Consider the following 281,631-nt stretch of genomic DNA (forward strand, 5'->3'; position numbering starts at 1 on the left):
CAAAACTCGATGAATCTCCACAGGGCACTTAAAAAGAGCACGGATAGATTCCTTCTGCTTGTCAGCTGAGGCAGCCACAAAGCAAAGATCAATACAGGAGAGTAAAAAATAAATAAATAAAAAAAGCCCCTGGGCAACCAAGAGTCAGTGGTTTGTTAAAAGCTTGTGCTGAGAGTCAAGCCCGGGTCAGCTGCATTTCATCATGAGAGGTCAGGGCAGTTTGACTCTCAGGCCTTTGTTATTAGGTTTCAATTTAAAAATGTATAAAAATTATAGGAAAATTAATTTATCATGTTCATTTTTCAACTTAAATGACCATTGTCTAAACCCTGGTAAATTCCTTTACCTAATCCATATATGAAGAGTTCACAAGAGTTCACAAGAGCAAAAGTGCAAAGGATTAAACTGTGAGTTTATCTGCTCTAATGTAAGCCATAAACGTTAGCATGTCCGGCTAACTACCTTACTAGCCATAGTAGTTGGGGGGGTCTAGTAAGGTTATCAGTAATTAGCTAACTGTATTATTATATGAGGTTACATTGCCTTAGATTTTTCCAATCTCAGCAGTTTTTTCTCATTCTCAAATCCTTGTTTTTTATTTGTAAAAGTGACACTTTCTGTTTGAAATCATGAACACTAAAGCATAAATCTAACCATGGTGTTGCTTGTCCAAGTATCTGTTTTCAGTAATAGGGTTTCAAACTATACCAGGGCTATTTTAGGATGAATCACATTTCAATTACAATTAATATTACAAATCTAATATAATACTGTACTATGAATTATGGTGGTTCTTTATTTCAGTGTCTTCTACACGGATCATCAGCTAATGAGGATGCTAACTTTTTGGGACCTGTTAGCTTTGCCATCAATCTTTCAGCATTTCATCCACATTTTAGACCCGTTAACAGACTTATTGTTTTGGAATGAATCAGCTAAAAAAATTAAAAAGTCTCTTTTTCCAGCTACAGCTGAATCTGCTAGAGTTATTTCAGCAGACAATGGAAGGGTCATTTCCTGTTTATGCATTGAGAAGCCTGCATTTGTTTATCTTGTGAAATCGAACACCCATTTTTTTTTAAAAATACTGTGAATTTTGGTGGTAAATCTGTCACGCTGTAAACTGCTCATGCGCTGTGAGACATAGCAAAAGTAACTAAGGGAGAGCGGGACTTAGAAAGTGACCCTGAATCTTTCGCGTTTTGTTCCAGAAGTAAGAAAAATTCTTTCAAAATCCCGCTAAAAGTTGTAACTTTAACTTTAACTAATAACTAAAAATACTGCCTTGGAGCAGAGCCTTTCTTAACAGTGTGGCTTGCTTCATATGTTTAGATAAGAATGGTAGCTTTTTGGAAAACGATCTAATATCATTGTTTATTTAATACTTCTGTTTTTCAGCTCCCTTTAACGAACTCCATTTCTCATAAGCGCTAGACGTTCGCACGTTAAACATCACGGCTCAACAGAAGAGGTGTCACAATCGTGTCATGTCGTTTAAACTTAGCAGCCATCTGGGGAAAACTTATTAACATCAGCCTCCAACTTTTCCAAAAGTTCCAAAAATTTCTGACAGCGATGATATCTCCTGCTCGGTGAAAATGAATAGCTACAAATACTTAAGACAACAAAAGAAGCTAATTGCCTGTTTATCCGGTGTGACTACAAGATTAGCCCTTGGGCTGAGCACCTCGGAATAATGCAGGAACGCTCCAAAGTTGTAGTAACGGCTGTTTTTCCTGGATTTCCCTTTCTGCGTGACATTTTGTGAACGTAGCATTAGCACAGACAGAGAGGGGCAACGCTAGAAGTTTTTAGACAGCAGAAATTATATTAAAAAAAAAAAAAAGTTTGAGTCCTTTGGTGAACTTTTTGGATATAGATGAAACCAAGTTACAATGAAGCAAATACCTGCCATGCTGCACTTATAAATTGTCATGGGAGCTGTAATTTTTTCCGTGCTCATAAATTAATTGTCGTTTAACTTCGTTAAAACCACAGAGGCTTCAATTTCTTGTGGCAATCTTGGTAATGGATGCCGTTGCCCAGGAACATGCTTCATTTCATAAATGCTGAACGGCAAGTGTGAGGATCAGGTCAGGATCTCTATTTCCTTCTCCAAACTCTGCGTAATCATCACATTTAAAAATCGCATCATCATTATGTCTTCCTCTCCCAGTCTTCCTACCGCCTAATCGTCTTCTTCCCCTCCATCACTTCTTCATCACCATCATCCATGTTACTTATATCATGACTGCCTCAGTCAGCATCGCCCTGCCGAAACAAGAACAAGCGGCTGCAGGAGCCGTCGACCACCGACACAGCAGAGAAATGGATGTTTCCTCACCTCAGCACTGTAAAACACTCATTAAAGAACTCATTCCCCGGAGCCGGGATTCAGTGTGTGTCCTTTCTCTGGCTACACACCGCCATCACACCAATCTCCTCCATTTTAGTCCTGTGTCAGCGCGGTCAGATTTATGGCAGCTGTGACTGCCTGAGGCAGGCCCTCATCATCTTCCACCGCCAGTCCACTCTTGGCACCAGAGCTATTACAGCCTGGAGGGAGATACTTTAAAAGCTGATAGCTCCAAAATGTCAGCTTTTTTAGGAACTAAGAACAACAAGCGTTGCAGCGTGTTTGTTAGTTTATCAAATGGGTTTTGAGAGTTTCAAGTTTTAAGTTACAAACTCAAATGTTTTAGAACTTTGTCGATCCATAGAGGATCTACTTCAGTTTGACTTTCACATTAAACCCTTACCATAAATTTTTCTCCTTTTTTTTACTCTTACGTAGCTTCGGGTTAGAAAAATAATCATGTTCCACGCTGTCTGAAAGCATCGCATACTGTATATTCTGTGTCAGCTTAAAGCTATAGGATGTCTCTTGCTTTTCTTCTATTGCACATTTCAGGCCCATCTGTATATACACCTATATATGTATATACGATTCAGGTGTAAATGTATATACAATTATATATATCTAATTATTCTGTTTTAATACCCAAGGACAGTCCTGCACCTTACCATACAACAAACAACATAATCCACCTATTTGCACTACTGATACTGTACAGTATTTTATAAACTGGGCACTATCATTTTACATGGTGTACAGTGTATACGACGCTGTAAATTCAGTTTGACAATTTATGGCCCTGCTTTTATGATCTATTCATAGGTTTTATCTTATTTTTATTTAATGCTATTTACGCTTACATTTCCCCTTGTTTTTGTGTTTTATGTGATTTGGCCTATTGCAGTGAAATATTCAAACCAAAGACACATTTTTATGGTTGCAGCATACCATCAGATGTAAATCGTCTACATGTTTTGTGCATGATCTGCCCCCCCCCCCCAAAAAAAAAAATAAATCAGGCTGACATAGTTGATATCATTGGAAACTTTTGGATCTTCACGAAAATTTAAAAAATAACTTTATGTGGGTTTTCACAACGTTTGGCTACACAGCATGAGTTTGTAGTGACTGGTCTACTCCCAGCTTTGTGAGATTTAAGGGATTAAAATCACTCTCATTCATACTGAGGGGGAATTTGACTTGACGGTGAGCATATGTAACTACCCTTTTATGTATTGTCTTTCACTAGGGTCATGCCTAAAACTATGCATCAGTGTGACTCCAGGCTCAGCATCAAGAGCCAAGTCAAGAATTTAAAGTGTATGCTATGTCTTTAAGTGCATTAATGTTTAGGTGTATTGATTTAACAATGAAACTATAATTAATGCATTTATATACTGTAGTATCACCTGTACCCATCTCCTTCCAAATGTAATTGTTGACTGATGTATCTCTACTGTTATGAACAATAAATAGATCAGATTCCTATAAGCTGTATATACATACTGTAAACTATATGGCCAAAAGCATGTGGATATTCCTGTCCGCATACTCTTTTGCACAGTTGGGGCTTCATTCTGTTTCTGTTTTCCATACTTTGGGCTAGGCCCCTTAGCTCCTCAAAGCAATAGTTTTATGTTTTGGAAATACGTTTATTTGCTTTCTTGGTGAGATTTAGATGAGAGGATCGAGATCACTCCAATGTCTGTACAGCAAATAAAGAGCTACGGCCAGGAGAAAGTCGGCTCAGCTTCAGTTTTTGTACCAATTAAACAAACAAGATATAACCTTTTAATTCATGATTTTTAGAGGTTCTGGTAGGCAGATGTTTTTATCTTTGGATAGGGCCTGGGTACCTGTTCACACCTGCTCCCAGTTTTACAGCCAAGCCAAGCTAAGAGCCTCCTGGCTGCACCGTATGAGAGTGAGAGTGGGTTCAATTTTCTCATCGGAGTCTTGGCAAGAAAGTGAACAAGTATATATATATAACTATTGCTTTGATACTACAGCAAACAATGATATTTTAGGCAATTGAGTGCACAGGGGTATTGTCATGCTGACAATAAGCCAGGCCATTAAAGAAATGGATTTCGAGTTTGGTGTGAAAGAACTTTACTGGCCTGATCTCAACCCCATCCAACAAGCCGGCTGTTTCCAAATCTTGTGGAATAACTGGTGGTTTTGGGATAAGATATTCAGCACTCATACTGTATATTGGGTGTCCACATACATTTGGCCATAAAACGTACCGGGAAGTAGTTTCATTGAGAACTCCTCAGTATGTTGCAGCGGCAAACTTCACGCAAGCGAAAGTTCACTCGATCAAAGCGTGCCGCTGGCATTTAGATGTCTGACAGCCTTTCAGAAAATAATTGATGATTGATCACAAGGCTCAGCAAAGAACAAGCCTGAGACTCAGCTTTAAAGATGAGGTTGTGTGAAGAAGTCCTCCCTCAGCACACATTTCCCTCTCTTAGTTCTAATGCATCGATTTCCACAACATAGTTTTTAATGGATCCTGGCATCTCAAATGCGACTGTAGTGAGTTTGTTCGTTGAAACAGCGCATCAGAACAAACCATCATTGCTTTGTCAGTGCACGTTTTGCAAGGATATTGAAAAACTCCTGAGTAGCAGGGTTCATTTTAGGGCAGGCTGTCAGAATTAGAATAAGCATGGGTGTATTTCATCAGAAATCTTATCAGTGTTTGGCTGTGTGAGTTTTTCTGTCCTTGTCTCTGACAGATATCTGCACACTGCTTTGTACACAAAGTGTACAAATACACATAATCCAAATCTTCTCTCCCAACAGAGTCCCGGAGAGTCCAAACCAAAATAAAAACAAATGATGTACAGAGGGACCCGGCTGACCTTGTTTTGTTTCAGTTTTCCGCTCCCGCTGCATTTACACAGAACAGCTGGATCAGATTAGCATCTCACCTGGTCTAATTGTTCCTGGCAATAACGGGATCTGAGATTATCTCCAGCCTGTTTGTTTTGGGAACATTTTATCTGCTTGTTGCAAACTCTGCAACCCCGCAACATGACTCTATAAAAAGTCGCGCTCCCTTTAGCAAAGAAGCTTATTTTACGTATAAAACAAGCTTAAATTCCTCTGTCAGCACCTACTCTGAATTGGCTGTAATTGTAATGTTAGGTTATATTCGGTATAATTGTATTTCAATTTATATCATTCCTGAGTCAGTTCCGTGTGTTTAAATGCCATGTGGGGATGCTTGACTTGCCAAAAGCTTGCGTATGTTTCCACAACAGCCTGCATTATTCAGAAAGACCAGCAACCTCACCAATAACTACTTAATGGACTGGAGGGGGGCTATTGACCCTGTGCGCTGACAAGGTCAGCAGACAGTGTGTGTTTGTGTATGTAGTTGTGTGTAAGATAAACAGAGGGGAGAAGCTGAGAGCCGGAGTGAGGGATTTTATAGTTCAAGGTTGTGTGCCTGTAAGTGAATACTTAACCGAACGTCTCTGCTCGCTGCCTCTTTCCACGCAGGGCTGAAAGATGACACCATGAATTTTCATCGAGGCAGGTAAAGAATAAAGCTCTATGATGGCCAGAGATGAATATGGAGGCTGTTCTATTCGTACTTCTTTTTTTTGAGTTTTTGTGTTTTGGGAACCCTCAAAGTGCTTTACAAAAGGTTAAAAAAAAAAAAAAAAAAAAAGAAGCAAAATATAACAATAATAATAATGAAATCAATAGAAATCAAAATGTATTGGAAAAATAACATAGGAATAGACAAAATGTACAGTGTAAGTATAATATGCACCAAATTTAATAAAGGAAATAAAAGTGCAGTACAGAAATTAACAAATCATAGACACAAAATAACAACAGAGTCAGTTATTTAAATGTGAATGTAGCTAAATGTGGGTTGCATTTAAGATAATCAGGAAGTTGGCCGCATCTGCCGCATATAAATTCTTTGCAGGTATTGGATAGCAATTAAATGCACAAAAAAGCCTCAATAGCTCTTTTATTCAACATGTTGAAATAAAAAGAATTGAGAACAAAATAGCAGTAGTGTGGGTATTTCTTTTTTTTTTTCTTAATCTCCATTATAGGGTTGTGGAGATTAAAGAACCTCGTGACCAAAACAGTCAAGAGTTCAATTTTGCCAGTAGACAGTAACTGTCAACATACTCTCAAGCAAAAACCTGAGTTGCTCCATGCTAAGAAAGGTTAAATAGTTAAATGATTTGTTAAAGAGAGTGTAGTTAATTGTGTTTCCCTGTATCTCGAGACGAAATGAGAAGGTCTAATATTTAGATGTGATTATGGAAACGTGCAAAGCTGGCAAAACTCAAAGGAAATGGTTCAAAAATATGAAGGAAGGCGTCAATTTTGCAACCATTTTTTCTGACTGAATTTTCCTTTTAATTTGTTAAAAATCTGTTTTTGTCTGCAAGCAATTGACCCCAAAGTTAAAGGTCATACTTAAAGTCATTCCACTGTGATGAACCATAGAAGCCTTTTTTTTTTTTTTCCATATTAAATCACCTTACAGGCCCACAAGCACAAAATGTGGCCAGAGACACAGGAAGGCAGTGATAGACCTTCAGTAAAAATGTCACTAAAACTCTCTGTGTCTCAATTTTCACTTAGCTGAGCAGGAGCAGAAGGACTCCAATTAGCGCTCTAACTTGACACTTGTTTTTGCAGGAGAAGCTTCAGGCTGGAAAATCCAAGCGAGGAGATATGAGCTAATGGCTCCACTTGGTTTCAGACTTTTCCTGCTAAGCAGATGCTCCAGAAAGACGACAGTGTCAAAATGTGACATACCGAGGACGTTCATCCCCCCGAAGCTTGTCTCAGGGAGATCAGAGCAGAGGACACTGTGACAGGAGTGACACTTTACTGCTTTTCTGCACCGTCATTGCTCGCAACTCCAATATCCTTTACCACAGACAACAGGAAAACAGACACACATATGCGCAGACGACACACACACAAACACTCCCACACACAGAAGCTTTCGCTCTACATTGTTATGTGCATGTTTAATTACTTTTCCTAATTTCCTTAAAGCACTCTATGATCACCCTCTTAGTTAAGTCCCTTTCGCACCTTATAACTTAACTTGACATATACAGATGCATTCAAAGCAGTGATAATGCCATAATGGCTCCTTTAAAGACTAATTAAGATTTTATTGCACACCAGTGCCAAGATGGAAAGATAAAAAGGAGTTGCAGCAGCAAGCGGTCAAAGCATCAACAACAAAAAACAGGTTTTTCCAAGTAATTGTTGCCTCCACCCATAACAAAGCAATAAACGTACACAGGACGCAAGGTAAAGATTTCCACCCGCAGCAGGCTGCGGTAGATGTGGATGTATTTCTCTAAAGCACACTGGAGACATCTGCTGGCCGAGAAAACAAGTCTGGGTTTACATTTGGCCCGGTGGAAGAAATGATGAGCTCATCTTCAAGATGTGATGTCTTCTTCCCAGGAGGATTGAGGAACTCCGCTCCTCTACAAAGCCAAAAAATATACCGTAGTACTTATAACTGACTGACTTAAGACCAGAATCTGAAGTTTTGACATTTGCCTCACCTTGTAAAAAATGATCACTGTAATGTCTAATTTCTGTGAAATCTCTGTGTCACAGAGATACAGCCAAATAGACTCCTAATGGCGTTTTTTCACGTCAAACGTTGTAACGTGTCGCAGTAGCAAAAGCACAGGCGTAAATAATAAATAAATAAATAAATAAATAAAGATGGTTGAATTCTGTTTATCTGCCTCAGTTTCAGGGTCCTGGTATTGCGCACACCGCCTCTCACCGTCCCACTGACAAGGACACTTAAATAGAGCAGAGCCATGTTTAAAGTTATTGGCAACATCTGTTTTTTTCCTATCAGCAGTGGAAGAAGTACTAAAATTTTTTACTTCAGTAAAAATAGCAATACCACAGTGCAGAAAAACCCCGTTACAAGTAAAAGTCATGCATTCAAAATTTTACTTATGTGAAAGTAAAAAAAGTATTAGCATCCAATTACACTTTACAAGCCGAAAGTAAAAGTATTTGATGTATATTATAGTAACCGATATAAGTGTTCCAACTACTAACATCCATCAGTGTTGCAGTGCAGCTGGGTGAAGTGGGGCTGATTTTAATGGCTAGAATTTTCCCTCAGGGATCAATAGGTCTTATTAACCTGTGATAACACATGATCATTTATTTGTCAATTATATTTGTATTTATGTATTAATCTGGACCTGCAAAGTAACTAGTTACCGGTGTTATCAAATAAATGTAGTGGAGTAAAAAGTACAACATTTACCTCTGACTTGTAGTGGAGTAAAAGAATAAAAAAAAAAAAAAAAAAAAAATACTCAAAAAAAAAAAAAGCACAAAAAAAACGGCACTTGTTTTGCAAACAAGTTCATTTATACCACGGTATTATTTGGTTTTTAACTGAAAGCTAGCAGGTGAGGGAGTTAGCCCTGGCTAGCCTTAGCTGAGGCTAAACTAGCTGACTTCTCTTTCCTACTTGTTTCCTGTAGTTAAGTGAAAAATATCAAGTTTGCTAAACTGTGATTTGGTTTGTTATACCACATAAAAAATGCTGAAAAAAATTAAGCTAAAGTAAATTAAACTAGTCCTGTTAAAACTAGCCTGACCAGCTTAGTTTCTGCTAGCCTAGCTTAGCAGAGGGAGAAACTGCCATCCCTGCTCCAGACTCTTAACTGTAGCCTGTTTATGTGATTTGGTTCGGTAACCTACCTTACAATATTTAAATTGATTAATTTGTAATTTAATTTATAATGGCGCTTTCCATAAAACAAACAAAAAAACTGCATCAATCAGTGGTAGACTGACAGACAAGCAGATACATATTAATTTATCCCCCATAACTATATAATCAAAATAAAATGCTTTTTTTTTTTTTAAAACAAATGTTTTCAAACGGGCAAGGAAGTTGAACATGCTAATTGCAGATACTGCATTTTCACCTCACTTTCCCTTCAGACAGTCCAAGGGTAGAGATGTTTTATTTATTACGTATGATCTATGCTTGCAAATAATTCTTTTGGAGTAAATAATCAGCCTAAAAAGGCAATATGAAGGCATAAAACTAAACTTGAAGCCCTTCCTTTTCTACTTTTCTGTTTCGGTTCAGTTTTAATACCTCAGTATTCAGCCTAATATGAACCGTTTGTTTTCAGTTAGTCCAGTGCACCCAAGTTTGGCAAGTAAAGTCTCCGGGTTGTGTAGTGGTTTGCCACCAAGCTCAATGGTATCGCTGCTTGTGTTCTGTGCTGTTTTGTGTGCATTTCCTTCCGTTTCGTGTAAAGGATTTGCAAACTATCTTAGGCTACAAATGCTGTGGTACGTGGTACTGGCCCATGCTATATACTTGTCACTATGATATAAACGTTAAATGAATGAGGAACTCTCGCACCATTATTTCTTGATCGATTCTCCGTCTACAGCCAAAGGCTCAAGCTGCCGCGTCCGATGAAGAGATGGACGTCTGTCTGTTATGACTCTTGCCTTTATTACGACGCTCTGATTAATACAGTCATTACAGGCCCATGCATTCATGACCGTGGCTCCACTTTCTACCCCCTAATTGGGACAATAATTCAGTCCTGTTCTGGTCCCTCCTCTCTGAAAGGCTCGTCTCTCTATAAAGGGCACAGAGGAGAGTGAATAAGGCCCATGTGTGGATGTACATGTGTAACCCTCTACTGCCCACACACACATAAAAACACACACACACACATATACTCCTCCAATACATCCCACTTAGACGCTGTGTGTTTTCATGTAATGATTCTTTATAATGCACCTCATCCGTATGCTGCAGGGAACAGAGGTCTGTCTCTGCGTTTCGAGCAGTCTGGATCAAGTGGTGTCGGACTTTACTCTCCTCCCACACTCAAGGACATTACATTAGCATTGACTGTCCTCTTCTCAGTATTAATAGCATATGAGACTCTGTTTGTGTGTGTGTGTGTGTGTGTGTTCGTGTGTGTGTGTGTGTGTGTGTGTGTGTGTGTGTTTTTGGGAGAGGGGGTGTACAGTTCAAACACTGGTCAATCTTTTCCCTCTAATAATAATAATAATAATAATAATGTCGTTTATTATGATTCTTGCATGTTTGGAGACACCTTATTGCTGCTTCCGAGTCATTTTTCATTCAGTCAAGGTTTTGTTTTTTAATTTTTAAAAAAAAAATTTAAAAAAAAATATGGAACTACAATTCCCAGAATGCCACAGGGGCTTCTTAGTCCAACCACCGCACTGCTCCGTGTTGATCATGTGTAGTGTGACTGCCGCCGGACGGCAGTCGGTGGAAAGTGCAGGAAAACGTGCTCGGCGACACGACCATGCAGGCAGCTCAATCCGGACCAGCAGCAGCAGCGGCAGCAGCGGCAGCAGCAGCAGCAATGTAAAGATGGAGTAGAAAATTATGTGCCTCGGCTGTCATCGTCAACATGTTCCCGGGTGTTTTCTATGCACTGCTGGCGGGGTTCCTCGGGGCCGTGGCGTCGTCGTCGGCCAAGCTGTCCCTCGGAGCCGACTACCTGAAGGGAGTCTGTGAAACCGGACTCCGGACGTGGGGAGAGCAGCGGAAATTTAGACAAGCGGACGAAACCACCACCTGTGACCGGGTGAGGCATCGCCGCAGTTAAAGTTAATTATTAACCCGGTGAGGATGGATGTGCATGAGAGAAGCGCCGACCTGCGTGCCCGCGAGCGGGGTGATTTCTCACTGAGGAAGCCGGGAAGGGGGTTATCCCCGCCCGCCCGCTCCCCTCCTCTCCTCTCCTGACTCCCTCAGCATCAGCACCATCAGCAGCATCAGCAGCATCGCGCGCGCGGGGGGGGGAGCCCATGCTGCAGCTGCGCCCTCGTGCCAAGTCCGCGTGCTGAATGACATTGCAGCTCATACGAGTGTGATGCGCGTGCTGTCGCGTCATTTCGTAACCCGTATCCTGTCCCCGTGGTTGAGCTGGTGACTCGGAGAGGGGTCCGGGTTTCTCGTGTGACCTTCACACTCTCCGCACGCAGTGACGCCAGAAACCTCTGCGCGCAGCTGTCTGACGCCTTAAACAGTGACCTTAAGTCTGCAGGACAATAATAGAAAATTAGCTTTGCAAAGGAAATGCTCTAAATGTGCACCACGAGGTTTGAATGCATCTTGTCAGCAAGGCCGGGCTACCAACTGTGTAAATCGGGCGACCGCCCTGGGTCCCAAAAAGCAGGGGGGGGGGGGCTTTGTTTAATCAGTCGCAGATGGTTTTCACACTTCATCTGGGATTTGAGACATATAGGGGATAGACAAAATAACAGGGACCCTACACCGTACTCTGTTAGGTACTCCTGTACAATCTAATCCGATTCAGTACATAATGTAGTATCCAGTTTTTGTCGAAAACTGTGTAAATTCAATGATATATTTATTCCTGAGGTCAGAGTTGAAGGTGGTGTAGCAGACTTTCTGGTGGAACAGTTGTATTAGATTGCACAGGTGTATAATTCTCAAGTTAAATTGTATTAGATGTGATATTTGGGGCCGTCGCTTTCGGTGATGATGTATTAAGTTGATTTATACCGTCCCGAGTTCCGTTTATTCAGGGTGTGTTAATCATCTCGGGGCTTTTCTGCTGTGATGGTGCAGTGGTGGAAAGCAATTAGTACATTTACTCCAGTACCGTAGGCTACTGAAGTACGGTTTTGAGGTAGTTGTACTCTGCGTTCATTTTATGCTCTGTTGCACTACGCATCAGAGGAAAATACTGTATGTTTTGCTACATTTACCTGACAGCTATACCGGTTACCTTGCACTTTGCAGATTAAGATTTTATAATGAAGCCGTGTTACAGAGCGAACTAGCCGGTATATTATGCTGTTAATTAGCTCCACCTAGACCAGCTACAACAGTCAAATGCTGCCTACATATTAATGCATCAGTATTAATAATCTAATAGTATAATATGTTAAAAAAAAAAAAAAAAAGGCACACTCTGAAGGTGGCATTCTGCTAGTGAGCACTTTTACTTTTGGTGATTTAAGTATTTCTGACAATACTGTGGTTTTACTATTTGCTAGTGTGGCTCTGGCTATTTCCTGGAAATGCCCATTTAAGCCAAGAGCATATAATTGAGGAATGCTTCGGTAAAAACTCCAAAGTCCATGTTCTTTGTTTCGTACCGCAAGCACGGAGCCGAAGCTGACCACGGTCATTACTGGTTTAAATGAATCATTCAGCAATGAATCTATAGAGCTGCATATTCTTGGCAATTCTCTCCTGCATACTTGGCTCTAACACTACTCTTACTTCTTCTTCCACCGCTGTATCAGTGACTGCAGGGCTTTCAGCTTAAGAATACGCGCATTGTACCTCTTCAGGCCTGGCTGAATCACGCTTGCAGGGGTGAATAATGTGCACCTGGCTGCAGCAATGGAACAGCCACGGACGCACAGTATAAAGAATTGTGTCATACACCTATAAGGGATTCAAGCGGAAACAGAATAAAAAGAATCAAGAATTGTCAGGAGCTTCTTGTGTGAGTTTCTGTCTGTACCTTCCAGCTCCATATCCCTCTGAGGCTGCTGTGTGGCGGACTCCTTTTCACCTGCAACGCTGTGATGTGGACCTTCCTTGCCAAAGCACTCAGGTATTCCTCTTCCTCCACCCGAACCACTGTGACCACCACCGCCTCCAACTTCATATCTTCTGTAAGTAGCAGCCTCTCTTACAAGTCCTCTTGTTCACTCTTCTTGTATTTTCTTTGTGGCCTCACTACTTGTCCTCCAAGCAAAATATTTCACGTCAGACAGTAGTGGAGTGTAAACTACCATAGTTTTGGAATCACATTACATCCTTTCTTCCTTATATAAGATGCTTTATTTTAGAAAGTAGGCTGCACTATATTCAGAAATAACTCGTCGCAGTGATACAGGTGTCTTACCTCTTGACAATAAAAGCTCCTTGTTTGACATATTCCATCAAGGTTTCCTTATCGGCTGTGATTTAAATGGCTTTGTAGAGGCTAATTTACTTTGACTAAGGAGACACCCCGATTCTTTCACCTCTGCAGGCTTTCCTAGGCCAGCTGATCTTTGGTGAAGCCCAGATTACGTTGTGGTGGGTTGGGATCTCTCTGACCTTCTCCGGTCTGTTGGTACTGCAGAGGGTCTCCCCGCAGGACGGACAACAGGGGGCAGTCGCCAAGAAGGATGAATAATATGTCTGGTCTCCACTAGCTCAGCTCAGCCCGGCTCCAGCTGGCTGTGGTATGTGGTGTTTTTAGGTTAGCAACTCCTCTGATCTTAACATCTAGCCAAAGTTTAGTGAAATCTGAAAACAGCGGTTGTGTTTAGTGTTTTTTATTTATTTATTTATTTTTCATCGAGTCCGTGTACTAAACATTTACTTATCGTAACAATAACTTTGTGCTCTTCAGTGAAGGAAGATGAGCAATTTGTTGTTAACCTTCCAATCACATATTTTCTTAGATTATTAATCCCCCTTTTGAACTATTTAACTAAATGCCACTCATTCTGTGTCCTTATTTTGAATCGGTGACTGCCCTTCGGTTTGTGGCCACGCCGGCTGTGAAGGCCTGCTGGGTCAGCTGTGGTGCAGCCTTGTTTAGTCCTGTTCTAAAATCAGAGGAGATGTTGGCTCTCAGCCAGTCTGGCCATGGCGGAGTTACGGTCAGGCTGGTGGAGACAAGGTAATGGACGCCTGCGTCCCGTTTACCCAGAGGCTCTAAAATCATCTTTATCCATCGGCTTACAATGGAGCAAAAATGATACTAGGTTTTCGTTACGTTTTGGAAACCGTTTAGTCAACAACAGGACAAAAACTCATGAACTAACATAGCAGATGTGAAGGGAAGCAAAGAGACTAAAAGAAATAGTTCAGTATTTTGAGAAGTACGCATATTCGCTTTCTTGCTGAGAGTTAGATGAGAAGATTGATACCACTGTCATGTCTGTATGCTAAATATGCAACTACGGCCAAGAGAAAGTTAGCCTAAGGTGCTTTTGAATCAAAAGTTCCAGGAACTTTAATTTTTGAGGGACGAATGTCCAGAAACTTTCCCAGGGTGTAAAAGTTCCTCCAGTGCATTGGGATTTGCTCTGTCAATTTTTCCGTGTGTCAAGTATTTAACACACAGAAAACCTGGGGAAAGGTAGAATTAATCCATCATAGGAGAAAATGTAAGGCTGCAACCAACAATTATTTTCAACATCAATACATCTGGCAAATAGTTTCTTTAGTAATCAATTGATTGTTCAGTGTATAAAATGTTAGAAAATAGTGAAAAACAACATATTAACATATTCAAATTACTTGTTTTGTTTGACCATCAGTCAAAAACCCAAATGTTTTAAATTTATTGTCACAGAAAACAGAGAAAACTGATGATTATTCACATTTGAAAAGCTGGTGCGATTAAATTTTTTTTAAAAATGACAAAAATTAAAGCTCCTGGAACTGGAAAAGCACCTCAAACTAACCCTTTCTTGGCTGTAATTTCATATTTAGCACACAGACACGAGGCTGGTACTAAACTTTTTATCTAACTCTCGGCAAGAAAGTGAATAAGCGTATTTCAAGTGTCAAACTGTTCTTTTAAAGCGAGAGGAAGATAACACGCAGCATGAATATAGTTTGAGGACCTATGTGCATGTTGACAGACTGATCTGAATCTTTTGGGTTTTGTTCATGGGTAATAGACAGAATTGTTTACCATGTGCATGACCTTACCGTCTGTCAGCTTGTGCATTATTTATTGCAGCCATCAGATCACCGAAGCTTTCTTAACGCTCACATTTCCTTAAGTTACTATGACACTCACTGTAAACATCCTGCACCGATGTTCCATTTAATGCATGCTGAAGGCGATGTTATAAGCGAAGCTAACGAGGTGTACTTTCACAAGTAATAATCCTTATAATGTAGCGCTGAAAGGCTCATCCCTGGTATGATTTTGCCCTCTGCCAAGGTCTTTTACTTTTTCTTTGCCTTTCTTGATAGCTTGAACCTTAACCTCAAGATATGAGCGTGACACATGTTTTGATTCGGAGGCAGCTGGTCTTCCATTTCATGATAGGACGTGTGCATGTTCCCACTGAGGCCTGAACTCAGATAAATCACACCCGAGCATCCTGGAACGTCGTTTCACATCGGAGCGACGTCCCTGTGAGCTGCTTCATTTTATTAAACTTGTGGCCAAACTGTCTCTCCGGCGTCACGGCCGTTACACGGCCTTTTTGATTGCCTGTTGCGCTTTATGTGCCCTGCATTTGCAATTTTCTGTTGCATGTCACAAATGTCAATCCATCACCGATCGTCTCTGAGGGTTTAACAGACACCTGGCTTCATCAAAAGCTTCCCTCTGCATCCCTGGAGTTGTCAGCAAGAGTGCAATAACATTAAACTTCCTTTAAATCTCATGACACTGTGATGTGTGCAACGGCGAGGGAGCTTTGAGCATTAATAATTGAGCAAAGAAAATGGCAATACATGCTACTAGAGGGATTTTTCTATTAGCATAAATCAGCTAACTAAGTATACTGTAGTATACGGAGATTTGCCTGAACATGACATCAAAGGCTGCTTCATTGAACGGTGTTTTAAAAATCACATTGCTGTTGTTTGGATACATATCATAATATAAATGCATAACGGTAGCTATAATACCTGTGCGTAATATCCCACAGCAGCAGCGCACAAATATATCAGATGTCCTTCCAACTGCTGCTGTGCAGGTTTTGTATCATGTGATTTACATGCATCCCTATTAATGTGACCGCAGTGACAATGTGATTACACAGCTCTCATATCAAAGGCTGGCTGAGTGCTGTTTCATAGCAGGGCTGTACTCACCATGCAGGATCTTTCAGCAGTGGAGATCTCTCACAGCCACGCACACATGCAGCGACATCAGGAGTGAATTCAGTTGTTTGTGCCTCCATGTTGTGGGATCCTGGCTGTGTTGTGTTACTTAAAGGGGTGGTTGGACAACATGGGAAATTCCACTTTATTCACTTTCTTGTCATGGGTTAGATAAAAAGGTCGACACCACTCTCACGTCTGTCCGATTGATATGTAACCGAAGCAAGCAGCAAATTAGCCTAGCTTAGCATCAAGACTGGAAACAGGGGGAACCCGCTAGCCTAGCTCTGTCCAAAGGGGACAAAATCCGCCTACCGCCATCTCTAAAGCTCATTAACGATAGATCTCATTTGCTTAATCTGTACAAAAAGTGAAGTGTAAGAGAAACAGTTTCTGGTTTTACAGGGGGTTTTGTGCCGGAGTATTTCTAGGCCAGGAGCGGTGGCTTCACGGAGTCCCGTGATGATAGGACGGCAGATTTACAAACGTGTTCATCAGTGAGCTTTAGAGGTGCTAGTAAGTGGATTATGTTATCTCTGGACAGAGCCAGGCTAGCTGGTTCCCCTTCGTTCCAGTCTTTATGCTAAGCTAAGATAATTGACTGATGGCTCGAGCCACATATTTACCACACAGACATGAGAGTGGTATTACGCTTCTCATCTAATTCTTGGCAAGGAAGTGAATAAGCATATTTCCCCAAAATGTCAAATGATTCCTTTAATATACCTTTACTATCTGTAATCTTTGCTTTTATTCTGAAAATATTCTGGTGCCTGGCTTTTCTCCAGTGAACGGCATGGTATGAGGGCAAACCATCTACCTGTGAACCCACTTTCACTGTAATATAGCTGATCAGAGCTTTGCAGTGGCTGCATTTATAGCTCTGTGACAGAGAGATTAGAAAAACTGCTTGAATATGATCCTGACCTGACGGGGCGTGTGTCACATGGACGAGTTAATGAACTGCACTGCAAGAAAGCGACAGTAATCTGATAGATTTTAGCAATCTGAAGGTGTCCTGTTGACACCAGAGCTCCTTAGAGCAGAACAAGCTTGTTCAATCTTAATCTGTGAAATATTAAATGAGGGAAACTCCAGATTAATGGAAAAGAGACTGATTTTGTACTAGTTTGTTGGTACTCTTTAACCTTAAGTATGTGCAGATCAGTCGTCACTTAAATCTGGAGGCTGCTACACTGACGAATTTAACATGACGTTCAACTATTTAACACAAATCGAGAAAGTGTGATTAGAGGGAGAGACTGTTTGCTCTGATATAAACCGTTCACAATGTGTTTTACAGATTATGTGGGGAAAAAAAATGTTTGTAAAAGTGTAAATATATTCTGTTAATAGGAAACACTTAAAAGGATGTGTAAATTGTCAATTATTAAATAAACATCTCATCCGACAAACAGGATTCTCGTCTCCGTCACTCAGATATCGTTGGCTGTAAGAAGGCGTTCAGTTCATCTTCAAAACAAGTTGGTGTAAAGGCCTTTGAGATGCGTTGCCCTCACTCACATGGCACATAACAGCGTGCTACTGCAGTGAGGACTGAATATGTTCATCATAGGTTTTCTTTTCAATTTGACACTAGAATATTTTTCTTTTTTGCCTCCCATCTATGAAATAAAGGTTGTGTCCAAAGGGAGACCTTATTTTCCTAAATAAAAGTAAACAGATTAACTGATTCAATCAAATATACGGGGGGGGGGGTGTTTATTTCATTTTAGAGGTAAATTGTTTGATTTTTCCACATTCTAGAGATGTTCAATAATGGTCTTTTAAGAACTGAAAAGGGTATATATAGCAAAAAATGTGAAATTGTTGTAGGATAGTTTATTGTACAATTCTATAATTTGATTTAAGTTAATGGTGTGTTTGACAACTTTTGCTGTCAGACTATGTTCGTTACAATTAGTTTTTGTTTATGTTTTGTTGTTGTTTTGACACTAGTGTCAAATATATTCCTGAATTTAAAAAGTAGAACGCTAATTTTCGCAAAGTAAAACCTTATGTGCCAAAATATAAATCAAACTGAACAAAAAAAAGGGTCAATAAGATATCAATAAAAACTTAAAGGAACATTGTCACTTACATAGTTTTATTTCATTCCCCTTGAAACAAACACCAGTCAAAACCAACAAAAAAATCATCATGTGGTCCACAGCAGGTACTACAAATAGTATTCATACATGACCACACAACATATTGAACGATTTTAGAAAAAGAAGAAAGCTGGTGTACTGTATGTGTAAACGGGATAGCAACTGTTGCATCACCACATTAACGTAACATTTTTTAAAAATCTCCGGTGATTTTAAAAGCCTAAGAAAATTTCATTCTCGGTAATGCTCTATACTTGAAATGGTTACTTTGCTGCCTCCGTTCATTAAGCATTCAATTTGGCAACATGGAGGCTATGTTTTAATAAATTCTTTCATCATCTTCAAAAAGCACGATTTATACTACAGTAAGGCTTTCGAACACATTTGGGCAAAGGCCTTTTTAGTGTTAAATCAACTGTAATTTGGCCTGTTTCTTATCTGCATCAAATTCTCGTCACCACAGGTAAAATCTGGTCTCTTCGCATTGGGCGGCCTGGCGTTGTCCGCAGCTGCGACAGTTAAAATATGCATATCTAGCATGAGTCTTTTGGGCCTCAGTGAACGTTTTCCCACCGGGCTAAATTTTAATCAACGCTTCACCCTGTAAGGCTTTTTTTCTCCTCCAGTCACCACGAATCTACGACTGGATTATCCATAAGAAGATTCCATCAGTGGAGAGCAAGTGAATTACACTTAGGGTCAGTGCATTCAGAGAGAAATGTGAATTGCTTTATTCCCTGACTTTCCATCTGAGCTGGTGACTGTGACGGTTATCAAGCAAAGAGGTCGTCTACATTTACGGTACAGACTTGTCAAATGAGCAAAAAGACACCGGTCAAACTGCCTGGTGGATTTTAAAAGTCAAGTGTCACTTTCAAAAATCATACAAGCCGGTCTGCCTCTTGGTCTAGAATCATGACTTTCTTCACCTGCCAAGTCTCAGATTTTAAAGTTATAATCCTTAAGACTGCCATGAAATAAATAAATAGTAATTTTTGATATTATTTGCGTTCTGCATTTTTTTCAGCAATAACCATTCAATGTATTTACATTTAGTAATTAACTTTCTATAAACAGTTTTCGTTGTTAGTGGTGGAGTCTGTCACTCCTGCACTGGATTCAAATTTACCTTCACACGCACAAAGAATTCAAAGAAAATGAGGTAAGCATGTCATCCAGCATTACTGTTTTTAAATATATCTCACTCATATCAGCCTCACTAAGTGCATTTCCATCCACCTGTTTCATTTTCAATCTGCGTGTAAAATCACCTTAGTGGAAATGCTGCAAGTCTGGAAAACAAAACTTGAAAGATCACAAACGTTTTTGCACTTGGCTGAGGTGGAAAAGTTAACAAAAAAAAGTTAGAAACAAAACGCGACAAAGTGCAATGGAAACAGACTTTGTGAATAAATCACAATTTACACGAAATATGTCATTTAAAGATGTTATATCTACATAGCCAACGTTAGCAGTGACAGCTGTTTACTTACCAAGAGCTTCAGCCATTGTTGCGTTTACAAGAGGAGGTTAGAATATTCCCTCTGAGTATCGCTACTTCCTGATCCTCTCATGTTGGACTGAGGTGCAGACTGGAAGCTACAGTGACTCACTATCGCAAAGTGGTGTTACATGATGGGCCGGGCCAGTGCTAGCTGGTTAGCATGCCAACTTCAGGAGAAGAAAAGAAGTGATAGAAATACAAGCAAAACAAGAGTAAACACTGGCTTTGCTTTCCATCGCTGGACACAGCTCTTGGCAGGTACAGGAATTAAGTTTGATGCTGAACTCGCAGCGTAAGTAAACTGGTAAGTAAACAGGTAAGTAAACAGCTGTTAATGCTAATGTTGGCTATGTAGCAATAGCTACAGCTACATAGCCAACTTGCTATATGTAAGTTTTTGCTATGTAGCGATAGCAAAAACTTACATATAGCACCTTTAAACATCCGATGAAGAGACAAAAATTGTGGCATATGGAAAAAATTTGATTTGTGCGGAGCAATAAGGGAACTGTCCTTCAAATTAATACATGATAAAAACATTTTCATCATGTTTTGACTGGTGCTGTGTTAAATACATCATCTTCATTGCACACTGTTCTTCTGCAGACATAAACCAACTGTTTCTCGATGAAACAACTCCTAAATTTCAAATAACAGTAGTGGATGGAAACACGCGTGAATTCACATTTTCTTTTAGCGTTTTTCTGGAAATTCATTTAAAATATGTACAAAATTTGGATGAAAACTCTGCTATTGTTTACTGTTCGCCCTCCTAACCCCTTATCAAAGCTGTATTAAGTTACTGCCGCCTCACATTAAAAGCACTCAACTTGCAAAACACTGGGTCACTTCTGCTGTGAAGCAATCACAGGACACAAAATGTATTATTTGCCAAAGTTAGCACGGACAGCAAGCAGCAATGACTAAGTGGGACCAGTTACAGTGAGTTGTTAGATGAAGAGCTACTGGTGAAAACTCCAATGCAAGGTAACCAACTCCTTTCACTGTGCCCTGCCGTTGTGTGGTAAACTACTCGCACCACGTGCAGCATGAAATCAGATCGCTGTTGCTTATGGCATCATGTAACACAACCAATTACTGACTGGCTTCTTTTGAGTTTGTCAGGCTGCACTGTAAATAAAATCAACCAGTTGGTCCTCTGTTGTGTTTCTGACAAAGTAGCTGCTCAACGAGCACTTGCTGTGATATTAAACCGCACTTGCTGCTACCATCAGTAACCACAGGTGTCACCAGATCAACCACGACTGAAATCTTAAGGATTATAACTTTAACTGGCCACTGTGAGGCTAATGCAGCTCTCTATCCTACAGCCTTTTGACCACGCTTGGCTAATAGCTCCTCTAAACAAAAGGACACGCTCAAACTGCTCTTGCACGTGATTTGTTCAAACTTTCTTAGCGTGCCAGACAGGTGGGGTTTGGTGCAGACAACAAGTCAATGTGAATCAAAAGAAAACTTGATGACGTTTACTCTGAACACATCCACTTATCCGGCATCGCAGAAGGATACGACAAACCCATTTAAAATAATATTAACCAGTGTGATCCTGTCTAATGCTGACTCTCACATTAAGGCAAAATAACAGAATTAGGGGAAAAAAAAAAAAAAAAAATAGCAGATGCCACCGTTCACTAATGCACTGGTTCTAAGGCAAATCGTCAGCAGTATCCAGCAAAAAAACTTTTGCATCGACAGAAATACAGCAATACAAGAGGTGACAGGGATGATGTCTAGAGGATGACAAAACCAGGTGACCGGCTTGGCACCCGGGCTGTGTTGCTTAGTGTGAAAACATTCTGGACTTCAGTTCACATTGTTTAGTCTTGGAAGCAGGAAATGATGCAGGAAACTGTACTCCGGAGAAGGCAGAACTTAGTCTCTTGGTGTTGTTTCAACAACTTTTATTAAGTGCTTCTTGTGAAGCTTTCGCTGTTGAGTTCGAGATTTTTTTTTTTTTAGTATAGCTACACCTCCTTGATCTCAGTAAGCACCAAGAGAGAAACTATAAAATGTAAAGAAGGTGACAATATTTTAAAAAAATAAACAGTGTAAAAGCTCACAACGAAATACCCTGAAATTTCAATAAATGAAAGAAAATGTGTAAGTGGTTACGAGGAGTTCATGCTCGTTGAGGTCCAGCCAATAGGAGGGCATACCAGGACTGATCAGTCTAAGTCCAAAGCAGCAGAGCTCAGCTTAGTTTCCAGCTTTCACACGATGTACTGGTACACCTCCGCCTTGCCGTGGTCGGGTGTTGCGAACGGGCTCAGCCAGGCTACAGAGAACGGATGGCCAAACACCACTTTCATATTCATCCATTTAGACTTTTTGGCCCATCTTCTCTCCTCTTTTTCAGCTGCTCAATACCCTGCAAGAGTGTGATATGACAGCAATGAGAAGTTGCGGGTCTCCAGAACTGATTCGTGTTCCAAAGCTGTGTCTTTAAAATTTAATGTCCCAACAGACAATAACAACAAATAAAGAGGATTTAAAATGAAGCATGTTGAAGCTTTTGTTTGTTTTCCTCTCAGGAGTCTTTATCGGGGTTAGGTTACACACTCACTCCGAGTATGGAAGGACAGCACGCACACACACACACACACACACACACACACACACACACAGCCCTGCAGGCCCCATTAGATTGAAATTGACTGAAATAGATGATCTTTGTAGTGACTATTATGACACTGTGAATCATCCTCGTGGGTGGTTTGAGCAGATACGCCGAGAGAGAGAGAATACAGTACCCTCAACCTGCCTGGAGCCTCAAAGTGAATTACCTGCTCCTATTTACATCTGTGCCCTGATTGAGTGAACAACTGTATGAATGCATAACCCTTAACCTTTGTCTATTACTATGACTTAATTTAGGATGTCAGAGCCGATATATTAACTAATGGCAGCTCAACTGCAAACTGTTTTTCAGGTAAGAGACCTGTGCCTGGTTAACCAAACTCTATCACTGACCCTGAAGTGTGTCTCTTTTTCCTCATGACTTAAGTCTGGCCTTCCTCATTATATTGTTATGAACAGCTTTCTTAGGCTTCAGCTTTCTAGGGGTTTTTTTTTTTTTGTGCATTTTATTATTTTATTAGAGCGACGACAGTAGAGCGATGACAAGAAAATGAATTAAGAGAGAGGAAGACATTTATGGTTGATGCCAGACAGTTATGATCCTTAAGATTTAGATGCTGTTTATGGCATTTTTTTCAGCAAAAGCCATTCAATGCACTTACAATCAGTGATTACCTTTCTATATAGTGGCTTTTATTGTCAGTGGAGGAAACACACAGGAAACACAAAATATCTGTCACGTCATGTTATCGCTGACCACAACTGTTCATTACTGTACTGTGTGAACAAAACAAGATAAGGTCATTTTTGGCGTTTTTGCGTCAGCAGATTGTTTTAAGTGGATATTTTTTGGCTGCACGGTAAACAGATGCACCAGTTGCCTTTCTGTTGTATTTCTAACAAAGTAGCTGCTCAAGGAGCGTTTGCCTTAATATCAAAACGCACCTGCTTTTACCACCTGTGTCAACTAGGAATGAACCACTTAGTCACCACAACACCCCAAAATTAATGTTTTGTTTGTTTGTTTGTTTGTTTTTTCAACAGATATGGTTTAGGTTTCATTGGTGTAAACCTACATGAGGCTAAACTGTTCTGTACGATAACAAACAACCTCTCTCTCATTTCTAAAATTACAATAATGTGCAGCATCTTGTGGCCTAAGAAAATATGTCCGAGATTATCTCAGCCTTTGGAATTCCTCTTTTAAAGTTTATGCAATGAACTCTTTTGTTTTAATGGAGGTTGAATTTAGTGTAAGTTGCTCTGGAGAAAAGTGTCCAATAAATGTCATAATATAAAAATATAATATATCAAATACAAAAAAAATTTTCTGATCATGAAGACGCCTTTAACAGATCCAAGAGTTCAGATCTCTCACAAGTGCTCCAGACTTTTCCCCAATTCTCTGATTATTAGACTAAAATATTTTTTTTTTTACCAAAACAATAAAAAAAAACAAAAAAAAACAAGAAATACAATAATGTATTCTAAAACCATGTTTACATGTTGGCTTCCTGAACATGTCAGGGCAAGTTCAGATAAACATTCTTGCTCCTGTGTAATGTTGGGATGCAAATAAAGCCTGACTGCTGTTTCAGAGGAGACCTTTACACTCCTTTACCAAGTGGAGTGGCCATTGCAGCACCCTGCAGGGGGGGGGGGGGGGGGGCAGAGCCACCACAGCACATTTTCCATAGAGCTGGAAGGGCTTTAGTGACTTGCTTAAAAGGCACTTGGAAGGTTTCGTACAGAGGCTTCAGAGCTGATTCTCTAGATAAAGAACAACCTCACAACTTCCGACTACCTGAACCCAACCATCAGCGCAGCCAAGGTTCACTTCCAGGAGGTTCACAGTAGAGTGACGTGGAAGTGAACTTACTGCCGACTCACTCACCGTCTCATCGGTACAAATGGAGTGAACCTGAGTCCCAAACATGACTGCAGTGAAGATCAAAAAGAGGAGGCCCTCAAAGCAGAGGAGGATGAGGAGGATGACGGTTGCTGGTGGAGAGAAGTTACTGCACTCTGATGAGGGAGAGAAGAGGAGTTTTCATTTTAAAAGGAAGTCTGTTACCTGTGCAAAACCTTGTAGCTACAAAATTGAGTTGAGCACTTTATTAATATGCCTCAGGTACATTCAAAATATAGTCAGCTCTAACAGGAGATAAGCAAATAATAATGTTTGTAAATTCTGGTTATGGCTTGGAGGAATATCTAATAATGAATCCTGAAGTGGGCTATTTTCCAAAATGTCAATTTTTTTTAAGTTGAAATAAAAGCAAAACATGTAGGAGCCACTACTGCACCATATTACTCACTTGTCCAGTCTTCTTCAAAACAGAGCACAAAATGGAAAGCCACCATGACTAGTGCATGGAAGGATATTAGTGCAATGTACATCTGAAAAACAACAACAAAAAAACAAAAAACAAAGAGTAAATGTTAACAAGATGTTATTAACTCAACTCCTCCCTCTGGAAGCTGTGATCTACAAGCTCAATGACAAACCATCAATGTTCTATTAAATTTGAGACCCCTCCTTGACTGACGCTAGAACAGATGAACACATGACTCTTAATCAAGCAGAATATTGTACTATTTCACTGTCTGAATCTCTGGTAATTTAGATATTCATTTGCCAGTAAGGTTTTTCCCTATTTTGCTTTCGTCCTGCATATTTTATTTTGTGTTGTTTTTATTTTCTTGTTTTTTTTTTTTTTAATGATTCATTTTTGTTAAGGTGTGTAATTTTTTTTTTACACTTTTATTATTGAATTTTTTTGTGTTTTTTATTTATTAATTTACATTTATTTTATTTATTATTGCGTGGAGCATTCTCGTTCCGTTTGCAGTCATTTATTTTCGTGGCGTGGCGGTTAAAGACTCACTGTGAAGAGCACAAAGTATTTCTGGTTGTTCTCGCCGACACAGTTGTTCACCCAGGGACAGTGGTGGTCCATCTTTTTGATGCAGCGTTTACACACACTGTGGACACACAGGTACATAAAAAAGTTGACAAAATGGAATAAAAATAGGGAAGCAGGGAACAGGGAGAAACTTTTGGGAAGGAAAAAGACCCATCTGAACCGAGAGTTTATTAAAACTTTGATCATAGTAAATTGCAGAGAGTCCATCTTCAGCGGCATGAAGTGTTGACACTGACTGATGTGAGACTGGAACAGCTTTCAAAGCCAGCATGCTCTCAATCATGGTGGCCGGAGCGTGTCCATATGTGTGTATGGAGTGAGTGTGTGTATATTTGTGGGGGGTATTTATCTGACAGAACTGCAGCCGGTTCACAACTCAGGTAAGGCCTGACAACCCATCATTTATCATCTGGCGAAGCACTGTGTGCACTGTTCATGCACTTTCTGAAGGATCCACCATGTTTCATATGTTATTCTTATAGATGATTAGAGACAAGTGCACGATCCGAACCACCTACAAGGACGACTCATAATATTAGGCAGAGAAAGAAAAAAAAAAAAATCACCTATTACAACACCCATTTTTGTCTTTGAGACGGAGAGTCCCGCCCACTTTACAATTCAATTACTCTGCAGTGTTTTTGCACTTTTCATGCCTCCAGATCCCAGGAAACCTACTGAGCAGCCACAGAGGAAAGTCATTATTATCAAACTGCGGAGTCTAAAGGGAAAAGCTACACAGCTACTCTCAAAGAAGAAAAAAAAAAAAAAAAAAAAAAAAAAACACACACACACACACACACACACACACACACACACACACACACACACACACACACACACACACACACACACACACACACACACACAGGGGAGGTGCAGGAACAAACACAGATGAGGACAGGAGTCCCCAGTGGGACTCTCCTCTGTTTGGTGCAGACTTTAGCGGAACACTCTGCCCGCCCAGACCAACATCTTAAAAGTTGCAGAGTTTGCAATGAAGACTGGTACTCTTTCCCCGGATCTAAACACATATATTCACATAGTGAGTGCTGTACCTGCAGTGGTGAGCTCTGTCAGGCTTGATGCTGCAGCACTTGGGACATTTGTACACCACCTGTCCTGGTTTGAGCTGCAGGCTTTCGATGAATTCTTTGGTAGCGTTCCCTTTAGGCACGGCTCCCTGCGAGAGAGGGGAGAAAAGTTGACGAGGCGTGTATCATTTTCCTAATTAATCAATCAATCATTTGTTCTATGAAATGTCAGCAAAGCCGAAGGTGATGTCATCAAATTATTTGTATTGTCAGACGAACACTTCGCATACTAAATAGATTCAGTTTACCACTGAAAAAAAGAAAAAAGAAAAGAAAAGTAGCAAATCCTCACACTTGACAAGCGGGAATCAGAGAAGGTTTTTTTAATGAGAAAAAAAAGACTGTTTAGTCTATGAAATGTTATAAAATAGTGAAAAATGCTCTTCACAATTTACCAAAACCCGAACTGACTTATTCAAATTTATTTTTTGTCCAACAAACAATCAAAAACCCCAAAGATATTAAGTTCACTATCACAAAACCAGCAAATATGCACATTTGAGGGGCTGGAACCAGACAATGTTTAGCATTTTTTGCTTGAAAAATGACGATTAATCGGTCATCAAAATAGTTGCAGATTATTTTGCTGTCGATCGACTAATCGACTAATCGATTTTTTCCTAGTAAATTAACCAAAGTCTACTGCAGAGCACTACGAGAAAGTGGTCAGCTAACTGGCCGACACGCTCCCAAACCAACTATCAGAGTATCAGAGCCTGACTGACCGGGTCTGTGCACATAGCCCTGGCGTGAGAGGCGAGTGCGAGGAAGGCGAGTCCGTTGAAGAGCACCCCGTTGAAGAGGCTATAGGCCACGTTCTTGGCAGGCAGCAGCATGACGAACACCACCACAAACTCGGCGTAGAAGACCAGGAACCAGGTGATGATGCCGCACACGATGCCGCAGCCGTCGCGGATGAACCACATGGTGTCGGAGCTGGTGCGGAGCGGGGGAGGGGCGCAGTGCTCGGGCTTCAGGTAGCCAGCTTGCCGCTCGATGTCCCTGGTGCGGTGCGCCGGGCTCTTCATCCTACAAGGCCCGTGGCTCCAACCACATGCTGCGGAGAGTGATGAGAGAGACAGATGGCGTGGAAGAGGGGGAGCAGAGGGACAGGAAGAAAATGAAAGAAAAAAGGGAATTAGAGAGTTAGATGAGGGATTTCCGTTCAGTCTGTGTCAATGAGAGACGGTGTAAGTGTAGGGCTGCAACTAATGATTATTTACATACACTGTCATATACACTGTTTGGTCTATAAAATGTCAGAAAATGGGCAAATATGCCCTCCACACATTTCTGGAATCCTAGGTGACATCCTCAAATGTCTTGTTTGTTGTCCAAAACCCCAGAATTATAAATCTACCATCACGTAAGACAAAGAAAAACAGCAAATCCTCACAGTCCAGGAGCTGGAACGAGAGAATGTTTGGTGCGTTTGACTGAAAAAAGCCTTAAACTACTAGTCAACTATCAAAATAGCAGTGATTGTGTTTCAGATTTTTGTTTCAGATGTTGTTACAGCTCTATATAAATGTCCTGTCTGCATTACTACAAGTGCTATCCTACAACAATTAAGAGCCTGTGTAAACAGACTAATAAGTACTCTACATCCTTAAGGAATATAAAGAAAGACAGGGCCTAATAAGACGCAGTGAATCCGCAAACGACGTTGAGGACAATACTCAGGAGGAAGCATTAAGGGAAGGAGGAACAAACAACGACTGGCCCAATCCCGAGAGGCTACACAATCCATGCGAATTCCTCTCGCAGCAAAGAAAACAGGCTGTTGTTGGACTCGGAGGCTGCAATTCACCATTTGGTCTTAACAGTGAAGCAAAACAATGTGGCCTATCAAAGCTCTACTGACCTTCGCTGGGCCTGAGTGTGTGTTCAGCGCTGTTTGGAGACGAGCTGTATGAATAAGCAAGTGAGCAGGTCAGAGTGTGTGCTGATAAGGATGAAGTGACTTCAAAGGGGCTAAAATGTCAGAAAACCAAAAATAGGCCTCATTAGTATAGACGGATAACACAGACCGGAATCAAACAGCTCATTCCCAGAGTACGGCTGCACCCCGGCGCCCTTCTCCTCACTAAAACCGGAGCTCACCGTGAGCGCAATCAGATGGCCGGGACATCCCTGAGGATTCAATCTATCCATTAGGCTCAACTGAGCGATAGCCTGATCTCACGTTTATGTCCGCATCAATTAGGGCTTGGCCGATGATCCTGGCAGCGGCAGTTGTGTTTCCCCAAGGACAGGAACATAAACAGAATGAAAACAATATGGCACATGCGGGAGCAAATTAATCGAAGTCATTTCTGGGTTGAGCAAAGACATCTCACGGTCCATTACAGCCCAGATCTGGATCCTCTTTACAGACCCCGATCCCCTCTCTGCAACCTGTTGAGGACTTCCACCATTCTGTGTTACAGGTTCATCTGAGCCTGTGAGTTTAATTGTTCAGTGGTGGGATAAAGTATATCATGCTAACTGCGCTCCTGCATTTTCCATGTGTCGGGCCTTTTTTCATTACAACAGAAAAACAAAATAGAGTAAAAAAATTGAATAATCTGTTTAACTATGAAATGTTTTTTAGATTTTACTTCTTTACTTCTACTATCTTTTTTTTAGCCATGCTGGCTGCATGGACGGCAGTGTCAGTTTGTGGGTCCACCCCTTTGGTACAGATTGACAAATTCCCAACACCTATTCAATGGACTGCAGCGAAATTTTGTACAGACATTCATGGTCCACAAAGGAGGATTCCTACTGACTTTGATGATCCTCTGACTTCGCGCCACCACGAGGTCAGGATTTCAAAGTTCAAGCCCCACTGTGCCTACATACAGCCTCACAGAGCCACTGCGTGGATTTTCGAAACAATATAGCAAAAAACAATACACAGCATATTTATACAGGACTGTTTTCTAAAAAAATGCATTGCAATCTCTTGAAAAATAACCCTTTTTATTTTACTAAAGGAAGAAAAATATGGAAACAACAAAGATGGTAAAACTCACACAAACCCTGCCAAGACTTACACAATGAGCACTATAGAATAGGTCTCACATGAACAGAGAGTAGTAAATCATGTGAACTAGCCGGGTTCAGATTATCCACTGAACATTGTGTTGATAGAAAATGAACTCCCAAGTACTTCCTGCAGTATGACCGACCCCAACCACGCGGCGTCGCCCCCTGACCCTTTTCATCACACAGCAGGGGTCGGGCACGGTGGGAGGTCAAGTTGGAGGTCTGGTATGTCTGCAGCTATCACTTTCAATGCAAGTCGAGGATTACTGAACCATCTTTGTGGTAGTAAACGGTAAAGTGAAGTACATTTACTCCACAGCTGGAGTTACAAAGTGACTATGTGGATTAGGATTTTTCATAAAAGAACAGGTGGCGACTTTAACACACGATGCACTGTCTAGATTAAACTACTTAAAAGTGTATAAAGTAGTCAAAATGAGCTCCACCTTAACCGGCTTCAGTGACACACTGAGATGCTGCGTGCACATTGTTACGTCATAGATACATTGTCCAATGACGCAATAACAGAACACCCTTAAAGTGGCCATTGATTCGTTTCTTCTGGCAAAACAGAGTCAATCTGTCAAGTGTGAAACTGTGGACACCCTCAGCCCTACCCCTCTATCCTCCTTTAGATACGTACTTTGCATAGGCAACAAACATGATACGACCCCGGAGATTCCATTTTGTAAATTTTGATTCACTTATGGTGAAGCTTTTTGTCGATAGCCGCCCATAGTCTAAACCATAACATATATTTACATTAGTGTAGGTTAAGAGAAAAATATGATGCCTATGTGCGAATATTTTCCTTTTAAATATGTTTTTACTGCTTTATGTCAGGTAATATATATATATATATATATTGTGCTTTTCGCTTGAGTTTCCATTGTATTCTACTTGGTCTGTTAACTTTCTCAGATGTCTATTACCCTTTGCTTAGTTAGTCAGTTGCAGCCCTACACTTAGGTCAACTGGGACAGGACATTCATAATTTTTTTTAGTGCTGTTATATTGCAAATCAAACTGAGAAGCAAAACTAGCGGCCTGTGTGTGTTCAGCCTGGCAACTTGGCATAAGCTCTTCTTCAGTTTGGTTGATTTCACATACGGGTGAATGTACTTTTGTCCGAGTTTTTTTTGTATTCTACTTGAACTGGTGATTTTTTTTTTTTTCACCTTTCATCATAAAGCCTATCAGCCCATTGGTACATATTTGGGTGTTGTAAACATTTTTTAACATTCTGACCTGACAAAAATCCAACGAAACTTTGTCCATTTGAATGAATGTGTGTGCAGGCATTATCGTTTTCGTCATCAACACAGTGAAATCTTATCAAGGTCATTTTACTCGTCTGCGTGATTTGTCACTGTAGGACAAATCAATTTCAAGAACCTGGACAAAATCCTTGTTAAACAGGTTTTGCTTTATATTTTTCAGTCAAGCTAACTGTTGGTCGTCCTCACGACTGTCAGAATGACTCAGCTGGTGGGAGTAGCCCATTTCAAGTGAAACTGGTTCCAGGGAGGGGGATACAGGACGCTTGATAACTGCCCTGTAATGTGATTGTTATGTGAACTGCTTTTACGATTCACTCCAATAGAAACAAAGACGCCATGATTGCCCTAAAAACAATGTTTATTAAAAAAAGCAGATGATCCGACGGGATAGAAACACGCAACAATAAAAAGTCATGAAAGACCTGGAGTAAGGCTAACTGCAAAACCAGAGTTCATTATCGGCCGTCAACTCAGTGAATGGTTTCTTTTGTAGTAGAGTCTATAGGTTTCCCTCAGTGAATGACTGCATTTACAATGAAAACAACCAACTGACTAACTTGATTGTAACAGAAACACTTTGCAGAACAGCCCCTCTTTATTTGTGTCAACCCAAAGGAAAAAAGACACAACAGCTGAGAGCTGCTGCAATGCCACTAACTGTGACGCCTCTGCAGTCCCTGTGGGATTAGATACAGTGCGTGGAAATGGCAGATTTATTCTGTGGCAGCGAGCTAATGCCAAATGTACGCCTGCTTGTGGGTACATTGGATCACCTGCTGCTAGAGTAAAAAAAAAATTTCAAAGTAACTGACAGCGAAGAGCAATGGGGGGCAACCAATGTGGGCAGGAAGGATTAAGGGTGCGACGAGACGTGTGAGGTTGAGACGAGAGGGAGACACGGGACCTCCTGGGGCAGCAAACAGTTCATTAACACGCTAATGTGATCTCACTTTACCGATAACCTCGTTGGGCAGCGCACTGAACCTGAAGCTTTGTGTACTAAAAAGTGGCAACCTGTCGGTTTATGTCCCTCCGCGTCGGTATGTTAAAGTACACTCAGGTGTTTCAGAGCCGTCGAAGCCACCGTGTCTGAACCCTACGGCGGGACCACTTCGGGTAACCGCTGCTTTCCAAATAAAGCGCAAGCGGATGATAAGATATCCGGAACTCCCGACTGGGAGAAAGGGTTTGCTGCAACAGCGCAAAGTCAAACCAGCGACCTGTGCGCGAAGCTTCAACGCGGAAACACCGCAGGCGCTCTGTTTGGGTCGGTTTGATGTGGTGGCGGACGAAGAAATACGGCAATTTAACAGAGCTCACACGCTTTGTTGGTCAACCAAAAAATAACCAGCAACTATTCTTATGATTGATCAATTGTTCCCATGGTTTTTTTTTTCCAGTCAAAAATGCCAAACCTCTGCTGATTCTAGCTTCCTAAATGTTAGGAGTTCTGCTTTTCTTGTTTGTTTTTTTGTGTCAAGAAAAAACTGGGCGTCTTTCAAATCTGGACTCTAGAAAAACTATATAATGATATTTTTATAACTGTTTTCTGACTGACATGCTCAGGACTAAATAAACTTGCTGCGATGTAACCCCAAAAGTCGGGGCCCCGTACACGTGCAGCCTCAGCGGGCGTCTGTCCAATTTTTTTTTTTTTAAACACATCCATGGTCACACTTTTACCCATAACTGAATTAACGGGTATGAACGAGCACCGGTATCAGCGATGAAACGTTTATAGCGCATTTAAGAAAGTCTGCGCAATCTCAACATACTGCAATTGCTGCGTGATGGTTCCCCTGCGAGAGCTGAGAGGCTCCAACGCTGTTTCAGATGCAAGGCACAGACACACACATGCAGCCGACAAATGATGTGAAATTTCAAAACTTCGGCTCCATACAACCGTTTAATTCTAGGCTTTTTGAGGACCCTTCCCATTTTTTTTTTTTTTTTTTGCGTTGGCCACCTGTTAAGAATTACCAAAAATCAATGAACCGACTGATTCACTGATCATGAAAATTACTGTTAGTTGCAGCCCTTTGGTTAATTATTCTGACAGGGACATAACCGGCAACTTCGTGTTTACACCCGTTTAGAGTTTTGGCTGATTAGATTTAGTCGCGGGCAAAGAAGGCATGAACTAAAATGTGTTGGAAAACTCGGTGTGTACGAACTAGGGAATCAAAATCGGTTTCTCTGTGCACAGCTGCCCTGCTGTAGTGCCCTTGGGCAGAGCCTCTTCTGCTGCCGCTAAAATGACCTCCTGCGATGATTAACAGGGCATGTGCGGTGATTATGGCATCGTAAAGGGGTTCAGTTCCAGAAAGCGCTGATGGAATCGACCCGAGCAGGAAGTTCCTCCTGCGGCTGGGGCAGGATATCTGGATTTCCAGTCGCTATATACCGAATGTTATTTGACTATTGAAAGAGTAACATGTCGCAAAAACCTACCTCGCAGCCTCCTGGCTTGTCTACGAGAGTTTTCTCGAAGTCTCCGCGAAGTTCGGAGACTCGCGAAGTTAAAACAGACTAAAAGTGAGAGTGGGAGTCCCCCCCCCCCCGCGGCTCCGCCTGATAGCTCAGTGCGAGCTAGCCTCACTGATCCCCGGACTGCTGCTCTCCGCGGCCCCTGCGGCTCGGCTCGGCTCGGCTCGGCTCCCACTCTCGCCGCCGCCTCGGTGTCGACGGGCGTGTTCGCTGGCGTTTTTTTTTATCCGTGTGCGACCCACCGGCCGAGGACCGAGAATGGAAACAGGCCCGCTCCTCTGTCGGGTCCAGAAAGCTCTGCGGGCGCCGGGACAACAAAACCCAGCAAAGCTAACCAGGAAGTCTCCAATGGATTTGTGTGGGCATCGACCTCCCTGCGCCGAGTCTGCCAGGCGGCACCTTCTCTTATCTGTGCATCAAATACTGATGTGAGCCTCCTAATTTCTCTTCATACTGGGGGATTCTGTTTCATATCGTCTGCTGGATTTGTTCTACCGCGTCTCAGCCCCAGTTTGTGCCTTTCACGCACGGCCGGATTAACCTCCTTGGAGGCTATGGGGCAAAGATTTGGTATTGGGGCCCCTACTAACCCCCGTTGTACATGGCAGTTTCGTTATTCCTCAGGCTCCCAGAAACCAACCAGTGATCTAGAACTGCCGTTTTTAAGTATTTTAGGTGTTTTGACAACCGATTATTCATTTGAGACATTTTTATAGGAAAAAAAATTGGCGAAAATTCAGCGGTATGAACTTCCCAAATGTGAAAATTGCCTAGTTTCCCAAGTTTTTATGAGAGTAAACTCAAAATTCTGGGGCTTTTACTGTTGGTCACACTAAAGGAAGTAATTACAATATGTTAACTTGGGCTTCTGTGCATAGTAATGGGCATATTTCCCTATTTTCTAACATTTTATCCACTGAACAATCAGTTTATTATTAAAGAGAATAATTATCACGTCATTGTATTGATGGTGAAAATAACTGTTGGTTGCAGCCTTACTCCTATGATGGATTAATACGACAATGCAGACAATTGCCCAATGTCGTATTAAAGTGATTTGATAAATGAATACGTATTGATTAAGAATAGCTTTACAACAAATGAGCTCAATATAAACCACAAACATTTCAGGCCTTAAAACCAGATTTTGAGACAGGGTCCCTCTTCAAGACCGGGGCAACAAGATGGGGGACGCAGGACCTGTCTTAGTTGATATCCTACTTCATATCTCTAATGATTTTGTGATTAATCAAATTATGTAGACATAAATATAGTAGACCCAGTAAACCTGGAGCTTTTCGGGCCCCCGGGAAGTTACCCCACTTGGTCCATTTGGTAATCAGGCCTAGCTTTCATGTATTCTAATGCATTTAAGTCACACAGGATTTTTTATTTTTTTATTTATGTATTTATTGTGATAGTGTAGTGACAGAGGTTGAAATCCTAGTTCAGCGTAAACATCAAACAGAGCAAACTTAGCCATCACTTTACGCAACAAGACGCTGTAAACGCACCGAAATGTATTTTTAAAACAGTGTTTTTAAGTTTCAGTCTGTTATTGAGACCGGCAGCACCGGTCGGGCGGGGTCGCCATCTTCTGGGACACCCAGGCGAGCAAATCAGACAAACTCAAAGGAGTGTCATCTTTTTTTTCTTTTCTTTTTTTTTTTTTTTTTTCTCTCGTCGTCTTGTGATGGCGTAGAGGAAGAGCGACGCGCACGCATGCTGCCAGTGTTTTCACGCCATTATGGCAACAGTTCAAGTCAGCGAGGCTGAAAAAGTGTACATTTTACACGGTATACGGGTAAGTTACCGACGGCGACCCTCCGGGGTCCTTCGACCCCCGCTAGTCAAATCAGTCCGATAAATGCCACGGCAGGGTGTCGTGCTCCACGACGCCGGTGGGCTAGAATGCGTTAGCATTTTGCTAACGGAGGCTTGTGGCGTTGTTGACATGTCGATTCTTGCCATCAGGATGATCTGCGAGTGGACGGGAGAGGCTGCGAGGACTACAGACACATGGAAGTAGAGACTGATGTGGTGTCCAACACAGACGGATCAGCCAAAGTCTCACTGGTACCGATAAACATACAGAGTCCAACATGTTGGCTCATTTTCTGTTTAAACAGAAACATGCACTAAATCTTTTCTTCTGAACGTTGTCCTGTTTAGTAGTTATACCCGAGATGATCTCATTTCTACTACCTTCTGTTTGGTACGTATTTCCACTGATTGATTGACTATTATTATTATTTTCTGTTTTGTCTCCCTGCCAGGGCCACACAGCGGTTCTGGTTGGCATTAAGGCTGAAATAGGAAAACCAAGGCCCATGGTGCCGAATGAAGGTTATCTGGAGTTCTTCGTTGACTGGTAGGTATGGTGCATATTGCCATGAGTAAAATAAGATTGAAGAGTTTTAAAGATGAGGCTTATATTTCACTTTTTCTATATACATTTTAAAGTTTTTCAAGTTATGAAATGGCATATTAAATTTTGTTAAAACTTCACTTCCTATTTAACTTCTATAAGCAGCATATAATCATTTAATAATTGTAATTTAGAATTGCATGAGCCTTACTAAATAGAGAGATTTAAATTAGCACCAAACAGTTGACACACCCGTTGCCTGTAACTTGTAGTTTTGGGATCCCAGGGTAGCTGCCTGCTTTGCCCTGTTACGTAACCCAGCCTTGCTTATTCCCATATAAAACTACAAATACTGAAATTACCACAAATTGCCACACTATGAACCCGGGGTGCTCGAGTGCCCTTCGGGTCAAGGGGCAGTTTCCTGCTCTGCCTGGTTTGATAATCCAGCCTTGCTTACCACTGTTTTTGAAGGTATTTCCAGAATCCTCGAAGACAACCATAGGGACATTTTTAACTGTTTATTGGCGTAAAGTATTTGTGAACAATTAGAACTGAGCCTATGAAGGCACATATTATATGATTTCAGCTTACTATATTAGCTTTGATTCTGTTTATACACCAGCCTCCACTCATTGGTGCCCACAAGAGGAGTTGCAACTTGTGACAAGTTCAGTAATAAATACTTACTACAGTAGAGGTAGTAAGTATTTACTACACACGATGATACACTTGGTAGTGTTTTTTATGGATTCCCTGCCACTGCAGTATTAGCTGTTCTCTGTGAGATGTGTTTACAGAGAGAGAGAGAGACAGATATATATTTATAAAAACCATAAATATGCAATGTGTGTGGTGAAGGGTAGCAGGGTCAGTCAGTCTCACTGCTTTCCCTACTTGCTCTTACTCACCTTTTCCCCACTGACTCAAGAAAGAATGAAACCTCCCGGACTGATAGATATTCTGTTACCGCACATGTTTATTGTCCTGTTTTCTCCTTCCTAGTTCGGCCAATGCGACCCCTGAATTTGAGGGCAGAGGAGGTGAGGAGCTGGGGACGGAGCTGAACAACACCCTCTACAAAGTCTTTAACAACAAACACAGTGTGGACCTGAGGGGCCTCTGTATCAGTGCTGGGGAACACTGCTGGGTGCTCTATGTGGATGTGCTGGTGCGTGGTTTTGGCTCAGCTTTATTTGGCTTCCGTACTTCTGATCTACTCCTACTTGTACGATACGACACGTTAACTCATCTTTGCGTTTGACATGCTGTTCAACAAACAGTGTCTCTCCTGGACAAAGCGTTCCTGGGCTTCAGTTGAGGAATAAATCAAAGCAGCGCACTTGACATAAGAACAGCTTATTTGATCTGAGTACTCGGTTCCGTCGTCTTCACTAAGGTAACATCTCACACCGTTATGTCCCCTCAGCTCCTGCAGTGTGATGGGAACTTGTACGATGCCATCTCAATCGCTATCAAGGCAGCTCTCTTCAACACGAAGTAAGTAAAGTGTCATTCTGATATTTATTTGGGTCTTTATGATTGGATTGTCAGTCTTTATGAGCTCTTACAGCTGTCATAGCTTTCAGTTTAATGAGCTACTTGTTCATAAAGGCTTATACACAGTCCTCTGATCCCCTTACTGGCAGAATTCCCAGAGTGCATATATCAGCGGATGACGAAGGAGGAAAGGAAATCGAGCTGTCAGATGACCCGTACGACTGTATGAGACTTAATGTAGAGAACGTCCCCTGTATAGTGACCTTGTGCAAGGTAAGCTCACTTGCCGATACTCAGGTGTAAGGAATTTCCAACGCCCATTGTCACGCAAACAGTGGAACATACAGTGTACACTGTTTTCCTGCAGGTGGGCCACAGGCACGTGGTGGACGCGACCCTGCAGGAGAAGGCTTGCTCTGTGGCGAGCCTGATCATCTCCGTCACGCACAAGGGCACGGTCACCGGCGTGCGGAAGGTGGGCGGAGGCAGCCTGGACCCAGAGAGCATCTTTGAAATGACAGAGGTGAGTCCACCCCTCCTCCTCGACCATCTGGCCTCCTCTAGCCACAACCGAAACATTAGCATCATGTGGTTTTATACTACTTTTATTTAACCGTTACCGTGGCATATCAAAAAATTATTAATGTGTAATATTTATGGTCCATAAAAACACTTTTCCTGTAAAGTTTCAACCTGTTTGCATTGAGAATTCTTGCATTATTGGACAAAATGTAAAGATTCCATCTACTCCCTTCTACCATTAAGTCTTGGCCCACTATACTGTTTTGTGTGGAAATGCAGAACAGTACTAATGGTAGAATAGTACTAAAGTATTTCATTGTCTCCAGGCAGGTAAACGGGTCGGGAAAGCTCTTCACGCTCCGCTCATGAAACTGCTGCAACAGGAGGAGAGTTTGGGAAAGAAGAGACAGAAAGTTGGCTTCCTTGGTTGAGATCAACCACTTTATCCACAGTATGTTTGTACATGTATACATAGTTTTCTAATAAAACTTTAAATTTGCACAGTCTGCTTGCCTATGTATTTGGTGCAGTTTAAATACACTGTTGTATGGTATTAATGTTTCAATAAACACCAAAACGTGTGTATAAAGTCTGATGTAACCCGAATTCGTGTTTGCACTCAAACTGATGGAGATAGCAGCCTTTTATTTGTCTCTTAATGGAGATTTATTGGCATTTGAATCAGAGTACATCAACCGCTGTAGAAGATCCCAGGGTCCCAGTTATCATTAATCAAAGGTCTGATTTAGGTCTGAAACCAATACAGTTTTGAGAGTTTAAATTGCTTGATTTCTTTGACTCACAGTTCAAAACTAAATATATTGAGTTTATTATCAGAGAAGACTAAAAAACTGCTAATATTTACATTTGAGAAAGTGAAACCAGTGAATTTTTTGGAATTTTTCTGTTGATGGATCTTGGGTGTTTTTGGTCCACACCCACCAACCTTGAGTTCATTACTTTTTTGGTAAAGAAACAAATGGAATAGTCAACATTCTGGTGAGTTCTCAGATCTGAAGTCAGTGCTGTACTGTCACAACAGCATTGCACAGGGAAAGCCCAGCCTCTCTGCGTCGTGTTGTCTTTGCCACGTGTCAGTTGAGGACTATGTGAAGTGGACGTCTTCCAGAGAAACCAGATGTGACTGGATCGTTTCAACTCTTCCCCTCAGATTGTTGCAGGGCGTGTGCACAGGCCGAGAGTGGACGAGTCCAAAACAAACTCCTATTTATGGCCGGAGCTCTCGCTGCAGAGTTTGAAACGAAAAAATGTCTGAGGAGGATCATTGATGAAATGATAAGGGGCTGCAAATTTTTCCAAATGAGGCTATGCGTAAGAGTTTCCAAAACACCTTTTGACCAGCTTTTAGCAAAGAAAGTCTTATTCCATCTTTTTTTTTCAAGACTTTAGCAGTCTTTTGAACCAAGAAATAAATTGTAACCAAGTTATTTAAGCTTTTATGCAACAGATGAATCAGTGTTTGTTAATTTCTTATTCAGACACTGATGAAAACTGTACGGGGTTATGTCATTACAGTTTTACACTGTCTCGCCCTGTCTGACAGTCTCCACCTGCTGTCCAGACCTGGCTCTGGTTAGCACTGGTCCTCCATGCAGAGTGTCTGGAGCCATCTGTGTGTGTGTGTGTGTGTGTGTGTGTGTGTGTGTGTGTGTGTGTGTGTGTGTGTGTGTGTGTGTGTGTCTCTCACACACACACACACACACACACACACACACACCGTACACACCATCCTCTAACGCCACTAAGGTTGTTATTCCTGCAAATGGCAGTTAAGTATTTTTCCCTGTTCTGAGGGATGGGAGGGAGGGTGTGAGAAAGAACGAGAAAGAGAGAGAGGGAGAGAGAGAGAGAGATAAATTGCAAGCGTCCACGTTGGAGCAGCCTCATTCAACAGGTCTAACCATGGAGTTCAAAGGAGTGTGTGTGCTGCTGGGAGTACTACTGCTGGTGAACTGCTCGTTTCAGCAGACTCCAGCGAAGAAGAAGCCAGTGAAGAAAGGTAGATGGAAAACATCTGTCTGTATGAAGGATGACAGATTATTTACACATCACGATTGCGTTATGGGTTGTTTGAGATAACTGCTATCAAATTGAATTTTCTTGATTTTCCTTCTATGTGGTGCCTTCCTCATAATTGTGTGCTTAAAACCGTGTGAAATCAGACCTTATTCGAATATATCTCTAGAGGTTCTTTTACGCACAAATTCCCACTAAATTTCATGCCACCTGACTTAAACGTTCTTGTGTCCCTGCTGCTGTTGGACTCAGAAACGACAAAGGATGCTGCCATCAAGGAGCTGCAGAAACAGATCAACGACATTCTCCAGGAGCTCAACCTTCTGAAGGAAAAACAGGCCCTGCAGACAGGTAAAACTGAATCTTATAGAGGTGGATCTAGTTTAAATTAGCAAAAGAATATAAATACTTCTCTAAGTAAGACTCTTTTGTCCAAATGTGCCCCACAACCGGGAGAATCTCACTAGATTACTAACAACGTGGACGTGGCTGGATTACTAATCAGGCAAAGTGGACAGCTGCGTGTCATCCAGTTGTGCATAATACAGTATGAGTGATCTCCTTTTACTAGGAATATGCAATACTACGGCACAACGTACACCGAGCTGGATCCTGCATTATGACCTTATCTTGGGGCCCTGTGCCAAAATCCTGTTTTCAGAGCTTTATTTTAGTTTATAAAGTGCTCTCATTTTGCATTGTCCTGAGTAATGTTGTTATAATCAAATCACCACAGAGTTATCGTCAATGTCCTGAATCAATACTACATGCAAACCTTTTAAAGTACACGGTTTTAGCAGTTAGTATACAAAAATATCAACATAAGTGCGTTTCTGCTGCAGGAACTTTTCCTGGGGAACAGGAACCTTTTAAAGAACTCAGTTCCCCTGTCTTCGGTTCAGCCGGAGGAACCAGGGTCAGAATTAAGTTCTGGGGAAGTGGGAGATGTCCGTTTTCACTTTATATGTCGTCATCACTCTATACCTTCCACGCGTACAAATGATGTGGAAGGCCAAAGTCGCGCTTTTGATACATTAGCAGGCTAAGTTTGTACTTAATCCTCACGGGGCTTTGGTCTTACTATTTAGCTGAGATTCACAAGGCACTGGAGGAACTTTTCCCCCAGAGAAAGTACATTAGTCCTTAGGAAGTTCCTGGAACTTTTGGTGGAAACGCACCTATACTTTATTATATATTATAGAGATATTAAATATTGCATATTTAATATGTGTGTTGTCACATGTCAATCAAACAGCAACTTTGAAAACATTTTTTGGAGCTGTTTCACCACAACCCACGATTTCTTTTAATTTTTTCCCGCTGTGAGCTCCCCCTCCAGCTCCTTTGTGCACTGCATTGTGGGAGAATTGTGTGCATCAACAGCACACTCAAAAATCGACCTCATTAGATTGTGTTATGACTGTTTTAAGTATATTTATTAAAACATTTACTTAACAACATCACATCGGTAAGTAGTATGGAACATGGCAATTTACACATAGAAAACACTGGGGCCAGAAGTTGGGGTCAAAAGGGGCCGAATGTCTCTTTTTTACCCCGGGGTTTCCTAACAGGTCCTAACAGACTTGCAGATTATCCAGGTTTAAGCCCGTATCAGTAAACTTCTACCTGCTGAAGTTTTCTCGAGCGAGATGAAAACCTTCAAGTCTTAGCGATGCTCTTCAGTAGCTGAGCCTAGTTTGTGATCCCCTGTGGAGGGTGGGTAGGCAGCCGTTAGCATCACAGAAAACGAAGACAAACAACACTTCTTAGCCTCACTTCTGTCGGCGGAGATAAACTGTGAACATTTAAAGGGGAGGGCTGAGAGATTTTATTGATATCGTGACATGAGCTGCGTTGTTTAGGGCACCAGCGATGTATTCAAGTTGTGGCCAATAGTCTGAGGCATGCGTCTCTTAAAATTAAAGACAGATGGCAGACGTGTAGTCTTTGAAACCGCGCGTTTTAATGTGGAAAGCACATGGCGAACATTTCTGTGATCTCTTGTTCGGAACACAAAATGATATCCAGTTGCTCCTGCATATCTAAAAATCACTGATGCAAAGCACCTTTTTCACCATGTTGCTCATTATCACTGAGGATTTTGTGCTCGTACCCTGTCTCCAAAATACCATGGGACAACTTTTATTCATATTATCAAATGGCAATCCTCAGAGATAACTCTTCCTCCAAAGGAAAAAACATTGAAGATGACACTGAATCACAGTTTGGTTCTAGCTAACCATATTCTCCCTTTTATTTTCCTCTTCAGTCTGTTTGAAAGGCATAAAGATTCATAGTAAGTGTTTCTTGGCTGACCCCGTGAAGAAGCGCTATCACGATGCCAGCGAAGACTGTAACGCCCAGGGCGGCGTCCTCAGTTTGCCCACATCCAGCAATCAGAATGACCAGCTCAGAGACTACATCCGCCAGAGCGTCGGCCCGGACGAGCAGATCTGGCTGGGCATCAACGACATAGTGACTGAGGGCACCTGGATCGACCAGACCGGCGTCACCATCACATACAAAAACTGGGACACGTCCAATTCCCGGTCCCCTCAGCCGGACGGCGGCCAGTCCCAGAACTGTGCCGTCCTGTCCGGGGCCTCCAGTGGGAAGTGGTTTGACGAGAACTGTCGTGAGGAGAAGCCCTCTGTCTGCCAGTTCAACATTGTTTGATCACATTTAACTCATCATAGACTCTGCGCATAGTTAGAGCTGCTTTGTCGGTGTACTCTTGCTGCGATGCCACTTCGCCTGCTATTCTAAAAGGAGCTTTATAAGCCAGTGGTTTCTCAGCCGGTTTTGCATCGGGATAACAAATTCAGACCTAGAAGTCACAGTCAGCAGCATGAGACAGTGATATACCAAGTTATTTTTCACAAAAGTGATCTGGCGATATGTAATTTGCAGCATTCCCTCTGGTCGCAATGAAACCAAGGAGAACAAAGTGCAGTCGAGAATAGGCAAGAGATTGTTGGACATCATCTCCTCCCTAAGTCATCAGTGATTTCTGCAGATCATCTTCTTTTTAAAATATATACAAGATTATAATTTTTCCAATAATATCAAAACATATATCGGCTATTAGATGTTCAGATTTCAAAATTCCAATGTTCCAATGTTCCAAAGGTGTGTGTAGGTGCTGGCACCTTTCACAGACATAAAAAAAATGGGTGTAATTTTCCATGATTTCCACACATCCACACCTCAATTACGACAGCTCCATGACTCACTGGCGGAGAACCACTGGTTTAAACTCCCTTCACATCTAACTACTGCATTTTACCTACAAGACTCACTTGGAGACAGAATAATATAAGTGATATTGCATTAAAAAAAGAAAAAGAAAAAAACACCATCTTTAATCAGTATTCTTTTAAGAGACTATTTCAGTTTGCTAGTTTTGTATTCTACCATTATGTCTAGACTGATGTAACCTGAAAAAGACCATGAATAAATACAAAAATTATATTCCTCTATTGTCTTTTTTTTTTTTTTTAAAACAAAAGGTTTGTCATTTTGGGAAAAACACTTTTTTTCGTTCTTTGCCGAGTGTTTGATCGATACCACTCTTATTATTATGGTAAATATGAAGCTGCAGCCAGTTAACAGTTTCTTCAGTTTCAGTTTCTTCTTGGCACAAACACTGGAAACGGGGAAAACATTTGGCCTAGCTCGGTCCAGTGGTAACAATACATGCAATAAAAACAACAAACTGGGAACAATAGAAGAGTTAATGCACTGGACTTTCTCTTGGCCACGACCAGTCCTGGCTGAGAAATAGTCCAGTGATACACCATACTCTGCAATCAGTGTACAGTGTGTCTACAGGGGGGGGCGCTGTTGGGTGGATGTTACTTTGTGTGTTAACATTATTCAGTCTTTAAGATGGGCGAAAGAAAGGCCAGGTACCTGACTATATTTAGGTGCTATATATGTCTGTCCGATTTCAAGGCACAGTGGGGTCACAGTTTCTGCTCGCCTGTGTCAGGCAATTGTGCTTCTGTTGACCCCCGATAGATCTTTTTGGTGTCATTCAGTCTTTGAAGAAGGTGTGAGAAATTCCAAGCACTTGATAATTAATGGAGGCAGATTTAAAAAAAAAAAATTTTTTTTAGTTTTCACGTAAACGTCAACGGATGCACAGCAGAGTGAAGCTGTTCAATTTCCAAGCACAGCATTTTGAAGACCTGTGCCACTAATTTTGACCCTACTGTGCCTGAGACAAAACAAAAAAAAGCAATATCCCAATATAGTCAGGTACTTCACCAACCATTCGCCCATTTCAAAAGACCGACAAACATTAATAGCAACAACCACTCATACAGAGTAACATGTGAGAGTGCCCTGCTGTCACACTTCGCGGTGAGCACAGAATATGGTGTAACACCCAAAATGTCTCTCTCTAATGTCAAAAGGCTCAAAACTGAAAGAAAAGGGAAAAAAAAAAAAAGCAGAAATTCAGACTGCAAAAAACATTTGAAGCAACTGCGTAAACCTGGCGTCTGCACTTATTGTTTTCCAGTGAGACACACTCCTCCATGGTAAACACTAGCTGCTGCTCTGCGGTCAGCAGCCTCCTCTTCCACACCCTTCTTCACACTGTTTTTCTTGGCTGGGAGTTGCTGAGGTTGAAGATGTTTTCACCATCCACAATGCAAAAAGGTCAATGTTCTCAGCATAAGAGGGAAAATTGAATGTCACTGCTTTAGTGGGTGATGGCAGCTGTTGCCTCAAGAAGTAAACTGTTTCCACACCAAGCCATTTACCTAGAATTTATTGCAAAAAAAACAAACAAACAAAAAACTAAACAGTACTTACAGGTAAAGAAAAAGCACTTCTCTTAGAAAAAGACTAGTAAACAATATAAAAACACTTTTAAAAACCAGAGGTACTTACATATTTTTTTCCATAATCCTTGCTCCTGAATCCATGTCTTATGGTCAGACATTTAATAAAGCTAAAAAAAAAAGAAAAATTAAAAGGACTAGTGTGACATTTTGGGAAAATACGCTTTCTGCTTCCTTGCTGAGAGTTAGATAAGAAGATCGATATAATCCCCATGTTTGTACGTTAAATAGGACTCCAAGGAGTCACTGCACAGATTACAAACAAATAAGATATAACATGACAATTAATAAGCTTATGAGGTGCTCAAACAGCCTTTACGGTAAGATAAGCTAAACTAACCAGCTGCCGGCAGGAGCTTCGTATTAAATAAACAGACATGAGGTTGGAATCGATCTTCTCGTCTTACTCTCTGCAGGAAATCAAAACAATAATCTCCCAAAATGTAGAACTCCTCCTTTAAAGACAAAGCTCACCGCTTCTACTCTTGAAGCTTTGGAAATGACTGAGTTCTGACAAAGACAACGAACACCACATCAAAAGTTAATCAAACTCAGATTCACTGTTTGTGCTCGAGGCACAGAGGTTCACATCAGTCCAGACCAGAGATACTCAGTGCTGTAATGAGAGTAGAGAAACAGCGGTCCATCATGCAGCTACAGTCCTAACACACTACAGGGACTCCTCTGTTATCGGCGGCTGGGGCTCCATATCAGCACCGGAGAGCCGGATCGTGTTTATGTCCCCTGTAGTCTTGAACGTGTATAGTTCATTGTCCACCATCCTGCGGTCCTGGAAGCCGAGGCTGTCCTGCCGGTCGATGGGAGTGCGTGGACGGGATGGGATGAAAGTCTCAGAGGGGTCCAGGAACGTCTTGTACTGGCCAATCTCGGGCTCCGGATCTGGTTCTTTGATTACAGGCAGCTGTCCGTCAGTGGGGCCTGTAAATGTCTGATAAGAGTCCACCTGAATCCCTTTGAAATGGTCTTGCATGCTGTCCGCGTAGCTGGAGTCGTCCAGTAGATGTCCGTACACCATCATCTCATCTATGGAGGCGTAGACATGGGACTCGTTGTCAGATCGGCTTTTGGTGAAGTGCCTGTCACCCGGGTGGAAGATACTCCCTTTGCCGATGTAGATGGAGGACTCCTTGTACATTCTCTCTTTTTTCTTTTTCCTGTTTGAAAAGATGAAGACGGAGCAGAAACAACAATAAACTGCCAGTTACAGACGAATTTCAAAGAATATAGACAAATACCTTACTCCACAAGTTTCACAGGTTAGTTTTATTTTTTTTTGGAGTTGTATGGAGCCTCAAAACTGACATAACTAAGTCAAAAATAGAGCTGAACAAAAGTTGTGCAAAATGCAAAGTGTAAGAGAAAACTCTTAAGAGCAACTCTCAAGTGTTCACTTGATCAATCATTGATTCGTCTGAGAAATGTGTATTCAAGGTGCTAAATAAACAGAGTTTATTATCAGTATCATCACAACTGTCATATTGTTCATTTTTTTAAAACAATCTTTACAATTTACCCCATGATAAGTTATTCATGTTATTATAAATGATTTTAAGTTCATTTTTGGTGTAAAATTCTCAAAACTTCCACTAGAAGTTACCATTTGAAATTAATGACAGTGGAAAAATATTTATTACATGCAAATAAATAAATAAATAAATAAATAAATAAATAAATAAATAGGGATGACATTATAGGAAACTGGATGAAATAGGGTAATCTGTAATCCTCCTGGCAAATAAACAAACCAACAAACTGACACGGGTGAAAACAACTTCCTTTGCCGAGGTAATGAGAGAGAATTAAGTACCACATGATAAGTGCAGACAATAAAGATGTGTGGAAAGCAAGGGCATAGGTTTGGTTTCAGAAATGCTATTTTCTGCATATCAGCAAGCAAATAAATTATGATGAAACTGGTTATCATGCTTTCCATTATAATGGTAGAATCCCCCCCCAAAAAAAAATTTACATGCATCCCTACATTATTAATGCACCAATCCTAAAATCACTTATAATTTCCTTAATAGAGACCTGACACATTGTCTCTTTAGGACAATTATCTTTTGAACAAAATCATTTTCAGGCTGCGTGAGGTCGATTTGTGTGTTTCACACTCCTGATTGCAAAATTTAATCATAAAAATCATCATAAATTTAAAAAAAAATCATTGGTTAAGAGCATTTGAAGTCAAGAATTTTGACAACCCGCTTAAATTTTGAAATTTAAAAGTAAAAGTGAAAGATTTGCACTTTTATATTCCACTTGTGTGGCTGAATGTCACTTTTAACGGTTTGATAAATACAGTCCCAGACTTTATGAGAGTGTTGCTACAGGTTTACTCACTTTGTGATGACGCACACTACAGCCAGCACTATCAGCAAAACCAAAAGGGCTCCTGCTATCCCGAGGAGGATGGCCAAGAGATCTATAGAGTTATAAAGAAAAAATGGGAGAATTAATGTTTACTTTAGTTTTTAAAGTAACGATTTTTTGTGCATATTAAAAGGGCGGGATAAGTGCTTGCTCACTGGTCTTCTTCTGCAGAACGATTTTGGTCACTGCACCGAAGTGTCCCTCTTCTGGTATACAGTTGGACATGTTGAGATAGAAGCTCTCTGGGACCAATAGCTTGTCCTCCGCCTGCTCGTCCTCCCTGCGGCTCATGATCTCCTCCTCGTACCCCAGCATCTTCACCGTGATGGCGGTGTGCCAGTCGAGGCATTTGGGCTGGCTGACGTTGAGGAAATGCACGTTTGCCCGGTACCGGCTTGGCAGAGTGACGATCCAGGACACGGTGGAGGAAGGCTTCATTCCCTGAGGCCAGTTGGGGGTGGCCAGCAGGTTCGGAGACGACATCTTAGGGCTGACTCTGTAAATAATGGTCTCTGAAAAGGGAACGGGAATAATGCAGAGTCTCAGTACTGTACCCTGTGTGTGAGTAATCTCTGCTGGTCTATACGGTTAAAAAGGTGTCTCCGGCATTTGTGGTACAACAGTGCCCCTCTGTGGAATTTTAAAGTAAAGTGAATACTGTATGTTTCACTAGGCCATAATTACAGAGCATATTTGGACTGTTTGTTGGACTCAACAGTTAATATGAGGATGCCGCTTTTGGTTCTATGAAGGTATAATGGCCATTTTTCACTATTTACTGACAAAACGATTAATCAGTTTATCAAGGTAATACTCATCAGGTAAATCAAAAAGTAAATAACCATTAGCTGCAGCCCCACAATATACAGTACACTCATGTTTTACCTGGGATCTCCTTACTGAAGCTGACATTGAGAAAAGGCCCCCTGGTCTTGCTGAAGTCGTTTGCTGTAGCTGTGACGGAGACGTTGGCGTGCACCTGAATTTTTTGGATGAATCCATTAAAGCAGAAATCTCCGACAGGAAACCCATCCTCCTCTGTCACGTGCAATGAGAAGGACTGATTGCACTCCTGGCCAGGCAGGGACTGCCGGAGACTCCCTGTGGGCGACACCAGATCCACCGTGCTGTCCTGAGGGATGTTGAGGCGCCAGGTATAGCTGTGGAGGGGCATCGGTAGACAGGAATCCAGTTTGGGCACAGTGAGGAGAGTCGCAGAGCATGACGGCACGTTTTGGCAACCTGCGATTAAAAGGCACAGAAGAGATCGAGAATGTTGAGTTTCCCCACTAAAGGAACAGCCCAAGCAACAAATACAAAGACTGGAAACAGATGGAAACGGCTAGCCTGGCTTTGTTCTAAAGGTAACAAAATCAGCCTACCAGCGACTCTAAATCTTGTTTGTTAAATCCGTGTAAAAACAGAACTGTATCTTGAGACACAGCTGGGCCAGCCGTTTCCTCCTGTTTCCAGTCTTTATGCTAAACTAAGCTAAGCTAAGAGTCTCCTAATGTACATGCATGAGTGTGGTATCAATCTTCTTATCTAATTTTCAGCAAGAAAGCTAATAAGCATCTTTCCCAAAATATTGAACTATTACATTGAGACTTAAAATAGACTTTATAAATAGACATTAACATTTCTTTAATCAGGGAACTGTGACAGACATTGACCTCAAAAAAAAAAAAAAAAGCTACAATGATTGAAGCTATTCATGAATCTACAAAAAGAAAATCATCTTACCGACAACTTCAGTGGCAGTCAGGCGAACATCTTCATTTGGACAGTCGAGGAAGGAGAGGCTGGCCTTTGTGCCTGGAGCCACATTTATCTTCTCTTCAACCTTGGAGTTAATCCTCATCTCACAATATGGATCAGAAACCATTTTCTCTATCTGCAGGGACACTCCTTGCCGTTTGGTTAGATCCACAGTACAGAGAACTGAAAAGTAAATACAACGCAGAGGGATAATTTTGGTATTCGTCCTGACTTGTGCTTTAATTATGATAGAATTTTATTATAGATCCTGCAAAAATCAAAAATGTGTACTCTGTCTGTCTCATTCCTGTGTAGAAAAACATGCACAAAACAACCACCTTTATAATTTTGCATACCAATATCACAGACAGGTGGACAAGCAAAAAAATCCGATCTGAGCCTAATTTTGATCTAATTATGGGCTACTGAACAGATATCTGGACCCACGTAGCCCCAGTTTGTGCCTCTCATCTGTTACCAGGACATTCACAACGTGAAGGATCCATTTTTCCATAAAATTAATAGCCAGCTGTCTTTGAAAAACCCAGGAAGTCATTTAGCAGAACTTTTCTATCCATCTGGATGAAAAAATATTCTGTCTGTTGCATGAAAAACATGTTTCTCAAACTGCAACGATGAAGATGACATATATCCTTGCTCTTTTTTTTTGTAAAACTCAAGCAAATTATTAACGCATCATTTTGTGCATAAATATAAAATACTGAAAGGTGGAAGTGGAAACCATCAAAATACCTGTTTTTTATTTTGGTTCACATTGTACAAATTGGATAAAAGTCATTTCCGGCTACCATCTTTGTTTGCATTAGGAAACAGTTGCACAACTTGAGAAAGAGGTTCAAAATCTTTTTTCTTGTGTAACAGACACAATATTTTTTCATCCAGTGCTAAGTGGTTTTAAATTACCTTCTGGGTTTTTTCAAAGATCAACAAATATATATTATATTATCAAATTATTTTATAAATTTTTTCTCTGTGACCTGAATGTGATGTGAGATATGAAAGGCACAAATTTTTTCCAAATTTCTTAACAATCTTACAGATCTCTAGTTACATGTATTAATAAAAGTAAAATTAGGCTGTTTGGATCTGCTCATGAATACATGGGTGTCTGGACATGGAAAAAGTGACTTATGGGACAAGAATCAAATCTGAAGTTTCAACAGAACTGGAATCAGCCAGCTCACCATAAGACCATAAGTAACCCGCTTACACTCGGCTATCTCCAGTAAAAGGGGATTTTTTTTTTTTTTAGCTGTCATGTAAACAAGAAACCTGGTTTCCCAAGATAGATTTCTCCTGGAGAACGCTTTATCTTCCATGTACACAGATGACCAGGTTTCTAAATCGGCTTCTTGCGTGACAAAAGACTACAGACAGAGAAAGTAGCAACGGAGCGGCTGGATAAAGGTGGAGGTAATTACACAGAGCATTGCATCCTCGTACTTAAAAATAATTCCATCCAAAGTCTGACTAAAACTAAAAACGAACACAAAGTAGCCTCTAGAGGTCTAAATAATTCAATTCTCTTTTAAAAAAAAAAAAAAAAATTCACACACTTTCACGCTATGAGGAAAAACTCAACTCTGTCTGCTTGTCCGCTGCACTGTCATTCACGTACAAGAAGCAAGTCATGGGTCCAAAATAAGGTTGGACGTTAGCAGAGAAATCTGATTTCTGACCTGCTGCATGTATACGTGGATTTACAGTGACCAGGTTACTACAGTCCATGTAAACACATTCTTAGATTAGGTTTCTCAGAGTAAAGGCGCATTTAGACTGTGCAATAACAACGCTCCTGTAAGATTACTGTGTGTCACACTGGGCGGGATGGGTCTAATAAAATCTTGGTTTGCGATCTCTGTCAGACTGTACGATATCCGTGAGAGACACCAACTTTTGGATTGACGACCACAGATTTGACCACATTTCTCTCCGTCAACTTACATCTCCCCTTGACACTGTGCGCAAAAATTGCACAGTGTAAAGGGGCCTTAACCTGCTTAATTAAATGCATGTAAACACATTGCACTACTCCCAACTCATCAGACACCCAGCTGTGAAGTTTTAACACTATACCTGGATGACCACTCCTCATTACAGAAACTCTGTACGTCAATGTGAGTCCTTGTAGCGTCCTGTTGGTTTCACAATTCTTGAGCACCATGTTGAAGTTGCCCTGCTGATGCTCTGGCTGAGGATCTGTCAGTGTCAGTTTGGTCACCTTCTTGTCCTCTTTCTGGTACTCCACCTCAACTTCCCTGCTGAGGCACTCTGGGGCTGTGTGATTATGAAAACGCACCGTATAGTTGTGCATGCCGGGCACCGTGAAGTCCCACCGCATCTGGTGGTCATCAGGGAAATCCCTGGGATAGTTAGCTGTGATGAAGGCTGTGTCTGATACACCTTGTGGTAGATTGACTTTCACTATGGCCACCACTGGAGGGAAACAAGGACGGAATATTGTGGTTAGAAACATGCACAGGGAGTCATCTCTCTCTTTTTAGATAAGCTTTTAAATGCAATTGTAGGTACTTAATGGTCATTTCCAGCCTGCAAAGCAAAACCCCAGGACAAAATCCGTTCAGTCAATTCCCTTTTTATATCTGATGATGATTGAAAACTTATTCACAACTACAGTTTTGGTGATTTATTTTTGTTAAAAATGATGAAATCAATATTTGTTAAGAGAAACAATGTTTGCTGAGTGTAAAGAACAGTGGGCTAGTGACATGTAGATTTAACCAAAATTGCACGTATTCAGAATGAAAAAATATGATTTTTTTGTGAATGTTGTTTATAAGTTATATAAAAAGTGACGATCTTCATGTGCCCAGTGGAGATCTAATATTTTACCACGTATTGCGTTATTCTATAGGTGTTTCTATTATTTAGGTTGTTTGTTATTATTTTGTCACCTTATTTATATCAATGAAGGAAGACTAAATAACAGAACCACCTCTCTGTATAATGCAATACAGTTCAAGAGAACCACAGACTACATCCTCCACAGCGTAATGAAGGTTGGATTTATTGCAAGACTGTTGTATAAGACTGCTTTAGTTTTAACTAAGTGTACCTAGTAAACTGGCAAATGAGTGTATATTATTTGAAAGTATATAGAAATATATTTAATGTTATAACTCATGTTTATCTTTTGGTCTTGTAACATGATGTACAGTATGTTGTTTAATTTATACTGTAATGGTGTCTTCCAATCCATTGTGGGATGGGCGAAATGTTTAGCATGACACAGAAATAAAAAGCTAACTAACTTACTGCTGGTCTCAGGCCCCACTTTGAGTTTGAAGTCAACAGGGTCCAGCTTTTTGTCCCCAGGCACTTTCAGAGACACACGGCCCTTGTATCGTACCAGGATGGTGGTCACAGTTCCCCCTTTGCAAAAGGTACCAATGGCTGCTGGCCCAGTGCGCAGATATGTAACAAGTATGTATGTGTGCTCATCTGGACAGGTCTCCTCGTTGGGAATCTGTCGCATTCCTGTTTCTGGGAAGTCCAGTTGAAAAGCCCGAGTGGAGACAACTTTCAGGTCCCAGGTGAAGGTCCGGTTGAAGTCTGGGAACAGTGAGGACTCGGCCTGTACAATGTCACCAGAGCAGGAGATCTCTGTGCAGTCTGGAGTTTATATAGTCAGGAGGACAAAAAAAAGAGATGATTTTCAGAGAGTTTTGTGTTGACAAAGATTCAAATAACTGCAGTGTTAAAGCATAAAAATAAGTTTAAAAATATTCAAGATGAATCAATTTGTATGCTGAGGATCATTTACTGCAGACCAATGGGAAAAATCTCATTTTCATCATTAACAATACTGGTGAAATTAGTTACAAACCAACTTAGGTTGGGGGTTATTTTACTGAAACAACACTGTCAAGAACATGGAGTGCATGTTTCCTCTTGCTGTAACAGGACTTAGGGCTGTGAAAAATTAACTTTTTAAATTAAACTTTGCCCATATAATAAGTAAATTGAATCAAATCTTGGGAATAGAACCTTTAAAAGTCATTGACATTAGCATTTGTAAATTTGTCAATCATGGCTCAGTTACTATATTAGATATTACATCAAACACATCATAAATTCACAAAAATCCCATGCAAAGAGCACCTAAAGAAAAGGCTTTTAGTCAAAGCAAAGCACATTTCAGAATCCTGAAGAAAGATATTTAAAAACCCATAAATATCAAATTGCTATGTTTAGATCTTCATACCAATTTCTCTGTTGATCTCCACACTGAAAATATCCTGAGGTCGAGGACAGGTAAACTCTACTGAGGTGTTGCGAGGATCAGTAATTCTTAATTGTCTTTGGTTGCATATCTGTTTGGATGACTTGTTCACGCACACACTGCAGTCTGGCTCGTTGGTCACCCTGTTGATGTTAATGATGGTGTTAGGGTCAGGGGTCACGGACATCATTCTGCCACCTAAAGAGAAAAGTAGTACGATAAGAAACTGAGCACACCAAAGAGCCTAGACCTCTCAGCACAATGGCTTCTCGAGTAAAAAATATATAGAGAGAGATTCCGTTATATTATAAGGTCATGTTAACAATAAATCAAAATATTACACATCACATATTCTTTTAATGATGTACATCAGTATAAAAGATATACATCAAAGTAACTGAACAAATAATTTTGGGGAAGTTAAATGACATGTGGCCAAATCATTTGAACACTTTTTGAACATAGTCAAAATTATACCTGCTAAGGCTGCTCTTACGTCATATCAGAGTTACCGTAATTATTATTATTTATTATTAAAACACACCAAAAACAAAAAAAACCCCAAAAACAAAAAAAAACAAAGAAAACCTATATATTGAGTTATATATATACACTCAATATCTGACTTGTTGTGACAGAAGTACCACCAAAGACTATTGTTAAAAGGTAATTAAATGCTGTTAAATATAGTTCTATATTGAACAAGCTTGGTATTTTTAACACTCACGTGTTCAACGCTGCAGTAAAACAATCACACTCAACGTTATTATTCTTTGTTCAAATTAAACTCGTGTATAGCTAGCTATTAATACTAATTAATACTCATTTTTTTAGCAAACAATTTGCTTGCTAGGTCAAGTGACGTCTTTTGAAGAAATTAAGCTAACGTTTGTGCCTTTCTATTTTGTTTTATTAGTGTTTATTGATTAAGACAGAAGCACTGGCACAAGAAGACTGACAGCTGCCATCTTGAGTTGGCTGATGGCGTGAACGCTCGCAAGTCGTAAATATGGGAATCTGTCTCAACACTTTCCCTCCAACATGACATGAAAGCGGCATGTTAGCATCATCATTGTGAGCATGTTAGCATACTGAAGTTAGCATTTAGCTCAATGCTAAGTGCAGCTTCACAGAGCTGTACTTAGCGTTGAATGTAGACTACTCTTCTTTTGGAAACTGTTCTACTCCTGCAAATACTCTCTGGACAGTGTGGTGCATGTTTATTATGTTATGTACTTGACTTTTATAAGATATGTCATTTTTATTTTATTTTTATGGTCCTTTTTTAACATTTGCCCAGGGACACCAAACGAAAGTTCCCTTTCTATGCTAACTCTAGCTCATTTACAGTTCTCCGTTTCTGTTGATCACTGTCCCTGCCAAATAAACTAACAAATCAAAAAAACTAAAACTAGGCAAGTCATTAAATTTAACCCCTTAGTTGCCCAACAGTGGCCGCGGGAAGAGGTTTACACTACTATGAAAAATGATACTGTCAGGTATAATTAATTAAGCATCATTGTGTCATTTTAAAAAGGGACATATCTTCAGCTATAGAAATGTCTTGGATATATTATAATAGAAATGCTTATCTGATAAAATTATATGTTAACCTGCTAATAGCTAATTCTCTTTTTTTTCTAGTCTGAACAACAACAAAAATAAAAAAATTGGAATAAGCTCTTGCCTCTTGGTGCTGCTTTGACATCGAATGCCGTCTGGTCCAGTTCTCCTCCTTTGGGCACTTCAACAGTCACAGTCGTCGCTCCAAGCAGATCCAGATGAGACATCGTCCCGCCTTTGCAGTAGCTGTTAGTTTTGATGTTTCCGTCACTTTTGGTTGTGCTCACTGAGTACTGATAGCCATCTTGGCAGTTTTCTGTTTCAGAAATCTCCTTCAGTCCATCACCAGGGAAGTCCAAACTTAATACAGTCCTCTCTGGGACACTAACGTCCCAGGTTAGGTATCTTTTGAAGTCCTTCAACAGATTGGGATGGACTTCTCCTGCCGCAGGAGTGCAGGAGCTCTGGGTGCATTCTGAGTAAAGAAAATGATAAACGAATAGATGAATGATGACTTATTCATCAAAAGATAAAGACAGTGATACAACAATAAATGCTGAAATTAAATAAATACAGAAGTTAATAAATAAACATTTTAATAAAGAAATAAAGAAATAAATATACAAATAAGTGCTAAAATTAAGGATTCAATTCATTATTCAATGTTGGCAATTCAATATTCATTCAAGTATTTATTTGTGTGTGAATTACAGCTTCTACTAATTAATGTATTTATCATTTCATAAAAATATTCAATCATTAACTTATGCATTATTATGCTAACCATTTATGCATTTTTTGAGAATTTACTTAAGTATTTATTAATTCATTTATTGATGAATAAATCTTTTTTGTCTTCCATACATTTAATGTACAGTTAATTTAAAAGCATCAATCCAAAAATCTACTGGTAATTGAAATAGATTTTGTGATGTAGTCACCAATGCTCTCACCTATTTTCTTCTTCATCTTCACACTGTACATATCCTGAGGTTTCGGGCAGCTGAACTCCAGCGAGAGTTTTTCAGTGTTGGTCAGTATCTTTTCTGTTGGGCTACAGTTCATAGTGGAGCCGTCAACTGTGCACACGTCACACTCTGGTCCCTCAGGATCCCGGCTGATGACCACAGTCGTGCTGGAATCAACAGTTATAACCATCGTTCGGCCCTCTAAACAAGCAGAGTGAAACAGACATTAGGACTGGGTTGCACAAGCTATTTGTAAACCTATCACTACATTTGTGTGTAAAGTCCCTCCTAACGTCTTCGTTACTAGCAAGTTTCAAAGTGTTTTACTAAATCGGACTACACCATTAAAACGTAACGGGAAAGTTTAACATTTAGAGAGTTAAATGAGGATTAACATCACTCCCATGTATTTGTGTTAAATATGAAGCCACTGCCAGAAACCGGCAAACATAGCATAGCACAAAGATTGGAAACTGGAGAAAACATCTAGCCTGGCTCTGTCCAAAGGTATCAAAATCCATATACCAGCACCTCTTAAGCTAACTAGTTAACACGTTACATCTTGTTTGTTTAATCTGTACAAAAATCAAAGTGTAAAAACAACAATTTGTACTTTAGGGGGTTTAACTCTTGGTTGAGAGCAGCGACTTTTTGGAATTTTCACTGGTTGCCTGTCAACTGCTAACAGCCAAGAAACAGTCCGGTACATTAACATTTTACACTTAACTATGTGGGTGGATTTATAATATAATTAGTGAGCTTTAGAGGTGCATTGGCTCCTGATACCTTTGGTATCAAGTTTGGGTAGCTTATTCCCCCCCTACTTCGTGTCTTTCTGTTAAGTTAAGTTAGCTGGCTTCTGGCAGTAGCTTCATAGTTAGCGTACCTGTATTCACCTAACTCTTGGCAAGAAAGCGACTAAGCGTGTTTCCAAAGTGTCAGAAATTTCCTTTAAGAAATGTTATAGCAAGTAAACACTTTAGAAATGTGTAAATCGGATGCTCGGAGAAATATGTGTTTCAGTAGTAATATTCATTTACAGTGAGTTTAAAATAAGTGGAAATATCCAGTTATGCTAACCTAACTATCATTATTTGGTCATTTAGTCAATTATCAGCAAAAAAATGTGTAGTTTTTTTTTGTTATTTTTGTGAACTTTAAATTTGAATCTTCCAATATACATTGTTATTAAACAGTATTTCAGGTCAATTCATTTTGTTTACAAGTCAAAATGGGTAAAACATTAGCAAGCTAACGTTAGCCAAGTGAGTTGATTCAGGCAGCTGTAACAGTTACACTTAGCAGTTACTGGGTGTAAATATTTAGTGACTAAACAAAGAATGTAATAATTACTGTGTGTGGTACAAAGTATTTAAATTTAGTAATATTTAGTGATAAATATCTAGTAAATATTTACATTATAACTAGACTAAGTTTACACTTAAGAACAGCTGGTGAAGCGCCAACTAAAAACAACAAGGTAACTATGGATTTTCTTAAAAAAAGAAGAGTCTGTATTCAGTAATATTTTCTTACTTAATGGTTCGGCGGAGGCCTGAAACAACACGGATTCCACCTGAGCCTTTGGTTTAACTCGCAGAGACACGGCAGCTTGATTGCCCAGGTCTAAACGAGTCACAGAACCACCTCGACAGTACTGAGTCCGACCCTTGCTGTTTGTTTTGGATTTGGCCACTGAATACTGCAATCCATTAGGACATGGCTGTGATGTCTCTATCAGTCCCTCCCCAAGGATGTCCAGACTCACAACTGTCTTCTCAGGTGCCTTCAGTTCCCAGGTGAAGGTTCTGGTGAACTCTGTGAGGATGGAGGGTTGAGTTTCTACTGTTGTCGGACTGCAGGCTTCCTTAGAGCATTCTGGATTACAATCAATGACAAGAAAATGTGCACAGATTAAGAATTTAAACTCTATTGTATAAGGTGCATATGCAAATCTATTAGTTATGTTTTGATGTGATTTCAACTTAAGAGGCATTAGAATTAAATGAAGTGGAGCACCCCAACAATCTTTTCACGGTGTAAGGCACCCAGAACTGAAGTTTTACTGGAATGTTGGGGTTTTTTGGACATTATCTCGAGGTCGATACCACGAAGGTTGACCCTTTGATAGTAAAATTATCACACCTACAAAGAGTAACCTTTCAGAAGAAAACGAGATCCTGACTGCAGATCACAAACATTCAAGAAGAGTAACCATTTTATTTTGGGTATGTTGTTTTCAGGCCTGTGCACACAAGAGGAGTTTCTTCATGAGGCGTTTAACATGAAAAATCCATCTTTTTTGCAGGGATTTTCAGAGTAATCCTATACTTGGTCCTCATTGGTTCCCTAAACACAGCAATTCCTGAAAAACTTTAAATGAGACCAGTTTGCAGCACTTGAACTGAACAGAGGAGCTGGTGCTGTCGAACACTTAAGCACTGCACTTTGAGGCATAATTTTTGACCTGAGTATATTTGAAAATACTGACACTCATACCTGTAAACCGTTTACTGTATGCATCATCAGACCACCTGCACTGCAAACTCACCAATGGTGCGAGTTATTGTGACAGCGTAAGATTGTTCAATCGGCTGGGAGCAGTTGAACAGCAGCTTGGATTCCTCTTCGGGTACCAAGGTGATAGAGGAGTGGCAGGAAGTCTGTGTGTCATTCTCGCCGCTGACTCTGCACACAGCACATTGATCCAAAGGCAGGTCAGTGGACACTGTCACTATCGAGCCTTTGTCTGGTCGGACCACCGTCTGTAGGCATTCTGAGGAAACAGATCAGAGGGACTTAGCTGGCAATAGCCTAAAATTTCCACAAACTGCGATTAGTAATCTAAATATGTGATTTCTCAATAGGTTGGGGATAAAATAGTAAAACAGTAAAAACATATTGACAATGCAAAATGAGAGAAAGGATCATTATTGCCTGTGTTGTCCGGCTGAGTGCATACTTTCTTTCAGATTCTCATTTTTCGACTTCAGTCTTTTTGGATATTGCACAAACTCACATTTAACAAGCTCATTCCTCATCCTCATAAAAGAAGAATTCAAATTAGCTATGTGTTCTTCAAAACTAGAGCTGAAATGATTAGCCAATAAATCAGTCTACAGAAAATTAATTTGCAACTGGTATGATAATCAATCTTTCTAAAGTAATTTAAGTGATTTTCGGCCACACTAGTGGCGTGGCTCTAGGGATGGCAGCGTCGGTCAGTGGGTCCACCATTTTGGTCCAGACCGAAATATCTCAACAACTATTGGATGGATTGGCATTAAATTTTGTACAGACATTCATGGTTCCCAGAGGATGTGTCCTCATGACTTTGTCTAACCCCTGACTTTTCAGCGTTTTGTTACCAGCAGGTTGAAGTTTTAATTTGTGTTTTGTGCTATTTAACACATGTTAAATAAGATGGTGAACATGGCAAACATCACACCTTACACCTTAGTCTTGTTTAAACATAGATGATGCACAAAGACAGAGTTAGCTATTCAAATACAAAACGTTTAGCTTAGCTAATTGGGGAGAGCATGAGGAAAAAAGCTACAAGTCTGAAAACTTTGCGTTTAGTGATAATTAGCAAATGTTAGAATCTTAACACGCTAAACTAAACTATAACATAAGCATTATACCTTAGCGTCACCATATTAGCATTGTCTTTGTGAGCATGTTAGCAGTTAGCTAACAGCACTGCTGTGCCTATGCAGAGTCATTTACATGGCTGCCAACTTCAAGCCAAGATACCATATATTCTCTGATTTCAGGTTCTTAAATAAGAGGATTTGCTGCTTTTCATTGTCTCATGCGACTGCAAACTAAATATCTCCCGGTTTTGGACTGATGGTCAGACACAGCAAGACATTTTTAGATGTAACGTTTAGCTCTGGAAAACCACGATGAGCATATCTCACTACAGTCTGACATTTTGCAGACAAAACAATTAATTGAACAAATTAGTCGCAAATTAATTGATAACAAAAATAACTATTGGTCGAAGCTATTCAAAATATCAGAGAGGAGGAAGGACTCAGATAAATGAACAGTTTGTTCTCACTGAGCAGAGCACTGTCCGGCTGTTCTGTGTAACAATTTAAAGGTATCAGTTCTCCACGTCAGCAATATTTATGTGACAAAAGGAACCAATGCAAATGTCCCCTACTGAAGAGCTTGCTGATATGCAGCCATATCCCTTTACAATCTCAAATGAAACCATTTCCTCTGTAATTTAATACATCACTAGATGTAAACCTACAGTACATTGCAGCATTGGTTTCATATCAAGATTGTCTGTGTACGTTATGTGTTTGTTATTAAAACGCTGCTATGGGAACGATATATTATTATCAGTATCAGCCTCAAAAATCTAGTATCGGTCAGGCGTTCTTGCTGTTTTTAGTGGAACACTATTGGGAATAAACTTCTTGATAATAATAATATTATAATTTTTTAAATCATATATATTTTGTTGATATTGCCACATAAACAAATAGAAAATTCGATAATAAGCAAATAGAAGAAAAAAAGACATATGTTAACAATGCAAAAAGATCCTGAGTCTTCCAGTATCATGTACTTCTTCTAATTTTAATTTACCTTCAGCATAATCTATATAACTTCTTCTATATTGCACTGCATGTTGTTGCTCTACAGTCCACTATAATTAATGGGTCACCTGGTATAAACAGTCTAGGATTTATATCAAATTTATAATTAAAAAAAAACAAAACCCCAAAGTCTGAACTAAAGGGCACTCTCAAAACAACTGCATAAATCGTAATGTCACCGCAGTTTAACATTCACTCTGCGGTTTTCACGCAGCCTTGACTGAAAACACTCAGTGTAATGTCTTTATAACCGTAGACCTACGTGTGGGAGGCTGCACACACATAGAGATAAACCAGGAATTTGCAACCTGAACTTGCAAGAACTTGAAAGCAGCACAGAACAATATTAAAGCATTTGCTTAAAACGTGGGCTAGAGAACTCCTTGTGTCGGTGATCAATGGGTGTGTTGGGGATGTCACAGCTTTCAAAGAGCCACGGGCTATTTAGTGGCAAAAGAGAATTTCCACACTACAAAAGAGAATAAATTCACCATGCTGCTGATGACTTCTACCCCCCAAAAATTAATGAAATCGAGGGGGGTTAAGAGTTTAAATCTAGCAAAAAAACAATATGATAAAACGCCCTGCAGATTCACAGCTCAGCAGCAGATTGCTGGTCAATCATTAATGAAGCTCTGATGAATTCATGTCTCCAGGAAGTTCCATAAACGCCTCATAAACCTTTTGAAAATGGAGGCCTGGAAGTCAGGGCAGAGAGTCATTCCGCCCAGACTGCGACTGAAAATGTGCTTCAGCCTTCTCATCGCCACTGCCAGGTCGATCAATCGCATGTGCTGCTGCCTTCATTTCCTCTGCTACCTACCTACCGACCGACCGACCGACTGACTGACACGGCACTTTAAACACTTTACCCAGAGTGCCCTACAGGAGTGCATCTCGGCATTCGCTTCCAACAGCATGCACTTATCCCAGTTCGACCCATTTGGCACGAACTTGAAGGGAAGCCACTATTCAGTTTTCGCGATGATTTGGTACATTTTTCTTCCGATTGAAAACAGGGTTGAAAAATAAGGCAAGAAGAAAAACGGGTCAACGGAGCTTCACCAAACAATTAGTGGGAATATTATCCGGTGTTATCTCACCTGATGACTTGAAGATTGTCAAAAACAAAAGCCCCAGGAGCGCGCAGGTCTCACACAGCCGCATCGTCACCAAAAAGGTGGATTTTCCTGTTCCTCAAAAAAGTGAAACGTTACGGGACAAAAAAAAAATGGAGTAAAAAACAAACAAACAGCCCTTTTATCTCTCAGATACGCCGCTGCATTTCCTTACACACTACAACAACATCGACGGCGTTGACAGCCACTTCCTGCCACACGTTACCTGTGCGCAGCGGCGCGGCGCGGCGGAGGGCGTGGACCGCGGGCGGTTTACGGTTACCTGTCCAAACTTGACGAGTGAGGAGGGTCGCGTCCCGCCGGTGCGCCGCGGAGCTGACACGCACAGCGTGGACATACAATGAGACGCGGGTCCTCGTGTGACTCCCCTCGCTGTGGCAACAATGGGCGCCCTATTTATAAAGACCCGAGCATGCCAGGGATTGCTGGCACGGTGCTGTGCATCCCCAAAACGAGGCAGGGGAGGGTGTGGAAACAGAGCTGAAAGCAGAAGTTTCTTTATGCTTGACTGCCTAAAATTCGTAGCTTTATATGCATCAAACACTAATAAATACAAGAGTCTGTCCTTCGATATAATGAAAATTCAATCCCTAAAGGAATATTACTACTGACAGTTTAAGTGGGCAGATGGACAAATATGGTCAAAAATCAGACTGTGTCAGGTCAGCTGCATTTTTCTGCTGTAAAATTTTGATGAAAATGTGATTAATAGTGTTTGGCTGATAGCAGGTCTGTACTGTGAATGGCACTCCCATGTTGCGGAGGCTCCCTCCTGCCTCCACATGCCTCCTGACACAGACATTCCTGCACAGAAACACACCTGAGGGCAAGACCACTGACAAACACACATTTGTGTTACACTTTCGAATGCTTTAGCTCATCACCGCCTAATTAATTTACCCTTACTTCAATCCAGAAAGCTTGGGAATGAACTCTAAATCAAAGACAAAAGCCCAAACTAGCCTCAGTTTAACCCATAGCCTCATTTCAACTTGATCACTTTCTCATCTAAACGTAAAATTTAAAATCACAGTAGTTAACAGTCCGGATGAAAGAGGAAAACGCTCTCATTTGTCCGAATCTTTTTGTCTTTGTGAGAGCACTTTGATCCCCAAAACAGAAGCACAATCAAACACATGTGAGGCTGAGTGGTTTTTTTTTTTTTTGTTGTTTTTTTTTTTTGCTGAACCAGTCTGACAGCATGCAGAGCGGGCGGTGCGGTGAATTTAGACAGCTCCAGTGTCCTAACTAACAAGGGACCTCAGTGAAGGATCAGCAGCTGTCAGACTTTCCCTCCCCTCCCACGTTACTGTAGATCCCGGACAGCCAAACATGTGCTGCGGGGGGGGGGCCGGGAGGCTGCAGTTTACTCCGGTCATACCAATGACCGGAGTAAACTCTGAGCTGTCCCTGAATTTTTGGAGATACTGTATCCTGAGTAATATTTCAAAATATGTTATGATTGCTAGATTGAACAGGAAATGTCAAAGATTGTTAAATTGTGAAATGCTTAGTCAGTCGTTGAAAGTATCGTATCAATTAAATTCTTTTTATTCTTGTCCTCGTGTTCAGTGTCTTTTTCTGGCTCTTCTTCTTCTTCGTCTGTGGTTTGTTTTTTTTGTTTGTTTTTTTTTAAAAATAGCAATTGTTGTATAAATAAAAATATGAGACATAAATAAAAGTAGGGCCAATGGAAAATGAAAAAAGAACAAAACAAAGATCGAATGTAAAACTTATTTGAACAAGAAAAACAAGCAGCTTTTCGAATAAATACACAACGAATTGTTCAGTTACATCAGCCCGGCTCACTTGGCACCGCAAGCACAAACACCAGCATATGTCTCTGACTGTTATTTGGGCGGGTCTGATTTTAGGACAGGAGTTATAAAATGAGGGGCCTGAACGGTCCGCATGAGGGCACTAACACCAGCTGTATTAGCAGTATCATTTTATAACGTACATGTGTTTTTTTTATGGCTTCAGGGTAAGGAGGTTTCAGGTCTCTTGTTTGACATTCTGTTATTCATCAGTTTTTTTTTCACCTGATAAGTTTATTAGACTTTATTTCAGCACTATGCGCTGTTGAAATGGGGCGCCATAGCTGAAGTTTAAATACCTCCCTCCTTTTGGGGAGTATATAATGTTACAAAGTCATGTTTATCGGGATTTACACAAGATAGTCAAGCTTTGTATTTATATCGTTTATATTATACTATATTTATTTGTGGCTGTTTGGAGCTGCCTACCATTAACTGCACGTAGAACAGAAAAAAAAACCTTAGAAACTCTGCTCTAGCTTTTGATAATTTGGTCACATTGTTACTTGACAATTGTGCTTGTCATGTATGAATGTTTCATGCGTGTCATCCATCCCCACAAAGTCAGGTTGCTGGAATAGCAGAAATTAGAGAAGTGTGTTTTTCTCAGCAGAGGAACAACTTCAAATTCTTAGAGTTTAGTGGTTTAGTGGTGTCATCTTAAGGCCTGAATCCCAGGGCCCTAAGATGACGATAATTTTGAAGCGTATCCAGCACCAGCAATGTCTTAATACCATGTGTGAAATATACCAGTTGGCCTCGCTTGTTGCCACCCACTCAGCCATGGAGGAGTCAGGGGGGTCTGAAGACTCGTTGCCCCCAGAGAGACCAAAAGCCCAGAATGCAACACCCATAGACCCAGACAGCGGCTCCCCTTACAGCTGTCTGCACCACATATAAAATTAGACCTCCAGACGGTCGTACCGTAGGCTCAAGCAGGACAAGACGGTTGGGAAAAATACTGTAGAAGATGGACCCAAGTTATAGTGCCAATCTTTACTTCGGTAAGGCACTGAACATTTACCTTTCTAGCATGGTCATCTATTCTGCCTTGAGACGGATCATTATTCAGCATGTGTGTCGTCAGTCTTTACAGTTTGTTTTCAGTGAATGAAGAGTGGATCAGGTTTCACAGTAACCGGTTTGTGGGCGCGCGTGTTTCTTCCTTGTGCTGTGTTTCGCATACACTCAGGAAGCTGCGCGAGATGCGGTGAAGCCGTGTACGGTGCAGCGAGAGCCTGCTGGGCGATGGGACGTTTATTCCACAACACTTGTTTCACCTGCGGCGTTTGCAGTGAGTCCTCTCCATGCGCTGTGGATGTTTCGGTTGAACACTGAGGCTCCAAAATATCCTAAAAACCCGTCATAGTCATAGTACATAATATTAAATATGGTACAGTATGTTTGGTCTTTAAAGTGAATCATTAGTATGTTATCAAATGTCAAATTACGGAAAAGGAGCCATTTGCCCATATTCACCTTGTTCCTTGTCCTTTTGTTTCATGTTAAGGTGAAAAGCTCAGTGGCAAGCCATTTTATTCAATGTCAGGAGGAATCTATTGTGAAAACGACTTTTTGGTAAGAATATACTGTTTTGGCATGGCTGTAGAGTGAGTTATAATCCGACAGAAACATATGATTTGTATCCAGTTTTAGAAAAAGTGTACAAATCTGCAGTGATTGTTGTTTACTGTAGTACGCAGGAGTTCGTCCATCCCCAGAGTTGTGTCACAGCTGTGGGTATTTAATCATGGATATGGTGAGTATGATTTCATTTACCATATGTGCGTGTGAGTGCATACGTGGCGCGTGCTCTCGCACTGTGTAAAGACGAGCTCGTTTTGCGCTGTCAGGTCCTGCAGGCTCGAGGGAAGTCCTACCACCCGTCCTGTTTCCGCTGCGTCGTCTGCAGACGGGGCCTGGAGGGTCTGCCCTTCACTGTAGACTCAAGCAGCAGGGTTTACTGTGTCAGCGACTACCACAAGTGAGTTTCTCCCTTGCCCAACACCGATACAATGGGCCAAGCCCATTTGGTACACACTCAAGGGAAAAGATTAAACCAAACCTTGCCAGACAGGCTGCACATGAGATGAGTCACGCCCGGAGTGACGTCATTTTTCAGTTCCTGCGACCTTTTACTGAGATTTCTTCACGGTTTCAGGGTCCAGGCCCCCCGCTGTGCTGCCTGCAGAATGCCGATACTGCCGAGTGAGGTGAACTAAGAGAAATAAATATATTGTGCATTTGTTTGTTTGTTTGTTTGTTTAATTAACGGCAAAAAAAAACAACAACACATGATTAACTTATTTCACATATTAGCTTTTGGAGAAATGTTTGTAACAATTTCCCTCCATGTGTTAATTGTTTCAGGGGTCTACAGAGTCTATTCGAGTGGTATCAGGGAACAGAAATTACCACGTAGAGTGCTACAGCGGTGAGGTTAACCTCATTTAAGGAAAGGAGCAGGCTAATGTGCATTGTTGTGGTTTTTTTTCCTGATGCTCTTTGCTTGTAAATATGAAATATGAGTATATTTTTGAGTCCATGCCTCGATAACATCTTGCACTATTTCTTGTCTGCAATAAAGTCACTGCAAACAGACCCAAGTCAAAGTATTGCTTTGTGCACGCTATTTCTTTTGAGTTGTGTGTCATATAGCCCGTGATATAATTGAAAATGATGAGTGTCAGATTAGGCAGAGTAATGGTGTCATTGGATTTTACACTGGTAACCCAGATTTCCACTTCATACTACAAAGACTTTCTCGTATGTTTTAGTGGTGATGAAGACCTCCTTTTTATTTTCTCTCTGTTTTAGGTTTTACCTTTGATTTTTTTGTTCTGCTTCTAACTCCATAAAAACAGATATCCTCTCACATAGGCTAATTGATATTGATGTTCACTTGATTATGTGGATGAAAGTTTTTGTTCTAGTCCACAGAATGCGTCAGACAAGGGCTTATCGAGGATTTCTTCTTTTCTCCGGTACTATTATCTTCGTACAGAAATTAATTTATGTTTAAAGAGTAGGGTTTCTGTTTGTTTAAGTATGCAGATGGCATGTCCTCAGTTGGCCTTCCGCAGTATAAACCCCATCAGATATCCATGGAAAGATAACAGGTCCAGAGGCCCAAGAGGTCTGGGGGGCCCCTGAGCCAGAGCCTCTGTATGAAGTGACAGTTAATATTTCTTGTCTGAAAGTCACAGAGCTCAGTTAAAACACACAACATGTCCACAAAGAGACACAAAACGACCACAAAGAGATCCAAAATGTCCATAAAGACAAACGAAATGACTGAAAAGAGATGCAGAATGACCATAAAGAGAAAACGGTGATAAACAACTACTTTTACCTGTCTGTGCCCAGGGGCCATTTTTTTAATAATCCGTCCATGCAAATATCCCAAGAGAAATCTCACTTTGACAGCACCGAAACGTGTGCACTTCCCCCCGTTGGTTGTAACGACACCGTGTGTCAATAATCGGTACTACCAGCAACTCCCCTCCCGGAAGAAACCGCCGTGGAAGTTGCCAAATGAAGATAAACGCTGATTGTAATGGCGTCAGTCCCGGTACGTGGCTGGGCTCTCTGCGCCGTGTCTCTGCTAAACTTTGCGTTTGTTTTCATATCCGGTGCAGAGTTCATGCGGTTTATATCATTTCGAGCCATTTACCACAACATCACCGGGGAGACGACCCTGTGTCAAGGTAAGCCGTCGTAACCGCTGCTTGGCAGGCGACCAGGAAAAAGTTAGATAATATGACACGGCTCCCGGGGCTTAACTCGTCGCCGTTACGAAGGTAGTCACGGCATGACGGGGGGGTGTTTCGTGGCTTTAACTAAGTGTTTCTGTATGGTGAGTAAAAATGCTGCACTTTGTCAGATAAACAGTCTCCTCTCCAAAGAGGTTTGCTCACCGTTGCCGGTTAGTGCACGTTGAAATCTGACGACAGAGCCCGGGGTGCACAGTGCCCGGCTAGCTCAGTCGGTAGAGCATGAGACTCTTAATCTCAGGGTCGTGGGTTCGAGCCCCACGTTGGGCGAGCATCTTTTCCTTGAGCCGACGTTTGATTTCGCGCGAAGTCTGGATCAGCGAATACGTTCAACTGTCAGCTCTTTTCAATTTTCTAATCTTCCATTTCTTAGAGAAGTTCATTTTTGAGTATTTGCCTTAGTTTTGGGGGGTTTTTTTTCCGGGACTGTATCGGAATGCAGGTGCCCTTTTCCCATAAGTTAGCGTTGCGGAAATTCTTCGAACCTTGTGGGGGTCGAAGTCGAAACCGAACTCGTCGCTCCTTTTGAGGCACATGCTCGTCCTTTTGCCCGGGCGAAGACGCCGAAACTCGATTTCTACAGAATTTGAGTGAAAACACGAACATTTACAGCAGATATCGGGAAAAAAAATATCAACTGTTTAATTTCACTTTAATATAATTTCTTCAAATTCGAAACAGTGAAAGTGAAAATGGGGTCTTGTGTGGACTTAATTTTCGCTTGTGTAACAGTGGAAAAGGGTCCAAGATGTAAATCTATTTAGAGGGGTTGTGTATCCTGTGCATTTCTGTGGCATGTTTAATGCTCGATTGCTTGTGAACAGTAGTTGTGTGTTCTCAGCGGCTCCATGGACAGCGGTGTGTTATTGGGCGCATGAATGGACTGTCCACTAATACACCATTATTATGAGTAAACTACACTGTTGACAGTTTTTACTGTATGCCTTTACATATAATGAATGCTATGTAAATATATATATGTTTATACGTATACGTGTGCAATACCCGCTGATGAACTTTTATTCATTGTCTGGACTGTGCAGCTTGTTCATATATTTTGTAATGTTTGTATACTTAGAAAAGTCGGCCTAACAAGTCATCCTACATCTTTTTGGTCATCGCTATAATCTGTTTTTATATGTTGATTTAATTATTTAGTGGTTCAGTAAAATCTTTGGGTTCAGTTTTACTTTTGTGAAATTCAATGGTGACTGCTTTGTAAAGTTGTGCTGTAATTGTTTACATAATGAAAAACGATAAGGACAACATTTAAACACTCGATAAACATAAATTCTGACCATATTCCTGTTGATCACATTGTTTTTCCTGCACCCAAGACTCCATACCGTGGTCGGTGGCCCTGCAGGACAGCTCTGTCCTCGGGGCTGTTGTTGTGGATCTGGGGCTGCTTGCCCTCTTCACCACGCAACACAGTCTGCTCGCCTGGTCACCCGTCAAACAGGCCCTCCGGTCAGTGCTGGGGGCCCTGAACAGGACGGCATACTGCTTCACCACTGCTCTGGCACTCCAGGTACGGCAACACAGACTCTTACTGTGTGCAAATGCTACTTTCAGTGCCATAGTGAAGTAATTAGTTACAATTACAATCTAATACTTAGCTTCCACATAGCACCACATGTGCTTCAGTCTTTCATTCTTTCCTGCTGTGCTAGATCTTGATGCGGTACTGGCAGCCGGTGACTGGCGCCCCTTGTCTGTGGTCAGTGCGCCATGCACCCTGGAGTATCTGGTTCCCTGTGCTCTGCTTCACTCTGCACTTCCTCTGCTGGGCCATCATCTGCAGCATCCTCATGATCTTCGATTACCCAGAACTGCTGGGCATCAAGCAGGTGGCCAGGGCTTCATTAAGTGGGATATACTTAGCTCATTAAAAATGTTAGAATTTATTAGAATTACATTTTAATGGCGCATGGTTTTAAATACTTTTGGGCACCCAAACCATGGATGTTATTATTGCAGTGAACGATGTGCATCTTAACCCCTAGGCCACCAGATGTCCTATAACTCTAAATGTTAAACAACAGGTGAAAACAAGCATTCAATAGTTTTACCTTTATTCTCCTCTCAATTACTTCAAGGGACTCTGGCTGGTCCGCAGTATAATCAGCAGCTCTGTTGCAGCAGCATACGCCCACTGTCCTGAACTTTGTGCACATCTGTACAGATAACTGAATTGACAAGTAGACACGTGCGTTTGTAGTGGTTTTTAGGATAATCAGAAATGAAGTGTTTATAATGCATTACAGAAAGTCTGCAAAACCTTTTCTCATGAGCTGTATTTGCCATTTGAATTAGTGTCCAACGAGTGCTAACTCTGTCTGTTGCAACATAGAAATAGCATAATTAAACTGTAGACATTTAAAGGCTTAAAAAAAAAGGGAGTAATGTTATATAATAACTAAAAAATAACTTTTTTCTTAGTAATTTTAATTTTTCTGATGCTGCTGTAGGTTTATATGCATCCGTTATTTATTTATATACAATTGTAAAACTGATCAGCACACTGTGATGAACTGATCACATGTGAAAGTCATTACGTGAGAAACATTGCACATTACAAACATTTGTAACTAAATCGCATGATACTTCTAACACACGATAAATCAGGTAACTTGATGTCAGTGTTGCAGATCTCATCTGCAGATCTGTAACCACTGTACGGGCTCGTCTTGACTGACATCCTCAGTAATATTAGAAGATGGTGGTGATGCAAGTTGTGTTCGCTGAATTTTATCAACAGCTGATTTGTTTTCCTCCCAGCTCTTGTCTTTCTTTTCTTTTTTTTTGTAGCCTGAATTTGCCTTTTTTTTAATGACAGGACTGCTTCCATAAACCTTAATAGAGGCTCTGAAATACAGGGTTAGATTCACGAAGCAGTCTGTCAAATTACTTATTCAACAGTCCTACTTTATTTATAATGGTAATTTTAAAAAAATGTCAAAATTACAGATAAAAACATACTTGAGGTTTTCAGGCAATTTCATGGTCATAGGGGCCATTTTTCTCCGTTGCTGTACTGCTGATTATACTAAGACACTTTTACTTAAGTAATATTTTAAATGCAGATCTTTTACTTGTAATGGAGTATTTCTCAAGTGTGGTATTGGTACTTTTACCTAAGTAAAGGATCTGTGTGCCTCCTCCCCCACTGCAACTTAGTGAGTTGTGAATATATACAACACATCTCTGGTTACAGGAACAAGATTTATTTAGTGTGGGTGGCAGTCAGAATTGAAATTCTAAGCCCAAATATAGTAAAACCAGATGAACATCATTTAGGCTCAGATGAAAACATCAATAGGATCAACATTTCAGTTAATTCAACAGCGAACTCAGCAATAACAACCTTCAACAAAAAGGATTAATATCCTCATTTGTATTTGATGCAAAAACAGCTCCGTGACATATTAAACTAGAAAATGCACTCAGCAGAGCACAGACCTCTGCCGAGGCCAGTGTCAGACAGCATACACCAGACTTCAGAGGAAAAAATTCAAATTCATAGTAAATGAACTGGATCTGCACCAAAACTGAATGGGTTCTCCCCTGGCCCATGCCCAGCCCCTCCGCCAAGTTCGATGCAAATCGGTTCAGTACTTTTTGTGTAAATCCTGCCGACACATAGATGAACAAACAGAGCAACAGACAAACAGACACGGGTGAAAACATAACATCCTGGGCAGAGGTAAAAAGGTCTAATCGAGTTCAACAGGGACCGTGTAATTTACGACAATGATTATGAAAAGCTCTAAAATGTTACATAAATAGAGTGAATCCTTATTGGTACTGCTGCTTAACCTAATCTGTCTCAGTACTATCTCACCCTGCGCTCCCCCCTCCCCCCTCTGCTCTCTCAGGTGTATTACGAGTGTCTCGGTTTAGGAGACCCCCTGTCCCACAAGTCACCCCGTGCCCAACGCTTCCTGTCTCACCTCCGCCACCCGGTGTGCCTGGAGCTGGGCGTCGTGCTGTGGCTCCTGCCGGCCTTGTCCCTGGACAGGCTCCTGCTGGCGGGGACTCTGTCGACCTACCTGGCCCTGGCGCACTCTCTGGACAAGCAGGATTTGGCCTACCTCTGTGTCCAGATAAACAGCAAGATGCAGCTCCTTGCCAGTCCACACCGGGGCGTCGCCAACACCACCGACGGGGAAAACGGCAACCACAAGGAGAAGTGAGGTGAAGATCCTCTGACACATGAGACGTGAAGCTGACTGCTGTCTTAGTATTAACCGGAAATATTGTTCCAAAACTGACTACAACGGAGTCTCAGCGATCCTCTGTGAGCCTGAGCCCTACTCTAATGAATAAGAACAAACACACCTGCTCTGGTCGTTTCTGCTAATGGCAAAATGACCACACTCGAACTGAATTCTTTGAAACTTGACTCTATTTTTTTGGCCCGCTGCATATTTGGTTTCAGAAAAGGCTTTTATAACAAAAGGAGAACTTATTCCGCCGTCTGAAAACACGAACACCTCCTCCACTACTGAGGACTATCACAGTTTTCTAAAACATTTCTGAGCCACCTTAATGTTACGGTTATATTTTTTATTGATGTTTCTAGCTTCAGAAGAAATTTGGGAGGAAAGTTTCATCCAAAGTGGATATTTTGTGTAATATTTTGTGAAGCCCGAGCAATATCAGATTTTTCAAGCTGATGTTGAGAGATTTGAGTTTAAATAATCCAATAAGGACACATGTATCTGCCAATAGTATTTTGTTTACATTAAAATGATGTATAACATAAAACAACAACTTGATGTGGGTTGAAGTTTTTGTTTTTTTTTGGTTTTTTTAAATTGTGATCACAATACAAATTTAAACTGACATTTTACAGTTCAATTTCAAATATTTTATGATGAAACCCTCCAAATATTCTTTTTTTTTTTTTTTTTTTTTTTTTACTACGCTGAATGTGTTTTAGTTTATCAGAGTATATTTTTTATATGCTGTTAAATTCCATGTCCCAAGTACATTTATACTGCGTCTTCTCAGCACACAGATTCCAAATTGAAGTGTCCTGGGAAGAGAATATAATATTGAGATTTCACACTGGAAAAAGCACAGAAACGCTGCCGTATTTTTAACACAACTTGTAGCTACAATGAAAACAAGTCTCCTGGCATTTCTGAGATTATGAATGCGTTTGCTCTCTGGCTTGTGTTGTGGGTGCATCTGCAGTAACGTCAGACTAATTGTAAACCACCTGCAATTGAACTAAATGCATGTGTTTGGTATTTCATGCCTTTCACAGTTCATCTTACGTGATAAACCAAGTAACTCGTGTCAAAAGGCAACAGCTTATTGGCAGAGCAACCACTATTTTCCCTAAATGTGCCGTTCATTCTCAAACTTCAAAGTACTGTAATCTTTCATATGTACTGTAAATATCATACTTGTAGTGGGTTAATACAGTAGGCCTCACTGGAAAGACGATGGGAACTCAATATTTTCAAGGCCATGTTGAATAAATGTAATAAACTGTATACTGTAGGTGCGTGACATGTTTTATTCTGCTTTCTAATTATGTCTTCTTATTAGTTCTGTTGTTTATTCTTAAGGCCCAAGTCACACTACTTTTGAGACGCTGCTGTTGTTCTACTTTGCACTTTTATATTAATGTTTTATTTTTCTTTGCAGACGTTGTAGTAGCTGACAGGGGAGCGGAGAGTCACTGAAACTCTCTCGCCCAGCGCCACTTGATCTGTATCCAAAATTACTTACCGAAAACATAAAACACTATACTTATGAAATGCTGAAAACAGGATAGAAATTGCGAGGTCTCGAAATTAATTCGTTCATTTAAGATGAGGATACACTCAGTCGCCAGTTTATCAGGTACACTGAGCTAAAACCAAAACAGCCTAATACAACACTGGAAGTTACAATCTTATTTTCTACGGTGTGGTATCACTACTGTTGCTTGAGTCCGGGATCTGAGCGCTTCTTCCACCACCGGTGCCGTATGAGGGGGTTCGATCGTGCCCGGTCGGTGCCGGGTAAACTCCGGCAGCTCCGCCCCGCCGACACCACAGCCCGCCACAGGCACAGCCGCACCTCCCTCCCTCCCTCCCTCCACCACCACCACCTCTCTTCCAATTAGCCCCCGCGGGACGGGGGGATGAGACGGGGGGGGGGGTTGGTGCCCGGGCAGACGGCTATGTTCTTTAAACGCCTTTTCTTAGGTCTGACAATATGGTGTGTGCCACTAAACACTCCTGACGGAATTTAATGTAATTATCGGATTACAGTGCTGCCGCTCCGAAGCTGGAAATATTTACTACTATAGCGACGACGGAGGTGTTCTCATGCTCTGATGCACAAGTCCGAGTCGCGGGGTGGTTTGACCGAGTCGCACGGTGTTTTTTAAACTCTCAAGTTTGACGGCATAGATTAGTCTGTTGGTTACCGGCGAAGAGGGGGTGGGGTGGGGGGTGGGTTTCTCTCGCCGACTGGGGAGCATTACGCGCAGCCAGGACGCACAAGTGGAGATGACAACTGTAAAGGCGAGGCGGATTGAATGATCGCGCTCCGCAAAAACTAAGGGGTTCGGTGAGTTTAATTTAATGTTTTCACCGGTAACGTGGGATTAAAGCAGAAAGTGTTTTTTGTGTTACATGTGCATGATGTGCTCCTCGTTGATTTGATTAAGTTGATGATACTATCTTGTTTAAAAGATGAAGGTTAGACTCGGTGGACAACAGATTAACTAGGACTGCAAGAAAGTATGACAAATGTTTTCCCACCCTGTGATGTTGCATTGATTTACATGTTCCTATATGTTTTTAAATGCGCTAATAAAATAACAATAACTTGATGTTATTGGTGGAGTTTGTAGTAAGAGTTCTTACTGTGTTAAATGCCAAAGGTTCTATTTTAGGTGATGCAAACCTCTACTTAGCATAATTGTGAGAGACAACTGATTTTACTTTATTTTTATTGCCAGACCAGTCCCGGAGGCTTCAAAGAGGATCAGCGCCAGCCATTTTGTCCAAAAACTTGCACCGTTTCTGTTATGTCTGTCTCCTCTCTGCCGGAATGGAAGCAACTCCTGCTGGAGAAAAAGAGGCGAGAGGAGGAGGAGCGAGAGAGGAGAGGAAAGGAGGAGGAGGAGAAGCTTGCCAGCATGCCTGCCTGGAAGCGAGGGATCATCCAGCGGAGGAAGGCAAAGCAGGAGAGTGTGGGTGACAGGGAGAAGGAGAGAGATGTCTGTCTCCTGCAGGTGGACGTCAGATCTCCTTCTGATGGTCTGAGTGACATGGACAGCTCTGTAACGGTTAATTTGGGTAGCGACCCATCACTCAGTCCAGATCTGGGGCAATGGCTGGATGCAGACCTCAAGTCCGTGAGTCAGGTGTCAATGGAAACTATAGTTCCGGTCCATGAAAACCCATTTATTCGGACCCAGTGTACATGGAAGAAGGGCAGGGAAGCAGATGTAGGGAATGAACCAGAGATGAAGGAGAAGGAGAAAGACAAACCGAGCCCCAGGGGTCAAGATGGGGAGTCAGGAAGAGGGAGAGATATAGAACTGGAAATAGAGAGGTTCAGAGATTTAAGTGAGGGGCGGGAAAAAGAGAGAAGCATGGACAAGAGCCAAGGAAGAGAACGAGAGAATAGCAGGGAGGGATGGGAAAAAGATAAAAGCCAATGGAAAGAGTCAGTTAAGGATGTAATGAGGGAAATGGAATTCCTCAAAGTAAGAAAAGAAGAGGAGGAAGTAGAAGCAGATCCACCATCTGGTTCATTTTCTCCCCTCGTCCCATGTCTGCGAACTATCCGAGCCGACAACATCATCATCATCGAACAAGACAGGAAAGGCAGCGATGAGAGAAGGGGAAGACAGAGGGGGGCAGAGAGGGAGAGGTCTGAGGAGGACCACCAGGGGAAGAGGGGGATGAAGATGGACCTGAGGGAGATCCTGGCCGGAGGAGGGAGCGTCACTGAGATCCGAGCCTCTGAGGTTCTGATCATAAAGCCCTCTGTAAACCCTGAAGAGAGGAATACAGGAGGAAAAGGGAGAGAGGATGGAGAGATGAAGTGCAGCATGGACGTAAGGAGGGAGAGTGTGAGCAGGGAGCTCAGAACAGACGTGTCCTGGCTAAGAGAAAAAGAGAAAGAGCCTACTAAGGAGAGAGAAAGACCACGGGGCCAGGCGACAGTCATTAAAGAAGACAGGAAGGACAGCTTGGATGATAATGTTTTTGTCGAGAGGGGAGGGAGGGTTAGCCAGCTGCTGAGTAAATTCGGAGAGCTCCCCAAGCCACCATCTCGATCCAAAAGCTCTGATAACGTCCTCCGGCCTGGGAGGAGAAAATACTCAGGAGATGAAGATGACCAACAATCTGAGGAGAGGAAGGCAGACTGGAGGAAAATTAAAGGCGCGCCAAAACGCTCACTTAGCTTCTCTGATCGAGTCATCTGTGCTACGGAGAATGGTTTAGATGACGAACGGAGTTATGAGAGGAAAATGCGTGAGAGGATACATTCAGACAAGAGTGTGGCACCTTTGGTAGACATTAGAGGTTTAGGGAAGGAAACCACAACAAAGATCAAAATGGGATGGACACGGCTTTTAGATAAAGACAGGTTTGGAAGGCATAGAGATGGACCTGTAAAAAATGAGGATGAAAAGGGGGGGCCCATGCAGAGGAGAAACGAGGCAGAAATGTGTATCTCCGTCCAGCACAGGAGTGAAAGGAGTGATGTTAAGAAAGTCGAGCCCGTTGATAAGAGAGCTGCAGAGAAGGCAGATGATGCAGATGGAGACGAGGGGTTCACAGTTGCGTCTGTGAAAAACACAGAGGGAATCTCGTTTGCTAGAAGAGTACCAATCAGGCAAGATGGGAAAGCAAGAGCTGAAAGAGAAGTAAAGCGACTGGCAGGTGAGAAAAGTTTGGAGAGGGAGCTGAGTGTAGAGGAAGATTCAGAAGCAGGAGGGCAAATTGAGGCACAAGTTAGCGACAAAAAGGTGTTGGATTTTCTGAGAGAAGATGGAATTGAAAGTCAGTTAATTCCACCTGAAACTCTGCAGGATTATGTCATGGCTGCATCAGCATACACGGCAAGCCCATGCCTCGCTGAGAGTCACGACAGGCATGAACCGGATGTCGCAGAGTGCTCCAGTCTACTCTGTACGGTCACAGATAGGGCTAGAGACCCCCACAGAGGGCCAGAGTGGAGTGGGACAGGGCCACAAGGACCCTACTTAACGCACTCTGTTTTGTCCCAGCACACAGAGGATCTCATAAGTAAAATAGAAAAAATAGGAGACACAACTGTTTATAGCAACGAGAAAGGAGAAAGGGTTTACAAGGCTGCTCACGAAGAGTGCAAACAGGAAGGACAACACTACAGTGATGTCGAATCCGAGACCCTCATTCAAGACTTAACACCCAGGTCTCCAAAAAGGATCACACCTATGGGGACCCCTCCAGCTCCCCTGGAGATTCAAATCCCCAGGACTGTGTTTTATGTTGCAGAAGAAATGGTGGAGAGAACAAAGGCTGTAGGTCAAAGCGACAATGGACAGGACTGGGAAGGAGGAAAAGGGGTCGAGAGGAGGGATAGCTGGAGGATTGGAAAGCCCTTGAGCCGCGTCGAGTCCCTGCGAGAGAAAATTAGACAAAGAGAGCTGGAGAGGCTGAGACAAAGAGAGACACAGGAGGGTGACGGGAGCGAGGCTGCAGGGATCAATGATACTCACACAGCTGGGGACAGGTTTGACGAAAGGGGAAATGAAATAGAGCAAGAGTGGGAAGCTGCTGCTCATATGCGGAAGAGGCTGGTTGAAGCAGAGAGGGGACAGGAAGACACAGCAGAGCAGACATCCATGGCTGCATTTGACGTCATGCAGGAAGTCAACGTGTTGAAAACCTGCCCTCAGCTTCCTGTGTCTGTCCCACCCTCACAAGCTGTCAGAGGAGAGGAAGTAACAAGCGGGTACGCCACTGCTGCCTCCGAAGTTACCTCTGACAGCTCTCAGATATCTGAGGATGAAGACGATCCCCTGAAACATGTGGAAGAACAGCTGAGGCGCCACAGGAGCCGACACGAGAGCAGAGAAGAAGAGAGCGAGGAGGAAGGAAAAGAGCTGTCAGAGGAGGAGGTAGAGGAATATATATCACCTCTCGATCCCGCGCGATCTCTATCCCCGTCACCCCCTCATCCCAACTCCCTCACAGTCATGAACCGGATCTACAACTTGGAAACTGTCGGCTCGAGGTCAGGTTTGTGTCTCAGGGAGAGGACTGTAGACATCTCATCAGTGCACCTTGTTAAAGTGAAGCCCCTGATATCAAACGCACAGCAGGGGGACAGCCACGCTTTAACAGGTGAAGACATTGGTGGGGTGCAGACAATACAAGAACAGATAGAGCAGTTTCAGCTGAAAGAGCAGGAAGTGCTGAAGTCTTGTACAGCGCAAAACTTCTGTCTTAAGGACAGAGAGACAAAAAGGCAGCAAAGCCCCAGGGGAGTGTTAAAGCATCAGGTAAAGGATGATGCCAAGACCAAGGAGAAGGATCAGTCAGAATCGAACTACAAAATGTCACCTCAGCAAGTTTGTTCTCCAACATTTCAGCTCAAAAAAACTATCATCGTCAACCCCTCATTTCTCAGGAGCCAATCCCCGGACAATTCTCTAAAACCCTTCGATTGCACCCCGACCCCAGCCTCCTCCCCGAGCTCCCCATCTCCGGCCCAGTCTCCCAGTGTCTCTCCATCACCCACCCCATCGCCCCCGCTCTTCTCCATCAGGAGCGCCTCTGGGGGCCAAGTGAAGAGAGGCGCCACCATCACAATCAACCCAAAAAGACATGCCACCGGAGGAGGAGGAGGAGGAACAACGGGGTCCAATAAAGGGTCTACATCAGCAGGGTCAGCTCCCACAAAGACCCCATCGCAGCAGGCCAAGATAACCCCTGCTTTGGCCGAACCAACAAAGAAGAGATACCCCACAGTGGAGGAGATCGAGGTGATTGGTGGATATCAGAATCTGGAGAGGTCTTGTCTGGTCAAAAACAGAGTGACCCCGAAAAGGGTGAGTGGAATCTGTGTAGTTTTTGTTGTTTTGTTTAGCCTTTCACTCAGATAAATGTAAGCAAAAGAACAAGCTTAGTGGCCTCTTAACAATACAAACAGTGTCACCAAAAATCAGAGAAGAAATCTTTCTCTCCCAAAAAATGTTAACATGTCTTTGTGCAAAAATTGGAAGACCTCAGGTTTCAAAGTATTTTCATTGAAATTGAGTCATATTTCAAAAGGAAGGTTGCTCCCTTGCTTTCTGAAAATTAGTCCGAGGTGGGGCAAAGGGTATCACCTTGTTACACCTACCTGATGGTCCCTCGTCATCAAGCAGAATCCCCTTTTCACTTGGAGAACATCCCTTTTGATTGAGAAGTGCAATCACAGAGACCGACGTAAGCCTTTTAAAGCCTTATCAAGCACGACATCTTGATTCTTAGCCATAAAATCCCGGAGTGATCTGCTTTGCCAATTGCCTTCTGCAGTCTAATTCTTTGCAGACTTTGACTTTTACCCTCTGATAATTGTCCACCACACTATACATATTTAGCCAAAAATGTATAGGCCGTGGATTTGCCGACTTATTCCGTTACGTTTATGGTTTATTTTTAAAAAGAGAACTTAAATAGTGACAAGAAAACAAAGCAAAATGCTTGTTGCTTTGTATCACAGTAATTGAAGCTATTGTTTGCGGGTCCAACAGTACAAAAGGAGTGTTTCATATTACTCCTTAGTTTCTGTAAAATGAGACAGTTAAAACTAATGTTTGCAGGCTTAAGTGGAGACAGAAGAGTTGAGTAGGAAACCACAATTATAGGCAGCCAGCTCCTTCCTCTGTCTTCTTTTTTTTTTTTTTTTTGCATTTTGTCTGCCTACCTAACACCACATGGTGTACCACACTGGTATTTACACTACTTCAGTCTGAGTGGTGTCAACTGAAACTACACTTGCTGGAATCAAAGTTCATATCAGGACTTTGTGCTTGTTTGAGAAAGAGTGGGAGATGAGCTGTTATGTAACAAAGGGAAAACTGGGTGACAAAAGTTTAAACTTGACCAGAAATAAACTTTATCCTTTATCACACCATCCTGTGAATATACGCACAGGATGGTGTATTTATGGGTTTCACTGCACCTGACTGCTTATTGGAAGAAGTGCATTGTTTTTAGTGCGATTGTTTCTATGTAAGAGTTGCTAAACTGCTGGTAATTTCCCCGTAGTCTGCATCTGATTGTGTTGCAGACTGCTTCCTTGTTCCCTCGCACCAATTCTGCCATTTTTGTTGAGTCAGCCCTCCCTGCCTCTCAGACAGATCTCTCTTTGTATCATCTTGGCCGTTTCCTAGCGGGGCTTTGGTTTGTTCGACTGGAGTCTTGGCAAACAGTTTTTGACCACACTGACCTTCAACTGTATGACTGAGTGTTTATGACAGCAGGCCGCCAACTCTTAGTTTGACCTGGGTGAAACGGAAAGTCAGAGAGGAGTGTTACAGAGAGAATTGAGAAAATGCTCGATGCTGGGCTAACATGCCAACAAAGAGCAACACAGATGAAGGGCAGAGAAAAATGACAGTTTCACATTCATACTGAGAGGATTCATGGTGATTACGGGCCTATTTTTTTTTTTGGCCTGAAAAAAACTCCCTCTTACACTGAATTTTTTTTTGCTCACTTCCTCTTTCAAACTTGTGCACTTCCTCCAAACAAGAGACAGAGGTCGACATAAGGAAGTAACATGGTATCCTTTTTTAAATCCCCAAATGCGACTCACACTAAACTGTTTTATTACATGGGCATCTGTTTCAAAAGACTCGACTGTAACACTCAACACAAGAGTTAAAGAGAAACTAGTTGAAAAGGATTTGATGCTGCTCCCTGTAAATTCTCTGAATGAATTTCTTAATGTCTCAGTTGCCCAATTATACTGCGCCTTCTAATGAAATAACCAAGCATTTACGTGAACAAATCTTTCTTAGTAATCCCTGAACACAGTTGGGTAATTCTCTTTTTCTTTCTCCATCTATAAGCATAGTCGTCTTTCGCTGCAGTGAGTGACCACTTTGTGAATCTCTGACCACCTGTCGCTCTCACGTTGATGCCCATCAGACTGTTTGACGTCAGGCCTCTTTACCTCCCCCGTCCATCATGTCACAGAAGGGGGTGTGATCTGCTTGCTCCTCGCCTTCATCCTCCTCCTCTTTTACTCTCTCAAGTTTCTCCTCATACATGCGCTTTTTATCTTGGACATTTGTGCATCGAATCCTTCGCGAATCGACTCTTTAAACAAAAATTACGGTGGTTATGAAATATAAGGTTCCACCTAACTTTTTCTGGCAAATTCTATCGATCAATTTATTAGTTTTTACTATAAGTTTTTGTACGAATTTACTGAATTCTAAACAATCACATATGCACCAGTGAAAAGGATTGGAAAATTGTCTTCTTGACCTATAAAAGCATACATTATGGCTGTCTGATATGTAAAAACTTTGCTGCCCAAATTTATAAACCACTCTGCACACAGATAGAAACTTCATCATACAGCGTCACTAATCGAGCACTAGTGCACCTGTGAAGAAGTTTGGTCAAATACAACTTAAAGCTTCCCTCTTTTGGTCTCTTATTCTCCCACTGTTTCAGTTTCTGTCGGTCACCGGATGCCCCTGCTGTCCTGCTGCGCTGCCTGGGTTAATCAGGTTCAGGGAGGGAGGATTAGCCTCCTGTGCCTTAGCATGATTCGCCCGGCCTCCCTAATGCAGAGCTATTATCTGCACTCCCCTGCAGACGGCCACAGTCACAGGGTGAAGCAGCAGTAGCTTGTATGGCGCGTGCAGTCTGGTGTCTGTCCGTTTCAGGCTCCATCAGGATCATGTCTGCACCTCTGCGTGTGTTTACTGCTAGACTGTGCAAGTCTAGGTCTCAGAGCTGAGCTGCTGCTATTATAAGACACACTGTAGATGTGCTGCTGTTTCCTGTCAGATTTAGGCCATCTGTTTACACCATGCTGACCTTTTGGGTAAACAAACTCTACGTAACCGTGTATCAGTCCAGTGGAAGACGAGCTAAACACCACTGGGCCTCGTTTTCCTTTTCGACACTGAAAGAGAAGTTGTAAACCAAACTTGTGTTTCTGTTTCTGCTTCCACTACTGAATATGCATCACTTACTGTATCTATATGACATGTATTTGCCTGAATAATCAGTGAGTCAGTACATGAAGTGTTCATTTGGTAAGTAATTTCACAGAGGGAGTATTTCTGCTGTGTTAAGCCTCATGCTGTAAGTTAACATTACACTTACAGTGTATAAACACTCCTCAATGCCTCGAGCTTGTGTTTACATTTGACCATGTAAGGACATGTCAGTGGAAAAATCAGTTGGTATTGCAAGTATACTGCACAAATTGACATTTTTATTTTGACTTTTTGTAATTTCCGTTGCTATTTGCATGCAATGCTTTGTTTTGATTTTTATTCCTAAAACAGTTAATGGTATGGTAATGACTGCACAAAGCGTTTGAAACAGCTCACCAACTTCGTAGCCACATAGTAATCATAGTAACAGAAAAACAGACACCTTTTCCTTTAAACTCGTATTTTCATTCTTTATTCTTGACTTTAAGATCCTTTAACATTTAGTTTTCCAGTCATATCACCAGAGGAATCAAGCTTAATTTAACTCCTGACATCTCTCAACCCAAATTACTCTTAAGTCTTCTGACGGAATTTAAATCTGCCGCGTAAATGGGATCAATAATGAGTCAACCTTTTGTTAATGCGGTGTCAAACAAGTCACAGGCTTGGTTGAAAACATTGAAAACACTAGACATGAATCCACTGATGTTTTTCTGATGGAGTACTTTATCTCAAAATGGCAAATGTGAATGTATTAATAGAAGTATTGACACCTGTTGTGAGTGGATTTCAGATGTTTGTTCTGTTACAGAATCCTCTGCTGAGCCTTTTGCCCCCCTCCCTCCGTGTTCTACTGTGATAATATTAATTGTGTCCAAGCATTTTTCAAAAACCAACCAATGTGCTTCGCACAAACCAACAGATCAAAAGCTACAATAATGTAAACAAATTTTTAAAAAATGCATTTAACTGGAGCTGATTAAAAGGAAAATAAAAACTCCCTCTCCTCATGTTTACAGGTGAAGGTGTGTTTCGATGAGGACCAGCTGGAGCAGGTGTGTGAGTATCCGTCCGAGACCTCAATTCTAGCGTGTACCCTTTTCCCACATGACCATGGGAGGCTGGAGAGGCTGCAGGGAGAGGAGGCGCAGCAAGCGGAAGCGGAAGCGGAAGCGGAAGCGGAGGGAGGAACGATCTTGTCCAAGAGCACAAGGAACGTTGGGACTGCAACGGGACGAAGTCTAAGAGTGGGTCAGTGTCACCCTCTTCTCAAAAAACATAATGTGTAATGAGATTGTTTGAAACTCTCCATAAGTTTGGACTTTACTCAGGTTAAGATGACAAATTTCGGTTTGTTTTCACTGTGCCCAAAGGATTAGGTTGTTAATATTCTGTATTTTTAACCAAATTCAGTGAAAAGATCAAAACCAACAATGAATTAATCCTATTAAAAAGTACTGACTGTGCATCCAAAACTTGATATAGCTTATTCCTGTGTGCCATACCACTCCATTGTTGTCCAAAACCGGTGCACTGGGTGACATGTTTCTTCATTATGAAGAATGAGCTCTGTGTTGTTCTGAGTCGATCCCACATGTCGTAAAGTCCCCAATAAATGCACTATTTACTAATGTGACTAAAAAAGCACGTCTCCAGCAGTTTGAGTATACTATTGAGCCTGTTTTTAAATAAGAGAACAACATTTTTGTGACCTGGTTTTAAAGATTTACATCTTCAGAAGGAGCCAGGTAGCTTGGGGCTGAGTGCCACAGACAGGATAGCGAATTCAGAGAGTATTTACCAAAAATGCTACTCAGTCACAGTAGCTCTCCAAACTTCCTTTTATTTTCTCTGTACTGCACTTTACTCCCCCCTCTGTCATTTTTTCCGTGGGATTGTATGCAATTTAATTCAGGAAAAGTTATTAACGGGGTAAAAATATTTTATCTCGTTATCTAGGTTGCTAATGTGAGAATAAGTTTATTCAAAACATGTATTTGCCATCGACTCCTGTCTCATAAGTATTTGCAAACATTCCCACAACAGTACCCAGTTGCTTTAGTAAATTACTTGTCCTTTCTTAAAACTTTTTTTTAAAACATTTACATCTTTTTCAGAACGAAAGATTTTGAAAAAAGACTTATGAAAAAGAAATCTCTCAGAGTCAGCTAATTGTTAGTTTGCATGCTCTTTTTCTCAGTTGTCAATTGGACAATAAGTTTATTTAAAACTCGTTTGTACCATCAACTGTCTCATATCTGTTCTCAGGACATTTAACTCAAGAAAGGTATTGAAGGAGAAAAAAAAAACCTTCCAAGCTAGCTGTGAGCAGGCTCATTAGCTTGGTCGCTAACGGGGTAGTGTGTTTACTCAAGGATCACCTTACTGTCTCATAACTGTCATCGGGACAATTAACATAAGAAATTATTGAAGGTGGGAAAAAAAAGATAAGCTAGCTGTGAGCAGGCTCATTAGCTTGGTCGCTTATGTGATAATACATTTTTTCAAAACATGTATTTTCACCATCAACCCCTGTCTTGTAACCGTTTACAGAACTGTACTGTATCATTCAATTCAAAAAAAGTTATTGAAGGGGAAGAAAGATTTCCGAGGTAGCTGTCAGATAGCAGGCTCATTAGCTTGGTCGCTAACGTGGTGGTACGTTTCTTCAAGGATCACCTACTGTCAAAGAACTGTTGTCAGGAATGTACATCATTTAATTGAATAAAGAATTAGTGAAGGGGAAAAAGATCTTTGAGCTAACGGTCAGGTAATGGTCAGTTAGCATGCTAACTGTCAGTTTGGTCGCTAACAGAACGATACGATTCTACAAAACATGTATTTATACCATCAACGCCTTTCTTAAACCCATCTGCAAACCATGAAGTGGAACAGTTTATTTTCTGACAGAGGAGGTTAAATGAAAGTTGACAGTGCTACACAGCTTACAAGTTACAATAGGTTCCCCCATTTTGGACTCTGGCTCTCCATTCCCTGAAAGATCAGCACTATTAACATTGTTGGCTAAATGTCAACTGCACAAATTTGAATGTCAAAGTTCTTTTAGTTGAACTAGACACAAAAAATTCTAAAAAAAAAGACTGTGGCAGAAAAATTTCACCATTTCAAATGCAGGTGTGACTGGACCTTAACATACTTTGCGTCATGTGGTTACCAATAAGAAATCAATCAATAAGAAAAATCCTGCCTTGTCCTTGAAACAGTTGAACTGACAAGTTTTCAGAGTTTTGCCAGGGGCAGCAAGTTAGCAATGTGGGCAAGCTCAGCATAGTGAAGAAATAAAGTTAAAAAATCACATCCAACATTGGTTTTAAATGCAGCAATTTAAAAAAAATCAAAATTATGTAAAATTGATGATTATTGGAGAACAAATGGAATGGTATAATGTTGCATTTATGGTTCTCCCAAAGCCATAAATGTCACTGTTGGTGAATGGGAATACGTCAGCTCTAAAAATAAATAATTAAATTGAATAAAAATCCAAGATTCACCTTATTTACCTTCCATCTCCATCTCTCTGTCTTCCAGATGAGTCTTGCCCTCGGTCATCTTCGCCAAAATTGCCCATGTGATGAGATCACCGTCATTTTGTTGAACAACATTGTGAGATTTTTATTGTGTTTTGTTTCATTTGAATAATTGACTTGAGTGTTGAGGTGAGTGTTTTGTAATCCCTGTGGTGTTTTATTTAGCATAAGAATGGATGATTGTTTTGGAAGAAATGTTCAGCTCAGTTTGATTTATGCAGTTGTAAGAGAGACATAATTGTGTTTACTGGGGAAAATATCACCTAGTTTATTTTCAGGGTCACTGAGGGACACGAGTGAATGTATAAGCAGGGTAAATATTGTAAAATAATTATAAAAGACCCTCAGGTGTGCACTGTTGGGCGGTGAGGGATCACTTGTCTATGCAATATAATGAAACTGATAAGATTTATTTTTTAGTTAATATATTTCATAGTTTCTTCTATGTTAATTACTTTCCAAATTAAAGTCAGCACTGCCTCAGCACAGAAGAGCAATGTTTATATCATCTGGTTTCATGTGCCTGCTGGATTTGCCCATACAGATGATATGAAAAATCAGTTAATGTAAATATTTGACTTTTCTTGTATGAGGTCTTTCAGAAAAACCTCCTCTCAGTGGGTATTGTGTGCAGGAATGTCGAACATTGCCAGAACGGGTTTTGGTGCAATGTGTGAGGCATGCAAGTCGTTGTTTTATGTGGGGTTAAATTGAGCCTTACTGTTCACAAAAACAACTGCGGTAACAGTTCAGTTAATGTGTATGGATTTAAATAAAGGTATTATTTTGTTATTTTTGTCATGTGGAAGTGGAGAGAGTTGTGTGATTGGAAGTTGCTGAGAGGAAGAAGAGTTTATAACAGAAACAATTCAATTACCAGATTAATTTCAGCATAATATGGCTACTGTCTCACTTTTGGCTGTATCACATTTATAATACAATCTATTCCAAACATTTCATGTTTTTAAATTAATATTCTAATTGGTAAAAGTATTTGTGAATTATGCAAATTATGTGCAAATTCTTTGCAAATTTTTTTCTATCACCGTTGAAGAAGCTGGCTTCAAGAGAAAAAATAAAAAACAATAAATAATTCTGAAAAAAAGGTCTTCTGTCTAATTTTATCTGTTGATATCATATAAGTCGGGAATTCCCCAAAGTATTCATATTAAGGAAAAAGAAACAACAGACAACCCTTTGACCTAAAATATGTTTATTTTAATTTCTTTCCACAGGACTGGCCATAAAAAGGAATAACATAGGTTTCCCATTATAGACTAGAACTGCTCCCGGTAGAGCGCAGACCTCCGCCAAGGCCAGTGTCAAACAACATACACCAGACTTCAGAGGAAAAAATTCAAATTCATAGTAAATGATCCGGAATCGCCCCAAAAGTCAATGGGTTCTTCCCCCGGCCCATGCCCCTTCCCTCCACCAAGTCTGGTACAAATCAGTTCAGTACGTTTTGCGTAAATCCTGCTGACAAACAAATGAACAAACAAACCAACAGACAAACATCCCTCGCAGAGGTAACAAATACTGTGATATTGTGAAAATATTCTAAATATATTAAATATACTGAGATTGAAAGTTAATTCTTGACTTTGGAAACAGCATTTGGCAAAACAGTCTCACCCCAATGTTTTCTCGGTAGCTGTTCTGGAGCTTTCGCTTGTATCACATGATCTTCCTCAGCAGATGGAGCTTCAAGAAGCACTTTGGAGCACTTTAAGAAATATATCGTCAAATGCGCTGAAATATTCGGTTTAAAATGAGCATCTTACACCAGAGAAAATCTTTATAGTGAAATTTTCAAAAAATCGTACAAGTTGTATGCATTTTATAAGCTCAGTGGCATATCAAATTAGTAAAAAGAATGTGTTAAAAAAAACAACTAAAATAAATTAGACGAGCAAAAAAAAAACAACAGTTAAAGACCATGCAATGGATGGTTGTTCAATATCTCATTGTAAACCTGGAACAAGCTTAACACGCTTCACACCTGTAACTCCGTACCGCAAATAAGGAATATTTTATTGTCGCATTATTTATTGCAATGTGTCTTGTGCACCATGTTTGTTAATTATGCTTCTTCGTAACATTTTAACGTGATAATAGACTTGATGAGGATTTACTCTATTTTTAGAGTGTCCTCTCACCAGTTGGTCAGAGTTGACAGGTTAAAAAAAGGCTTTCTAGGCCGACACCACCACATCATGGCCACTTTTCTGTTGAGTGATGAGCATTAGCCTTGTAAATAAATAAATAAGTAAAACTACTCTAAAGCAAAATATTGAAAAAAGTAACAAAAGGTGCGTGTTGTGAAATGCTTTTGATTATTTTAGACCGCTGAATACAGTTTGATAAAGTAACTAAACCTTCGTCCTAGGTTTTATCCAACCAATCATTATTTAGAGAAAAGACATTTATTATTTGGATTCACTGAATACGGTAGGAATTCTTGCTTTGTTTGTACGTGATAAATGAAACTTTAAAGGCAAGGAGCCAATTTTGTACAGGCTGATTACATATGCCATATAAATATTTTTAAAAGACACACACACAATTGTACTTTTAAACTTTTTTTTGTAGTTATAGAATACATTCTGAATTATCTAAAGGAGTCGATGTGTTGTTTTTGCTTAAAAACAGACTGCAGCTCGGTGTCCCAGCTTAACAGAGCAGCTGTCTGTGGAGGGTCTGGAGCTTTTAAACAACAACCGCAGAACTTTGCAGGCCCAGCTCGTTGACAGGGGTTACACCATTTCACAAAAACACGCTTTTTGTGAGGGAATATTTGTAGTAGCTGGGCCACTTCTGCTGAGGCCACCCCCCCAGCAGGAACCGCCAAGTATTTCATTAGTAGCTGGTGCATTTACGCCGGCTTTGCTTTCAAGGCTTTGACGGGGCCAAAGCGGGCCGGAAAGCGTATCCTGGGCTCCCCGGTCGCCATGCCGAGGTGCAGCAGCGCCCCCCCGCGGACGGAGGCGGTGCCGCACGCTGGGCTTCCGAGTCACGTAGCTGTTGACGGAAACATTTTTTTTTTTTTTACGTCAACGCGCGTGCGGGCTTTCGTGTAGATTCGCTTCAGCCCAGTTCGGTTCGGTACGTGAAACTCTGCATGCTCGCCGTCTGAAGGAACTAAAGCACCGTCGGGGGGGTTGTTTTTTTTTTTTTTTGCCACTTGCCTCATACACGTAATGTTTTGAAACTAGCATCTGTCGAGCGATGAGGAATCTCGTCTACAGGCGCCGCGGAGAAGAAGTAGGCGGAGGGCTGAGCTTCATTTTGACGATCTGACCCCGTGGGAACTTCGCGAAAGTTGCCGGACCGTAAACACAACGTACCGGACCGTAAACACAACGCTGCTTCCTGTGACACACATGAGACGCAGAGCGGATTTGGGGATTTGAGGAAGCATGATTTTCAGCACGATTCGACCAGGGACCTGCAGAGCGTGGTGGTCTCGGGTGAGTCCGTTTTATGGTTTTAAAGTTGGATACTGTTGGCACGTTGGCCCATATCCTCCCTTACATTGTGTTTGTTACAGTAACGGGGCTGTTAAAAGAATAAGAGGCAGCTGCTCATGTTCCTACGTTCATGTCTTTCACACTTCCTATTTTTTATTTTTTTTTATTTTTTTTTATTTTTTATTGGCATTCAGTCATATCCTGTGCAGGCACTGTGCAGTGCCGAGTTGCTGCACCAACACTATGATTAAACTTTAAACTTCTTAATTTGATTCGATTGCACCCTCATTGGAGTTTGCAGTGGATAACAGAAATAAATTTCATTCAGTTTTTCCTCTCTTTTCAGGTTTCATGGAGGCAGGATCCATGTTCCTTCTCCTCCGTGCCCTCCCAGCCGGTGCCCCCACTGGCCAACACCTTGCAGGGCTATCTGAGGGCCCTGGAGCCCCTGCTGCCCCCCGAGGAGCTCAGACACACCCGCAGGACGGTGCAGGAGTTTGGCAGGCCGGGCGGCCTTGGGGCACACCTGCAGGAAGGGCTGGAGAGGAAAGCCAGGCACACCAGGAACTGGGTCGGTGTCTCCTGTATCAGTGTGGGAAGCGTGGCAGATGTTATAGATGGATGTAGGAGTGCTTGAAAGTGCAGATAGACCGGGCTACGTGTGTTTGGAGCAATCATGGGTTAATGTACCAGTAACATTGGTAATATAATATATTATATAATACATAATATAATATATTGGTAATACATGGGGCCCCAAAACAAAACACTACTTGCTTTTGGCCACTTGTAAATGGGTGAACTCGGACACCTAAGGATTAAAAATGATTTATATGTGTTTTCAGAATGTGACAATGATTTAGTATGGGAAAGCATTGAGTCTTTTCCATTTAAAAAAACAAAACAAAAAAAAAAAACAAATATAACAACTCGAAAACATTCAGAAAATGCAGACAAGGCCGGACAATCCTTTGAATTTGGGGCTGAAACAATTTGTCAATAACTTACGTCGTTTGTCGATACTGAAGAATGATCTCATCCCAGCTTCTCAATAGTGACTCTTTGCTAGTTTTCTTATTCTTCTGTGATATTATATTTGCTATTTTGGAGTTTTGGACTGTTGGTCAAACAAAACAAGACGTTAGAAGACGTCACCTCGGGCTCAAGAAAGTTGTGATAGATATGTTGTTCAGTTTTCTCACAGTTTATAGACCAAAAAAATTAATCGATTTAATTTGTGCTGCCCTGTACTGTACTTGTCATTTTAATCTGGCTGTGGACACCTTTAATAATTAAATTTTAATTATTAATTAAAATTTAATGAAGGAGAGTAGGTAAAGATTTATTTATACAGCACTTTTCGAAACAAAAGTTACAAAGTGCTTCACGGTAGAAGCATTTAGCACGAAACATCAAACAAGAAGGATAGTAATAAGCACAACACCAACAAAATAGAGTCGACGAAACAGAAGGGAAATCGACAAAAAAGTAACACATCAATTTAAAAAAAGCGAGGGAATATACAGTAATCTAGTGTTGAAAAATGTAATAACAGTTGTTATCCTTTTAATACTGCAATATTATCAACCCCTGGATTCTCATTCTGACAATAAGCAAACAAAAAATGGGACTGAAAACACAACGTCCATGGAAAAGATATATTTGTTCACTTGAGGTACTGTTTTCTTCCCATTTCCCATGTAAATCGGACCTCTGTGTTTCCAAAACCTTACATCACCGCTGAGGTTTTCCTCCAGCCGTGAGGTTTAGACTGACCGGCACGACAAAGTCTGCTCCGCAGATTGAGTCATCATGAAGTCCCTCATGTGTGTGCGGTCTGTCCCCTGCAGATCTCGGACTGGTGGGTGCAGTGGGCGTACTTGGAGAGCAGACAGCCCCTGCCTGTGCACTCGAACCCGGCCATCTCTCTGCCCAGGCGAGACTACAACGACTGGAGGAGCCAGCTGGTGTGAGTCAGCACACACCGACCTCTAGTACTTAACCAGCAATGACACAGCACAGCAGAGCAGATACTAGTGGCTGGTTAAATGTCAGTTCTTGCACTTGGACACGTCAGGGATGAAGTGACTCATTTGTTTTTTAGTGTCTGGGTAGACTGAGACGTTTTAAGCTGAATTTCCCTTTTAAATAGGAAATGCGAAATTTGGGAAATTCTAGGCATCGCTGAAAGTCATTCGTCACGATTCCGGCATCATAATAAATATTTTAACAAGCGCTTTGTTTCTTAATGGGCAATAGATTTCAAGAGCCTCGGCTTCACTGCATTTATCTGCACAGCAACAGTAAAAGTGCAGATACACGTTTCCAATAAATCAGCCATTTAATCAGCCGCTTGGATTCTGTTAGTATCAGCTCCGTTAAACACTCAGTAGGACAGTGAGAGCAGATAAAAAAAATGGGTTCACTCTGGGGTTGTGTCTTGGTGTCAGCAGTTACATTTGCAGTCGAGGCACCTGAGCAGTGTTGCTATGATCTGGATCCACACACCTGTTCATTTTGTATATGGCTGTTGTCATTAAAACCTTGTAACTTGCTTATCTGGTCCTCTATGTACTGAGGAAACTCCACAGCCTTTAAGCTTATTGCAAAACTTATTGCGTAAATTGAGAAAATTCATCACTCTAAAGCTTAAATTTTGGTTATTTTGGTGAGATCCTTGCAAGTTACCAAAGTGACGATGTAGTGTTTTCACCTGGGGGAAAAAAAAATCGTCAAAATGCTATTTAGTCCTGCTCTGCTGTGCATTAGTAATCTCTGATGGTTAATTTGACACCTTTTAGCAGATTTTACCAAACGTGAACTGTGATTGATTTCCCCCCCCACTGCCTATAATGTCTATAACAGGAAATCTGACTGGTACACATAATAAAATACTGACCACAACGTGTTTGTCTCCACTTAGGTTTGCATCTAAACTGATAGCAGCAGTTCTGGACTTTAAGGCCAAAATAAACAAGTAAGTCTTAATTTTACGACTGAGCCGGAGCCAAATAAAAAGTAGAATTAATGGGTTGTGCTTATCTAAAAGCGCAGAAAAATTATTAGCATTATCGGCAAGTATTTGCTATGCTAAGTTTCCACTTTCATAGTTTTACCTATATTATTTTATATAAAAAAATCACTTGATAAGAGGATGTCTTTTTTTTTTTTCCGCTCCCACTGAAAGGTGTATCATGTTTAAGAAGCTCATCATCTGTTGTATATGAAAAATTAATCTGCGAAATATGCAAAATACGTATTAACTACAGATCTCAGATAAAAATAGTGGAGTAAAAGGAAAAAGTAAAATATTTCTCCCTGACGTAGTGGAGTAGAAGTAGTGAGTGGCATAAATGCACAGTCCTTGTGTAAATGCACTCGTTACATTGCACCACTTGATCAGAAGCATTTCTATTTCACGCTCACCTCAGTAAAACCCACTTTTAATCTCTGTATTCATTTTTGTCGGTGTCACTGCTCTGTAGGGTCGAACAGAGTGAACATTAGAAACAGAAAGAAGTTCAGGATATTCAGTAATTCCATTATAAAAATGTTAAACTAGCTCTTAATTGTCTGCCACAATCATTGGAGCTGGTGATTAACTATATACTGATTTTACAGCTCTGAACCTGTTGTCAGCCTTTGTTCAAATGCTGCAGTAATCCTCTGATGTCTTTTTAATCTGTTGTCTAACAGTCTCAATCACTAGCTTCTATTTTGGTGCTTCAACTTTAGCCTGGCTGGCACCGCCTCGTGTTTCCCTGCTGTATGAAGTTAATCTGCGTCTAAATTTATCGGCCCTCACCGTCTGCAACAGAATCTTTTGCAAAGCCAACAGCACACGACTGTTGTGCAAACTCTTTGGCCCGGACCTGGGTGAAATATAATTTGTAAACAGATTTCAGTGTTAGTTCCATTGGGTTAAAGTCTACCACGTCATTTATAATAGTAATATTATCTGATCGAGTGTATGACAGTATGCTGCCCCTCAAAGGCAGACAGCAGTAACTAAAGCGGGGATGTCGAGAAAAAAAAAAGTTGTTAAGTTTTCAGGCTGGACGTCAAACTGTGAAACCAATACAAAGGTTGTGATGCTTTCATTTTGTCTTTTTAGGCTGATTATTTTAGCCAAAATAAAATCTCTGCCATAGAACCCAAGCAATATCTTAAAAATGCAGATGCTGCAATCTGCCTTTGGATAATCTGCATTCTCTCAGCTTTCTTATCCATTTTAACTGGTTTGTTGAAGAAAATTAACTTTAATTTGATCATTATTTACAGTCCATGGCTCAGGAATCAAGTGTTTCTTGATTTTTCTTGTCCATCTTGAATTTATTTAGCTGCTTATTAATTTTTGAATAACAACTTAATAAAAACTAGGTCAACATCAATAGGTTGGTTTTCAGACAGGTTTCCTTCTTGAGGTAATGAACGTTTTCCACTTAATACTTTACTTACTACTTTAATACTTTCACGATTCGTGCAGTTTTAGGCACAAAAACAACCCTTCATGTCAATGTCCGCATAAGCTCTCGGTCATTTGGGGTCACTTTCTGCCCATCTCGCTGATGTCTCGCTGAAGTTAACTGAGGATGCTTTCAGAAGGAATGCCATGAATAGATTTTATTGATCAAAAGTGCCGTAACGAGAAAAAACCTAAATCAATCCAATATTTTGGTGTGACCACACTTTGCCTTTAAAACAGCACCAGTTCTCCTCACTGCACTTGTGCACAGTTTTTCAAGGTACTTGACTTACCATAAGTGATAGTTTCCACTCTCGATTATTGTACATTAATTCAGTCACAGGAAGCCACCGGCCCTATTGTTAGTGCCACAGCTGTCTCTGACCTCATGTAACCTTACAACAAAATTATTCCGCAGAGTTCCTGGCAGTGAGGTGTAAAGATTTTCAATTTGTTAGAAAGTGAGCACGCGTACCGGATCCTGGTACTTTGTACCCTGAGCGTAGGTATACGAATCGGTTTTGAGAGCAAAAAAAGAAGGACTGGTGCGTCCCGGACAGTGATGTGTCATAAGTATGAGCAGATACAAATATGAAACCAAGAAAATTAAATACATTTCCTAAATAAACTCTCTCTCTCACACGTGTGTCTCCTTCTCCTTGTCCCTGTCAGCGGCCAACTACCGGTCGAGTACATGCGGGGGAAGCCTCTGTGCATGGAGCTCTACCCGCTCCTCTTCTCCTCCTGCAGGATCCCCGGTCCCAAACACGACCACATCGCCCACTACGGCCGCACCCGCCGCTCGCCAACACACATCACGGTCGTCCGGAACTACCAGGTGGGATGAGTCAACATAGCAGCCGATGACACTGTCAGATTTATATTGTCTCTTCTGTTTTGCTCTCTTGTTGTTGACTCAGCATCATTTATCAACCCGTTGGATCACGAGCTATGGGACATAGCAGTCATGCCAGGTCTTGTGCAGTCACACCTGGGGTTTTCTTAAGACCTAAACCAGGGCCCACGTGGGCTCACTAGAAGCTCTTTTATTGGACAAAGCTTTGGCAGCAGGTCGTCCTGTGAGATTAGATTTTGGCAGGCAGAGGAATCAAAACAAATCTGATCTCAGTCCTACTGACGTAAGAAAATCCTAATGGATACTTATTTGCCTTCTCTTGTCTTCACAACAGACACAAACATGTGAGAAGTGGCTGAGACTGTTCTGTGGTCATTTTCAGTTGAGGATTTCACTTCAGTATTCGAATTTTAAGTGTGTTTCACCTGCAAAATGCCAAGAAATACTTTCAGTTGACATCCTGTTTGGTTTGGCTTCTATTTGGTATGGTTGGCACTAATATCATGAGTCCCGTTAAACTAAAATGACGTACATGTTGTACAGGCTCGGCCTCTGAATGACATCTTGCAGTGTTAAGTATTTGTAATTTATTTTCTGTGTGAAACTGAAGCATTGGAGCAACATATGACCATTTTGAGAATTGATTAAGCTGCATATTATTTTCTTAGTCAATCATTTGGTTTATATCGTGTCCAAAAATAGCGAAAAAAATATGTTTATCACAGTTTCTCCATGCCCGAGCTGATGTCTTCAAATTTCTTGTTCTGTCTGACCAACAGTCCAAAATCCAAAGTTCACAATGATGTAAATCAGAGAAAAGCAGCAAATATTCACGTTTGAAATGCTAAAATCAGAAAAAGTTCGACGTCTGTGCTCGGTAAGTGACGATCATTTAACTGATTATCAATAGAGTTGCAGATTGATTTTCTACTGATTGATTAATTGACTAATCATTGCAGCTATAAACCCAAGAAGGGCTGCAACTAACAGTTGTTTTAATTTATCTAACGATTGTTTTCCCAAATAATCGATTAATTAGTTGGTCTATAAAATATCAGGAAATAGTGAAAAAAATGCCACAAACAGCCCAAAATGACGTCTTGAAATTAGCTGTTTTGTCCCAAACAAGAGCCCAAACCCAAAAGTATTCAGTTTACTATTATAGTGGACCAAGAAAACCGGAAAACATTCATATTAGAAAAGTCAGAACCCTTGAATTTTGGTGATCAGATTCGTCTGGTGAACACCGACTGGGGTCTCCCGGTGTCCTTTTGTCACTAGTTCTTCCAGCTGGAGGTTTACAACAGCGACGGTTCTCGGATGACGGAGAGTCAGATCCACAGCCAGCTGCTGAGGATCAGGTCTCAGTCCTGGAAGACCGACAAGGAGCCGATGGGCATCCTGACCAGTGAGCACCGCCACACCTGGGGACAGGCCTACAACCGCCTGCTGAGAGGTAGATAGCAGGACTGCATACTCTCCCACCAAATGGGTGCATGTAGCATTTATTGTATATCCAAATACACTACTTAACTATTTATGTACTGTCATAATATAGTAGTGGTTTTAACCCAATTACAGCTGATCATTTTCCCATAGCCTTTTTAGTTTGTTCTAGTTTCCAGGGTGCTGCTGGTTTCCATTTAATTTCAGTCCATGATTATAATCAAAGTGCAGAAAAACGTGCTTGAAAAAGTACGTTGTAAAAATAAAATATACAACAAGATAAAATAATCAAAACAATTACTACAAATGCCATCAGCTAACAGATTCTCTGCATGACTTTAACAGAAAAAAGAAAAACTGACTTATTGATCGCTGTGATGGATCGATTACCTATCTCAAGCAAGATTTAAGTGTCTGAATTGTTTTTCTTATACCATACCGGCTTGAACTGAAACCTTGAAATCAATCCTGGTTAGGAAATCAATGTCAAACTCGTGGTATGCTTCAGTCAGCAGTGTTGCAAAGTGTAGTGTGTAGTTTTATGGGCTAAAATGAGCAAAACTATTATGTGAAAGTTACGATAGACATGTTCCAGGCCAAGATAGGACCAAAACAAATCCACACTTGCAAGTATGATAAATGTCCTTAGCAGTCAAAGCTTATGTGTTTTGATACATTTGTCTGAATGTCTTTGCTTGTGTGCCAGCACAGTGACAGTTTTGTATAAGAGATGCGGCACTGAAATTAAATCTAGAAATGCTGAAATACTCAGTGTTTTGTTTCTGTTGTCTCTCTGTCTGTGCGTGACTCAGATAAACTAAACAAGGAATCCGTTCGGCTGATAGAGACAGGGCTTTTCTCCTTGTGTTTGGATTCTCCAGTGATGAGGATATCAGATGAGAAGTATGCACACACACACACACACACACACACACACTCATATACTCACTCTTTTCTCTACATCCTCTGTCTCGTAATCCACACTCAGGTATCTCTGTGTTTGCTAAATATGTTGGGTAATCCTCTGTGTGTGTTCGGAGATAATTGTGTCGTTTGTTGACATTTGATCTTAAGCAGCAATCTACAAATGTCACTTCCTCTACAAAAGTTTTCCTAGTTGCTACTTGTTGGTATCTCAAGAATGTTGCAGTGATAGATTTGATTAGGGCTGCAACTAATGATTAATATCTGTTTATATTTTAATTAATCGATTGGTTGTTTGGTCTCTGAAAACATCAGAGAATAGTGACAAATTAACACAAAAATTTGATGATGATGTCTTCAAATAGCGTTTTGTGCTCAATTAATAGTCCAAAACCCAAAGATATTCAGTTGACTACACTGTAAGACTGGTAAAAGTGGCAAAATTTCTCACGCTGGAGAAGCTGAAACCAACTAATATTTGGCATTTTTGCTTAAAAATAGACTTAAACAATTAATCAGTTATCAGCTCTAGATTTGGAAAAAGACAGATTTGACTATTTAATTTTAATTTTAATAATTTATAAATCACTTTTGTAGCCGCTTGTTACATTTTTCACTTCCTGTTCCTGTTCGTTTCCCACTTTGACTGACAGGTATGCGAGCCGCAAAGCAGCTCAGGTTCTGCACGGAGGCGGGACGTTCTCCAACAGTGGCAACCGCTGGTTCGACAAAACGCTGCAGGTAAGCAGCAGCAGCAAGAATCGCACAGGGAAAGGTAAGGTTGGATTACGTAAAGGTAGCTGGTACAGCAGTTCGACTAACTCTTGTCCGTGTTTGTCTGAACAGTTTGTGGTGGGCGAGGACGGCTCATGGGGTCTTCTGTATGAACAAGCCACAGCTGAGGGTCCACCCATAGCAACACTGCTGGATCATATCCTGGAGTACTGGTGAGACAAAGGGCTAATAAAGAGTGAAGCAGTCCTTTCCTAATGTTTTGTCTGAATTATTTTCTATATTGGGTCTGAATTTGCCACCTGCCAAGCACAAAAAATGTCGAATTTGTCTGGTGTATAATTTTTTCTTTTTTAGATAAAAGGTTTACCTGTCACACTTTGAGCGCTTCTGTAATACACAGTTTTTGGTTTGTTGCTGGCTGCCATACGGTCTGATTATGGGGCAATCAAATAAGAACCTCGAAAACACACTCCTTGACGGGACTAGATGTTGTTCATTTGATTTAAATAGAAAATATAACAGCATCTAAATATAAGATTATCATACGTCACTTGTTCTGTACATCCCACAGCATCTAACTGACAAACAGTTTCTATTGCGTCATCGGGGGGACGTTTACAGGCAGTGTTGCCAACTTAGCGCCTTTGTCGCTTGATTTACCGACTTTTCAGACCCCTTTACCGAGTTTTCTTCACAAAAGCACCTAGCGACATATCTAGCAACTTTATGGACAAACCTTAGCTACTTTTTCGTAGATGAGATTCAGCGGTGTTGCCCGGGAGCACAAGGTCGGGCTTTCCCTCCGCAGCTATGTGTCTGATTCAACTGACCGCATGGCAGCTGGCACAGACCATAATGAGCCTCTAACTTTCTATCTGAGTTCATCATCACTTATTTGTATGGTGATTTTAAGACAACGTCACGGTTGTAATATCAGGATTTTAGCAGTGCAGAGCAGCAGCTTGGAAGTGACTGGCAGTTAACATATAGTCTTAACGAGCCACGTTTCAGTCACTATTTCATACCTCTTCCGTTGTCTGACAACAGAAACAGAAAAACATGTTAAATAGGAGCAGCTTTATTGGGAATTCGGCTGTAATAATTTACTGTATATGTGAGCCCCAGAGAGTAGGAGAGATGCAATCAGATAAAGGGTGGTCTAGCCATATACTAGGTTTTGACCTAGTCTTGTATACTTGTGAGCCAGCTGCTTATTAGAATAGGTGTGTATATCATTCAGTTCTTGAATAATTTTTTTTTTTTTTTTTTTAAATTTACCAGCAACTGGCACCTTACCCAAATTAGATGTGGACACTGATTTCATACATGACAGTTCTATGAAATTGTCTGTTAGCTCTAAGCATGTAGCTGCTAAAGCCAAATTCTGGCTATTTTTAACCTAAACTCTAATTGTCACTAGGGTCTTTATATCTATCTGTAGCTTTCCTGGGCCAGTTGAGACTCTCACAATCTGCCAGAAAATGAAAATTTTAAAACAAAACTTTTCATCCCACTTTTCATCATGCTTCCATCGGGCATACTCATGTCTAAGTAATTTGTGTTTTCTTGACGGCAGTGACAAACCAGACCCGAAGAGAGCGCCACTGATCCCTCTGCCGATGCCCAAGAAGCTTTACTTTCACATAGACCGAGAAATCAAGAGAGACATTGAGCACGCCAAGCAGAACCTGGATATGTAAGCTCTCCGTTTCTTTAACTATTCTCCTGCACAGGGTGGAGCGAGTGTTTAAGTGTGAACATAAAGTCCCGTCATGAATTCTTGTCATGATAAGAGAAGAATGGCCTCACTGTTCAGTGTGAGATGGATGTTTGCTTTTCAAATCTTAACAATGACACGAGCTAAGGTGAACTCGGCCTAAAGGAAAACCACAGCAGTGTAAACACATTAATCTCCTTTTGTGTTAATTTAACCTTGACGAAAAGAAAGCTCCCACTGGCTCGACTGAAATTTGGCAATAAACCTGTTTCTGATTCTGATATAGTACAAATTATGAGCATGGAGGTTAGCTCCTGACCTTGGGAACACATACCGTATCTCACGGCCTGAGTCAGCGAATGGACTCTCTCAGGTGTCATCATCCCTGAAGCCCCCCCCTTGCTATATGACCACCTGTTATCACCTGACCGAACTTCCAGGCTTAGGCTGCATGGTGACACCAGAGCAAGTAAATATGCTGTAAAGGCCTGCAAGATGTGGCCAAAAGTTTCTAGACAAAGATAGCGAGTGGACCTTGAGCTTAGAACAATTTTACCACAAATGCAGAATGATGCTTTGAATTTCCTGCAGATTGATCAACGACCTCGATGTCAACGTGTTCAACTTCAAGAGGTTCGGCAAGGAGCTTCCCAAGAAGCACAAACTGAGTCCAAATTCTTTCATCCAGGTGGCCCTGCAGCTCACCTACTACAGGTCAGTGACAATGATGTTATCAAAGATTTAAGTCATTGTCAAGTCTTGTGCAACTTGATACAACTTCTGTAATTAAAATTATTTCAATGCCGTTGCTGCATTAATAACCAACAGAACCACCGAGCCAGACAGTGAACACCGGATTGTGTCTGTGATTCTGCAGTGATCAAATAAAGTTTTAGATAACTGAAAATTTCATAATATTAAGCAGGAAATACTGAATATAGAGCACGCGATGATCTGTATCTGTGGCTGGTTAACTAGAGGAATAAGAACAACACATCACCTAATATCAATACGGGAAACAAATGCATCAGAAGTGTTTCAAAGCAGATTTTTCTTTTTGAAAAACTATCTTATAATGGTAGAAATAGTTTATTAAGATGAGCAATTTGCATCAAAATCATACTCCTTCTCTGAGTCATAACTCAGTCAAATCTGAACACACAGACGTGATACATACAGTTTTAGATTCAAAGTGACCTACATTTCGTTCTACACTTTGATCAAAGATCTTTGATCTTCGTTGCCCATCGTGGACAAACATCCATAAATTGCAGAACTTCCCTGAGAATCATCACATTTTTAAGTTTTCATGGGTAACAAAGTAACCCAGTGATAGTTGTCTGTACAAAACATGGCTACATTTCAAACAGGAACTACCAATAGCTAATCCGGCATGCTTTAACGGCACCAAGCTGCCGAAATGTAAACGAATACAGGGCTCAAGTTGTAGCCCACAGATAACCAGATAACCAACTGACACCTTGGCAACATTATGCTGCATATTTACATTCCAGTTTAGAGCATGATTGTCCACCAAACAGACATAAGAAAAAGACATAGGAGTAACGAAATTTATAAATATTGATAGTGCAACATCAAAAAACATATCTTTTTTTACATTATTAAGGCTGAGAATGTCTCACCCACATTTTTCTTACACTCCTCAAACCCTGCCACTCTCCTCTATCAGTTCCTCTGTATTCTTTTTGGTGTGTGTTGAACAGATAAGACCAAAACATTGAAATTGGCAGCGTCTGTGTTTTTATATTTTACTTCACTCCTTTTTGTTCAAGAGTTCACAATGAGGTCTGTCCGGCCTGTGACATCGCCTCTCAGCGGATGTTTCGAGGAGGAAGGACAGAATTTATTCGCTCGCCAACAAATCAGACGCTCAAGTTCATTCTGGCCTTTGACGATCCATCTGTATCGGTGAGAAACACGATCCCTTTTATTCGGTTTCGGGGTGATTTAACGGGGGGAATTTGGTGTGGCTTGTAATCATAGTGTGTATCATTTTTGCGTTGCAGCGGGAAGCAAAACTACAACTGTTGAGAGAAGCTGTTGACGCCTACACGGCTCTGACTGCTCTGGTAAATACCAAGTCAACAAGCTCCGACAGACAGTTTTTGTCTGTTTTTTAACCGATGAGCACTTACCATCTTTTTTTTTTTTTCTGCTGCTCTATTCAGGCACTCAAAGGTCACGGCATAGACCACCACCTGCTGGGGCTCAAGCTGCAGGCCATCGAGGAAGGACTGAGCATTCCCAAAATCTTCATGGATACGGCGTACGGGCTGGCAACGCATTGGAAACTCCGAACAGGGCAGGTGTGTTCCTGTGTGAGGGCGCTTGTCTTTGTTGATTTGATTTTTACAGAAGGTAGCACAACAGGAAGTGGGAATTTATTTGTATTTTTAAATTTTTCTTAAGACACAGCAAACACATGAGAGGAAGTTTTCTATCAGTAGTTTCCCTGTTGTTTTGGAGCTTGTGATGTTCTCTTAATATAAAAATGCATTTTGGGAGTTTCCAGCAATCACGCTGCTCCTTTTGTCTGTTTTTTTTGTTTGTTTGTTTTGTTTTGGTTTTGGTTTTTGTTTTTTTTAGTGATGTGTGTTGGACTTGTAGGCATCCAGTCTAGACTGTGTAACATATAATTTACTTACAGTTCAATGAATAATGACACCACAAGCCAACACTTCTATTTTTGTATAGATTAATTAGCAAAACCAAATTAATCTGCTTTTATATCATCTAATTTTAAGGGATTTAATCTTTTGTCCCATCTAACCCACTTTAAGGGTTTGTTAGTATATTTGAATTGGTGAATCGATGCCAACAGGGTGGAGGCTAAAATCTATTAGCAAAATAGTCATCCTCATCCATTTTTATTTATATTTTACCAAAAATAGTACTGAAAGATCCTCTGGATTACCCAAAATTGGTTAATCATTTTCTGAAACCACTAAAATATTATTTATTAGTAAATATTTTCTAATGGGGCTGAGCGATGTGGAGTTATAAGATCACAATCTGTTATCTTTTAGGGCTGCAACTACCAATTACTTTCATTACTGTTTATTCTGCCTGATACTTGAAATAATCGACCTTACTGATCGATTATTCCTATCTATAAAAGGAATAAGTCTATAAAACGTTAGGAAATAGTTCCCGAAGTCCAAGTTGACATCTTCAAACAGCAGCTCTAGACACAAAGATATTTAGTTCACTACTATTCAAGACCACGGAAAAAGCTTTGAGGGACTGGAACCAGCAAATCTTTGGTATTTTTCCTTGAAAAATTACTTAAATGGTTAATTAGTTTTAAAAATAGTTGCAGATGAATTTTCTGCCCATCAACCAATCGATCAAATGACAAACTGTATAAGCTCTGTTATGTTTTACAAAATATTGGTGTCCGAATTAATGATTCCAAGTAAAACAAATTGTTATTTTAGTTTTTTGCCTGATGTAATGCTTAACTATGGAACATAGTGTATTGTTTTGAACATAATTTTGATTATTTTACATGTAATTTTCCTTACAGATGCCAAACTGTGATATAATGTGTATTGATATCAGAAAAAACATTTTTGTGATATTGCTGTCAGCCATGTCGCCCAGTCTTAGTATCCGCATTAGGTCTGTAGAGGTTGAAGAGTCACGTTCTCATCTCGCTCTCGTCCCTTCAGGTGCCTGCGAACACAGACAGCGTGATGTGTTTCGGGCCCCTCGTTCCGGACGGCTACGCCATTTGTTACAACCCCCAGGCGGACCACGTCCACTTCTCCATCACCGCCTTCAACTGCTGCGAGGAGACTCATGCAGAAACATTAGCCGTGACTCTGAAGGAGACCTTGTGTCAGCTACAGGAGCTACTGCAGCCTACCGTGTAGCGCTGCTCCTACACTCTGTCCGGCAGGGTAAACCCACTCGACTGCCCCAGGAAGAAAAACAATTTTCTTTCATTTTGACGTCTTGAGGAGGCTTGTTTTTTGACATAGATGTTTTTTCGTGTATGCCACTTAATTCTGAGAGAGTCAGGACACAGCGTCTCTGAGGAGTATTTGATGCTTCCCCTTTTTTTTTTTTTTTTTTTTTTTTTAAAGCAATAAATCTTTTTTTCTAGCAAGCGCTAAGTAAGCCAGCTGCATAATAGTTGCTACAGTGGATGCACTTGTCTCGTATTTGTGTCTCTGGGTGAAAGCAAAACCAAGTTGAAGCCAACCTGACACTCCAGCATAAATCACAACAAGCCAAACACATGCGCGTTGAAACTGACTGCACTCCTTTTACAAGTCATGACCATGATGACCGGTAGCCTGCGTGGTGCCTTATACACGGAATAAATATGTTCTATGTTTTGTGCTGCCATCGGAGATAATTGACAAATGAATGAATCCCTCTGATTGTGTAAATCAAAATGTCTTTTTAAAAATGAATAAAAGCCAGACACCTGGTCGTTATTGGTGACGATACAGAGAAATTACCGGTGCTTTTTTTTTTTTTTTCTTTTTTTTTTCCTCCCCTCGCTGAGCTTGACTGACCTGATCTCCTGGTTGTATTTACTGTCCTTTGAAGTGAAGGCGAGAAGGCTTTGGCCCCCGCAGTGGGGTGTGTTGTTCTGCTCTCAGAACTGGTTAATAAAGCGTTTTTTTTTTCACATGACTCCTCATTTACATGCCTTGTGTGTGTGTGAGAAGGAGAGAGTATGGCGTGCGCCACAAGACAGTCGTTTCTGCAACAGTTATGAGAACCGGGGAAAAACGGGTAACTACCCCAGGAGCCCAGAACCTCAGGACCACAATTATTCATTGTGTGCCAGTTTGTTTGTGGTAACATTTTGGGTTTTGTTTTGTTTTTTTGTTTTGTTTTTTTACTGTTAGTTAGAAATAAAAAGCAATTTCAATATGTTACCTTGGGCTTCAAGCAATAATGATGGCATGTTTCTCTATTTTCTAAAATTTTACAAACTGGGCAGTCAATCGGTTATTAAAGAAAATAATTGCCAGAGCTATTGAAAATGGAAATAATTGTCGGCCGTAGCCTTGCAGTACTTCTGTGATATAACAACAGTACATTTCCTGAGGCGTTTTGTGTGTTAATTACTTGACACTTGAAATAAATAGAAGCAATTTGATGAAACAAAAAACTGAAACAATGAAGGTGTTAAAACTAGATTTTGACACAGACTCCCTCTACACAAGCGGGAGGATGGAGGACCAACATACCGTACAGTTTTAGACACCTTTTATACGACAGCCAGTATCATGATGGAGGCATCTGATCGGTACCACGTTCAATCTGCAGCATGACAATGAGTCCAAACATACAGCCAGAGTCACAAAGAACCGTCTTCAGAGACAAGAAGGACAAGGAGTCCTGCAACAGGTGGTCTGGCCCCCGGAGAGACCCGATCTCAGCATCACGGAGTCAGTCCGGTATTAGATGAGGAGACAGAGGACACTGAGATGGAAAAAACTTGCAAGTTCTCCGAGATGCTCCAAGCGCCTTGGAGAACTTGCCAGGGTACCATGAAACACAGTGCAAGTAGGACAGCTGGTGCTGTTTTAAAGGCACAGGTTGGTCACAACAAATACTGAATTGATTTAGGTTTTTTTTCTCTTTACTGCACTTTTGATAAATGAAAAACTATTCGTGTCTTGATTTTTGAAAGGATCCTCAGTTTATCTTTTGTGCCTGGAACCTTTGCACAGGACTGCGGCGGGTATTTTACTTGAAGTGGCACAGATTTCTAGCAACATTTGACATTAACCTCAGTGATGCAGACAGAAACGACGTGGAGGAAAACCTGGAGGTGTGGGACTCCTGGGTGATCGCCCGCGATGGCGCGACCGTAACCGACGCTGTGAAACTGTTGACTAAGTGAAGATAAAGTCGCCCAGCGGCCTTCGCGCTGATTGGACGAGCTGGGAACGGAAATGACGTCGCACCGCCGCTAATTTAAAGCCGGAACAAACAGAAGCAGCAGAAACAACAGAAGCTGAGCAGCTGTTGGGAACTTCAGTGTAGCTGCTATCAAATATTAACCATACACAGTGCAGTGTGTTTGTGTGTGTGTAAAACAGGACTAGTTACCGACGAGTGGACTTCAGCTCATCTGTATCGCAGCTGGGAAAAGAAATGGAACTGATGGTGATAGCACAACGTTAGCCAAACATTGTTTTTATTTATTTTTTTTACCTGCTATTTTTTTTTTTTTTTTTTTTTTTTTTTAGTAAAACTGTACGGTTTTCTTGGGGTTTTTTTTTTTTTGAGTTTATAATAAAGGGCTCCCATTCTGCCATGTCAAGCCAGAGGAGGAGGAGGAGGAGCAGCAGCGGGGCGGCGGGGATGCTGTACCCGCTGCTCGGTGCGTGTCTCTGGGCTGCGGTGGTCGGGTACAAGCCGGTGATCATTGTGCACGGTTTGTTCGACAGCTCAGGGGATTTTAAAAACTTACAGCGGTTCATTAACGAGGTGGGTGGTCAGAATGAACAGGAATTGTCTCAGTGTTTTTGTTTCAGGGGATATTTGACTACAGAAATGTATGGAAATTAATTTCCCTTGGGATTGACCTCGCAGTATGTAATGCAGGCCCTACAGCTTATAGCATCACGTTATCAGCAAAACTTGGATCTGCACTATGCATTATGCACTTCTCTAACATTAGTCAGCCTTTATCATAATGGCAGAGCCAGTAGAATGTTTTGTAATGTAAACGGATTTGTTTTTAAAATTATTATTCCTGCGGGAAATACCACAGAAGAGCAGTGGTGGTACTCAAGTCCTGTACTTAAGTACAATTTTGAGGTACTTAACTCGAGTATTTCCATTTCATGCTGCTTTATTCTTCTCCGCTACAATTCAGAGGCAAATATTGTCCTTTTTACTCCACTGCAGTTGTTTGATAACTATAGTTACTTTGCATTTTCAGCTTAATAATACAAAATAAATGATCATGCGTTATTACGGATTAAGGTAAGACTTAATTGATCTATTTATTAATCATAATAATTAGCTGCAACTGACAGTTACTTTCATTATTGATTAATCTGCTGATTATTAGTCCAAGGTGACGTCTTTGCATGTCTTCTTTGGTCCGACCAACAGTCCAAAATGCAAAGATATTCAGTTTAATATGATATAAAACAGAGATAAGGAGGAAATCTTTATATTTTAGAGGCTGAAAACAACATTTTTGCTATTTTGTCATTAAAATCATTTTAACAATAAATCGATGATCAAAATAGTTGCAGATTATTTATAATCAATCGACTAAACGATTTATCAACCAACTTTTGCAGCCCTACTTCCCCACAGCATATATAGAAATTAAAAATAGCTCCACCTTTACCAGCTGCAACATTAAAGTGATTTACAATTAATTGTAATCCAATAATAATATTTACATTATTCTGAAATTAGGCATTTCTTCATGAGTACTTTAACTTTAGGTACTTATACTATTGCACTCAAGTAAAATTCTGAACGCAGGACTTTTACTAGTGAAGGTTTTCTACACTGAGGTATTGCTACTTTTACTAGTAAAAGATCTGAGTACTTCTTCCACCATTGCAGAAGAGCGAATGATTATTACTATAATGCAGGTTCATACACTTAAGGGTGTTATTATAGCTTTGTAAATATTTTATTTTGGTTTAATATAACCTGTAGTGTGCAATTTAATGTTCTATTATGTGTATATGGAAAAGGGCACATTATCTGCGATCTGTACTTTTTGGTGCATTATAATTGTGAGAAATAGGTCGTGTGCAGGAGGTTTTATTGGGCGAAGTCGTCAGTTCTTGCATCGATAATGAAGAGATAAAAATCCATGTAAAGAAAGGGAAATGTGCCCTCTCTCGCTTGTCCTCTTAAATCCTCTAAACGCTTCACACACACCCTTTGAAACATACACAAATGCATAGCTTAGGCTGGGAATAACCTGGCTGAGATGAAGATGTTGTGATTATTCAAAAAGGGAAGTTTTCGAGGAGACTCCAGCGAGGTTGATGAGGTTAAACCAAGATTAGGTTCCTCTTTTTCACCTCCGCTTTATTAGAGAGTTGTATACTGAAACCACACTACAGATATTTCTGGGGGACTGAAACAATCAAAAGCGGAAATTCAGACCCCACTCTCTCTGCTTCAATTAGATTGCGCTCCTGCCTTCTTACCAAATGGCCTAATGAATCATCAATATTTAAAGCACATCCTGATCAATTAGAAGCCAAACTTCCCCAAGGATCTTTCATGACCCAGGCATTTAGCTGTGAGTTCTGCTGTTTAACTCTGCTGTTGTTGTAACGCTGAGGTTAGTGTGTTGATTCTTGTAGCTGTTTAACACTTCATGCAACTATATGCGGAGTCACTCACACACTCCCTACAGGCTAAGTTCACCCTGTTAATGAAATGAAACCATCTCCTTCTCTCTCCTGCAGTCTCATCCTGGAACAAATGTGACGATCATTGACTTGTTTGACAGAAGTGCCAGCCTGCAGCCCATGTGGAAGCAGGTGGAGGGATTCAAGGCAGCTATTTACCCAGTAATGCATAACTCAGCAGAAGGGGTCCACTTTATCTGCTACTCTCAAGGTCTGCGAGTGCATTTGTGCAAATGAAATAGACATAAATGTGGTATTTGTATAAGATTGAAAAAGAGTGAGGGTTTTTCCCTGAATATAAAATGTTTCTCTCGTATATTTAAAAAATGGGGATGTAAAAGACTCAATGTTTGCTGTTTTTATTTGTTGGATAGGGTTTTTTTTTTTTTTTTTTTTTTTTTTTTTTTTTAAATGACACTTTGGATTTCTGCTTCAGTCAGGAGTTGGAAACTCCCAGCCTGCAGCTTGTAATTCAAACCGCTAATGCTCCAGTCTGTAAAAACCAGTATATGTGCAATAATGAGATTTTCTTTTCCCAACATTACATGTACAGTAAATTATTATATACAATATACAATTTTTGCCAACCATTTACCACAGAACATGAGTACTTCTGTAGGGAACTTTAGATTTCAAATTAATTTTTTATCGTTTTCCACGTTTTTATAGATTAAAGGTCATACTAAACTAAAAGTCAAATTAAAGTGTATTTTCAGGATTATTAATGTGAAAAATAATGGTTTGCAGTCTCAACAATGTATGTAGTTAATATAATTGGAGCTGAAACAACAAGTTGATTAATCAAAAATCAATTTTTTTCTAATTTTCTAATTTCACCCTCTAAATTGTGAGGATTTTGTGTTTTTCTTTGTTTGATGTGATTGTTAATTGAATATCTTCAGGTTTTTGAGAGTTTGTCAGATAAAACAAACACAACTGAAGATGTCACCTTCGGCTTACAGAGATTGTTATGGGCACTTTTCACTGTTTCCTGACATTTTATTGACCAAACAGTTAACAATTTACCAAAAAAAAAAAAAGAAAATCAGGAGATTAATTGATAATGAAATTAATTGTTAGTTGCAGCCCTGAATATAATAACTGCATGCACTGATGTGGGTTAGGAAATGGGTTAAAAAGTTCTCCTCAGATTTTCTACTTGAAGCATCATTCAGTCGCATTTTACCTGGTTAAAAAAAATCAAGATTTACCAACTTCCAACAGCAACATACACACAGCATTCAAAGATTCAAAGACTGTACGCACAGAGCAATTACCACAAATTCTCTCTTTGTGGTAAAACACAGCAAGTGAAAATCTATTTGAATTACTCCATTGAAAAACCTTTGAGAAATTATAATATGTGGTGAAGCTGGGAACGCTAAGCCCTCAAAGGCTGATGGAAATTATCCTTTGTTTTGTTTTTACAGGTGGGTTGGTTTGCAGAGGAATCCTCTCCACTCTGTCTGACCACAACGTTCACTCTTTCATCTCTCTGTCCTCGCCTCAGGCCGGGCAGTATGGAGGTGGGTTCAACTACGAAAGCTGAGCATATGATCGTGTTCAAAGTGGCTATAATCAGTATTTTTATTACCTCCACCCAGGAGGTTATGTTTATTTTTCAGCAGGGTTACACAAAAATTCCTGAACCGATTTGTACCAAACTTGGTGGAGGGATGGGTATTGGGTCAGGGAAGAACCCATAGTATTTGGGTGCAGATCCGGATCATTTACAATGGATTTGAATTTTCTCCTCTGAAGTCTGGTGTATGTTGGTTGACACAACTACTGAGTGCCATTCTAGTATCAACAAAGTGTCAAAGGACAATGTGTGGAGACCAAAGTCGGAGCTAAAAAAAAGAGTGAACACTAAATTCATCAGGTTGGACACAAAACTCTAAAAATGAATGATAATGTTGCCACACAACTGCTGGAAGTGTAAATGAGCAACAAGTTTGCCATATAAACTTAAAAGGTGGTGATATGTCAATTTATTTTTGATGCTCCCAGGTAGCCATGAAGTCAGTTATTGCAGGTTTAACATGCTAAGGACTGGTCTCTTCTCTCCAACTCTTGATCTTGTTATACTAACTCTGCTGTTTGTCTCTCGTTTCCCGTCAGACACAGACTACTTAAAGTACCTCTTCCCTCAGTTTGTCAAGTCCAACCTCTACCACCTCTGCTATACCTCAGTAGGTCAGCGGATATCCATCTGCAACTACTGGAACGGTGAGAATCCAGGAGTAAATTTCTCACACAGACGTTGTGAGGTTATGAAGCCATGAAATTTAGTTAACTTGAACATTCGGTATTCACTGTGCCGGTTTCTTCTGATTCAGAGACAATCGAATCATTACAAGAAAGGGTGTGTGTCCTAGGCTGCTGAACCATCAAGAAGCTTCATAAACAAGTGTTTTGACATACTGGTTGTTTGTCCTCTCTCCTCCTCCTCCTTCTCCAGACCCCCACCACAGAGACCTGTATGTGAACAGCAGTGACTATTTGGCTCTGCTCAACAGTGAGAGACCCAATCCAAATTCAACAGGTCAGCACATTCCTTGTGGGTAAAACTCATCAAACAAGTTTAAAGCATGTAACTGTCAGTGGGTGTATGATAATCTTCATGTAGCAACAGTGACATGTTTGGGCCTTGTGACTCCTAAAAAGAACATCAGTACAAGTTGGTTTTTGTTCCTAAGAATAAAATAAAATAAACACCCTGCAGCTTCATGTGTTCCAAATAACTTTTGTAATGGGCAGGTCCTTAAGAAGTAAAAACGCTTTGTTTTTGTTTAATGACTTGTAATGAAAGATAACAGGAATACGCAATAGATGTCAACTGTCATTCGAGACACAAGATTCTGACCTACTCTAAAGAGCAGGCAGTATTAAACTGTTACATATGTCTCTAATTTGATAGGAAAACTTTAGCTATTATTGGATTTTACATTGTAATCCTTTCTTTACATTTCTTTGTAACAGGCTATATGCTTCAAGCGTGCGTATTTGCGCGATACATTTTCGCAGTACATTTTCTTCTTGTGATCAACAAAGCATTAAGGATTTCATTCCAAAAAAATAAAAGCTATAAATCCATTTTTGAGGAAGTATGCTATCTGGAATTTGTTAGAAATTATTTGAAAATCACAACTGATGAACTAAGATAAAATAAACTGAGGTAAGACAGGTTTGGATAAAACAGATTTGAAAAAAAAAAAAATTTGGATGATAATAAATAAATAAAAAATAAAATCTCAAAAATCTGATTGCTTCTTTGAGTCATACCTCAGTCAAACCTGAAAACAGACATGATTCACATATTTTTAAATTCAGTGTGACTATAAACCCTGCTTAGCAATTAAAGAACAAAGACACACCTTATAACTGCAACTTGCCTGAGAATCATCATGTTTTTAAGTTTTCCTCGGTATCATGGGTAATCCAGTGATAGTTGTCTGTACAAACATGGCTACATTGCAATCGGGAACGGCTAATAACTAATTCGGCTACTTTTAATGGTGCCATTTTGCCAAAATGTAAACACATATAGGCTAAAAAGGGGAGTAGAGGGTGTCAGGGGTTGCAGTTGTCTCGATAGTGCCTGAGAGTGTCAGACGCAAAAGAGGTCCGGTAGTGCAGCTATCAAGGTCAATATACATAATAACATAATAAACTGTATAATGTTATGAATAATATACACAGTAATAATAAAGTCTTATAAAGTATATATAATATAATTGGAAGACAATAACATGATATAACATATAATAGTAATACAAAAAATACACTAATAAGAATATGGTAGTAATATAGTGTTATAACATAGTAACATAGGTAATATACATTAATCAGTGTAGAATAAAATGTTACTACTTCTTATAATACTACTCATATAGTAATAATAATACTGGTAATATATAATCAAGGACAAGGTGCACATGTGTTGTAAAGGGATGCCAGATACTGGTTTACAGGTTTTGTTGTCCACAACCAAAAGTCACCGTAGAGTCGAGAGCTCTGGAGGCTGGACAGTGTGAAGGCTCGAAACTTCAATTTTTCATTCAAATACTGGACGTGGTGATAATTATTATATACAGTATACAGCATATTCAGTGTGTTTTACTTCTCAATCTCAGAGTGGAAGAAAAACTTCCTCAAGATCAAAAAGTTGGTGTTGATCGGCGGACCAGACGATGGAGTCATCACTCCCTGGCAGTCGAGGTGAGTTCATCCTCTGTCTTGTTTAGTCTCTCAAAGATATTTCTTTGCTTGCGGTCTTTTAATCTGACAAGCAGTATGATTTCATTTCATAGTCTTTATTACACCCAAATCGAGTTAACAGTAATCTCTGACAAACTGCACATGTGACTTGTCGGGAAGAGGAAAATCAGCACAGGATTCATTGTTGCACATTTTCACACTTCGTATCAGTGTCTTCGTGAAAGTTGTCAACATTACAGTCTCTTCTCTGCTACAGCGGAAGGATTTCTTGATTCATACACACTGACTGAACTAGGAGGTTGTCACAGTTTTCTCTACTTTGATCTGGCTTCTACAGAGTCCGTTTTTTTTTTTTTTTTTCCCCCCAGTGTCTTCCCGCATTAGCAAGATCTGCTTTTTCTGGCTGTGAGTGATCTGATGACTCTCATGTGATGCTCACACATTACATCCCTCTGTCTCTGTTTTATTTTACAGTCAATTTGGATTTTATGACGACAACGAGACTGTTGTTGAGATGCAGCATCAAGATGTGAGTGCAAATCATACAGCAGACATACGTATGCAACACTGATTTTAGTTTATTTCAGGGCCCTCTGTAATCCTCACAAATACTGGTTTGTTTTTGATTATGTTCACCTTTGGTTAGTTATTAATTTAGTTTTTTGTTATTATTTTCTTTGTTGTGTAATATTTTATTATTGTTACTTCTGAGAAACCAAAATACCACTGCAGAGGTGAAACAAGTTTACAAACATATAACAACGTAGAACTTGTTTGTTTGTGAGTTTTTTATAATCACTCATGCAAACTCATCAGAAATTAAGGACATATTACTAAAAAGTGTAGACCTTAAATCCAGGGATGCCTGTGTGTATAGCTATAGGTGATGTAGCTGAACATAACTGTGCACACATAGATCTTTGACTTACATTTTCCGAGGGTATCATTCCAGCGTCCAATCTCCGATGTCAATCTTAGATACACACTGACTGATAAACATCCATGTTACCTGCTCCTTATAACTGCAGAACTTGCCAGAGAATCATCGTGTTTTTTAAGTTTTCTTCAGTATCAAAGTAATCCAGAGACAGTTGTCCGTACATCCAGGGGTGCATTGCAAACAGGGACTGCTAATAGCGAATTCGGCATACTTTAACCGTACCATATTGCCAAAATGTAAATATATATAGGCTAAAAATATTATCGATTTGTAGCTATAGTGAGTTGTAACAGCATCACATTATCCATCTTGTTAACATTCCCCAAAATATTATGGGAACGGTAGTAAACTTAGAGTATGATGATATGGAAGGAAGATAAAGAATAATAATAGGGCTGATAAAATAACAAGTTGCACTATCAGTATTTTTTTGATATTGCTACGGCTCACAATGTGCCGGGGTGGGCCCACGGTGTCAGACCATGAAAACCCCCGCAACAGATCAACTAAGCACTAACTCATGCTCTTTTTCTCGTCTTGTTCCAGTTGTACTTGAGAGATGTTTTCGGTCTGAAGACTCTGGCGGCCCGCGGCGATCTGATAATCTGTTCTGTTCCCGGCGTAGAACACGTCTGGTGGCACTCGAACGAGACTGTGTTCCACACATGTATGGAGAAGTGGCTGGTGTAGAACAAAACTTTGCACAGCGCATGTCACAAATGTTTGTGAGGATACTACACAGTGAGTCTTCTCTTGAGGACATAATCTCATTCTTTGGATTATACATCAGAGATAACTTGGCAATCAAACGGTGTTTTCAAGATTTGTTTCTCTTGTACTTTTCTCCTTGTGTTGATTAAGTTGGCATTTTTAAAGATACATTTTCTTTTCCAAGTTAATCCTGTTATCTGCCAGGTTGCTTTAGAAGTAACAGCGCTCACTTGGTTTCTTGCACAGAGGTTGATGAGAGGATTGATGCCGCTCCCACATCTGTACGATGGTTATGAAGCTACAGCCAAACACTTATATTTTTGTATGGATTAAACAAACAAGATATAAAGTGAACTTTAGAGGTGTTGATAGGCAGATTTTTTTACCTTTGCACAGAGCCAGACTAGCCAACTGCTGGACGTAGCTTCATATTTACCATACAGGCATGAGAGTGGTATCGATCATCTCGTCAAACTCTCAGCAAGAAAGCAAATAAGAGCATTTCCCAAAATGTCACACTGCTCCTTTTAATGATTTCTCTGGAACAATGTTGGTGCTGTCAGAAAAATCAGACACATCGCCGTCTGTGTGCTGAAGGATTTTTACAAGGCACAAACTGTAAGAATCAACAAATTAAAAGGCTTCCATAAACCTGGTTATTTCAGTCTGCAAAGGAAGAGCAAGATCAGACATATTAAAGGTGCACTCCAGCAATTTGGTACCGCATTTGATTGAAGTTTGGCGGACAAATTTAAAAAGGATCAAAAATCAATGTAGTTGAGACTGAGAGGCTGCAGGATCCTGACTTTTATTTCTAAGATGAACCCGAGCTGCCCAAAATTCTGCAAATTGCTTAATGCAACTAAATAGTATCTTTTAAATAGACCATTTCTACCTGATGGTAGTTCCACAGTTCTTACAAACTCCTTGCCTCCAGCTTGTAAGAATATGAAGTTTCAGACCCCAGCTGTGGTAACCCTGATGAGATCACCGAGGTTAAGAGGCCAGTATACTCCATCAGATCTACTTGTCGGATGGTCGGATAGCTTCTCTCTCTAGCTTTTTTTTTTCATTCTTTACACACATATTTCTGTCAACTTTCATGTCAACAACCAAGTGCAACACAATGATTGTCTTCCAGGAGAGACTGTCTGAAAATGTCCGCCGTTAGCCCCGTTTTCGAACAATATCGCGTCTCTGTGCAAAAAAATTGGTGGAGGGCCCCTTTAATTTTTTTATAAAAATGGTAATTTGTTACTTTAAAATACCGAGCCCACATACATGTGTGTGTCTGTGTGTTTTTGCTCACATATACCTCAGAAACACCACACAACAGTGCCTGAGCGACATTCTGTGATCGACATGTACAGACTCACTGCCCTGCTCATTTTATGATGCAGTAATTTATATCTTTTTATCCTTCCATTTTTAATCCTGGGGGATTATGCTTTCCTGTTTTTATTTTATGTTTTTTCTTTCTTTTTTTTGGGTCTAATGATGAATATCATGTTGTTTGTTATCATTATCCTGCAGTGCTTTGGAGCTGTACTCTATCGCTTTGGTAGAACGCCTTAAAATTTCCCCTCATGCCTCAGTGTTTTGTGTCCATTACCGAAGTGCTATGACACACTGCCTTTATTGACGGTGCTAAAAATAATGATGGAGATGGAGAGTGGCTGGAGAGTGGCAGTGGTATGTTAGTGTTTGCTTGTCCACCAAACAATTGTATGAACAGATGTGTGCATTTATATATCTCAGGCATTTGAGCAACCTTCATGTTTGTTTGTCTCCATCGGAAAAAGGGATTTGATTCTCTTAACTGTTTGAATTTGGGTGGATGTTTATTCCTGCCGCTTGTACTTGCAGATGTTTCTCAAAGAAAAGGAAAAATGGAAATATCTATTGTGTAAAAAAAAAATTTTTTTTTTTTTTTTTTTTTTTAAAGAAGTGATCCTATGTTTGAGTAAAATTTGCATTGCACAATGTTGAACCAGATAAAGAGAAGGGAAAAGATGAAGCGAGGATGATTTTAACTGTTAAAGTTGTTAGATTTTAAGTATTATTTAAATATTGTTGCATCATTTTGTTTTAAGTATACTTGCACAAATTAATTGACTTACAGTTACTACATAAATTATGGGATTTAAGGGATGTCCTCAGTCGTCTTGCAGATTTTAAATGTGGACATGGACACTTTTGTAAAACTCAAACAGAAATTACTATTTTGACATGGTTTCTACATTATTTAGTCAGAAAATGAAAAGGTGTCAAATGTTGTCAAATCCTTAAATAAAAGACAGTTTTGAACATCTGTTTTTGATTGATTTTATTTCAACAAATTTTCCGATTCTATACTAGTCAGTTCAGGACACACCTGCCGCCTCAAAAAACTAAACAAACCAGCACTTTAATGTGGATAATTAAACATCCTCACAGGAAATGGCCTCTCATTAGCAGTTTTTGTTCTTATTGTCACAGCCAGACTGACATATTGGCCATATATATATAATATATATATGTGCAATTATGGTGATAAGTAACAAGAAATTGTAGCACAAACATGACTTCGATGTTTAAACTAATTTAAAAACAGTTAAGAATAATTTATTATAATTCTGAGATATTTTTAATGCTAACATTGAAATATTGGTTGCGTTTATATTTACAGTTGATACTAATTTAATTTTCTGTGAATTTTACTGTTTAAAATGCACTTTCATATTTATTGTTTAACTTGTGTTTTCTGACAAGTTTATTTTCCAACTGAAAAATGTCTCACTCAGCAAAGACAGTAAATTTAAGTCAGAGTAATTTAATTTAAGGAAACCTTGTCAAAAATCGAAAACGTTTGTCCTGTTACAAAATTAATGTTTGTCATATATCAATATGGGTTTATTTAACTGTAAAATATTAATATAGATTTCAAAGATCCAGTGTCAGTCTGGCTCTATTTCCCATTTGTGTCCTGAATATGTGATTTTTTTTTTTTTTTTTTTTTTTTAAGGTGATGAAACTACCGTCTATTTCTGTGGGGAAATTTGGTTTAGACTCTTAATTTTATTAACAGATAATCAGTGTTGGAAGAAGTATTCAGACCTCTTACTTAAGTAAAAAGTAACAATACAACAGTGTAAGATTCTGTGTTAGAAATAAAAGTCATGCATTCAAAATCTCACTTTAGTAAAAGCATCAAGCATCAAAATATACTTAAAGCACTAAAAATAAAAGTACTCATTGTGCATAATTGCCTATTTAAGAATAATATATATTAATGGAGTATAATTATGGATGAATTTATGTGTACATCCTGAAGCTCTTATAGCTGGGGCTAATTTTAACAATTTTATATACTGATGGGTAGCTCAGTCTATAATAATATGTGATAATTAATATGTTGATTTGAATTTGTATTAGTAGTGTGAATTTGCAAAGTAACCTGTAACTAAAGCTGTCAAATAAAATAGTGGGATTAAAAGGTAAAAGATTTTTCTTAGTAATTTGGTAGTAGAAATATAGAACAGCAAAAAATGGAAATAATCAAGTATAACAGTGAATCAATTATGAAATATCAGAAACAATCAATAACCCCCGTAATACTAAAACATCCAATTACCTTCAAATATAAATACAAGCAAGCTGTATATACTGTACTTAGACGTGTATAAATGCACATACATGTACATAACCACCTACTTTGTGTATTAGAGTACCTAAGTTACCCTACCCACTACATAATTATGTCTGCACTCCTTGCACTCTCCCAGACCTTGCCATCCTGACAGAGTACAAGTACCTCAAAATTGTACAGTACTTTATCAAATGTACCTAGTTGCATTCCACCACCACAAATAGACAAAACAGAGCAAAATAAGAAAACTCGGATCATAAAACCACCAATCATAAAATGGATCAAACATAAGACCAGCAGCATGAAACTGTACCGCACTTCCCAGTCACAAAGCATCTGACTGAGCCTGTTGAAGAAATACTACATTTCCATACATGCCTTGCGAGCCGGAAGTAACCAACCAGTCCACCGGATATCTGGACGCGGCGCCGTGAGAGGCCCTTTCCCGTCTGTGAGGAGTGTCGTACAGAGCGGCAGACACAAGTGAGTCGAAAATTCACTTTTTACTCGCTTTATATGTCATTAGAAATAATGTTGGTGGGTAATGAAAGGCGCCACAGACTCCCGTTGTTCGAGAACTACAAGCTAAACATCCCAGTTTTGTCAAAATATGGCTTTTATTCCCTTTAAATGTTACCGTACGATTGCAGCAGCGCTGAGCGTTAGCATTTGGCTACCTGTTAGCACATGTGGATGCAGCATGTCGACCAGCCGCCGCGTCAAATATCGCAGTCGGCGTCCCGCTCCCCAAAAAGTGTCGGTGATATAGTTTTAAATCCCGCCATTTTCAGTTTAGGAAACACCACCGCTGAACAGTAATCCAAAGTATCGTGTCGTTTCAGTCGTTTGGTAGCTTGTCAGCCGCCGTGGCTCGGGTTAGCTCCCGTTAGCTGGAGTGAAAAAGGCTATAGCTGCGGCCCTGCTCTCAAACTGTGGATGTCTTTTTATTTTCTCCCAGTTCTGACCTGACATTAACTCAAACCTGCTCTATTTGAAGTTGTAGGGAATTTACCTGTAGCATAAAGAAATATCGAGCCTAGTTCTTATTCTACATCTTAACATTGACTTGTTTTATGCGCAAGTTGTGTAGCTGCAGTACCTGTGTTTATCAATGTAGTGGTGTTAAAAAGACTTAAGTCGTTAATTATGCACAGATTTAATAAGATGTAAACATCATGTTCAAGTCAATTTCTTTTAGTTCTTTTATAAAATGAAAGTAGCAGTCAATAGAAGACAGATCCACCTACACCTAACATCAATTAATGATTCAGCCACTTTGACAACTTGATGGGGTGTTTTTAAAATAATCGATATGGACCTACAGTCTACATCGTCTATTTCAATAACTTAAGATTTGTAGTGATAGGAATTCAGAAATCGTTAGACATCCATGACTGTTATTAAAACTCATGAGTGGATTGCTATAGAATTGAAACATGCCTGTATGTTGTATTTTTAAAACTTACATTTCCGTAGCCATGATGATGACGACTTCTTATCTATTTATTCACAGTGACTGAGTGGGAGACTGCCCCAGCTGTGGCTGAGACCCCAGAGATCAAGCTGTTTGGCAAGTGGAGCACTGACGATGTCCAGATCAATGACATCTCCCTGCAGGTAAACAGCGTCAAAGCCTTGCATCCTGTGTCAGCTGATTGCTGTCTGTTTAAAAGTGCTCTTGTCGATTCAAAGCGAGGCTAGAGTCACGCCTGGACACTCACCTGTTGTCCAGGTGTGCTAGAGTGCTCGCAGAGGAAAACGTCTCTGCTTATTCGTTGGCTGTAGTCTGTTGTGGCCCAGCCAATCACCAGCTCAGACACATCTCTTCATACATACCATACTTCAACAATGCACAGCCCAAATCTATATAAACCACAATACTTAAACCCCTCGCTCGTCACTACAGGATTACATTGCTGTGAAAGAGAAGTACGCCAAGTACCTGCCACACTCTGGAGGACGTTATGCCGCCAAACGCTTCCGTAAGGCCCAGTGCCCCATTGTGGAGCGTCTGACCAACTCCATGATGATGCACGGCCGCAACAACGGAAAGAAGCTGATGACCGTGCGCATCGTCAAGCATGCCTTCGAAATCATCCACCTGCTGACTGGAGAGGTACATACCGCCAACTTTCACCACATTTCAAACTTGTTTGGTGTGACAATGTTGCTCGGTATATTTAGCATGATTAAGACAACACCATCAGACGGAGACATTAGGAAGTCTGTAATCAATCTGTAAGATACAGTAAAGGGTAAACTGTGGTACTGGATAAATAGTCTTCACCTGATACTATGGGAAAGGGACAGGTTCTAATTGTAATAATACACAGAAACTTCAGGGTTTTTTTTTCTTTTTTGGTTTTATTTATTTGCACTGAAAGATTTTAAAAGGAGATCAGTGCTGATTTTTAAGTCCTCGCAGATCCCAAAGTTGTTTGTTGTGCTCTAAAGACACTTGACAACAAATCCTTGTGGTGTAGATAGCTCAGACCATACTAATAGAAAGTAGAAAAATACAAATAAAGCTTTTTTTCTTAGGCCCCAGACACTATTAAAAAAAAACAAACAATGGAGATATTAAAAAGTCTTGAATATTTTTTATTATTTCATTTTTATGTTATAAGTTTTTCCCTAGGAACAGAGTGTTACAACTTAAATTAACTGCAATTAATTTTTTGAATTGTTAATCCATCCATAAATTGTCAGCCATGTATCAGAGTCCAGGTGATTTTAATTAATTTTTATAGTATTAGCGTTTATTGTTATATACAGCTGGGAAGTTCTGACAAATGTGATAAATGTCAGTACATTAATGTACTTAATTGTTGGCCTATACTGGATTTCCATCATTCTTTGCTCAGTATCACCATGAAAACTATTATAAAGACCTTTTTTTTTTTTTAAGTCTAAAATTTAATTTGGAGAAAACTAAAACACTGCAAAAACAATGCTCTGTAGTTATAGTGCACTGCACTGATGTAACTGGTCGCCACAAGCTATTGTTTGGTATGGGCACTGAAAATACAGTAGAGCAATACTTAAAAATATTACTGTTGGCAAAACACAACATTAAACAGATTCCCAGGACTTTGTGACGGGTCTCATTAGGTATGCAGTGTTATCATGTTGTGTATTGATTGAAAATTCCTTAATATTGTTTCAAATTTTTTTCCCCAGAATCCCCTCCAGGTCTTGGTGAACGCCATCATCAACAGTGGACCCCGTGAAGACTCCACCCGTATCGGTCGTGCTGGTACCGTCAGGAGGCAGGCTGTGGACGTGTCACCCCTCCGTAGAGTCAACCAGGTAACATGACCGCACCCGTTTACATAGAAAATTTTAGTATCATACCACAGCCATAAATATGGGGTCATGCTTTCCCAAATCTGGAAGAGATGTGAATTGTGTCTAATGTGTAAAATTGGGAGGAAGAACTCTGTTAGCTTATTAAGTGCATTTGATATTGGGAAAATTTTATTTTTTTTTTTCTGTTGTACTTTAAAGATTTTAGATTTGACAAGTGAAGTTTCATGTATGTAAGTCTGATGATTACAAATACTGATTACACAAATCTGTTTTTTGAGGGGAAAAAAAATCAAAGTTTGCATCTCAGTTGGAACAGTTTACACAAACGGGGCATCCATTCTTCATGTCTCGAAGTATTTTTCAGTTTTTCACCATGAAATATTCCTTCAGTCCTTTACTGAAAGCTAACTTGTTTTAATGAGGTGAATTAATACTGTGTGTGTATTTCGTGCACTAAGCGAGGCTAGAGTCACGCCTGGGTACTACCCATTGTCCTGGTGTGCTAGAGTGCTCGCAGAGGAAAACGTCTTTGCTTATTCATTGGCTGTAGTCTGTCGTGGCCCAGTCAATCACCAACTCAGATACATTACAGTAACGACCACTGTCTATTCCACTGGAGTTAATTTGTCAGCCTGTCTCACCCTCACTCTCGTTTTGTCTTGCAGGCCATCTGGCTGCTCTGCACCGGAGCAAGAGAAGCTGCCTTCAGGAACATCAAGACCATTGCCGAGTGCCTGGCTGATGAGCTGATCAATGCAGCTAAGGTAACCATTTATTCACTTAAAGTATGACCATTGTAAGATAAGTAGAACAGTTCCTACTGGCATACAGAAAACAGTCAGTTTTTTCTCAAACATTTCATAAATCCCATAATTGTTGTCTTTCTAGCAAGCTTGTTATTGATCAAAGCTTTAACAAGACCCGTATTTAGAGTGCTGAGAAGTTGCGGTGCATTATTAAACGTTGACATTCGTCTGTTTCAGGGTTCATCTAACTCCTACGCCATCAAGAAGAAGGACGAGTTGGAGAGAGTTGCTAAGTCCAACCGTTAAACATGTTTTCATTCTAACAAAACAAATAAATCTGAAGAAATTTTTGATTCCATGAGTTTTTAATGAATCTCTTAACATTTGTTGACAAGGAAACTAGTATCTGAAACAAGACACATACAGTGGGTTGGCAGTTGATTAGGTACACCTAGCTCAAAACTAAACCAGTCTAATACAACAATCCTGCAATACACCATACCTTCATTAAGGTTATGTTCACTTCCTGTTGAACATGTTTAAGGCATCTATTCAACTGCAGTCAGGATGTAGTTGTTTGTGGTGCTGTTGAATCTGCATTATACAGTTGTTTATATCGCCTCCCCGCAATGTAAATGGGATGGATGAAACAATAGGAACTGCTAATATAAATACAATTCAACAGCACCACCAACTGCAGCCTCCATAATGAAAAAGTTGAATCTGCACCTCAAACAGTTTTAAAGCAGATTAAACATTATAACCTTCATGAGGAGGATTTATTGCAGGTTTGTTGTATTGAACTGCTGTGGTTTAACATAAGTGTACCCAACAGTAAACTGACAATTGAGTGAAAATTGCACAGTAGCAAGCTGAGTAGTGTTCAGTTAAATTTTATTGACATCTTTAACACTCGCTACAAATTCATACACAGGAAAAGCCAAAAAATTTTTTTTTAACTATTTCTATACTTAGCAGCTACACAGCCTGTAATTGAAACTGTCAGTAAAACAACTAATACATTTTAAGAGTAATGAAATGCATATAAGAGCTATACATGGTCATGAACCTGGGTACCACAGGTTATTCTACAGCTCTTAACCATTGAATTCAGTTTCCTCGAAATAAAAAGGCTTTGGATGGTATTAAAGTCACGTTTACTGTTCCAGTAAACGTGTTGTGAAGTCAGTGGTGCTCACGAATTACAACTTAAACAGTGAGAGACTACAGTTGAATTTAGTGGTTTTGTTATACTTTGGGCGCTGCACTGTTTGTCCAGCCGGGGGAGCAGCTGTGCCAAGAATTGGCTCTTGGCTACAGGAAGTCTGTTGACAGATCGTATTCTCTCATACAAAGACTGTGTGTCACTGTTTCTTTGAACAATAAATAGACAAGAATTTTAATAAGCGGAAAGTTTCAGAGCCTCCCCCCTCCACCATGAACATGTGCAGGTACATACTGTGTAACATACTCAGCGTTGGGAGTGCGCTTTCAGAAATGCGTGTGTTTTCTGTTGATGAGGAGGCAGAGCGAGGACAGAGACGCTCCCAGCTTGGACGCTTCGCCGCAGGCTGTGGGCAGGAGGGTGTAGTCCTGGAGCTTCTGGAAGGCCTGCAGAGAGGAAACAATTTACTCATCCAGACACACGCACCAGCACTGGTACAGACTGTACTGGACACACTTAAAGGAAGAAGTTACGAGTCTAATAAAAGAAGAAAGGGGGGAAAAACTGCTTCACAGGCTGGATTGATTGCACCTTAAATTATTTACAGGTGTCGGTGGTTTTTATTAAAATCACATGATTTTAGTGACTTGTGTGCACTGTAAAACCTTTAGTTTTCCATTTTCTTGGATATCCAATATTTAGATTATGAGTCATAAAGTGCGAGGACAATAGAGTGATAACACCTACTCTGATTTTTCTTACGCATCTAATGATTATTCCTCTGCTCCCATCATCATCATTGCCGTCCTGATCATATACGGCACCTTCTAGTGGTAAATCTACTGTAACCACTTCAGCAACTACATTTACACCTGCACATCTGCCCCGCAAAAAAAATTATAGCCTTTAGTGTTTGCACTTTAGACGACGCTGAACTTCACAGATGTATGTGGATGTGTAAACTTAAAACATCTACATTTCCCAAGAGGAATCATTACACATTAATAGCTTGCGGGGGGCAGTAAATTTGAATCTTACTACATAGCAGAGAAAGACAAACGGCACTACACACTATCTCTGAGCAGGTCTTCAGTATATTGTGTGTTCACAGTGGAAAAGTAAAGAATACTCAAACTAGACAACGTTTGGTACTAAATACGGGCGATTTTGGAATGTGCTGTTAATGGATATGGATATGATTATCGAGCTGCGCGCAGCTGGAAAAATAATTATTGTGGGGTTTTTTTTGTGTGTTTATGTAATTCATAAATTCCTAACAGTGGACACAGCTGCTTTTACTGAATGAGTTTGGTTATTTTATTTTTTACACACAAGTGTACCGATATACAGTACAGCAATACTAGAATCAAAAGTCACCTTTCAACTTACGCTCACATTTTTTTAACGGGGCCACATGAGGGAAAGGGCTGTGAGCGAGAGAGTGGCTTCATAAGACGCTTCGGCTTTTGGAGCCAAAAAAAAAAAGAGCAACTGTCACAGCAGTACAAATCTAATATTTTGCATTTAGATGTGTAAGCTCTCAATACGATGTTTCTGTTACGATTCTCTGGTCTGCTTAGCATCAATTACAGAGAATTATGCCAGAGATCTGTATCATAGGAAACATGCTCTGTCCGAGCTCTGCTAATCTTATTATGTGCAGTCTGTGGCACACGTGAAGCTTTTACATTTTTCTACCGATTAATGACTAGGTCAGTAAAATGTTATATTTTACTTTAACTAAAAGGCCTGCAGTATTTTTCATGCCATTTAAAAAAAAAAAGGAGCTGGAGCAAAGTCATGAATTAGCAAATGCATGGGACATTAAAGGGTAAATGGACTGATTTACACACAGAGGTCGGTTTGCTCATCATAGAGACTCCTCAGCCTGTGACAACAGTTGCATTATGTTGTACATCGTAACTCTAATGCTGTATCCCTTTGCTACCATTAACTTCTTACATGTTTCGTCATCATTAATATTTTTTATTTCATTGTTAGTGCTATGTGCAGTGTGGTTAGGACATATATGCTCTCATGGTTTTGTAATCTTTCTGTTTATATTTGTAAAAAAATTTATTTGGAGGAACTTTCCAAAGTTATCAGGTTTAACTTGCATATACTTGGGACTAAAAGTTAAGATATCTTGATCTATGCAGCTTCGAATATGACTATCCTTTTATTAACCTGTCTCCTGAGTCCCCCCCACTTTAAAAGGTAGCACAATATTAAATTGCCAAAGACAAAATGAAATTAAATAACGTTGCCACAATCCTGACAAAGATGAGGCCCTTTTTGAATTTGCGATTTAAAAAAAAACAAACAAGGAAACCAGCTGTGCTCGCAGAGACACTGTCACGAATTTCCTTTGTGGAATTATGGGTTTCTGGTGCTTTAATTTCAACCATACTTCTTTTGAGTGTCCCAACTTCAGGGTTATGCAAAAAATAAAAATAAAAAGTATAATCACTCTGCTATAATCCTTTAATTTGACACAGATGAGGCTCTTTTTGAATCTGAGGATTTTGGCTGGACTCACAGAGATGCTGTCAGGACACTCCTCTGCAGGCCGGTGGAGCAGGAAGTCCCGTTTAGACGGACCTTTGATGTAGATGCAGTTTGCGGCCGATTCCTCGGGGACAGTGAGGACTTCATAGTGGTGATCAGTCAGTTGTTCCATCATCTGGAGACACACACACACACACACACACACATACATTTATGTTACTATGGACCACTGCGACACACACACACACACACACACACACACACACACACACACACACACTGCAGCGGACCACTCCCAGCATTACACAGACTTAAAGACAACACACTTAATAATATGACATCAGCAGTCAGGAGATACATGATCTGTGCAGTTGACATTAGATCAGAGAAACATACGCAGAGAGTGAGAGATTATACTCTTATGTGTATGATAGATAACAAGGCCAGTATTGACTGGTAAGAGATGTTGAGACCTGGCTAATACTTGATTTTCTATTACTAATAGAAAGAAGTTGTCAATATCTTATTCAACGGCTTATGATTTTCATAATGTGTCATCAGTAAACATTAAAACTCATCTCTAAAGCAAATTCATGGGATTATACTTAGAATTGTACAATATTCTCAGTCCCTATATTCAAACTAAGTAAAACTAAACTACTATACAATAAAAGTGGCTTTGACACATTTTAAATGTTATTAGCTGCAATATTGGTGAATGAAGAAAAAAAGAAGTTACAACATCCACACTGAGACTGAAGACAAGTTTGCTATTTAATATAATGTACAATATATACAAACTGCATGGACACACACACACACACACACACACACACTCACACACTCACACACTCTTACCCGGAGTGTCTTCTTGGCCCCGTCACTGTTGCTGATGATGATTGTGTCTGGACCTCCCATGGAGCAGATGTTTTTCAGCCGGGCTCCACCGCAGACGGGGACGGTGGACACGGCAAAGTCCTGAACAGTTGGAGGTTGAAAGGTTTGATTCACACAGTCCTTTCAAGCTTCATTCAGAGTAAAAGTTCCCTCGCCCGGCTCTGCGGTGGTCGCCCAATGGGCCCTTTTCACGGCAGACCGTTTGACTTGTGACAGTAGGAGAAAAGCTCATCACATTAAAAGATGGCTGAGGTCGGTGAGGCAGCACGCACAACACCAGAACCCTGAAAATGAGGCGGCCAAACTGAATTCAGCCACCATTGGTTTTATTATTTATACCTGTGCTTCTCCTACTGTGACATGTCAGAATGTCTTCTGTGACAAAGGCCAAGGGATTGAGCATAAAATAAGACTCAAGAAACTTTGAATCACTAATCAATCAGAAGCAGTGGAGCAGGGATTTTAATCAAATTAAATGCAGTTCAACGGCATCATTCGTGGCTGCAAATATACACAATATATGTGGAATATAAGCAATTTTAGACCCAGTGTTGCTGTTACAGTGATAAATTGTAAGCTACAAATACATGAAAAGCACTCGCAACATCTTGTGCACTGAAATTTTATGAATGAAAATTGAATGGAGCCTGTGAAAAGCTAGAGTAACAACTGTGAAACAGGATTCATACCAGACTGACACAACACACTCGAACACACACAGCACAAAATGGATGCAATGTGTGTGTGTGTGTGTGTGTGTGTGTGTGTTAAAAACAGAAGCGTGTAATAAAAAGCACTTAAGAGAAGCAAGGGAATCAATACTAATGGGTGGGTCATGTCGAGCCTAGCGGGTCCCACTGTGTGGTCGCCATCATTTGGCCGGTGGAACGACCTCGTTCATCACTGTTTACAGACTGTAATTCCCTAAATGCAATACAGCAAATGGCCACCTGCTCCCTTTGGCAGCAGGCTTCATGTTCTGACAAGAATCTTGGCACTCAGACCGTCTTTGCGCCGGCTCACAACCGAAACTCTATTGATTATTTTATGGTTTACTGGTGAGCTTTTGTCTGATCTTTTACAGCGCTTTCCAAAGAGCCAGCTAGAGTTCACACTATAATTCCGTCCTCCATCTTCCCTCCGCGCCTCTTACCCTGAAAGTGTCGGCCAGCACCTCTGCCCCTCTGCGGTTGGTGTGGGAGGAGATGCCGACAAAGAACTCCCTCCCCGTGAAGAGGACGTCGCTGCCCTCCAGGGTGGCCCCTCCGGAGTCCCCCTCCTCAGTCCCCATCTCCACCACGGTCAGGTTCAGCTCTGACATCACCCTCCTCACTGCCTCCACCTGGAGAGGTGGAGAGAGAGTTCAACTTACCCCACTATGACATAGAAGGGGCACTAAACAACCATACAGGTGGTCACTGCCCTTTGCAAGTTTGCACGTTTTTCTGGATGAACACTGTTGAGCATGTACCTTTATAACTGCTGGTTCTATCCATCTCTCTCTTACTGCCCTTGTTTATGCTTTACATTCGAGATCCACAGCATACCAGTATGTTTTTAAGATTTGAATAAAAACAAAATGTTAGCATTATATTGCTTGGCTAAAATCAAATCCAAGAGAACAAAGAATAAAAGAAAAACATGGACGTCTCGAAAAGGGTGACGCGAGAGTGGTCATCTCTTGCCTCAGACGCTGGCGTTCCAAAAAGGAAACTGACTGCACCAACAAGGAACATCTGTTTGACCATGTCACAATAATGTAGCTTTGACACAAAAATAAAAATAAAAATCACTGCCAATTTTAAATAAGTATGTGCTGAAAGTTCATTTTCATGCCACACTGACATGAACTGGAACAAAAGGCTTCTACTTACTGTCCCTGTATCTCACAAAGCAAGATTAAGTGCATTACCAGAAGATTAGAGGTGCAGAAATGGGTCACTAGAGCCCCTTTCTTCTAGCGTGCATTACCTCACTGCGTCTCTGCTGTTTGAAGGGCCGGGTGATGAGCGCCGTGTCTCCCTGGATGACTGCCACATCCTCTATCCTCCAGCTCTCCGGCAGCTCGGGGTCAGGGGGGATCTCGATCAGCTGCAGGCCCACCTTCTGCCTCAGGGCTCCTGTCAGGCAACCGAACTGACGCTGAGCCTTGGCCAGGTCCACTGAGATCTCCCCGTTCTCTCGACCCTCTCCGGCGGCCTTCCCGAAGGTCTCAGGGATGCCGCGCACCACAGCGTGGGTGAAGCGGCCGTACGGGCACACGTCTGCCATGTTTTCAATAAAGACTGTTTATAAAAAAGTGGCAGCGAGTGTTAGTGTTCTGCCAAAACGCCAATAAACGTGCTCTGCCAGGAGACAAGCAAGAGGTGATAAAAAGATGTGTATATGTATGTGTTGGAAACTCTGTCACAATCTGGTCTTGTAAAAACACCAGACGAAACTCTAAGTGAAGCTAATGGGATGGATCAGGAGGTCCAGAGGGAGAGCGGCGAGCATCTTCATCCCAGTCCCTGTGCTTCCCTCCAACGGCTACTCCCCCGTCTGCAGATGCCAAGAGGTGGAGGCAGATGATCTCAGCTTTAGACAGAGGGAGATGAACACATCAAGGCCAAGGCAAAGGAACAATGGAACAAACACAGCAAGGATCAATTTCAAGCTCCGGTGCCTGTTTCTTTTGAGGAACACGAGCATTTCAAGGCCAAGTCCCCCTTCTAGTTGGAGGTATAAATATCTCCGCCAGTGTTTTGACAGTTTTCAGATTACATCTGAAGGAAGGCAACAGGAAATAAGTGTACTCATGTGACCTGGTGATTGTTAGTTTGCAAGAAGAGGCAATGAAGCAAACTCATCACCCGTAAAACATCCACGGGCGGCTGAAATAACGCAAAGAGACAGCACAGTTGAAAGTGGACAAAAGCATCATTGTCCAAGGTTAAATTATAAGGAAACATTATTCAATAGCCCTGCAACCTGCTGCAAGGCCTTTCCATATCTGGGCAGTGGGTCAGATTTGGGACAATTGCCCTTTTATCATCTCCCTGTAACTCACAGCAGTTGCCCACTGCGAGGCCGCGGAAAGGGGACTTCTACACAGGATGTTTCCCCCAAACCTGCTTCGGAACTTGAAAGCGCAGCACGCGCCGGGCTCCGACATCCGAGCCGCGTCGTTGCAGGGGGCAGCACGCGAAGCCACTGCGAGTTTCGGGCAGTTCACGGCGTCGAAATGAAGTGTGTTCCGAGCAGCGGGGTCGCCCCCTGGATACGTCCGCCAGCATTTCGAGCACTCGTGCCGATTTGGGTTTGTTCCGCCCCGCCGCAAAAAACCCCTGCGAGCGTCAACCAGAACAAAAACATCTCGAGAGGCTGGCTGCGGGAGTGCACACGCCCAGCAAGCCCGACGCTTCTTCTTCCCCGAGCACTTTTTCTCGTGATGATGTTCGTCTCTTTGTAACGGGCGAAACTATCGCAAACATTCTCAGAAGTTACAGAAAAAAAAAAAGAAAAAAAACCACACATACAGACTTACCGTCTTTTAAGGCTCGTGTCTACCCGCTTGGCCCGCGTCTCCCTCCGTTTGATTTAATTTCCAGACCGACCCCGCTCCCGTTAGTCCCTGTCTTTCTCTGCCGCTGGACTACGTGTCAAGATGGCGAAGGTGAATTTGGGTAGTTCCGGTCACTTGTTCCAAAATAAGACGAACGCGGTGGAAAGTGGACGAGTACATTTACTCCAGAACTGTACTTAAGTGCAAATTTGAGCTGCTATGAGCACTTTTTTCTTAAATCGCAATAAACTGAATAATTTTCAGCAACTTGAAGGCGACGGTTTGGTTCTTGGTGAGCATTTCAAAACAATCTGTCGGTTAATATTAATCCAGAAAATAACCAGCGGATGAATTCATAATGAAAATGGTCACTTTTTGCAGCCCTAAGGATTTGCTGCATCGCAATCAACTATGAGGTGTATGTTTATATATGTAGAGCTGTGTTTACATAGAGGCCCTGGGTCAAAGGTCCTCAGAGGGCGCCTCACAGTTTGGGAAAGGAAGTTTATGCTTTGTGATCGAGACCATACGTTAGTGACAGTTTTTAGGAAAACAACTTCCCTATTTAAGAGTCGGTGGTCAAGGCTGATTTTCATCGGCTTCACGCCCTCTCACGAGCAGACCTGCAGATGCTTGACTTGACGCTGTTCTTCTTTGTCATAAACCTTTATATGCAATGAAGACGGTGTCAGCGGAGTCTCCTTCATCCTCCTCACATCATCAACACCATCTGATAAACTACATTTTACGGTGTTATATTAGTGACTAACGAAGGATCTGAACGCTTCCTTCCGCCCGCTGGTCGCGTCTTCTTCCACGTGGTTGATGAAAATGTAATCGCTAACGTGACAAAACTCAGAAAACAGGGGCGGTCGAGCCACAAAACAACAATCGGCGCCCGGCACGCTCTTATTTTATAAAAGCCTAATCGTCCCGCTTCCGGTCTCCTCCGTGTATTTATTGGTGGTTTGACGGACCTGTCCCACCATTTCATCCCCTCCCCACCCCATCCCCCACACGTCCTGTCCGGATTCAATCAACTTTGATTTGAGTTACCACCGCCGTTTCATGGTGGCTGTGGCCTCACAGTAAACAAAACCAATCGGTACAAAAAAAAAAAAAAAATCTAGCGTTATTCAAGCATTTCCTGTTGGAGCTGAGGGGGGAAGAGTATCCGCGTCTCCAACTTCATTAGCGCGGATAACTTAGTTAGGCTTGATTGCGAAGCCCCTTTTTACGCCTACCGACGACGGCATCGTCCGGACGTGGACCGTCTCAGGCGTAAATAGTGTGGAACGGGCAACGCGAGGATCACGCAGCCCGCCCGGCTTCGTGGTCCCGGCGAGGCCGGTTTCCATGAAATTCAAACCTTAGCCACCGACCGTTAAGCTAATGTTTATAAGTTGAACGACTCTTAACTGCCAATTTAAGGGGCCTTCGGGTAGGACGGTGTTACTGCTGATGACTTAGTGACCAGAAAACATGCATTAAAAAAAAAATGTATTTATTTATTTATTTTAAGAAGGACCAATTTCACTTTACATAGCTACATGGTTGCAAGATAAGTTAACAGCTGGGCCCCCGGTCAGAAAATCCCTACTTGTGTGTCTTCAAAACCCACTCTGACACCATTTCCTTGTATTAAGACCCTGAATTAATGACAGATTGTATTAGGTTTTCTAGGATTAAGGACTCCTATTTCGTACCCCCCCACCCCGTAATCCTGATGAATTGATTATTAAAGGTCAGGCACTAGAATTGGCGGCCCTTCCTCTCTGCTCCAATCTTGCCTTTTAAAACATAAACTTCGATTGTCTGCATCGAACAAATGGGAGTCATTATTCCCCTCGCCTCCCACGCGGCGGCCTAAACAAATGGCGGCATTAACCTTTATCTGGTTGGCAGTTAGATTTATTTTTACCTGGCTGCGCGAACGGTCCCAGGCTCGTCGCACTCGCTCGCCCCTCTCCCTCTCCCTCTGCCTCTGCTCAAAGTCACCGCAGATGAAGGCCTGTGTGCTGCATCGCTCAGCCTCCGTTTTTTTTTTTTGGTCAGACAATAATCTGGCTTTTCCTGGAAAGTGGGTCAAATGATGTTGGACACTGTTGAGATTGTTGGATAAACAGGTTGCCACATCAGACACCGAGGGGGGGGGCTCTGTTGTAAAGTATGTATCCTTTGAAACAGCAGTGTTGTGAATTGTGTTTACAATTAATATTCCAGTATTGCTCATCAAACTTTTTTTTTTTTTTTTTTCCTGAACCTTGGCAAGAGTGATATTTGTAGATTTGGACATCAGTGATGTAAACGGGCATAAACACATCCTAGGCAACAGATGGCTGCGGGCTTGTGTGTATAAGTGTGTGTGCATGACTCTGTGCGACGACTTCTCGACTCAAATAAGTAGCACAATATTCCCTTCTACTGACTGGACTGAGTTACTGCAGCCAAGGCTGTTCATCGGCAACGGAGGGTCGGAGAGAAAGACCTCTGTGTGCATGTGTAAACAGTGGCAGTAAAAGAGATATGAGGTAGGGGGAAATGTGGAGGGAATTTGGGGGTGGGTGGGTGTTGGTTGGTTGGTGGGGGATGGAGGGCGCAGACAGGATTAAAGGAACCCCATCTGTCCACTGAGGTCCTCCAGCCAGCACACAAAACGTCTCCTGTCAAACACAGCGTCAGCGGGTTTACTGCAACGCATTCAAACCGGCTCCCCCTTGCCCCCAGAATTAAAATGTCATAAAACTGTGGTCCTCACCGCCCAGCCTTCCTGTACCAACCCGGCTTGGATATAACAGGATACCACAAACAAATGTGTGTGGAAGTTAGTGTGAATGAAATGGAGTTGCCCATAAACTCCCCTTGAGACTCAGTCTTTGGTCAGTTTTTGCTGGGTTTTTTTTTTTTTTTTTTGTGAGGACTGGAGGTCGGGACACTGATCCTTAATCTGCATTTAATTTTACTGAGGATTATTTTACTGATTGTGTTAAAACCTTTAGAGCTATCAAGTGCAATTTAAATTCTATATTTTACAACACTTATTTCTGTCAATGGTTATACAGCATTGAAATAAATAAATGTTTGTGAACCTACGTTAGTGTTTATTAGCTCATGCAAAAATACTTCTCTTCCAACAGAGTTTAGGTTTCACGTTTCATTTTGCAGGATATTTGTAAGTTCCTTGAGGAAGTCGATAAAGAAAAAATTACAATACAAAGCAGCTGGCCACGATACTTTCTAAATTTCAAACCAAACTCTATTCAAAATTCATTTGCTTTATCAACAAACACACAGACCTCAAACAGTGCGCCAAATCATAAAACCTGAATGATAGTTATGACTTTTTCAAAACCCCTCTGAATCATTTTTGGCATCCCGATTAACAAAACTAACCTTTACTGTTTTTCTCCAGCAGGAGTCTGTCAACAATTCTAGGGATTTTTTTTTTTTTTTTTTTTTTTTTTGGGGAGGTGTGGGACTTCAGACTGTGTATTCTGTAATTAATTAACTTTTAAACAGCTTATTCAGTCTGAGCCCGCTTAGCTCACTCCGTCACAAGACTGTTGTCAGCAGACCGTCCTACATGCTGGTCTCACGTCTCCTATTACACCCTAAAGGATAATTCAGTTACACCGGGTCGCTCTGCAACTCACTGACTCTCTGTCTCTGAAATGCTGACTTTCTCCCTCTCGCTCCGTTTCTTCATCTGCTGACTCTTTTCTGCACTCTGCTGACTTCGTCGGTGTCTGTCTTCTCTGACTTTCTTTCCTAGCTGCTATCTCACACGCGTACAAAAGCACATAATGTCTTACGTCGACGCAACTGAAGGATAGTGTTTCTTTAGAAATACTAAAGTGATGGGCACCAGCATCAACCGGACTCTGCAGAATTTTCTGAATATTTTTTGAAAAAAATCACAAAATTTCACATTTTATCCATTCATTTAACAGTTAGTAACTCTGGAGTCCAGGTTCATTTTGGTTTTTTTTTTGTTTTATTGCAAACTCCATACGTCTATTAAAGTTTGTCTTTGATTAGCACCTTTTAAACCCTCTTTACTCTGCATGCATGGTGTCTTCTTCTTTTTAGCCGAAACTCAAGTATATGTCTGCCTCAGGAATTTTGTCCATTTAACAAAGTGTAAAGCCGCCAAGAAACCCAGAATACAAGAAAAATGACACAGCATCAATTAAAAAAAAATTTTTTTTAATAGATAACCACTAAAAAATAATATTACAGAACAGTTCAAGGATGTATGCTTTTTCACTGAAAGCCTATGTATGCCTGCAAATCACTGAAAATATAAATATATAAATCTTTATGGTCTACAGGCATAAATGAGACGTGTGAAGGCACAAAATCAGGGCGTTCCCTGGGTTTTCTCAGTTTTTCTCTACATGATATGTAAATAAAGTTAAATGACTGTAAATGGTCTGTATTTTGAGAGGGAAATGCTAAATTCTTAAGATCATTTTTTAATTATTTATTTACTTTTTGTCTAAAAACGGTCACATTTCATGGAGAAATCCTCCGTAGGTTCCCAGGAGGGAAAGTTCTCTTCACAGCCTCCACACGTTCATGTGTTCAAAGTTATTTGGTCAAACAAATATCAGAATCTGCTTTATGTGTGGAATCGTAGAATATTACCGAGCACATGAGGTTAGAGTGTCCTCAGTGGGACTCCCCTTACACGTTACACGGCGTGGAAAACATACTCGGATCCTTTGCTTAATGAAAAGTTTGGCTTTTACAGTTGTGGCTGGTGGAGTTTTGACTATTTCATATACAGTTGCTGTAGCTAGTTTAGTCCAGTGATCCCCTGCCTAGGGGTCGGGCCCCCTCCAAAGGGTCGGGAGATAAATCTGAAGGGTCGTGAGAGGAAAGACGTGCAATGGAAAACTTAAATATCACTCACCCGTGAATCTGTAGTTATACTGTCTCTGGAATGTACAGCCTGACCTTTGGAGTTAAAAGGAACCAATTGGTACCAGGTTGTTGTCCCTCATCCCTGCAGCAGCAAATCATATTATCACCATCATATTACGGAACTAAGCAAATGTGTGTGTTTAATCTCTCTGAGCAGTTACTGTCCCCACTAAAGGGTATAAATGCTCTACTAAGTTTTGTGCTTATTGCTCGTTGCTGTACGCGGCTCATCGCGTTGGAGACCTTTGACCTTTGAAATGCTTCAGCACCTTCTGCAGATGCTGAGTTAAACTTACAGAAAGCCAAGAGCTGACTCTAAGTGCTTTTTTTGAGCAGAAATAAAAGTCCACAGAAGTAAAAGTTCTGATGCACACATTTGTTTTCAGTGCTTGGACCTTGGACGCAATTGTTGCTCGGTTTGGAGAAACACTTCATCATTTTTCGGCCTCAAACAGTTATTTAAATAAAAACGCGTGAGAAGTTTTGAATCGAAATTACTTTGGTGAAACTTCTGACAAGGGGTCACAAACCAAAAAGGACAGAAAACACTTGTTTGAGATTGATGAGATTATCATGCTTTTCTTTATGTTAAATCCTAATCTGAAAAGTAACCAGTAAAACAAATGTAGGAGTAAAAAGTACAGTATTTCTCTCTGAACTGTAGGGGAATCGAAGTATAAAGTAGCATAAATGAGTATTTCCATTTTATGCTTCTTTATACTTTTACTTTATACTGAGTAAATTTGACTAAGACACTGTTGTTGTCAAAGGACACTTAGCTTGATATAAAAAACATGCCATATTGTGCATTTTTTGGTCGCCTTTATCCATGTCAGCTGACCATTATTACCCCTTACAAATTTAATTTAAAGTTTTAGGGAGGGGACACCGGCTGCCCGAGTAACGTGGGCATTCAAAACAGGCCTGTGACAAAAGAGAAAAGTCAGGATTGACAGAAAAAGGAAAAACCCGGGGGACTGATAACGCCAAACTACATTTGAGGAGGTGCCACTTTATCAGCTTCGCAAAAAATACAATGTAAAAAAAAAAAAAAAAAAAAAAAGTCAGCGAGAGACTGAGAGTGTGGGTTTGGACTTCAAAGACGAGGAGAAATTTAATTTAGGAATGAGCTGGGGGACGTAGCAGATCAACTGCAGCAGTTAGTTCAATGAGAGGCTTGTAACGTACCAGGAGGGGATATTTTTCTGTTGTGGTGCCTCCCCGCTCGAAGAGTTACCTAAAAACCTTTGGAGACTTCTTACTGGAAGCATCATGCCTCGTTTACAACTTCTGATTGTATTCCTGAGTTGTCTTCCCCTGGCAGGTATGTCTAACGAGTGAAACTGTTAAGAAAGTCCTTTAAAAGGAAAGGTTGATTTATTGTAAGATGTGTCTTTGGAAAATCCCTTGTAACACCACGGAGCCTTTTCTTAAAGGATAGTTTCAGACTTTTTTTCGGTCTTACAGAACTACTCAGGATCTCAAATGAAGACGGAAACTCATTTTTCTTGCTTTATACATTTTTCCCGTTCATACTGGACATTTAAAGATGATGGGGGACAAAATCCTCAGTCCTCGTTCTGTCCAGAACAAAGGTTAATATGAGGCTTCAGGCTTCTGTCAGCGGCTTTGAGACAAAGAAGTTGGGTGTCTCTCAGAGTTAACGTCCTCTTAGTACAAAATTTCCTCTTCATCTTATGGCCTGTCCAAAGCAGCTCATCGCTGAAATGCTGCCTGGAGAAACGCAAAGAGGGAAATTTGACACGATACGCCCTTTATTTGATTTACTCATATGAACTTCGGATATACTTTGGAACTTTTGCACAAAACGAGGACTGCACCACTGGAGGCGGGTCAGGAAGCCAGTGTGAACAGGAGGAATGTTTACAGCAATCAAAAACCGTTTCAATGTTCATACACGCACCTGACTATTGTTTTAAGACAGACTTGAGGAACTGTGAGACTATCCTTTAATTTTGTAGGTGGAATTATTATTATATGGTTGGTAATTATCGGTCTTTTCATAACACTTTAATTTGAGTCCCCCTGTTAAGCGTTCATAAACAGCATTTAAACATTGAATAAAGTGTTTATAACAATATATAACATAGCAGTAAGCAGATAAATTGTGTGTTAATGTATTTGTCAGCACCTTTTTTCTCCTCTGGACGTCCACAAGTGGATGTTTATATACTGCTAATAAATGGTAAATAGGGACTTAAAGTAAAGTGTTAACTGTTCATTTTTATGATTTATGTGGATTCATTCCTACTGGGGCCACCTATTTTACTACAGTCCTTTTTAGTGTATCAATTAAACTAGCATGAGTTGTCCAGTGGTGAATGATGACCCAGTTTTCTCCCCTTTTAATTCTTTACAGAGGTCTGACCTGATTGCAGAATGTCTGACAATGTCCAAATTAGAGTCCATTCAATAACATTTGTATCACCGATATTAGCTAATCACAGATATATCAGTACTGGAATATATTTAAATTGATACGTATTAGGAAACTGCAGTACAGACATTTAAAACATTATGTAACTGAAAAAGTCACTGTTACACAGTTTGTCCACCACGGAGCAGGGACAGGTTTATTTTTCAACTGCAAAATGTGCTGCTCAGCACGTATCTTACTTTGGAGCCAAATTAAAGGATCCTTATCATGTTATGTGTTTGTTTTAAAAATGTAATTGGTATCATCCCCAAGAATCCAGAATCGATCAAACTTTACTCACAATAAGTTATTTAATATTTTCCCCATTGTTTCCCTCAGCCTGCTTGCGCTGTTACACGTGTCTGTTCCCTGCCATCTCTCCTCTGGACTGCTTCAGGTTTCCCCAGGAGTGTCCGGCTGGGCAGCACTGCCTGTCCAGTACTGCAACAGGAAGACGGGGTAAAAATCCAGATCTGTGCGCGTGTGTGTGCGCATGTGCGTGCGTGTGTGTGTATTTGTGTGTCTGCAGATGAGATTATTTTCTGAGAATCGAGGGCATGATGGTCACAAATTGGCAGACAAAGTCTCATTGTGCAGAAAAAAATTCTGGGAACAGATTCAAGAAATGTGCAGTCTGTATGTATGAAGACATTTTTTTGTTGTTGTTCTGCAGCCCACTGGATTTAAAAGGAAACAATGGCTATGGAGTGAAAATGTTGACTTTCATTTAGTATAAGTGTCCAAAGAACTGAGTGGAAACCATAATCCTTTTTCGTAACTACAGTTCCCACACTCATCACCCAGAATAGGCCAAATGCTTTTAAAGCAAGACTATGTAGCTTTTAAAATAAGAAACATCACATTCCTCCTCTGACAAATTAAAAGTTGAATTCATAATCAATAAATTGAACAACTACTGAAATCAATACATGCTGGGGTTTCGCAGGTGGATGGAAACCCACCTAAAGACACAGTAACACAGCAATAAACAAATGAAGCTTCATTCACGTTCAGTTTCTAAACTGTGCAAGTATCAGCCACCACAAGGTACTGCACATACCAGACCAAGTACAACAGTAGCAGCAAAACCTTTGAATACAGTGACAAGAGCTTGCAAGAGGAATATTATGTGATATCCTCTCTAAAACATTAATAACCCGACGAAATCTCAGTTCAAAGATGAACGTCATCCTTTAACAATCACAGTCTTTGTTTTATTTGGGCCTGAGAAGCAGGTTTATTGAGTTATCTAGATATGTTTACTGAGAAAAACCCAGGGAGAAAAAAAAAACAAAAAACTGGAAAGGACTGATGTAAAAATACCAAAGTTATCCAGATAATGCAGTAAGCATACCAATAAAGACTGCACGGTATAATCTTCGTTTGTTGCTGCTCAGAATACTAAAATACAACAACCTTCAAATACAGTACATGATTGCTTTTTTTGCAGAGCTCTCTCATGGGTTTGAGTTTTTCTCAACTCTACAAGTGTAAAAACAAAACGAGACAAAAGAATGACTCATCATCTCAGCAAACGTTCCTCATCAGGTCGGCTGTCAGCTCACATATGCCCGTGATGCCATCAAATTATCTCTAAAAATAACCGCCTGGGCTCCGCGGGTGGGGCGAACCACTCACCGTGTCTCATCAGAGGCCAAAGCCCCTTTTCCAAAACGCACCTTATCCCATAAACGCTCATGAAGTTTTTTAAATGTGAGCGTCATGTGGGATGGGGAGTGAAGAAAAAGCAGCAGTATTGACGGGCAAATGAAGGTTACTTGAGGTTTTGTTTCGTGTAAGTGCCAATTTGTGGCGTTGCACTTTCAGCAGCGTGGGCTTCCCAGTTCTCGCCTCCTTGCTCCTCCGACACCCGATCCTGAAATCAACGGACGGCCTCCACCTCAGTAAACGACCGAGATAAAACGCTGACGAAATGTACCCACTCCTTTAAAGGTTTCGTTTGTCACCAGCATTATTCAGTGTATGAGGCGATGCGTGAGGATTCTGATTTACTGTCTATCAAAGAATTAAGTTAATAAAGTCAACAGTAAGACTCATTAATGCCACACTAAACCTCTGTAACTGGAACAAAATGAACGAGTTTTGTATGGAAGCAAAGAGAGGCCAAAATGATTTGACTCTTATAAACAACTTAATTGTGAAATTAAATCAACACTGAATGGTTAATGGTCAAAGTTTACAGTTCTAACCCCACAATAAATCAAGCAGGACTGAAATCATTTATATTATCAGTTTATATTTATAGCGTCAGAATAATTTACTGTGAAAATCCTCCATCTGATTTCATGCAGTTTGAATTTACTATAAATTCAGTGGCAGTTAAAATTAAACACTAATTATTCAGTAGTAATTCAATTTTCTAGTTATGTATTCAACAGCTTTTATAATTCAAACTATCATGCTATTTTTTTGCTTCCATAGTGATGCTGGCAAGGTTTCTGTATCGTCACCAAGTTAAACTCAAGACTTTTTAAGACCTTTTTAATATCACAGAGAATGCAATTTAATACCTGTTTCACGATCATACCGGCCAAATTATGATTTAAACAACCAGCAGGGACGACATGACCCAGGATTATTTATTATTATATCGTGTTTTCTTCAGTGCATCTCAGCAGTATATAAAAATAATCGATCAATGATATAATTAGTTAAATTAAGGCAATCTGGTCCCAAATATCCTGGATAAAATGGACAAATGGATTAACCAATTTAAAATGATTTAGCTTAAATTCAGTTCAGTTCAGTTCATGTAAAACGTCAGTTTAAGTTTCCCCTAAATCAACTTTTCCATTACAACACAATGAGCTTCCTAGCTACTGTAACCACCAGCATTGGCACTGTTTGCTACAGGTCCAATAGCTGTGACTGAGACTCAAAACAATCCCACTTTTAGTTTATGGGTGTGTAATGACAGCCTGCAGTTGAGTACAAAAACTACCATTAATACCTGTGACAAGCAAGAGAAAATATTCACCTTTTTTTTTCCTGCGTTTGTTCAACTCCCCATCACTGCACGCACCCAGACAAAACTCCTCTCCTTCCTCTGCCGTCGCAGGCTCTCTACAGGTGACCATGTACGAGAAGAGCTGCGCCGTCCCCAACCAGTGCGGGCTGAGCGGACAGAAGTACGCCTCGGGGCTCTACTTCAACTACACCAACGTCTGCTGTGACACCGACCTGTGTAACGGGGCTGTGTCTGTTGCTGCCCTCAGCTGGGGAGGAGTGGCCCTCTGCCTGCTGCCTGCACTCACTCTGGTGCTGGCCTGAGGCTGGGGGTCCGCTTCACGACAAATGCAGAGGGTGTAAGTGGCCAGGGAGATATTGTCTGAAAAAGTTTAGGAAAATGAACACTCATAGGCACAGCGGCACGCACTTGTGGACCAGTAAGATTTGAAAATTTCTGTTTAAAAAAAAAAAAAATTAGGACATTTTGTAAAACAGAAATGTTTGTTTTGGTTTTTTTTTTCACTATTCTTGTAATTATCCTGTGACCCTTCATATTTTTAATGCCCAGGTCGAGAACCATTTATAAAAACTGAAAAAAATGTAAAAACAAAAGATCATGAAAATGCCAACCACACAACTTTCTAAAAATATGAATCAGTAAAAAAAAAAAAAAAATGAAGGAACAAAATATATAAGATATTGAACAGCACTGCCCTACAAAAGTAAATGCAGTAACTATATATTTGGTCACGAATGAGTTATATCCTGTATCTGCCTTTCTGACATCTGTTATTAAAAAAAAAATACATAAATATATATAAATACACATATAGAAATGTTTAATTTCTGTGAAAACAGCTTTCTTAATTTGCAGTAACTACAAAACGGATCTAAAAACCCGAACGCAGTATCTGTACTTTCTCTGTGTAGTTAAACTGCATTCTGGCCTGGTAGTGTGAGCTGCGGGGCTCGTCACATTTACTGTACCGTCTGAAAAACAGAAAGACAGCCACAGTAATGGGGCTTTTCCAAGTGACAGCCTTATCTAAAACTAAAGCTAAGTTTAGTTGTTGTCAGTAAATAAAGATGAACTCACCTTTTGGTTATAAAGTTTGTCATCCCACATCATTAATAAGCAGCTAAACTAATTCATTCAGTGGCTGCCGTGTCATTTTTTGTCTCCGGTGAATTGGACTGTATGTGGTTTGGTGGTCAACCTAATTTCTTAAATTGTAAATTTGATAAATTATATAGATTTAAATAGAAATATTAATAGTACTCAGGCAGATAGACGCTTAAGCTAATAATCAAATAAAGTTCATTTTCTTAAACAAACTAGTAAAAATGGAAGGCTGAGAGATCACAGTTTGTTGGTACTTACTGCAGTTTCTCTGAGTTTTACGTGAAGATTATCCAAAGGCAGGGGTAAAATAATCAGTCTAAAATGACAAAACGAAAGCATTACAACCTTTGTATGTTTTACAGTTTGATGTCCAGCCCTTAAAACTTTACACCCCTTTTTTTTCCCCCCTCAACTTCACTGCTTCCATAGTTCCTGCTCTCTGCCTCGCTAGGGCCGAGTAGGCCGAAGTCCTTCTACCAGTATATGAATGATATGACTGTAGTGATGCTACTAACACTTTAACCATAACACACTACTTTGAGGAGATGCCCCCTCAGTAATGTGTCTCATTTGTGCTCTATCTTGTATGTATTCTCTATGTAATTCAATTTTAAAAAAGTTACTGCACTTGACAACATGTTTATAGATGTTGCTGTCTCTGATTCTAATGTACCGCTATTTCTTGGCAATCTTAACGCAATTACCCTGCATAAAGATTAAAAGAAATAAAAACACATTTGTCACAGTTTGATTTGTTATCAAGATATTTTTATTGGGACATTAATAAATGTGTCTTTGTAAGAGCTTTAAAGTATAAAATACATATATACTGTGCTATTAGTTTGATTGTCTTTACTGTAGATTTAAATCTATTGATTAATTTAGTGTCCACAACACTGATTTGATCCTGTGGACTTTTAAGTGCAACTTTAGACTAAATGGCAAAGAGCTTGAGAAAAAAAAAAAAAAAAAAAAAAAAAAAAAAGGCTAAAATATTTGGAGGGAAATGCATAACGGCAGGAAACAAAGTGAAAAGAAAAATATAGGCAACATAAAAAGAAAATATACGCCATGAGTATTAAAAAAAAACAAAAAACAAGAGTTAAGAGTTAACAGTGAATTGAAAAAACAAACTAATGAAAATAACAAGTTAAATGGTCCCTTCAATTGTATGGATTCCTATAGCAAGAATTGAAAAACTTTATCTTTGAGAGAAGAAATACTAGAATACATCATTATTGAAATTATTCAGACACGATCCCTTTAAAAAATGGTCTATTTAAAAAAAACAAAAAAAAACAAACAAAAAAAAACAGATGAAATCATCAACAACTCAGTCAAGTAAAATGTGTCATCTCTTTGATCAACACCTGCATTACACCTAGCACTTCAACAAGGAAGGGTTAAACTTGTGTGATTAAACTTCTGCAGAAAAATAACCGACTGTGCTCACGCCCAGATTTCTAATATAATCAAAGTCTCTGCACAAGGTTGTCTTTTCAATCAGTTTAAATTGCACTTAGGTTTTTATTTCTTGTATGAGCTTCACCCTGATCTGCGAGACCTAACACACGAGGAGGCTTACAACAAAGTCATTTACGCTTCTACCTACTGTACGAATGAAGTCTTAATTGCAGACAGCCTCTATAAATGTTCATTCGCACGGTGCCTCCCAGTGAATAAAATCCTCTGCACAAGCTTCTACTACAGTCGGATGACGTGTGTTATCATTAGGTCCAGTTCTTCCCAGCAAAAGAATTTGGAGTCACTTTTGAAGGAATTTGAGAGTAGCAGGCTTCAAAGAGCGGATTAATCCAACCGGCAACACATGACAGTGAAGTATCAGCCCGCAAACACTAAGTATGCAAAGAAATCCTAATTTTTTTTTTTTGTCAACAAAATCCCATGAAAACTATACTGACGGGAATATTATTAGTTTTGCAGCTATCTGGTCATAAACCAAAGTATTATACAAAATTAAAATTGTGGCCTGATGATGGCGCTAGATGAAGAGTCAGAGGATGTCCCTAGTTATTATAATGCATCCCGAGGGGCAACAGGAATGTCTGAACCAAACTTCACGGCAAAATGATCCAATTTGTCGAAATATTTCACTCAAAAGCCACAAATGTGGACGTCATGGACCGGAGGAGAAGTCAGCGGACCACACTGCGCTTCGTTCTCTGGGCGCCAGAAAAGAAAGCGGTCAGATGCTGCCGTCCCTAGAACCGTGCTTTCACCAGCATGGCTGTGTTGAAGGAGGCAAGATGAGAAGAGTGTAAACTTTCAGCTCTCCTCACCATCCCAACCAATCCCGAATGTTACCTAATGATTTTAGATTGTATATCGATTTCTGATTTTGGAGCTAAGATGGTTTACTTTCGTCTGCGCTTTTGCTGTTTTTCTTCTTGACATACCTACATATTCGAGTTACTCAAGTTTTAGTTTGTTTTTTTATATACACTCATTCTTATTTTTTGTTCTTTTATATTCTCATGTTCTCATATATTCATTTATTGACATACTCAAGTCGTTCGGATTGTTGTGCTCAGACTATTAACTTATCACGTTATGCTTGAGGGTGAATTACAGTAAGTATGACATGGACGCAGCGTGACGACTGCATAAATTTGAGTATGTTTAACAGTTTTTATTTTTTACATTACCTGTACTTTACATTTATTCTTTAAATTTTGTGTGTAGGGCTTACTATACTGAAGTGTATTTTGCTGAAACTAGAGATAGAAACAAACACACATTTTTGGTTTAGGTCTTTTTATGGGATTTGCTGACAATAAGAGAAATATAGAATAATGCTAGCCTCATCTTTTAATTAATAGCAGCCTACAATTTAAAGCTACCAATGCTATTTTCATTTTAAAAACATTGCGCATGTTTACATTAAACTCCCTACTGTTTTTTTCCCCTCATGAGAAACACAAGACAGACAGGTCTCGTGCCTCGAGCTGCTGCAGCAGGCAGGACGAGCGCTTTCATCGTAGCACTTCGGCAGTCAACGAAACAGCCTCCACGGCAACTTCTATACACTGACAGTCGGATCTCCTTCTTTGATATAACATTAAAAAAAGATCCCTTCATACATGACAGGCAGAACAAAATCATTTGTTGGCAAGAGGCCCTTACAGCCGATCACAAACAAGCTTGGTAATCATGAATAATCCTTCACGCCTGCTGTGGTGACACAGAAAGAGGAAGCCCGAGTCTATTGAAACAGTTTCCTGTCTCTGGAACCGTTTTCGGCTCTGCCTCCCTAATGTGAGACCCAGCCTGCACCCCCTTCCTCTCCGAGGTGCGTCATGAAGAAAAAAAAGTTGTTACATCAAAATAAAAGCTGGCTTTAGTACAAATATCTTGCAATCCGTAACTGTACAAGGCCTTGTTCCCTCAGTAATGAAATAATAAACTCAATGTGAAGCATCTGTGATTACAGACCAACCACAAAAGACACTTTGGCAAGGTGAGCTGGTGCTGGTATGCATGTTTGTCACTTAAAAGAAAAAAAAAAATCCTTATACCAAGACAGAAAATAAGAGTTGAATCAGCTTGTGTGAGGCTTGCAAGGTCCTAGTAAAAGTTTGATCTCGTAGGCAGCTTTGTGAAAAAAAAAAAAAAAAAAAAAAAAGACTACATTTTAGCCACTGTCATCAAGAAGGGAACAAGAAACGTTTCCAACTTTACAGTGTGCATCTACTGATGGTGAAACTGTACACAAGCAAGGTTGTAGTTTTAAGTGTGCGATGGTGTGGATGTAAGTGTGCATCTGCAAGCAACACAGTCAACAAGTGACCCGAAGTTGTCCAGGAAAACTCAGATGATATGTGGGCAGTCAACAAGCTTGTCAGCTAAATAAATTTAATCACGACAAACTTTTTTATGTGTGTGCGCGCCCGCGCAAGTGCGCTTCGGATTGTTTTTACATCAACTTGTCTGACACTTGTGCTCCCTTGATTCCTTACTGATAACAACAACAACAACAACAACAACATCCCTTACTGAGAGTAACATCCCTTTTGTCAGGAGAAAAAAAAAATAAAAAAAAATACTACAAATACAAACCTACTGCCGGATTAAAATAAGCCATTATCAGAATGATCCAACATTATGAAAGGTGACATCAACTTTTATAGCTGCAAGAAACGACTATAGAGATGTAAAGAAAGCCTCTTGCAGTGCTCCCAATCAGTCAGAACAGAGAAACAGATCGGCCACATCGCTTGCAGAGTGAATGCTCGGTGTGTGCAGGTGTGTGTTTTTTGTTTGTTTTTGCGCATTTGTGTGTTCCTCTGCTGGTGTATTCATGAGTTGTGCATCCTGCTGTCCTCCTACTTGAGAGCTTTGGCTACTGAGGAGTAGGCGATGTGGATCTCCTCATCGATCGGGCAGGTGGAGGCAAACTCCTCCCGGGCGTACGCAGCGTTCATGTACCTCCAGAGGTTTGTCAGATACTGAGGGATGCTGAATTTTCGGTATTTCAAACACACCACCTGGAGGGGGGAAAGCAAAAAAGCGTTTGAGAGACGCAGTCAGCGAGTAATGCTGAACACAAGCCTTCAGCTTCGGACTAAAAACATGGACTCGGCCTTATAATCTATTCATCCAAGGCCCCTTCCTCGTGCTGCAAAGCTTACAACAGAAGATTACCTTCACGATGTGGAGCTTAGGCAGTAAGTTGCAGTCAGCCAGAGTAAGCTCTTGGCCATCCAGGAAGGGGCGTGAAGAGGAAGTGACCTCATCAGCGCTATTTTCATCGATCTCGTCAGGAAGCGGGGAGCCAAGGTAGTCATCCAGCTTCTTCAGAGCCTTCAGCAGGCCTTTCTCTAGATCTGACCACATGTGCATACACAGAAAATATTAAAATTCAGCATGCAATCAAAGCTAACGGGTCAGTTTCACCAAAAAGGAGAGAAAATAGAAATCTCCCCCGATTTCAGGCTAATGAGATTTTTCTTTTTTCTTTTGGTTTAAATTGCTGAAATGATTTTAAGTAAATAGCCCAGTGGCTAAACACAAAGAGTAGCAGGTGACCTCTTTGCACTGAGGCAGAAAAAGCTCAGAACATCAGGTTATTAACTCGGAAGCTCCCTGCTGGTTTTTCTGCCCCTCAGAGAACGACAGAACGAACTCAGCAGCATTTGTTACAGAAAACACCAACAAAAAATAAAAAAAGGTCTATTAGATATATAGAATAACAAAGTTTTATTTTATTAGAAAGACTCCAATTATACTTCTGATTTAGAGAGATTGTGTCTCACTTACTTTCATTGGCCTGAGGGTTTGAGTTCTTGACGTAAGCAGAGAATTTGGAGAAGACGTCCATGCCTGCTGTGTTGGACTCTGGGTTACGAGCAGCGAGACGGGGATACCTAGACAACAGAGAGGCGGATAATCATTCACATATGATAGTCACATAAAATTCAGATGAATGAAAGGTGTGAACTTTACGGAATGTAAAAAGCTTAGGCCAAGAGGAGCGAAGACCACTCCTACAGGAGCACACAAAAACTGAGAAGTCAACATAGGAGGCAAGCAAACAACTAAGGCTACAACAAATTTTTATTTTCATTATTGATTAAACTGACAATTATTTTCTCAATTAATCGATGAATTGTTTGGTCTACAAAATGTGAGGGGGTGTAATTATACCCACATCATGTATGTGCGAGGCTATTTAAAAAGCAGGATCAATTTAAAAAAAAAGTAACACCCGCACACTGACTCCAAGCCACAAAATTTATTCCAAAACAACATTTTGATCCGAGTCGGATCTGTATCAGGTCAAAATGAACCGACTCGGATCGAAACGTTTTGCGTTTTTGAATAAATTCTGTGGCGTGGAGTCAATGGGTGGGCGTTACTTTTTTCACTGGTCTACAAAATGTCAGAAAATAGTGAAACATGCATGTAAATAAAATGCTATAGTCCAACTAAGTCCAAAGATATTCAATTTACTACCACACAAGGCAAAAAATAGCAAATCCTCACATTTGAGAAGTTCCTGATTAATTTAATTAATTTCTCTCTCTAATCGCCCTCAAAACAACAAAGTAAAACAGAGATTACTTTGGAGGGCAGAGATTTTCCTCCAGGAACTCCTCGATCTTGTTGGTGTCGGTTTTCACATCGCTGCCGTACAACAGGAAGGGAGGCTGAGCACCGGGAGCCAGGTCCTTCAAGATGTCTGGCTTCCTAAAGACGGACGGAAAAGGAAAATGTGGGAGGAGAGAGAAAGAGAGAGTCAGAGAGACAGGGGTCGAGAGAGAGAGAGAGATACAGGGTTAAACAAATGGAGAGTAATGGAAGAACAAAGAGGAATGAGGAAAAGAAAATTAGAAAAAATAAATAAAGACAAATAAAAATATCAAACCACAGGAATTTACTCGTTTGCAGGCTAAAACATGCCCAGCTTTCATCAAAAATCAGTGCCAGTGCAGCTTTATATCTTTTAACACCTGTTAAATGAATGAAATGCCCCTTTTCCTGTACTGCATTTGGGCACATCTGGGAGCACATTAAAACAGTAGGCGGAAATTCCTCTGTTGTTCCTCTGCCAATGGAAACCCGCAGCACTGCCAGAGGAACAACAATAACAACAACAACACACACTCGTGAAGGATGTGTGTTTTCACCTCTTCATATCCACGGTGGTAACGTCAAAGGTGACTCCTTTCAGCCACAGCACCATGAAGAGACGCTGGGAGAAGGGACAGTTGCCGATGCTCTGACCATCGCTCCCCGCCTGAGAAAGGAACGCAGAGAAAAAGAAGCTGAAAATGTACCAAACACACCATTTATTATTTTACCTTTTCGTGTACTTGCTTAATGAGGCTGCAGCTACTGATTATTTTAATTATCGATTATTATTTTCATTTATTTGATTAATCGTGCTATAAAATGCCAGAGGAAACAATAAAAATGCCGTTTACAAATTTCCCATAGACTTGGATGAAATCTTAAAAACACAAAGATATTCAGTTTACTATCACATAAGATAAAGTAAATGCACAAAATCGTGACTGAAAAGCTTGAACTGGGGTCATGTTTGAATTTTCGATTAAAAAAAAAATGACTTCAACTATTAACGGATTCTTAAAAATAGGTACTGGTAAATTTCTGTCAATTGACTGATTAATTGACCGATTGTTTCAGCTCTATATGATAGTAAATTAAACATCTTCAGGTTTTGAACTGTTGGTTTGGACCAAACAATTTAAAGATGTTATCATTGGCGTTGGCCATTCTTTCACTGTATGTGTTTTTTCTGTTTTAACTTTCTCTCATTGCAGCTTCTCTAACATCCAGATTTACTTTGAGTTATAACATTGTAAGCTGTGTATTTTTTAGTTTTTTGGTCTGTTGGTTTGAACAAAAAATAAAAAAGCAATTTAAAGACATCACAGTGGGCTCTGAATAATGGAAAAATGTTTAAAAAAATTATTATTATTTTTTTTTTTTACTATTTTTCGACCATTTCATTGACCAAACAGATACTCAATTAATGGAGAATATAGTCAGAGGATTAATCCACAATGAAAATAATTGTTAACCGCAGCAGTCAGTCTGACTGATGGCAACATAAATCATTCTTGCATTCGAGCAGAGGTTGTAGGCCACTCAGGAAATGATCATACAGCTTGAAAATGTGCTTTGCGTGGCTGTGGGAAGCCATACTTGATCCTAAATCATAGCATACACCCCTAAGGTTGTGTCCTGTGGCCTGTGTGGCACATAAAAGAGTAAATCAGAAAACTGCTCAGGTCAAAAGTCACGGCCCATGTGAAACCCTGCTTGGATTTTCTTTTACCAAAGTAGCAAGTGTAAGTTGGTCGACTAGAAACCAGGATTTAGAGAAGTTACAACAGCATCTTTCACCCCTGACTGCAAAAAAAAAAACAGAAGGTGGTGGTTCACATGTTCGCACAGAGGAGTCATTATTGAAACTTGTGTAAGACCATGGCGGGAGGCAGAGGGAGACATACTGGTTGTAAGAGGGCATGTTTTTTGGCTCAAGCAAAATGAGATTAACCTGCCTGGCCAACATACTAAATATAGATGGACGTCGGCTGGCCGTTATCTTAACGTGCATCTGATTAGATTAGCCCCGGTGTCGTTTATAAAGCCAGGTGAGTCAGCGCAGGTGGTCTGACCGACTGACGACTATTACAACGAGGAAACAACAAGGTGACATTGGGGAGATGTCCGAGAGGACCGCCAGTCATCCGGGGTCGTGGTTGTCCGAGAGGAGCCGAGCCGAGTCGAGTCCACAGCTGCCCTCGATTCAACTCTCCTCGCTGTCAACTTGGCCCTACCGATACACTGAGACTGCTCATGAAATTATACGATAAGGAAAACACGAAGCACACAAAGTAAGGCCACATGATGTCGCAGGTCCCGCGTCACTTTCTGGGTGTTTTTTTTCTTTTTTTTTTTTCTGTCTGTCATCATTAAGTCGCTTACCTTCACAAAAAGTTCAACTTTGGGCTGATTTGCGTCGCTCATCTTCACCCGCTGATGTAAGAAACCTTTTTTTTTTGTAAAAAGAAAAAAAGGAGGGGACAGACATAAGCAAGTGGTTAAAATAAAGTTTAGTGAAGCTCAAACACGCATTTTTTTTCTAGACGAGAAACCAAAAGCATTCGAAACTTGGGCAGCCAAGCCCATCTTCCGCTGCGAGCGTCCCGCCGAGCAGATGACAAATTTAACTCCGCAGCAGCCGCAAAAGCAGCGCAAACGCCAAAAACAACGCGAAACTCGGCGCCTGAAAGGCGCAAAACTACATATTGTCGGTAATTTTAGAGTCTGCAGAGCTTACGTTGTTGATGCCCGCTGATCACTCGTTTCTCCTCCCAGTTCTGCCGCCGTCTCTCCCGCTAGCTACACACACACACACACACTTGCTCACTCGCTCGCTCACTCACTCGCTCACTCACTCACCTCCACTAGCAGCAACCGAGGAGCCTCCATTTCCTGGTGCCGCGCGACGGGCCGGGCTCCCAGCACGCAAGGTGACGTTCTAGACTTCGAGCGGAAGAAGAAGGAGAGGAGAGGAGAGGAGAGGCTCAGGGTGAAAGCGGGGAGATGTGGTCTGATATTCACCTCTCGGATCATTTATTTTCAAACGAGAAACTTTTACTTTTACGCAACAGTCTGACAGAAGTTCACATTTGGGTAAACGGAGCTGAATGTGGCCCGAAAATCCGCCGGATATAAGGTCATGGTGGGGCTAGCGTAGCATGTAGAGTCAGCTGCACGGGGCACAATAACAGAAACACCCATAGCTTACATTGTGATGCAGTTTAATAGCAGCTGAAATGTTGAGTTTTGTATACTCCGATTATGTTTGCCAGGCTTTCTTGTTGTTATATTAGATTATTTTAGGTTGTAGATTTTTCTTTATTTTTTTAGTTTTTATTCATACACTCATGAATATGTTTAAAGATTGGGGGGGGGGGGGGGGGATTTGAAACTTTTCATATAAGAAATGAAATATAATAAAATCGGACTGAAGAAAATAATCTCACTTTAAACAAGACAAAATAAACGCATGTTGATTTCAGAACTAAAGTGTTTACTATTCCCAGTGGTGGAAAGCTGGACTGCAGCTAACGATTATTTTAATTAAAATGTTCTTTTATAGCCCCAAACCCAAATATATATTCAGTTTACTATCATGTTTGACAAAGAAAAGCATCACATCCTCATATTTGAGAAGCTAGAAATACAAAATATTTTACATTTCTAGTTAAAAATGATTAAAATTATTATTTGATTGTCAAAAGAGCTGCCCATTAATTTTCACTCAGTTGACTAATGGATTAACCAACTAATTGTTACAGCTCGCGTGGAAAGTACATTTATTTAAGTACTGTACTTGAGCAAAATTTTGACGTAATTGTACTTAAATTGAGTATTTCCAGTTTATACTACGTTATACATTCGATCCACTACATTTCAGAGGGAAATATTTTTATAACATTTCCCTGTCATTTTGACTCATCACCTCTAACACAGTCCACCTGAGTGTCACATTTCAGGTGTCTTTGTATTCCACAGAGACATTTTTGCCCCAAAAGGTAAAAATATCCAACGTTTGACAAAAAAAGCAAAGATTAGAGAAAATCTCAAAATATGAATATAAATGTGTGTATCATAGCTCTGTTTTTTCTTCTTTCCTCACCTGTTAATCATCTCACGACCCCCCTCACTTTTATCCTGTGACTGTTTGGAGGGGCCCGACCCCTGTGTTGGGAACCGTTGGACTAAAATGTATATAAAGTAGTAAAAACTTGCTCCACCTCGACCTGTTACTTCGGTAAAATGCTGCTTATGTATCGCTGCATCTGCATTAATAACCAAATGAAGTCTAGTATAATAATAACTCAATCAAAGGGACAATTTCACTGCAGAACAAGTACTTTTGATATTTTAAGTATATTTTGCTGATAATAGTACTTTTACTTTTACCTGTAACAGAGTAATTTTACTTTGTTACTACTGTTAAATAAGTAAAGGATGTGATTACTTCTTCCGACACTTGGTTATTCAATCCTGGTGATTTTCTTAGGCTTTCTTGTTGTTGTGTTGGTTTGCATTATATTTTGCGGGTTGCTTTTCCTTTTACTGCCTAACATCATTGGTGTTCTTATTTTTGTGTCCACCCCCGTGTACTAAGACTGGGGTTCTGTCTCCAGTGGGCTTGTCATGTAAAACACACACTTGAGAATGTGTTTAACCTTTTAAAAAAAACACCGCTTTGACCTTGGTTGTGCTACTTTAGGTGTGTTTTGTTCTGTACTGGACTCAATCTTCACACAACCTTAACAAATGATACATTGTTTTAAAGCTCTAAAATTCAAAGCGTTACATTGCAGTGGAGACCAGGGTTATGATGTTTTTTATGATGATGAAGAACAGTAACCTTTTTATTTTGGGTACATTATTTTCCCACTTGTGCCAACATTAGCTTTGTACCTGACACTCTTTCCACTCACAGCAGCAGTACAGCTATTGCTGCATAGTTGTAAGTAATTTGTATTGTTCTGTGCTGTATTGCCTCTTTGCACTTATGCTAACCTCAGTTTCTTACGTGAAGTCCATTGTAATTTCATAATATACCACACTGTGTACTGTTTATTGTGTGTGTCTGCCATTTGCAGGCTATGTCTTTTACTCTTTTTACTGTGACTATTAAATTTTGTGCCCACACTGCAAACACGTGTCCCTCTGGCATAATTCAGTCAACCCATCGGTCAGTTAATCAATCAATTAATCTTCGACATGAAAATATAATGTGTGTAGTCAAGATGGGACAGTGGGTGTAACTTTTGTAACGGTACAACCTTACATTTCCGTTAATTTGCAGCATCACGTTTGAGCCAGAACGCACAGAAAATGGAGGACTAGACATTATTTTTTTCTTAAATACAAGGTAAAAGCCAAACCGTTGCTCACATTTCATAAGAAAAATGTAGCAAAGCAAGTTTGTTTGAGAGGGACTTTAAAATTGTGCGATAATTGAGATGTGGGTTTTGCAATAGGGCCTGAAAATTTGTATCAGGAGGAGCTTCTTATTTTGATGTTACATACACTGTAATGTGTTGGATGTCAAAAAAAGAATGAGATACTGTAACACGTGCAAGCTTTGGGGGAAATTACTGGGTATAATACATACATTCTACTGCTTTTACTAAAAAATTACTGTATAGAGAGGTCTTTCTGCCTAAACAGTGCTCTTAAATACGTGCGATTTTAGGTGAGACACCTCACTTTTTCATATGGAGTCGCCGTAGGTTTGTCGTAGCAGTAGAGTTCACTTCAGTTCAGGTCTTAATTGTGCCACATAATGAAATTCTATTTTCGGCAATGCAGCTTAAGACATAAAAAAAAAAAAAACAATAGAAACACAATAAGACAACTGAAGACATTAAATATGCTGCTGCTTTTACACACCACACAGAGAACAGTCAAAGGTTCATGAGATAAAAGCACAGAAAAAGAAAAAAAATGTAGAAAACATTTAATTTGTCCAAAAAAATCACACAGTCCTGTACTGTGTGTGCTGCAGTATAGTAAGGGTCAGTAGAGGGGGATATTGAGCTGTAGTTTACTGGTCTGTTCCAAAAATCTGGAATATTAATAGTGTTATGAGGAAAGACCTGCTGGGCTCACCATCCAAAGTATATGTAAACACCAACAGTCAGAGTGTGAATTGTGTTGAAAAATCCGTCAGTTGACATAATTGCAAGGTGTCCGTGGGAATTTTCTTTTCTTTTTTTATCATCATGAAAAAAAGAAAAATAATCAAATCCTTTTAAATTATAATCATTCAAGCAATGTATGTATTCATCCATCATCACATAATGATCATCATATGAAACAAAAACAGCCTATACTGGATGGGTCTGTACTGGATGCTGGACAGTTTGAAGCATCGAGTGACTCAGTCTCCATTAAAGGGATGTTAAAATAATACCTTCAGGTCATATGGTCTTCAGACTGAGAATGAAATATATATGAAAGTATTGAGGCTTGATTGCCATAGAAATTTGTTGTGCACACTCAAGACCCCAAGTGGAAGAAACGTATTGACCTGGAGACCATTTGACCTTTCCTCTAGTGCCACCGTAAGGCCTTTTCATTTCCATTTCCATTTCATTTTCCATTTTCCTTTTCCACTTTTACAGATGCTTATTTTGTGGTTGTGTGAGTATTTGACCTGTTTTGAGAAGGTAGACCATGTACTCAAATAAGGGGAAAAATATTAACCACCATAATGTGAATATGTCTGTCTTTAGTTGTTTTTTTGTTTTGTTTCTACCTTTTGGATGTTAAATTTGATGTTAAATTTTAAGTCAAGGGGTCTGACCTAATGAGTCTAAATGATTTTTGACTTTTTCTCTCATTTAAAATCCACTTTAAAAATACTTGAAGTAGTCTTTGTTGAATCCCGGCTGCTAAGAAATCACAGGCCACTGCTGCAGTTACTGTTCGGCAGAATATTTAAATAATCGGGACTGCTCCTGTTTGCTATGCACTAGAGGGCATCCTTGGTTTTGAAATATTTTGCAGGCAGGGCGGTGAAACCGGATCAATTTTTGACGAACACTCTGTGGAGAAAAACACTACTCCACTGTTGTCTGGAGCTGGCAGCTATTGTCAACTCAACATGTTGCAGCCCAGAGCCTCCTTACAAAACCCTACAAAAAATAGGTCCTGCATTTAAATGCAAACAAATCTGTGATGTGTTGATGCAAATAATAATTACACATGCCCATACCAATACCCTGAATCTGTATATTATGACAAGACGCAGAAAAACAGGTCACCATGATTTATTTAATGATTCCTCCTGGAGTTGATCAACATTACCTCTTCATTACTGGGCGAATAGGACAAATCAGAGTAAAAAGTATACTTATTAATACTTAACTGAATTAGTGCAAACAGCAAAAAGCCAAAACAGCGGTGGAAACAAGGGCAGATGGTGTAAAACTACAACTCCCAGGTGCCCCACAGAGCCGACAGGATGGCAGCACACAGGGCCAGGGTCAGGGAGATTTGGACAGAGGTGGCTCCGTTACACAGATCTGTGGTACAACACTGGAAACTGCTGGTGTAACCAGCGCCCACGATGCTGCCGGTCAGCGTCTTCCCACACAGGTCTGAGTCCAGGCAGCCGCGGATGTGCAGGGTGAGGGTCCCTGTAGCATTGAACTCTGGGAGGATTGGAAACATAAAAAGGGAAAAAAATGAATGTGAAAATTAAAGGAGGTTAATTTAAATGCTCCTGTCCACATTGAATCCAGCATGCAAACATTCACATTGTAGGCTGGAAAACGTATGCGAACTCAGATGCTGATAACATTAACGAAAGCTAATCGGAGCCAGGAGTTAGAAAACCTGGAGTCCAACCAGTGAAACAAGATTGGAGCTGTGGGTTAGAGCTTATAAAAACACTCAAACATTTTGAGTTTGCCATTGTTTGATGGATGTGGTCGATAAAGGCACAAAAGATTACAATTGTTTGTGTTTTAATAGCTTAATCACATTGTGTTTCTTTAAACTTGTGACAGAGTAAAATCAGATCCCATTTTATGACGATTTAATGCAGAAAACCAGGTAATTCCAGAGGGTCCACATACTTTTTCTTGTCACTGTATAATCCATCATAAATCATGAATTCAACCATTCACATGAAATGTTTCTTCATTCTGAAAAGGAAGATGTGCAATACGTCTACAGTTAGGTACATATGTGTTTGGACAGTGACACAATTTTCATAATTTTGCTTCTGTACACCACCACATTGGATTTAAAATGAAGCCGTCAAGATGTGATTGATTGATTCATTATTATAGATGGTCTCTCCATTTTTTTGAGTCTCAGAAGTAATTGGACAAACCAACATAATTATAAATATAAGGATTATTTTAATATTTGGATGAAAATCCTTTGCATTCAATGACTGCCTGAAGTCTGGATCCCATGGACATCACCAAATGCTCAGTTTCCTGTTTCCAGTTCGGCAGCATCTGGCTGAATCTGAGCAGATAGTACAGCCTTATAAACTTCAGAATTCATCCTGTCACTTCTATCAGCAGTAACAACATCAATAAACACCAGTGACCCAGTTCCATTGGCAGCCATACATGCCCATGCCATAACATGGCCTCCACCAGGTTTGACAGATGATGTGGTTTGCTTTGGATCATGAGCCGTTGCTTTCCTTCTCCATACTCTTCTTTTCCCATCATTCTGGTACAACTCAATGTTGGTTTCATCTTTTCAAAGAGTCTTCTTCCAGAGCTGGGCAGGCTTTTTTAGATGTTTTCTGGCAAGGTCTAATCTGGCCATTCTGTGCTTGAGTGTTACCAGTGGTTTGCACCTTGGGGTAAACTCTCTATTTACATTCATGAAGGCGTCCCTTGATTGTAGACTTTGACAGTGATATGCCTACCTCCTTGAGAGTGTTCTTTACCTGGCTGGATGTTGTGAAGGGGCTTTTCTTCACTGAGGAAAGAAGTCTGTGTTAATCCACTTTAGTGGTCTTCCTTGGTTTTCCAGGCTTCCTAAACAGTGTATTCTTTCTTTTTAAGAATCTACCAAATTGTTGTTTTGCCCGCTCCTAAAGTTTCTGCCATTTGTCTGATAGGTTTGTTTTGTTTTTTCAGCCTAATGATGGCCTCCTTCATTTGCATCAACACCTCTTTGGACGTCATATTGAGAGTTTCCATGAACAGCTACCAAATGCAAATTCAACACGTGGAATCAACTCGGGATCTTTTATCTGCTTAGTTTGTCATGAAATGACGAGGGAACAGGCCAATACTGGCCATGAAACTGATCAATTGTCAATTGTCCAATTACTTTTGAGCCTCTGAAAATGAGGGACTATATATAAAAATAGCTGTAATTCCTAAATGTTTACTGTGATTTTTTTTTAAAACCCGTTGAATTAGAGCTGAGAGTCTACTCTTCAATCACATCTTGATGGTATCATTTCAAATCCATTCTGGTTGTGTACATAGGCAAAATTACAAAAACTGCGTCACTTTCCAAATACTTATGTACCTAACTGTATATCTAAAGCTTATCAGATAAAGGATAAATGGATGAATGGAAATTTACTTTTTTTTTTTTTTTTATGTATTGATTTGCAGTGACACTCAGACAAAACTGGCTTTTAAGCCAATTTCCTTATGTTTGGTTTTACTATACATTTCTATATACAGTGGGTAAAAATTCAACATTTCCAGCGTGGTAAAGATATCTCTATATCTGTGTGTCTGTATTAGAGGTTTCCTTACGTGCTTCTCCACGATAACAGCTCTCAGTCGCATTATTACAGTTGACGTCGCTTCCAAACAGGCATGTCCCAAATATACCAAGAGAACACTGACGACAGCTCAGGCAATGTGCTGTTTAATGATAAGAAAGAAGGAAAACTGTGATTATCACATTCACAGTAACTCGCTCAACAAAATAGTGTGATTGTAGCTTATGCCGGGTTCAACAGTGCCAGGAAAGCAGGGCTAGTTTCTAGAAATCTTTGTTTAGTTTGAATTTTCCAAAGCCATTATCGCCCTGGCCTGGCATCCAGATTATCTTTGATAATATATGTTCTAATGCTCTGTAACGAGTAGAGTTGCTGCGAGAAAGCTGAGAGCAAAAGGAAAGAGAATAAATTACAGTTCACCTTGATGCTCTAAAGCATTTTGTTAAGCAATGTGGAGGTTTTGTATCTATTTTTATTCATTTTGTGCTGTTGCGTAGTCATTTGTTTGACTTTCTAAAAAAAATCTGCAAAAAAATATATGAAATTAAAAACTCTAAATTAGAGTTACTTCATACAGAGGCCAGGGGCCTGGGGGGGTCAGGGGGGGCCCTGGACCTGTGCCCAGTAGGCCCATTTAGTAATCCATCGATGCCTGCTGGTATTTAAATGTCGGTACAGTGGAAGAAAGCAAGACTAGGGAGAACAAGGAAGTAATAAATAGACATTTTACAGGAAAGCAGAAATGAAGTATAAAAAACTTCAATGTGTACTTTACATGACACAGTAAGAACCAGGTACACAAGATGTAATATAATGTGTTGCTCTCCCCTTTATGCGTTTTAATCACACAGTAAGAATGAGGTTGTTCACACTATTTTTCCTAAATTTCGGCTTTGTTTGCCAGTGCTGTACCCTGTAGGTACCCAGTATTTACGAAGATGCTCCATTTCACCTTTACACTAAATGTCCAATTATTACTCTTTTGTTCCTCATATATTGTTTTTTTCCTCTGTAAATCCCGGGGTATATTGTAAAGTGTTACCAAATTTTCTGGTAGTCTCATTGCCTCGGCATATTTTGTTGGTTACTGTTTGTTTTAATGTAAAGCACTTTGTCAACTCAGTTTAGAAAAGTGCTATATGTTTGTCGCTGGTAATGAGCCTGGGTAACACGTGACTGCATTTGCCCACCAATTATAGCGTTGGTTGGTGCTTAACACAGACATATTTAGTTTGTATTAAGGTCAGACAAAAAAAACAGTCTCTAAGACAGACATTAATGCCACAAAGATTTTAAATTTAAGACATTTTACCTCACAAAAATAGTAGGAACAATGATATATAATGGCTTGGTTTTAGCTATAAATCCTTCAGTAGCTTCTTCATGAATAAAGAATTAGACTTTATTAAATCTGCGCTCTCATTTTCAAACACAGACTGTAAATGAAGACCGTTTAAATCTTTATGTACAGTCTTTGTTTTCACCGCAGAAGTTAAATATTGTTCTGAACTGACCTGCTGCGATGAAAGCACTCAGGACAGTCACTGATTTCCAAAAGTTATTCATCGTTCTCGGGGTTAACGAGGTGAACAGATTTCACTTTAAAAAAAAAAATTCTGAAAGGTCTGAATATCTCAGTCTCAGTCAAGTCACCTTCTGAGAAAGCAGTGACAAGGTTTCAGGTAAGACTCAAGCAAAGTGCAAGAATCAGGTCAATCAGGTTTTGTGTCCTACGGGCACAAAGAGGAAGTCTTCGACAATTATTGAGGAAAATTCCACTCATCACATACATTCACAGCCAAGAGGAAAATTAAATTCATAGTCATTGAGTCTGAGCATGTGTAACTTTTATTATTTGTTCACCTAATTTATAAACAAGCCGTAAAAACTTCCATGCACTGAGCTTTTACACTGTTTGTAATTCATTAATGCTTGCATACAAAGACAAAACCCATAAACAGGATCTTTTTTGTTGTTTTTAAAGGCTCCAGTTGCTCCAAACGGCCATTAGGGCGGCGCCCAAAGCAACAGTGAGAGGCAGCTGGATGGAGGTGGCTCCGTTACAGAGGTCGGTGCCGCAGCAGGTCCTGGTGACGGTGTATCCGGCAGTCAGGAGGGCTCCCGTTTCAGTTTGGTTGCAGAGGAATGAGGCCAGGCAGCCTCGAGTCTGCCGGCTTATCAGACTACTGATGTTGAAGGCTGAAATGGGGGACAAGGATATTACCAGTTAATTTTTTTCACATTAAGATTAAACTCCCTATACATTATCACTGTGTCTGACTGTGACTTCCTATTCAGATCCTGTCCTTAAGTAAGAAGCAGAAATACCTGAAAGTAAAGTAGATATACCCCAAAGTCCTGCATTAAACATTTTCCTTTAATATATATTACAGAAACATCGTCAGCATGTCATAAAGTATCAGAAATAAATGTACTGGTTCTACAGAAAAATGGCCCTTGACTGACATATTATTATAAATTAAATAACAGATTATTTATATGGATTCATCAGTGTGTAAGCAGCAATTTACTGTTATAGCTGGTTGAGGCGGGGCTGGTACTTTATATACAATTCAGTATTTTAATTCAGTGGTTCCCAAAATAGGGGGAAAATCCAAAATGTCACAGGAGAAATAAGAGGAGTTGTGAGTTGATGAATGGGGGAAGAAAGAAAAAAAAAAACCTTTTGTTATAAACTCTGTGGTAATTTTTCTCAAATCTTTTCTTTTCTTTCTGAAATATTAAATAATTGAGCCACAAACAGTTATTTAAGTTAAAAACATCAGAGAAATTTCGAGGGAAAATCTCTTTTCGTTTATGAGAAATAAAATATTATTGTGAAAAGTAAAAATATGTGTAAAACAATCTGGCTCATTCCTGCAGTACTCTATTGTTCTGTATCCATGAGTCACATAGTCATGAGTCAAAAATGACTCAAAAATGTTTTAAGTTACTGTCAGAGCCTCTGACCTGGTCATAAACTCGACAACCCAAAAGAGTTAAACAAATCAGTTTGAAGTAAATTTTTTAAATAAAGCCGCATAAAATATAAAATTAAAAGCTTTTCCTTGGGAAAATAGTCGGTTCTGGCATTGTATGGAATAATGTGTGTGATACGGTATGTGGTAAAGGGTATATGACATATAAAAACATTGGTATGTTGCTTCTCAAACTTCCTGCATCTGTCTAGAGCAGGAAATCATCATTGTATTGAACCTCTAGGTGTGGCCAGATTTCTGGACACACCTCAGTCTGAGCTGTCTTGGCAGGTTTTTACTCTTCAGCAGCGTCAGTGAGTAAGACACACACACACACACACACACACACACACACACACACACACACACACACACACACACACACACACACATACACACACCTATCTGCAACATTTTTCTGTATGTTGAAAGAGGACAGCAGAAGGTCACTGAAGTGTTACGCACCCAGGTTTCCCCAGTAGCAGTTTGGCTGAGAGTCACTGCAGGTTTCAGTGGAGCTGAACAGACATTTACCTGCGATCCCCACCCTGCAGGTGTTACAGGTCAGGGACTCACCTATTATCCAGAACAAAAGAGGGATTTAGGAGAGCAAAGGACGGGACGAGAGAAGAGAGGAAACGTGCTGAGACAGATGAGGTGAAGGCGAACGGACTGCTTTCTTCTAAGTTATACAAGGGAGGAAAGTAAGTCAGAAAGCAAGAGTGACTAAATGCATGGTCAACATCACACCACAAGCCAAGACTGAACCAAATTTTAGCGTCAAGATCATCTTCTTAATCACCTCTCATCATTGTCAAAGTCATCAAAGTTGTTATCATTTACAGAAATACCATTTCAACATGATAAAATGTTATTATCAAACACTTTCGGTGATTCATAGTTTTTATTGTTACTGCTTTCTATGAATTGTGTATCTCTGTGCACTTTGTAAATAGCTGAAGTTGTGTCAGAAAAACCCCACTCAATTTCTTCAAAGTTTGGGGTTTTCAAAAAAAATAAACATTATTTATAATCTGCTGTGTGTCTTTAATACATGGGGAATGATTGTTTATGAGATGTTGTGTTGAAAACAATAAGAACCATGATGGAGGCCAGTATTGACTTCAGTCCCCGTACACTTACAATCGACCAAAGTCACTGGGAAGAACTGGCTCTTCAAACTGAAAAAATGTAAACGGAAAGCAAATCTTTCCGTGACGTATGTCAGTAAACCAACCCTGTCCCCCAACAGTTACGTTCACCTACGACGAAACCGCAACACCAAATACGTTTTGTAGGAAAAACACTTTCACTGACTGGATTGTGTCCAGGGGACAACATGTTTTTTGAATGAATGAAGCGCTGCATTTATCCACGGCTGTGGAGTCACCAGGAGGTGGTTGGGGTGGATGGCGTGCGTACAAAGTGCACGACTGTCACACCAGAGACCGGGGTCCTGTCTGTGGTTAGGTTTAGGCAAGCAAAGCACTTTGGTTACGGTTCGGCAAAGATCGTGGTTTTGTCTAAATTTTTCCAAAATATGTGAACATTTTACCGATATGTTCAGTATCAACATATTTGCGACTTGCCAAATACATCAATTTGTAACATATCCTCATTACATTACATCTGGTCACACTTATGTTTCCTACAAAAGGAATTTGCTGTTGCAGTTTTGTCTTACATGAACCTAATTCTTAGGAGACAGGGTTCTAGTATGGCGGACCTCTTTTTGATTCAACTCAATATCTTAAGTTAATTTCACTTGTTTTCTCAAGTTCAGTTAACACAGTACAATGACTTTGAACAAATTATTACTTTGTTACTGTCATCTCCATAATACTAGATTTATGACCATTAAAGAAAACAGGCTCAAAGATGACAAGATTAAAAAACATATACTGTATAATACGATAATAAGGGAGTATAATAAGGACGATTTAAGCTACTCCTGAGTGTGTATTTTTGTTTTTATGTGCTTCTGTTTATTGCTGTTTGTGCATAAAAGGAGCTTCCAGTTATTTATGGATTAAACTTCAGGGCTGTGGCCAGGCTTTTTGAGAAATATTGAATTCATGATTAAGCAGAATTTCATCAACCACTATTAAAAAAAAACAAAACACAAAATTACACATTTTATTCATAAATTTTACCTCCATATGCAGCGTAAATGTTGTTGCAAAGATTTCCTTACACTGTCAGACATTCATTGTATGCTGGTGGAGAAATTCCTGAATCCTTTCATTTTTAATTTATCTAGTTCTTGTTTTACCTAAAAACAGACAAATTTTAGGACATGTAGTCTATAAAAATATTACAGTTGCACTGAAAAAGCCTCACATGAGTAATATGTGTGTAATTATGAAAAGTAAAAATGTCATTAAACCCTACAAATTTCCAGAAATATTACCAAGGACATGACCTTGGTGTCATCAATGGTAGCTACAGCCTTGGTAAATTTTGTGATCTTGTTTACAAGTTATGAATTGTAAATTCTTTCTAATCCTCTTTCTTTTTGTTAGTGCAACTCAGATTTAGCAAAAACTGGATTTATAATTGGCAATTATGTAAATTTGAACAGTTCTTTTTTTGATGATGGCACAAGTTCTCAGTAAGGAAACTGCGTCATTAAGGTCTGAATGTACAAGATTTGGGGATGAAATCTTAACCTCCGTAACAGTAACTGATTCATCTTTTACATAAAACATAGTTGTCATTTTAAGTGTGAGTCTGATTTTATCCATTTGTGTCCATTTAAAATGCTGTTTCAGTGATCATGTTCAAATTAGGGCTGCAACTAACAATTACTTTCATTATTGAGTAAAATGCATATTGTTTTTTTCAATCATCATAGCTCATCACAGTTTCCCAAAGCCTAAAGGGACATCTTCAGACATCTTGTCTTGTCCAACCAACGATCTAAAACTCGAAGATGTTTTATTTTATTATCATATCAGCCAGAAAAAGCAGCAAATCGTCACATTTGAGAAGCTGGAACTAGCAAATATTTGGAACTTTTGACAGAAAAATGACTGACCCAAATAATTGATTGTCCAAGTGGTTCCCAATTAATTTTCTTTTGATCAACTAATAATTGATCGTTGTACCTCTAGTTCTCTAGCGACATTCGGAGACCAATTTCCTTGTTTTTCAACAAAAAATATAGCGAGTAGAGTGTAGCGTGCTCCTACCTGTAACCACCATTGCCACAAATACTGCAGAGACCAATAGCAATTTCTTCATTTTGCTCTTACACAAATATGTGTTTTATTTAGATTTATTATCAATATAAATAAGAAGCTCCAAATGCAAGGATGAGGCGGTCAAAGAGACGTTCAATGATCCGGTTGTCCAGGTGAGTGTCTGTAGTGGGTTTCAAATGAGCTTCATCAGCTCTGGATCATCTGGTTTTATTTGAAAGGTGTGCTATCAGGATCTCAGATTGACCATTATATACATATATATATATATATTTATATATGATTAAAAAAGGATGTTGACACTGATTTTCATTTGTCAAACCTCTCATATGTTCTTTGAAATGCTGACGCTATGAAAACAGAGGTTTGCTTGATAAGAGCTTCAAAAAGCCAACAAAGAGAAATAGGGATAATGGACGTCTTTGTGTGTGTGCATAATTGATTGTGTGTGTGTGTGTGTGTCTGAACCTTTGAAAACCAAGATCATAATCATTTTCAAAAGCACTTGATTACAAAAGAGGAAAAAGCTTCGGTCAATAACTAACAATTGCTCAACAAATATTAGGATTGTCTATGAAGAGACACTCCCTTTACTCTTACGCTGTGGAGCCACAATAGAATAGTGTGTATGTACACATTTCCACATGGATCATGGAAATTCAGTCTTTACCTTTGGCACATGTGTGAGACAAAATAATCCCAATTTAAATTCCATTGGCAAGTGTAGTATAGAATAGAAATAGAGATAGAGTTATATAAGCTAAGCTAACCTGCTTAACATAAAGACTGGAAACAGGAGAAAACGACTACCCTGCTTCTGTCTAAAGGTTCACCATTTTCTGCCGGCACCTCTCAAGCTCACTAACTCACATTTTATACGTCGTTTATGTAATCTGTACAAAAATCAGAGAGAAAAAAACAACAATTTTCAGCTTTGTTGGTTTTTTCTGGTCTGCTGACTATAGTTTCATATTGAATGGATAGACATGAGAAAGGTATCTATCACTTGTATAGCACTTGGCAAGAAAGTAAACTAGCATATTTCCCCAAATGTCAAACTATTCTTTCAATTTTGTTTTTTGATAATTACCTGTTACTGTGGCCTGAAGTTGTCCCAGCCTCAAATTTACTCACAGTTGCTAAAGGTTTTGCCTTAATTCTTTGTAAAAATCCACACCCAAATCCACCTGAAGCAGGTGATGACATTTGGAGTTTAAGGAATAGTTTGACATTTTTTATCTTGTTTGTTTTCTGACCAAGAGTTACATCAGCTAAAATGATTTACCTAGCTAGCACAAAGCACAAAGACCGGAGATAGGGGGAAACAGGTAGCCTGGCTCTGCCCAAAGGTAACAAAAAATCTGCCTAACTGCTCCTCCAAAGCTCAATCATTAACATCTTATATCTCATTTGTTTAATCTGTACAAAAACCAAAGCGTAAAAACAACATTGTGATTTTATGAGAGATTATGTGCCAAAATATTTTATGGTAGTTACCAATTTCCCGGTAAGGACATGACTCACAGCTTCCCTCGAACAAATACACGAGTAACACCTCGTGAAACTACAACCTCTCGTAAATATATTTCTGTGTGTACAGATTAAACAAACAAGATATAACATAAATACTGGTCTTTGGAGGTGGTGGAAGGCAGACTTTCTTTATCTTCGCACAGAGCCAGGCTAGCTGTTTTCCTCCTGTTTCCAGTCTTTGTGCTAAGCTAAGCTAACCGACTGCTATCAGTAGCTTTGTAATTAAGATAGAGACATGAGAGTGGTATTAATCTTTCCTAAATTCTCGACCTACTGCATTAATACTACTTTGTTTGCTGAACATTTTCCCTATCCCAACCTTGTCTCTGTGAAACACGTTAGCATATCCCATCATATGAATCATTTGGAGGCTGTGTTCCAAATAAACACACAGGGAAACAAATGGAAATACTTTTTCCCTTGGAACTAATTTATTTTTGTAATAATCAGTATTAGGATTAAGTTGCTCAGATACCTGGTATATTATATACAGATACAAATAGCTCTAACAGCAAATGTAGATCTCCTGTAACCTCACATGATGCTATAAAGACTCCAAGCTGAGTCCTACTATGCCGCCAGTATCCCTCCATTATATATCATAGGGACAGTGATGTACTCCAAATGTTATTTAAAGCACAAAAAAGCTATGTAATTTTGAAATGCAAATGTTAAGCAACCATTTTTGTCCCATCTCCTCTTCTTTAAAGGGCCAATTGGCTCCATACTGCCACCAGAGCAGCACACAGAGCTGCAGTCAGAGGCAGCTCGGTGGAGGTGGCTCCGTTGCAGAGGTTGGTGCTGCAGCAGGTCCTGGTGATGTTGTAGTGAACATTCAGGATGGTCCCGTTACTATTGCTGCAGCCGGATTCGTCTGTACAGCCTTGTTCATGGATATCCACAAGGTTGGCACTAAACTCTGGAGGAAGCACAGAAGATCTTTACTATGATTCTTTTTTTAAATTCTGGAGCTGATTTTAATTATGCAGCGGGGATATAGCTGCCATTCAGGACACTGAAGTCACGTTTTAAGTATTGTGTCTGGGAATTTAAGGGTTTCATTGACCTGAAGAGGAGTTTAGACAGGAGTTGTAAGGGCATATTTTCATATTTTTGTTTTAGTAAAGGCCTTTAAATATGATAGTTGAAAATCTGTAACTCAGTTTTTCATATGTGAAACATCATATTACACGTGTGCAATGTCCAAAAATCACCTGTGGACACAGAAAAGTGTTGACATTTGGGGGATTTTCCTAGAATACCTGGTAAAAATCTAAACCTGTTTTGAGATTTTTGCCATCAATCAATTTTATTTTTTGTCCATTTTATTAATTATTTTTTTAATGGGGACAGCCAACTCTATTTATTTATTCATTCATGTTTATTACGTACTTTATTATGATCTTTGTGTGTATATGCAATGTTTTTAACGTGATTCAATGGAAAATCATTGTTTTCACATGTGAAATGTAAAAAAAATTGTGTGCCTACATGTGAATTTATCTGCTTGAAATGTTTGAAAACCACATCTGGATAAATTTGAAATTCTTAAATTATTCTTTTTTTACTTTTTGTAACATTTGATAAAAATATGAAATGGGTTTTACATGAATATTTCATACTTCTCTTACCCCAATCATAGTCCTTGCAGTGGGGAGAAGGCTTTAAAACAGCATTTATGGAGGTGAAATTCACAGAAAAACTGATACATCAGTTAAATTCATTAAGAAAAAGAGGAAAAAAATAGAAAAAACTCTTTGTGGCTAGTCTTTGGGGGTGGAAATTTAGGTTTGTGACCCCAGTGTTACTGATAGATAACAGTTTTTTGGGTCGTACAGTAGCTATAAACTTCACGCTAAAGACAGCAACTTGTCAGCCTCTCTCCAAAACTTTTATTAAGTTTAGAGTACAAAATCATCTAAAACAAAATTCGCACCATATTGGCAATTAAAAACTATCCACTGAAACCCAAAATCATTTAAATTACTTAAGGCTCAGCTTTTTGACACAGTGCACCTGTTCAGTGGCAGTGGAAAGTGGAAATATATCTTATCTTTAAATACACATTTCATTTGAAAAACCCAGCAGGCCAATTCAGAGGGTAAAAAACGTGAAGAGAAATTAAATTTAAATACATTTTTGTTCATTGTTTTTATGCAGGCAAAAATGGTTAATGTTTCATTCAGCTGTTCATCTTACTAGCAACTGCGGTGTAGCATCTGTTCTGAGTTTCGGAGCAATTGACATTCACTTTGCTGAGGCAGATGCCGAGGATCTCCACATCACAGGTTTTACAGAGGATGGACTCAACTGTGAGAGAGGGGACAACCAGAGAACAGGACGTTGGAAAGAATGTTATATGTTTTTTGATCCCAATTCCTTTGAAGAAAGTGAAAATAATATCCTCAAATATCTGACTTGATTTAGTTCAACTTTGATAAAACAAGCACCTGATGTAATCACAGTACATATCAAGACTTTGTTTCATAACCTTTCAAGGTGAACACTGGCTGCGGATGTGTTATCTAAAATGTCATTCAGTACTGGATACGTGTGTGTGACTTTGAAGCAAGCTATACAAAATGCCACTGGTTTCTATTTGTTCAAGCTGTGAGATATCTGAGTTTTTCTGCCTCCATCCAGACACTTTAGAGCTAATTGGAATTTGCTTTGTGGTGCTCAAAACATTAAAAAAATACATTTAACAGTGTTTGACAGTGTGTTTTGTCAGATCCTGTAAAAAATAAAAACAAAACTATAGTATCTGCATGGTCAGCGGGGGAAATAAGATGGATACTTTATCTCAAAGCCATGGCAAACATGTATGTGATAAAAAACATTTTTTGCAATTTGGGTGAACTGACCCTTTCAATGTAGGTCAGATCTCTCTCTCTCTATTTCATACAGCTTACTTCAAAGTCACTGCATTGTTTTTTGGATAAACGTGACATTTTTAACATCATCAGTTTTAAATTGATTTAACTACTAAAGTACTGCACAGTTCTGCTATGATAACTCATATCTGCAAAAAACCACTTTCACTGCTGCATGCACTGTTTCTGAATGGTGTATGTGGTGATGTTCAGAAATAAATTCAAAGCCTATGCATTATTCCGCATGAGAGATTTGTAGAAAAAAAATTGAGATGATCTAAATAATATATCAAGGCTGCATTTTCTCATGCAGAGTTTTTTGTCACAAAGGGTGACCTACAATCACGGGCTCTGAAACAATTTTTGAGTAAAAACCTCCTACCTGTAACAAACAGAGTCAATAGTGCTGCACAGCTCCACAGGAATTTGTTCATCGTGATGTTCTTAGATGTACCTACAGGTGAAAATACCACCTGTCTCTGATTTTTTTTTTTTTCTTAAGAAGTTCCTACTGTTTCGGAAGCGGTGGGTTTAAGGTTTGCGGTACGGTGACTCACGGTTCACATCTTTATACACTGGGGGAGTTACATCACTAATACACGTCAACCGCAGCGATAAGAAGGTTTGTAAAGGGTGAAATATTCCCGCACATGAATTGAAACTAAACACAAACGCAGTCCCTCAGAACAAAGCATAAAAGTGGTTCCCACACTTTTGACACAACCACACAGCCCTGTCAGATGAGCTCAAACACACCATAATCGGCACCACCCGTCATGTTCCAAATATGTTCTTATGGATGGATTTCCAAGTGAATGTTGTTTATTAACACTACTAATGGTATAAAAGTGGATATTGGAACAATGTCTTTTTCATAGGGTTGAATCATCAGTGTTTAGGTAGCTTTGGTTTGCGTTCGTGCCCGAACGACAGATGTTTGACATGATGACCATTTGTCTATTTGTCAGCTACCTGTTTCAGCTGTTTATCTATTACTTCTAGCAATATTTCAAGTTCTCAGCTCATTTAACTAGTCTCACACGGTCTCAAACTGCAGCACGGGACGTTCATGTGTTCAAAATGGCTCAGGTTGGTGGACTGCCTGTGGTAATAGAACATTTATTAGTTAATTAGTTGAGCTCTTCCAACTACCCACTGGCAACTCCAAGTACGATCTGGTTGGGAATCATAAAAATTCCAAAGTAAAATATTGCTAGAGATAAGGATTACTAACTACTAAACTAATATTGTGTGATACGTTAAAATAATAACAAGTAGCAGAGGCAACACATGTTTTCCAGTGGTTTTTCCTTTATTTCACCATCAATGTTTTGTCCAGTAAGAAAACTAAGTAGTTAAAAAGGATAAATAAGTTTAATGATTAAAAAAAAAACACAAAAAAAAACAGCATAGAAGATTTACGAAGTCACGAATACCCCATTGATCAACTTCCTTGATGCAGACACCTGAGTTTTCAATTTTTCATAACTCGTCATTATAAAACTAAACCGTGACATGGCAAAACATGAGTAATGAAGATTGAGTGACAATGTATATGAGCTTATCGGGTCAAAAGAGTTTATTTTGGATAGTGCTTTTGGTCTTGGTAGCAGCTGGTTGCTGCTGTTCTTGTGATGTTGTATTAGGCATTTTACAGCACGCTTCCCCAAACGGATGCCAGGACGGCCACACCAATGGCAGCGGTGAGGGTCATCTTGGTCTCCGGGGCGCCGCTGACCTGGACGGGGTTGCACTTGTCAGTTGAGCAGCACTCAATTTTGGTCTGGTAGGTGACACTCAGCAGGGTGGCATTGGTGGTCATGTTGCAGCCAGATGAGGATGCCCTGCAGCCCTGGGTGTTGAAGCCCACGAAGCTTGAGAGTGATGGGAAAGCTGGGGAGAACAATGAATATCTAGTCAGCTGGGACACTGGTTTTGCAGCTTGGAACATCGGGGAGTGTTTCTCGATCTGTGTGTCTGACTGTCATGGTATTTGGGAAGGATTTAAGTCAATCATGCATGTGATGTTATGCGTGTGAGCTCTTGGGTAATTAGTAGGCAACTTACTTGCTTTTCCAGTAAAGCAGACACTGCTGTTGGACGAGCAGGTCTCCTCCCCACTGCTAAGGCAGACGCCCACCAGACCAAAGGTGCATTTGTTGCAGGTCAGGGACTCCACTGAAACACACAAGGGAAAGCACAAAAGTTAAATACATAAACACACTTCATGTTGAACATGTAAAGTTTCCACAGTAGTGTTCAAGCTAATAAAAACCTAAACTGTCTCTAGAGCTGAAATTATCGATCGAACGAGACCTTTCTTGCTTTTTAGAGATTTTATTCATTTCGGTCATCTGTATTTTTGGTATCAACATGTATATCTTTGTGCTCTTTCTAGACCTTTTCCAACTTCAAGTTTTACTCATAATATGCTTTAATTTTATTTCAGCGATCTTTTTTTTTTTTTTTTAATTTCTGTTAATGTTGATTTGAAATTAAACACCATCTATATTGGCAGCGCTGTAAGTTTTTCAGTTCGACCTTTTGCCAGATCACTCCAGTTCAGCGAACATTGTTTTGGGGGATTTGTGATCCACCATGCCCTGCACTGTGGGGCAAACAAAAGTTGTTAAACCCAGCCCGGGTAGACAAAAAATTAAGATCTAACTGACATATCAAGAGACATCTTATCAGTTGAAGTGATACTGTATTTGAATCTTCATTGTCAAGGTGTGAAAGGATCCTAATCACTGGTGCACTTTTATTGAATGGGGACCTAAAGTTGGTTTTTCAGCTCATTTGGAGGATTTTAAAAAGCTGTGGTTTCACTAGTCTGGGTTTTGAGATATCTGCCTCTGAGATTTTTGCCGTTACCCCCGATCCAGTGGAGGTGAATGGAATTTCATTAGTGGCGCTCAAAGTGTTTTCAAAACATCAAAACAGTTTTTAACAGACCTAATTTCTTCCCAAGAAATTTCCCCTTTGAAAATTTTTGACAGTGAAGTTTTATGGAGTAACTGTTTCACACTGATGTTTGAGGGTTTTTTTTTCATTGCTGATGCACTTCCGTTGTGTTTCAATGGCAGCGGGCTTTTCAGTGGCTGATGTCTCAAAAAACCTGGACTTACAAAAGTTAAACTATCTGCGCTAGGTAGTTGACCTGGTAGCACCAGGTCTAAGCTGTACTGTATGAGCACTGGTTTGGGCAAATGATATAATTCTGATTTGTGCACAAAAATCTGAATTCAACTGTAATTTCTGTCTCCTTTACTCAACTATGATGCAGATACATGATTTAAAAAAAAAACAAAAAAACAGTAATACAATTAATAAAAATGTTAAGTCTAAAAAGCTAAAAGCTAATTTGAAAACATTGACCAGCCTTTTCATCAACTGAGCTTTTCCCACCTTCTTCTCAGAGCAAACTTTTGCATTGAGCAAGTCTGCAGGACTTTTTTGGTCAGTATTATATTAGTGTTATCAGTTAATCTACAAATTAAGGATAATTCAATCAGATCAATCCCTGCCAGAGAATTTGCCAATTTTTTTCCTCCATATTTTGTCTGTCATATCTTTGTTTTGAGTAATACATTTGTGATAGTTGATTGATAACCCTGATTACTGGTTAATCTTACCTAGCATGAAAGATGCAACGACTGCAATGATTCCACATAGGAGCCGGCCCATCTTGGTGTGTCGATTTGGTCCTTGGTTTCGGCTCACAGACAAGAAAAAAAATAAATCTTTCCACAGAAAGCTCCTTGGAGGCAGTGTGGAGTGAAAACTGATGAGCTTGTTGGGTGAGGTCTGAAATTTATAGTGTGTGACAGGGGAAGGGAGGAGACAAGATGGGGTTTACAAGTCCTTTGTTATCTTATCTTTATCTTTACCTAGGGGAAAGATTTAGTGAGAGGGGAGGAATGCAAAGGATTACTCAGGCCCTAAATAAGATTTAACTGAATACCATGAGCTTATTCAAGTAGAATAAGTTATTAATTACAAATTGAAATCATGACCTTAAGTTTACATTTTGTAATTTCTCCATTAATCGACTTATCGTTTCATCTAAAAATTGGCATAAAAGAGTGAAAGAAAATCTCAATTTCCCAGATTTCAAGGAGACATACTCAAATTGGTTGATTTATGGAACAACTGGCTATTTTTTTTAAAATAGCCATTGAGGACACATCTGTTTGCAATTGCTTTTAATCAAATGTTGGAGCTGCAGGGCCTTTTTAAATGCCATTTATTTTTATTTATCATTTTCAATTCTATTTTATTTATTTTATTATTCTATTACTTCTACCTGCTTCTTTTAGTCTTGTCTTATTCCTGTTTTATATTCTTTTGCATGGTGTAAAGCACTTTGTGTAACCAATTTTCCTTGTGTATGAACTGTGCCATATAAATAAACTTGCCTTGCCTTTAACCCAAGATATTCAGTTTGAAACAAAGAAAATCCTCAAATCTTAGCATTTGACAAGGTGGAATTGGTGAATATTTGTCAGTGTAGCTCAAAAAATATATATTATATTATTATATTGTCGCATGGGGGAGAACCAAACAGTGAAGCAGAACAATATTGTTTCCTAAACATTTACTGTGTTAAATCTGCCTACTTGAGAAATTGTGGCAAAATCCATTAAAGTTGGAGTCAGGAAAAATTGTCAACAAAAGTTAGTTTGTGAAGTTAAAACTGGTTGGTGTTAGTTTTTTTTTCTCCCAAATTTTAATCTGCTTGTTTGCAAGCATGCCAAGAATGTCCTGTGCTGTGCCAAAACCTTAAATATGGACAGATGAGTTGCCTCAGCGGTGACATCACTGTCTGTGCTGTGGGGCACTGAAGCCTGAAGGACCAGTTGGTCCTGCAGGATGGCATTGAGCTGAAAAGATATTTAGCAGGTAGAACCCAGACCACACCAGTAACACCACACAAAGAGTGATCGATTTATTCACGTTCTCCTCATATATACATTCAAAACTAGCAAGATACACAAAAGCTTCATCCCCACATTTTGAGTAATGTGCAGTGTAGAATTGAAACCAATATCAAAAATATAATAGGTTAAACACAGAATTAATGGAGCTGTTGGAGGAAGAAAAAAAAAAAAAAAAAAAAAAAAAAAAGGTGAAACCAGCAAAACAAGACAGAAATGTTTTCACAGATACTGCCAGACAAAAGCCATGGGGCCCATTTACATTATGTTAGCTACATGTTAATAAGGTGAACGCAAAGCAACCGAAAATAAATGAAATGAATAGAAATGGAAATGTTCATTGAAGCTTTGAAATCATATATTGGCATTTGAATATAAAGGACTCTAGAATGACAATACAGTGGGTCAGAGGCAATTAATTTAAAAAAAATAGTTTGACAATTTGGGAATTTAATCTACTCTCCTTTCAGGGTTAGATTAGAAAAATCAATACGACTTTCACGTGTGTAAGACGAACATGAAGCTACAGCCAAACACGGTTAGCTTATCTTAGCATAAAGCCTGGAAACAAGGGGAAACAGCTAGCCTGGTTCTCACTAAAGGGGACAAAATCTGCCCACTAGATCCTCTAAAGCTGATTACGTTATGTGTGTTTAAAAACCAAAACTTGTCTTTTTAAAAAAAAAAAAAAAAAAAAAAAAATCTTCGGACAGAACCAGGCTAGCTGTTTCCCTGTTTCCACTCTTTATGCTAAACTTAGCTAAGCTAACAGTTTCCTGGCTGTAGCTCCATATTTACCACATGGACACAAGAGTGTATCAAGCTTCTAATGTAACTCTCGGCAAAAAAAGGCTATTAAGCGCATTTTCTAAAGTGTCATTCTAAAGTGTCAAACTATTCCTTTAAGATATGATGGCACAAACTGACCTAGAAAAAGGACTGTCAGACAACCCCCAACCAAAACTTTATACTGCTCATTCAAGTGGAGAGGGTTAATTACAGGGGACTTAAAATCATGTCAATGTAACACTCATTTTAGGCTTTAGCTGTCCGCTAAACATTTTAATATCTTTTGTAGTGAAATGAGGGCTGATACATCTGAAAATACAAAAACAAAAAGAGGGAATTAAATTTTAACTAACAAACACCAATGTGAAAGGAAAAATTACAATACACCTCAAGGATAGTAAACACAAGACCCATATGGAGGAAAAATCACAAGCTCTGTAGTTACAAAATCACAGAGCTCATGTCTGAGTAAGGTATTTTATTTAATCCTGGTAGTGCTAGTGTGTGTAAATTATGTAGTGTTTGTGTGTGTGTGTGTGTGTGTTTATGTGCATTTTTTGTCATCCATCATCCACTGCATCTTCTGTTAAACCAGAAAATTGGCCACAAGCAGAGCAGTGATGGTGGCGGCGGCCAGGCTGACCCCGGAGGCCCCGGGCAGACCGGGCGCGGCGTTGCACAGGTCGACAGTGCAGCAAGTCTTGGTCATGGTGTAGACGGTGGAGTTGGAGCTGCTGGTAGGAAAGGTCACTTCTTTAGTCTTGTTGCACTCTGCCTCTGCTAGACAGCCCTTCATCTTGATATCCATGAAGCTGACTGTGGAGCGACAAACACACACGATCACAATCAGCGTCCATTGTTCATTGTGTTTGTTTGAAATGGCTGGTTAGAAGTGCACGCTCGTAGGAATGCACTAACACACTGCAAGTTGTGAAAACCTTGTCAGTCCAGTTTTGGTTCCCGGGTTTTACCTTCACTTTAAGTCCTCCCTATTTTGCCTTTATAAGCCATATATAAACATTTAGTCCTTGTAGTTCTATACAACATAGTTATACAGAGCTACAAGAACATTTTAAGTGTTTATTAATGACCAATATATGTCAGCAATTGTAACTTCTCCTTTTCAAGACACATTTTATATTATTACATCTATGTTTTACTATACTGTAAGTCATTATCCATTTATAAACCAGTGTCCACTGATGAGTACACATAGGAGGGGATAGTTGTTAATATTTTAATAAGACCCTCAATTCTGCTTAAAACTACATTATAGTAATTTAATTGTTTATAACATGTTTATATACTGCTTACAAATGCTCAATAGGCCGGCAGAATGTTTTTAAACAAATAACAGGAATAAATCAACATCAACACACTAAGGATTTGCATGTTTTAACTCCTTTAAAAAAAAGGATGATACTGGAGTTAATCTTTTTCTTATTGTCACAAAATCCCATGTTCCTACTGAAGACAAATCTTCAAAAATAAAATTACAAAATATATAAAATAAAAGGCTTAAGTAATTCCATAAAACAACTGGGCACTGTAGTTTTCAGCAAACGTTGCTAAAAACTACACAGAAGCAAATAGTACGTGTGTTGGGGACTATTTTCAGCTAAAGATTTGGTCTTCTATTGAGTATTCACAGTAGCAGCTAAATTAACTCCAGTGTGTGTGTTCATTGAAGTGAAGGAATATGTCAACCTGTGCAACAGTTGCATTTACGTGCAGTTGCATTTATGTTTACATGCACACGTTTTTCCCCCACCCTGTTTGAAAATCATTTCAATTGAGGATTTCGGGTCGAGTCTTTACGTGGGACATGATTTAATACTGTCTGGTGTTTATATGTGCCGACACATTTAATTGGAACACCTGTATGAGATGCACAAAAGTGATGACTATGTCTTCAGAGCTCCGAGAGTTGAAAGACATGAAGACGCATGCGGAGGTTTCTCCGTTTCTGCTTGACAAGGGTGTAAAACATTAGCTTTCCTATCTTTCAAAGAGCCAATAGGTCAGTATTGTTTTGTCCCATTTTTTAATGATTGTGATAGCTAATCACTACTGGTTAGTTGGCAAGCAGGGACTGTTGTCCCATTTGTGTGTCCAGTAACGTTAAATTACTGGCCCATGGACATTTGTCTTACTCTCTAGTTTGCCAAGATATGTTGTTGGTGTGATGTTAGCTATAGTAGCTGGAGAGTTGTGAGTATCACTATCTGGCACTGGTGTGCTGGCTATGGGAACCATCTTGTCCTCTCTGCATGTTAGCTTTGCAGAAGCAACTCTAGCGCAGTATATATCTCATTGCTCTATATCATGGTATTTGTCCATTCAACGTGCGAAGGGTTTTATAGCCATGGAGACCCTAAAACACGTTTGCTAGCACAGTGGATTTATTTTGTTGGATGTGTAATTTGAAATGCTGTGCCAGGTAAAGTCACCTTCCTTGTTAGCTTAGCTACCAACCTTCAGTCCTCTCTTCTGTCACAAAGACATGGCAAAGACATGGGCTAAAACATAATCTCCTTGGCGGAGGTAACAACTAACTCTTGCTAGTTTTTTCTCTGTTGTGTTTTGGATGCTGTTTGTGTGCATGTTGTTTATTGATGATGTTTTATATTATAAAGGTTTGTTTTGCTTCAGTTATGAGAAAGAGTATCCACTTCCACACCATATAAGACGCTCTAGATCGTATGTGAATTTGGGGGGCGGAAATTCTGAGGGGAGCACTGAAAAGCTCAAATGTTCAAATGTTCAAATGTCAGTGTTTCTCCAGAATTGCTTACTCTTATGTTTTCCACCTGACAACTTTATATGTTTACTGTACATTTAAATTTACTGTAGCCACCAAAATCTTCAAAATCATTTATGGTCTTGTAAGCTGCTATGAATGAGTGCTTTTATGTAAACGGCTGTCCAAGCTGTCAGACTGAGACTGGACGAATGAAACTTAACGCCAACAAGTTGAAAGGAGGGACTGAACCAGCCTGTGAATACTTAGTATTATCTACTGTGGGTGAAGATAGACATTAGCGATCTTAATCATCATTTCAAAACAGTTGATACGGTATCTCAGAACAGTAAGAGGCAGATCTGTGATCTGCAACACCTGATATATCGAGCATAAAAGCACAAATGTGAGTGTGTGTTTAGAGCTGCGACTGATGGTTATATTAATTCATCTGTTTTTAACTGGGTTCCCCCAATTAACCACAACCTTCAGGAGGAGGACCGGAGAATATACTGTATGCTTAACCCCATTATTTTTAGCAAACTATTTAGCTAACTACTTCAACCGTTTATTCGTTACTTTTAGCTAACCATGTCACTTGTTTATTTTTAAACTAACCATTTTGATTATTTATCCATTACTTTTAGCTAACATTAAATATTTCAACTGTTTTTCCATTACTTTAAGCCATTTCAACTGGTTAACCATTGCTTACCCTTACTATTTCAACTGTTTATTTTGAGCTAATCATTTCAACGGTTTATTTTCTAGCTAACCATTTCAGCTGTTTATCCATTACTTTTAGCTAACCATTTTAAACTGTTTTTTTTTAATTAGATTTATCTCTTTCAAATGTTTATTCTTTACTGTCTGAACTGTCTTTTCATGACTATAGCTATTTCAACCTCTTATTCATGACTTTCAGCTAATTCAACTATTTTTTCATGACATTTTGTTAACTATTTCAACTTCTCTGATCACTTGCTAACTAGTTTTCATATGCAAACAGGAAATTGCTACATATGATGTGAATGCGTTACAATTGACTGAGGATGAATGACTAGTTGAGCAACCCAACAAGCTTTCCACATAACCCAAGGCAAAGCACCCCCCTGAGCTAAAAGTACCCCTGGTTGGGAATCATTGGCTTTCTCTTGAGCAACAATTGAATATGAAGGATTCGTTCCAGCACAATAAAAAAAAAAGGTGAATAACCTTTTGATGAAAATGCTTTCATGTTTTCATGAGAGCTAAGTCACCTTCCTTCCTTCCGGCTACAGAGCTACACATTTTGAGAATGCAACTAATGGGGATTTCATGCGAGTGTTGATGGCAAGCTTCTTAAGGAGAATGTCAACCGGTGAGATTTTCAGCTACTGAGCTCCTTACCTGCCTTCCCGACTCCGCTGAAGCATTGTTCTCCCTTTTCACATGTGGTTTCAGAGGTTATGCACAGGTTCCACAGGCCAATTTTGCATTTGTAGCACTGCAGAGCTTGGCCTGAAATTAAAAGAAAGTTGGGGTTGGGGGTACAGATGAGGTAAGTGGGAAGAAGGAAACAATAGTAAAATTAGTATAAATAGGTTTACTACAGGCTATAATTGGTATAAATATATAAATTCATTCCAGTAAACATCTTCTCGTGTTTGTTTGGTATGGAGGACTGTTTCAGTGTTTACCATCCACTCAGATGATGGAGTTTGTTATTTAAAAGGGGTCTTACGTGGTTGATTATGAGATAGAAAGTTGGTGACCAAGGATGAAACAAGTGACCTGACCTGTGGCATAGAAGAGCTTTCATGGTCAAGGTCGTACCATCTCTTGGTATCACCTGGATGTTTTATTGTCTGATTCAGTCTCTATTCAGAGACTTTTACACTTTGCCTGAAACCATTTAACTTATTACAGTTATTATTGACTTACTTATAATTATATTGTGTACTTTATTTACTTAATAACGTAATTCACTTACTGCCGCGTCTACTCTATATATACACTGTAAATAAACCTGTTCAGTGTCTATTCATCCTGAATGAGGTGGCTCCTATTTTTTCACCCATTAAGGATTTTTTTGTTTTTCCAGTTGATCCACTCATTTATTGATCAAATTAGCTGAGGCGCCGAGTTATCAATTTTTCCTCCAATTAAAAAAAAAAAAGGGTTTCTTTGTGTTTTTCCTTTTCCAAATTGATAGTCTGAGGATAGAGGTTCTTACATCTACGGACTGTAAAACACTCAGACAAATTAGAAATTTTGTGCCACATAAATAAAACCAGGGCTATTTTATCAGTTTCATTTAACAGCTGTAACTACGTTACAGACAAAGAAGACCTGACTACAGATAATAGTGCCCTGTGTGGATCATGTTAATTCAGACCAAGTCTGAAGTTGGTTTATAGCCAAGCTATGTTGACAAAAACTCGCCTTACAGATAACAGGTTTAAAAAGGGAGTCATCAACTCAGGAATTTTGAGTACAACTTGGAGAGTGAGCTCACATGAACGAAGCAGGGTGTTCAACAACTGCACTGCACGCAACACGGACAGATTCAGAGCAGCATGCAAATCACAAATAAAATAAGATGAGCAGGGAATAAAATTCAATAATTGCGCGTTTTGTGGCTGTGGAGGAGCTTTGTCGAATCTGGAGAAAAAAAAAAAAAAAGAAAAAAAAAAATCAGGATTATCTCTGCTTTGGCCTTGGAAACTACAAATGTTGATCAGAAGTCTATGTTAAAAACTGAGGGCAGGAATTTGTTCCCCAGTTCCACACTACACACTAATTGTATGCAATACTTATGAATTTTCATAGTTCTGGCCTAATGTTTTTGCCTTTAGTACACAACAATCAATGTACTTTGCTACCGGTACCAACACTGAGTGATATAAGTGTCATAAATTCGAGTGATACAGTAGTCAAGTCAGTTATGTTTGGTTTGTTGGCTTTTGGATTAAATTTATTAGAATGAATTGCAATCCAGGTTCATTTTAGAACTGACTGTCTTATTTGTCTAACTTTATGCAGGGTTAAATTTTATGCAACTGATTTGTTATCTTGGGTTTTATTTAAAAAAAAAAAAAAAAGTGTCATAAGACTTTCGGACTGACGTCAAACAATGATGTAATTTTCAATGACAATTACAGAGTAAGTGAATTGTTCTGAGATCCTCTGAGATCTTCCTCACAACCGCCCACACTTTGCTTTGGGTTTTTGGAGCTGTGAGCAGCTCCTCCCTTTCCTTCGCACCGTGGATTCTGCAAATAAAGTGTCCATCAGCACCACTCAGAATCAAACCCAACCGCACTATTGATCCAAATTTTGCTTTAAATTACTAGTGTGTATAGGTTTTTATCAAAAACAGAGGGTGTAATGAAGTGACACCATTAGGTTGCAATTTGGGAAATGCAACTTAAAAAAAAAAAAAAAGAAAAGGAAAAGCTTGTATTCTATGTATACTAAATAACAAACATTATTCCCTCACATGATGAAATGATTTAAAAACATCAGGAAAACTGCAAAGTAAGATTAGGAAACAACGTTTCCTAATTGTACCTATTGATATTTTTTCATTTTATTTTTATGTTTATTATTGTGATAACTTTGCAGTTTTTCATGCTGTTTGTTAATCATTTCATCATGTGAGGGAATAATAATAATAATAATAATAATAATAATAATAATAATAATATTTAAAGATTGTTAATTTTGATATGGTCCTTTAAAATAATGACTAATCTCTCATGCTACATTTACAATATGTAAAACCAATTACTAAGACCGATGGCTGATTAAGCAATTAACTCCAATATTGTACAGACAACGGGTACTTTAAAAGAGTTACTGCTGTATTATCAAGATGTTTGCTGGGCTGACTCATCACCATTTACCATTTTTAAAAACCGATGAGAAGCTCCTCCAGGGCTGCATGGTAGTGTGGGGAAATACTGTCCATTACGTCACACTCAAAAACCTAAAGCACTGTTATCTTTGGTTATACTCAATTTCACTTTTTCCACCATAAACAGGAGGAGTTTAACTTGAAAGACGTGACCGTTTTTTTAAATACATTTCACAAAGTAAAACCTGTACGATCTTGTGAGAGCCAGATTTCAATGCAGTCTGGAAGGATATTCCCAATTCTTGGCCCCTGAGACTAAGACACACCCACACCACTATATAGACGCAACCCCACACCCTACCCTGCTGGTTTCGGTTGAACCCGAGCTCAAGTAGAGCTGACGATTTAGAGACTTTTGACAATCCTTACATCCTCTCTTATTGCCCCAACTCATTATCAAACATAAAACTGAAATATATTCTGTCATGAAATAGAACAAAAGGAAAGAAGGTTGTTTCTTTCCCGACCTTGCGTACTAAAGTAGCAAACCACAGGTAAATCATAATTACAGTGTCATGGGATTTCAGTGCTGCCACACCTTGCAGTACGTCAGCGCTCTACAATGCTGACTGACATTTCACATCACCTTGTTCCTGGTACTGTCTGAGAGGAATCTAAAAATCCGGTTCCACCTGATCCTTCAAGCTATGGAGTCACTCGGTCTTTAAACAACACACACAAACATTTGCGCACATGAAATCGTTTTTTGTTTAAAGCAATTAAGCACGTAAATTCATTGTTAGTTTATGGGAGAATTACTGAACAGGTCTAGAGCCAGAGTAAATAAGTAAAAGTAAATAAAACGACTACAAGAGAATGCAAAAGAACCACAAAAGGAGACAAAATGACCAGAAACAGATGCAAAAACCAACACAAAGAGATGCAACACAACCGTAAACAAGCGCAAAACAACCACACAGAGACACAAAACTAGTAAGAAGAGGAAGAAAAAAAAAAAAAAAAAAAAAAAGACTAGAGATGCAAAATTACAATTAAAAGGAAGCAAAACGACCATAAAAAGGACACAGAACAACTACAAAGGCATGGAAAATGACTAAAGAGACCCAGAAGTTGGGTTTGGGCGTCTTGCTGTTACTGTAGGAGGTATGGAGGGAGCTGTTACATGTCCGTGCCCTGGGGCCATTGTGAGGAGTCTGATGCGGAAGTCATGTGGGAACAAAAACTAATGATGTTCAAATACAGCACGCTGTCTGTTCGCTGCTGCAGCAGAAGTGTCTCAACATATGGCTGCTTGTCTCTTCACCTGCCTTGATTGCAACAAAATTCCTACACAGCAGCACATTTGCTTAAAGAACAGCCTCTGGATAAAAGAAAGATATACACACACACACACAAAAAGGGTACAGTCTTTCAATTTTGACAATATACAGGAGACAGGGGAAGTTGGCATGAAAAGCAGCAGCGCTACATTTTTCCGGGAATAATTAGTCACCACACACGAATGAGCAAATCTCAGGGTAAATATTCATGATCGTCAGTGCACTTCAAAACCCCTTCCTTGTTCTTCTTGCTTGGGTTCAAGTATGCTGTGGTTTTAAAAAGTTCATAAAATAAAAATTCTCCTCTCATTACTGGAAACCTTGTTCTCCTGTGAGGTACTTTTACAGTGCATCACTTACCAACCACCACCACCACCACCACGGGACACACCTGAGTAAAAGCAAGCGCGCCCTTTCAGAGTGGAAGTCCTGACTACAGAAAATTATTTGAAAAAGTGGTGGGGCAAATACTCAGATCCCTTAATGTCACTCAGTTGGCAGTTTTTTTCTGGGTTTTTTTTGTTTTGTTTTTTTAGATACACCTAGCTAAAGCTAATGCAGTCTAATCCCGCAATAAATCCCAACTTCATGAAGGTCATGGTGTTCAAATAATATTTTGTCAACTGTCACTGATATAAATCAGAGTTTCAGATCTCACCTTCTTGTCTATTAAATGTTTATATATTGTTAAAAGAAATACTTAATAGGAGGATTGAAAGTAAAGTGTTACCACTCTTTTCATATCCTTCGCAATCTTAACTTTGTGGGGAAAAAGTGACATGAGCAATTATTTTAGCTAAAATTTAGAGGAGAAGTAAAAGAAAAATGTAAATACTCAGTTACAGTGCATGTACTTCGAAATTGTTCAACAGTACCTGAATAAGGTGATCTGCCCTACTGTTTTTTAAGTCTGTTTTGCAATGTGCCTGAGTAAAAAAAGAAAAGTCAGATTCAGGTGTTATTGTAACTCAACATCTAACAATATTTCAAACACAACATTTTAGATCTGCATTATAGCTCTGTGTAGGGCTGTGCGAGTTATCTAAACTCATTGGGAAGGAATTAAAGCCATAGATGCGTAGAAATACCAGAATCTGTAAACATGAAATCTCAAATTAAGAGATAGTGCAGATACTTTTTTTTTTTTTTTTTAAAGTCAAGCAATTACTAGTTGATAAACAAGAGCACTATTTTTAATAAAGTCCCTTTAGAGGATGATATATGAATACTGCAGTGAGTTAACTCTGCCTAAAACTCTGACTCTTTCTTTGCCCTCCATTTTGATAGCAGAAGAACATCAGAACAGCTCAGGTGTGGCACATTCCTAATAACCCTCAATGTGCAGCGTCAGCCTTATACTGCCCTCTACTGCTCTTTCCCTAAAACTACTACTAACTACAGCTCTGATGTTGTTGGTGTACTAGGTTTGGTGTTTTTCCTCCTATAAAAAAAATCGGTGCTTTGGGGAGGAGTAGGTAACCAAGAATTACACTGAGGGCATCGCTGTTGAAAAACGTCTAAAAATAAAAAAAAAGTTCCTAGTTGTTTCTACTTCTACTTCTGCTTGTACACTTGTCATTAATTCAACATGAGCATATCCACGTGTGACCAGCAGAACCAACTTTATAGATCCAATTCAATGATAGAGGCTCCGTTTTAGACAGCTTTGTGTTAATATCTCATCGTTTCAGATCACCGAGGGGAGCAACTGGAAAGAAAAAAAACAGTCAATAACACAAGCCGAAATTAAACTCGCAGTGTGAGTCATGCGCTAAAAAACACCATCCCCTCAGTGCACAAGAAGTTGAAATGAGACACCGCGTCGTGAGATGTTTATCCAAACAAGTTTATGAAAAGTAATATGAAGGTAAATATGCAAAGACAGCCTTAAACGCTTCCTCTGGATAGGGATCATTAACGTCCTCAAACTACAGCCCCAGAAAAGCTGAAGATAAATGCACCCAGATGGTCCAGTGGGTTGTGCAAATATTCCCCATTTGCATTTGGATGTTAAGTATATTCTCGCTCGCACTGGCAGCATCCGTGAAGAATGGGAGTAGCCAGGCTGATGTGGGGAGTAGCCGGATGGAATATTTGTGGCATAAAGATATTTGTTTTTGCTCTTGTGAATTAATTTATACAGATCACTAAAACAAACCTTAAACATGGGTTTGATAAAGAAGAATTGACATTTTTACAAATTAAAAATCAACTCCATTTCATTATCCTGTTCAGTCAACATCCTCTGAACTTCAGAAAAATCAGATCTTGAGGTCTGGATTTAGACGTAACTGGAAGCCACACAGAGGTGAGCATGTCCTGGTCTATTTTTTCTGGCAGGTGATGCGCTCAGTAATCGGTAACATGCCGACTTCAAAAAAAAAAAAAAAAGTCAACCAGACTGCCATCTGAAATCAACTACTTTTCCCCAGGGTAAACGCACCCAAACAGAGAGATTCGACCCTCCTGGTCACCTGTACAGGGAGATGTAAAACCACAGTGTGTAATCATCTCCATTTGTGAATCACTCTTCTGTGACAAACAACTACTTAAGTAAAGAACTAGTGGGCTAAAGGTCAGAGTTATCAGCTTAGAGGGTAAAAAGCAGCCAGGATGTGAAATGGTTCCTGCTGAAAAGGGTGTGGTTTGAAACAAGAAACCAAAACAAAAGAGCTGAGGGGATCCCGAAGACAAAAAAAAAATGGTACTACAATGGCCTCAAAACACAATAGTACAAGAACAAATGTCCCTTATGGCGTGCCCAGTCTGCAGACTGCTCTGTAGAAGTGGAATTTAAAACTCTGGCAAAGCCTCCACTGTTACAAGGTGAGGAATTTCTCATGCAACGGCTGGCAGGCTGGGACATGATTCACTCTTTTTAATAACGTCTGGCAAAAAAAACCCAGCCAGAAAAAAAACAAACCAAACGAGAACATCGCTGTACCACAAACAGGCTGCCTGACCCCAACCTATGATAACAGCATTAGAGTAAAGCCTGGGATCTGCACAGAGGGTAAACACACCAAAGCTCTGCTTCGTCTTTGTTCATCTGTGGGAACCAGTAACTCATTCTGCATTTTGTTGAATCTTACAAGGCAAATCTGTTGGTCGGAGTTGCCTTTTTTTTTTTTGGGGTCAATCAGTAACTTCTACAAAACGTTGGAAGCTGGTGAAAAAGGCCCATAATGACTCTCCAGAGTCCACGTCCAGGGTCAAAGCCCACAGATGTGTCTTCAAACTTTTCTGTTTAAACCAATTAAACCCCAGCTATGTATTTCAACTGTTTATTGCTTTTGTGTAACTTCAACTATCCCACATCTTTTGAGATGACAAGACGGCTCTTTCAGGTGATATTTAGAATATAAGAAACCGAACAGGTGATGCTATGTGGAGGGCCTCGCTGCTCGTTATCTCATCTGAAACAGTCAAATGAGTTAAGTGAGTTTTAACAGTTAAACTAGTTCACATCAAAAAAAAAAAAAAACAGGAAATAGATTTGTATATCATGATATGACACCAGTCTTTTGCATTCGTATTTCATTATGCTAAACAGCCGGAGGTACTTCTGCATTTACTGGTCCGCCACTGTGTACGTTCTCAGGTTCCTCACAAAAAGAGCCCACTTGTTTGGGTCCAGCCCTGCCGCTGAACTGATGTGAGCACGCCACTGGCACAAGAGGGAAAACACACCCAATCAGACCACCAGCCCCAAGCCCTGCGCCCTGCGCCCCGCGCCCCGCCGAGTAAACGCCAAGAGGGAGTCAGCTCCCAAATACGGGCGGAGGAAAGTCAAGCGCTTCAGTTTTCACTTTTTCAGCAAAAACGTGTTCGACAGGGTCTGATCCGTCCTGCCAGGAAAGAAACGTCGGGGAGAGCTTGAAAATAAAAAAATTACATCATGGAAAATGTTATTGCTCCATGCAGAAGCAAAAAAAAAACCAAAAACAAACAAAAAACAAAAAAAACAAAAGTTGAAATCCAACATAATCTAATCATGTAATACTTGACGAAAAGAAACGCCAATTCTGAATTCAGCAACAGTGCAGACACTGTTGTGATGTTTTTTCAGGGAAAGCGACCACAATAAAACACAGACACACCAAACTTCATGTAAAAAACAAATAAATTAGAAGAAAAAAAAAAAAAACTAGATTTTGAGGGGGGACTTTATAAAAAGGTTCTCTCTGATATATAAAACCCCCCCATTCTAATAAATTCCGTTTTAGAGGCAAGTTTTCCACTCGAGTTGCTCTACAATACCGGGGAAAAAAACATGCATTTTTAAAAATGAATAAATCACAAAGTCAGAGTTTTATCTTACCGATTGCAAAGCAGAATCCGACTGCGAAAAGCTGGAGAATAATTCTGTTCATGTTGAGGGGGGAAAAAAAAAAGGACTCGACTTTGAGGGGCAGCTGCCTGGAACCGAGCACTCAGACCGTTATAATCTTGATCAAACACTTTTTTTTTTTTTCCGCCATTGCTGGATTTATAATCTTCCACCTACCAGCAAACGTCACCGTCATCCAATCAGAGGAGGTCTCCTCGGGCATCCACCCTTTTTTTTTTTCTTCTTTTTTTCTTTTTTCTCTTCTCCAAACTCTCCCACCTGAGCTCCACGCCCTGTGGGGGGGTTATTACTACCCAGCAGGGAGTTGAAGTGTGGGAAGGATGGGAAATGGGGAATTGCGGTGTTTGTGTGCTGCTCAGAAGTGATTTCACGGTGATGTTGTTGTGTTGAACCACTAAACGTGTCAGTTAAATATACATACGTGGATTTGTAGTGTTTCTGTGGCCTATGTGTTGCTTAATGACCTAATGTTAATCAGTGGCGGAAGGTAAAGTACATTCACTGAAGTACTGCATTGAAATTCAGTGCTGAAGTACTTGTGCTTTAGGTGAGTACTTCCACTTTACGCTACCTTACACTTCTTCTCCACTACAGTCATTTGACAGCTGTAGTCAGTAGTCGTTTTTTCAGATTTACAAAACATATGCTAAGCATACTGTAGACTATGATTTGTTAAAGATTAAACCTTTTTGTCTTGTGGCCCCTCATGTGTCTATATGGGCCATTTTCTGCAGAATGAGTACTTTTACTTTTGATAAGTTAAGTACACTTTTCTAATAGTACCTCTTTGCTTTTACTTCGGTTTAAATGCAAGACTTGTACTCGGCGTACTTTTACATTACTGTATTGGTACTTTGCCTAAAGTAAAGTATGTGAATACTTTGTCATCCACTGATTTTGATCCACAGTAGTTCCCATAGTACCCATGGTAATGCAGCTTTTGGGAATTTTTGTGTCTCCATGTGACTTCAATGTGACTTTATTAAGATCCTACTGTGCTTTATTACATCTGACATCTGGTAAGTAAACCATAATTTTCTGGGATACTAACCGCATTGCTGTCTAGTGAAAACCTTATTCCCACCAAGTTTGATTGTTTCAAAATTTTCCAAAAGGGACGGATTAAATATTCCTTATGGGTTAAGAAAACTTAGACTAAATTAACCATTAGGGAAAGGGACAGCTACAGTGACATACATAGCATAATTAAAAAAAAACTATTTTTCCTCATGGTGGAGTTATGCACCGCACCTCTTTTCTCAAAGTGATTCAGTTAAAATATCACATATCTCAGTCCATCATCATCATCGCCTGAAGCAACAATTTATTCTACAGAGGAATTCCGGTTTCTCGACAATCTCCCGGCAAGTAGAAAGGTTACAGAGGGCAGAATTAAAATGAATGCCACGGAGTATGTGCAAGTCCGGTCAGTGAAGTTTCAAAGGAGTAAATGTGTCTGGAAATTAAGTTCATTGCGACACTGTAGACTGCCTCGCCTTTTGCCCTATTCTTTGCTCCATAATATACTAAAATGTTGGACAGGAGTCAATTTCTGTTGCTCCAGAGCCTCTGTCCAGACCTCAACTGGTGTCTGTCCAGAGGCCTCTTTCCTTTCCTTCTTAGAGCACAACAGGGTGGTCTTAACATACAGTGAGGCAACGGTTGCTCGTTGTGTTGGTCCCCAAAAGGTCGTATCATGAAGTGTGAACTCATGTTTGTCTTGTTCCTTTAAAAAAAAAAGAAATTTAATTTACATTTAATTTTCGAGTGCACTCTTCATTATCCGCTTCCTCCACGTGGTCGAGATTGCTCTTGATTTTGTAGCCTCCACAGCAGTTATCTACAGGAAAATTCAAAGCTCCCAATGTCGCAAAGAGCAAAAAAAAAAGAAGGGAAATTTTGAAGAAATAACAGGGAGAAATCCATCCATCAAGGACAGTGAACCTAACTTGGTCGGTATATTCACTGATGCCTATAAGAAATAAAGATAATGAACATCTAATGTCACGAATACACAACAGAGCACAAAACTCCAAGAACTACTCAGCTGTCTATGTCAAACAGAGGTGAGAGAAAGAAACGGGCCTGGACATATCTGAAGACGATTGGAATGAGATATGGGTAAGACAGACTAGGAATACCAACTGCAGGTCTCGTAGAGAGCTTTGCTGGAAGAACACAGTTGGATATTTTGTGACTCCAAAATGAACTGGCTGCAAGCAAAAAAGGACATCGCCCGGATGGGGCTGCAGCCAAACCCTCCGACAAAGGAAGACTGGGCTGCGATTGTCAACGAAATACACTGCCTAGAGGATGTAGCCCATTGCAGATGTTACTGAAAAATCCTTTTTCTGTCCATGTCAACCGTTTCTTTCTGCCCAAAAATATCAATAAATAAATAAAAAAAAATACAAAAAACATCCATCTACTCTGTTCAGCAACACATTGACAGTGATTTAGAACAGTGGTTCCCAACATGGGGCTCGATACCCCCTAAGAGGGTCTCAAGATAAATCTAAGGGGTCATTAGTTGATTATCAGAACAGGAAAACAGAAAAACATGAAGTTTTTTTTTGATCATTTTTTTCCAATTTGAGAATAACTGGATAATTTTACATCTCCAACTCCCTGAAAAGCATTAAAATATTCTGAGAGTAAAATATCATTTGGCGAGGGATCGCAAGTAGATATAACTTTGTTTTCAGGGGCCACAGGCCAAAAATACTGGAAACCAATGATAAAGAGAAAGAACGGATTGACAGAAAGGGGGCACTTTTGGGATTTAAGGGCCCCCAGATCAATTATATCGGCCCCTGTCCTGATCAAGGGTGCACCACCACCACCTGTCATCTTCTTTTGTCTGTGTTTCCTGTTAGTGTGATCAGCTAAAACACACACCGTCTCGCTAATTTAATAAAATAACCACAACAGAACATTCTGTAACTGGTATATTATTATGCATAAATAGCACACAGTCACATCTTGTGCACACTCTTAATATTCTTGAGTAATAACTTACCCCACCTGACAAACAGGTAGAGTGTGAATAACCTGCAGATATTCATATCATCTGCAGGTTATTCCTCGAGGCGGTACCTCAGTGGGCCTGCAACTGAAGCCACGGTACATTTCCAAAAAGAACGAACAGCAACACCCCGACAGTTTAATGCATCTGACACTTTTTTTTAATTTTTATGGCCATTTACAAAGAGGTAATTTACAAGAGACGGCAAGTGTTTAGGACACCGTTGATACATGCGGTATCTAGCGACTAAAGAGCCAGATATTTTCCCTAAGGAGTTGGTAGAGAGAAAAAAAAAAAAAAAACAGGGCTAAAAGAGATGGAATATTGGAATTACATTCACCAGGTGATCACAAACACGACCCCGAATTCATGTTTAATGCCGCTCCATGACTGCTAGAGGTGTAAATAAGCAATCATTTGCCAAAAGTTCCCCACATCATATCAAAATGTCGTAATAGGTAAACGCTGTGTTCACAAAAGTCTGTCGCTGCGGGTTTAAGTTGCACTGCACACATATTTAAGTGACAAGTACAAATTTTTGCTGTGCTTTCGGCTGCAAAAGAGGGGCCAATATTGCACGAATCTGTGCGTAACCTCGGCGTCAAACAACGTACGACACACTGAAGTTACAGCGTGGGGAGTTCTGTATTGCTAAGTTTATAATTGTGTCTGTTTTTTTTTAATGTCCATTCTTTTGTGTGATTGTGTTTATTTTTCAGTAAAACTGGATAGTCTAATTTACTTTGAAACCCAGAGATGAGGCATGAAGACTCTCAATTGCACAACATTGCACAAAAAAGGGAGGCTTTGCCTCCAAATAGTAAAACAAAACAAAACCCCAAAAGCGTGTGTCTTCTGGATAACAATGTGCTTGAACGGCTTAATCAGCGAAACAAACGTTGCTGTTTGTTGGTGGAGGACTCAGTTAGTTTGAAGTCAACACAGACGCTCGAGTTTGTTATCAAGTCCGCTCTGGGGAGGGGAGGTTTCTGCAAGTCCCTCCTCTCACTCTGAACGAGAGACGCTCCCTCAGACCAGACGCAGTGAAGAAACGACCCGACATGTCTTTGTCTCTGGGAGAGCTCTTGGATTAGTTCAATCATTCACAAAAGCAAGTCTCATCTCGCCCAGAGTTTGTCCCAAAAGCCTTTATCTCGGTTTCCGTTTGTTTCCAAGCGTTTGCAAACAACCCTGGAGAGAGACGACAAAAGCGTTTAGTGAATGACTGACTAGTGGAATCATGGGTGAAAGAATTTACTAAGACTTTCACAGTTTGTTCGCCCACATCAGTCACAACGGCGGAGGTTTTTTGGGCTGGTATGCATGTGCGTTGTCTCCGTGTGACCTGCTTAACGATTATTCCTGCATGTGACTTTAAAAAGGGGCATGCTTTGGTCCCCTGCCGGAGGGGGGAGCGGTTAGGAATTGGCATCTTCGGAGTCATCGTTTGGAAATACTTTGCTGAGAGGGAGGCTCTTTGGGCCTCGGTGAAATGCCTCTATTGTTTTGCCCACAGATCCTCGGCGTTTCTCAACTGCTGCCGCTTGGAAAGAGGGTGTGTGGGAGAAACCAGCCAAGTTAAACCTTATTCTATCAGTGACAGCAATGGTGGCTGAGTCAGTAGGAAAATCCGAACTGTGGGAAAGAGGATGAACAAAACCAGGGAAGTTAAAATATTAAAACATATGTTGCCTACAAAGAGTTTATATGTTTTGTTGTTTTACAAAACTGCAACAAAGTAGATCTAATGTGGCTTTTTTTTACACTGATGATACACATTTGGAAATTTTGACCAGATGATGGGGCTAAGATAAAAAGCCAGAGGCTCGCCAAAGTTATTACAATTCATCCCGAGGGGGACATGAATATGTGTACCAAGTTTAAGGGCAATCCATCCAACGGTTGCTGAGATATTTCACTCAAAACCACATGGTGGCGCTAGAAGGAAAGTCAGGGCATTACCAAAGAAAGTGGGATTCATTGTCTGGGCACCGTGAATATCTGTACATGAATGTTGTGCCAAACACACCGTTGCATGTTGAGATACTGTATTTCGCACGATAAGTGAAAACACCGACCTTTAGGTGGCGCTAGAGGAGGAAATATTGGGATTTATCTTCTGGGGTCCATCGATGTCTTTGCCAAATTTCAGTGCAATCCATATCATAATTGCTGACATATATCGTCATAGTGCAGGGTTACAAGTGTGAAGCATGGCGGCGGCAAGCATCACGCTGCGGGGATGCTCCTCTCGCAGGAGGCCGCGGAAAAGCTTGTGGCTAAAATGAACGCAGCGAAATACAGCGAGATCCTTCAGCCGAGACCGACGTCATCTGCAAGAGGCCTGCCGCTCGGAAGAAGATTTTTGTTTTTTTTCAGCAAGACAGTTAACCACACAGGGACGGCTTTAAAAGATCAGGGTGTCCTTTAGGGGCAGAGTCAGAGTCTAGATCTCAAGCCAAGTGAGAATCTGTGGCTGTTCGCACACGATCCCCATGAAACCTGACGGCGCTTAACCAGTTTTACGAAGGCGATTGGGCAAATCCTACCCGCTATCTAACAGCTTCAACTTGTCTCGTCAAGTTAGAGCTTTCATTGAGCTCTGACGGAATTTGTCACACTCTTGTAAACCTTGGCACAGTCTAAAGTTTCACATGTGGAGAGTAAAGGGCTCTACAAAAGAAGCAGATTTACCCTCATCAATATATATTTTGGAGGATTTTTTTTTGCTTGTGGTCTCCGTCGCTGTATGTCTCCGCAATAGCTGTACCTGTCGTAGAGAGGCCTCTAAACAAAAATCTCTGAGAGGAAAATGGTGCAATGTTGCCCGTGGGTGTGGCAAAGCGCAGGCTGAACACTTCACATGACTACAGTATGAGCAGTTGAGACACAAAATGATTACTCTGGAAACAGTCTCAGAGCTGCTTTCTTGACACGTCTGGGGTTTTTTCCTTTCCAACTTTCAACTGCTCAGCTGACCGTTGCATGAAGATGGCGTACTGTCCTACAAAAGTCTGGACTTCAGGGTATATTCCTCAGCTATAAAAAAAAAAAAAAATGGGTGATTCCTCACGAAGTTGAGAGGAGTTGCCGACATAAGTGGAGGAGGAAAAAAGGCAGGCCCCCGAGCTGTGGTTCGAGGATATCCTGAGTCATGAAAATACCTCCTCCTCTTCCCCTTCTTCTCCCGCTGGAAAAACTGACAGGGCATGGCCACAACGAAGGCAACTCAGGCCTGCCGGTCATTTTCCCAGACAGCGGCCATATGCAGAAGGGACAAACTGTTTTTAATAGTCATATGAAAAGAAGCAGTATCTTTGTGTGTCCTGCCGTTTGAGTCACAAGGTGTTTTCCGTGTTTCTAGGGCTTAAGCTGGATGCGGGTGCAGCTCATTTTCAAATTAAAGAGGTTTTGTTTATTTGTAATGCCCACTCTTTTTTTTTTTTTTTTAAATATATCAAACGCCTGAAGGACCTCCAAAACTTAATTTAAAAATAATTGCAGATGCATGACTTTTGTTTGTGCATTTGAGTGGTAGGTATTTGTTTTTGTGCATTTGTTCATGTTTGCCTAACAATGGTGTCCCTCAGAGTCATGTGAAATGTCACTGCAGCCACACCCAGAAGCCAGACAACCATCAGTCACTGTGGCCACGGAAAATCCTCCTACCAGCTCAAAATCACACACACATACACTAAGACTGCAGGTACAGTTGTGTTTTATTGTCGTTCTGTTATTTTATCTTTTTGTATTTAAGATTTAATTCCAACTGCCGTCAGTAGTGCCTCAGATATATTTAAATGTAGAAGGACAGAGCTTTTAAAAAGTACCACTCTGTACTGACACTATGAGGCAGCATTGCAGAACTGCAGTCTTAAGGAAAAAATAAAAGGACAAAAGAGTATGAAAAGAAAATAGAAGTTTATTGAGAAGTCTGAATCCTGCTCACCCTTCCACAGTAGCAGAAAGACAACAACACAGAAAAACATTAGTTAAAATCTGGACACATAAATACCGTTTCTCTTGTTTCATGGAATCCAAAAAACAATCTATTCCAGTCACACAAAAGTAAAGAGGAGAGGGAGTGAAGGGGAGGGCAACTGAGTATCTGCCCCGCTGTTTCTGAAAAAAGGGAAAAAAAAGAAAAGAAAGAAAAACAAAAACAAAAACTAGCGGCTGGTGATCTGTCTGTCTCTAAACCTGAACATAAATAATGAGGCTGCTGTGGAGAGACACCAGGAAGATGGATCAGTGCAGTGGTGGAGTGAGCTGAAGGATTCAGATTGTCTAAATTCCTCTTTCTCTGAGTCTCCTGCTTGATCTTTACAAGAATAGTTTGACATTTTGAGAAAGATTTGCTTTTGGTGGGGTTTTAGATGTGAAGACTGATACCACTCTCACATCTCTCTGATAAATGTGAAACTAAAATGACACTCAGTAGAGCGCATGCCTCTGTCAAAAAAATCCTGGACCCGCACCAAAATTCAATAGGTTCTTCTCTGGCCCGTGTCCCTTCCCTCCAACAAGTTTGGTGCGAATCGGTTTGGTACTTTTTGTATAATCCTGCTGACAAACAAACAGGAAAGAGTAAAAACAAACTCCTTGGTGGAGGTAGCTACAACCAGCAGTTAGCTTGATTTAGCTTAGCATAAAGACTGGAAACGGGGAAAAATTCTTGGCAAGCTCTGTCCAACATTAAAGAAATCCAGCTAAACAACAGCTCTCTAACTCACTATAAAAACATTGTTTATTCTGTACAAAAAGTGTAAAAACGACAATTCGCCATTTTTTTTAAATTATTTTTTTAAAACGGGGTTTATGTACCATGCTATTTCTTGGCTGGGACCAATAACTTCCTGGAGTCAACTCAGAACTGCCAACCACGCAAAACCATCACTTAAAAGGTGTTTTGTCATTTTTACACTTTGGCTTCTGTAGGAATTACCGAAATACAGTGGTGAGCTTTAGTTCCTGTCCACAACTGTAAAGCTCATTATTTTAACACTCACTCGTTTAAACCGTACGATCCCCGAAGTGTAAGATCGACACGTTGTGGTGTTACAGTAACGTTCTGGAACGCTGGTTGCCTAGCAACTGCTAAGCAGCGCGTAACCCACCCGTAAAATAGCGACTGGTCGTTTGGGAACTTCGGTTGTTGTACGAATTAAAAAGACGATAAGCGATTATTGACACGGGTTATCTTGTTTGCCGAATACGCACAAAGAACGTGGAAAAACAACAATGTGGCGCTAGTGGGGTTAACGTCACGTGTAGGAGCTATAATTGGTTGCCTAGCAACTGCTAACCGGCACACAGCCCTTCCCGACGTCGTTACACTTAGGTTGTTGAGTGGGTTGAACAGACGAGGTATAACGGTGCTAATTAGTGGGCTTTAAAAGGTTCTGCCATCCGCGGGGACAGAGCCGGGCTAGCTTTTTCCCCAAAGCGGCTACTGGCGGTAGCTTCAAATTCACCGTACACAAGTGAGTGGTATCAATCTTCTCATCGAGCTCTCCGCCAAAAAGCGACTAGGCGCATTCCCACAAATGTCAAACTATTTCTTTAGGGGAGATGAAGCTATGAGGGAGAGGAGGGTAACAATACAAACGCAGGTAATCCTGCCGCTGGGGAGGGGGGGGGGGCTCTCGGGGGGGTGGGGGGGTGGGAGAAAAAAAAAAAAAAAGAAAAAAAAAAATGCAGCACAGGTTATATTTTCACTCCGGTACCAATACAGACAGTTGTTTGACACACTCACAGACAGCTGGAGAAATGACACAGGCTAATTACAAGTGTCTGAACTATTCAGAAAGTCATGTTAGCTTTATCTATTTCTACTCTACCTCCTCTAACAGCAGAAAGAAATTTAAAAGAGAAACCATTTTTGCACGTGCCTTTTGTAAAGCAAAACAATCTGGGTGTTTTCTCCGCATCTTAAGGCAAATGTAACAGAATGCTTTGTGCAGCAACACCACAAAACATCAGACAAACCAAATTTTTCCAAACAACTGTTACAGAAAAACACCCACTGCCACTGTCCAAACTGTCCCCGGGAGTGCCGGCCTGAGTGTACATGCATTAGGGGCCAATAGGGAGAGGAGGCTTCAAATGACGGGAGGGTTTACCACCACCCTTTACCAAACTGTGCCAAATACAGAACAAACGCAGAATCGGAGGTGAAAACTGACTCAGCTGTCTAAAACCCCAGACACAAAAACCTTTTTCTACAGGGAAAGTTCCCTGCGGTGTCACCCATTGATAATATAGGTTTCTCGTCAGTGTGCTGTATTGTGAGTGAACAGGTGCAGCAGCACGGAGCCCCTGTATTGTTCAGCTTCCTCTTACTTCACCTCCTGTTTTTGGCACTGCTGAGTTTGGTAAGGTATGTGTATGGAATCCCAGGTGTGTGGCTGCATTCATGTATTTTTTTTAAATGTTTGTGTGTGTGCATGTGTGTTTGTGGTTAAGATCATGGCTGTGCGTTTTTATGTCTCGCTCACACTCAAAACTCTTTACACTTTGTTTTCATTTGCCCTAATCTAAACCAAAATAATACAGTCTTCAGCGTGGGGAGGGGACATCTGAAGAGATTTGTAAAATGCAGGTGACCCCTGCCCTTCTGATGATAATTCTTTCATGTCTTCTCTCTTTCTCTCTATGAATCTTCCTCATTCCTCCTCCTCCTCCTCCTCCGTCCTGGACGCTCTAGCGAATGGCCTTAACAGGGCTCTTAAAGCTGGAGGCGGCTTGCAGCTGCAGCTGGTAGGCCATGGGATGGATCTTAAACCCATAAAGCCTGGAGAGAGAAGAACATGACAAGCAGCCATTGTTTATGTTGGTTAACAAAAATTACAAAAAGTCCAGAGCAGCACAAAAGCTGAAAATAACAAATAAAAACAGACTACATGCAACAGGAGTATACACTGTGAATCTGATTAGCTTGTTTACACTGTGATCAGTGACATATTTGCTTTCAGGGAGAGAGCAGTAATTCATGATCCTAAGCTCTCACATTTTCCTATCACCCCACCCCTATCATGTGACATTCTCCGCAGGCAGTTAAACATCGGCATTCGATTGTAATAACGCGTAAGTGTTGAACGAACAGAAATCTGCCGAGAACTAAAGCTTCAAATACGTTCGTCTTATCAGCCTGAATCAAAAGTTGGGTTTGGAATAAAGAAAAGTATGCAATCCACTCCGAGTGACTGAGGATTAACCCTGTTTGCCCAAGTTAATTTTTGACATCAGGTATAAACTCTCCATGATTACAAAGTGTTGACTTAAAACTTGTAACATATAAAAAGCAGTAAGACTTGTTATCAATAAAAACCTTGTCTCTTCATCTTTTAAATTTTTTGTCTCTCATCACTTTGGTTTAAAGCCATAAGTCACCACAGGTTACAGAACAGGTAAACATAACCAAGTTCTTTACCTGCTTGTCATGTAGCATGATGTCTATAATAAATTCTAGTTCATAATTCAGTTATCTCTAGCCGCAATTTGGAGCCAAATACACGTGAAATTGCTAAATGTGGGATTAAGTCTATTTACATGACCCAAATGTGGTTTAACTTAACTCTTAAAAGGCACATTTTTTCTTTAACTGCTGCCAACATTAGCAAAGCCTTGATCTGAGTGTTAAGTCTGCTCAAGCATGTATGCTGTGTTCGGGCTGGCAGCTCAAATATGATGTCGTTGATATTTTAGCATATCCAGATCTGAATCTGTGAAGACTGCGTGGCAAAAAAGTGTAGTCACTCAAAGTGGATTACATCCTTTACATTGTTCACAATTTGACACTTTACAGTCATTACATCTAGAGCACGGATAAGCATGCAGAATTCTCCTTCATAAGAGCTGGCCAGAGGGCCAAATAGAAACCACCTCTCCCCACACCTTTCCAACATTGGCTAAAGGGGACTGTGTACTAGTGTTTGTGTAACTTTACGAATCCGACAACCCAACATTCACACCCACTTCACACTGTGACCGACCAGCTTTGCGGAACTCGTTACGCAAATATTTGTGTTACTTTTCAAACGAACAATTGTCTGAAAATGTGCACTGTATGCTCGTATTTAAATGATAGTAGCCCCCCCTCTCTCTATTACGGCCGGCTTTTCACCCCACCTTCAAGTGTGGCCGTTTGGAACAACTGCAAACACTTTTGACTTCTGACGTGATCAAACAGCTCATTGTACAAATCCATTTGAGCATAACCCATCCCTTACCTAGCCAAATGCCAATCCCTGTCGCGTCAGACTGCACTTTGAATACATATTTTTATGTCACATGAATAATGAGTGGTCTCCCTTCCTCATGTAGCCTGTAGCTTGATGTTTTGCCTTGGTTTTGTACTATACAAACTCAAAATTAGCATACACTCAAGCAATCCCTTGACCTTACAGTGTGTGAGTGCATGATTTTTGTTAAAATCATTAGAGAACTTTGTTCACTATTGAAGTTACTGAGGGACTGATCCACTGTATTATTTGTAGCTAACTGACCCGTTAGAATGTATACTGTGGGATATATTTGTCCTCCTCTGGTTGGTGAAATAACTTAATGAATGGGGAGCACTCAATTTCTGGCACCAGAACATGTATTCAAAATGTAAAGCATCAATATCATACTAACTGTGGTATCCAACATTGTGACTGCAAGTGATGCATGATTACATACATGACTTTTCACAACTACACCCTCATTACAGCAATTAGTACATATAAATTATTGCTGCAGGCCGAATGCCGTCTTAGTCTTCTGTTTTACTCTATGCCAGCACAACTTTAAGCGCCACCTATCGTACAAACCTTGGGACAAACTGGTTGGCGGGCCTCTTGGGCCTATACTCAGGGTGAACCATGAAGAGCATGTGAGGGAAACCAGTGCCAAAATAGGCTCCATCTGTGTGGTGGTGCCTGGAGGATTTAGGTGTGTAGACATCCATGCATTTGGGGCAGTATAGCTTCACCATGGCCTCTCCTGGGATATCTGACAGACCTGTTGAGGAGGAGGAGAAAAAGAGGAGGGAAGAAACTAGTTTAGATACGAAATTAAATTTAATCTACTATACCTAAAATTAGGGCTGACCCGAATGCCTTGAAACTTCAAAGCTTCTACCGTTGCCATGTTAACTGCTGTCCAAATCCGCATTTTGAATGCTGTGTTGTTTGTTTATTATTATTATCATTATTAATTATTATTATTAATTATTATTATATGCATACTAACAAAAAAAGTGGAATATTTATCATCACATCCATGTAAATTTAGATTTGAATAGAAACAAATGGCTTTATTTGGGGCAGACTCTTTAGTTTTGTTAAAGATATCTAGATTTCATTGCTCATGAATAGAGCGTCATGAATAAACTGCTAAAAAAAAGACCACACACATTGTGAGTAAAATTCCCAAACATCTCCAAAACAAAATATCATTTGAAAACACCACTCTGTTGGAACGCAGTCTCCCAGCGCAGAACGTTGCAGATATTTTACATATACAAAGACATGGACAGTCTTCAAGTAAATTCTTAAATAACCCTTATTAAGCATTAAGACAACAATGGTGACAAAATTTCTATTGCTGTTATATAAACTACAAAAGTTCAATACTCACCAATAGGAAGCATGGGCTGATTCTCACAATAAACACGGGGGCAATATCCAAAGTCTCCCTGCTGATACTTCTCCAACTACGAAGAGGAAATGAGGATTAAAAAACATTTGACAGGTCACTCATATAAAGCTAACTATCAAAGGCTGCAACTCGAGCCCGTAACATTTTAAACTACCCTGAAAAACTGTGCATTTTTAATTTTACGCCAGGACAAAAAGCTCTAGGGAATTAAAAGAAAAAACAAAACAAAAATCTACAAGAAATATTATGAGATGTAAACACAACATTGAATGAAAATGGCTTGTGCAGAGGTTTGTAATCAATGTTGTATCTAAATTTACTATTTCAAGCATTATTTCTTTTAGTTTTGAATTACGCAGGCTATGGTCAATTTTGATCAATGTGAACTGTATAAATCAGGACCGGATAGAAACAACGTTCTGGAATTTAACACAATCCCACACAACACATCACTAACTACGGTCTCAAAAAAATTTAACATTATAAGCAGTGGCCTGATGCAGAGATACTGTATTTAAATGTACTATCAAGTATTTCAAGTCTGCGTTGGTTAATCTCCTTCCATCTCCCTCCGACCAGCCCCAGTTTAATGACACAGAACTCCTGTTGCCTTCGCCAACAAGCACCAAAACCCAGAGATATTAAAAAGGGATAATTCAAAATTTTGGGAAATACGCTTATTTGCATTCCTGCCCAGGAGTTCTCTTATTTCCCAAAATGTCAAACTATTACTTTAAAGACACTCAGCTACAGCTGAAAAACATTTATTCAATGAATCAGTGGACATAAAATATATCAGTAACTATTTTGCTTATCAAATGATCATTTAGGCCAGCGTCTAACGATTAATGTCAGTGATTAATCTTCTGGATTATGTATCGATTAATCGATAGTTTTGTCTGTAAAATGTCATAAAACAAAGAAAAAACACCTGTTACTCTAATCTGATAGCATCCCAAAACACAACAGATATTCAGTTTAGTATCATATTGTTATTCATGACAAAGAAAAGCCCGAAATCCTGACATCTAAAAGATGAAACCAGCAAATATTTGGCATTTTAGCTTGAAAGATTATAAAAATTATTAATCAATTATCAGATAGTTGCAGATTAATTTTCTCTAAATCAATTATTCGTTGCCGCTATACATCGTGGGATTTACTTTTATAGCAGTAATTTCCAAGACTTTGCAGCTTCCAGCTCAATAAATATGAGTGTTCACTGCAAATTGAATATCTTTGGGTTTTGGACTGTTGATCGGAAAAAACAAAACATGTAAAGACGTCACCTTGAACTCTGGGAAACTGAGATAGACATTTTTCACAATTTTCAAACTTTTTACAGACAAAACAACTCTCGGAGAAAACCATCAGCAGATGAATCGATGATGAAAATAATTGTTAGCTGAAGCACTGGGTGTAGCTACAGAACTTTTGCACATCACCGCCACACTAAGCTGTATGTAATGTGCAACTCCTCAAATGTTTATCTACGCTTGAGTTACAGCAGCTACAGCGATACCACATGAAGACCGCAACAACTGTAAGAGGTCAGGTGCTGCTTTTCAATGACACATAGAGCAAAAAACATCTCCACTCTCTATTGCTGAAGAATGCAACAAAATAAACATGGCGATTGCTCTTAGTTGGGAGATAAGACAAACCTTTCTGTCGTTGCTTTAATATCAAAAGTGAATTAAAGAATGTTAACACAATAAATGTGGGGAGTATAATTAAAGCACCTGATCATCTGTTGCTGCTATGGTGCTATCAACAGGTGAAATCTGACACTGAACTATAAATCCAAACCTACACAATAGATATCTATGACTAGACTGTTGTTAACCCGTTTCATCAAGTATAAATCCAGTTTTAGCAGTACTGAGCTGAAACTGTGACTGACAGCCATTTGCTGTAGTATACAAGTTTGTATACATGATTTGTAGCAAGTCCAACCCAGGTTTATTCATTTCCCTATTTATCCCACAGAAATCCAGCAACATCGACCCTTCTACTGAATATACAGAGTCAGCAGCAGTGTTTAAAACGACAACTTTCATCTCAAATGGTGTAAATAATTTTCCAGCACATCAAGAACAAAAATAATGGAAGAACATCTTCCCTTATGGAGACAGATTTGGGGATTGTGTTGATGCAGCTGGCGCCTACCATCTGTGCGATGCCTCGATTAGTGAGGATGTAGCGGGCATGAATGAGGCCGTACAGCATCTCTGCTGCCTGCTCGATCAGGTCACTCTGGTTGGGATTGTCCTCTAGCTCCTCATCTAAAGACAGAAACCAAAAGAGGGAACAGAGGAATGTTGGTAGCGTCCATATCACTTTTGACAGTTAAAAAAGATGAAAACCTGTGCTAAGAAAAAGTTTCAAAACGACAGGGAACACCAACAATAGAATTGAGAGTTTGCTCTTGTTTTTAAAAAGTGTAATAGGATCATTAACAAATCTTTGAAAGTGCATAAAACAATGACAACAGAAGCTCCGAGGGAGTCTGAAGACCAGCTGAAATAACTCACATGGTTTCAAAGATCCTGTGAAAATACACAATGACTTAGTGTGTGTGTGTATAATCGTCTGCAAAAAGGACAGAAGAGACCAGCACACCAGCTGAGCAGGCTAAACTTTTTAAAAAAGCCTGTTTAGCCCGCTCAGCCAAAAACAAAAGGCTGTTTTCAGGCTAAACAGATTTAAAAGACAGATTGCTGAGATCTAATGTTTATTCTCACTTTTTTTGACATGTGCAACAGTTCTCAAGACAACAGATTAAAAGTGCAGCACATGTTACAGTGATAAAAACACCTGCAACTCCGTTAATCCTACGTTTTTGATCTCTGTTGCACATGTTAACTGATTAATAAAGATTTCGTCTCGATATTCATGTCTTTAAAGCTGTTTAGGAGTTCTATGCTGAGGTTTATTATCCAGCGTTCAACCAACATACCCAGTGAAAACTACTGAAGTTTGTACGTTGTTAAGTAGCACACTTTTGTGATATTTATACAACATTTTGGATACACTCATGTTTACCAAAATTTGAGCATATAGAGGCACGAACACATTATACAGACCTGGTTCAAGGTCCAGGATCATGTCTAGGGCCTGGCGGTAGTGGGGAACCTGCTCATTGAGCCCTGTCAAGTTGAACTTGTCCTGGATGTAGTCCTCATCCACCTGTCAAAAGAGAAACCCAGATAAGAAAACTGATTATTTAATAACAACTTAGTGTGTCATATGACTGAAAGGACAGCTTCAGGTTTTTTCCAAGTGTCTTTGCCGAAATTTACACTGAAAGCGTTACTCCTTGCTGTAATCATTCCTCCTGTGCATACGGGCAGTGAAGACATCCCTCCTAATGCGATTCAACTGTAGGAGACTGAGGTCAAAAGCCACAGTCACATACTGGAGTCACACTAGGTAGAGATCTCAGCCAGTATGAACAGCAGGAACTGTAAAAGTGAACACTAATACTTTCAGCATTTTCAACCCATTCTTTGACAAAAATATTTAGAGCGCATAGAGAAAAATTAGACTCAAAATGGTCACAAATGTGTATTACACGACCTACAAATGAAAAATAAGATTTACAGATGTGTACAACGATTTGTGTGTAATTTTGGGTACTCACAAATGCGTGTTCCAATCCATACACAAATACCAAGCAATTTGAAAACGTGTAAAACAATTTTACAAATACACACATCACAGCCTGAACAAATGTTAGTATTTTGCTTACAGATTTTTAACTTTTTGACTCATTTTCGCTTTTGAAAAGCTTCCTTTGTATACAAATGTCTAAAAATATATGTGACATTCTTTTGTATTTATTTACTGATTGTTAAATGTGCGTGCATGGATCTACGGATTCGCACGCTACGAGAAACACAATTATAATGGGACGGAAACACATTTCAACCGGGGAACAGACTTACCTAGCAGTAGTTTATTGAGTCTAATTTCTCTCCATAATGATCTGGCTAAGCCCTGATCCAGGACCGTGTTATTGAAAGTCGGTTGAAAATATAAACTCACCAGATGATAAGAAATCTTCTTAGAAACCTATAGGCTCTGAAAAAAGCAACACCGGGCAAGCATGAAGCAGCAAAAAACATGGATTTATTCCAACAGGGAAAGGTGTCTTCCATGAAAGCTGATACAAATCATTTACATTGTTTGTATTACCTGTAAATGGAAAAACCTTTCATGTTTTCATGAAATCATGTTTTTTTTTTTTTAATTTTACAACTGCTTGACCTTGTTTTTGCCAGCTTATAGGGCATTAAGAAGATTTCTTATCTTCCACTGAGTTTGTATTGTCAACATTTTCCCCATAACAAGTTCTATCAGCAGATCAGCAAATGAAATATCTGAATTCCAATAGATATTGATGCAAGACCGGGTTACATAGTAAAGCTGCAACTAATGATTACCATCATTATTAATCGATTAATCGATAACCGATCATTGTTTTTGAATAATCATTTTTTTTAATTGTCATGTGTCACACAGAAAACCATCAAATTTTAATATTTGAGAGGCTAGAAACAGCAAATATCTGACATTTTTGCTTTGAAAAATGATAAAAATGATTCAATTGAAAATAAACATGACAGAATTCAATACTTAAATTATCAGAACTGTTTACCAATTAATCTTCCGTCAAATGACTAATTGACTAATTGCTGCAGCTCTATTACACTGTGTGTGTGTGTGTGTGTGTGTGTGTAGTTAAAGTAACAACAAGAGTAATAATGAGAGAGAAATGTGACTATGGACTGTAACAACACCCTACTGGACTCATCACACATGTATAGTTTTGCTTGACAATCACAAGTTCAGCTTTCATTTTAACTTCATTCTGTCACTATTTGGATGGTGATAATTAATGTAAAGAAACTCACCTCACAGAAAAATTCATTCCCCCTCAGTCCACAGAACCAGGAGATCCATGACACTTCTTCTGAACTGCTCATGTCTGAAGACCTACAACAGATAAGCAGGAACTCAGATATGATCCAGAAATTAACCAACAACACCAACAGTGGATTTGCTTTTTAAATTTTACTTTATTTAGAACATTTTCACATATAACAAGGGTGACATGACAACTGCAATCAAGACATTCATTTTATAATTTCTTTTAAAAATGAAGTGTATATAAAAGAACAAGATGAGCAAGAGCAAGTATCAAGGTCTGAATATAAAAAGGTCATACATTAAGATACAGTGGCCTTAAGAGAATCTATGGTCAAATTAAACAGACTCAATGTAATTTCTAAATTCAGCAATGAATAGTTAGACAGATGGGGGAGATTTAGAAAATGTGTACTTATGAATATAAAATTTACCTGATAAGATTAATAAGTCTTGTTTTCATAATATAGGATATCATCTTTGGCTCCCTAAATAATTGTAAGGGTTGTTTGATTGGAAAATCTTTCCTTTAATTTTGTCCAGAACTCTCATAAAATAAATGTTTTAATGTCTTCTTCCTTTTTACAAGAATCACATTTGTTGCTATCTACAAACCTTGAGATTCCCACACTATGAATGAATTCCAGTGTCAATTTTATACATTTAACTGGCTAGATTTTTTCTCAGCGTTGGTTTTTGTCCAAAAACGATATTGTTTTGTAAAAATACTCTGTACTGACAGGAGCAACTTGGCTGGATAAATACACAGTTACTGCCCAAACCTGCAGACGGATAGGCTAACTAGCTCGCTAGCCTTATCTTCTCAACACTGTTATTTTGATTAAGTTGCCTTTGCAGTACAGTTTTTTTTAGTCTCGAACCCGTCAGAAACATTTGTTATTGGTGATAAAGGTGATTATACATTATATTGTACAGTCACACACGACGAAAAATCAGTTAACGAAATACAGCCACCGTTAGCTCGCTGGGCTAACTCCCGCTAATGGCTGGAATGAGATTCAATATGGCGCATCGTTAGAGAACAGGCCTCCTGACATAGATTGTCCCTTTTTACAGCTCTGTCTGCTTCTGGGTTTAACCGTCCACGCTCAATAATGTGTCCAATTCTGACGACTTACCCGGCTTTCAACGTGTACACTCCTGTAAAACCCGACAGATGAAAGATTTGGCAATCTCACCGGTGTAAATAAGATGGACACCAGCTCCCGGTTCACCCCGTAGGTTGCGTAGTTCCTCTTCCTCTGGTGAGTCGTCCAGTGCAGGGTACCAGGGTGGCTGCCTGCTGCTGCCGCTCACTGGTTATTCTCTGCATTACATAGTCTTTTACAGGCGAGTTTAATGCATTAGAAGGTGTTATTCTTCCAAATAAAGAAAGAGAAACTCTGATGCAGTGCAGTTGTATGTTTAACAAAATTTTACACACGTTAAACCGAAATCTTTAAAGTTTCTCCTGGTTTCACTGCAATACTATTAAGTTCTGTACTTAGGTGCAAATTTGAAGCACTTGTACTTTATGAGAGTATTAAATTTTCATGCTAGTTTATACTTTTACTGCACTACTACATTGCTGCGTGATAATGCAGTAGAAAAAGCATGGCTTTTGGTTGTACCTCTTTCAGATAGCAGTGTTTTCAAGTGCTTGTGGGAAGTTTCAACATCAGAGACGTTAAGGTCCGTTGATGGACAGAAACCTTTTTAAATACAAGAAGCCGGCCACTAAATTTATAAATCATTATCACGTTCGATTTTGTGATAACATTATTCGTTGATAATTGCATTATCCTCCTCTGCACAACTGTCAGCTCTTTAATGTCAGATGTTGAAAATCCGATTTGAGGAGACCAACGTGGAAGAAGTTTAAAAGCTATTTGCCCTTTCACATGCCTTACTATGAAGCAATGGCACAAGATAGAACAAAAACACAGATAACTAAATCTAGATGTTCCCTGTGTTAGAATATGTATTTCATGTATGTTGAACCAAAACAAAGGACATAAACCGAAACTCTCCAGACATGTACTAGAAAACTAATTTGGCACGAAGCATACACGAATTGTAGTAAATAGAGAAACAAAAAAAATGACACATTAAGTCACATTTTGGACAGAACACCCGCGAATCCGTGCAGGTTGGGGACAAAATTAAGCATTGACACTGATCGTTTCCCTTCTATATGTTTCAAGCACTTAATAAAGAAAGATAATGATGATATGATAGAAACATTTGTTAAGATGATAAAACACCGAAACAACTTTATGTTTGGCTACAGACAAGTATTATTCCACTACTTTTAAAACAGGAATTCAAATTTTTCAGAACAAATGGCTCAGAGCAGATTGCAGCATATTCTAGCCTCTTACTAAATTTTGGTTTGGTGATGTTTCTGTTGAGGTAACCTTACACTATAACTAATACTAATAATGTGTACAGAACTGCATTTTAAAGCTGCAATTAGTAGTTTATTAATCCTATAGTCGATCAACAGAAAATTAATCAAAGACTACTTTAAAAAAATTATGAATAGTTTTGTCATTTTTCAGGCAAAAATGTCAAATATTTGTTGGATCAAGCCTCTTAAATGTGAGGATTTGATGCTCTTCTTTGTCATATGACAGTAAACTGAATATTTTTGGGTTTCATGCTGTTGATCAGACAAGACGTTTAAAGACGTTACATGGGGCTGTTGGAAATTATAACAGGCATTTTTCACTGTTTCATGACACTTTATGGACAGAACAATGAATTGATTTATCAAGGAGATAAATCAGCAGATTGATCGATAATGAAAATAATTGTCAGTTGCAGCCCTATTGTTTTTACTGGATTATATGAAAGTGAGGACGAAGTTCAATAGATTCCTTTCATGGACGACATTTTGTCAAACATTGGTTTAACTAATGACATTAATTATGGCTGTATTACATTTACGTGTGCCAGTATGATTCCATCTCACTGGTATGGTTTACTGACACACCTACACTGGATTAAACCATCGTTTAAATTAGTTAAACTGTCCTACTATAACGTGTCAAAACCTCTGCAGGGATAAAGGTCTTTTTTTCCCCCAAAATATTCCACTTCATCTACTGGAGAAGAACGAGACATGCGATTTACATTTTCCATTAAATCAAAAGTATTTTATTTAACTTTGCCTTCTCTGTATAACTTTATTATAATAAGACACTTCTCTGCTTGTACATTGCTCCCTTGAACTAAAAATGGCAACATTTGTTTGTGGGAATGTAAGTTGGGGTAGACAAAACTTAGATACATACCAATATACATACATGTGTGTATATTATGGTTCCATAATAAAACCATAAATGCTAAAAACAGTTTGAACCACTCCAGGTACCTTGGTAATGCTGGAAACAAAGTACAATCTTTGAATAATTTTTTTCTGGAATACACTACTTTTGTTTTCTTTTAACATGGGTACATACAATAATGCGCACATCAACATTAAGAGTTAAGGAGGGATGAAGGACTCTTTGAGCCAGTGTTAAGTGTACAGCTATCAATGTATAAACCAGTAACAGGCAAGGCAAGCTGCACCCATAGGTGTGTGTTCATGCTTAGAAGAAGTCATAGTGAAATATAAAATATGTCCAACTTCACTTGCCTGCTGAAGAATGTATGCTTAAATTACACAAACAACTGGTGAAGTTCTCCACTGCATGTCCTTCATTTGGATGATGAACATATACACACAGCTGAATGTATATATGTGGATGTATTTAAGGAACAGTAGAACTGTCTTAATAATATTGGTTAAATCAACTGTGGGCAAACAAGGCAGAAAGTGCTTGCCATTCATGTTAACCCTCTGGTCCCCACCCCTTCCCCGAGTAATTACACAAACACCGGCAAAACGCATGTCACACGCATACACACAAGCACACGCACACACGTACACAAATCATCAAATGCCCTACTCACAACATCCCAGAGACAATCTCCAAACTGTTGTCAGTAAACAAACAAACCCCAACTTACAGCAGTGACAGAGTTGATACAGATGAGAATATAGATTTAGTTCACCTTAGATGTTGTCTCCGGTCATTTTGCCATTTTATGTCTTTTATGTGTGATGCAAACTAGGTTTACAAGTGTAATCCTACATCAATCCAATATTTCCTCAACACTCCAGGTCAACATTATTTCTTGGAAAACCGTGTGAACTGCAGAAGGTGACTTGTGTAACACTCTGTCGACCTTTCGGCAATGTCCTGAATTCAATTAGTCTGAGCTACTGGTTGCCACCGTGTACTTAAAGAGCCATCCTGAGAACACACACTTTGAAAAATACTTCCTCAGACAAGGAGCTCTTGGTAGTAGTCCTCCTTGGTGTGAGGAGTCTCCACTAAAGCACAGAGAGTGCATCGCGGCACGAGCAGAGGGGGTGTAATAGTACAATACTCAGCATAACTCTGTACTCTGGGCCCAGACAGAGTACCTGTCCTGTTTGCATCAAATGTAACTTGCCCAAAACATTAACACAATGAAGAAGGAGAAAAGAGAAAAAAGAAAATAAAGCAACCATGGATTTTTGTTATACTAAGGAGTGCTTATTAGAACATGTTCAATTATCTACTGAAGCATAAACAATTTCATGAAAGTCAAAACATTTTTTTTTCTTTATTCTATCATGACCTACATTTTTATTGAATTAATTTTCCCCTAACAAGATTGATAGGTACTTCACCTTGAGAGAGGACAAAAGCGTTTCCATAAAAATGGAAGTAACTGAGGAAATAATGGTTGTTAAAATAAAGCCATCACACTATTAATACAGTCTTCATAGGGTAAACAAAACTCATTAATTAGAGAGTAAAACTATTGTCCTTGGGGAAACTTTGATTTTTGCAGGGCGCAGAAATTCTGCAGGCAAGGAGGATGCTACGATGAGGGCTCCCCCCCTAAAAAAAAAAAAAAAGCCTCCATTTCATAAAAAAGGACCAACCAATAACAGCTAATGAAATGCCAGAGCAGGTCAAAACTTGGGGGGGGGGGGAGAAAAAAAAGACACCGTCTATCTGAACAAGCAGCAGAGACATTGATATTAAAGACAAGTCAATGCAAGTGTAGGCGAGAACTGAGCAGTAGTACTTTGATGGGTCTTATCACAGTAATCAGACACACTTTGTAGGAGACCAAAAAGTCAGTGAAGGAGGAATTGGGGAATTTAGTAAAAAGGTATTTTAATGACCGGCTTTGTAAAAGAAAAACACGCACCCCTACCATTTGTCAGAGGTTGAAATGCAACTGCCATGAGGCCCAAAAAGAAAAAAAAAAAAAAAAAAAAAAAAGAAGACAAAAACAAAACATCTTATGATACATTGTTCTCGTTAAAAGATGAAGCTGCACTCTTTCCCTTTGTGAGGGAAGTAATGCAGAACTGCACTACCGAATACGACCCAAGGCCAAAGTGTGGTAGAAATACACACAGGTACATAAATATAAAAATTAGCCCAATCCAAATATTTTTGCCAATTTAATCTCACATTTGCTTTTTGCACTCAAATGACTGCATGTGTTCCATGTGTTTTTTAAGATGTCACATTTGTGCTTGTATATGCAAGTGTGTGTGGAGATCTGTGTGAATGTCTTCTGTCAAAACGACGTGCACCTCCATTTCAGAACCACATGCTTGTCAAATCCAACTGGGGTGAGATTCTTGAGGGCAGGTAAAGGGTGTGTGTGTGTGTGTGTGTGTGTGTGTGTGTGTGTTGGGGGGGGCACAACTGAACGGAGAGCAAGACGGAACAAACGGAGAAATTTACAATAACGGACGGTAGATAGTTGATTGATGCAAAAGGGAAAGAGGTGATCGGGGGGAGGGCTGCTAAAGTGAATGTGAATACCATCTCCATATACTGTACAACGCACTAATATGTTTAGGGATGCCAACAGATAAGCCATTAAATAATGATCAAAAGGGATTAAGATGTAAGAGGGTGGATTTAATGTGGGTGGGGTACATCTGAAATGTGTTGATTTATTCCATCATTTCCTATTTTTCGGGGAAGGCCAGTTGCCACGCTTCTCCCCGCGGTTGCCACCTCCGTTACCAGGCCCACCAGAGCCACCACCAGGCGGGCCACGTGGGCCTCTGCCTCCCCCTCCCCCTCCAGCTCCTCCAGCATTGACCCTCCGGTTCTGTCGCTCCATGCCAGGACGCTGGCTTGAGAAGCTTCTCTTATTCGCTGAGGGCTCTTTACCCATCATCTCACGCTCAACCACACCTCCGCCTCCGCTGCCCCCTCCTCCCCTTCCCAGGTGGTGGTGATGGTGAGAAGAATAGGACTTCCCTCCTCCTCCCTCCCTGTCTCTGAACTCTGTGAAGTCACTGCTCTCAGAGGCCGTCTCCCACTCCTCGTTGGCCTGGTCTGAGTTCTGGTTGGTGAAGTCAGGTGACTTTGCTCCATGGCTGTGGTGGTGCTGGGGGTGGGTTGGCCCAGCGTTGCCCTGGTTGTAGTGGTGATGGTGGTGATTGTTTGCATTACCAAGATGACCTCCACCACTGTTACTGTTGGTGGTTAGTGTGGCAATGTGGTTAGCATTTTGGGCATTGCCTGTCATCGGAGCAGAGACAGGGGCTCCGTTACTGTCCTGAACTGAATTCAAGGAAGGAGAGGAGGGCCTTCCTCCCCCAATTACCCCAACCCCTCCGTTGATTCGAGCAGCATTCTCTCGCTCCTTCAGTCTCCGGAAGCGGGGTGGTTTGTCCTGCTGGTGCTGGGAACGCCCATGACGACGACGTCTAGGGGGTCGCTCAAACCCACTGGGAGGGAACCCACGGTTAGCAGGAAGAGGGAGCGCATTCGGCCCTCCAGAGTTTGACGTAGGGTTGGTTGAAGATTGCTGGGTCATAACCCCTCCATTTTCAGTGGAACCTAGAGTGGCAGGAGTTGTAGCAGGTAAAGACGGCTGAGGGGGACTGGTCCCCTGAGTTTGCGCTTGACTTGCATCAGCTATCTTTTCCTTCTTCTCTCCACCATTTCCTCCCCGGCCAAGGTCTTTGGGCCCAGAGGATTGTGGCGGGCCTTGCTGTTTCCGGGCTGACGCTGATGACTTGGAAGACCCTCCGTGAGAGCCTGAGCTGGGTCCAACCCGGTGTCCCCCAGGTGTTCCTCCAACATTGCCACTACTCCTGTAGATGTTTCCTCCTCCACTACCTCCACCCCTGCCCCTCCTAGAGGGCACACCCCTGGGGGTGAAGACCCGGGCCTGGGAACCCCTGGGTGGTGCAGATGACATGGTGCTGCTGCCAGTGGTGTTGGCATTATCAGAGCCATTCTTGATGTTGGGTTTCTGGTTGTCTTCCTTGTCTGAGTGACCAAGGTCACTTGCACCACTCTCACTGCCGGTCTCTGAACCTCTCTCCCTCCGTCTCTTGGGGATTTCTTCATACTCTGAACCCTCACTGCGGGTTTCGCTTCGGTTCCTGGCCCTGGCTGGGTTATGCTGGGACCGATCCTGACCATGCCTGCCGCCAGTTCCCTCACCCTTGGGCTCCTGGTGGTGGCCACCACCAACAGATGAGCGGTAGTCTCTGCCGCTCCTGCCACCCATTCTGCCCCGACTGCCACCAGCAGGCGCAGCGCTGGCCGTGTAGGTACCCCGGTAACCACGTCCACGCCCGTAGAACTCCCCCCCTCGTCCGCGACTGGCTCTGCTGCCTTTGGCAGGGACTCCATGGTGGTGGGAGGTGCTGCCTCCTCTCTCAAATGAGCGGTCTCTGTCCCTTCTTGAAGAGGACCCTGAAAATCCCGAAGAAGTATTGTCGACATCTTTGGGCCCTCTACCTGACCCTCCCCCACCTCCTCCTGAGGATCGTTCTTTACCGCCGTTCCTGGGTTTGGCTGTCTGGACAGGCTCTTCTTTAGATGGCGTTGATGTGTTCTGGGAGATGGAGTAGGCTTCATGCTTAATGGAGGCCGGTTGTCCACCATCTTGATCTTTATCTTTCCCATAGCCTGGGTTTGATTTTTCTCCTCCATCAACTTCCCCTCCCTCTCTCTTCATCTCTTTCAGCACTGGCTTCTTGATGGGGCCAGCCCTCTTGTTGGCATTGCTGCCTCCTGTCTGGTTGGAGGATTTGTGGTCTGATGGAATACTGGAGGAGTCCTCCCCTCCACGGCAGTTGTTCCCACCTCCTGCATTGTTGGTCCTCCTGCCATGAGAGGACCCCCCACCCATATTGCTGCTGCCAGGCCGTGGGCCCCACTGGGTCTCTGTCTTATGCTCCCGCCCCGCTCTTTGGTTTGATTTAGGATGGGGATGCTGCTGCTGCTGAGGCTGAGTATGACTGCCATGCTGAGAGGGAGGTGGACTAGAGGTCATGGAGGAATGGGGAGCATATGCTGGGCCTGTCTTCTCCTGTTTCACATGGCTGCTACTGCCAGCATTACCACTGCTGCCTCTTTCACCAAGACTGTGCCCGATACCAGCATCACCCTCTCTCTGAGATTGGTGATGGTGCAGGGCAACTTTGACACTCCCATCTTCCCTTGCAGAAGAGGAGGAGGAGGATGAAGAGCAGGAAGATGAGAGGGAAGGTTGGTGGAGAGGGGGCGAGGAGTCGGTCTTCTTAGCAGGGGCCTCAACAACTCTGTCACGGTTGTTCTCTGGCTTAGGGGGGTGGAGGGGGAAGTGAGACTGCTGAGGATGGTGGCTGTGATGGTGGTGGAGGTGAGAGTTGCTCTCAACAGGGGGGAGATCTGCACGACCGTTGCGATCATAGTGTGGGTGTGGGGCTCCCCATATCTGGCCCTGCTGAGATCCTCGGGGAGGCCCTTCATCCTGGTGGGTGAAGCTATGTGGCTGGTTTCCCCTCTCACCCGCCCTCTGCTGCTGCTGATGGGGGGGAATCCTTGCACCCTGGTCAGGGAAGTTGCTGTAGTTGCCCCGCCCACCCATGTAGTGATGTGGGTGGTGGCTGCCTCCCTGGGTGCCCACTTGAGTGCCAACAGGAGGAGGGGTCTGATTGGATGTCCCAGAGCTGGAACTGGGCTGCTGGATGGGTCCCAATCCACCCTCTCGCATGCGGTGTGGAGGAGTGTCACTCCTAAGACAAAAAAGACGTTAATTATACAAAATACTAAATTAAACCATGACTAAATTAAAAGGTCCATTCATCCAAATTACAATAAATACATTTTTTCTTTGCACTTTGAAACTGCTTATAAAATATTGTTCTCTATATAATAAATGTTGCAGCAAAAGTGATAAAGCAGGAAAACGAGGGAGAACCTAAAATGTGACATTCTAAGAGATGTACAGCCAAAACCTTTTTTTTTTTTTTTTTTTTAAAACACCTTCAGTGTATTAAACTGGCTAAACTGACTTGTGCACCCATACCTGGGCCCTTTGGCAACATCATCATCCTCCAACACCTGCTTCTGCCTTAGTGGGGAGGTCAGCCCACGACCCTCCCCTCCGCCAGGGAAAACCTCTGGCCCCCAGGCCAGCTTTGGATCCATTGGAGGGGTCCCGCGGTGAGGATGCCCTGGATGCTGCTGTTGCCTGTCAAAGGGATCTGAACCAGATCCCCCTGAATCAGACCGCTCACGCCCAATGAGCCCTGTTATAGTGAAGGTTTTTTATTTTAATGAAAATATCTAAATAGATATGTTTACATATATGTTTGATGTTTGATTCCATGCAAAAATAAGACATTGTTGACTGAAGTCAACAGTGTGATTACATAGTAATCACTCCCTGGTCTATGATCTACTGCACTGCCCCACCTTATATTACCATCTGAAATATGTTCTGTAATATGTCTGGATTGTATTATTTAATCGTTTAATCACTGAGCTTTGAATTATTCATCTTTAAAGCATTCCATCAGATTTCAGTGACAACGTTACTTCCACTCACCAGACGGGTGCATGCCAGCTGAATAGTAGTCAATGGGTGGAGGGCGGCCCTGCATCATTCGAGGATCCATGTAGGGCATCATCATCCAGCGAGGGTCAAAATTCATCGGTAGTGGTGGGGGTCGAACCATATTGCCGGGCTGATACAGGGGTCCACCCTGCTTGGGTCCAGGTCCTGGCTGGGGTGTTGAGCCTGGTGAAGGACCCTGTGGGGGCTGGGGCTGAGGGGAAAGCTGGCTTTGTGATGCCTGACTGTGCTGCTGCTGCTGCTGCTGCCACTGCTGCTGCTGCTTCAGGAGCTGTTCCTAAAGAGAAATAAATGTGACAAGGAAAACATAGAATTAAGGATGTGACATGCCAGCACTGGTGACCTATTTCATAGCTTGTTTAGGAAAATGGGGTGGTTATTTTTGTCTCTGAATAAAACATGCAAAGAGTCAAACTAATGTAGGATTCAACAACTATTCAAGCAATACCTGTACTTAACACATCAGACAAGTGCAAATCCTAACCTGCTGCTGCCTCTGAAATCGAGGTGGGAGAGACTTCTGGTACTTTGAGTAACCCTGGCCAGGAGGACAACTGGCTTGACGACCTGCTGCCCCTCCAATATTCTCAATCTTCACTGGTTCAATTCCTCTTTCACTTCCACTTCCCGTACGAATGTGAGGACCGCTTATGATCTCTTCCTTACTCTCTACTGGTAAAGGTACGTCCAGCGTTGGCTGCTGTGGCTGTGACACAGCTGGCTGGGCACACTGTTGGGCATCTGAATCAAAAAAGGAGGTTTGGGGTTAAATCAGGGGTCATTATCTAGAGGTAGAAGCTTTATTCGAGCTGCCTCGTTAAGCACATCCGGTGCTCATCCGGTGCTGTGAAAGCTAAATCACATTTTAGTGATATAATGATTCAGACCAGTCATCACTGATCACATGTGCCTGAAAAACTCACCTGCATTGGAGTCATAGCTGCTGTTGCTGCTGGCTCGCTGTCTGTCAGTAACTCCAGGACCGGGTCCTGGCTGGACAGCCAGCACTGGAGGCTCCTCAGGGTCCACACAAGGGGATGGGGGCTGGCTGATGTTCGGGGAGGAAGCAGAGGCCGAAATAGATGGACTTGGGCTTCCTGCTGTGGCAGCTGTAGAGTTTCCATCAAGGCTGGGGGTTTTACTGCTGCTACCACCACCTCCTACACTGCTGCCCTGCTGCTGTTGCTGCTTCTCATCCAGCCTCTTTAGCTTCTCGGCGCAGGCTGCACGTCTCTCCTCCTCCATCCTACGTTCTTCCTCCTCACGGCGGCGACGGGCTCGCTCTACGGCAGCAGAGATCTCAGAAGAGGACTGCTTCCTGCGCTGACGCCAAGTCTCATCTTCGTCATCCCCTTGGGCCCCATGGACCAGCACACCTGGCTGGGAAGGGGGGGTAGGGCCTCCTGCTGGTGGCGGATGCTGGGTGGGGCCAGGTTTACCAGGGACTAGAGAGGGACCCTGGTTGTGGGGCCGGTCCTGAACAGAGCAAAAAATATCTGATGCTCCATTACAAAATTTTAACTCGAGAATAAACAACGTCATTGCAATCTTGTTGAGAAAAATGTTGTACGAATGAATACACCAACTGTAATAAAACTCAAGAGGCAAAAAAGCAATCTTAAACCTAAAGATGACTTATCTATAAGACCTGTGGGCGGTGGATGAGATAATGATAGAAATGATTTGTCTATGAGGCCCTATCTGGATGTCTACCTGTCGGTAAAAGGAGTAAGGCCCTTGTCCAAGGAGCGGCCCAGGTGGGGGGGAGGGCTGCTCCCGGGGACCACCCAATCCAGGCCTGCGCCCCTGTATACAGGCAGACACAGTTAGCCATGCTCCACCACAATAATCTACACTAACAAAAATAGATACAAACTGACACATCTCTGCCCACAAATAAGTCTTTGCTTAACAGTATGCACAACCTGTCCTGTGTTGAAAAGTTTGGACTTTACATCTTCTTTACATAACTCGTGTCTGGCCTGTCTGGGCAACACCTTTTTGCTGCTGTTCAGCACGGTACCTGGTAGTTGGTTGATGCTCCCTGGCCCCCCCAGCCACTGCCTCCCTCCTCGGCCCATCCTGGCTTGCTGGAGGGAGGTTGGGAGCCATTGTCAGCATTAGAGGGAGGGGTGCGGCGGGTGTCTCCACCGCTGTCTGAGGTTCGAGAACGAGAGGTTGCAGGGGGGGCATCCTGGGACCTCTGCTGCTCACTGAGGAAAAGAGAAAACAGCACTTATTTAAACAAATTAAAGTATAGTGTAGTATTGTCACATTGTAAGCCAAAAGAGCATTTTTATTGTTTTCCACACACTGATTATACCACATACCGTGAGTCATTCTTGCTCTCGGTTCTCTCCTCTTCTGCCTCTTCCTCTCCTTCATCATCACTGAACTTCAACTTGGCAGAGTAATCAATCTCCTCATGAGCCCCTGTTAAAGCAAAAAAACAAAAAAAAACAAAAGACTGACCTTGACCTTTTACCTCCAAAGTCTAATCAGTTCATTCTTTAGTCCAATTAAACATTTGTATCAAAATTGAAGAAGTCCCCTTAAGGCGTTGGTGATATATCTAGTTCAGAATGGTACGGATGGATGGACAACCCGAAAACATAATGCCTCTGGCCATGGCTGTCGCCAGCATGGAGACATAAAAACATCAGAACCATCTTTGTACCAAACATCCCTCGAGTGCATTTGCACATTATTCATCATCCTTCACTTCCATAAACCGGATCCTCCACTCTCCTTCTCCCACCACCCTCCTCTGAGCTGGTTATAGTGACTGGAACCCCTCTGCTTGAATCAGCAGGAAATATGATATGCAGAAAAAACTGAAACATTAGAAAGCATCAATGGCACTTGCTACCACTTTTTCACGACCTCCTCAATCATTTAGCAGCATGAGCACTAAATCAACGTGCAATGCATTAGGATACTCTGATGTCAGAATTTAATGGGGCCGAACCTTCCCATGTACAACAGCATAAATGAAAGTCTGTGCAGCGCAAGCTCACTACAACTTGCTCTAAATTAACTGAAAATGTTACTCATAGGCACAATTGAAATTTTAGTTCTGTCTAAATGCCACATATATAAAAACACGATTTATCTAATCTAATGTGATTCCTAATTCTGTTACTGCACCAAATGTAGTTAAAGATTTCTGTACATAACCAATTAATTTAAAAAAAGACAATCCAAGTATACTACCCATTTCTACATTTCTTTTATAGTTTTACACCAATCTAGATTTGTTTTTTAATGCTTTTATCGAAAGATATTTGTCCTCCATACTTTTCCACAATGTGAAGCGAAATGCTTTCTAAATTAGGAACCACTGGCTTTTAAATATTTGAAACTGGTTCCAATTGAATACAGAATCCTGATAGCCAACTCTAGTCATATTTTGGTTGTATATCAGTTAATGAGCTTCTGACCTGCCCAACCCTCATCTCCATCGTGGTCCAGCTCATCTAGCTCCTTTAGGTCGTCCTGCTTTAGGATGGAGGGTCGCTTCACCACCTCTCCACCTGCATCACGTGGGCCACCCTGAGGCCTGCTGTCAGGACCACCCTGCCCACGAGAGAACCTGAAAGAGGGAAAGGGGTTCTTTGTAAGTGATATGTTGAAAATACAAACAAGACTAGGTCAAAACCCAGTATACAGCTGGACAGTGTATGGTCAATGTGTGAAATTGAGGGTTGTGGAACAGCTTTAAACAAATACTTTCAATGGAAATTAGCTAACGCCTGTTGGAGAAGTTAAATCTTGCTCTAATAGTCTAATTAGCATATTCATGACGTCATCGCGATGTAATTGCATTCTGCCTAGTGCCAGCTGGTTTCAGCCCTTTATCTGTTTGCGTCTCTCCTACTCTCTGTGCTCAAATTTACTGTATTTTAATAAAGTGGAATTCCCAATAAAGCTGTACTCATTTACATGCTTTTCTGTTTCTGTTGTCAGACCACGAAACAAGTTGGAAATAGTGACTGAAATGCAGCCCATTAGGACTATATGTTAACCAGCAGTCACTTCCAAGCCATTTCCAAGCTGCTGCTCTGCACTGCTAAAATCCTGATTTTATAACAAGTGACATAGTCAACTGACTAAGTAACTTACTCGCGGGGCAATACTAGTGACTCTCTGCTACGGAAAGTAGCAAAGGTTTGTCCAAAAAGTTGGCGCTAGGTGCTTTTTTGGAAAACAGTTGCTACAGGGGTCTGAAAAGTCAGTAAATCTAGTGACAAATATGCCTGTAAACACCCCCCGAACTCTTTGCACCAATTCATTTCGAAAGCACAACGGCCATTTGGGGTACCCCAACCAACAACCAGCCGACCAATGGTTTAACTTCATCACGCACTCGGCTCGGCTCTCTCCCTCACTCACTGATATTCGGGGATGTAGCGCTTGACCAGGGTGGGTCCAGCCAAAAAGCGTCACCCCATGGCCACTTAGAAAATAAGCTACATTGTGAACCATCAAAGCCCATACAATTCAGTTGATTTTACCATTGAACATACCTTGGAGCAGGCCCTTCCCCAGGTGGCGGGTACCTGTATGGCCCCTGAGGGCCATAGGGGGCCGGGAAGGGCAGATAGGGAGGATACATCTACAAAGAAAAAAACATATCAGATTCAGATACCAAGTCTTTCATACTCAGGGGAGAAACGAAGAGAAAACAACAGAAAAACTTACGAAGGGAGGCATGATCCCTCGGTATGGGGGGAACCCAGGCCCCACAGGGGGCTGAGGCAGAGGCAAGGCGGGGCTGCCTGCAGGAGGGTTCCTAGGTGGCCCATGGGTCTGGGAATTTGGAGGGGGGACCCCAGCTGCCCCATCCATCACCAAAGCCCCGCCAGTGCCAACCTCCACTCCCCCCTCCCCAGACAGGGTGGGTGCCAGGGCTCGGCCCCCACCGTCCCGCCAACTTGTAACGTCTGAGAACAGCGGACACAAAAGAGGACAGTGTGGTCGGTATGGTTTATGAGCTTTAATGGAATAAGTTCAGAGATGCAAAACCATTTCTTTAGAGATAGCAAATCCTTGCAACTAAGATCAATGTCTGGAGCACTTAATAATATGAATGGATTTAAGTTTTGTCATATTAATTCTAAGTTAATAAATGGGTAACAATTTTTCCCTTTTTAAATTTGACGTTGGCAAGCACACAGCAACACCAACAAAAGTATAAAGAAAACAATAATACATACACGTTATGTAAACTCTTACTGTGCTTTTCAAACAATAACACATGATAAATAAATTAATATTTAATAGGGAAATAGTTAGACTATTTGATCAGCTGCTCTGAACCACTACCCGAGATCTGTAGATTGTAACATAGTTAATACTGTAAGTACAAAAAGCATTCCTTCCTAAAAATAATCTTTTGGGAGAAGTTTTCTCACCACCACTGACTTAATTAAATGACTAATTGGGCATCACTCACTCTGGGGGCGGAGGCTTGGTCCGGGCCCATACCACTGATCTGCAGTGCCCTGTTCTCTGCCAGCTCTGTCCTGGTCGCCAGCCGCCTGCAGGGTGGGAAATTCCTCGCGAGAGAATGGCGACGGTAGGTTTGATCCCTTTCCACCTGCAAAAAAAAAAAAAAAAAAAAAAAGGGAAGACAGGGAGAGAATGATTTTCAGAGAAAGGCAAAAATGTTAACAAAAAGCTCAATCCCGAGAAATGTATGAGAGATATACAAAAAAGAACACTCACCATCCCCTTGTGTTCCATGTGTAACACTGGCCTGTGCCCAGGACCTTGCCCCTACGGCCTGGGTTGAAGCTGGGGCCAGAGCCTGAGGGGTAATGGGGGGACACAAACAAAAGATACAAGTACTATAAGATACACACAACTATGGCTGCTATAAATCTTCCAGCACATTAGTAGCTCCGAATATGATTTTGTTTCTTTGCTACTGTTGGTACCTCTGAAGCTGGCGGGGTTCTCGGGCGGGTCGGTGCAGGTATCTGTGAAGCCACAGGCTGCTGCGATTCCGGCTGCGGTGCTGACAATGCATCGGTACTGAAAGAAAGAAAAAAAGTCACCATCAAGTGAGACACATTAGAAAAGTGAGAAACAAAAAAAGGCAGAGGGTAACAAAAAAAGAAAAGAGTGAAAGAATATTTAACCATAAAATTAACAACAAAAACAACTACTCAGTAACATTCACAAAACCTTCTACTGTAAAGATCTTTTCTACCATTTGGAGTATCTCAAAGAGATGCAAGTCCAAAATGCTGGTGTGCTAAACTGGACCTACTTACCTCTTTGGGTCTGCTGGTTCCTGCTTGCTTGCCCATCCTGTGCCGTCTTTGGGAACGAGCGAGACGTTGGGGTCGTTGCCTTTGTTCTCTGCCTTCAGACTGGGCAGGTTGGCAGGGGGTGGCATACGCCGTGCGGAGGCAACTTTACCAAGAGACTGCAGGCCATGGCGAGGGGGAACTGATATGGGGAAGAGAAAGGAGGTCAATAGCACAGATGGACCACTGAAACATGATACAAGTGAAATCTACTGGGTGTTAGGAGTGACTAGATTACAGGGATGGCGTGTGCTGGCTTGCTGGAAATACAATTCACTGGAAATACAATTAAGATGCTGAACAACCAACAAAGCTAGAGGATTGGTAGTTTCAGTCTGATGATTCTGATGAATATTGATTAAGAAAAAGCTTCTAGATGTTATTTTAAAAAAAATTGACAAACCGACTTCAATTATTGTTTATATAGAAGTATTAGGATATTGATGCTCACAGAAGCAAGGAAAAGCCTTCCGATTCTGAAAAGTGAAGTTGTGCTGAATATCAATCCCTCATTTGTTTCCTTGGGGCTCAGAGAAACCACAGCAGTGCATGGCTTCACTATGTAGGAGGGGGAAGTCTGTAGTTTGGAAATGGGGACAGCTGCTTAGATCTAGTGGGGAGCTTTTGAATAAAACATAGACTGGAGACTTAGAACAGAAGTCAAACAGCGTCCACAAGTAAGCCTCTGTCTCAGGTCAGGCTCTGTGGCTCCGAGGCTCAGCTGACATGTCAAGGCTCGAGAGCCACCCTCCAGGCTGTGCATATTTTCTTTCTATATGGCTACACGACAATATTTTGTTTGTCTAAGAGACAGGTTTAAAGGCTTATAAATAATGGTCATAAACATCCCTCAATAATATTGACAGCATCAGAAAAAACAGGTTGGCAGTCAGTTGAGTGATACAGCACATCATGCACTTCCTGTATTGGAAATAGGCACCGGAGCCATTAGGGACACAGTATGCTAATGCATCGAAGTTGCAGTATTTGGTGGCAGGGAAAACGCAGCACAGCCAGGAACTTTTAATCACACCGACGGGTAAATCCAACTGTGACCAAGCAGATCTGTTTCTTTAGGCTACATCTAATCAATTACAAAACAAGTTTTACACACTTAGTGGCAAAACAGAATCATCTGGCAAAATTTAAACACGGCCTGAAAGGCAAGCAATTCTGAAAACCAATACCCTGGGTAGAAAGACAGAAAAGCCGATCCATTAAATTGCATGTATATAGTGACAATGAAAGCTAGGAAATGACAGACCCAAGATACTCACCAACAGGCTTTTGTGTTTCAAGGCTCTTTCCTTTGTATGTATCAAACAGGTTGAGAGACGCATACTTGGTTTTGCCTTCCTTCCCCTTTGCAGTTTGCCCAGAGCGCTCTGACATTGCGCTGTCCGCTCATTGAGTATGGTGAGCCCTGAGACTGGAAGAGAAGGAGAGAGGGAGAAAGAAAGAGATTTGATACCAGGTATACACAGAAGGCGAGAGTAAAAATGCTGATTGTACAAGCATCCATTCACAACAAAAAACAGAAAGTCTCATAATTCAAAATATATTGAACACAGGATTTGATTACAGCAGTGATTCTGTTGGCTATGTGCAGTATAAGTAAGCACTTTGAGTAAATTACAAAACATTATAAAATATGTTACCCATAGAAACAAAGAGTATCACAACACAGGCAGCTCTGTGAAATGTAATATATTGCAAGACAATCATACATACCACATCATTAAAAAAAACAAAAAAAAAAACAAAAAAACAAAAAACAAAACAGGATCTATACAGGTTTCAGCTACTACTCAGGTGTGGCAGCCTCACTTCTCACAGACATACCAATCTCATGTGACAACTAGTAAGATTAAATGCAGATGCTGAGAGCAAACATTTTTCTGAAGCTTTTCTAACATAATTTTTGTCCTTTGTCCCAAAACAGGAATATTCCACATCTCATTGTTTCAACAAATACATCAATCCACTGAGTTTTTTTTTCTTGATAACCAGTAAATCACATTGCCAGTTAAACAACAAATATTTCCTTTAAAAAAAAAAAAAAAAACATTATACTCTATAATTATGTATATTTATAAGATAAATGGATGGAAAAAGCTTATGAAATCCATTAAGCCTTAAAACATTTACCTCCAATTAACTTGATTTTAAAACTTTTCATTTTAAAGACTAACTCTCGGTGGCATTTTCAATTTCTGCCAGTTTAGTAAGAACATTTTGGCTGGCTATACGCCTTTCAGCATAACAACTCAGCTTAAAATTATGTTAGGAAATTTAGCAACTTAAACAATATACAGATTCTACACCAAGATAAAAAAACTAATGTGGCTGGAAAATAGACAAAAGGTTGACTAGATGACATTACAACAGAAGACATTCAACTCAACTGAAACCCATCTGAAATATCCCAGCAAGTTTAAGGAGGTTTTTAATCGTGTATTTTTGCCTGAAGATATGTTTTTTTGTTTTTTTAATCTGCAAATCCATACAAGTACAAAAAAAACTAAGATTATGTGTGGCATCCAAAGGTTCTGACTTGTAAAATTAATTGGCAAATCTTTACAAAATATCAGCAATTTAACATTACAATCGGAATTGATGTGTTGCAGGTACTGGTCAAGTCAGATGTGTTAATGTGCCTTCCCTTGGATGAGAAGAAAAAGTTGCTCACATTTTTTATTATTTGCACTCAACATAGATGAAAGGTCTGTGTTCAAATAACAACATAGCATGTTAAACTTAAACAAATCTATATATAGAATAGTTGTGTTAAGCCCAGGCAACAACTACCTAAAGGCTATTTTGGTATTTTGGGGCCTTGTTATTACACACACCCATTGATTTGTCCCACCCACATTGTTTACCTACAGCTGTAATGTCCTGGACGCATGATTCTCATTGACACACTCTGACAACTTAATGTTGTCTCTAAGTGTGATTGTGGCAGTTGCATCTACGTTTCTGTAGCTTTCCACTTAATAAATTCATGTTCTCCTGCAGCATTTTAGCAAGTGTACAGGTATTTCAGGGGATAACTTAGGCATCCTTGTTAAAAGGCATGTTATCTTTACACAAATTGCAGATAGGGCAGATTCAGCATTATGCCGGCATAAATACAGTTTAATGTGAGTAGCCCTAGTACAGTGCATGACTAAACACCTGATCGTGGGAAACACTGTCCAAAAGAAAGGAAAAAGCAGAACCATGGTTTCTATGGCAACGCACTATAAATGATATTCTTCTATGCCTTGCCTTGAGACAGTGTTAGCTCCATGGAAACTGCCAGGCCTTTAGCTTGAACTCATCACATCAATAAAACACACACTGTGCTGACATCTGTCCAATTCAGAATGATTTGGCTGCATCCAGCAGGCTGAATGGCTGCCCCCACTCCACCCAACTCCCATTAGGCAATAGGCACAATTACTGAGAACAGATGATTCGTCTAAGATTGTTATGCTACAAATAAGATTAGTCATTGCATTCAATGGCTTTGAATGAAGTAGTGAAACGAGGTGGGCCAATCTAAATGGTCCTTGACTCGCAGAACAATTTAGAGCATTTCAAGCAATAGCTCTTTGTTATGTTGTTCTATATTATAATGACCCATGTATATCTGAATAACTGAAAAGTCAAAGAATTAATGGACTAGTCATGGCAGCTCCATTATTCTTCAGTTTATCTGAATAATAAGTCTACTGAATACAGTGGTGTGTTCATGTTTAGCCAAACAGGGATGAATATGAAACCACATCAAAACAATGCTGAAAGACACAACTGCGCACTGACAATCCGTATAATGACAAAACGCACGGTGTCTGCACTACACCCATCACTGCAGAAACTAAATAACACGAAACAACAAACTGTTTCACAGGATGACTACCGAGCAGCAGCACTGTCCGGTCCCTCAACAGCCAGATGAGATTAGAAAATTAGGTCGTGGGATGGCTGATCAGGTACATGTTGTATGGGGATTAACGGGGGCCCGCAGCTACACAACCAAACCATAACTGCAGCAACGTACACCTCAAAGGGGCATTTTAAAGCTAACGATAATGATAAGCGCTAACCACCTACAACTCCTCGATAGTCTTGGGGTAAAATCGGCGGGTATGAGGCAGCAATTGCAACCAGGGGATTAAATATTTATAAGCCAGAAGCTGCAGGCTATGACATCTTTATTGTACTGCTTACTAACTAGCAGGCTAACCCAGGGCCTCAGCGTTGGCGCTGGGAGGGGGACTGCGTTGATGTTTCATAATGAATTTTCAATACTTTGCGGTAACATTAGCTTATGTTACAGCTCTTCAACTCTGCGAGCCGCTACGTTTCGAATCACACACACACGCTGACATCGCGAACGGGCCTTTTCATGAAACCGCGTAGCTTATCTGTCGTTCGCAGGAGGCACAGGACAACGCAGAAAAAAAGATTTTATTAGGAGAACAAAACAAAATGGCGCTGGAGACAGGCCCGGTGCATATTAACGTTAACACAGCCCGGCAGTGTAGCATTAAAGCCAACTTGCCATCACACAACTAACATTCAAAGACGCAACGTGGAGAAAGCAGTTATGTTTTTTTCTATAACTATAAATTGAAAAAAAAAAAAACAAAAACAGTTTTATCAATCAGTGTGCCGTAAACTGACGCCAAAGCTACACGACAAGGTTCCAGGCTAATGTTCATCCGCTAACATTGGCTATGTACAGTCATAAATTGCTAGCAACCAAACCTTATAAGATATTTTAACAGCAAACAAACTTTGTGGTCAATATAACAAGAAAAATAACACTTGTAATTCACAGCGCGATTAAACTCAACCCTTGCATATAACAAACGCTAGCCAAGCGAGGCTAACAAGCTAGGCAACTACCTGACTTTGGCTAGCAACAACAACCGAAAAATATAAAACTACCCCTTCAAAAAATATCCTCTCCGGTGAGCTAATTCTGTGTCCAAGGGTGGTGGTGATAATTTTAGCACAATATAATGTAACTGCTCGGTGTTTGCATAAAAATGCAAAATGTTCCGGGCACTGACCTGGTCTTGTCCCGACTTGTCTCGAGGTTGGACCGCAGAGTGGGGTTAGCTATGTGCTACTGCGTAGCTTTCTAGCAAGTGACCCAGCTAGCTAAGCAACGTTATCCTCCTGCATGGTCAAGCACACACGGTCTCTACAGTGAACCGCACTAACTTCGATACGAATAATACTGTATAGATAAAGAAGGTGTTCGGCTTACTTGCACTCCTTTTCTTTTTTTTCCAAAAAATAAATGAAAAGGGGAAAAGAAAATTGTGATCCTGGACTCGATCCGTCACCTAAAGAGCCGTCAACGGCTACTGGGTAGCTTCATGAGATGGGAGCCGTTTGGGACCTCTACTGTACGAGGGAAAATTCGACTGTTTTTTTTTGTTTGTTTGTTTGTTTGTTTTCTTAAACCCTTTAAAATAATTTTTAACAAAATAATATTCATTACCTTGTTGGCTGAGTGTGATTTTAAAAAAAGTTGAGGCGGCTGCTCTCACTTTAAAAATGTGATTTATCCACTGTCATGATTTATCCACCAGCCATGATTAGATATTACCATTGTGAAGAATGAAAATGAAATATACTTTGCAAACTTGTTTGTTTGGGAAAGCAAAGAGAAATCACTTGCTGCAGAGAATTTTTTCTACAAAAGGAAAGAGCATTGTTTTCCTAGAGCAAGGGGGTATCTCAAGTCACACAAACTACATGAAACAATTCCTGTTTTTCTACATGTAATTGGCAGCTATTGATTCGCTTTTCGTTGGATCTAAGACCCACTGCTGAAAACTATAAAATTAACTGTAAAATTCCCTTACTTTTATCAAAATTTCATGGTCAAAATAATGCCATGAATGGTTATTTATCAATTAACTTCTTAGGAAGTGCAGTAAACAGAAAAAACAAAAGTATTTGTTGTGACCACCCTTTGCCGTTAAAACAGCACCAGTTCTTCTCGCTACACTTGTGCACAGTCTTTCCAAGGTACTTGGCAGGTAGTTTGTTCCAAGCATCTTGGAGAACTTGCTACACAGTTTTTATGTCTCAGTGTCCTCTGTCTCGTCATCTAATCCCAGATTGACTCCATGATGTTGAGATCAGGTCTCTGTGGGGGCCGGACCACCTATTGCAGGACTCCTAGTTCTTCTTGTGGCTGAAGATAGTTCTTTATGACTCTGGCTGTATGTTTGGACTGGTTGGCATGCTGTGAAATGAATGTAGGACTGATCAGATGCCTCCCTGATGGTAGTAAGAATCTAAACATCTAAAGTGCCTAAAAAGTTTTCAACGTACTGTATATAAACAAAACAAATAGCCTTTTGGAAGATTAGCATATTAATTTTAATTTGTTATTTTGCAAGTGAGTCAAAAATAATACCTCAAGTAAAACCGTGGGTAAATTTAAAAACCAAAAAACAAACAAACAAAAAAAACTCCTCAATACAGGAGAAGCTTCAGTACACATTTATAAAGTTATATTAATTTCCCTGCATGTCTCTCTTATAGAACAGTCAGTACAGACTCATTTGTAAATTTCAGATGTTTTTTTCTTCAACCACGATTTAAAATTAGTTTCAGTGCCAAAAAGCACTTCACTGGGAGGTATTGGCTCTCATCATTGAACAGAAACAATTACACTTTTATAGTTTCTTTGATGAGAAAGGTTGTCATTGTTTCTTGTTGTACAGTTACTGCTCATTAGAATGGTTAGATTTCTTTTCCTAAAGCATCAATGACTAAAAAAAAAAAACAAAACAAAAAAAAACAAAACAAAAAAAAACCAGTATGCATGAATTAGTCCAGACTGATTACAAAATATCAGAATATATTCAGTACAAGTACAAAAGAGGAAATATACCTCTTCTCCCTCACATTCAATCGCGCACACGCACAAGTCATTGTTTAATTATACTCATTGTTTTCCTAAAAGCACTCGAGCCCCAAATGGAAATAGTAGTCAGGCTCGTTCGCACACACAAAAGGCTATTAACAGTACTCTAGACATTTTCGGGTTTTTTAAAGGCAGAACCAATTTCAATCAGCGGGAATCCATGACACACACACATCTTATACTAATAATTACAAGCACAGACCCATGTTATATTTGAAAGTAGGCCACTTTAGTATAAAACTGTATTATCTGAGCAAATAGGAATAATTTCACACGTGCCAAGTATACAGTGAATTTCTCAGTTAATTATTGATATGTTTTCTCTGCAAGAGGTGCTTTAAACCTATGTTGCATTTAGATTTTTCATTTTATGAGACCCCAAAGATCTTTAAGTTTAAGTTGCTTGGAAACTAACGTTCTTGGCCTGTAAAATAATCTCAAATATTTACTTTCAAACTCCAAAGCTGTCCCTTGCTTCATCATATCTATCCTTGTCTAGGAAGAAGGAACTCAAAAAATAAATTGGCTGTGCAAATTTTTAGCTGAACACAGAGTTGACAAAACAGACATGAGACTTGTGACTTCATCATCTGTGGGAATTGTAGAGTACAGAGAGAAAAAAAAAAGTGTCTTCAAATATCTTTATCAGAGACCAAACACAAACTGTTCTGAACATCCCACTGCTACATGTTTAATATAATCAAGTGAGTTTTAAAAGTCTTTTATTTTCTACTTAAGGCATAGGAGTAAGCAACCTCTTCCTATTTCCTTTTCCCTTCAGCGTTTCAATCTTGGAGACAAAGATGAGGTGAGGTTAAAACAGGAGTCATTCTCAGATTTTTTTTTTTTTCTGCCAGATTAAATGAAGAATATACATTTCAGTCTTTCATGCATTGTACCTCATGTTTGACTGCTGATGTTTATGACCTTACCTCCTACTCACAGGCTCTAATGGCCACCATACAGGTGGATCTTGGCGAACGAGATAGTCTCGTAAGGGGCCTGGTGGCCCTTCTCATAGATGACAAAGATGTATTTCTGGTCCTCTGGGGAACTGCCGTCCAGTGATGTGATGCTGGAGTAACTGCTTGGCCCTGCCCATATCTGGACAGCCTTTTTCTCCCAAGAATTGCCATTGGTCATCGACCAACGTAATGTTAGGTTAACTCCTGAGGGCGATAAAGCAAGAGGTTAGTATGCTCATTAGAGCTGAGCCAATAAATTGATTAGTCGATCAACAGATAAACAGTCGGCAACTATTTTGATTAATTGTTTCAGTCATTTTTTGAGCAAAAATTGTGAAGAAAAACAAAACAAATATTCTCTGAAGTTAGAGGATTTCCTGATTTTCTTTGTCATATATCATTGTAAACTAAGTATTTCTGAGTAACACTTTTAATCAAGACACCACATTCACCTCTGCAAAACTATGATGGACATTTTTTGACGTTTCGTAGACTTAAACAATTAATCGATTAATTGCAAAAATAAACAATCGATGTGTCAGCCCAGTAGCCTAATGGTTAAGGCGAATAGCACATAACCACGCTGGGGAACCCTTGTTGCATGTCATACCCCTTTCTTTCTCCCCACATTTCCACATTTAAAAAAAAAAAAAAAAAAAAATTAGCTGCAGCTCTAATTCTCATTCACTTGTCCTCTTTAACCAGGATGATAAATCTGAAATAAAATAAAATTGATGGATTGTTTTGGGGTGAAGGAAAGCATCAGAAATGGGGGAAAAAGCAGGTAAGTACATTTATTCCAGTAATGTTCTTAAGTACAATTGTGAGGTTCTTGCACTATCGTCACTATATTTCCATTTTATGCTACTTTATACTTCTACTCCACTAAATTTCAGAGACAAATATTGTATTATTACTCCACAACATTAATTTCATAACTCTACTTACTAGGTACTTTACATATTAAGATTTTGCATATTAAACACATGATCAAGTTCCAAAATATGAAAAAAAAAAAAATTACCTCAACCAGCTGTGACATTAAAATGCTGCGTATGTGTCAATGTATCATGAATAATATTCCAATAATATATAATCTATAATAAGAAAACATTCTGAAAGGGATCGCTCCATCCAACAAGTGCTTTTATTTCTGATACTTTGAGTACATCTTGCCGAAATGAGTGCTTCTTCCACTTCTGAGCATCGATGACAAAAGTAAGGAAGGAGGAAGAGATTGTGACTCTTCGAGATTCTTACTGTTGTGCATGTTGGCGGGGTTGGTGAAGTATATCACTCCGTCTTTCTGCAGAGCTCCAGCTGCTACTGCAGAATCCACCAGCTCACTGTCGAAGTACAGATCATCTGTGGGCAGGGTAATTCCCCCGTCATAGCTACGCACCACCACACGACACCAGCAGTGGTAGTGATATTGGTTCCGCACATTGATGACAATGGTGCCGTCCGTCAACTCAACCGGCTGCAGAGGCGCAGAGAGGGAGGAAAAGATCTGACTGTGAAAAATTAATCAACAGCTATATTTTTTTTAACCCCAAACTGAAATAGCTCAAATAAACCTTGAGCTAACAGGAGCCTGCTGGAGGAAATGTGTAGAACCATCTGCAAACTGCTTTCATGTTTTTTTTGGTTGTGTCCCAAGCTAATGATCTTCTGGACTGAAGTCTTTCTCATTTTCCGATGCCTCTGAAAATGAGGACTGATCCTCATTACTAGGGAGCAATCCCTGATGACTGCAGGCTTTTGTTGTTATTAAAGACTCCTCTGGTTACAGCAAAGACATTGGCTCAGCGAGGACATACCTTCCAAAGGAGGATGGATAAGCAGATTAAATAAAGTGTATAAAATGTACTGAAAGTACATGGAAAAATGGCGCCCACTAATTAAAAATAGTGGCTTAGTCTCATGAAACAAAATGAAACAAAAGTGCACGTTTACATTGTGTCATAACATAACTCTATTATTATATATCTGATTATATATTTACTTTTTGTTTGTTCTTTATTTTCGCTCTAAGGTTTTTTTTCTTTTTGTTTTTTGTCTCATTTGTCAGACCATTTTTGCAATACGTGACTGAATCAAGAGAAAATAAATAAGGTGAAAAAAAATGTGTCTAATGCTTTGTGCTTTAAAAAGGTGTCATTAGAAGGGATATTCAAAACGCACTGACTGACATTTGATTAATTATGACACCTGGGTATCACTGCTGAGAAAGCATTTTAAAATATCAATTTTAAAGCTGCCACTAGAAGGCAGAAGGACTCCCGAACAAGCTGACAAACAGCCATGATAAAAGCTGTCACATCAGAGATGATTTGCCCATTCACACATCCAGCAGACACAATGCAACTTTAGCATTGATTTCATTTCTAGTTGTGTTTCTGTCCAGCTGACAAAATTAAAGTGTGTTACTCACTCTCATTGTAGCTTTGTTGTTTTTTTTCCCCACCTGCAACTCCTCTTTCAGCTGCAAGAAACTTGACATTCTTCAATAGCTAGTTGCAGTGGGTTTATCACAGATTTTTAAAAAAAAAAATTTAACATGCCTTCCAACTTCTCTTGGCTTGATAAGAGTACAAAGACGGAAACATTATCAGGGCCTAAAACCAAAACGTTGAACCGAAAGAGGCTAAAAAGATCATTAGAGCTGCAAAGTTTGGCGACACTTTGCTGTGGGTTTTACATTACACAAAGACCTTTTTCTTGCAGCACTACACACTGCTGATGAGTATACAAATGGAACCATGAGGCAGTATGAAGCCCTGAGTAATTTTTTTTTTTACCTGGTGGTGCAGGCTACAAAGGGTGCCCAATTATTACAAAGTAACTTCAACTTGAAGCTTTTTGTTTTTTGTTTTTGTTTTTTTCAGTCAAACTCTCACAACAGATCTAATCATCATCATGTAACCTACGAAACATTTTCACAAACAGCAGGGAACGTACCTGGGGCTCATCAGGGTTGAAGTCCTGATTATACTTCTTCTGGTTGTAGGGGATGCTTTTCAGCTCTGCACCGTTGTACCAGTTACGTCCATGGTCGTCACTCAGGATGCAGAAAACGCCATCCCCCTCTATTGTGCCATGACCACAAACCACCAACCTCCCCTTCGCTGGACTGTAACGCTTCTGTAGAGAAAAAGACAGAGTACACAGAGCTTAAAACCAATTGTGTAACTCATGTCTGTATGAGTGAGAATCTAAAAACTTTAATAGCAAATAGAAATCTCCAAAAGATTAACTGAAAACTAAAATTTGCTATAATTAATTCAAATTCTGACTGTATTAGTATTAAAAAATGTCATGGGAACCTAGATGCAAAGAATAAAAACAGGCCTTTCAAAGGGGTTGAAGTGAGAAGTAATCAGCAGTATAAAATATACATTGTGGCTGTTATGTTTTTGCATTTTGCATCGTTACATCGTGTGTTTACTTGTTAAAAACACAGTAAAAGAGTAAATAAAAAAAAGTAAAGGGCAAGCCACAAATACAGCTCTCTGACATCAACTTCTTGTCAAATAAAACCAGAATAACAATCATACATACTATTTGATCTGCTGAAATCCAACAAGAGTTCTAGTGTCCGAAATGCCCACAAGCATAATAGCGCCGTGTCCAATTAATTTTAGTAAAATACACAAACTTTAGCTGCACTCAACCGCCACCTGACTGGAGCCAGAGTTATTGCAAACACTTCAGTGTCAGAGTGCACACAGCCAGACCTCTTTTAAAGCTGAGAAATGCTGATAACTGGCAATAAACCAATGAACAAACTTTGCAGGACTTCCTCTTTTTATGAAGTACCAAAAAGTTTGTTTATCAGTAAAATTCAAACACAAAATGATGTCTAAGACCTCCTATAGCATAAAGTGTATAAACTAAGATTTATAAAAAACCCCTCTCAGAGGATAACAATAAAATCCCTGTTGACAGGAATTTTTTTGACTCAACATGACTTCATAAAACCACAGAGATGTGTTTAATCACCACCAGTACGTGACGTGAATGAGTAACCTGTCAGTAGCTTATAATCAGTGAAACGCAGCATAAATGTCAATAGGCTTAAATGTAAGCTCACTTTACAGCTAAAAAAAAAAAAAGGCTGAGCAACGACTTCTTGATTCTTAGTATCATATCATTCTCTCACCTGGAGGCCGCTGCCCGGCCCAGGAGCGAAGTTCTTGACTCCCAGCTGGGCCGAGAGGTTTCTGGGCACGCTCCAGCTGAGACCGTCGTCCTTGCTCTCCACCATCATGATGCTGGATATTTGGCATTGGAATTGGTGGAAACAGGTGGTGTAGATCAGAATCACCAAGCCCACCTCCTCGTCCACCACCACAGAGCCTAGGTTCAGGCCGTCGGACTGCGTACCATCGTCAACAATAAATGTGGTCGGGGACCAAGTGTCTCCTTGAGGGTTGAATGGGAACGAGGAGGGGAGGACGAGATCGAGAGAGAAATCTGTGACGACCTTTTTCATTAAATACAATACTTTAACTCCAGACCCCATTTGAGAGTTAACAGTATTCTGATAAAGCTGTTGACAGTGGTTGGTTACTCAACTTTCCCTCCAGTGTTCAGGATTTGTTGTCTGTTTCAGTTCCTACTTTTGTGCACATTTTTATCAGTAATGCAGATAACTGACACTCTTAAAAACAAGTAGCTGGCGTCAAACATTTGCTCAGATTAATGTCCTAATTTTGCAAATTTTGTACTGTATTTAATGAAGGGAGAGTTGTCATACAGCTGCTTCTGTTAAACAACATTTACCTTTTGGAAAATTTGGCTTTTTAATTAAAAAAAATAAAAAATAAAAAAAAGCAAAAAGGGAAGGGGGTTGTAAAAAAAATTTAACTATATCCTAAAAGTAAGATTACAGTTATGTTATTGGTATCAAAAGTCAAGCATCGTATTGGCACTAATATTGAAAACCGTCAAATACCTGTCCCCACTTGTAAAGATATGGAAATTTTGTGGTCTGTGTTATAGTTCTGTAGTCATCTGGGAAGTCTTACAGTCCAAAAGGTGAAAGTTCATTATTAACCACTGGAAGAGCAAATCGACAAAAAAAAATTAAGTTCAAGTGCTACTTACTTGGTTCGCTCACTGAGCAAACTCTTTTTTTTGTCAAAGTCCTGTATGTTATTTGTTTGCTGTAGTGTTTTTAATGATGTTTTCTGGTCGTGCTACCTTTGTTGGTGGACCGCCGCAGTGCGATGAACTTTGCTCCTGCGTCGTCGTCATTGTCTTTCCTGCCCTCAGCGAAAGCCAGCAGGTTTCCCTTGGGGGTGAAGGTGATCAGCGGGACCCTGTAGGTGTTCACCTCCCCCTGGAATCCAGCCACCCACAGCAGCTGCTCCTCATACACGATGGGGTCAATCTGGACAGAAGGGCAGAAAAATGAAAGGGGGGGGGGGGGCAGATTTAGCTCACAAATATAGTTATTTGCAAATGGAGATTCTTACATACAAGACGTATGAGGATGTTACAAAATATGTTTTGTTATAAATTAAAGCATCTAATAGTAAATACAAGTAAAGTAAATGATTAGTCGATTGATAAAAAAAATTAACTGACAACTGTTTTGATAATGATTAAGTAATTCTTCAGTAAAAATACCAAACATTTCATGGTTCCAGCTTTTTCAAATGCCAGGATTGCAAGGATTGCAAAACAAACAATCAATCGAACTGAGTAATCGAGAAAATAATCAGCAGGAATAAGGAAAACAATTTGTTGCAGTCTGATATAAAACAGTCACTGTCACAGTTGAGTACTTTTAATACTCAAGTACATTTTCCTGATTATACTTACATACTTTTACTTGAGTAAACATTTCAATATAGGGCTTTTCCCTGTAATGCAGTACTTTTACGGATTGGTATTAGTACTTTTACTTAAGTAAAGGTTCTGAATACCTCTTCTGGGTACTATACTGCTGCAGGGCTTCTGAATCGTGTCGTAGAAGATATTGTTGTAGGTAATGGCAGTTCTCTGTACCTTTAGGGGTATGCTGACACAAACTCCAGGAGACAACATGGCGGAGAGAAGCAGGGACAGCGCAGCGACCCGGCCTCCTTTCTCCATGTTGGATCCACGTCCAGAAACCTTCTCCTTCAGCCCGACAGACCCGTGAAGAGACGGGCTTCGAAATAAAGCGACGGAAACAGGGATAAGGAGAGAGACCAAGGCAGAGACGCTCTCCTAGGCACGCAAACACTGCGATCGCAGCTAGCTTTCCACTCACATGACCAAGGTGGGCGGTCACATGACTACTGCCATGCAACAAAATAAAAGGGGAAACTGTACTAAATTTTACAGTCACACTTTTTAAAAAACGCCTTTACTTTAACCAGCTTTTATTTTAAATTATTACATTTGCTTAGACAATATTTTGTTATTTTTCTCCCGTCCTGTCCTTAGTCCCTTTATATTACTTCCCTGCTATAGGATTTGATTTTTTATACACGTTTGTATAGCGTAATGGAAAGATTTCTTGTGTTCATCTTACAAAAAACAAAAAACCACAATAATATACCTCTCGCAGCAGGCGAACGATGTTTAAATGTCTGTTGTTACACTTCAGTTAGAATAAATTATGAATGAGGTACATAAACATACATCAACTAATCAACAACCCATACTGTTGCACGTACCTTATTTCTATGACGTTTCTTTCCTCTGAAGTAGAGGATCAGCTGAGGAACAAACTGACATCAGTAGTGTTTTTTTTTTTTTTTACTGTAGTCATGGATCAATGCTGAGAGCAGATAAACGCAATTTAGACTCTGAGTTTTTAATTTCAGTTCATTTGTGCATTTTATTTTCTGATCATGTTACTTATTCACCATAAGAACATTATTCCAAATACACTTACCAGTGTTATCCACAAAGGGGCAGAAGTTTCTTAAAACAACACAAGCCACCCACGTTATCACAGGATCTTGTGCTGGGTACAGTATTTTGGTGCAGTTTTTAATGAGGGTGACTGAGTTTAACCATGCTGTGAATCACTTTAGTTGTGGAATAACACAAGATCAAATCTCGTATCAAGAGACTTTTGCATTTAATTTAAATTTTAAATCAATTCAAAACTCTTTTAATTGCAAATTTATGTTTCTATTGAAATCATATATAGTGGCAAAAGCAAAAAGGAAGTCTCACATTTGAACAAATGTCAATTTGTGAAGTTCAAGTTTTTTTGTAGACAATATTATACAAAAGCAATTCAGCGTGTTGTACAGTATGATAAAGCAGCAGAAAATAAGTTAAAACATAGGTACAGACGGGGAGGCAATAACAATAAACACACACTAACAATGATCAAAACCGAACAAACTAGAGAAAAGTCTCTTTTTTCAATCTCTCAAATCAACAGGGAGGCTGTTTTGTGCTTTGGATGCGTAGACATTGAATGCTCCATTGCCAGATTTTGTAACACTTATTTTAAGGTTAGGACTTGGTTTTAGAGTTTAGGTTAAAAATATGAACAGGGTGCTGTGCAGGTGTCTGGTGGTTAAGACACAGACCATACATTTCCATGATTTGATTTTGGTCAGGGACCTTTGTTGTTTTTCATACCCCTCCCTCTCCTTATGTCCTGTCTGTACCTCTCCTGTCGTTATCAAATAAAGGCAAAAATGCCAATTATTAAAAAATGGCATTAAAAAATTTTTTTATTTTAAAGTTGCTCCAATCAAAAATGTGTTGCATTTATTTTTAAAGGAAGTTATTTTAGCTGCAAGCCTCAAACTTACTTACATAATCGCTGAATGCTCCTGTGACCGTATGCGATATATTAAGTTTGAGATTGAAATATGAACATTATCCACTGATTTGCACTACTAATGTTACTACTGGGTAGTGTCATTGTACTGTGTATAATCAGTATATGTTGGGTTAAGGTCAGGTGAAATTCTCAGCTCTTTTATTGATTCTACTTGTTATTTTTTTATTATTTGGTCTTTTACTTGACTTTGTTCAACCATTTTTCTTAATTTTTGTGTTGCATTTACTCTGCTGGAACACTGCAATTTCCCTTTGGGATCAATGAAGTAGTCTATCTGTCTATTTATGTAGGAATTGTTCTGGGGCTTCGATGCTCAATCCAATGTCTTCATAAGTAGAGTAAGACATACATACATACTGCATGTATGAGTACGTTGATCCACAGCCATCCTTGGACTTTATGAGTTAATGTGTAACAGTCCCAGTGAAACTGCAACATGATGGTATTGAAAACAAACTGGTCGCCCTCCATAAATGCCAATAAAGTAAAATTTCATCTACCACAAAGCATTTTCACTGCATACTGCACTTATAAGACAGACTTTATTCCACATCACAATACCACAATGACATTAACAGTATTAAAAGGCTTTCTTAATGAGCCTCTTCATATAAAAAAAAAAATGGTTGAACTAACGCTGTTCAGCCTCTCTTGAGTTTTTTGTTCGTTGAACTGAGAACCACAAACCACATTCCTGTAGTCATGAGTCTGAGCTGATCTGAGTCACAAGCTTCAAGAGAGGGGGAAACACAGAGAGAGAGAGAGAGAGAGAGAGAGAGAGAGTAGCAGGAAAGAAAACTCATTTGAGTGTGAAAGTAACATACGCCACAGTCTGCAAACGCTGCGAGACATAGAATGATGCTTTCAGGGCAACTACATATGTGGAAATACTCCCAGGAAACAATGATTACAGCATTACAGAGAAGGAAATGTAACCACCACAGCTTTAATGACGAGAGGGATTTTCATCTGTAATGCAGGTAGGATGTGTTTAATCAGGTGAAAATTTTTACTCACGTTCGTTTTGGTTTCAAAGGTCCACTGACTCAGGGGTGAGTCAAAAAAGTCAAATTTACAAGTTAAAGTTCTATTCAAAATGATTTTTATAAATTAGGTTCAGCAGCGGGCAGCAACGGACACAAAAACAGATGAGATGCAATTTCAAGACAACAGACTGTGAGCTGATTGTTTAATGATAAGCTCAATATAATTGTGCTGTTTCCTGCAGTGCAGTGTAAGTAAGCAGCAATGAACTGGTCCAGAGTGGGTGTGACTTTATTTGCACGAAAGGAAGTGAAAATGAAAACAGATAAAAGGAGAGAGCGAGCTGCGTTGAGAGAACTAAGAAAGAGACTCCACCAAGGAGACAAACTGACATCATGACTGTAGCAATGCGTTTTCACACTCCAGTGCTAAAATGTGGCTGTCACTGACAGAAAGGCGAGAGTGTGAGATGGGAAGAGACCTACAGGGACTGAGAATAGCATTTCTTTAGTTTTATCTGTTTCTTTTGTTCTTTTTTTTTTTTTTTCGCAGACTTTAGGCTGTTAACGGGATCGTAGGAACTGTGCTGTGTACTCTGTGCTGAGGAGAGTCCCTGTTCAGGTGTGTGGTGACACTTCCTATCCTCTATCAACAGACCCAGCTAGACTGCCGAGGTACAACATGACATTCTGGATATTGTTGCTGTAATGGGAATACAGACAATCAAACCTCTAAAAGCTCATAAAAATCTAAATTCACTTACATCTACTCCTCTTAAACAAACCTATCCATTGAGAGAGTATTAGTCTCATAACATCATGCCTCTGCACGCAGATAACACCATTATCTTGTCATAGCAGTAAAGGTCATCAGCCCAGAAAGCAGAAGTGATCTGGTTTCCTGCAGGTTTAGAGACTCCTTGCCTTTCTCCAGCCACTTCAACAACACCGTGGACGTGTTTATCGGAGATAAAGGCTGTGTTTTCTCTGAAGGGCTTTCTAGAGAGAGACTACACTCATCTGGCAGGAATGTTCTGCTTCTTCAACTGTGACATGTCTAGGTTTTCTGTTAGGATGGTGGCACCCGACCGTTTCTGTCTGATGTACCCTCACAGCCCTGTCCGATACTTCAGTACACCTTCACTGGCACCAGCTGTCATGTTCTAAATATGTTCTTGTACTGTAAATGGATTATAAACTGGATGTTGTTTAACACTATTGAGTATATAAAAGTGGATATAGTTACGGTTTTCATGTAATTGAATCATCTGTGTTTAGGTTGTTTTGGTCAAATTTGCTTTGGCACTATTTGGAGTACCAGAAGCTGGACATTTTAACCACTTATCCATTGCTAAAGACAAATGTTGCAACTGGTTTTTCATGACTTTTAGCTCATTATTTTGAAAGTTTAATCCAAAACTTTTTGCTCACTTTTTGAACTGTTTATACATTACCTTTAGTTAGGTTAACTATTTCAGCTGTTTCTCTATTACTTTTAGCTAATGTTAACTATTTCACTGGTTAAATCATTACCTTTAGGTAACGTTACCAATGTCAACGGTTTATTCTTTACTTTTTAGCTATTTCAACTGTTTATTCACCTGCTTACTTTTTCAGTTGTTTATTTCTTACTTTTAACTCTCTATTTCACGGATTATTCGTTGCTTTTAGCTAACATTGACTGTTTCAACTGTTTATTTATCACCTTTAGCTTACCATTTATTCATTACTTTTAGCTAACATTGACTGTTTCCACTGTTTATTTATTACCTTTAGCTTACCATTTATTCATTACTTTTAGCTAACATTGACTGTTTCAACTGTTTATTTATTACCTTTAGCTTACCATTTATTCATTACTTTTAGCTAACATTGACAGTTTCAACTGTTTATTTATTACCTTTAGCTTACCATTTATTCATTACTTTTAGCTAACATTGACTGTTTCAACTGTTTATTTATTACCTTATCTATGTCAATGATTTAGTCATTACTTTTAGTTAACTGTTCCAGCTGCTACGCAGCATTTAATCTATTTCTACCATTTGTCTATTACTTTTAGCTAACCTTTTCAACCACTCTGATTACTTGCTAACTAGTCACTGGTTATTATCAATTTACCAGTTAAGTGAGGTTTCCACATACCCCCTAGCAACTGCAGAAGCACCCCTGGGTGCCCCCAAGTTGGGAAACACTGTGTTAGGAAACACCCCTCAGATAAATAAATGTATACCTCTACTTTATTTTACATAATTTATGGGATGTCCTGCCTCAAGTTCCTCCACATTCTTAGACGGCCGCTTTGCAATAATCATCATATCAGCTTTCTGTATCAGTCACAGTTACATGAGTACTGATATTCAGTTTGTCATATCAGGGTTTTTTTTGGATTTCTCACACATAAAGTCTTTAAGTCATGAGCTCTTACAAAATCCTTAGTTTATTTTGTGATTCTAATGTACTTGCAAAGTGTTGCATGACTGCTATCACATGAAACCACTGGATCCTCTTTTGTTCTGACTTGAAGTTTTCAAACATTTTGAAATTATGAAACGTTCTTGTTCAGCCCACTTCCAAATCTTCCTCCAATATTTATTCTCAGGTGCTGTAATGCTATGAACTTTTCTCCTTCAGGATCTGGCCAGCTCTGAAACCATGGAGGACAAAAACAGAGTTTGTCATGTTATGGAAGAGAGCGAGGTGGATGTTCAAATCAGACAAGCCAAAGCTCAGCCACAAGTCAGCAGCAACAGACCCAACTGGTCAAACGGTAATGGCTTCTCCTTATTCGTTTTTATTTGGTAAACTACACTTTTCATTACACTCAGTGTCATATTTATGACACGATCAAGAGGACTCAACCGGGCTATAGTTTACATGAACGTGGATCTTCTGAAGGCCGGTGCTAACCTAGATATTTTTGTACTCAAAGGTACTGAAAGGCTGTGTATACTGTTGAATGCAAAAGTTTGGGCAACCCTTGGCAAATTTTGGGAAAAAACTTTTTTTTTTTTCTTTTTTTTTACAACTTGTGCTAAAGTAAAACATTTAACCAGTTAACAGTAGGTGTTTTGGCACAAATGGAACATCTTATTTGTACCTGAACTGCAAGTGATGAATAGTTTTTTTGTTCCGTTTTTGAAACAAACAATGAAGCAACGGACATTGTGATGATAGATTACTTACTAGATCATATGACTTCACTGCATCTTTCTTTCACAATTTGAACCTTAATAAATTATTTTGGAAACCAAACAAAAATATTAAAAATGTGCACCTGTCACAGTCCCAGTCACAATACAGTTTACTAGTTGCTACAGTTGTAATTTGATCACTCGGTCTCCATTGTCTCATAATCCTTTGGCCTGCAGTGCTTGTTTCAGAACACTTTTAAGTGTGTGCCACTTAAGTATAAATGATCAGTTCTCAGTTTTCTTAATTTAGATTTCCTCATGACCATCCCCACACTGCACCACTACTCGCACAGCATTAGCGAAGCATTTTCATCATGTAATCACCATAACGTCACGCTCATATGCTTAAGATGTCAGTAAATAGACATGTCAGGATATGAAGGAAAGGGAGATAATTTAACTGAACGCACAGTTCCCCCATTTCGTTTCCACTTAAGTAGCTTTGTGGTTGGAAAAATCATCTTTTTCCACACTGTCTGACAGGATCATATGCTGTATATAATCTGTATTAACTTGTTTCAAGTCTTCATCGTAGCTGTATGCTGTTTCCGCTGAGTGATATAGTCAAACCCAAGACTACACAACAATGGCTGTGCCATTTCATCAAATGGAAATATTTTACATGAACTCTGCAGTAAAAAAAAATTCTGCTTATACACATTATTGCATAAATGCAGCCTGACATTTTTGGTATTTTTGGAAACGTTGAGATCTTGACAAGGGTTTGAATGATTTTTGGCTATTAAGAATGAGTGGGTTGGTGAGGTTTTATTAATATCTCCTTGATTTTATGTTTAAGTCTTTTTTATGCTTTCTTTTTCAGTGGGGATGATAACACATGCATTTTTGCCATATATTTTAATTTTACATCTATCCATCCTCTTCTTTGCCTCTTTGCAGCAAGCTTTTTTAAATTTTTTTATTAGGCTCTCAATCTTGTCATACTTCTATTTTCAGCGTTTATGTAATGATCCTACTGTGGATTGCTCTTTCTCTTTCTCTCTAACACACACACACACGCGCGCACTCTTTCGCTCATTCATTCTCAGGCCAGTGTGTTCTGTCAGTGCCGAGCTGTTCAACGTTAAACCCCAGTTTTGATCTGTCTCTGTGCCGTGCCAAACTGGAGAACGATGGCTTCCAGGTCAGCAGACACACACAAATAGCACAATGTTATTTGTACACAAAAAGCACAAATGACCCAGTAGCGGCACTGCAAAATTCAGAGATCTTTATCACAGAATTGTATTTTACCCTGGGATTAATTTGGATTGTTAATTTGTTGTTTTGTGTTTTGTTGTGTTTTTTTGTTTTTTTGTTTTTTTATCCTGTTAGATTCCAGTCACAGACATGGAGGCTCCACTGAGAACAGCTCTGGACGTTCCTTCAGTCAGAAGATACATGGTTTTTAACTCGGCTCTCTTCCATTTCATAATGGCACCGGTATGATCGTCCAGGTCTCCACCTTGGCCCAAACTTACCAACTATTTATTCTGACAGTATCTCTCTCTGCCCATTCCTCTGCAATTCTAACTCTCACTTTAAAAGTTCGGGAACTTGCAGGAGACTGTTAATATCCAGCCTTCTATTCCAAAGCTTCAGTCAATCGCCAAAACGCTGCAATTTCCATTATGAGAATTCAGTGAGATCTTTCATTAGACTCCTTTCAAACTCCACGCATCCAGTTGTAACACTGACTTTGAGTTAAAAATTTGTTTCATTTTACAGACCTTTTTGAATTGAAAAAGATTTTTTATCTTATTTTTCTGTGAGTACAGAGATGTAGAGAAGATGTTGCAAAATGGCTGCAGTTGGGCGTCGTGATGTTCGTCAAATTCACAAATGCGTTTTTATTTGATCATTCACTGTGGTTTCCTCCCTTTTGCAAGCATATTTTCACATAATTGTTGAAAAGCTGCATTATCCAAATCAGTTGTATTATTTAGAAATTAAAAGTTTTTTATTTGCGACTCATAAATTTAAAAAAAAGAAAAAAAGAAATTAAATGCCATTGACATAGCTGATGTAAAGACATTTATGTTTGTAGATTTTTTTCACCCTGACACATTCATCCACTGTGCGGTCATTTTTGGCTACACACACTCATCCTTGTCTTAACACCAATTACTACAGAAACATAGAAAGTTTTCCTTGCTGGTTCAAAAAAGTCTTCTTGATATATGTTTTACCAAGCACCTTCAAAACTGCGAAAATCCCTCACCTTAACATATAAGGCATTCGTGCTGTCACACATACTGTGCCTTTAAATTACAGAGCTGGAGTTAGGGGCAGTTAGCTTAGCATTAACCGGAGGCAATGGGGAAACAGCTGAAACCTTAAAAAAAAAAAAAAATCTGCCTACCAGAACCTCTGAAGCTCACTAATTAACACATTGAATCTTAATAGTTTCGTCCGCATATAAACACAGAAGGCTGGAGGGAGCTAGGCTAGCTGTTTCCTGCAGTCTTTATGCTAACATATGCTAAGCTAAACTAAGCTGGCCCCTGCTCAGTAGTTAATGGACAGACATGAGACTGATGTCGACCTTCTCATCAAACTCTTGACAAGAAAGTAAACAAGCCCATTTCCCAAAGTGTAGAGTTGTTTGTTTAATGCTAGTTGCCAGCTGTCATTGAGAATATCTTGTGATTTTTGGTATCAGAGTTAATGTTTACAACCTCTGCTCTCCTTCCACCAGTTGCTGTATGTGGTGGTGTGGTGTGCCGTGTTCTCCACCCTCCACCTCTACATCACTGTCAATGACTACTGGGTCCTCTGCCTCTCTGTCAGCCTGGTCTCCATCTTCCTCACCACTGCCATCATCTTCGTCCTCCACCACAGTAACAAGGAGGTACATGGGATGTGCACGGCACATGAATATTGACATTTTCATTTTAATGATGTAATTACTATTGGTCCCAGTAGTGAAGGTCGTAAGTTTGGATTTTGAAATCAAATCAGAACAACTGTGCTCAACCTGAATCAGAAGTTGCAGCATTTCAGGAGCGGTTCTCTAAAATCTCCTACATGGGTTTCAATATTGATGCAATTAGAGTGTGAAACAATTGATTCTCAAACTTGTTTCTGTGTGTGTTTCTGTGTCAGATCAACATGAACTTGGACGTTCGGTTAATCCAGGTGAACGAGAGGATGGTGAAGCACAAGCTGCTGGTGGCCGTGGCCGACTGGGTGCAGAACTGCACTGGAAACATGCAGGTTGTTCTTCTAAAATCATCTGAAACTGTGGGAATATGAGGTTCCACATGTGCTGAAAGTGCACTAACTTTTTTTGTACAATACATTTGTCCAAGTCCACTGTCGTCGCACACTGCTTAGGCTGATGCACAGCTGTAGGGGTGTGTGGTATTCCTATAGCTGTGTCTTTTCTTAGTTTCATCTTTTTGTGTCATTCTCCCTGACATCTTGTTGCAAACAACATACAACACAACAAAATGAAGGAGAAACAACGAGATAACAGGAAGAACTATGTGACGCTGGGAGTAATACAACAAGAGACAAGAAATGTTACAACATACCATTTGGTTAATGACACAACAAGATGACTAAGCAACGTGTCAGCAGGCATAACAGCACAACAATGACAAAGCAAATACGCAGAGCAGCTGTCTATGGGTATAAAATATTCAAATCAAATATGCAACTCTTTTTGGCTGCACCATACATCAGATAGTGTCCGTGTTCTGTGCTTCACTTTATAGACAAACCCCCGAAGTTTATTCTGACATATCCGGTATCTTTTGAGACTGCGGGATGTCCACTACAATGAACCAGTCGGTGGACTTTTTAAATTATTACAGTCAGTTTTATTCAGCAGAGGGCCCGCACCAACAAAAGGCTGGAACTGGGTGGGTTGCACATGGGCCGCAACAAACAGCACAGAATTCATCCCCAAGATCTCTCTGCAATTTAGGGAATAGGCCCCATTTATTCACATTATGACACAAAGAGTAGTATAGTATACACCTGAAATAAACAGATTTTTAGAAGAAGGAAAGAGGTCAGTAAAAAAGGAGAAAAGAATAAAGAGAGTAGTTTGAACACTAGAAAAAAAAAAGATGCTAAAAGAAAAAAATCTGCTCCCGTGGAACAATAATGCCAAATACTTCTTGTACTGGAATGGATCTCCACTATTCACGTAGGAGTAAAAAGCTTAATGTGTTACATAAAAATGTTCATGTAATAAAATTTGCCAAATTTTAAGACATGGGCGGTGATTCAATGGTCTGGAACCAGGCTAGGACATCAGATTGAATTGAAATTGAATAGTTTTACTTTGACAGTCTGGTAATAATGTCGTACCCATCTCTATTTGTCCCCCCTCTAGTTGTACTTTGTGTATTGGGACATGTCACGATGTCTGAGGGCACTGACTGAAACTTTAGAGGAGTGCAGCTTTGTGGTGAATGACACCCAGGTGAGTGAGTTGAGTACATCTGTCGCTCTGTTTGTTCTCTTGCTGCTTCATTGATTTTTCTTGTGTTAGTCCTCCCTCGAAATCAACAGAAACATAATTCCAGGGGCCGCACAAATAGAAATTTAGTCTCTGAAGGAAAATTTCATAGCTTTCATTCTTGCAGCTAAAATGATCCACTCAATGTCACGCTCTTTAGCAGAAAAAAATGAGAGGGAAGATGTCCCATCTCGTGCTTGTGACCGAGGTCACGGCTGTTGACCCCGAGGTCGGCGGCCCGGATGCGGAGCAGGGCTCAGATGAACAGAGGCCCCTGCTCAGACATGAGAACACAGGCTGCGGTACCTCAGCCAGCCGGCGGGAGGACACCAAAGTCACCACCAGCTACAGCCTCATCCCTGATGTATCCTTACCTGCTCAGGTGAGAGATGACATGATGCTGCAGGATGTCTGTTTATATTAGAGCCTGAATGATATAGCAACAGTATTGGCTTATCACATACAGTATATATATCAGTACTGGACTATATTGAAACAATTTTATCTATATTCTAAACTTTATTAAGTTAATGATATATTTTGATACTGATGTTTTTGTTGTTGAAAGCTTGTTTTGTGCTACACAATATTTTAGTAGAAATTACAGGCATTCGGTGTTTATCTAGCGTCTGTTACCAACCCCGGTTTACAAAAAGGAACTGAGCAATTAAATGACTCAATGAATGTCCAAATAAATAAAAACTTGCAAAAATTTTGAATTTAGACAGTACATTAGTCATTATGCAGCCATGGTCTGCAAGGAGGAATCTTCATCTTGGAGCTGGACAGATAGTCGTGGTTTCCTACTCATTATGCAAATTAAATGTTAAAAAGCCACCTAACAGCTGCACATTTTCTTTTTGCTGACCCGAGAGTATCTGAGATCACATTTAGGTAGTTTCAGTACCCCCAGTAATAAATATAAGTTTCCACATGGGCAAATACTACTGGAGTCTCCCTCATATCCTTTTCTTGCAGGCTAAAGCCTACCAGCTTCTGATGACCTACAGTGCAGCCTATGTGAAGCTGCTGGTGTCTGAGAGGCTGTCAGGCCCGTCACACCACCGCCTACGACCCCGGAGGAATCACTGCACCACCGCCCCTCTCTGCCTCTGCCAGTACATCAAAAAGAAGATCCTTCGATAACAGAGCTGACCCCTGGCAAACCGGGAACCTGGTACACGGAGCTGGTGGTCTACTTGGTCATTAAAAAGACTTTTGACTGTTGAACAGACATCCGACATTTGGGAGCACTGCCTCGGGAGCAAACGTGGATTAAAAACATTTTGATACAATGAAGGACCTGTTTGGAGCTTCACACTCATGATTTCTCTGTTTTGAAGCCTGTTTCTCCGGGCTTTTGGGATACTGTACCTCTGCTGCTGTTTTGACGACAGCTCTGTGTTTGCACCACCTGGATATTTGTCCATTTGAACGCTGCCAAATGCTGTCACACTGGGACCACAGGTCCATCCAGCTGCTGTAAACCCATATTTGTACTCTTGTATACATGGCAATCAAGGGACTAGGTACTACTATCGTTTAAATTATTTTCATAAATAATAAATAGATTCTTGTGATCTTCAATAGATTCTACAGTATTTGTCTTTGTGACTTACTTGGAGGCAGTGGTGGAAAATAAGTATATTTATACAAGGAAAGTACTTATGCACAATTTATGAGGTATTTGTACCTTAACTGCATATTTCCATTTTATGCTCCTTTATACTTCTATTCTTCCACATTTCAGAGTAAAATATTGTACTTTTTACTCCACAACATCTATCTGGTAACTTTAGTCACAAGGTACTTAACAAGTAATTTCATAAAATACAAATACAATAAAGTGTTAAACCAGTTTTTCCGACTCTTTTTGGCTGGTGAACCCTTAAAAAAAAAAAAAAAGATATATCTAATCTGTGTTCCTTGTCACATTTCAGATGTCTTTGAGTTATTAGCAGTTCCACCAAAGACACATTTCCCCTCTAAACTTGTGTTATGGTTTCTACGAAATAACTGTTCAAGGCCATAGAAGTTAAAATTATCCAATATTTCACAGAAAAAGCAAAAATGGGAGAAAAATCTAAAAAATTATTACAAATGTATGTATTAGAACTCCATTTCAATCCTGTCTCACGACCCCTCGGATGTATCTTGTGACCCTTCAGGAGGGCCCAACCCCTAAGTTGGTTACCAATGGGCTAAACTACCTCACTTCACAAGTAGTCAAAAGTAGCTCCATCTCGACTTGTCAAACAATGGTTACACCCTGATGCAACACTGTGTAACCATTTAATAATATAATAATAATATAATCTTTCAGTACATTTTGTACAGTCACACATCTGCGCTTTCACATAAGCCGGGGTTTCTGGTGGAAGAAGTGCTCACACATTTTACTCAAGTAAAGGGCAGAAATACTACAATGTAAAAACGATCAAGTACAAGTTCTGCATGTCAAAATATTGTCAACAAAATGTACTTCAAGTATCCAAAGGAAAAGTACTCATTATGCAGGAGAATGAAAGGGGTCTCAATGTTAACATTATCATGTATTATTAGATTTATACACATTAATGTTTATGTATCATTTTCATATTGTAGTTGCAGGAGGTGAAACTATTATTACCTACTTTATATATTTTTGGGTAGTTTAATTTGTATCATATTTTATAAACTGATTACATGTTTTGTGTGTTAAATCTAAATCTGAAAAAAGTAACTATTTGTCTGACAAATGTAATGGAGTAAAAAGTACAATATTGCCCTCTGAAAATGCAAGTACCTCAAAATTGTACTTAAGCGCAGTAGTTGGGTAAATGTACTTAGTTTAATTCCACCACTGGAGTTTGAGTGCAGGACTTTTACTTGTTATGTAGTATTTTTTACATTGTTGCATTGGTACTTTTACTTAAGTAAAAGAAGTATCCAAGAATCCGAATACTTCTTCCACGACTGCTTGGAGGATTGAAAGGTGATTTGTAGACAAAGACAGTAGAAGCATGAAGAGAAAGAAAGAAAATCCCTTTGATGCAGGTGCGTAATGATGCTGGAACAGGAATCATTGGCTTTAGTTTCCTGGCTCCATTATCTCAAATCTCAGCAGCAGCACCACAAAGGAATCTTGTGTGTTTGCTTTTGCGATTTCACACCTTTGGTTTTCGAGTGTGTAGGGTGGGTCAGTTATCCGTGCATTTGTGTATGCAGGAGGCAAACACAATATTACCAACCCCCCAATATTACCAGCGATCAACCGTCAATCCTGATGCTGCGGCCGAGACGACAGCCCAGCGAGGGAGCTGCGGGATGACACAAACACCCACAGCGAGGCAGCCAGCGTGGCTGACCCGAGGGAAGCTGGGGCTGCGTGATGGAGGAGAGAGGCGTGCAGTGTGAGGCCGAGTTAAACGATCTCAGAGATGCTGGCTCTCCGCGGGAGGCTAAGTGGCCATCTGTGATCCTGCACAAACAGGCTGGCTCCACTCCCACCTTTAGCCTCTCCCTCCAACCTCTTCTCCATTGGCCTGATTTTTTGGGTCCATACTTCACCTTTCAACAGATATTATTTAAAGCACCTACAATTGTTCTTTTTATAATAACACTGTAACTCATAACAATGTGAAAACAATGCCACAGCGAGTGTGTTTGCATGCACATTAGTATCCTGCTTTTGAGTCTTACCCGGGTTTTGAATGTTTGGAATATGGCGTTTACATGGAACATGAATAAACCTGGTTGCTCATGTCCCTGATCACATGAACGAGTCAGACTTCCCCCTTTCAGCATGTTGATCACCATTACATCATTTACCATTATATTTACTTCTACTGCTGAATAACCACAGCGTAACTTGAGTCGAGGACGCACCTGCAAACACTGTCAGAGAATTGTCAGTAACCTGGATAAAGAGTTTAAATGCCAAAGTGTCCTGGTCTCTGCCGCAGTACTCCAGTTAGCATATCCAAGTTTCTCAAAACCAGGATAAGGTGTATATACATGTGCAACACTGGGAGACTCCAAAAACCCGATATAATCAGGAAACTAGTGCACATGTAAACGCACTCAATGTGAAAGTTGTCTCTGCTTTGTGATGAACCTAGAGAGGATTCTAACCTGAATCTGTAGCTCCTCTCTACTTCATGGAGCTCTGTAGAGTTTCAGCTCATTGTTTGTCTGTCTGACCCGCAACTTTACTGTTTTGGTTATCTCTCACCATTTTCGTAGCGTTGTTTTTGCCCAAAGCACGCAGCTGTTCTCAGAGAGAAAGCTGTAACAACCCGCTGTACACTACCTGCTCAACTGCAGACAGACACATTAGCAACTAGCTGGTTGAACACAGTGGAGCATCTAGCAACTAAAGAGACAGATATTTCCCTCAGGAGCTGGTAGAGACCAAAAGAAGAGCTAATAGAGAGTGAAGATTTTTCGGCCATCAGGTGGCCAGAAACACGACTCCAAATTAATGATAATGTTGCTAAGGAGCAAATAAACAAGTATTTGCTCACAAGATCGCCATATCAACTCAAAAGGTGACAATATCAATGTTGTGTTCACGAATGTTTCCATTGCCAATGATCCCAATGATGGGATGAAATAGCAGCAAAACAGGGCAAAAAAATAAGAGATATAAGGATATAATAAGACACAGAACAGGTATCTTATTAATATGGTCTGATTTAAAATGGCTAATTGTATGTTGTAGCCTCTGAAGATTTGGTTATGTACAATATAAGCTGCTTGGAATGGGAATACATACAGTTTTTATCTTTATGTGACTCAAATACAGTGAATTTGTTGCAAGAAAACAACTGCCAGCCTAATGTAAAACAAGTTTACAGCCATGCTAGTGGCTCTTTGCTTTAGGCTAAATGCCAATGTCAGCTTGCTATCATGCTCACAATGATAATGCTAACATGCTGCTGTTAATGCAGGCATCAGGGGTGGGCATTACCACGAAATTAGGTGTCAATCCGATAGCAACAGGGCCAGGATCACCAATAACAACACCGATATCGATACTTTTTATTCTAAAAAGCAGCTAATGTACTGTCACGTGAGAGAGAAATACGTCATGATTTGTGAGGTGAATGCATTATCAACAGGCTACATTGAAATATATTTTAATTATCACCAAATAATTTTCTAGACATGACGCATTTCTTATTATTCTCTGTTAATTACTTAACCAAATGCAAGTTTAGACTCAATATTTTTCAATAATAACAAATGTTCATTCTTTAAGGAGGTAATTAACTGGCAATGTTTTAAAAGCGGTCGGTTAAAAACACTTGTCGCTGTTCTGACGATATTTTCAGAATCTCCAAAGACTCTTCTAACCATCTGAAGTAAATAATATTCAGTCCACTGCACAATGACAATTATTTTTTCCATATTGTGACTGTTTCCTATCCAGGCACCTGGTGGGCTGCTATCTTCATTTTGATGCGGAAAAAGAGACACAACTTGGGAAACAGGTTAAAAATAGTTTTTATCACGCAGCAGATGGAATATTTTTTCATTCAGATGGTTTGAAGAATCTTTGAGGATTCTGGAAATAACTTAGCGTTTTTGAACCACCTGGGTTTTTCAGACATCGAAGTCTGCCTCTGGGACCCAAATGTATGCCGATACACTAGAGGCACGGACTGCGGGATCACCAAAGCCAGTAGGATTTATCCTCTGGAGATTATAAATGGCTGTAGAAAATGTCATGGCATCCAATAGTTGTTGAGCTGTTTCTCTCTGGACCAAAATGGCGGACCAGCTGACAGACTGACGATTTCACGCCTACAACCATATGCCACTGGCATGGCCAAAAAGATTTATGAAGACATACTACTGATCTGGTGTGACTTAAAATGTTATGTAGCAGTAGGCTTACATTTTGGTTTGTACATTATAAGCTGCCTGGATGGGAAGGCATAATCATTTTCATACAGTAGAGGCGATGCACGAAATCAACTGGCACCATAGTGTAGGAAAATGAGCAGCTGTAAAACACAAACCTGCAAGACCTTCTGTAATTAAACACAAGATAGTGAGAGATACTGTATTTCATGAATCTGACAGAGAGAGGAAAGAGACAGAGTGGGAGAAAACCGGGGCAACTATAAATAGCACCTTAGCGATGAGGGGAGAGAGGAGAGGCCACAGAGAGACTGAGAGGAGAGAGAGAAACTGAGAGGTGAAACACAGACCCGAAGAACGAGACGCCACTATGTCGTTCACAATCCAAAATGATTCTTTATTCATTACTCAAACAACTGAAGTCAGAAACAACCAACTGCATGTGCAACACATCCATGGACATAATTAGAATAATAAACCCCAAGAGAAACCACATGTACACAGGTAAGTTTTGGCTCTTTGAACAGGCAACCCGTCGCATCTACTGTACAAGCTCAAAAACAAAACAGAAAACGAAAAAGAAGATGAGGAGCACACCTCCCAACCGTGTAGTAAACAGCTGCGGGTCGTGTAGCTGGGCACAGAAGAGTCCTATCAGAAAGCACACAGGGAGATGTAGCCTAGCGCCATATAAACTAGATATGCTGGGAGCGACTCTATTCAGTAGACTCACACTCACTGCCAGAGCCTTCTGCACAGTAATAATACTAAACAGCACTTTGCTTCATTTACTCGTCTAACACTGAAATATCAAAGGGTCAGTCATATAAGGACGGGACCCGTATCTATCAAACTGCTAAAAGTGAAACGTGTGAGATAAAAGTAAAAATCTCTCGCTTTTACTCACAAACGTAAATAAATAGTTTGACATTTCTTGCCCAGAGTTAGATAAAGATATTGATACCACTGTCGTGTCTGTACAGTGAATATGACGCTACAGCAAGCAGTTGTTCAGCTTAGGTTAGCAACGGGGGGGTGGGGGCAGCTAGCCTAGTTCTGTCCAAATCTGCCTACTAGCATCTCTAAAGCTCACTAATTAATTCTATATATTTTAAATATGCACAAAGACAGAAGTGTAAACACGACTGTTGAGAGGTTCAGACAGGCGGATTTTGCTGCCTTTGAACAGAGCCGGGCCAGCTGCTTCCAGTCTTTGCACTAAGCTAATCTGACTGGCTGCTAGCTGTAGCTTCACGTTTAGCTAAAAATATGTGAACAGTGTCAATCTTTCTCACCCAACTCTCTGCAAGAAAGTAAATAAGCGCGTTTCCCAAAACGTCAAACTACTGCTTTAATAATGAAGTCTATTTAAGAAACGTAGGGGTCCTAACTTAGTGTAAACCAGATGTCTGAAGACTTGTTTTGGAGTGACTGTACCTGTATATCTGAAGCAATAAAAATAATTCAGAATAGGGAATAGTGTTAGTCTTTTGCAGTTGGTTTATTTCAACACTATATATATATTATAAATATTTTAGATTGTCGTTACTTCACATGGTAATTGCTTCTGGAGATATTAGAGATTTCACTCAAATACAATGAGATTGAAAAAAAAAAAAAATCGAAATCATGTATGTTTGTGCAGTAAAACACATCACTGAGTAAAATGTAAGGATTGTTTTTGCAGTATTAGCAACATGACAGTTGACAGATAGTAAATCTTTGCGTCGGTTTGACTAATCAATCAAGTGATCACTTGAGAGTTGCTCCTAAAAATTACTCTTAGATTTTGCTTGTTGTCTCACTCTTGCACCTAGCGAGCACATTTTTACCTAAGTTCCATGAATACAAACCCAGATGTGTTCAATGTACTTAATATTATACATCGATGATTTACAGTGTAACAATAATCACAACAGTAATTATGATTATTATTTAATAATAATAATACTAGATATTTGTTAAAGAATAAACTATGGCATAAACTGTATTTATCATATTTATATGTGTATTCATTGTCGACAAACATTATTTTCATAATTTTTAATATATCTGTATAATTCTCTTAAAAATAGCATTATCATAGGGACCAAAAGAGGAAAGGGGGGAGCAGAAGAGATATGTTAGCAGGTCCAATAACCGGAGTGGACAGGAGAAAGACAGGAAGAGGGAGGAAGGGAACCAGAGGAAAGATTTCATAGAGCAGAAAGTGCTACAATACAATATAGGCATTAGTATTTTCTCTCGCTCTCTCTCTCCTTTTGGAAACATTCATTTTCAGTTCTCCCATATCTCCTGAAGCCTCACCAAGTAGTTCATACTGTAACATTACAGCCATGTACAAACGTCAGCAACCCTGCTGCTCAGAGCATCACTACATAATGGAAACTGTACTCATAAAGATTGGGAGGGTGGGGGAAAGTGCAAACTCGCTGCAGAACAACGTTACAGGAGCTCATAGCCGCACATCTAGCCTCTATATTTAAGACAAAATGGAAACAAACCGAGGATGACTTGCAGGTTATGTTGCCTCGTATGCCTAACGTTGCACTAAAGCTTCACGTACAGTATCTGAGATTTAATAGCTAAGAGATGTGCAACACAAAATAGGCCAATACACTTCTAAAATAATTGCAAAAACAATATTTGCCAATCCAGTATTCAAATACTTATAATCTAAATTGTCTCCTTTTTTTTGTTTCGACAGTTCAACATTTTGAAAAATACTGTACCACACACTACTAGAAATTTTAGGAAATATTCTCACGGACAGCTGGGAGACAAGCAAAATATTGCACTAAAAGCCCATTAGCCTAAATTTATATTTATCATGCACTATAGGAACTATGAGTCCAAGCAGCTGTGTCATTTCATTTGGTTACTACAAAGTGCAATATCATCATCATAAGATACCAAATTTAAGCCAATTCAAAAGTGTTAGATCGCCGCAATAAACTACTGATATACTGTAAATTACAGCAGACAAAGTCAAGGCATGGGTAGATACTGAATAAATTAATAAATAACAGATTTTAAATAAATTAACAAACATATAATTCATAAGTTATGTATCATAACATCCAGCTAAAATGTCCATGTAACATACAAACAACCAATCTCAAATAAATACTCTGTGTTTTGGTGAGCAAGTCACTTTGTAAGTCCAGTCTCCATTCGGTGTGTTAAATACGTATTGATCACCCCCTCTAACACTTTAAATCAGTCCGATAGTCTCTTATGCAAGTGTATCAGTAATAGTACTACTCTGTAAATCAATACTGTTTCAACATGGCACTTTTTTTCTTTTTTTAAAAGACGAAAACATATGTATGCTTGTACTTGTTAGACTAAAATGTGCATTTATCTATCCTAAAAAAAAAAAACCTCTTTGAATGTGGTGTCCTTAACTTCAGCTACTGTGAGGGTCCATTTTTTCGTTGGGACATTTAAAACTGAAACACACAGTGACCTATCCCCTCATCTAACTACATCAGCGAAGGCCGTATGAATTAATCAGAGTCAAATGAACTGTTAATGTAAGGAGCTTTGTTTCCCTCCTGCAGCTCCTATCTGAGCATAAATATTTAGTGGTCGCTGTGCTAACAGCGTTACTGGGCCTCATTTGAATGCTGCTTGTATTTGGCATTTGAATGAGAGCTTTGATTGGTTGTTTTTGGTCGTCTGTGTGTGTTTGATGGCAGCAGGTTAGGTCAGAGCTGTGTGTGTGTGTGTGTGTGTGTGTGTGTGTGTGTGTGTGTATGTAGCTGTATACAGAGGGCCAGCACAGAGTAGCAGTTTGAGTGCATTTTCAGAGCTCCTATTCCCTCCAAACAATTAAGAGTAGTTAGCTAGCTAATATATGCCATGATTTCCCATCTGCCAGGAGTTACGGCTCCCAGTCGTCGTCGTGGTGCTGCGAGGCGATGATGACCACCACGGTGAGGATGGTGCACAGCACAATGGAGGCGATGCCAACAGCCAGGCTGATGAAGGAGAAGTTGCGTGCCTCTCGGGAGGCTATTTCCGCCGTCACCATGTCCCCTCTGGCTATCGCCGTACGCACCTAAGTGATGCAGGAGGGAGGGGATGGGCGTGTGGGAGAGAGGAGAAATTAGAATATAAGTTATGTAACTAGAAGCTGCACGAGTGGGAGCTGGGGAGAGACTAAAACACCACGAAGGGATCGATTTCACTGCAGCACAGCCTTAATGTGCAGAAAGAGGCCACACCACAAAACATTAACACACGATAGCAACATGTACAGCTCAGACCAGTGGGTCCACGCCTTGTCAGCTCAGCTCAACTCAAAGCCAGCTGAGCAGGCCCAGAGGAAAAAATCCATTCTGTCCCGTTGCACCGACAGTGGCGCAGTTACGTAATGTGGTCTGTCGTGTGCATGTTGGTCAGCACAGCCTGTCATTACAGAGGGAAACAACAGGCATCATGAAGTATGAGAGCCACCAGACTGAGCCTTTAAGTTTCTAACACCACGCTCAACTAAACTTGTATGTTGATAGCATCAATAAACAGCTTGTAAAAGAGCAAACTCTGCCTTTTAATGCTGATATAGATTAACTATAGGTGTAATGATGCTGCAGCAGCATACTGCAAGGAACAAGATACATTCTCTTTGCATGTGTAATCTAAATCCTGACATTCGTTGCGGCAATTTCCTTCCGCTGTTGACTGTTTTCCCTGTTTCAACGTAATTTAAAAGTATTTATAATACTGGCGCAGACTGGTCTCAGTTCAATCACAGTTCATTTACAGCCACAACACTGTTTTGTTTTTGTTTTTCCCTGCGTCTCAACTCTTACAAGCATTTAAATCAGTTTCTTAATTTATTTTCTAGTTCATGCGCACAGGAAGAAAGAGATGCAAAGCAACCTGTCACATCCTGTTTCCACACTAGCCTTCAGGGATGAAAGATGTTTCCCAACAACCACATCGCTCACACGCAGCCAAAAGTCTGTGGGTTTGTTTACAAGCATCTATATCTCTGCTGCGACTATGTACAGTCCATTAAAATGAGAATAATTTCTGTAATGGAGGTTTCATTCATTTACCTGATGTTCATTATCTATTCAAATTTTGTGCATTTTACAAGATTGACAACTTACCTCATGCGCAGGTCGGCGCAACACATAGCTACAATTCATCCTAATGGGAACGCGGATGAGTGGACCAAATTTCAAGGCAATTCATCCAATAGTTGTCGAGACATTTCACTCCAAACCAAAAACACCAACTTCATGGCGGTGCTAGAGGAAAAGTCAGGGGGTCATCAAAGTCGGTAGGCATCATCCTCTGGGGACCATGAATGTCTGCACAAAATCTCATGGCAATCCCTCCGATTGCTGTAGAGATATTTCAGCCTGGAGGTGGCGGACCGGCCAGCACAGTCATCCCTAGGGCCATTGTGCTAGTGTGGCTAATATACACAGCCCCCATTCGTAAAAACCACAAGTTTTTTCCCCCAAAAGACTCTAGCTTAATGTGACTAAAATAGGAACGATTTTTAATATCTTACTTTTCTCTAGACTAGAAATTTTCATCACAGTGTCATTCTAAGCAAGCACATTTCTGAGGATGAAATGGTGGGTAAAATGACTTTAGGATGCATTTACATTACAAAAGTCTGTGGTAAAGGCCATATTATGCTAATAAAACCCAAAGATCAAAAAGATGCTATGAAGCAGCATTAACCTGCACTGCTTTGATGATCGCAATGATGCCTGTCGGCCAGAAGCAGCAGACGGTGGTGAGCACAGCGATGGGCAAGTAGTCGTGTGGCGGCCGGCGGTCCATCAGGGTGATGCTGGGTGGCATTTGCATGGGATGAATCTGGCCGGGTGGGATTCCTGGGTGGGCTCCTCCGGTGGGCATGTAGGGCTGACCCTGAACCGACGGGAGAGAGAGGAAAAAGGAGACGGAGAGTAAGTAGACACTCTTTTTTTTTAAAACAGTAGAGCTGTTGCAGAGCAGCTTACAAAACACTTTCCACTCAAAAGACACAAGAAAAGAGGCGACACGAGCAAAGACGAGGACGGTGGTTAAAGCGAGGCAGAGGGAAGGATACAGCGCCTGTTAGGATTACTCATGTCCGACAGGGAGCCATAACAAAAAAAGACTTCATTTGCATTTTTGACAGATGTCTGTCAAAGTGATTGGGTTTTTTTTTTGTGTTTTTTCTAAACAGTAGATGTCAGAGGCACGTTAATCACAGCGCAGAGCCCCTGAAGATTAGCCTTAAAATCCCATGGACATTTTTCAGCTTCGCTTTCTCACAAACCACCTGCAGAGTTCAGACGTGACTTCCTCTTATGTTGTGTAAGTATCTTCTGTACGGTGACATCCTGAGGCTGTAATAATACTGTTCACTGCAAGACTAGCAAAAGAGAAATCAGAGTGCATTGTTGCTTTACGCTTCTCTGAAACCAAACTGTGTTCAGAATAGTTTTGCATTTTTCAAGAAAAGAGTCTTTATCAGATAAATCCTAAGCATGAAGTTTGTCAGCAGCGCGGCCGGAAATGTTGGAAGCTCTGAACGATTTGTGAGAGTTCAGCTAAGCTGAGCGTGCTACAGGGGAGATTTTTCTCCTGATAACTTTTTTTCCTTCGCGTCCTACCCACAGTCCTGTAAGAATGTATGTACGTGAATGAAAAATGTCGTAATAATATTCATTTTATTAAAAGAGATTGACGGTGGGACGGTGTCAAAAATAAACCAACCGGCCTCTGGTCTTCAAATTAGGACACAGGGTGGTGATACCCGTAACAGCACAAAAGCAGTTACACTTTCAGTTGTTTGATGACTCACGTTCGCTTTCTGGTGCCAAATTTTACCACTTCCATTTTACTTCAGGGCAAAAGGTTGAGTGGTTTTATCCACTAATATATAATCACATGTAGTTCTAATTCAGCAATGATGTTGTACAAAAATAATGATTAAATAAAGGGTACAAAAATGAGTACCTATTAATGATTTTGAGCACTGGTTCCCTGATCCTTTGTATCGAAGCAATAACTGCTCACTGCCGTTCGTCAACAGCTCAAGAATAGACAGATGTTTCCCTCTGAAATGACCCTATTTTTTTAAATTATTGTTTTGGGAATTTTGTGCCTTTGATAGACGGGAAATAGTAGAGAGATAACAGGAAATGAGGAGAGACAGAGACGACGTGCTGTACATACTGTGCGTCCCCCATCCGATGTGAACTGGGGTTTGAGTCGTTTGTGGTCGGTGCCTTAATCCGTACGCCACCCAAGGAAGCCCAGATTGTCTCATTTTAAGACTTTTTCGAGTGCTGGAGAGGTAAAACTCTCCAGTACTTAACGATTAAAAAGCAAAGGTTTTAGAAGAGTAAAAAATATTAATACTAGTTTGTCTCCTATGTTGCTAGTCATCTCACAGCCGCCTCAGATTTATCATGTGACCCTTTGGGATCTCGCGACTTCCAGGCTGGAAGCCGCTGATCTCGAGGACATTACGTATTAAAAAAAACCGTTATCGATGCCATTTCACCTGCCGGGCGTAAAGTTCCAGTGCGCAAATGTCATTTATGTCATATTCTGGTTTTTTTTAGTCTTAGTGTCTAATTTAAAGCACTCTGAATCACCCTGTGGATAAAATGAGTTTGTACGAATACAGTTTGGTTTGCCTATTAGCTGCCACCGGCCAGAAAACTGCAGCTGCTTTTTAATGCAATGCACATGTACTGTTTACTTAAGCCAATCTAAGGACAACTAATGAAAATTATACATTATATTACATTATATTATATTATAATCTGTGGAATTAGTCTATTCAGCAGTTATTCTACTTAATGCTCATGTGTCTGTCTGTCCCAACAAAAATAACCAGACAAGTAAACAAAGACACATCAACCAAGCTGTTTGATGTTTCAAGCATTGCTGCAAACATTTTGTCTTTTTTGAGTAATGGTCATCACAAAAAAAAAAAAAATCACTATTTCACACTTTATGCTACGGTTTTGTGATTTTTCTCATAATTTTCGCGTAATTGTCGAAGTAGTTTCCTGGAAAGAAATTATATAATTTTGTACGAATTATAGGGAAAATAGAGACATTGTTTCATTAGTAAATATGCAGATACTTAATGGCCACAAAGCAGGCAAATGAATGTCTGAGTTTTCCCTATAAGTCGTTTCTTTCCAAGACACTTCCTAGTAGATTATTAGGAAACTATGGACCTGTGAAATAAAGGGATACCTGAATAAATTTTCATCCATCAGATCTGTAAACGTGAAGGATGGAAAACATAACAGCTAGTGTCTGTGATATGAAATGTATAGCACCCTGAATTTCGAACGGAGTCTGGTGTAATTCTGCTGCAATCTGATGTCAGACCCGTGAAATCTGTCGTCTCTGACTCACCGATGCCATGGGGTAGACGGGTACGTAAGCTGTGCAGGGCTGCAGCTGAAGCGGGTAGCCCGGGTGGAGGTATCCTACAGGGGGGTGAGGCATGGTGCCTCCGGGTCCCTGGGTCTGGACGGTGTAGCCATGCGGGGCCCCAGGAGATCCCAACGGGCCGCAATGGAACTGGGTTTCTTGGAGGTAGCCCTCTGAGCCTGGAGGAGGAGGTGGAGGAGGGTAGCTGGGCTGGGCGCCCGGTGCAGGGGGCATGTTGGGGTGTTGGGGTACGTTGGGGTCTTGCGGGCCGGGGAGGTACGGAGGAGGCTGCATGGTCTGACGGCCGGAGTCATCGAGACCTGAGAGACGAAGAAGAAAAAGGAGAAGAAAAAAGGAGAAGAAGAGGAAGGGTAAGAAAAAGAAAGCAGGTAGGAGAGGAATCAGAAATAGAAAGAGCAGAGGAAGAACGATAAAAGAAAAAGATGTAAGAGTGAGGGCATGTTATCTAACTCAAGGACGGCTACACGTTGGTCCGCATGTTGAATGTAATATGTCTTATCTCACTGTTGACGAGGGAGTTACACAATTACTGCAGCTCCTAAGCAAGACTTCAAAAAGCATCCACAAAAAAAAACAGAAAAAGCCTGATATTTTCCAACCTGTGCAGGCTGTGTGCTAATGATGACAGTGATTGACATTTTCCCTCCAAAAGAAGAAGGGCCTATTTTTCTCTCTCCATCTCCCCTCAAAACGATGCTTACTACCAGTTAGAAATGTGGCATTTCGGAGATGGAGAACTTCATCTGATGGTCTGATCTGAAGCAGCCGTCCGCCTTTGGCCGTCTGAACATTCCCCGCTCACCTCTCCTGCCCCCCTCTGTGTCTGTTAAACACAGAAAATGACTGATAGGGTGTCGTGTTTTCGCGGTAGGGAAGTGGCTGAGGGTGCGGTAATCCATTCTGACAGGGACATGAGGAGGGAGGAAGAGGTGGAGATAGATGGAGGTAAGGGGTGAAGTGAGAGAGGAGGAAGGAGAGCAGGAGGCGGTCAGAGAGGGGGAGCGGCTGAGTGATGAGGGTTGACGACTTGATGCTCGGGGACCGGCTTTACGTAACACTCCCCAACTCTGTCGTGAGCAGGAACTGGACCAGAAACAGACAGAGGGGAAAGGGGCGAGCACGGGGGAAGGGACACCTTTAAAAGGTCATAATGTGACGTGACGAGCCGCTTGGCAAACATGAGACAAAATATACATGGATTGAGCTGACGGTGTTTATCACATGCCCGTGACATACTTTATATTTATATCTGGAGCAGTTTTTTCATTCAAAGTCTAATGAAAATGATCAAATACGGGTTGAAGAAGAAGGAAGAAGCAGAAGAAAGAAGAGGAAAAAAGTCTGGAGGGTTTTTAGTTGAATCCTGATTAAAAACTGGTTAAAAAAAAGTTAAAGCCAGCTCTTTGGACCTCTGACTATGTCACGCTACCTATTTTTCGTTGAGACTGAACAGGAAATTACACCCTGGTTTCGCTTCTCTGTTTGACCCCGTCCTTGCTCATTTTCAGTTCCACGGCGGTGGTGAGACGACTGACAGGAGAGGACAGAAAAATGTCTTCCCTCTATTACGGTTTATTTTGCTGTTCTTGTGGATTATCGAATCATTTTAGCCCCTTCGGGTCTCTGAAAACGATTTAAGTCCAACAGGGAGAAAGACACTCAGACATGCGCAGCCACTGACGACGGGTCACACGCAGATACTTCTTTGTTTTATGGGGTTAACAGGACAAAAAGGTCAAGTTATAATGGAGCTCCACATTTCAGATGAGCCTTTCACAACTCACCAGTCACTTGAGTCTTAAAATCTCAAACAGTGGGCTAATACTCACTACAGATCCAGTTCTAGCCATAATGTTAGTACATATTAATTGATAATTACTGTTTACTGATAAATAGTTTCTAAATAGTTTCCATTCCTCTTAGTAACACTTTCGTGGTTTTGTTTAAAATCGAGATATCGACATCCCATACGATCATTGAAAATCTGTCTATCTAAAATATTGACAATTTTGACAGTCACCAAAACCAGCACAAACTGATGTGTGTGTGTGTCACTCACAACACCTGAGCACCTGGCAGCGTCCAGGACCCATGTGGACCTGTGTTTAACAAGTCGAGTCAATCTTATTCGCGCTGCGGGGCTCAAAAGGACATTTTAGAAAACCTATCCCCCCAGAGGTCCACCGCGCCGACGGTATCTTCAGCCGCGATGGAGGAAGTGGATCCGCGGGTGCAAATGAATTACCCCGGGGCTTGGATTCGCTCGCGCTGCCCAGCATCACGAGTGCCGCAAAAAGAAGCCGCGCACGGTGTGAAGTCATGTTACATGTTCGGCGTCGCAGCAGCATCGTGACTGCACTCGAACAGGGGGAAACAATGTGCTGCGGGCGCATCCTTCTAGAAAGACATCACCGGAGCGCTGCAGCTGTTTCACAGTTCAGGTGTCACGATAGCCTTTTTTTTTTAAATTTCTTTATTTCACTGTGAAGCTTCTCACTCGGCTGTTTGACACCATGAAATAAGAAAAAAAAAAATAAATAAAAGGAAACTGGAAAGGCGAGGCAAAAAAAAAAAAAAAAAATGTTGTAATTAGGATCGTTATTAAAGCCTGTTAAACACGCGCGCGTGTGAGGGCGTGCACGCGCTAAAAGGACACCCCCACTAAGGTCTATAGTCAGGAGAGATGAACGTGTCTCATAATGCTGACCATGAGACACATGGAGGAAAGACACGAGGAAAAATAACTATAATAAATTCCAAAATAGCCATGTTAGAAAAATATCAAAGTATACGCAGAAATGGTATCAAATCCAAACAAAATGCTCTACTTGAGATCCAAACGCAATCACGTAAAGTCTGATTAGTCACTTTAGACTCTCCATTTAGCGCCATGGAAATAATGTAAGGCCCTATGGTGATTTTTTTTTTTTTTTTTTTTCTCCTCCGGCTGCACCCACACAGCGGTGCATCATCCTATACTGTGCAGATAAATAGCGGATGGAGACAAAGGGGAGGAGGAGGGGGGTGCTGGAAAAAAAAAAAGAAGCAGATGACAGACAAAAAGACCTGATATGTATCCGTGGATCAAACAGACGAATGTATAATCAATGTTCAAAAAAAGCAAAAAAAAAAAAAAAGCAAAAACCCAAAACCCAAACCTCTTTGTCAGATCGGAAGCGGCTCAATTAGGCTGCCAATTAGGCTTCAAAATACGCCACGTACGGCACAACTACACAACACTCACCGTGTTTTTCCGACGACATGCCTGCCGATCTGCGGTCCTCCTCCTCTGCTCGGGTGTCTTTTGACTCCAGCTGCTGGTGAAAAAAATCCCTCCTTCGGTGCGCGTTGGTGCAGACTTTTATTCCAAACGAGTGCAACCCATCCTCAAGATGTCTTCATCTTACACACACATACATATATATATATATATATATATATATATATAAAAAACAAACAAAACAAAAAGAACAACAACAACAACAAAAAAACAACCCACCCACGGTTTAATATTAATAATAAAAAAGAAAAACTTCAGGTGTTTTTTTTTTTTCTTCTTCTCCTTTTCCAGCGCACAGGTCTGCCCAGTATCTCTCCTCTGTGCGTGTGTGTGGCTGGTAGTCTAATAGGGTTCCTCCACTAACGCGTCGCCCTACATCGAATTAATCAGACACAAAGCTATCGTTGTCTTAAAGCGACAGGGGGAAATGCACAGGCACTGGGCTGGAACGTCCCATCACTGCTCCACCAGGAGCCTGCCTCTGATTTTGCATTCATTTCTTTCTTTGCGTGACATTTCACCATCCCATTTGTTTTGTTTTTTTGTACTCGAGTGATCTCTCCGGCGGATTTGTTCTCCTGCGAGTGTTTACAGGGTGTCAGAAAGCCAGGAGAATAGACTGAGGATGATGATGCCCGCAGTGTAATTTTAATTTCTACAAGTTTCTTAGGAAAAAAAAAAAAAACATCACATCGTTTTTTTGTTTTTTTTGTTTTTTGGATACAGATTTTATTACTGTACAATAAATTACAATCCAGATTTCATGTTCATTCCCAGTCTGTACTTGTCGGTCAGTCTGTCTGTTAAAATCATTCCCTTCTTCATGTTCAGGAACCGTCACGTAAACATCAACACGTTTTGTAGGCACATGCAGCAGAAACATGTTAACATACACCATCTTTTTACCTCCCCCACCCATCTCTATCTTCATCTCACCTTTCACACAAAGGCACCTCTGCAAGCTCTCACATTCATCCTCATCCTCAACCCCACCCCCCCATTCTTCATCCTCTCAGTGGGTGTAGAGGGAGGCGGTGAAGACGATGTCCCTGCGGATGGCCAGCGAGGCCCTCTCCATCTTGCTCCCCAGGACGGAGTCTCCCACGATGCGGGCGGCCTGTCGCACCTCCTTCAGCACCTCGTCCAGGCGCTGGATGCAGCGGACCACCGTGCCCTCCTGGACGTCTGTGAGCAGGGCGATCTCTGCGAACGGCTGGGGAACGGGGCAGGCGGGGGCAGGATTGGGACCAGAGAAGGGGGAGATGTGAGACGGTGAGATGGTGCGCGGTGCAACGCAAGCAGGAAGGAGGTTTGTAGCGGGTGAGGAGGTTCAAGTTCAGCAGCACACATCCAGAGGGAAATACAAATTCTGTTTGAGGGAATCTTGAGATGATTAAGAGGATGTGTAAAAAGACAAGACATGCTTCCGCTACACTAAACAACGGGCCTCATGCCACAACCAGTCGTGAGAACAGATTTGTTCTTAAGTGGCACGTGCGAGTCACTTAAGAGAATTTATGGCATTCACCAATTTTTATTATACCTTGAATTTTCTATAAGGTACAAACAAAATTTGCGAGTGGTCGAGACCTGCCACATGAGTCAACAGTCTGATTTCCTTAACAGGAGAAAAAAAAACCAGGACAAAAACACCTCACTTCAGAATTGTACAGCCTTAATCTGAAGGAATTTATAGAGTTTAACTATGAAACCTAACTGAACCAAAATAAAATACCCACCTAAAAAAGACTTAATGAAAAATGAATGTTCTGTTCACCATACTGTCATCAACACTGCCTAATTTACGTGAGAGATTTTATGGTTTTTACTGGCACACTTAAGAGCAGCAACTTAGTTTACATGTCAGTAGTTGTTGGTAAAGTTCTCTCACTCCATCAGCTCTCAGCTAAAGAGTCTTTATGCAGGTCGCTGTATCATCGTCTGTTATACTTTAACACCGGAGTGTAACATCAGCTACTGTAGGTTATAATATTCTACTGTCTAATATCTCTATGGATGCACTTTATCTTCAGTTTTTCTGTTTTTTTTAGTATCTCAATTCATGTCTGTCACTGTACAGCTCCGCAGCGTGGAATTCTTCTATTTTTACTCTTTAGTGAAATGTTTGTGATTGAAACTTGCACCCAAACAGAGCAGAACAGGTAGCCCCACGTGGCAATTTTATGCGCGTCGCACATGGTAATGATGAACAGGTGGTATTTATCAGTCTGACGACACGACAGGCTTACGACACGTTTATCAAGAGTATATAAAAACATGCTTGTATGCTTGTATGTGTTTTTTGTGACTTTCCGCTGATCACGAACAATTTTGATAATCAATTAATCATTAACTTTTTTCTTTCCCGGTGAAAAATGCCCAAAATTCACTGGTTATAGCCTCTCAAATGTGAACATTTGCTGGTTTTTCTTGGTCTCCTTTGATAGTAATCTGAATATCTTTGGGTTTTGGACTATTGGTCGAACAAAAACAATTTAAATATCACAATTTTCTGACATTTTTATCGAGCAAACAATTAAACGATTAATCACTGGTTGTCGCCTTAATCTTAAAACATCATCTGAATAATGATCACAAGACTTTGCATTTATATCTGGTATTAATAAGCTTCCTTTGTGTTTTGACTCTGCCTGCGTTGTTATCGGATCTCAATCTGTAAGCAGAGCTGGTCTTGAGCTAACATGGTGTGTCCTAGGTCAAGAGAAGTTGGGGCTCTCCATATTCATCTTGCAGAGGAAGTCGTTGATAAAATATTCTGATAAAAAAAAATACCCAGATACATTTCCCATGATCATACCAGGTGTAAGTGGATTCAGAATCAAGTGCAGCAAAGGGTTAAACCTCACCATGCCTCTGGCCCAGCAGTACACGACCTCTGTCAGACCGAATTTGAACTGGCCCACAAACTCCTCAGCCAGCTGGGGTATCCCACAATCCCTCTGCAGCTCTCCGATACGCTGGGCCACTGACAGCACCCGATCGATGCCCTGAAAGACAAACAGAGCACGAGAGTGAGAAGGGGGGGGGGGTAAATTACGTGTGAAAGACAGAGATTTTACTTTTACAAACGGCCTTTAAATGCATCACTCTCGCCTCTTGGTGTTAACAGGATGACCTTGTCATTTACGCTCGGGAAATTGGTTTCACAAACTGTGCCATGATGTGTCTGCTCCTCTAGGACGGCAGGTCTTAGGACACAACTTGGGTCATCACTAATTTAAGCCCTCATAAAGCACTTTCATGTATCAGGGGCAGTTCACAACACACACTGACACAGCAAAGGCGTATCTGACAGAGACAGACCGCACGAGCGAATTAATAAGTGAGCGAGAGACTGGGGTGAGTTGGGTGAAGTGCCTTTGTTGTCCTTTCTCCAGGGCAAGGATGTTATACATCAAATCTCCGCGACGTAATACAATGTGAGAGTGTGTATGTGTGTGTGTGTATGTTAGTCACCAATGGAGGAAGCAAAGTATGTACAGTATATGTCAGTACCCACACAAACACCATGTTCACTGTCACTTTAATATCGGTGTTTTTCATGCGATACGAGCAAGAAAACACCAGTTCCTCCTCACCTCCTGCAGTGTGTTGGTAATGTGCGGCTCCACCTGCGTGTTCTGCGTGAAGACCAAACAGGACAGCAGGGCGGCGCTCTCTTCAGGCGCCAGCGGGCTCAGGACGTTCTCGAACAGCAGCTCGGTCAGCAGCAGCTCGTGGCTGCTGATCTGACAAGCTACGCGGCCTTTCAGCTGCACTGCCCCGCTGCTGTCAACGTACTGGAGGGACTCAAGCACCTGAGGGAAACCAGCGGGAAAATAAAACTTCTTAGTGTCTTTGTTCAGGACCAGTTGAGATGTGTCCAGTAACTGGCTGAAGGAAATTAAAATGTGACTCTATTCCTCTTTGAAATGGTACGTTAAAGGAAAAAAAACTATCAAGTTTGTAGGTTGAAGTCACTCGTTCCTGACTGAGTCATATCTCTTCTACCTCGTCTGTTTGCTTTAATTCACTCACGCTGACAAAAAAGCACAACCATTACTATCACAAAAGTATGGTCAAGTTACAATATCTTTTAGCTTTGGAGTCAGTATTACAGTTTTGTTTTAACACTGATGAGCTAGGACACGGTTTCTCAGTATTTTGATGCCTGTGGCTCAGTTTTTAGTGTCTAAAATTCTTATATCCTCAGCAATTGTTAAATTTGTTTTTAGCAATGCTAGTGGGCTCTAGGGACGGCAATGTTGGTTTGTCGGTCGATTTTGGAACATACTGAAATATCTAAACAAGTATTGGTTGCCATGAAATTTTTTAAGTAATTCGTGATCCCCAGAGGATGAACCCTACTGATTGTTGATTTTCAGGCTTTTCCTCTAGCGCCACCAGCAGATTGACATTTTTTGGTTTTTAGTGAATTATCTTGACTATTGATTGATTACCCTGAAATTGTGTACAGATAGTCCAGTGTCCCTCAGAATGAATTGTAACGATTTTAGTGATCTCTTAACTTTGTCCAATACTTTGGTTTATAATCAAATACCTTGGAAACTCACATCATCCTCAAGCTTAATTTCTTCTATTTCCAATAGTAAAACTGATGTAGCACTTCTAGTGTTTTAATGTGTATCAAGGGTAAGCTACTGGCAGAAATATAAATGTAAATGCATTAAAACGTAACTGATATGACAAATTGTTGAATCTCAGTTTTAGGACTCTAGTTAGATTAAAAAAATAAAATCCTCATTATGCAGGACTGAAGTGCCTAAGGCTGCAATTAACAATTATTATTATTATTATAACAGACATATCTGTTATAAATATTTTCTCGATTAATCATCCTGACAAACAGTCCATAACCCAAAGTTGGACTGAAGCTGGAACCAGAGAATTTTGGTATTTTTTCTCAAAAAATGACTCAAAATATTTCAATGATCACAATACAGGCTGATTCAATTCTCTGTTGATAGACTGATATATTTATTGACTAAGGATCTAGCTATAGGAGTGACCTTATTTTGAAAAATAAAAAAAACAGCCTGACAAAAATGGGTCAGGACAGCGAGTCAAGCGTCTGATCCAAACCTTGATCCTCTGGTGATATTCAGGCAACAGAGACAGAGACTGGTCCGACACCAGGAACAGCAGCCTGTCCAGCTCCTCCTGCACACTCATCCTGTCCTTAACCCGAGCAAACTGAAAACACACACACACACACACACACACACACACACACACACACACACACACACACACACACACACACACACACACACACACACACACAGATCACTTAACTTGAGTATACAACGGCAGCACTACAGCGCTTGACCTGATTTCAGAGCAGCGCTGCATTGTGGAGGCGAGGAAGACGCTTCCTATTGCACTCTCATTAGCAGCACAGAGGAGTCTCTAGGTGAATATGTTACGTAAACCCACTGAGGCTAATTACTGTATACCAACAGCTTGAACTGTACTGCATTAACCATTGCTGTCCAGTACCCACAATGCTGTATAGAGACACAAGGAAGTGTGAATCTACAGCGATGAGAGGAGACAGTGATACTGCAAGTAAAAGCTTATTTTTCAAAGTAATAAGAGAGCTTTTGTGCATGTGTTTGTGTGCGATGGCTTAAATGACACGCTGTGCCTGTGAGACAATGATGATTTGCAGCTATGAGCCTATATGGGTAAATATAGAAACAGCCAGCTCCAATTCTTGCATCTTATCTCCTAAACGAGACTGGCAGGAAGAACAGGATACACAACACAAAAGCAGAAATCTCGTGGCGGAGTTTGATGTTATTATTGTGAAACTAGAGGAGGAATGATGGAAGGATAAAAATGAAACCGAAGCTGGAATGGAAAGGGGGAAAGAGAGGAGGCATCAAAAGGGGGCCAATTGCAAAGGAAGTGTCTTATGTAAGGGTATTATGTTAATTAGCTGCATAAATATGCAACTGCTGCACAAAGGAATTTGATGTCTTTATTAACAAACAGTGAAATGAAACACTTGCCTCATCATTCATCTGCACAGTGCATCTCAAAAATATAAATAACTCCTCAAAGAACTTAAAAGAACACTTTCTTCAAGGACTGCCGCAGTGATTAAACACATCAACACACACACACAAACACACACCTGCTCTGCGAAAGTGGGCGAGTGGATGCAGTTGAAATCTCTGAGGCTCTCCTGCAGCACACGGAGCCTCATGGAGCCCTCCACCACATCAACGCTCTTCAACTGGAGGTCGTTCACGGGGTCGAGGGACGCTATGCCGCTGGGGTTGGCCTCGGCCAATCGCAGGAGCTCCTGGGTTGCCGTGGAGATGGCTTGGCCAGGAGGGTCATGCCTAAACGACAAGAAGAAGTGATGAGGACAGTGAAAAAGATAACTTGAAAGGAGAACACGAAAGATGACCTTTCTAATTGTGACAGTGTTGAGTGGTCTGATACAAAGACAGTTAAGAATTTTTGATAATGGACAAAACGGACAAAAACTGTGGTAATAAAGCATAAATGCAGAGCTGACGACAAATACAGACAAAGATACACATTTTTACAAGCTTGAAAAAAAACAAACAAACTCAAAAGCCTTTTTTTTGGAACTCAATTAAGTGCAGAAGAAGCTCCTCACATGGTTCTGTAGGTGAATTACTATGTGTGTGTTTGTCTATGTAGAGAGTATTATTCATAGATTTATAGATACATAGATATATAATTTATTAATTTGGGCATCCAGTATCTTGCAATAAAATAGTACAGTAAAGACAATACAAACCAGTGGAAACCGAACAAATGAAATAATAACAACAAAGTTAATAAAAAGGCAATAATAAACAATAACAAGCGGCCTAAAGAATAACATGGTACACTAACGACCAACAGATGAGACATGATAAACTGATTAAATGTGAGCTGTACATGTATGTGCAGACGGCAATGTGCAAGTGGGGGTCATGCAAGTTATATTAAATAAAATGGCCTGTGTTTGTTGAATTAAAGACTTAAAGGTGCCCTGTGAAGTTTCCTTATAAAACAAAAAAGTTATGTTTACATGTTTACTGCATTTCCTGCATTTCCTCCACTTTAAATCCAGCACTGTTTACATCAGTGTTTACAAGCCTACAGTCTTCCTCTTCTTCTTCACTGCCTTTGTTTAAGCATACTATCTTTCTTACCATTTTACTGCCACCAGCTATCAGTCAGCGGAATAGCATCGGTAGGGTGTGAATCGTACCCCAAAGGTGCGTGTTTGTCCTCGTGCGTTTGCTAAACATTGCTCCACAGCGCCACGAGTGGTCATGGACTCCACGGGGTCCTTTTAAATGAAGATTCTCTAATATACAGTGGAGTAGCTGAACTGCAAAGTTTAATTTTGGTTTTCAGGAGGTAATTATTGGGGGTCACAGGCCCCTGAGAACCCAAACATTTCACACTGTAAGGTCCAATATTTCTAGGTTTTAATACAGAGGTGACCCAAATTTTTCCTAAATAAAGACATTAACCAAGCTCCATCACACACACCTGAATCGTGGTTGTTGCCTCTTGTTGTAGTTGTCGATGATCCTGTCGGGAATCACTTTGAGGGTTTTCACTGTGATGGCTGAAATGTCCTGAAATTTCAGCTTCTTTACCGTGTGGCTGCAAGGACCTGAAGAAAATAACAGGGAAAAAATTATTGAATTAAAATGTACTGTTTCTACCGCAAATTGCTCTGTGAAAGCATCAAAAAAGTATGTGTGGGCTTTTTTAGCGAATGTGTGGGAAGCCTGGGGGCAGAAATGATATTCTGTGTTAATGAGAAGAAACCGGCATGTGTGTCTGTGTCAGATACAGAATGTGAACCTGGCGGTCCCGTCAACCAACCTTCGGGTATGAAGAGAGCTGTGTTGTAGAGGTGGGGGAAAGCGGTGGTGCTGTTGCCTTTTACCTCTCCCTCCTCGTTGCCTTTCTCACAGATGATGAGAGCTGTGAAGGTGCGATTCACAGAGTCATTGGACACCTGGCACGGAGACAAGACAGGACAGATGAGTCAAAAAGACAGATGTGGAAATGAGGGAATACACGGCCGTACAGCGTTCACACATGTATGATATTGGGGCAAAACGGTGGCTCAATTCTTAGTGCTGCTGTCTCAAAGCAAGATGGTCTTGGGTTTACACACCTGTAGGATAACTCCAAGAGCGTTGAGATGCTGTATGTTGTTAACCACCACAACTCGACCCACAGACAGAGCTTTCAGCCCGTTCACGGACTCCAGAAGAGCTCGCTGAAACCAGAGGAAATGTAAAAGATAAACAAGCAGCAGATTAAAGCTGTATGAGTTTGCGCCTTATTGTGTCTGTTTGTGTACCTGGAGGGCTTCGGTGGTGGTTCGTAGCTCCGTCACTGTGTGGTAGTAAGGCATCAGGTCGGACAGCTGGCCCTCTGTGTCCAGAGGAGGCAGAGTGGACAAGGTCTGCTTCAGCTGGCCGATCCTCTTCTCTTGGGCCTGGAGCAGGAGGAAGAAGAAGGGGCGAAGAAGAACAGGAAAGAAAATAAAAAGCTTTTAAAACAATGACTCAAAGATGTGAGAGATGAGCGAAGAGGAGGATAGGAAAAGAGGCTGGAGTAACAGCAAAATCTTGCTTTTTATTCCTTATTTTCTAGTTTGAGTCCTTTTTTAACTATGTGTATTGTTTCTGTGTGGTTTACTTAGCTACGTGTACAGTACAGCATTTCTGCTCTGTTGGTGTGTGTTACCTGAGTGTCTCTGTGACTTTCAGAGAAGCTCCTCCTCATCATGTCGGTCACACGGAGGGCTTCGACTCGCAGCAGGTTGAGGATCATAGTGTAGGTCAGTCTGAACTGGGACTGGAGGATAGTGGGCTTACCCTGAGCCAGACAAAGAGGAGGACGCCAGTGATTTTCCAATATGTTGCCATTACAGATATTTTCTGAAACTATTCAATTTTCTCGTACGTGCCTTTCTTTAATTTCTCAATTTATTGGTATAACAAGAAGTACACAGGTTTTTAATGCAGAACTAAACATCATGAAAGAAAATCTGAACAAAATTGATCTTGTGTTACATAAGGTATGACAGATACATTTATTTTATTGCTGACCAGTTTCAGCTTAAAGGATGAGACTGGCGATGTTATCTATTTTTGTCATTATCAAAAATTCCCGTGCAAAGACCAAAACCAACAATGCATTAGTCATTCGGTCGATACTTTCTGACTCCCCTACCCTGTCTGTGGCTGTCAGCATTCGGCCCATTGGTCCTTATTTAAGACGTTAATCTTTAAAAATGGGTCAGAAATACATACTTCCATTTTATATTTTATCTTCCTGCTGGCCGTCAAAGCTAAAAAATTCCATTTATATTTATATTGGTTCCTCGAAAATGATTATGAATGAAAGAAAATAAGACCTTGCTTCTTGCACATTTTGCCGAGATCATAAAACTCTTATCAGAGACGAAGGAGGTTTGTTTCTGTTGAAAGCACATCGGAATCGATATGCTCCTCTCCAAACTGCCACAGAGGGAGAATGAGTTAAAAAAGCCCACTCAACTGTGTAATTAAATGTTAAATGAAAAACCCAGTGTGCAACACCTGGCTTGAAGCATGGCCAAATAAACAAGAGGCAGAGTGCAGCTTTAGGAGAGTATTTACAGTATATCTGCAAATGGTGACAAGAAGATTTAACACAAAACTGATATATAAACCCTTGTGGAAGGTCGATGTTAATTGTTCTGGGGTTGAAACATGGAGGGCCTCACCAGCATCATGACATGCAGATCTGCCATCTCATGAACGCCAGCTTTACACAGAATAATGACGGTGCCTGTGGCATCCAGTCCTCTCCTGCCTGCTCTGCCCGCCATCTGAATATATTCACCTTAGAGTACAGATCAAAAACATGAAAGAGATATCAGAAAATGTTGTTTTCCTCAGTTCCAATTCATCCTCAGGGATAAAAGAGCATAATAAATGTTGGTTCAGATGAAAGAGAGGAAACACAGACAGAAACAGGGAGCACCAAACCTGGCAGCAGATTTCTAAAGCCGGTCCCGTCGTGTTTTCTGATGCTGTCGAACACCACAGTCCTGGCAGGCATATTCACTCCCATTGCAAATGTCTCAGTGGCAAACAGCACCTGGGAGGTGAAGGGAAGATGCAGAAGAATAGGTCTAACAACCTCTAGGCCAACATGTGTTTGCAGATTGAAGCTTGAAGTAGAAGGTAGATAAGTGTGCAATAATGCTGGTCATTTTAGCATATTGCTTCTCCTTAGCTTGTTGTTGTTATAATGAGCCTGTCTGACTCACCTTCACAAGTCCTCGTGAGAAGAGCATCTCAATGACCTCCTTCAGTATCGGCAGGATCCCGCTATGATGGACTGCTATCCCTCTCTTCAACAGGTCCCTCATGAGCAGGATCTTAACACAGCATTTTGAAGTGTTAACATCGCGTATTGTAGTTGATTTTTGTGTTAACTCCATATACATACATCTGGCAGCCCTGATCTCAACGTAGGAAAGCATGAGAGATGAGAGTCAAATCTGCCCCAAGTGTCTCATTACAATATAATTGGAAGCCTATCAACTTATATTAAGCTAGCAGCTATAAAACTTGAGTGCGCTATTTGACTCTGACCTCTGACCTTTTTGTCTTATGTGCTCTGATGTTTTAATGTATTTTTAATATGTGCATGTTCTATTAGTACTCATGTTATCTGTTGTTTCACTCACGCATGCTATGGTTTAACATGGATCAGTGTTTTAAATGTTTGTTTGTAATATGTCAAGCACTTTGTAACCTTAATTTAAAAAAAAGTGCTATATAAATAAAAATCAAGTTTACCATTACACAATCACTGCATTTGCCCAAATGATATTTTGATGTGAGATTAAGGACACTTGCCAAACTCAAACTTCGAACCCTGTTGGCAGGCACTGTGGTGAGCAGTATATTTGGCATGAAGCAACATACAGAGTCTGCCCCAGTATGCACACTTGTGTTATTTGCAAGACCTCAAGTACCTATTTGTGTGACGTATTTCCAGTAAGTGTCTACACACAGCATTACAAACAGACGACATGGGGGGAATAAATAAATGTTAAAATATACCTATCTGCAGTAGAAGCAGGTAGGTCTACTGTTCATAAAAGACACAACATGGTAGTAATTTAAGTGGTTTCTATCTGAAAAAAGCTCAAGGGAAATATTTCCTTAGAAGAATATGATATTTATTATTTATGTTGGCAATGTCAGATATGCAAGATTATCCTAATCATCAATAAGGATACATTTTCAATAGTAGCCTACGGCTGTGCCATATTTGTGAAACATATCAATATGAATAATATAGATATTTCAACTTCTTAATGTCAGTCCTAAAACCAGCCTGTGGGTTTACTGCTGCCAACACCCGCTCTGGTATTGTCCTCTGAATAACACTCAGATTCAGTATTGAGTCAAATGTACATTAGGTGTGAGTGACGTTTGCTGTGTGTTACCAATTCTTCGGATGTGGGACACACCTACTTACGTGGTGGTCCGTGAAAGTGCACTGAAGTGCTCTGGACCCAAAGTGTAGGTACCGGGACAGAACCACAATCTGGTAAACATGAGTGTGGTCTGTTCACATTAACACTTCTACTGACATTCTCACAGTCTGTAGTTTTTATTTGTAGCCAACAACACATTAGTTGCCCAGTGCAGTGTACATACCATAAAAATAGAGAATCTTTTTTTCCTATTCCTCCTTTGTCATCAGACCATTGTACCTACCAGAGCTGTCGGTGCCAACTGACAATCAAATATTAATTTTAGAAATAAATTCATCATCACTTGAGCAGGCTGCCTATAATAAAAGCCTGAGGAGAGAAAGAGGGCTAAGCCGACCATGTTTTACCTGAGGCAGCTGTCGGTCTCCTCCTCGGAGTCGACTCAGGCTCTTCTGGAAGAAAGAGTGGATCTCTGCCTTCTCTATGGATGTGGTCAAGTCCATGGAGTCCAGCGAGCGGGCGTTTTCATCACAGCGCGTCCGCGAGAAGGTGAACGCAACCACCGGGGTCTGCTGCCGCTGGGACAGGAAGTGCAGGAGGGTGAGCCACACTGCTCGGTCCTGGGGGGAGAACGCAGAGATGGATGATAAGAAGACACAAGAGGATGTCGTTAGAGAAAATCAAAAAGTGGTGTGGTGATGGAAGAGAAAGGAAGGGAGTTACCTGACTAGCTGACGTATTTTGAGAAGTATTTTTTGCGCCAAATGATTGGGCGTGTTTGCTGGTTCGCTCCTTCTTGGCATCAACAGCTGCATAGTACCTGAACATCAAACACATTCCCTTTATGACAAATAGTTTTAATAGTCTTTCTCTGTGACTAAAATAACAACCATCTACTGCAGACAAAAAAAAAGTTGTACCCTTTAGTTAGGAAGTTGCCAGCAGCATCCATCAGCAGGAACATCTCTTTCTGAGTCTTGGTGCTGTTTCCAGTGTACAGATGATGCTCCAAAGGCACAGGTCTTTTCATTGTGCTGATAACGTAAATATGCCTCTTCTTAATACGACTGGAGATAAAAGTTTGACAGGGAAGAAAGAGAAATGTTCAGAGAATAGAAAAATGCAATTATAATTTGGTGCTCGTGTCTCATTTTTTTTATCAGTTTTGTGTGAGTTTCAGAACAGATAACTAAGCTAAAGATACAGACTGTAACCTCTATTGTTGCCTCGCAAATGGCTCTTTAATATTCAGTGTTTCAGCAGATGTCAGTGTGATGCACCCACCCAATCCACTCGCTAAACTCCAGCGCATTTGGCACCGTGGCGCTAAGAAGAATGATACTGACGTGATCGGGAAGCATAATCAAAACCTCCTCCCACACAACCCCTCTCTGAGGAAAACATAGGGATGGCAAAAGAGGATAGGCAAACTGTTATTCTCGACTTCAAAAGTAAAACAGATCACTCAGAAAAAGCAGCTGGGACTGTCCCTGACCTCGGCATCGTTGATGTAGTGAACCTCGTCGAAGATCACCCACTCCAAGTCTCTGATGACCTCTGAGCCGTTGTAAAGCATAGACCTGAGAGGGGAGAGAAGGAGCAAAGACTCTAGAAGCTCATCCATCTCTGTTAAAAACATGACTCTAATATTTGTAACATTTCACCTGAGTACCTGAGGATCTCAGTGGTCATGATGAGACATGAAGATTCAGGACTGAGCTGGACGTCACCCGTCAGGAGTCCGACATCTCCAAAGGTGTTCTTGAAGTCTCTGAACTTCTGATTGGACAGAGCTTTAATAGGGGATGTGTAGATGGTCCTATCAGAATACACAATCAGAGGTAGATTCAGATTATGATAATGAAAAAGTAAACTGGTAATGCTGATTTATATAAACTACATTTGACACTATCATGTGAAAACATAATCTTATTTCTAATTAGTCCATTTTTAAGTTTTTGGATATTTTAAACGATTACATGCTGGTCTCTGGGTAGAGACCAGCATGTAAGATACTACCAAAAATGCCTTCTCTTCAATGTCTGACCTATGTGAAGTCACATTTACTTTAAATTTGCCTTAACTGTCATTAACTGGGTCTTTTTTTGACATTTGGGGGCAAAACAAGCTGTGAACACACCAGTGACATACAAAACATGGCAAACATGGTAGCAAACAGTCGCTCACTTACAACTTCCCCCTTCCAGCGGACATGAAGCAACACTAGATTTTTTTTTTTTTTTTCCCCTCATGAATGCAAGTCCAGTTTACTCTTCTTTAGCTCTGTTTTTGGTGTCCATCAACTCCTGAGGGAAATACCTAGCTCTTTAGAAGCTCCACTGTGTTCACTTGCTAGTTGCTAATTGTGTCGGTCTGCTGTTTGGTGCTAGGCAGGTAGCGTACTGTGGTTTTTTTAGCTGAAAACTTTCGTCTGTTGTGGTTGGAGTGTGCTCATGAGAGCCACGAGAGTGAACCATAACAGTAAAGTTGAGGGCCAGAATATCAAAACAATGAGGTGAGGGATGCTGAAGCGCTGAGTGGAGCTAAGCTGCACTTAAGTTACTCAATAATTTACTATATAGATATAAAAATATGAATTATAACTGCTTTAAATAAAAACAACTTATGGCTTTTATATGAAGGATTTAAAAAAATTGTCATAACATAATTATACAACTTCGAAGCCCCCAGTGGTCATGTAAAAAACAGAAACTGTGGCGGATGAAAACCAATACTCAAAGACACATATGGACTGCACAAGTCTTCACTGGGATTGTCTCATTTTTCTACAATCAAAAATTTGTGCCTTCTGAGTAATTTGACTAAGTAATTTGACTAATACCCTGGACACTACTTTTACTTAAACGTGGAATTTTGGAGGGCACTATATAGTGGATAATTTTACACACTCAGAATTCGGACTCTAGAATGAAATGGCGGACGGTAAATATAGTGCGCTATAAAGCAAGAAAGCAATTTCTATTTTGATTTTTGGACACGGTCGTTGTTGCTTTAATCTCATTCTGCCACCAACAGCTGGTTTCAGTTGAACCTTCTGTTGCTATAGCAACCGCCACTGTCAGAGATTCATCCACACTCCGACATTGTTACATTTTGTTTTATCCACATTTGATATATGACCAAGCAACAAAAAAAACTTGTTGAAAGACATTTTGTCTCTCCAACTGTCTTTGTCTGAGGATTATCTGAACTCTTTTTAGTGTAGCTGTTTTGTGAATGTTGTTTTGTTAGTGTTGTTTTTCTTATCAAGCTGGACTTTATGCTAGCGGTCTGAGGCTAATGTGTTGCTAATACAACAATGAAACATTATAAGTAACTGTTAATTTACTGTAGGCCTAACTGTTACATGATTTTACTCTATGTGTATGTTTAGTAGATATTACTGCACTGTACTTTTGATGGTGAGTTGGTGTTGTTCTTTACAGGTGGCATAAGGGATCTTGTCACTTATTTGACAGTTAGCCTATACTTTTGTAAATCCGGTTTTCTTGTTACTGTATCTATTCCTTTTTACAATACATTTGGTCTAACTCTTGTTTATCCCAAACCACATCCTCGTTGAATTCGTTGTGCTTTTTCCAATACCGTTTTCACAGTTTCACAATGCTTCCAGTAACAACGTCACAGGCCTACTTCTGTCCTCAACCTTTACTCGATCACTGCATAGCTGTGCACCTACATGCATAGTGAGGGCAGAAGAAAATTAATTTGTACCAGCAAATACACACCTTGTCATGTGTTTCTGTGAGAGAGCGATGGCATACTCGGCCACCACTGTTTTGCCAGCCGATGTGTGTGCAGCTACAAACACAGAGTCGTGAGCCTCCAGCCTCAGCACAGCCTGTTTCTGGAAAACATCCAGCTCGAACGGCCACTGGAGCAGAGGAAGGCAGACAAACAGATCACTGGATGCTCAGCCAAAAAGCAAAGCGATTTTCATGTAATGATTCATCACACACACACAGAAACGCAGCAAAACAATAAATAAACAAAAAGAGGTGGGAGGGAAGTGTGAAGTTTGGTGACATTAAGTAAATAAAAAACAGAGGAACAGACACACATGTCAAATTTTAGGCTAACTTGATGATTACTATAGCACCCACCTTAAAAGCTGGGTTGGGGATGCGTTTATAGAAATCATCACAAGGTGAAGTTATGTCAATAGGGATGGCCCATTTCTTATGTTCCTCTGGGTTCTCTTTTGGCTTTGATTTCTCATCTTTTCTTTTCTCCAAGGGAGTGGAGGATGACGCAGCATCCTGAAGACAGAGGAAGAAACCCAGCCCTCAGTGCAGTTAATGTTTGGCTAGAGGCAACAACATACTTGGAATTTAGGTTATACACACACACACACACAAAAAAGGGGCAGGACTGCATTATATTGGGATTTGATTCAGTTTGTAAAATTAACCAGTTGGCTTATTATCCATACTGAAACAATTCATTATATTAAAAATGTCTAGTTAAAAAAAATAAATAAAAAAACATGAAAAAAAACATTATTCATTTTAACAAATATATTTCTTTATGTCACACTTCTGTCTGTGATTCCTATCACGCAAATATCCAACAATACACCTACTGATAAAACAGAGAATTTTAAATTTGGGGCATTGCACTCTATGTTAGTAAACCTGTACACTGTAAACACCTTTGCATTTATAATGAATCCACACAGTTTCTGTATTAACATGATGAAAACATAGATTATACATGAACAAACATTTTTGATTTTTTGTGTTTTTAATTGTATAGGCTGTGTTATTATCTCTACCCTTTCTTTTCTGCACTTATGACCTAATGTTACCGTTGTGATCAATCTCATCACACAACACAAGGGATGTGGGGAAGTGGCCTGACAGTGGATAACTTTTCAATGCTTTGACACAAAATACATTCAATGGCCACATCTTTTAAAAGTCACAAATGATTCTCTCTCTTTTCTCTCTTTCTAACTCAACCACCAGTAAAACATCTCCTAGCAAAAAAACCTAGCAATTGACTACATTTCTACAGTGATACCATGTTAAAATGGTATACATTTCAAATGAGAAATTAAAAGAAATTAGACCATTCACAGTTGAAGATTTAAATGTTGATTATGATTTCAAGGGGAAGAAATGCACTTTACCAGATTTGAAAAAAAATAACTGAAATACCTTGATGCCCAGGTCTTCAAGGCTGTTTGTTCTGGGTAGTTTGGGAGCTTTGTCCCCTCCTTTGCCTTCTTCCTTCTCCTCCGCCTCAGGTTGAAAGTCAATAATGTCATCAAATTTGGACAAGAGGGACATGAGGTTGACCTCTGGCTTTGCCATTTTCGCATCTTCAAGATACAAATTTAAAAAAAGAAAAGAAAATGATCAAGTAATTATCTTTTAACCCTTGTAGGATTTTTTTGCATTGGACGACATGATATCTAACCTTTGTCAGTGAAGTCCATCCCAGCTTTAAGACCAGGTGGGACTGTGAGCAAATCTGTGAGGAAAAAATAAGAAATACAGAGCTTAAATAACAATAAAAGTCTTGATATTATTTTACAACACTGCAAATCAAAATTTATAAATCACCATTCTCAAAGTCTATGTCCTCCTCCAGGTCAGATTTCGTCTTGATTTGGTCTAGTGTAAGCTCCTCCATTCCTCCTGTGAATATCATTATCATAAAAAATATATTGTAAGATAATAAAGCCACAATAAAAACTCCTCATGTGTAAAAAATCTCTACTAAATGGAAAAAATACGGAGAAAATGCTTTGAATGGATCCATCTCACCCGGGAGGAAGGGGTAGTTGGTGTTGCTTCCTCGAAGGCTCTCTGAAGGAGGTCCGGGTTGACGTTGTAATGACAGTGAGTTTTTTGCTGAGAGGCCAGTGTTCTCCAGTAGAACCTAAAGGTGAATTACAGACAGGAGGGACCCAAAATTAGCGGAATAAACCTTTACATTGATTAAAGTAACACAATGGGCTCTTTGTCTTCAACTGATATGGATGGATCCTTCAATATGCACCAAGGGAACATAGTTACACCACGGCATCTTCTTCTCAGTAAGAGACTATTTAATTGCTATTACAGTTTTGAAAACAGGATGACATTAGGGCTGCAGGGCTCCTTTTCATTTGATATTTATCTGCAGAATATTTTCTCTATTAATTGCAATGATTAGTTGTTTGTTGGATAAAACATTAGAAAATAGTCAATAACGCCCATTATAATTTTCAAAAGTACAAGTTTACATATTGAAATTCCTTTTTTGATCCGACAGAGAGTCCACATCCCAAAGATATTCAGTTAACTAACATGGAAAACAAAGAAAAGCAGCAAATATTCACATCTGAGAAGCAGGAACCAGTACATTTTCGTATTTTTTTTCAGTGCTTTGCTGACTAATGTTCAGTTAACGCATTATTGTTTCAGCTCTAGATGATATTGTGCTTTCTAAACGATTAAATTAATAGCAGTATAGTAGGAAAAGAGGGTCAATGAGTTTTTGAGATACCTCTGTGAAGTCCAGCAGCATCCCTGTGGTTGGATCTCTGACAACAGAGAGATCAGAGTGAAGCGGAGATTGAGCAAGGTTGAGTAGAGAGTCAACATTAAACTCTCTCTGAGTCACCCTGTTGAAGATGAAAACACAACATTCACATCTTCAGATATATGTGGTTAATAATTCAGTTCAATAATTACAATATATTATCATTACATCTTTTTAATTTTTGATCTGTATACTGACTATCCTGATTATTTTTTTCTGTAGATAACCTTTTAGAGTTTTCAAACACGCAGGTAAAAGTTTAAAGTTACATTCTATTTATCATTCAATAAAATTGTATAACCAAGTCAAGGTACTCCATAACGGGTTTTACACCAGCAATAACAAGATCATGAACAGGCATATGTACTTGAGAAACTTCTGGAAGGCAAAGTCTGTGTCGTGTATAGGAAGCCAGACAGGGTCCCGTAAAAACTGTTTTTCTACTTCCGTCTCCAGGTTCAGGCTGGTGGGAGGAAGCCCATGGGGGAGCTGTGGAGGGAAAGGTAAGATCAGATATTAACTGGAAGCAACCTTGTGAGCCAGCAGTCACAGAGGCATACCATGTAACCAAAACATCAGTTCAGTTCCTTAACTGCATGTGATTCCCCTCTGTTTTCCCCAGTGATTACTGACAACTATCTTCTAAAGGTAAAATGCAAGAAAAATAATAAATTCAGTTGTAAATGATTAAAATAGAAGAGTTTAGACAATATATCTTGGCAACGCAGGTGGACAAAATGCACATCTGTGAGTGTTATAATCAGTTCTGAACATGCAAACATGTATTTATATATAAATACAAAAAAACACAGACAGACATTGATTACTTTTATAATGAAATCATAATTTCTTGTAACAGAGCTAAGCTCTACCAGGATATACAAGTAAACTTTATCTGACAGTCCCATTGACTCAGGTACAGTTTTGATTTCATTTTTGTGGAATTCACGGTTTTACATAAAGCTACTAATGTGTATATGTACACAGTCACCCTGCTCCACACTGACCGTGCTGTATGGAGGTACAGGCTGGCCGGGCAGGGTGTGTGTGATGAGCTCAAACCTGCCAGAGCATCCCATCTCCAGTAGGGACAGCGGCAGGTCCATTAGGCCCGCAGGGGGCACATCTGCAAAAAACACAACAACAACGCAAAGAGTATGAATGGACTAAAATACAACCACAGTAAGGCTGGTCCACATCCATGCGAACAGGGTGGAGCCAAGAAGATGCTCCCTACGAGCTCTAATGCTAACTTAACTTTTTCATTGTCTGTATGTGTTCAAGAAAAACTGAGTAGATATTATTACAGCCACTGGTTCATAAGTAAAATAGTAAATCTGTAAGTCATGAGGCTGAACGGAGCACTGATTGACAGCAAGCTGGCTACAATGTTAGCCACATCATCATCACCACACAAGTTACACCCGAGAGCTACGGTAGCAAGATAAAACGCTTCTCTTTTATATGTCTATATATATATATATTGAAGGAGTTGACTTGATATTTAATAAGCCATTACTTACTAATTCTGTCCATGTCCCCACTCGCAGCTAGAAGCTAAAAGTTGCCACTAACTGTTAGTGGCTGTTGTCGCCTCGGAAGCTGCCAAAATTGGCAAGCGGAAGTTGCTTGCAACAAAACAGGCACATAGAAAAATAAAAAACAAACTGTAAATGTGTCACCTATTTTTTTTTACAAAGCTATCTAAAATATAAAATTATTGTTATACTCAAAATGGATATTGTTTTGTGCATTTATATATATACATATATACATATATATATAAAAATATATGTATATGTGTGTGTGCGTGTTTTTTTTAACAAAAAAGCTAAACGTCATCAGCAGCTGTGACGTCTTATTTACGCGTCGGTGTTTTAGTTCAAGTCGGCGCACAGCACTGTTTGTGGTAAGTGAATTTATTAGATAAAAGTCCATAACGGTTAGATACTGCGATTTTATTGTTCTGAGGGGCTGGTATTTTACTTTCTGTGTGGTCTGAATTAACTACGTATTCTCGGGAGCAGGTCAAGGTTTGGTTTCTGGCTAGCGATCTAATTAGCTTATCTGGGCTAGCAGCGGTGAACGAGCTGAAAGTAAATAAATGAATGGAATTATGAATGTTTATTCATCTTAAAATAAACTGTGTTTGTTTCCAGCTGTTACTGCAGTTGTCTGTAGCGGTTACCATCATGGTGGTGTTTCCAAGTTCACTGACGGAGGAAGAGGAGGCCCTGCAAAAGAAATATGCTAAACTAAAGAAAAAGGTAAGAAACTAGAACACATGTAAAATATAAAACTAGGCATTTTGAAAAAAGACGTGAATGTGTAACATTCAAATATTTGTTTTGACGGAATATGCTGAGTTTATTGAATTAAAGTGCTTTACAGCGAGATTAAGTTATCGGATTATTTTATTAATGACTTAAATCAAATAGAAAATGGGCACAAATAAGAATATATAAGTAAGTAAAGCATAGAGTATCTGGATCAAACTATAAGCACAATAGTAATGCAAGGAGAACAAATAAAATAAAAATAAATAAAAGCTGGAGTGTGGTCAGTTACTTTTTCATGAAGACAATTAAAAAGGTAGTGATAGTTAAAATATATCAGTGGAGGGGGAAGATCTAATAGTGAGTGGCGAACTATTCCATAGTTTTGGGCCAACAAGAGAAAATGCTCGATCACCTTTGGATTTTAACTGGGTGTGTGGGATGGAGAGCAGTGATTGGTCAGCAGATCTGAGGGGTCTGATGGTGGAAGAGGGGATGAGCAGTTCAGACTGGAACCTAGTTCCAGTCCATGGAGTGCTTTTCTAAAAGCAAATAAAAGAATTTCAAATCAGTTCTGCACTTCACTAGTAACCAGTGAAGTACAGAACTGGTAACCAGTATAGTGAGGTCAGTACAGGGAGGACGTGGTCTCTCTTCTTGGTGCCAGTGAGGACCCTTGCTGCTGCATTTTGAACCAGCGGCAGGCGAGATAGGGCTGACTGACTGATTCCTACATAGTGAGAACTGCAATATTTAGGTGAGGGCATAAAAGCATGACCTATAGTCTCCAAATCTTTAACACGCAGGTATGATTTTAATTTTTCAAGTGACCTTAAGATGGAAGAAACCCAGTGAAATAAGTCTTAAAGACACTTTGTATATTTAAGGTTTTTTGTTTTGTCTAATTTTTGTTGTTTAACTGTCTTTTTAAGAAAAAGGCGCTGCTTGCCTTGAAGAAGCAGAGCTCAACCAATCAGACAAGCCAGAGTGGCTTGAAACGGAGTAAGTGCATTTTACTCCATTTAAGTAATTCATGTTCTTCAGCTTTTGTCATCACTCAGTTAACTGAAATACACTAATACCGACTAGCCACCAGCATTCTCATTTTTATTTTTCCCCAGCATCCCCAACAGTTACACTCAGTGGGCAGTTTATTAGGCACACCTAGCTAAAACTAATGCAGAAAACCCTACCCTCATGAAGGTTCTAATGTTTACTTTTTATTTAATTGTTTTAGATTTAACTGTATGATCATTTTGGAGGGTGTAGTTTGAATTGCTTTTGAACTGTTTTGCATTATAAAAGGAGGCGTGTCTGTTGTTTAACCTGCCCTCATTGTTTTGAATGGGTTGGACAAAATAATACAAACACCTGTAATGGTAATGCAATACAGTTTCAACCCAAACTGAATATTATATTGCTCATTAAAGGAGGATTTATTGCAGGACTAT

General features: G+C 40.2%; 24 protein-coding genes and 3 non-coding genes across 48 annotated transcripts in view; 15 read left to right on the forward strand and 12 right to left on the reverse strand.

Moving 5' to 3' along the window:
- The first annotated feature begins 10,732 nt into the window (after nt 1-10,732).
- Nucleotides 10,733-14,710, forward strand: LOC120786585 (transmembrane protein 42). Its single transcript, XM_040122096.1, has 3 exons — nt 10,733-11,001; nt 12,926-13,072; nt 13,435-14,710. Exons 1-3 carry the CDS (start codon nt 10,825-10,827, stop codon nt 13,579-13,581), a joined length of 471 nt encoding a protein of 156 aa, XP_039978030.1. The 5' UTR covers nt 10,733-10,824; the 3' UTR covers nt 13,582-14,710.
- A 3,613-nt stretch (nt 14,711-18,323) lies between these two features.
- On the reverse strand, nt 18,324-33,885 carry zdhhc3b (zinc finger DHHC-type palmitoyltransferase 3b). Its single transcript, XM_040121540.1, is given in 8 exon segments — nt 18,324-22,233; nt 22,236-22,248; nt 24,352-24,482; nt 24,776-24,857; nt 25,346-25,442; nt 26,443-26,567; nt 27,204-27,535; nt 33,240-33,885. Coding segments are annotated over 7 exon segments (894 nt in total). The 5' UTR covers nt 27,507-27,535; nt 33,240-33,885; the 3' UTR covers nt 18,324-22,090.
- A 1,122-nt stretch (nt 33,886-35,007) lies between these two features.
- Nucleotides 35,008-38,229, forward strand: exosc7 (exosome component 7). The gene is made up of 8 exons (XM_040121541.1): nt 35,008-35,079; nt 35,250-35,351; nt 35,552-35,646; nt 36,649-36,814; nt 37,073-37,143; nt 37,293-37,416; nt 37,511-37,666; nt 37,992-38,229. Exons 1-8 carry the CDS (start codon nt 35,023-35,025, stop codon nt 38,094-38,096), a joined length of 876 nt encoding a protein of 291 aa, XP_039977475.1. The 5' UTR covers nt 35,008-35,022; the 3' UTR covers nt 38,097-38,229.
- Nucleotides 38,230-39,417: 1,188 nt separating this feature from the next.
- On the forward strand, nt 39,418-43,124 carry LOC120786300 (tetranectin-like). Its single transcript, XM_040121663.1, has 3 exons — nt 39,418-39,685; nt 39,955-40,053; nt 41,975-43,124. The coding sequence occupies exons 1-3, from the start codon at nt 39,589-39,591 to the stop codon at nt 42,379-42,381; spliced, it is 603 nt and encodes a 200-aa protein (XP_039977597.1). The 5' UTR covers nt 39,418-39,588; the 3' UTR covers nt 42,382-43,124.
- A 22-nt stretch (nt 43,125-43,146) lies between these two features.
- Nucleotides 43,147-61,637, reverse strand: cdcp1b (CUB domain containing protein 1b). 3 transcript variants are annotated; one of them, XR_005706694.1, is made up of 14 exons: nt 61,222-61,508; nt 58,054-58,278; nt 57,039-57,380; nt 55,488-55,703; nt 54,659-55,009; nt 52,954-53,169; nt 52,005-52,361; nt 50,805-51,164; nt 48,693-48,890; nt 47,835-48,191; nt 47,105-47,461; nt 46,920-47,001; nt 44,605-45,730; nt 43,147-44,474 (listed from the first exon to the last, which is right to left on the reverse strand). XR_005706694.1 is itself a non-coding variant. In XM_040121661.1 (14 exons), exons 2-14 carry the CDS (start codon nt 61,283-61,285, stop codon nt 45,226-45,228), a joined length of 3,630 nt encoding a protein of 1,209 aa, XP_039977595.1. In that variant the 5' UTR covers nt 61,286-61,308; nt 61,520-61,637; the 3' UTR covers nt 44,508-45,225. The 3 variants fall into 3 exon arrangements, 2 of the variants coding, with proteins under 2 accessions (XP_039977595.1, XP_039977596.1); XM_040121661.1 differs by lacking the exon at nt 43,147-44,474 and adding an exon at nt 61,520-61,637 and having other exon boundaries at nt 44,508-45,730; nt 61,222-61,308; XM_040121662.1 differs by lacking the exon at nt 43,147-44,474 and having other exon boundaries at nt 44,508-45,730; nt 61,222-61,308; nt 61,463-61,617.
- A 2,172-nt stretch (nt 61,638-63,809) lies between these two features.
- Nucleotides 63,810-65,528, forward strand: limd1b (LIM domains containing 1b). Its single transcript, XM_040121883.1, has 6 exons — nt 63,810-63,957; nt 64,585-64,652; nt 64,771-64,833; nt 64,928-65,058; nt 65,236-65,287; nt 65,445-65,528. The coding sequence occupies exons 1-6, from the start codon at nt 63,810-63,812 to the stop codon at nt 65,526-65,528; spliced, it is 546 nt and encodes a 181-aa protein (XP_039977817.1).
- A 1,059-nt stretch (nt 65,529-66,587) lies between these two features.
- On the forward strand, nt 66,588-71,650 carry nrm (nurim). Its single transcript, XM_040121065.1, has 4 exons — nt 66,588-66,781; nt 68,185-68,378; nt 68,521-68,697; nt 70,726-71,650. Exons 1-4 carry the CDS (start codon nt 66,631-66,633, stop codon nt 71,041-71,043), a joined length of 840 nt encoding a protein of 279 aa, XP_039976999.1. The 5' UTR covers nt 66,588-66,630; the 3' UTR covers nt 71,044-71,650.
- On the forward strand, nt 67,045-67,117 carry trnak-cuu. The gene has a single exon. It is a non-coding gene; the product is annotated as a tRNA-Lys (tRNA).
- A 3,108-nt stretch (nt 71,651-74,758) lies between the features above and the next one.
- ppp1r18 (protein phosphatase 1, regulatory subunit 18) lies at nt 74,759-85,636 on the forward strand. The gene is made up of 3 exons (XM_040122621.1): nt 74,759-77,909; nt 82,046-82,277; nt 84,576-85,636. Exons 1-3 carry the CDS (start codon nt 74,766-74,768, stop codon nt 84,617-84,619), a joined length of 3,420 nt encoding a protein of 1,139 aa, XP_039978555.1. The 5' UTR covers nt 74,759-74,765; the 3' UTR covers nt 84,620-85,636.
- Nucleotides 85,637-87,643: 2,007 nt separating this feature from the next.
- Nucleotides 87,644-102,676, forward strand: cratb (carnitine O-acetyltransferase b). Its single transcript, XM_040122312.1, has 16 exons — nt 87,644-87,679; nt 87,790-88,044; nt 88,391-88,615; nt 89,895-90,013; nt 90,968-91,021; nt 93,182-93,347; nt 94,647-94,821; nt 95,624-95,714; nt 96,389-96,476; nt 96,582-96,682; nt 98,047-98,166; nt 98,779-98,901; nt 99,981-100,116; nt 100,215-100,277; nt 100,377-100,514; nt 101,880-102,676. Exons 2-16 carry the CDS (start codon nt 87,994-87,996, stop codon nt 102,081-102,083), a joined length of 1,854 nt encoding a protein of 617 aa, XP_039978246.1. The 5' UTR covers nt 87,644-87,679; nt 87,790-87,993; the 3' UTR covers nt 102,084-102,676.
- A 1,468-nt stretch (nt 102,677-104,144) lies between these two features.
- On the forward strand, nt 104,145-112,823 carry ppt2b (palmitoyl-protein thioesterase 2b). Of its 3 annotated transcripts, none has more exons than XM_040121791.1 (9): nt 104,145-104,356; nt 104,465-104,667; nt 106,632-106,785; nt 108,005-108,100; nt 108,696-108,803; nt 109,036-109,119; nt 110,711-110,795; nt 111,270-111,324; nt 112,282-112,823. In XM_040121791.1, exons 1-9 carry the CDS (start codon nt 104,332-104,334, stop codon nt 112,423-112,425), a joined length of 954 nt encoding a protein of 317 aa, XP_039977725.1. In that variant the 5' UTR covers nt 104,145-104,331; the 3' UTR covers nt 112,426-112,823. The 3 variants fall into 3 exon arrangements, with proteins under 3 accessions (XP_039977725.1, XP_039977726.1, XP_039977727.1); XM_040121792.1 differs by having other exon boundaries at nt 104,145-104,343; XM_040121793.1 differs by having other exon boundaries at nt 104,146-104,343; nt 104,502-104,667.
- Nucleotides 112,824-116,427: 3,604 nt separating this feature from the next.
- rps5 (ribosomal protein S5) lies at nt 116,428-120,482 on the forward strand. Its single transcript, XM_040122031.1, has 6 exons — nt 116,428-116,557; nt 117,588-117,691; nt 117,981-118,190; nt 119,255-119,383; nt 120,049-120,147; nt 120,367-120,482. Coding segments are annotated over exons 1-6 (612 nt in total). The 5' UTR covers nt 116,428-116,556; the 3' UTR covers nt 120,436-120,482.
- On the forward strand, nt 117,765-117,898 carry LOC120786966. The gene has a single exon (XR_005706800.1). It is a non-coding gene; the product is annotated as a small nucleolar RNA SNORA3/SNORA45 family (small nucleolar RNA).
- Nucleotides 119,840-119,972, forward strand: LOC120786967. Its single transcript, XR_005706801.1, has one exon. It is a non-coding gene; the product is annotated as a small nucleolar RNA SNORA3/SNORA45 family (small nucleolar RNA).
- Nucleotides 120,483-121,006: 524 nt separating the features above from the next.
- ddah2 (dimethylarginine dimethylaminohydrolase 2) lies at nt 121,007-130,189 on the reverse strand. Of its 3 annotated transcripts, none has more exons than XM_040122033.1 (6): nt 130,165-130,189; nt 126,671-127,276; nt 125,853-126,041; nt 124,661-124,780; nt 123,834-123,977; nt 121,007-121,740 (listed from the first exon to the last, which is right to left on the reverse strand). In XM_040122033.1, exons 2-6 carry the CDS (start codon nt 126,968-126,970, stop codon nt 121,621-121,623), a joined length of 873 nt encoding a protein of 290 aa, XP_039977967.1. In that variant the 5' UTR covers nt 126,971-127,276; nt 130,165-130,189; the 3' UTR covers nt 121,007-121,620. The 3 variants fall into 3 exon arrangements, with proteins under 3 accessions (XP_039977967.1, XP_039977968.1, XP_039977966.1); XM_040122034.1 differs by lacking the exon at nt 130,165-130,189 and adding an exon at nt 128,226-128,444 and having other exon boundaries at nt 126,671-126,984; XM_040122032.1 differs by lacking the exon at nt 130,165-130,189 and adding an exon at nt 128,226-128,443.
- Nucleotides 130,190-134,441: 4,252 nt separating this feature from the next.
- Nucleotides 134,442-138,897, forward strand: LOC120786863 (prostate stem cell antigen-like). Its single transcript, XM_040122599.1, has 3 exons — nt 134,442-134,493; nt 135,946-136,065; nt 138,686-138,897. The coding sequence occupies exons 1-3, from the start codon at nt 134,442-134,444 to the stop codon at nt 138,895-138,897; spliced, it is 384 nt and encodes a 127-aa protein (XP_039978533.1).
- Nucleotides 138,898-142,352: 3,455 nt separating this feature from the next.
- Nucleotides 142,353-148,796, reverse strand: clic1 (chloride intracellular channel 1). Of its 2 annotated transcripts, none has more exons than XM_040121843.1 (7): nt 148,652-148,796; nt 148,175-148,239; nt 146,347-146,456; nt 145,781-145,906; nt 144,977-145,083; nt 144,362-144,543; nt 142,353-144,204 (listed from the first exon to the last, which is right to left on the reverse strand). In XM_040121843.1, exons 2-7 carry the CDS (start codon nt 148,214-148,216, stop codon nt 144,043-144,045), a joined length of 729 nt encoding a protein of 242 aa, XP_039977777.1. In that variant the 5' UTR covers nt 148,217-148,239; nt 148,652-148,796; the 3' UTR covers nt 142,353-144,042. The 2 variants fall into 2 exon arrangements, with proteins under 2 accessions (XP_039977777.1, XP_039977776.1); XM_040121842.1 differs by lacking the exon at nt 148,652-148,796 and adding an exon at nt 148,530-148,614.
- A 4,412-nt stretch (nt 148,797-153,208) lies between these two features.
- Nucleotides 153,209-157,058, reverse strand: LOC120786440 (sperm acrosome membrane-associated protein 4-like). The gene is made up of 3 exons (XM_040121886.1): nt 157,007-157,058; nt 155,524-155,634; nt 153,209-153,432 (listed from the first exon to the last, which is right to left on the reverse strand). Exons 1-3 carry the CDS (start codon nt 157,056-157,058, stop codon nt 153,209-153,211), a joined length of 387 nt encoding a protein of 128 aa, XP_039977820.1.
- A 311-nt stretch (nt 157,059-157,369) lies between these two features.
- Nucleotides 157,370-166,590, reverse strand: LOC120786403 (sperm acrosome membrane-associated protein 4-like). Of its 4 annotated transcripts, none has more exons than XR_005706717.1 (4): nt 166,459-166,590; nt 165,403-165,513; nt 161,662-164,122; nt 158,945-159,046 (listed from the first exon to the last, which is right to left on the reverse strand). XR_005706717.1 is itself a non-coding variant. In XM_040121844.1 (3 exons), exons 1-3 carry the CDS (start codon nt 161,711-161,713, stop codon nt 157,471-157,473), a joined length of 384 nt encoding a protein of 127 aa, XP_039977778.1. In that variant the 5' UTR covers nt 161,714-163,912; the 3' UTR covers nt 157,370-157,470. The 4 variants fall into 4 exon arrangements, 1 of the variants encoding a protein (XP_039977778.1); XR_005706719.1 differs by having other exon boundaries at nt 158,956-159,046; nt 163,168-164,122; XR_005706718.1 differs by having other exon boundaries at nt 158,980-159,046; nt 162,761-164,122.
- A 4,419-nt stretch (nt 166,591-171,009) lies between these two features.
- Nucleotides 171,010-184,173, reverse strand: spaca4l (sperm acrosome associated 4 like). The gene is made up of 3 exons (XM_040121069.1): nt 184,042-184,173; nt 175,932-176,042; nt 171,010-172,618 (listed from the first exon to the last, which is right to left on the reverse strand). Exons 1-3 carry the CDS (start codon nt 184,091-184,093, stop codon nt 172,389-172,391), a joined length of 393 nt encoding a protein of 130 aa, XP_039977003.1. The 5' UTR covers nt 184,094-184,173; the 3' UTR covers nt 171,010-172,388.
- Nucleotides 184,174-192,757: 8,584 nt separating this feature from the next.
- Nucleotides 192,758-202,973, reverse strand: csnk2b (casein kinase 2, beta polypeptide). 2 transcript variants are annotated; one of them, XM_040122387.1, is made up of 7 exons: nt 202,867-202,973; nt 201,655-201,736; nt 199,825-199,927; nt 198,908-199,023; nt 196,718-196,793; nt 195,910-196,099; nt 192,758-193,889 (listed from the first exon to the last, which is right to left on the reverse strand). In XM_040122387.1, the coding sequence occupies exons 2-7, from the start codon at nt 201,724-201,726 to the stop codon at nt 193,799-193,801; spliced, it is 648 nt and encodes a 215-aa protein (XP_039978321.1). In that variant the 5' UTR covers nt 201,727-201,736; nt 202,867-202,973; the 3' UTR covers nt 192,758-193,798. The 2 variants fall into 2 exon arrangements, with proteins under 2 accessions (XP_039978321.1, XP_039978320.1); XM_040122386.1 differs by having other exon boundaries at nt 202,807-202,935.
- A 1,830-nt stretch (nt 202,974-204,803) lies between these two features.
- Nucleotides 204,804-223,302, reverse strand: prrc2a (proline-rich coiled-coil 2A). Of its 4 annotated transcripts, XM_040121285.1 has the most exons (18): nt 223,178-223,302; nt 222,978-223,086; nt 219,192-219,343; nt 217,879-218,056; nt 217,540-217,636; nt 217,328-217,409; nt 217,056-217,199; nt 216,302-216,543; nt 216,127-216,215; nt 215,041-215,192; nt 213,931-214,033; nt 213,624-213,813; nt 213,314-213,406; nt 212,524-213,076; nt 212,085-212,341; nt 211,574-211,877; nt 211,052-211,274; nt 204,804-210,758 (listed from the first exon to the last, which is right to left on the reverse strand). In XM_040121285.1, the coding sequence occupies exons 3-18, from the start codon at nt 219,304-219,306 to the stop codon at nt 207,695-207,697; spliced, it is 5,886 nt and encodes a 1,961-aa protein (XP_039977219.1). In that variant the 5' UTR covers nt 219,307-219,343; nt 222,978-223,086; nt 223,178-223,302; the 3' UTR covers nt 204,804-207,694. The 4 variants fall into 4 exon arrangements, with proteins under 4 accessions (XP_039977219.1, XP_039977221.1, XP_039977222.1 ...); XM_040121287.1 differs by lacking the exon at nt 222,978-223,086; XM_040121288.1 differs by lacking the exon at nt 213,314-213,406.
- A 2,179-nt stretch (nt 223,303-225,481) lies between these two features.
- neu1 (neuraminidase 1) lies at nt 225,482-231,921 on the reverse strand. Of its 2 annotated transcripts, XM_040122023.1 has the most exons (7): nt 231,835-231,921; nt 231,025-231,214; nt 229,982-230,244; nt 228,781-228,963; nt 227,080-227,299; nt 225,787-226,023; nt 225,482-225,644 (listed from the first exon to the last, which is right to left on the reverse strand). In XM_040122023.1, the coding sequence occupies exons 1-6, from the start codon at nt 231,919-231,921 to the stop codon at nt 225,803-225,805; spliced, it is 1,164 nt and encodes a 387-aa protein (XP_039977957.1). In that variant the 3' UTR covers nt 225,482-225,644; nt 225,787-225,802. The 2 variants fall into 2 exon arrangements, with proteins under 2 accessions (XP_039977957.1, XP_039977956.1); XM_040122022.1 differs by having other exon boundaries at nt 225,482-226,023.
- A 2,404-nt stretch (nt 231,922-234,325) lies between these two features.
- Nucleotides 234,326-244,113, forward strand: LOC120786720 (transmembrane protein 268). Of its 6 annotated transcripts, none has more exons than XM_040122290.1 (10): nt 234,329-234,603; nt 235,160-235,281; nt 237,241-237,376; nt 238,850-238,944; nt 239,136-239,243; nt 240,499-240,651; nt 240,906-241,016; nt 242,146-242,235; nt 242,432-242,653; nt 243,250-244,113. In XM_040122290.1, the coding sequence occupies exons 3-10, from the start codon at nt 237,262-237,264 to the stop codon at nt 243,415-243,417; spliced, it is 1,062 nt and encodes a 353-aa protein (XP_039978224.1). In that variant the 5' UTR covers nt 234,329-234,603; nt 235,160-235,281; nt 237,241-237,261; the 3' UTR covers nt 243,418-244,113. The 6 variants fall into 6 exon arrangements, with proteins under 6 accessions (XP_039978223.1, XP_039978224.1, XP_039978221.1 ...); XM_040122291.1 differs by having other exon boundaries at nt 234,330-234,603; nt 235,160-235,228; XM_040122289.1 differs by lacking the exon at nt 235,160-235,281 and having other exon boundaries at nt 234,326-234,603; nt 242,435-242,653.
- Nucleotides 244,114-252,004: 7,891 nt separating this feature from the next.
- Nucleotides 252,005-259,880, reverse strand: prrt1 (proline-rich transmembrane protein 1). The gene is made up of 4 exons (XM_040122382.1): nt 259,799-259,880; nt 256,516-256,853; nt 253,825-254,016; nt 252,005-252,181 (listed from the first exon to the last, which is right to left on the reverse strand). The coding sequence occupies exons 1-4, from the start codon at nt 259,815-259,817 to the stop codon at nt 252,005-252,007; spliced, it is 726 nt and encodes a 241-aa protein (XP_039978316.1). The 5' UTR covers nt 259,818-259,880.
- Nucleotides 259,881-260,555: 675 nt separating this feature from the next.
- Nucleotides 260,556-279,520, reverse strand: skiv2l (SKI2 homolog, superkiller viralicidic activity 2-like). The gene is made up of 29 exons (XM_040121242.1): nt 279,428-279,520; nt 278,912-279,030; nt 278,272-278,393; nt 277,869-277,986; nt 277,145-277,259; nt 276,941-277,015; nt 276,795-276,848; nt 276,533-276,696; nt 275,477-275,632; nt 275,102-275,247; nt 273,025-273,171; nt 272,848-272,932; nt 272,637-272,743; nt 272,273-272,419; nt 272,076-272,172; nt 271,760-271,972; nt 270,171-270,281; nt 269,887-269,998; nt 269,622-269,740; nt 268,598-268,729; nt 268,209-268,346; nt 268,020-268,124; nt 267,722-267,857; nt 267,380-267,506; nt 265,995-266,205; nt 264,938-265,048; nt 263,434-263,652; nt 262,702-262,842; nt 260,556-261,047 (listed from the first exon to the last, which is right to left on the reverse strand). The coding sequence occupies exons 1-29, from the start codon at nt 279,438-279,440 to the stop codon at nt 260,847-260,849; spliced, it is 3,741 nt and encodes a 1,246-aa protein (XP_039977176.1). The 5' UTR covers nt 279,441-279,520; the 3' UTR covers nt 260,556-260,846.
- Nucleotides 279,521-279,734: 214 nt separating this feature from the next.
- Nucleotides 279,735-281,631, forward strand: part of nelfe (negative elongation factor complex member E) — a 5,494-nt gene continuing 3,597 nt past the window's right edge. Inside the window, exons 1-3 of one of the 2 annotated variants that reach the window (XM_040121246.1) lie at nt 279,735-279,813; nt 280,076-280,171; nt 281,113-281,182. In XM_040121246.1, coding sequence (XP_039977180.1) covers nt 280,097-280,171; nt 281,113-281,182 — 145 coding nt within the window. In that variant the 5' untranslated portion in view covers nt 279,735-279,813; nt 280,076-280,096. Of the gene's footprint in view, nt 279,814-280,063; nt 280,172-281,112; nt 281,183-281,631 lie in introns of both variants that reach the window. The other variant, XM_040121245.1, reaches the window with a different exon arrangement.

Source organism: Xiphias gladius, chromosome 24 (genome assembly GCF_016859285.1).
Source record: "Xiphias gladius isolate SHS-SW01 ecotype Sanya breed wild chromosome 24, ASM1685928v1, whole genome shotgun sequence".
NCBI lineage: Eukaryota > Metazoa > Chordata > Actinopteri > Istiophoriformes > Xiphiidae > Xiphias > Xiphias gladius.

Bases quoted from the DNA above. Each gene is read 5' to 3' on its own strand.
- clic1 (XM_040121843.1), bottom strand. From the start codon at position 148,216: ATGAGCGACGCAAATCAGCCCAAAGTTGAACTTTTTGTGAAG. The intron at 145,084-145,780 runs GTAATCTCTGTT...TCTGTTGTCTAG, and splicing joins GAAAATCTCTGCCCTCCAAA to GTATCCCCGTCTCGCTGCTC. The intron at 144,544-144,976 runs GTAAGTGAGACA...ACATGTGGTCAG, and splicing joins AAACCCTCAGGCCAATGAAA to ATCTAGAGAAAGGCCTGCTG.
- limd1b (XM_040121883.1), top strand. From the start codon at position 63,810: ATGTGTGAAATATACCAGTTGGCCTCGCTTGTTGCCACCCACTCAGCC. The intron at 63,958-64,584 runs GTCTGCACCACA...TTTCATGTTAAG, and splicing joins CAGCGGCTCCCCTTACAGCT to GTGAAAAGCTCAGTGGCAAG. The intron at 65,288-65,444 runs GTGAACTAAGAG...TAATTGTTTCAG, and splicing joins TGCCGATACTGCCGAGTGAG to GGGTCTACAGAGTCTATTCG.
- ppp1r18 (XM_040122621.1), top strand. From the start codon at position 74,766: ATGAAGATGGACCTGAGGGAGATCCTGGCCGGAGGAGGGAGCGTCACT. The intron at 77,910-82,045 runs GTGAGTGGAATC...TCATGTTTACAG, and splicing joins ACAGAGTGACCCCGAAAAGG to GTGAAGGTGTGTTTCGATGA. The intron at 82,278-84,575 runs GTCAGTGTCACC...TCTGTCTTCCAG, and splicing joins GGGACGAAGTCTAAGAGTGG to ATGAGTCTTGCCCTCGGTCA.
- rps5 (XM_040122031.1), top strand. The intron at 119,384-120,048 runs GTAACATGACCG...TTTGTCTTGCAG, and splicing joins CCCTCCGTAGAGTCAACCAG to GCCATCTGGCTGCTCTGCAC. The intron at 120,148-120,366 runs GTAACCATTTAT...CGTCTGTTTCAG, and splicing joins AGCTGATCAATGCAGCTAAG to GGTTCATCTAACTCCTACGC.
- prrt1 (XM_040122382.1), bottom strand. The intron at 254,017-256,515 runs GTGAGTCAGAGA...CCGTCGGTTCAG, and splicing joins CCGTCTACCCCATGGCATCG to GGTCAGCCCTACATGCCCAC. The intron at 252,182-253,824 runs GTTAATGCTGCT...TGCATCACTTAG, and splicing joins CGATCATCAAAGCAGTGCAG to GTGCGTACGGCGATAGCCAG.
- spaca4l (XM_040121069.1), bottom strand. From the start codon at position 184,093: ATGAACAGAATTATTCTCCAGCTTTTCGCAGTCGGATTCTGCTTTGCA. The intron at 176,043-184,041 runs GTAAGATAAAAC...TTTTAATTTCAG, and splicing joins CGGATTCTGCTTTGCAATCG to GCCAAGCTCTGCAGTGCTAC. The intron at 172,619-175,931 runs GTAAGGAGCTCA...GTCGCTCCACAG, and splicing joins CAGCGGAGTCGGGAAGGCAG to TCAGCTTCATGGATATCAAG.
- cratb (XM_040122312.1), top strand. From the start codon at position 87,994: ATGATTTTCAGCACGATTCGACCAGGGACCTGCAGAGCGTGGTGGTCT. The intron at 98,167-98,778 runs GTAAGCTCTCCG...AATTTCCTGCAG, and splicing joins GCCAAGCAGAACCTGGATAT to ATTGATCAACGACCTCGATG. The intron at 98,902-99,980 runs GTCAGTGACAAT...TTTTTGTTCAAG, and splicing joins CTGCAGCTCACCTACTACAG to AGTTCACAATGAGGTCTGTC.
- LOC120786403 (XM_040121844.1), bottom strand. From the start codon at position 161,713: ATGAAGAAATTGCTATTGGTCTCTGCAGTATTTGTGGCAATGGTGGTT. The intron at 159,047-161,661 runs GTAGGAGCACGC...TCTGGATAATAG, and splicing joins TGTGGCAATGGTGGTTACAG to GTGAGTCCCTGACCTGTAAC. The intron at 157,692-158,935 runs GTGCGTAACACT...CCCCCATTTCAG, and splicing joins CTGCTACTGGGGAAACCTGG to CCTTCAACATCAGTAGTCTG.
- LOC120786863 (XM_040122599.1), top strand. From the start codon at position 134,442: ATGCCTCGTTTACAACTTCTGATTGTATTCCTGAGTTGTCTTCCCCTG. The intron at 134,494-135,945 runs GTATGTCTAACG...TGTTTCCCTCAG, and splicing joins GAGTTGTCTTCCCCTGGCAG to CCTGCTTGCGCTGTTACACG. The intron at 136,066-138,685 runs GTAAAAATCCAG...CTGCCGTCGCAG, and splicing joins TACTGCAACAGGAAGACGGG to GCTCTCTACAGGTGACCATG.
- LOC120786585 (XM_040122096.1), top strand. From the start codon at position 10,825: ATGTTCCCGGGTGTTTTCTATGCACTGCTGGCGGGGTTCCTCGGGGCC. The intron at 11,002-12,925 runs GTGAGGCATCGC...TGTACCTTCCAG, and splicing joins AAACCACCACCTGTGACCGG to CTCCATATCCCTCTGAGGCT. The intron at 13,073-13,434 runs GTAAGTAGCAGC...TCACCTCTGCAG, and splicing joins CCTCCAACTTCATATCTTCT to GCTTTCCTAGGCCAGCTGAT.
- cdcp1b (XM_040121661.1), bottom strand. From the start codon at position 61,285: ATGCGGCTGTGTGAGACCTGCGCGCTCCTGGGGCTTTTGTTTTTGACA. The intron at 57,381-58,053 runs GTGAGTTTGCAG...ATTGTAATCCAG, and splicing joins CACAATAACTCGCACCATTG to AATGCTCTAAGGAAGCCTGC. The intron at 55,704-57,038 runs GTAAGAAAATAT...CTGCTTGTTTAG, and splicing joins GGCCTCCGCCGAACCATTAA to AGGGCCGAACGATGGTTATA.
- LOC120786440 (XM_040121886.1), bottom strand. From the start codon at position 157,058: ATGAATAACTTTTGGAAATCAGTGACTGTCCTGAGTGCTTTCATCGCA. The intron at 155,635-157,006 runs GTCAGTTCAGAA...ATCATTAAACAG, and splicing joins GAGTGCTTTCATCGCAGCAG to CACATTGCCTGAGCTGTCGT. The intron at 153,433-155,523 runs GTAAGGAAACCT...CAATCCTCCCAG, and splicing joins CTGTTATCGTGGAGAAGCAC to AGTTCAATGCTACAGGGACC.
- ddah2 (XM_040122033.1), bottom strand. From the start codon at position 126,970: ATGGCAGACGTGTGCCCGTACGGCCGCTTCACCCACGCTGTGGTGCGC. The intron at 126,042-126,670 runs GTAATGCACGCT...CCACCTCTCCAG, and splicing joins AACAGCAGAGACGCAGTGAG to GTGGAGGCAGTGAGGAGGGT. The intron at 123,978-124,660 runs GTAAGAGTGTGT...GTGTGTCTCCAG, and splicing joins GGGCCAAGAAGACACTCCGG to ATGATGGAACAACTGACTGA.
- LOC120786720 (XM_040122287.1), top strand. The intron at 239,244-240,498 runs GTATGATCGTCC...TCCTTCCACCAG, and splicing joins TCCATTTCATAATGGCACCG to TTGCTGTATGTGGTGGTGTG. The intron at 241,017-242,145 runs GTTGTTCTTCTA...TCCCCCCTCTAG, and splicing joins ACTGCACTGGAAACATGCAG to TTGTACTTTGTGTATTGGGA.
- skiv2l (XM_040121242.1), bottom strand. The intron at 273,172-275,101 runs GTGTGTATTTGC...GTATTCTGATAG, and splicing joins TCACAGAAACACATGACAAG to GACCATCTACACATCCCCTA. The intron at 272,420-272,636 runs GTGGGTGCATCA...TTTTATCTCCAG, and splicing joins GAGTTTAGCGAGTGGATTGG to TCGTATTAAGAAGAGGCATA.
- csnk2b (XM_040122387.1), bottom strand. From the start codon at position 201,726: ATGAGCAGTTCAGAAGAAGTGTCATGGATCTCCTGGTTCTGTGGACTG. The intron at 199,928-201,654 runs GTGAGTTTCTTT...CTCTTTTGACAG, and splicing joins GGAATGAATTTTTCTGTGAG to GTGGATGAGGACTACATCCA. The intron at 199,024-199,824 runs GTCTGTATAATG...TTCTGTCTTTAG, and splicing joins GATCCTGGACCTTGAACCAG to ATGAGGAGCTAGAGGACAAT.
- ppt2b (XM_040121791.1), top strand. From the start codon at position 104,332: ATGGAACTGATGGTGATAGCACAAC. The intron at 104,668-106,631 runs GTGGGTGGTCAG...TCTCTCCTGCAG, and splicing joins TACAGCGGTTCATTAACGAG to TCTCATCCTGGAACAAATGT. The intron at 111,325-112,281 runs GTGAGTGCAAAT...GTCTTGTTCCAG, and splicing joins TTGAGATGCAGCATCAAGAT to TTGTACTTGAGAGATGTTTT.
- exosc7 (XM_040121541.1), top strand. From the start codon at position 35,023: ATGGCAACAGTTCAAGTCAGCGAGGCTGAAAAAGTGTACATTTTACAC. The intron at 37,144-37,292 runs GTAAGTAAAGTG...CCTTACTGGCAG, and splicing joins GCAGCTCTCTTCAACACGAA to AATTCCCAGAGTGCATATAT. The intron at 37,417-37,510 runs GTAAGCTCACTT...GTTTTCCTGCAG, and splicing joins GTATAGTGACCTTGTGCAAG to GTGGGCCACAGGCACGTGGT.
- neu1 (XM_040122023.1), bottom strand. From the start codon at position 231,921: ATGGAGAAAGGAGGCCGGGTCGCTGCGCTGTCCCTGCTTCTCTCCGCC. The intron at 230,245-231,024 runs GTAGCACGACCA...TCAACCCTCAAG, and splicing joins GCGGCGGTCCACCAACAAAG to GAGACACTTGGTCCCCGACC. The intron at 226,024-227,079 runs GTAAGAATCTCG...TATCGCCCTCAG, and splicing joins CCCCGCCAACATGCACAACA to GAGTTAACCTAACATTACGT.
- LOC120786300 (XM_040121663.1), top strand. From the start codon at position 39,589: ATGGAGTTCAAAGGAGTGTGTGTGCTGCTGGGAGTACTACTGCTGGTG. The intron at 39,686-39,954 runs GTAGATGGAAAA...TGTTGGACTCAG, and splicing joins GAAGAAGCCAGTGAAGAAAG to AAACGACAAAGGATGCTGCC. The intron at 40,054-41,974 runs GTAAAACTGAAT...TTTCCTCTTCAG, and splicing joins AAAACAGGCCCTGCAGACAG to TCTGTTTGAAAGGCATAAAG.
- nrm (XM_040121065.1), top strand. From the start codon at position 66,631: ATGGCGTCAGTCCCGGTACGTGGCTGGGCTCTCTGCGCCGTGTCTCTG. The intron at 66,782-68,184 runs GTAAGCCGTCGT...CCTGCACCCAAG, and splicing joins GGAGACGACCCTGTGTCAAG to ACTCCATACCGTGGTCGGTG. The intron at 68,379-68,520 runs GTACGGCAACAC...CTGCTGTGCTAG, and splicing joins CCACTGCTCTGGCACTCCAG to ATCTTGATGCGGTACTGGCA.
- prrc2a (XM_040121287.1), bottom strand. From the start codon at position 219,306: ATGTCAGAGCGCTCTGGGCAAACTGCAAAGGGGAAGGAAGGCAAAACC. The intron at 217,200-217,327 runs GTGAGTGTTCTT...TTTTTTTTGCAG, and splicing joins ACATGGAACACAAGGGGATG to GTGGAAAGGGATCAAACCTA. The intron at 210,759-211,051 runs GTATGGGTGCAC...TTTTTGTCTTAG, and splicing joins GATGTTGCCAAAGGGCCCAG to GAGTGACACTCCTCCACACC.